Source organism: Anolis sagrei, chromosome 6 (genome assembly GCF_037176765.1).
Source record: "Anolis sagrei isolate rAnoSag1 chromosome 6, rAnoSag1.mat, whole genome shotgun sequence".
NCBI classification, from domain to species: domain Eukaryota; kingdom Metazoa; phylum Chordata; class Lepidosauria; order Squamata; family Dactyloidae; genus Anolis; species Anolis sagrei.
In genome coordinates this window covers 75,728,566-76,016,923 of record NC_090026.1, presented here as the reverse complement: position 1 = coordinate 76,016,923, position 288,358 = coordinate 75,728,566, and the positions used below count along the sequence as shown (strand labels likewise).

At 39.5% G+C, this 288,358-nt stretch overlaps 2 protein-coding genes across 4 annotated transcripts; both read right to left on the bottom strand.

Moving 5' to 3' along the window:
- Positions 1-31,177: 31,177 nt before the first annotated feature.
- On the bottom strand, positions 31,178-48,328 carry EIF1B (eukaryotic translation initiation factor 1B). Its single transcript, XM_060781758.2, has 4 exons — positions 48,085-48,328; positions 38,744-38,907; positions 35,491-35,592; positions 31,178-33,659 (listed from the first exon to the last, which is right to left on the bottom strand). The coding sequence occupies exons 1-4, from the start codon at positions 48,113-48,115 to the stop codon at positions 33,615-33,617; spliced, it is 342 nt and encodes a 113-aa protein (XP_060637741.1). The 5' UTR covers positions 48,116-48,328; the 3' UTR covers positions 31,178-33,614.
- A 24,001-nt stretch (positions 48,329-72,329) lies between these two features.
- On the bottom strand, positions 72,330-258,707 carry MYRIP (myosin VIIA and Rab interacting protein). 3 transcript variants are annotated; one of them, XM_060781754.2, is made up of 18 exons: positions 258,188-258,707; positions 232,320-232,473; positions 164,752-164,973; positions 128,025-128,161; positions 127,213-127,296; positions 124,356-124,456; positions 122,710-122,790; positions 120,349-120,501; positions 105,424-105,601; positions 102,674-103,317; positions 95,623-95,862; positions 92,143-92,205; positions 81,386-81,580; positions 79,107-79,268; positions 78,376-78,480; positions 77,868-77,928; positions 76,113-76,234; positions 72,330-75,596 (listed from the first exon to the last, which is right to left on the bottom strand). In XM_060781754.2, exons 2-18 carry the CDS (start codon positions 232,427-232,429, stop codon positions 75,564-75,566), a joined length of 2,691 nt encoding a protein of 896 aa, XP_060637737.2. In that variant the 5' UTR covers positions 232,430-232,473; positions 258,188-258,707; the 3' UTR covers positions 72,330-75,563. The 3 variants fall into 3 exon arrangements, with proteins under 3 accessions (XP_060637737.2, XP_060637738.2, XP_060637739.2); XM_060781755.2 differs by lacking the exon at positions 258,188-258,707 and adding an exon at positions 257,654-257,826; XM_060781756.2 differs by lacking the exon at positions 92,143-92,205 and having other exon boundaries at positions 258,188-258,706.
- Positions 258,708-288,358: the final 29,651 nt, after the last annotated feature.

Genomic DNA, 288,358 nt, shown 5'->3' with positions numbered 1-288,358 from the left:
CTATTCTTGATCTGCATGTTCTCCCGCAGTGAGGGCATTGGTTTCCAGGTGGAAGGTGGTCCCGGTCGGGGTTGGTTTGACGTGCCTTCCTCTTGGCACGTTTCCCTCTTTCACCCTCCATTCACGTCTCTTCAAATTCTACATCACTGCTAGTCACAGCTGACCTCATTAGAGTGCTCAAGGGCCAGGGCTTCCCAGTTCTCAGTGTCTATGCCAGAGTTGTTAAGGTTGGCTTTGAGCCTATCTTTTCCTGTCCTCCAACATTCCATTTCCCATTCTTGAGTTTGGAGCAGAACAACTGCTTTGATAGATGGTGGTCGGGCATTCGGACAATGTGGCCAGTCCAGGGGAGTTGATGGCGGAGGATCATTGCTTCAAGAACACTGTGAGTCTTCAAGTATAGTTGAAGTTCAATTCCCAATATCCCTCATCATTAGTTATGGCTGATAGGAGACCTTGGAAAGATGGCAAAGTAAACAACAGTCCCCTCATAAAACTCCCAAGGGGGATGTTGGCAGCTATGTATCACCAGCTTGTATCACCTTCGAACTGCTGGAGATTCATCCCTGATATGGGGAGATCAGAGAAGATAATTCAGATTAGTTCCTATTTCAGCTCTTTGATGCTGTTTAGGCATTTGTTTTGACATCTGCTATAGCACAGAGACAGTCAGAGCTAAGAAAAAAAAATCTACAATAGGTGTTACCACAAGACAAGCAATGCCAACCTGCTTTTTTTTAACAGAGAAGAATTGAAGAATAATTTGTGAAATTTATTTCTGCGTGTTGAATTAATAATCTTTCCTTTCAGATGGAGGACCTTCTGCATGCCTAAGGACCTCATCACACTAGAGCAGGTATGGGCAAACTTCCGCCCTCCAGGTGTTTTGGGCAAACTCCCACAATTCCTAACAGCTGGTAGGCTGTCAGGAATTGTGGGAGTTGAAGTTCAAAACAACTGGAGGACACAAGTTTTCCCATGCCTGCACTAGAGCATGGATCTACATGAAATCCAGTTTTTGCCTTCTGCACAATTCTGGGGCTTGTAGTTTAGGGAGGGGCCTTTAAACTGCTCAGCCAGAGAGGGCCTGAGCCTCATTAAACTACAAACCCCATAATTCTGTAGGAGGTAGCAACCGGATTTAAAGTGGATAGATGCTCTAGCATAATTTTTATTTATCGTGTCAGGAGTGAATCAAAAGAGTTGTATTGCATTAAAAACAAACAAACAAACAAAACACAAAGCACTTGTATTCTATTAAATGTCCTTTGACCAGTAGCTGGCCACTTGGAGTGCCTTTGGTGTTGCTGCAAGAAGGTCCTCCATTGTGCATGTGGCAGGGCTCAGGTTGCATTGCAGTAGGTGGTCTGTGGTTTGCTCTTCTCCACACTTGCATGTTGTGGGTTCCACTTTGTAGCCCCATTTCTTAAGGTTGACTCTGCATCTCTTGGTGCCAGAGCGCAGTCTGTTCAGCGCCTTCCAAGTCGCCCAGTTTTCTTTGTGTCCAGGAGGGAGTCTCGCATTTAGTATCAGCCATTGATTGAGTTGCTGGGTTTGAGTCTGCCACTTTTTGACTTTCGCTTGCTGAGATGTTCCAGCGAATGTCTCTGTAGATCTTAGAAAACTATTTCTTGATTTAAGGCATTGGTGTGCTGGCTGATATTTATTTTTTTATTTTATTTATTTGCGGCATTTATATGCCGCCCTTCTCACCCCAAAGGGGACTCAGAGCGGCTTACAATATATATTTTCATACAATATATGATATTATTAGCATAGCACAATATCAGTATATATTACTATATTGCACTATACCATTATATTGTAATATTATTAGTAATATTACATGTAATGTAAATATATAATTATAATTATAATACTGAATTATTATTACTAGTATTATTATTATTGATACCCAAACAGGGGTTGGGCCAGAGATATCCCTGCCTGAACGGATTGTGCTCTGGCACCACGAGATGCAGAGCCAATCTTAAGAAATGGGGCTACAATGGGGCTACAATGTGGAGTCCACAATATGCGAGTGTGGAGAAGAGACCACAAACCACCTACTACCATGCAGTCTGAACCCTGCCACAATGGATAATGGAGGACCTTCTCACAGCAACACCAGAGACACTCCAGGTGGCCAGTTTCTGGTCAAAGGAAATTTAATACAGTGCCAACTTTTTTATTTTGTTTGTGGTTTATTTATTTATTCATTTATTTGCAGTATTTATATTCTACCCTTCTCACCCCGCAGGGGGCTTAGGGTGGATTACAATGCACATATACATGAGAAACATTCAATGCCATAGACACACAACATATATAGACAAACACAGAGACAATTTAATATTCCAGCTTTGTGAGGGTATGTTTGAATTCTGACCACCAGGGGAGCTGTTGCTTCACTGTCCACTTATGACACTGAGTCCTTGATGGAGTACTTCCTCATTCTTTCATCCGCTGCTGGAGATTTTTTAAGGCTTTGTAAATTAGTTAAATTAGCCTCCCTGCATAAGCGGTACCTAAATTTCCTACTTGACAGGTGCAACTGTCTTTCAGGCTGCAAAGGTCGACAGCACGCTACACAAATGGTCGGGAGCTTACTCCAACCTGGGCTGGCTTTGAACTCTTGACCTTTTGGTCAGTGGTGATTCAATGCATACACAGCTGCACCATAGCCCGTCTCTGTATTATCGATTTGCTTCTGAAGCAATAAATAATGCTTATGGTGAGTGTAGCTTAACTCATGGAAGCTGGATCCTGGATTGAGCACCTCATCACATCCCAAGAACTCAGCCCTTGAATCCACCTTTATTTCTGTCTTTGTATTTTTGCGCATGTACCTTTCTCTTCATTTCAAAAGATCCTTTCCTTCTTTTAATGTTTAAGGTAACTGCAATAACTTTAACAGAAAGTATAAAGTTATAGTGAACAGAAGAAAGTGGATTTAGAAGGCACTGCATACCGGTAATTACTTCAAGTTTTTCATATCTGAAACTTTAGACTCCAGTGGGCTACGTTTCCCACAACTAAAGAGATTGACGAAGCAGTAAAAGGGCAAATCCCTTGCAGCCTTGGAAAAGATGAGCCCCACAAGAAAGAATATATTTCAGTTAATGAGGACTGGAATCCCACAGAGAGAAAAGCATGCCAGACAGATGCTTAAAAGAAGTCCTTTCGGTTATAAGCATTTCCTCTACAAATGGAAAGATCAGAATGCCATCTCTGAAAAGATCTCACTTCGGCTGCAACAAATTCAGAAATGTGCTCTGAATGAATCTCAGTGCAACTGGGACCCAGGTATTAATACGTCCTTGCAGGGGCTTGAAAATTATTTTGTAATGCCACATTACAACAATTATGAACAGAGCAGTGTCTGAATTCAAAAGTGTATTCACAGTACTGAGAAAATTAGGGTACCCTTCCTCTCTTGCATGTTGTGATCCCAGCACATCTACTCAGCAGTAGGTTCTAACCAAAAAGATGATATGCCTATATATATTCTCCACCTCAGTATATATATGTAGGACTGGGATTCTACTCTTCACAAAGTTTTCTTTTTCTTCTTTAAACCTTTTGTACAAATATCTGAATGTGCAGCAATTCTTTCTTTCTTCTCAAATTGTACTCTTACATGGCAAATACTGATTGAACGGTTTTCCATTATGTCTGCAATTGTATCCAAGGCTAACAATCCTATTTAAAATAAATTAGATTTTTGTGTAGAAATGTAAGGACTGAAGTGTCATTTGCTCATGCTCTGGTTGCCAACAGAATAGATCTCCTTCTTTCCAGGCAGCTGATGCCTAGTAAAATGGGGGAGTGCAGGTAGAGTTATGATCGTGGCAATATTGTCACTAAGTAGTGATTGTGATGATCAAACAATTATGGATAAGTAACAATTCTGTATTTATAGTTGCTTTATTATAATACACTTTATTTATATTCTGCTTTATCTTTCTGGAGGGACTTAGGGCCGATTACAGTACTTACTTAGGCGATCCCTCATTGGCTGAGTAGGATAGTCTTCCAAGATCAGTAGTCTTGTGGGTCCGTAGATGACTGTGGAGCCCTATCTTGACCTGCATTTTCTCCTGCAGTGAGGGCATTAGTTTCCAAGTGGATGGCGGTCCCAGTCGGGGTTGGCTTGATGCACCTTCCTTTTGGCACGTTTCTCTCTTTCACCCTCCATTCGTGCCTCTTCAAATTCTGCAGCACTGCTGGTCACAGCTGACCTCCAGTTGGAGCGCTTAAGGGCCAGGGCTTCCCAGTTCTCAGTGTTTATGCCACAGTTTTTAAGGTTGGCTTTGAGCCCATCTTTAAATCTCTTTTCCTGTCCACCAACATTCTGTTTTCCGTTCTTGAGTAAGGAGTAGAGCAACTGCTTTTGGATACGTTGGTTGGGCATCCAGACAATGTGGCCGGTCCAGCAGAGTTGATGGCAGAGGACCATCACTTCAGTGCTGGTGGTATTTGCTTCTTCCAGCACGCTGACATTTGTCCGCTTGTCTTCCCAAGAGATTTACAGGATTTTTCGGAGGCAGTGCTGATGGAATCGTTCCAGGAGTTGCGTGTGAAGTCTGTAGACAGTCCACGTTTCGCAGGCATATAGCAGCGTTGGGGGGACAATAGCTTTATAAACAAGCACCTTGGTATCCCTACAAATGCCCCAGTCCTCAAACACTCTCTGCTTCATTCGGAAAAATGCTGCACTCGCAGAGCTCAGGCTGTGTTGTATTTCGGTGTTGTATTACAGTATACACATAAGGCAAACATTTAATGCCTTTTACACAATGGAAAAAAATGACATACAATACACAGACAAAAGCAAATGCCTTCTTCTTTTCATCTACAGTGTCTGGAGGCAATGCTCAACTGTGACCATGAGGAGGTGCTCTTTTTTCCATATTTCCATGCCAAGGAGGTTTTTCCCAGGATGCATGGGCACAGTTTTACCCTTCCAACTCATATGACCATTGAAAGGAAGGAAGGGTGGAAGAGAATAGAGGGAGGGAGGGGAGGGATGGAAGGATGAAAGAGAGAAGGTGTTATGGTGTATTGTTTTGTTGTTTGCTGTTATTGCTTTGATGTTTTTGATTTGCTTTGAATTGTATTTGTTGTATTATTGTTTTGTTGAGGCTTTGGCCTTTGTAAGCCGCATCGAGTCTTTCGGGAGATGCTAGCGGGGTACAAATAAAGTTAATAATAATAAATAATAATAAGGAAGGAGAAAGGGAAAGAAGGAGGGAGGGAGGAAAGAGGGAAGGGCAGGAAAGAGAGAAGGAAATAAGGATAAGATGGTGTGAGAGAGGAGGGCCTGAGAAAAGAGCCCAAGGGGCCGCATTCGGGCCCCGGACCTGGGCTTGCCCATAACTGGTCTAGTGTATACACAAAAATGTATATATATATTTAGTGGACTTTTAAAAAATGCAAACCCATGTGGAAGTGGGAAGTGGGAAAATGAATGGTAAAATCAGAAACTGACTAGAAGAGATTTTGATACATTTTGTCCAAATCTAAAATGACCAACTTTTCTGTTGTTTATCTAATTCTTTTAAACGTATATTAGACGTTCCACTGCAGTAGCACTTGGTTTCCATCTCTAGTGCCCAGCAACTTCTATTTAATCATGCAGGGAAAAAGAAAGAATTTGCAATGATGAAACAAAAACCCACTTGTTGAACTGCAATTTCAACTAACAGTGACAAGGTACAAGGTATAATAATATACCTTCTTAATCCAAAGGCAACTGATTACCACATTATGACATTTTCATTATGTGAGCTGTCAAGACTAATCTGAAAGGGGACTAGAAAATTATTATGAGACAGAACCTACTTAACCCCCTTGTAATCAAGCAATTCATATTTCAAAGCAGAATTGAAATTATTGTGATTATACATTCGATAATAACATATCTTGGCATAGGGGTTTCTCATACTATACAAACAATGCCAGTTGAAGGAATAATTCCTTTAAAGATCAAACAGCAACCTTTTCATCAGTCGTTTTCTCTGGCTATGTTTCTCTGGTGGTGAAAAGGAATATTTATTTGTCCTTTATTATGCATTGCCATAAGAAGTGGTGGTTTCCGCCATTGTAGATTACTTAAAATGGAGGAAGGGCAGATTCATAAAGCTACCCATGGTGTTATTGCGGTATGCCTCCAAGTTATTTTGACTTAGGGTGACTCTACTGCCCCTTCTGTTGTTGTTGTTGTTCATTCATTCAGTGATTTCCGACTTTTCATGACCTCATGGACCAGCCCACACCAGAGCTCCCTGTCGGCTGTCACCACCCCCAGCTCCTTCAAGGTCAATCCAGTCACTTCAAGGATGCCATCCATCCATCTTTCCCTTGGTTGGCCCCTCTTCCTTTGTCCTTCCATTTCCCCCAGCATAATTGTCTTCTCTAGGCTTTGCTGTCTCCTCATGATGTGGCCAAAGTACTTCAACTTTGTCTCTAGTATCCTTCCCTCCAATGAGCAGTCGGGCTTTATTTCCTGAAGTTTGAACTGGTTGGATCTTCTCACGGTCCAAAGCACTCTCAGAACTTTCCTCCAACACCACAGTTCAAAAGCATCTATCTTCCTTCACTCAGTCTTCACTATGGTCCAGCTCTCACATCCATAGGTGACTGCGGCCCCTTCTACACTGTCCTATATCCCAGGATCTGATCCCAGATTTAACTGGAATATATGAGTCTCCACTGCCTGGGATAAACATGTAATCTGGGATCAGATCCTGGGATACAGGGCAGTGTAAAAGGGGCCTAAGGCAAACCTAATAATGGTGTGTTCTTGGCTTACCATTGCCTTTCTCTGGGGCTGGGAGAGAATACGACTTGCCCATGGTCACCAGTCTCACAATAGATATGCAGCTGTCTCTTAGTCTGAGCCATTGAACAATTTAACAAGAAAGGTCTGTTTATTAGCTTAGATGTGTATGATGAAGCCTTTCATTTTTAGAAACCCCACTGGAAGCAAATATGTGCTCCCACTTGAGAACTATTTCTTTAAGTAATTCAATCAGCCCAGGAAGATTAGGGTTTGAATGAACAAACTGCACTCCAAAACCCTATCCCAGATTCAATTTTCTTGGATTAATTTTCAAAAATATGACAACAAATGTATACGCCTGGACTCTCATCATCTCTGGAATGCACTCTGTATAGTTCTGACCATGACATTTCAAAAGCCATATGACTAAACTGGAAATAAGAGTGAATTTTAAAAAGATGAAGGTCTTGGAACACACCGGAAAACACAGAGACACTCAAGTATGACCCATACAATTAATTTAAGAAATTATTTTTCACCAAATGAGGTCCTAAGTGTCCATTTTCGTAAATCCTGGACTCTGCGCTGATGATTGATGCTCAGATGTCGACGGGCCTTTGCAGTGCACAGTTAAAATTGGAGCGCCAGCTGAGACCATACCTTGAGATCCCTGACTTGGCCACAGTGGTCCATGCCTTAGTTACATCCAGGTTGGATTACTGCAATGCACTCTAGGTGGGACTGCTGTAGAGATGTGTTTATTATAAAGTGTTTATTATACTGTGTTTAAACTGTATTTATGTTTTACATTGGTTGCCATGGCCTAGCTGTGAGAGATAGGTTGCCATGGTGACAAGGCAGAAGAGGAGGTGGGCGGAGCTTAAGGAGAAAAAGGTTTGAAAGTGACAGTTAATTTTCAGTCAGGAGGATGAGACCCTGAGAGGAGGAGCAGAGTCAGATAGGACTCTGGAAAAGTAGTTTAGTCAGGAGGATGAGACCCTGAGAAGAGGAGCAGAGTCAGATAGGACTCTGGAAAAGTAGTTCAGTCAGGAGGAAGAGACCCTGAGAAGAGGGCAGAGTCAGTTAGGGCTCTGTGGTGTGAAGCAGTATAGATTCAGTTAGTTTTAGTGTTTGTGAATATTTCTTCAGCAAGGGAGCTGAAGGGAAACCTCGTTAGATTGCTTGAGTTAAAAAGAATCTAACAGAGGGGGTTTTAGGATCGCCAGTAGTGTAAGACTGGAGATCAGTGGTTTGATCCGGTATAGGACAAACAGTGAGAATATTCACAACAAGGAACACTGAAATAATAAAGCACTTCACTGTAGAAGGAGTTTATAAGATTGTAACATCTAAAGCCTGAATGTATCTCAACCAAGCCATATTGTAACCATCAAGCATATGCCAAGCTCAACATCTCAATATTGCAACAATTACGCTTTGTTTGACAATAAACTTGTTCTCTTGTTATTTTAAACCTGCCTCCTCCATTGATTTTATGTTCGGTGCATTCCACTCTACCAAAGTTACCTCACAACGCAAATAGGGATAAACAGAGACTTTAAGACCAGCCTCTCTAAACATATTGGTGGCAGTTTAATTTAATAGCAGTCTAGGAACTTCCTTACATTTTTGGTGGTCCCATTTGGTGGGATTAACGCACGACTTTACATTTTATTGGTGGCATTGATACGTCTTTACAACTGCCTTTGAAAACAGCCCAGAAACTGTAACTGGTGCAAAGGTCTGCAGCCAGGTTGCTAACTGGAGCTAATTATAGGGAGTGTACAACACCCCTATTAAAACAGCTCAACGGGCTGCTGATAAGTTTCCAGTCCCAATTTCCAGTCCCAATTCAAAGTGCAGGTTATCATCTATAAAGCTATATACCAGTGGTTCTCAACCATTCTAATGCTGTGACCCCTTAATACAGTTTCTCATGGCGTGGTGACATAACTGTAATTTTTGCTACTGTTATGAATTGTAAGTTAAATATCTGATATACGGGATGTATTTTCATTCACTGGACCAAATTTGTCAGAAATAACGAGACAATCACATTTGAATATTGGTGGGGTTGGGGGATTGATTTTGTCATTTGGGAGTTGTAGTTGCTGGGATTTATAGTTCACCTACAATCAAAGAGCATGCTGAACTCCACTCCACCAAACTTGGCACACAGAACTCCCATGACCAACAGAAAATATTGGAAGGGTTTGGTGGGCATTGGCCTTGAGTTTTGGAGTTGTAGTTCACCTAAATGCACACAGTACTGTGAACCCAAACAATGATGGATCTGGACCAAACTTGGCACAAATACTCAATATGCCCAAATGTGAACACTGGTGGAGTTTGTGGAAAATAGACCTTGACATTTGGGAGTTGTAGTTGCTGGGATTTATAGTTCACCTACAATCAAAGAGCAGTCTGAACCCCACCAACAATAGAATTGGGCCAAACTTCCCACACATAATCCCAATGACCAACAGAAATATCATCAACTGTGTTTTCTGATGATATTTATGACTCCTCTGACACCCCCTTGTGTGCCCCCCAGGGGTCTCAACCCCCAGGTTGAGAAACACTGCTCTGAACGTCTAGAGTCCTGCCTATCTTTGTGACTGCATCCCCCAATATATATCTGCACGGGCATTAAGATTTGCCAGGGGGACCCGCCTCACAGTCCTGCCACCATCACAAGCATAGTTGGTGGGGACGTGAGAGGGCCTTCTTGGTGGTGGCCCCCAGCTTTGGAATGCCTTTCCCAGGAAGATTAGGCAAGCCCTCACTTTCCTCCTTCCAGAGGGAATTGAAGATTTTGATAGTTTGGAAATGTCCAGCCGCAAGTTAATGACACAGCACTGCACTTTCGTCCCATGGTCTTGTTCATTAACTACAACTTGTACTATTCCATTCCCTTGTTTACAGTTGGCCATATTTTACGACAGTTCTCACCATAGGTTATTGGGCACTGTTCTAAGTTTAAATTATTGTTTTGTATGCTATTGGTTTTATTTTTGTATTGTACTGTGTGTTTATTTTATGTGTTGTTTTAAGCACTTTGTGCCATATGTAAGCCGCCCCAAGTCCCTTCGGGGAGATGGAGGCAGGGTACAAAAATAAAGTTGTTGTTGTTGTTGTTGCTGTTATTGTTGTTGTTGTTGTTAAATCATGACTAGACAGACTTCTGGCTTGTTTGGATCTCTCTTCTTTTCTCTTCTAAACTTCGACCCTGCAAATCCCTGGTCTAGTCTAGGAATCAACGATGTACACAAGGAAGTAAAGAAGGCTGAGCCCAATAACTTATTTTAATAACCTGGAGCCCAGGTAACCACAGAATTATAGTTTTATTATTAGGCTTGGGTGGTTTCATTCGTTAATTTCGTAATTCGTTATTAATTCGTATTTAAATTAGCTTACGATCCAATATTGAGCCATGCAGGAATAGTGTGAGGATTAGATTCGAAACAATTTTTTCAATTTATTTCGTAATTATTTCGTTATTATTTCGTAATTATTTTGAAATTATTTCGTAATTATTTCGTAATTATTTTCGCATGTCTGGTGCAAGTTTTATAGTTGTTGTTTTTTTTTATCACACCAACAGTCAACAACAGAGGGAGAGGGAAGCTTCAGAAGTTCCCCCTGTCCCATTTGGAGGTTTTTTTAGCATATTGCGCAATCGCGTCCGCCATTAACGAATCGATTCGTAATTTTATGAAATTTCGTATATTTCAAAAATTTTAAAAGGAAAATTTCGGAATTATTAAAAAAAAACGAAATGCAAGGGCCCCCTAAAAACAAAACAAGTTTAGAACCAATTTTTTCCATGGTTACCCAAGCCTAGTTATTATTCCACTTTAACTTCCATAGTTTCATTCTATAGGAATCTGGGGTTTATAGTTTGATTTTCAGGTCTTGGATGATTGAATCTGTGGGTATGGAGGGCCAACTCTACTTCCCAATATCTTGTACTCTTTTTTATTATGAAAATTCTCTTTTTCAACAAAGATTTCCTTAAAACTCTTCATTACCTCCTGTTTTATTTTAATAAAGACTTGAAAAGGAGAAACTCTTTTCCTATAGTAGCCTCACAATTGCGTCTTGTATTTCTTTATTTATGGATCTATGTGGCCTTTAGGTCCAAATAATATGGTACGGAAATAAAATTAAGGACAGCTTATATCCTGAGGATTTAAAGCCTCCAAATAGTATACTTCTTGTGCCATTCTTCAAGAGAGAACATTATGTTCCTATGACAAAACTGAGGGAAAGGAGAAAAGGCTTCATTGAGAACGAAAAACACTGTGGCCAAGGCTACAACATAAAATGCAAGAAAATTGAAAAATCCAAATATATCATTGCAAAAATGAGATGTAACATAATGAAAAATGGGGTTTCAAAGCAAGAAAGACATTTAGAAGCAGTAGAAAGCATGGAAAAAATACAGACACGATTTAGATGACAGAAACTTTGGAACTCTGTTCAATACTTAATTTGCCTCTGTCTTTACCCATAGGAATATAGTGTTCAAACTGGAGAAAACAGAATAAATGAGGCAATGAGAGGTTTTCTACCGCCCAAGATAGGTAAAGGGATGTTATGGGAACTTAATGACTATTTTAAACGATTTCAAGTTTCTCCAAGGTTCAAGACTACTCAAGGGACTTGCAGATATAATCTCAGGACCTCTTTCTATAAACTTTGATAAGATGGCTATGAAATCCCTCCAGACTAGATATGGGTGAACATTGTTTCCATCCCCCCTCCCCAAAAAAAAAGGACACAAAGAAAACTTGAGAAACTACCAACCATTTTGTTTGATGTCAATACTGGGAAACATTCTGTAATTAAATAGTTGATCTGTGAGTACTTTGAAAAACGCCATCATTACTAAGAGCCAGTTTCTCATAAACTACTGTATATACTCATGTATAAGTTGACCTCATGCTGCAATATCTGGCCTTAACTTATACATGAGGTCAACTTATACATGAGTATATACAATAGTTTGTGAAAAACTGGCTCTTAGTTCTTGTTTTTGCCATTCTACTCAGAGAAGGGAATTTTTTTAAAAAATAAGATAGGTCAGTTCTCACACTGACCCATAGTTGACTCAGAATTTTGGGGTTCAGTTTTTGGACTAAAAAATTTAGACTTGTATAATAATTATTCTGGTTTAATTGTATTGTCTTTTTATTCATTTGTTTATTTGATTAACCAGAGATACATTTAGAATTGCAAATGTCAGATCGGGAAGAAGAGCTACCTAAAAAAGACAAAATCAGGGTTGAAGATGAATAGATTAAGGAACCAGGTAATCTATATAAATAAAAATGTAATGTTCATTTGTGGGATTAACAGAACTCAAAAACCACTGGACGAATTGACACCAAATTTGGACACAATAAACCTATCAGACCAAAGAATGACTATCACTCATAAAAACACTGAAAACAGTGGAAGAGACTTAAAAACCCAAGAAACTTACATGATGATACAGTGCATGCGTGGAAACAACTCCTCTGAGCCCCCCCCCTCCTGTGCAAGGGAAAGCTTTGATATCAAAGAAAGAGATAGAGAAGTAAGAAAGGAGTACATTTCAGAAAAAAATATATACATTAAGTGTGATGTGTGATGACAGTTCCTCCCACCCACCCCAATGAATGAGAACACAATGGTTAAGACATTGTTACCTGTGGCCTCATCTCTTGTAAACAGATTTCTTGGATTTGATTTTCTTTTTTTTTAAAAGACCCCACTTTCAAATAGAGTCAAAAGCACATATTTATGCATGTCTCTTTCTAAGCATTTCAAGGAGACTATAAAGTGTTTGTGCAGGGAAATACTAGCATAGTATGCCAGTGTGGACAAAACACAGCTTGAATATCTGTGGTACAAAGAATAATGTGGCCCCATTTTTCTTTTCTTTTCTTTTTTGAAAGGGACTTTTTTTTTTTTGCAAAGGTGGGTTGACATTTATTTTGTCAACAGCACCCATACTGGAATCTGCCATTTGGTTTCCTTGGCCCAAGTTCAGCAGCAGCAACATAGTGTTCAGCTGTTTCCTTGGCTGCCTCTGCTTTTCTATGGAGCATTGAACCTTCCTGCATATGCAGCAGATGGACCAAAATCTCTTTTGGGAATGTGTGTGATATTTACTGCCAGATTAGCTAGCATACAAGAACAGCTCAATCTATATGAGATAAGCTATGGACACCAGCAGATGTTAGTCCATGCCCTGAAATTAGAAGTGGAAAACTACTGGAGCATCATTAGTAATTGTGGGGAAAGGCTAAGTATACATCTGGTGCAAAATGGCACTGTGTTCATTTATTGGAGAGCTGAAAATTGGTGATCTTCTCTTTTATGATGGATCTACCAGTAGCAGTGTTTTAATATTAGAGTTCAGTGATGACACACCATATTTGCTCAAGTCTAAAATGCCATCGAATCTAATGTGCATCTCAATTTTCAAAACCCTGAAATCACAAACACACACACACACACACACACACACAAGTATATGGTTTCAGGGTTTTGAAAATTGAGGTGCACATTAGATTCGATGGCATTTTAGACTTGAATAAATACGGTCATCACTGAACTCAGATACAAACACACACACACACACACACTAGCCATCCCCTGCCACGCGTTACTGTGGCCCAGTCTGGTGATCTGGAAAATAAAGTAATGGTTTCCAATATATGTAATTTCTTTATGCTTATGGATAAACAGTATTTCTTGTTGTTTCTGTGTCAGTGTTGATGTGGAGATTGTCTGGTTTGCCTACTCTGAAACATGCAACATATTATTGTCCTTCTTAGGGTGCCTTTCAAATCTATGATATTATATCTGTGTGTGTATGAATCATATATATCTATCTATATCTATGGCTGAATGGCTTTTTGTTCGGAGGGCTTTGATTACGTTTTCTTGCCCTGGTGAAGGGAGTTGGACTGGATGGCCTTAAGTATTTTCTGTTGATCATGGGGGTTCTGTGTGGGAAGTTTGCCCCAATTCTGTAGTTTGTGGGATTCAGAATGCTCTTTGATTGTAGGTGAACTATAAATCCCAACAACTACAACTCCCAAATGTCAAGTCTAGTTTCCCCAAACTCCACCAGTGTTCACATTTGGGCATATGGAATATTTGTGTCAAGTTTGGTCCAGATCCATCGTTGTTTGAGTCCAAAGTGTTCTCTGGATGTAGGTGAACTACAACTCCCAAACTCAAGGTCAATGCCCACCAAACCTTCTAGTGTTTTCTGTTGGTCATGGGAGTCCTGTATGCCACATTTAGTTCAATGCCATAATTGGTGGAGTTCAGAATTCTCTTTGATTGTAGATGAAATATAAATCCCAGCAACTACAACTCCCAAATGACAAAATCATTTTTTTTGAGTGAAGGACATACATTGGGTTGTTAGGTGTTTTGTGTCCAAATTTGGTGTCAATTCGTCCAGTGGTTTTTGAGTTCTCTTAACCCCACAAACAAACAAACATTACATTTTTATTTATATAGATTGTGTGTGTGTGTGTTGGAGAATGTAATACACAATAGCAAAAAGGTGCACATTATAGTGGCTGCATACTCATAATTCCTTCTTTAAAAACAAACATGTTAGAGCACCTAATCTTTCAGTAACAGAAAAGGAAACCTTTGGGTGCATCTCTGGTGTAGGAAGAATCCATGTTAACTGCTCTTGCTCCATGCTATGGGGTCATGGGGGCTGCCAAAGAATGTTGGTGCCTCACCAAACTACAAATCCCAGGATGGCATAGCACTGAGCCATGGCAATTCAATTAAAGATGAGGCCCTTGAAAGAGGGGCTCTAGGTACAGCTCCTGAGGCAGCTTCCCCTTTTGCTTTGGTTCCAGATCCACATCCAGATTCACATCCAGACAGTCCCAAAACACAGGAGGTGTCTCGGTTTTTACTGGAGTCATCCAAACGACTCCTCTTGTAAAAGTGAATTAATTCAGAATAAACTGTGTAGTTTGTAACTGTAATTTTAATTGTATTTTATTATATTTTAATTAATATTTTTATATTCATATTTACATGCCTTTCTCTTATTTTTTTTAAATTATAATATCTTGTTTGCTTTTAGATGTCTTGAGTCCCTATATTGTGAGAAAAACAGGATAAAAATAAAGTAAGTAAATAAATAAATAAATCCTCGGTATTCAAACTGTTGAGAGGAGAAAAACTATTCCAAAACTCAACATTGGGCAAGACTGGCAAAGTCAAGGAAAGTGGTTGCTTTGCCAGCTCCAACAAGCCTCATCTTAACAAAACCAATGTGAGCCCCAAGTTTTTGCTTCTAAAGTCTTAAAACTCTTTCATTAACAGCTAACCACCTGGGAGAGTGGTATCATTCATTCTGAAAAAATGAGCACCTATACTACTCAGACAAATCATTACCTGAGATGCTAGCATAATGATTTAGGATTTAGCATGATTAATTGCTAGTGATAGTTAAGCATCTTTATGAAGCCTTTGAGTGTTAGCAATAGTCTAGAACATCTTGTATCTGAGACCTTTGAAGTAAGATATGTTTACAGAAACATTTCCAATAAATCATTTGTTATCAGAGCCTATCCCTGCCAATGAATTTTAAGCACTTAAAATGTATCAGTATATTTAGTGGTTTATTTATCTGTCTTCTCTTTCCTGGATTTTACCATTTGCATTATATAAACTTTAAAAACTTAACCTAATCTATGGATGTTTCCAGGCCCTAGATCAATGTTAGTAGTTTAAATTTTGTAAAAAATACTTCTAATGAAAATATAATTAAATTCATTGGGTCATACTCCAAAACATCAGAAATAAAATTCAAGAAACAACATGGCTGGGGTTCAGACTGTTGTAATAGAGCCTGTGAGTAATGTTACAAACAGTAGTATAGGTGCCAGAGGGGGGGAAAGGGTTCCTCGGGAGCAGGAATCTGATGATGAGCAGCAGAAAAAGAGGATCCGGGACGTATTTACAGCACCTACAGATGAGGAATCGTTTGAGGGATTCTTTGGGGATGATGGGTCCAGTAGTATGGGTGCCAGAAGGGGAAAAAGGGTTACTTGGGAGCAGGATTCTGATGATGAGCAGCAGAGAAAGAGGATCCGGGACATATTTACAGCACCTACAGATGAGGAGTCATTTGAGGGATTCTCTGGGGATGATGGGTCAATGAGTGAAGGAGAAGGAGACACCATGGATTGGACTAAGATAAAAGAAGTGCCAGCTATTTGTGAGGAGCCACCAACTAGTGATACCTTTATGGGTTCTCTGGGGGTGAAGACTGGCAATCAGGGGATCCAACCGAGTCTTGGGGGGACCTAAGTCTTGACAGGAGATAGAGGACATGGTGGGGAAGACAAGGGAATTCACGTGAAGAGCTGGGAGCAGCTGCGGGGATAATGATGGGGCGGTGGTCAGTTCATCTTCTGATGATGATTTGTAAACGAAAGTGGGTTCAGGGGTGATAGGTCCTTGCAGAAGGCAAGGTGTTGATGAGCGTTCGTGTGTTGGGTGCTGTGTATTGGAAATGATTCTTGCTGCCTGTTTCGTGTTCGGCGTTGGATCTGCAGTTTGGATCTCCTGATTGTTTGCATGTTATTGACCCGGATTGGCTTCTCATGAATGTGGACTTCTCCCTTCGTGGACCTGGACCGGTTTGGCTAAAGACGCTGCTTCTGCGGACACTGGAGCAGCGCTGTTTCGGATTTCTCCCTCTTCAACCCTGGACTTCGGCTGACAACGCTTCTCTTCCCACGGCCCCTCCTTTTTGTTAACCATTTGTGTACTGTGCCATTTGGTTTTGCCTGATTCGTTTCTTTTGCATCCAATTAATCTGGATTATATTTCTGTTAACCTTTTGGACCAGGTCTAGTTTGTTTCTTGAGTTTTGACCAGTGGCACTGCATCTAAGTACCTCTCCATCCTTTTTCTTTTGTTTTAATAAACTCTGTTTTGAAGCCACTTTTGAGTCTGGCCCTTTAAGGTGTCTGTGATTCCAACACAGACTATATGAAAGTTCATATCTCACTGTACAAACCTACTATGCATTAAGATCCTTGGGGAGGCCTTTCTCTCAATCTTACCACCTTCACAGGTCTGTCTGTTGAGGACATGGGAAGTTTTCTTGGTGGCTGTTCCATGGAATTCCCTTCCATGGAAGGCTATGCTGTTGCCTACCTACTTTTCTTTCATTGGCAGGCAAAGCCAATTTTATTTAAATGGTTATTTAATAATTAATTTGCTAAATAGGGGTGTTTTTAATGCAGGGGTACTGTATTTTTCCTTTTAGTGTTATGTTTTAAGTATTGCCTTAGCTCCCAAAGCAAGAGAAAGGTGGGAAATTAACTATTTAAGACCACTTATACTGTTGCCTTCAATGCCTTATAATATGAGGGAGAAATTGGCATATTTTGAAGATACAGACCACTGATGTTAACCTGGCTGCTAGACTTTCTTTTGTTCTTTTTGGATTAGATTCCTTTGCATAATCCTAGTTCATTGGTTTTTTTCCTCCACTTCTTGCAATATAGAACAGTAATACTGGTATGAATCAAGAGGTTATTCAATCTTCTCCAATTCTGTATGGTTGCATACATAATGCCTTACATACATCTGCTTACCAGAAATCATCTCACAATTCACATCTTAGGGTCCATCCAGACAGGCCTCAAATGAAGGACCTGTCTCAGTTATTACCAGAGGCGAGCAAACAACGCCTCTGGTAAAAGCAAATTAATATGGAATAAACCAGGGTTTCCCCGATTTATTCCATATTAATTAAATACCTCCTTAGATCTGGGTCTTCCTGAAAGGCCCAGGTCTAATGAGGTATTGGGCCTATGGGGACTAACTTCTGGGGTTATGTTCCGTGACACCAGTGGTGTGTCCCCAAAGCCATCTTGCACCTTTAGGGGGAAATTCTGGGGTTGTGGCAGGATGTGTGGACTATCCCATATTCGGAGTGGGTTTTAGTCATGTGCCCCAAAGAAATGGGAAATTTCCATTTGATGTTTTGTCTTACATCTGTTATAACAGGCTGTGTTTTTCATTTAATTTTAGTTTGTTCAGTTATAATTCATATTTATATGCTGGGTTGAATAAATTTTGTTAGTATGGATGAATTGTTGTTGTATTCAGGCATTGAATGTTTGCCTTTTATGTTTGGAATCCGCCCTAAGTCTCTTTGGGGAGATAGTGCAGAATATAAATAAAGTTGTTGTTGTTGTTGTTATTATTATTATTATTATTATTTTTATTATTATTTGAAACACAACAAGATGAGTCCACAGCACACACTCTGCTGGTTGTTGAATTGGATCACACATCGGACACTTCCCAAGTGTCTAGGACTGTGTGATGTATCAGCGAATAATGCGTGCAGGTCCCAGTAAGGTGGCCTTTTGCAGCTGGCGGATGGTAATTTTGTCAGCGCCAATTGTGTTTAAGTGCAGGCCAAGGTCTTTAGGCACTGCACCCAGTGTGCCGATCACCACTGGGACCACCTTGACTGGCTTGTGCCAGAGTCATTGCAGCTTGATCTTTAAATCCTCATATCGTGTCAGCTTTTCCTGTTGTTTCTCTTCAGTCCTGCTGTCACCTGGGATGGTAACATCAACAATCCATAATAATAATAATAATAATAATAATAATAATAATAATTATTATTATTATGTGGGGAAGGGCCCTTAGTCCATCCCAGTTTAGAACAGAGAATGTGTCCTGTGATCCTATATCTGTAATGCAAGTATGTTGAGATTACTTTTAAACCAATGTGATAAAATGACAGTCAAAGCAAAACAGCCAACGTGGAATGTGAAGACACACTCAAATCCCATTTCTCCCATCACATTGGAGAAAGGGGGCTTATAATGGAGTCAGATAGATTTCTGTTGTCATAACAGGAAAAAAACACAAAGAACAAAGAATGACAGATTTTCAGCATGTCTATTGCTAATTTAAAATACAGCTACGCAGAGCTGATGTGTGTGGTCTGTAAACGTATCATACTCAAAGATGCTTAAGGTTCAATTAACCCAATATCTAAGACACACAAAGATCTCTTCTGATTATGGGCAAGGACTGTAACCACATTGATAAATACAATTAGCAGGCTGCAGAACCCAAGAGACTGAGCATATTCCATCCTAGTATTATGGGACGAATGTAGTCTGCCTTGACTGGATTGGGACTAATGTTCACCTCTTGTTTACAGTAAGATTGATTTCCATCATCAACAAATTGTGTCTTCTTCTTGCATGTTTCATATCTTTGGTTCAGAAGGATTGTATAAGACCAGCGTCCAGCATCACAGCTGGTTCTTGGCTCAAGCTGGGAGATGGGAAGAAGCAATCTTTACTGAAAGATTAACATTTCCCCATTTTAATATGTTTTTGTGACTTTTCTGTTGGTTGGCTACTGAATAGAGAACTTGTGCTGCCATCTTCTGGTTGTCAAAAGCCCTGACAAAAATTTGAGAGTCGAAAGAGAATTGACAATACCATTTATGAGAGGGGATATCAATCCATTCTTCATTAAATACAATACACGTGAAGATAGTTTTAATATAATAGGCCCCCGTAAATGCCCCAACCAATCTGTTGTCTTATCAGTGGTAATGACCTCAAAATGCACATCAATGAAATCCTTATTATGCATGTTCATAGAATCAAAGAATCATAGAATCATAGAATCATAGAGTTGGAAGAGACCTCATGGGCCATCCAGTCCAACCCCCTGCCAAGAAGCAGGAATATTGCATTCAAAACACCCCTGACAGATGGCTATCCAGCCCCTGTTTAAAAGCTTCCAAAGAAGGAGCCTCCACCACACTCCGGGGCAGAGAGTTCCACTGCTGAACGGCTCTCACAGTCAGGAAGTTCTTCCTCATGTTCAGATGGAATCTCCTTTCTTGTAGTTTGAAGCCATTGTTTCGCGTCCTAGTCTCCAAGGAAGCAGAAAACAAGCTTGCTCCCTCCTCCCTGTGGCTTCCTCTCACATATTTATATATGGCTATCATATCGCCTCTCAGCCTTCTCTTCTTCAGGCTAAACATGCCCAGCTCTTTAAGCCGCTCCTCATAGGGCTTGTTCTCCAGACCCTTGATCATTTTAGTCGCCCTCCTTTGGACACATTCCAGCTTGTCAATATCTCTCTTGAATTGTGGTGCCCAGAATTGGACACAATATTCCAGGTGTGGTCTAACCAGAGCAGAATAGAGCATTACTTCCCTAGATCTAGACACTATGCTCCTATTAATGCAGGCCAAAATCCCATTGGCTTTTTTTGCCGCCACATCACATCGTTGGCTCACGTTTAACTTGTTGTCCACGAGGACTCCAAGATCTTTTTCACACGTACTGCTCTCGAGCCAGGCATCCCCCATTCTGTATCTTTGCATTTCGTTTTTCCTGCCAAAGTGGAGTATCTTGCATTTGTCACTGTTGAACTTCATTTTGTTAGTTTTGGCCCATCTCTCTAATCTGTCAAGATCGTTTTGAATCCTGCTCCTGTCCTCTGGAGTGTTGGCTATCCCTCCCAATTTGGTGTCGTCTGCAAATTTGATTATCCTGCCTTCTAGCCCTTCATCTAAGTCATTAATAAAGATAATGAACACTGAACAAGCAGGTTCTTGATCATAGAATTGGAAGGGACCACATAGACCATCTAGTCCAACCCCCTGCCATGCAGGAAAACCACAATCAAAGCACCCCTAACAGATGGCCATCCACCCTCTGTTTAAAAGCCTCCAAAGAAGGAGCCTCCACCTTTAGGATAATACTTATAGAGAGATCACTTTGGGTGCTTATTGCAAATGTATTCATGTCAGAAAAAAAACCTTTGTCATGCCATTTTGAAACCAAACATCAAAAGCATTACAAGACATTCCCTTTAAGTACTTTAGGGGATTTTACTTTTTAAAAAATGCAGATGAGATTATTTTGCTAACAGTAAGCAAGGATGGTCAACTAAATAATAATAATAATAATAATAATAATAATAATAATAATAATCCTATACACAGAGGCGGCCCTAGGTAATTTTCAATGGTAAGCAAACAGTATTTTGGCACCCCCCCCCCAAATCTTTGATATATATTTTCTGTTTGTCGTGGGAGTTCTGTGTGCCATATTTGGTTCAATTCCATCATTGGTGGAGTTCAGAATGCTCTTTGATTGTAGGTGAACTATACATCCCAGTAACTACACTTGCCACACTTGCTCCCTTGCCTGGCCCGCTTTGGGTCCGGAGGCGTGCCTGAAGACCCCGGCGTGTGCACCAAAAGTCACCTCATCTCTTGACTTTCTCCTCAGCCATTGGGACTGAGAGAGAGAGAGGTGGAGATGCCCACCTTTCCTGAAGGTACTCGCAAAAACAAAGGAGGGAGCGAAGGTGGGAGATACCTCCAGCCGGAGGGGCTCTCTCTCTCTCTCTCTTGGTCCCAATGGCTGAAGTCAGGAGAAGAGGCGACTTTTGGTGCGCACGCTGGGGTCTTCAGACACGCCTCCGGACCCGAAGCGGGCCAGGCGCAGCGGCTCCACCCCTTGGCCCACGCGCGGATTGGGGAGAGGAGAGGTGGGTGGAGCGCCGGGGGATCGGAAAAGGGAGCCGGTCTTGGGGAAGGGATCGAACGCAGAGAACTATTGAGCACCGGCTCTGCTTGCGCACCCGGTGGCCAGGTGGAGCAGGAACAAGAGGGGCTAGGTGAGGCTCAAGGGCCCGGCCTCTTTGGGAAGAGGATCGCCCAGCAGCGAGGCAAGAAAGCCGAGGCTCCCCCTGGACTGCTAGGGCTGTTGTGAGCTGAGGGGCACTCCTCAAGTGGCAGTCGAGGGGCATTTACAGAGGTGCCTTTGCACCCCTGGCAAAAAAGTGTTCTGCAACCGCTTACTTCGCATAATGGATGAGCCGCCCCTGCCTATACAACAGCCAGCAGAGTGTCTGCTGTGGACTCATCTTGTTGCATTTCTAATATTAATAATAATAATAATCATCATCATCATCTTTATTTATACCCCACCACCATTTGCCCAAGGGGACTCGGGGTGGCTAACATGAGTCCATGCCCAAAAATTACAAAAAAGCAAAGCAAAATACATACAAAATGATAACATCAAATAAAATGCAGACAATAACAAAAATACGAAAGGGTAAACACAGGATATCACAATAAAACAAAGTAAAATACATACACAGATAATAACATCAAATGAAATGCAAACAATAACAAAATAATACGATAGGGTAAACACATGATATGAGGTAAAACAATAAAATCTGAACACAGTGGGCTGGTCTAAATGCAAGGGATATAATTATAAAACCCTGGGTGAGATAGATAAATAGAGTAATGAGTGGTGGGAAATTCAGATGGAATAAACAATGGTCATTCCACAGATATATAAACCCATTTTCCTACTTCCAACAGACCTCACTACCTCTGAGGATACTTGCCATAGATGCAGGCGAAACGTCAGGAGAAAATGCCTCTAGAACATGGCCATATAGCCCGGAAAAACCTACAACAACTCAGTGATTCCGGCCATGAAAGCCTTTGAAAATACAATGGGGTTTAAGTTCACTAAGGGTTGAGATAAGATGTATCAGGAGGACATTTTATACTGGGATGGTCATGGTAAAGCAGAGGAATATTTGCATTCTAATGTTGGTGCTGTGCAAAAACTGTATATTGAGGCCTATTTCTACACTTTACATATGAAAAGTTTCTATTGTTGTGTTTTAGTATACACCACAAAATTTTGCTCTGAAGGAGGCAAACATTTGGGTTGGGCAATATTTTGATACTGTTTTTGATACCCTTTTGATACTGTTGAAACTATATCTAACAAGATCCTTAACCATTTGCAATACTGTCTGAGAGCTGAACCACAAACATGAAATTTCAAAGACACTTTATCTCCGTAGCACTATATTTTCTATAACAAAACATATCATTTCCCTAAGGATCAGCATAGCCAAGGCAAATACAAATACAGAATAAAGGAGCTCTAAGGAGCTCTAAGATGTCCAGCGAGCTGGCCAGCATATATACTTCCATTCAGCAAAACATATGGGAGCAGCTGAAATATTCTGGCAAGCTTCAAGTATCTGTCATAAATGTGGTTTCAAATGTAGCCGTGCTAAGGTATAAATCAATAATAATAATAATAATAATAATAATAATAATAATACTTTATTTATACCCCACTACCATCTCCCAAGGGACTCGGTGCGGCTTACATGAGGCCGAGGCCACAATACATCAATACAAGCAATAACAACCACAATACAAGGCAAAATACAAATACTAATACAAAGCAATTAAAATAAATCTCATACACAAATAGCATAAACATTGAACAATAGCACAAAATACATTTAAAAACTATGGCTGGGCCAAATATAATTAAAGTTAAAACATAATGTTGGGCATGAACAAGATAGAGGAGGTGGGGCACTGGTGGAAACGTACAAGCAGACCTAAATCAGTATAAAGTGCTTTTAGAGGACAGAATGCTAAGGGTTCTTTATTCTGGGAGGGCACACTGGAACAACCACATTTTCAAGCTCCTCCTAAAGACTGCCAAAGTTGGGGCATGCCTGATGTCCTTAGGAAGTGAGTTCCAGAGTCGAGGGGCCACCACTGAGAAGGCCCTCTCTCTCGCCTCCACCAATCACGCTTGCGATGCAGGTGGGAGCGCAAGTAGGGCCTCTCCAGATGATCGAAGAGATTGTGTGGGTTCGTACACAGAAATGCGGTCACACAGGTAGGCAGGTCCCAAACTGTTCAGACCTTTGTAGGTAAGAACCTGCACCTTGAATTGGGTCCGGAAAATAAATGGCAGCCAGTGGAGCTCCTTAAACAGGAGGGTTGACCGCTCCCTGTAAGGAGCCCCAGTTAACAACCTGGCCGCCACCCGTTGGACCAACTGAAATTTCCAAGCCGTTTTCAAGGGCAGCCCCATGTAGAGTGTATTACAGTAGTCCAATCTGGAGGTGACTAGGGCATGGACCACCCTGGCCAGATCAGCCTGCATGAGGTATGGTTGCAGTTGGCGCACGAGTCTTAATTGTGCAAAGGCCCTCCCGGCCACCGGCAACGCCTGAACCTCAAGCATAAGTGATGAGTCCAGGAGGACACTCAAACTGCGGACCTGTGACTTCAGGGGGAGTGCAACCCCGTCCAACACAGGTTGCCACCCTATACCCCGATCTGGTTTACGATCGACCAGGAGGACCTCTGTCTTGTCGGGATTGATCTTCAGCTTGTTCCTCCTCATCCAGACAGCCACAGCGGCCAGACACTCATCCAGCACCCAAGGGGCTTCCTTGGAATTAGATGGAAAAGAGTAGTAGAGTTGCATGTCATCTGCGTAGAGATGGCACCCAACTCCAAAACTCTGGATGACCTCTCCCAGCGGTTTCATGTAGATGTTAAAAAGCATGGGAGACAGAATGGAACCTTGCGGGACCCCACAGGTCAAAGGCCAGGGGTCCAAGCAGGTGTCTCCCAGCTTCACCATCTGGGATCGATCCTCCAGGAAGGACCGGAGCCACGACAAGGCTATGCCTCCAAGGCCCACCCCAGAGAGTCGTCCCAGAAAGATACCATGATTGATGGTATCGAAAGCCGCTGAGATGTCCAAGAGAACCAACAGGGTCACACTCCCCCTGTCCAGCTCCCTGCGGAGGTCATCCATCAAGGCGACCAAAACCGTCTCAGTGCCATGGCCAGATCTGAAGCCAGACTGACTGATCCAGATCTAGAATGAATTTGATATGTTGCCATTCCACATTCCAACAAAATGACCCATCAATGTTTTTAATCTATGCTGGGATTGAAAAATTCTTTGGAGAAATGCAAAGCATTATAAAAGCACAGAGGCATTATTAAAATCTTTTTTCCTATTCAATATCCAAAAACCAATCAATTAAAAGGATGCTAAAAATGTCCAAATAAATTGTTTGCTGAATGGAATAGTCTCTGGTGAATGTATTCAGAAATGAACTAGATAGTTGAGTTTTAGAGAATCCTTTAGGGAGGGGGGAATACATAGTGTGTACAAAATTATTCTACATTGAAAAGGGAGATTATGGCCAGTGCTAGTTTCTGCTGTCAATGCAAAAAACAAAATGCTCAGACATCAGCCAGCAGAAAAAGGAATGAAGCCAAAATCAGGTTTTTCTAGTGGTAAAGTGATGTGGAAGTACTGAGCATACAGTTAAACTGTTCGGAAAATCCAATAGGACAAAGAAGTTATTTTCTAAATTAATGATGAGACAGAGAGCTATGCTTGCTCAGTGAATGAAAAAATAAGGATGAGAAACATATTATTTGAAACACAGTGGCTCATCTCAGTTGAGCTGTAGAATAAACGTAGAAAAACATTACTTTTCCAAGTTTTGTCCTTCAAATCTCAGAAGCCCTACCCAGCATGTACAAATGCAAGACTGTGTGAACTGATTGGCAAAACATTTCAAGGAGTAAAATTTCCCAACCCCTATCATAGATGAACATTTGGGGGGGGGTGTGTGTGTGAAAAAAATGTAGAGTCTATAGGCGTTGATCTGACATTCTCCCCCCTTGAAACCTATCCCATCCTGGTATCCTCCAAATCTGTTGTCCTAATGGTTGGGAGACAGCGGGAGTTAGAATAATAGAATCATAGAGTTGGAAGAGAACTTGTGTGCCATCCAGTCCAACTCCCTGCCAAGAAGCAGGAAAATCGAATTCACCCCTGACAGATGGCCATCCAGATGGCCATCCAGCCTCTGTTTAAAAGCCTCCAAAGAAGGAGCCTCCACCACACTCCAGGGCAGGAAGTTATCATAGTTAGGAAGCTCTTCCTAATGTTCAGGTGGAATCCCCTTTCCTATATTTGAGCCATTGTTCCGAATCCTAGTCTCCAGGGCAGCAGAAAACAAGCTTGCTCCCTCCTCCCTATGACTTCCTCTCACATACTTATACATGCCCATCATGTCTCATCTCAGTCTTCTTTTCTACAGGCTAAACATGTCCAGTCCTTAAGCCACTCCTCATAGGGCTTGTTCTCCAGACCCTTGATCAGTTTAGTCCCCCTCCTCTGGATAAATTCCAGCTTGTCAACATCTTCCTTCCATTGTGGTGTCCATAATTGGACACAATATTCCAGATGTGGTCTTACCAAGGCAGAATAGCGGGGTAACATGACTCCCCTGGATCTAGACACTAGACTCCTATTTATACAGACCAAAATCCCATTGGCTTTTTAGCTGTCTCATGACATTGTTGGCTCATGTTTAACTTTTTGTCCACGAGGACTCCAAAATCTTTTTCACACATACTGCTATCGAGCCAGGCATCCCCCATTCTCTATCTTTTCATTTCATTTTTTTCTGCCTGTGGAGTATCTTGCATTTGTCTCTGTTGAAATTCATTTTGTTAGTTTTGGCCCATCTCTCTAATCTGTGAAGATCATGTTGAATTCTCCTCCTGTCTTCTGGATTATTAGCTATCCCTCCCAATTTGGTGTCATCTGCAAGTTGTTGATCATCCTCATGACCTTGTCGAAGCCCTTTCTGAAATCCAGATACACTACATCCATGGTATTCCCTCCATCTACCCAGCTTGTAACTCTATTGAAAAAAGAGATCAAATTAGTCTGACATGACATGTTTTTGATAAATCCATGTTGACTATTAGCGACGACTGCATTAGTTTCTAAGTGTTTGCAGACCACTTCCTTAACAATCTTTTCCAGAAACTTGCCTTGTATCGACGTGAGGCTGACCGGATGGCAATTGTTTGGGTCGTCCTTTTTTCCCTTCTTGAAGATTGGGACCACATTTGCCCTCCTCCAATCTGCTGGGACTTGTCCCGTTCTCCAAGAACTCTCAAAGAAGATTGCTAGGGGTTCCGAAATGACTTCTGCTAGTTCCTTCAATACTCTTGGATGTAGTTGATCCGGCCTGGGGGACTTGAATTCATTTAGAGTGGGCAGGTATTTCCGGATGACTTGTTATATATGTTGTAGTTCAACATATACAAAAAGCATTAATATTTTTAAGAAAGGCAGAACTAGACACTGATCAAAATATAGTTTCTATTATCTTTGAGCTACTACAATATACTTTTATTAAAATAAACAGAGATGATTGTACCTGCTCTGTGTAAAAATGTGTAATAATGAAAATATTTTAAATAAATTACCTAGGGGGGGAAATGAGCCCAATAGATTTGGAAGACATCGGGCTGACTGTGGTCATTTCTTGATAAAGTGGATAAGACCACCGGAAATTTGTTTGAATTCACATATTGTTTTCAATCAGAGCTTTGCTTGACATTTCCCAAATAGCTCCGCAACGACCTCTAGTGGCATGTAAAGAGCACTTAGTTCTACACATAAAAAAATAGGATGAGACAACTCTGCAAATTTTAGGAGACCCATAACCTGACATGCCGCAGCACTTTCTCTCATATGTTTGGTAATCTCCTGTGAACAGTAGAGATTCCAACAACCTTGAAAAACTTAGGGATGGAAAGAATATTTGTTGGGCAACATTGCGAAATATATTCAAGAAAACAACAGTGGGAAGAATTTTGGCATTTCCACACATTCTGAAGTGTTTATAGAAATTATTCTGAGCAGAAACATCCACAATTTTTTGAAAATTGTGAAGACATGTGCAGAAAAAAAAAGATTGTTTCAAGACCAAATGAGTTTTATGTAAAATATTGTTTGGAGACTTTTGCATAAAAGAAATAACAAAAACCATCTTACATAACAAAAAAAAATCACACACACACAAGTCTTGCACAAAAGAACAGCAGATTTGCCCCTACAGACATACATAGGCATGTGCGCAGTGCCACAAAGGAGATCCATTTTTATATAAACTAGTAGCTTCATTTGCTGGAAATATTATTATTATTATTATTACTATTCCCTGCTTTTTTCTATATCAAAGGAAACTCAATATGGCTAAAATTAAAAACTATAACAGTGTGTTGTCGAAGGCTTTCATGGCCGGAATCACTGGGTTGTTGTAGGTTTTTTCGGGCTATATGGCCATGGTCTAGAGGCATTCTCTCCTGACATTTCGCCTGCATCTATGGCAAGCATCCTCAGAGGTAGTGAGGTCTGTTGGAACTTTTTCCTAGTTCCAACAGACCTCACTACCTCTGAGGATGCTTGCCATAGATGCAGGCGAAATGTCAGGAGAGAATGCCTCTAGACCATGGCCATATAACACGAAAAAACCTACAAAAACCCTATAACAGTGTGAATTAAAACTTCACACATATAAACATTAAAATAGAATTAAACATAGAAATATTAGAAATACATAGTTAAAACCAATAAAACCATTAATCAAGGCTTACTTACTTTACTTAGGTGATACCTCATCCAAGTATGATGACCTTCCAAGTGCAGTGTCTTGGCAATGCATACGTAGGTGACTGTGGAGCCCTATTCTTGACCTGCATGTTCTTCCACAGTGAGGACATCAGTTTCCAGGTGAAAGACGGTCCTAGTCAGGGTTGGCTTGGCACATTTCTCCCTGTCACCCTCCATTCATGCCTCTTCAAATTCCACAGTACTGCTGGTCACAGCTGACCTCGTTAGAGCTCTCAAGGGACAAGGTTTCCTAGTTCTCGGTGTCTATGCCACAGTTTTTAAGTTTAACTTTAAGCCCATCTTTAAATCTCTTTTCCTGTCCACCAACATTCCATTTTCCATTCTTGAGTTGAGAGTATAGTAACTGCTTTGGGAGACTGCCTTAAAGTGAACCTGGGCCAAAGATTACATAGAACATATAAGCACCCTGTGGTTTGGTCTTAAAAATCTTATTCTTTTTTCGCCTGCTGACAGAAGGACACCAGGAAAGGGGCCATTCTGGCTTCCCTGGGCAGGGAGTTCCAGAGTTGAGGGGCAGCCACTGAGAAGGCCCTCTCTCACATTCCTACTGACTTGCTTCCAATGGTGGAGAGTCTGAGTGAAGGGTCTCTTCTGAAGATCTCGGGGCCCGGGAAGATTCCTCATTCTGGGAGATGCAATCTGTCAAATAAATCCTATAGGCAGTGGACACCATAGTTGGGATTACAGCTACCTACTTCCAATTTTGGAATGCATGCTATATGAAGCTGTGATGAAAGATAAGATAGCATATTTCTCTGACAAGAGATAGTGTGGAGCACAGCAGGAATGGAGGGGGCTTACACTGGGGTGACATACAGCCAGTGGACCTGATGTTGCCCACTGCAGTTGTAAAGCAATGGATGCATTATTTTTGTATTTCCTGTATACTCATTTGCATTGCTTTGAATCCGTTTTCCCCTCTTGGTACCCTACAGTACATTAGGCCATGCTGCCTGGGCCTGTATTTGAAGTCAAATACCTCTGGAATATGCTTTTAAGGTCCAAGCAAATGGAGTCCCATTATATCTGTCCCTCAAAGGGCAGCAACCCTTTAATTATTTGAGAATATAGACTACCTACCACCTATGTGAGCAAGGTGTCTTACATCTACTGCCCAACCAGCTTATTAATCTGCCGCTAAATAAAATGATACACAATTAACAAAATGGCTTGAGAAACATTGTGCTGCAAAGGAACAAATACAATCTTTCCTTTTCCTTGAAACAATTCACTTTGGTGTTTATTGTTCTGACATCGAAGATAAGTTCAATCTGTAGAAAAGTATAGGCACATGCACAAATGTGTCTTTATTTCTGTTCAACACCACATTGTTTTTTGCTCTGTTGGAAATATGTGAACTCAGTCCTGGTTTGCAAGAATGCATAAAACCCCATAAAACGTTACCTTTGCTGTACATAATTCCTGATATTCCTAGGCAGCCATCTGATATGAGGATTGTAAAAGGTAAAGGTTGTCCCCTGACATTAAGTCCAGTCGTGTCCGACTCTGGGGTGTGGTGCTCATCTCCCATTTCTAAGCCGAAGAGCCAGTGTTGTCCATAGACATCTCCAAGGTCATGTGGCTGGCATGACTTCATGGAACGCGATTACCTTCCCGCCAGAGCGGTACCTATTGATCTACTCACATTTGCATGTTTTCGAACTGCTAGGTTGGCAGAAGCTGGGGCTGACAGCGGAAGCTTATGGCGCTCCCTGGATTCAAACCTGCGACCTTTCAGTCAACAAGCTCAGCAGCTCTGTGGTTTAACCCACTGCGCCACCGGGGGCTCCAATGAGGATTGTAGCTTTCTCCAAAAAGTCAGTCTTGTCAGGGATGTCAAAGATTTCTGATTTGGGATAACAATTTTTGTCCAAGTTGTCAGAAATGAGGAGTAGCACCAGTTATTCACCTCAAATTCTGGGACCAAGTGGGCTAGTAAAGGCTATAACTGGAAGAAATAAGACATGACACCCTCTTGCATGAGCCTCAATATCCTACCACAAGCCCCACGTTGCTTCTGGGTCAACAAGAAACTTTAGATGTACAAATACTTCCGTGGAACAGGAACATCTTTTATAAAGTCATCACGGCTTTCCATGATACTACGCAATTATCATCCGGTCTCAATCTTTATGTTACTATCAATAAACACAACTGATCTCAAAGCTGCCCTTTTTAAAGAAGGTCCTGGTTTTCTGAGCTAAGGGTAAATTAGGTGGAATATTTTCAAATGTGGTTAAGGATCAATATTGGGGACAGAAACAGACAAGGTAAATGACAAAGCTAGGAATGAAGACAGGGAAGGACATCTCCATCAGTTCTTCTGAGATTTTCAGCAGTATCCAATACCAGCATCAGTGAACACATACCACACTTGCCTTGGTTTTAAAACAGACCATTACTTAGCTTTGACTCAGCACAGAATAAGGGTGTTTCAAAACTTGATTTGAAAAAGCTATTTCTCTGCAACTATGAACCACCTATGAATGAAACTTGAAAGGGTGGGGGCATATGGTTATGACTAGATGCCTCTCCCAGAACACAAACAGCCCCTAGTTTCAGGTAATCACAAGATGGCAACCCGATAACTTAAGGCCTAATGAGATATTCTCCATTTGTAGAGTTATTTTTTAAGTTTGTTTCTGGCTCAAAATGGTAAGTAAAACTCGATAATTCATTAAACTGCTTGTAACTTTGTGTTTCAGTGTAATGCGTTGCCATCATGAAATATACTGCTTTGAAATTGAGTTCATCATTTTGAAACACCCTGTAGTTTCCTCGTTTACCAAATCAACTCACTAAGTGTTTGTTAGGGCAGCCAATGTGTTAATACATCTTTGGGAGTGACAGAGAACATCGCTTCCAAGGCTAAAATTAATCCTAAATATTTCAAAGTGTAGAAAATGGCTTAGGAGTGCTCACTATTCTTAGAAACGTTTTTCTAAAATCCTGCATAAACAAAACAAACATTTCTGAATACGGCTTTTGCATATAGTTTATTCAGTCAGTCAGTTTGGAGATCAAGCAGCCATTAGTGAAACAAACCAATCTTACTTTTTCCATGCACATAGCTCATTTGGATCAACTGGTAAACATGTTCAGGTAAAAACCACATAATAGGTTTTTATGAGGTTCCAAATAAAACGAATACATTGAATACAGCTCAGAAATGGGGGTGTGATTCTCTAGAATGCTGGGCTACAATTCCCTTCATTTCTTATCACTGACTATGCTGAACGATGAGATTGACACTGATATTTTTATAGCCAATTTCCTCACTTCTGATCTAGCTGGGGTAGTTAACAATAACTAGTTTCATTACCAGACATTTAGTCTTGAGTTTTGTTTCATCTCCTATGAGACTTCTTCCTCATACAAAGAACTGCATGAGGAAGCAACAGGATTAGCAAACCTTTATTTTCTTGATTTTCACTAACAAGGCACCTGTATCAGTGTCCACATATTATAGCGATGGTTCAGGCATGTATGCATGCATGCAGGGTAGGGTAGGTAGGAAAAGCTCAACCAGGATTCAAGCACGTGTCTTTGGAAACTGGTGAGCCTGAGCACCAAAGTCATTTTTCTGAGTAAACTTGCCATTCCTCAATAGTCTTTGCAGCTCTTCTTCATCTTCCCTTCTCTTTTGCCCCAGATGAGGCAGTTGGATCTACCAGAGTGAAGAGAATGATGACGGTGCTTTCAGACCAACGTCTAGTTAAGGATTAAGCTATGAGTTGGCATGATCAAAGCAAAGTAGCTCTCACAAATCAGGCATATAAATTCTTACAATATCGATATAAACATAATCCATTAAAGTACCATAAGACTGTATGGTGCACAGCTGAAAGTACATTCACTATTCCTGCTTTCCAGTGTGGGTTATACGAAAGAGAGATCCTAGAATAAGACTCAATATTAATCCAAACATATGAAAATTTGGACAATTCAAGGACTTCATCTTACTACCTCAAATAGTATCCCCTGAAAATAACGTGGTCTGGCTAGACACTGGAAGTATTAACAGGCACACTCCTTAAACTGGTTTCTTGGGATAATCATGTCTCATAACCTACTTTGATTTAACAGACACTGGATCACATCCAAACACTGTCAGTACAGATGTTGCATTATATACAATTGATCTGTGGTATCTACCCAATAGACTTTCGTATCTACTCAAATCAGGCTGAATACAAAGGTCTTCTATTTCTCTGGTCAGGTGAAGACACCTGCCAATATTAAAATGCATTTAGAAAAGATTTCCAATAGTTGTTGTCTTTAGAAACACAGAGAACATAGTAAGCAACTGTGATGAAATGTCAATCCAGCTATTTATGACTACAAAAAAAAGTAAGATTTGTGTAGTAACAATCCAGGTTTACCTTATCATCATGTATTTTCTTTAAAAAAATGTTTTGAATATATAATCCAGTAAGGTCAGAGAAGGATTAGACAAAATGATTATTAGATCGATTCCACAGCGGTTTATTGAATGGGAATTTAAATTTCATCTTGCAGCTGTGTATTTTAAGTCTTCCAATGCTCCCTGTGAACTCTCAAAAGCCTACTAAAACATCAGGCACTTCCTCACTGATATGTTTGGCCCTTCATGAAGTCAGGAAGAAATACCTAAATTAAGCAGCAACCGCTCTCCCTGCAGTTGCTACTTAATTCAATCACATTTTGTTATAAAAGACAAAAATTAAAACTGATATGAATAAGCTTATGAATAACATAAGCCCTAGAGAAGCTTCTATAATACAGCATATTTTAAAACTCGCATGAGAAAGGATTTCAAATCAAAGTCCAGCAACAGCAATAATTTTCAATACTTAAGTTGCACTTTACCTCATTATGCCTAAGTTCACCATTCAGTCCTGATAATAAGCAAGCAACTGTTGGTTTTTATTACACTCAACCACATACTTTTATGCAATCTGGTGAAAATGTCTAATCAATATTTTTGTGCTTATCTTATGTTGAATATTTTCTTGTGAAGCTTTACCTATTTGCCAATAGCTGAGAAACTACTAATATGATTACAATTTCTTGAAGGCTCTTGGTTAATGGATCCCGAACACTCAAGAGGTTAAGATAAGAGACATTTTATTTAAGCAGCAACACACATGGTTTTAATACAACATTTAAATTAGGTGAAAAGTAATACACTGAACTATCAGCAGGAGAACATTTCCATTGGAAATGTGTTAAAATTCTCAAGGATCTTGTGTTACCATCTTACTGCAGTTTTCTTATGTGTTTCTAGCCTACATTCCATATGTTTTCTGTCGTCATGCAAAAGCAAATCAGGTTTTGAACAGGAAGTCCATTTACTGCAAAGAACCATATTTCACAGAATAGCCAGCCTGGGTATGAACACAACCTGCAAAGTTCTTCATATGAACACTGACATTTTAGAAGCCATGAACTTTCAGCTGCTCCTCCTTAACAATGCCAACCTGCAGAAGAGAAGTAAATGGCAGTGAGCTTTCTGTGATTACAATTACCATCTCCACCAAGACACAACTGAAGCCATGCACTGGATGTGGAGGATTAAGTCCATGATCTACAGCAGGGCTTCTTAAATGTTTTAAGCTTGAGACTACTTTTTGCCCAAGAAGCTTTTATATCACCTCGGGTATATAAAATAGGTACACAAATCAAACTATTTTTGAATATTGGATGGCTAAACTTGTGGATATGGAGGTACCCACAGTAATAACGATTATGGCACACCTATCTTCCAAGTACATAAAAATCAAACCCTTAAGTAAAATACAGTGGCTCTCAGAATCTGCTGTGGTTTGGTTACAGGACCTGAAGTGGATACCAAAACCCATGGTTGCTCAAAACCCATGGTTGCTCAAATCCCATCATATTCAAGGGAGCGGCCCTTATGATTTATATAAAATGGCAAAGTTTTTAGATGGATAGATAGATTGATAGATATATGACAGATATTCAAGTTGAATTTGTGGATACAGAGGGTCCATCCCCTTGCAAGCCACATTCTGCAGGAAGATTAAGGTGCAATTCTTAAAATAACAAAAAAAATTTAAACAAAGCAGCGGTGTGGTTGGGGAGAAGGAAGGGCGGTAAATGCCTGGAGGGGCTGGCAGGGTTCCTTCTCCTCCTTCACCCTCCTTTGTTTCTTCTAATCCCACCTCCTCCTCCATTGCCGAAGTGGTTTCTTTTCCCACCATCCATCTACATGGTCGGTGCCTTGGCTGGGACCATTGCCCTTCCTGTCTCTTAGCAGCTTGATCTCGGCCTTTTCTTTTCCCCCTTTGATCACAGCTTCAGTTGCCCCACCTCTTACTCTGCTGTGGCAGCTGGAGGAAGAGGCCTTTTACAACCCTAACATTTGCGGTTGGGACCCACTGTTTAAGAAGTTCTGATCTACAACATCCGGTCCAGCGTATCTGTCCGAACGTACCTCCCTCTACGTCCCACCCCGAAGTCTGAGATCATCTGGGGAGGCCCTGCTCTCGACCCCACCACTGTCACAAGTGAGGCTGGTGGGGACGAGGAGCAGGGCTTTCTCAGTGGTGGCCCATCACCTGTGGAACTCACTCCCGGGAAAAATCAGGGCATCATCATCCCTCCTCGCCTTTAGGAGGAGGGTGAAGACTTGGTTATGGGACCAGGCCTTTGGGCACTCTGGCAATTAAATCAGATAATCAGGCGAGTAAGACCAACAGGATTGATGAAGTGGAACGTAAAACTAGATCTATGAGTTAGCGAATGCTGACCATGTCAGAGGAGAAATTGGGTTTGTATTTGGTTTTATTGATTTTATGGTTATAATGCATAAATTGTTGTTAACTGTGAATTGATGTAATTTTGTGTATGATTGTTTTATGATGCAGGCATCAAATTGTGCCTTTGCTTTTGTAAGCCGCCCTGAGTCCCCTTCGGGGTGAGAAGGGCGGGGTAAAAGAACCCCAAATAAATAAATAAATAATTTTTTATATACACAAGTAAATTAGTCAAGTATGGCCTTATTTGCTGATAATATATCATATTAGAATCCAACTTTTCAAATGTAATGTATTAATTATCTTGTTAATGTCAACAAACAAGGCTGCTGAAGTCCAGTTTGTAACATTACCCCATGACGCAGCAAGAAATTATTATCAAGTTAGGCAAATCATCAACACAGTCATAACTAGGGCAGTGACTCAGTCATCAGTCACTATGGCCAGAGCCAAAAGAATATCCACAATATCCAAAGCAGATGACTTGCATTAGCAGATTTCACTGCTAAGTATCTGGCAGAGGGGAACTCACCTCAAGGAGGAACTGGCAAATGTTTTTTCTCTGGTCACCTTGCAACTGGATCACTTCCCCGTATTCCGGATGCTCAATCACAGTACCATTACAGGCAAATTTCTGAAGAGAGAGAGAGAGAGAAAAATCACACATGGAACAAATGGAATCAAGATCTAATTGATCAAAATTGAGATTGAGAAGCCACCATTTTAGCTGTTTTTTTCATAAGACAAGCACCAAAGCTCGGCAGTGATTTACAGGTGTGTTTTGTTCTTAGCCATCAATCTTTGCAGAATTTTGATTTCTGGGATCATGGCTCTTACAACTACATAGTTCTGAGCTAAGCAAGGACTACAAAATGTAGGAATCCAAGAAACTTCTAGCCCAGTTTCTCATTTTCCCTGTAATTGCCATTCCACACATTTCTCCTATACATGACCACCACAAACTGAATGTGTATCTCATTTTTTTCTTTCCTATGCCTCAGGTAGGGGCCCCCGGTGGCGCAGTGGGTTAAAGCACTGAGCTGCTGAGCTTGTTGACCAAAAGGTCGCAGGTTCGATTCCAGGGAGCGGCGTGAGCTTCTGCTGTCAGCCCTAGCTTCTGCCAACCTAGCAGTTCGAAAACATGCAAATGTGAGTAGATCAATAGGTACTGCTCCGGCGGGAAGGTAACGGCGCTCCATGCGGTCATGCTGGCCACATGACCTTGGAGGTGTCTATGGACAACGCTGGCTCTTCGGCTTAGAAATGGAGATGAGCACCAACACCCAGAGTCAGACATGACTGGACTTAATGTCAGGGGACAACAAAAATGCCTCAGGTATACCTCATTTAAATTATCTTATTCCTGCTAGAAAGGACACTAAACGGAAAATGAAAAACTCAACCCAATGTTTTCAATTCACTTTTCCTGGCATATTGGGTATTTTATAAGATCAATAAAGTATTGAGGCATTTTTTTCTAGAAACAAGTGACTGAATTCTGGTTGCCTTTTCTGGAAAGAAAATATACTTCTTTGTGTGGCCTAGATTTACTTAAAGAATCTAAATCAGTGGTTCTCAACCTGTAGGTCCCCCAGGTGTTTTGGCCTACAACTCCCAGAAATCCCAGCCAGTTTAATAGCTGTTAGGACTTCTGGAAGTAGAAGGCCAAAACATCTGGGGACCCACAGGTTGAGAACCACTGATCTAAATGAAGTCCAAAATTCTATCAATTTTAGAATGCAGCTTAAACACCAATGACTGAAATCAATGTCACTGTCTTTCTAGTCCAAGAGAACCTAAGTGTGTGTGTGTGTGTGTGTGTGTGTGTGTGCAAGGAGCGGTCCATGTTACACGTACAATCCCTAAGCGCTATTTGTCTGACTCCTATGGGTCTTTGAGGGGTAAAGGTCACAAAATGATCTCTAAGAACTTTGGAACTCCCTGACTAGGGAAACTAGAATGGCTCCCTCCCTGCTGTCCTTCCGTCGACAAGCTAAAACTTTCTTTTCAGGAAGGCTTTTAAATATGCAAGTTTTTTTTTAAGACCAAGCCAGGAGGTTCTGTATTTTCTGTAGTTTAATAGATTTGGATAATGGCTATATTGCTTTTAACTATGTATTTTTAATATTGCTATGTTTAATTCTATTTTATTGTTTATGGGTGTTAGGTTTTAATTCATACATTGTTATGGTTTTTTAATTAATCGCTTTGAGTCTCATTTGGCATATAACAATATCAGCAATAACAACAGGAATTTCCATATGCTTAGGCCCTCAGCCACCCAGGTATGAAAATGAAATTATTTATTATTTTAAAAAATTCCTCAAAACTTTTGTCCTAAATTATCCCCCAGGGACTCAGAAGGGCCTGAAAGCATGCCCCCATGTCACCAGGTGTGTTTGGGAGCAAAATATTATTGTTGTTATTTTTGCAAGACCAGGTGTGGCTTTCCAAGGTCCCCTGAAGGGCTAATGCAGCCCACTAGTCTTCCACAGTAGGCCAATCTAGTCTAGCTATTTAGTCTTATTCTCTGATTTTCATGGAGAGTGCTATGCTATCAAAGGGCACATAATACTTCGAGAATCAAAATGGCATAGAAACATACTTCTGTATATAAAGCCACTGACACAGAAGTTTCTTTTTATAAGGTACTTTATGCTGGCCCAGTCTCCTTTCCTCTCCATCTGTCATGTCACAAGTCTTTTAGCAGCATTGGCATTAGGAAGGTGGGAAAAGGGCTGCCGAAACAGGCTTTTGTTGTCATGTTTCTGCAGTGCATCTGAAGTAAGCAATGCAATGAAGCTCGAACTGGAAAACAATGGTTTCTACTGTACCTCCTGCTACTATAGCTATGTGTGGAACAGGCAAGGTAATAATAATAATAATAATAATAATAATAATAATAATAATATTTTGTGTATATCCCACTATCATCTCACCTAAGGGACTCGGAGCAACGAAACAGCAGTTAACCTCAGGTTCCATCACTTAGCATTTGTTAACATCAAACCAGGGACAACAGGGAGGAGAAGATAAGCTTCATTTACCAGCAACCATCCACGTGTTAAAATAACATTGATCTTAATATTTGGAAAGCATAAAAAGTGGGGGTTGATGAAGTAAGTCATTCTTGGATGAATTTAGGAACAACCTTCAGGACATCTCTCAACATTTCAAAATGTTTTGATTTACTTAAACAGGTCTTACCTGACTTTCTTGTTTCCACATGTACCTTTAGTTAGTGCTGAATAAAAAGTTTGATGAAACGTATTAAATTGCTCTAGTATTGAACCGGAACAGGAACCTATCTCTAGTTTTTCCATGTTGCTTCTGCCACTGGTACCAAATTTTCTGTTAAAGAAGTAATGCCCAGGAACACATCTACTCTACTGATTGGGATATACTTATATTGCTCAAGGGAATGAACAGCAGAATGCTTTTGTGGGTTGCCCATAGACCATGATTGCTCACTGTGGCAACAAGATGCTGGACTAAGCAGACTTTTCGGCTGATCTCTCAGACCTCTTCTACAATACCATACAATCTGGATTATCAAACCAGCTAATCCACATGATCTGTTTGAACTGGATCATATGAGTCTACATTGCCATATAATCCAATTCAAAGCAGATAATCTGGAATTTCTATGTCAGGGTAGAAGGGGGCTCACATCTCTGCTGATCTCTCACAGTACTCTTTCCTGACCCTTTGGTACTAAAAGTTCAGCTTTCTGACACAAATCTTTCAAACTCAAACATTTTAAGATCTGAGACACAATCATCTACCTTTTTGAAGGCTTTCACAAGTTTCTTTTTGTCATAGTCATCTGCAATCCCCTGAACAGTAGTTAGTGTCTTTCTGCCGTTTCGTTGCTGGATCCTTATATGGATGTAGTCCTCAGTCCCTGCCGGGAGTAAGTCGTCACCCTTAGTTGCATCAGCAAAGGGGTCTGTAGGGGGGAAATCCACAGGAGTTAGTTTAATGGAGCTTATCAAATTCCTAAATACAGTCACGATTCTCCTAATCAGCAGATACTAGCATAATTTTAGCAGTCAGTATTGGTATGTGCCTTTAAGTTGTTCCTGACTTATGACAACTCTAAGTTGAATTTATCATGGGGTTTTCTTTGCAGGATTTGTTCAAAGGAGGGATGGCTTTTGCCTTCCTCAGAAAATATAACTAGTCCAAGGCTACTTAATGGACTCCCATGGCTAAGCAGGGATTTTAACCCCGGTCTTCAGAGTTGCAGTTTAAAATTGAAGCCACTACACCACACTGGCTCTCATTAGGAGTATAACCTGCCTTTCTCAGGCAATAGTACTACTTTTCTATTCATATTCACACAAATATAATTGTGAGAATATAATCATATGTGGCAATGTGTATATTTGTTAGTTTTGGTAAATTCTTCCAACAGGTCTGGACCTGGATCCTTTTAAAAAAACGAACATTTTAATGAAAGCTAGCCCAAATGCCACCTCATTTTGAAGACTCACTCAAAGACTTAAAAATACCCTGATATTCACAATACATGACAAGTGCACAAACATATTAGAAACCTATGTAGCATGCCACAAGACATTTTTATGAGAATAATATTTAACAACATTATCTTTGTCCATTTGTCCCCTCAATCTCACCAACTTTTCTGTACATCAAGAGTGAAAGTTTCACTGCTTGTCTACAAGTGTAAAGATCTCTGATACTCAATCTGAGGATGATCCATTTCCAGCATTTTCTGAAGTTTAGGCCATCCAATTAACCCAAGTCAGGAAAGTTCCATCCACTTTTTAAAAAACGAATTCCACTGTTAGTCATTTGTGCAAGTCCTGTGCACTGTAGTGGCAAGTTTCTGGGGCCAGTGCCCACTGTTGGTTCACATCAGCCACTAGATTGATTTATTGAGCTTTCCCGCTGACCAATCGACTTTGCTACAATCATAGATCAGTCATTTAAGAAACCTCCCACCCATTCTTAGTACCTAGGGGACTTAGAGGATAAAGTTATGGCAGATTACAAGGGAATGGGAAACATAACATAAACACTAGGTATATATTGCAGATTCTACAGTGCCAAATAAGAATGTATAGTATCTGCTGATGCCATTTCTAAATGCAATCATTCTAAATGACCATGGCATGCAAACTAGTGTTTTAACTACTACTTGAGTGGAACACAAATTGCACTGAGTGGTTCCCAGATTTCAATTAATCAAAAACTGGCTCTCACAATGATGATAAGCCTGTTCCTAGGATTTACCATTTGTTACTGCAAGGAAAGAGGTTAGAATCTTCTTTCTGGCATGCGAAGTCTCTGTATTCACATGGATTTTAAAAATTATTCTGTAGAACAAAGGTGGGAATTGTGCAATTTTCCAGATTTGCTGAACTGCAACTCCCAGCACCTCTAGGCAACACAATCAATAATAGGAAGCACTGGGAGCTGCACCCAATACACATGAAGTGCCACACAATTACTACATCTGATGGAGACATTGTTGGTCATGTGATCCCACACATGCTGTCTGAGTTGGTAGAGCCCAGTGACAGGCTTATCTTCACCAAAAGAGTAGAACTATATTCTGGAAAACAAAACAAAATGAATAAAAGAGGAAGTAAATTATGCAAAGGACTGCAATCTGTATCACAGTTGAAGAAAAATATTTTCCCAGAAACTATTATTGTGAGTTTTCCTTGTTAAAATCTAGAGGGTGGCTTGAGTATGAATATGCAAAGATCAATTAGTTTTGCCAAAAACCTATCACCAGTGGAGATGAACACTGAATTTTTTAGATCCAACACAGCTTCCTCCATTTTTTGTGTCTTCCTTGGATGTTGCCATACAAAGTGAATGTCAAAAAAACCATTGGTATACCACTCCTGGAACATATATAAAAAGACTGAATTGAATCAGTCTTCAAATACTCACAAATACTTGATTGTCCCTGACTAAAGCATACAAATGCAGAATACAAATAAATAAGAAAGCAAGCAAACAATACCACTTTATGAATCCAAATATGCCACCCACTCCAACTGACAATTAGGAAAAGCATAGAACACAGATTTATTTTTATTTTTTTTACAATTCCTGGAGAAAAAGTAGACGTTTATGAAAAATCAAAGACAGGTATTCCTATAGAACTAACAAGATAAAATCCTTGGATACTGGAGAAAAGTGTATCTAGGTTGGTGGGAGAAAAAGGAAACTCTCTGAGGTATTAAAGTACGAAACCAGAGTAAGGCAATGACTTCTCTCCCTCATGGCCAATAGTGTTCCTTGAGCTTTGGCCATTCTCTATCTTTTTAAAATGTGTAGAGGTCTCCTTTTAACATTTATATGTCCTTCTTCAAAACAGAAAAGGGAAAAACATTTCTAAACACTTCCTGTTTCAACAAAGTGTATAGAGCAGGGGTCCTCCAACTTTTTAAACAGAGGGCCAGGTCACAAACTGTTGGAGGGCCAGATTATAATTTGAAAAAACATGAATTCCTATGCACACCACACATATCTTATTTGTAGTGCAAAAAACACTTCAAAACAATACAATAATTAAAATGAAGAACAAATTAAACCAATATAAATTTATTAGTATTTCAATGGGAAGTGTGGGCCTGCTTTTGGCTGATGATATAGGATTGTTGTTGCTGTTGTTGTTATTTGCTTTCAAATCATTTCAGACTTAGGTTGATCCTAAGTGAGGGCCGGGTAAATGACCTTGAAGGGCCGTATCCGGCCCCCGGACCTTAGTTTGAGGACCCCTGTTATAGAGAATTTTTTAAAGCAACACTGCTATCCCTAACACAACAGAAATGTTGCAAAATGGCATTATTCCAAAGCTTTGGAGGACACAGCACTTTCTGTTTGAAAAAGGTCTATAGAGGATTTTTAAAGTAACACTGTTATCCCTAACGCAACAGAAATGTTGCAAAATAACAAGATTATCCCAAGGTTTTTGAAGGACACAGCACTTCCTGTTTAAAAAAGATCTATAGAGGGTTTTTTTTAAAAGTATCCCTAGTGCAACAGAAATGTTGCAAAAGCAAGAACATCCCAAGGCAAGAACACAGCAGGATGAAAACAAGAGAATGGACCTTCAGGATACTGCAGTTGGTCAATATAGTTCTGAACCCATGATAGTTAGCCAACCTGGATTAGACTAGATTGGAGCACATATGTTTGAATGCACTGCCACAGAAGAACAATTCTCCAAATGGAAGATGCAGAAAAAATGAGCTCTAGTCCACCTCTTACCCTAACATATACATTTTCAAAACATACCAGTTTGGGGTACTGAGAAACATCCCACCATTACAGTCATCATATGGAGTCTAAATAGACATCACCTCAGGGAGAATTAGGATTATACTCAAGAGAATATCAAAAAGTAACTAGGCCATGGGCCTCTTAAAAACATCTGTAGAAGGTTGCTGTCCCATAATAAGTAGGGTTGGCTACGGCATTAAACTCTTCCCAAAGAATACAATTTAATTACCAGTTTTGTGGAGGGGAGAAAATTCTCAGTAATCTCTGCAGTAAGAAGTCAAGAAATATTTGCTGGGCAGGTGATCTGGATTGTGTTGCCAGCTTGCAAGATACCAAAGTTTTTTTTGAAAATGCTGTCAGGATGACTAAGTCATAAATTAGCAGAACTGACATGGAAAATTCTAAAATGGACTACAAACCAAATTATGTTAACAGAGTGATTGTTGTTATTGCTAAAAGAATTCACACATATCCCACCCAAAAGAGACAGATCAGGAATAGAGACTCTGGAAGATGAATAGTGGGTGGGAAGGTGTTAGTGAGAAGGCACCTTTTGTATCATTTTTATCCCAGGACTTGTTAGACAGAATGCTACATATATAGAGGAACAACAATGAGCTGGATCATGCATTTGCAACTAGTCGTAACTACATATTCTGCATCAAGGCTAAGCAAAGCATTCTAGATCAAAGCAAGGGCACTTAGGGATGATATCATTCATGTTAGCTGGTGTAACATGACCAGACAACCCACAGGCTTGCCTCAGTGCTGCACTTATCAATAAAATGACAGCCTCTAACTCTAATTAAATTCTTACACACATTTTTAGATAAATGCACACACACACACAACAGCAACATAAACAATGGATCTTGGGCTTCCCTAAGAGGAAATTATGAGAGCAGAAAAAGAGAAAAGACCACAGGATGAATTTCCAGCTGATCTAAGCAGCAAAATAGGCAATGCCAATTAAATCCTTGCCAATAGGTAGAAAACCAATGGGCAGGTGGGCCAATAATTGCCACAATCAAATCACTTAATAAAGGACTACAGACATAGTATATAGATATAGTAGATAGACTTTGAGGGGAGAAAAGTTAGGGTTAATGTTCTAAATCATGAAGTATGTTAGTTCTTACAAAGACTACAAGGCTCAAATGTAGAATAAATGCAGTTTAGTGTAATAAAGAATAATTCATGGGAGTAACAATAAAGGGCTAATTTATGAGAGAGTTCTAACCTATTTATAACCAGAAAATACTATGATTTTTCTTTGATTTTTATGTTTGCCATGGGATGTCTTGGGTCAGTGGTTCCTCTTCTCCAGGCTCTTCTCTTCATCCTGCTGTCTGTATTCCTGCATCTCCACATAATGACAAGGGATATACACAACAGTAAGCTTGAGTAATGCCTCTATATGTCATTAACAGGATGCCAGTCATACATACACACATACATATATATATATATATATATGAGATGACACAGAACTATACACAGGCAGTCGGCAAGTTTCTGTAGGTTTGTTCTGAAGTTAAATGTGTATGTCAGTTGGAACAGGTACATTTTTAAGTGTGATTTCAGATATCTATCTATCTATCTATCTATCTATCTTTGGACAACATAGGGAGGGGTTAACATCCCTGTGGTGCTTGTTTTGCTGTTCAGAAGATTTCACCTCACTTTTTGTCCCTGTGATAATTGGCTTTTGAAAACATGGCTTGTTGTGGAAATAAGAATTGGTGCTAAAGCTTTAGCGAAGTCAGCTTTCCCCCATGATAATTTCTTCAGGAGTGAATTTCTCTTCCGAGGGGTAGATTTCTCTCACTTTCTGTTGTCTCACCCACGTACTTGTACAATTTATGTACAATTACTGCAACAAAATAGTACATTTGTAAGTTGGACTCTGTAACCTGAGGACTGCCAGCACACTACTTTCAGAAAGAGTCAACCCACTGAATCAGTGGGCAGTTCTTTTTAAAAGTATATATAACAGAACAAATTCCCAACTTGTATGCTGTTAGGGTGTATGCTATATTTGTGTTCATACAAATATATCTCCCAGGTTGATGAGCCACACCACTGCTTCTTAAACTGGGTCCCAACCCCAAATGAGGTTCCCTTAGGTCAATGTTGTACTCCCCAAAAACTGGCAGCAGTAAAAGCTTTCTGAATGCAAGTTATTTACACAAACCTGTTAGCCATAATGGGCAATGTTTACAGTGTACTCTGCTGAAAATGCTTCAGCTGTACACCAAAAGGAAAGCCGGCCTGTTTAGCAAGCCTAGCAAATGCTGATCTGATATCAGTAAATGTTTTGTTTTTATACCTATTTTATATACAGTGGTAACTTGAATAAAAAAAATTAATTTGTTCCATGACTGAGCTCTTAACTTAAATTGCTCTTATCTCAAAAGCAAATTTTCCCATTGAAATGCTGTGAATCCATTTTGGCCCCTCAAACTCCCCCCTTTCTTACAATGACATCAAATAATGTATAAAGGCACATTCACATGGAACAATAAAAAAATCAACTTTAAAATGTACAAAGTTGTGGCAAGGAAACACAAAGTCAAGAGGCAGAAGCACACTGTATTCTTTCCAGCCTCCCTCCTTCTCTTTCTCTCTGTCTGGGCCCTTCCAGAAACACCCTATATTCCAAGATTTGATCCCAGATTTTCCATTCATTCATTTAATTAATTCATTAATTAATTCATTAATTAATCATTTATTTATGACATTTATATGCTGCCCTTCTCATCCCGAAGGGGACTCAGGGCAGTGTAAAAGGTATATATAGGTAAAGGTTGTCCCCTGATATTAAGTCCAGTCATGCCTGACTCTGAGGCTTGGTGCTTATCTCCATCTCTAAGCCGAAGAGCCAGCGTTGTCCGTAGACACCACCAAGGTCATGTGGCTGGCATGACTGCATGGAGTGCCTTTACCTTCCTGCCAGAGTGGTATCTATTGATCTACTCACATTTGCATGTTTTCGAACTGCTAGGTTAGCAGAAGCTGGGGCTGACAGCGGAAGCTCACACCGCTCCCCGGATTTGAACCTTTCGGTCAACAAGCTCAGCAGCTCAGTGGTTTAACCCACTGGATACAATATATTATATTATTGGCATAGTACAATATCAGTATTAAATATTACTATATCGTACTATACTATTATATTGTAATATTATTAGTAATATTACATGTAATATAAATATATAATTATAATATCACATTATTAGTATTAGTATTATATTGCATTGGTTAAAGCAATGGTATTCCCTATAGTCACCTACGGATGTGAGAGCTGGATGATAGGGAAGGCTGAGCGAAGGAAGATAGATGCTTTTGAACTGTGGTGTTGGAGGAAAGTGCTGAGAGTACCTTGGACAGCAAGAAGATCCAACCAGTCCATACTTCAAGAAATAAAGCCTGACTGCTCATTAGAGGGAAGAAAGGAAAGTTTAGAGAAGAGAATTATGCTGGGGAAAATGGAAGGAAAAAGGAAGAGGGGGTGACCAAGGGCAAGATGAATGGATGGTATCATTGAAGTGACTGGATTGACCTTGAAGGAGCTGGGGGTCATGACGACCAACAGGGAGCTCTGGCGTGGACTGGTCCATGAAGTCACAAAGAGTCGGAAACGACTGAACAATAAATTATATTGCATTACATTACATTATAAATATATGTATATACAGTATATTACATTATATTATATTATACTATATAATTAGAATAGCACAGGAGACAAGGTGGAACTGTCCCCTGGCCCCCAGATTATTTGGCTCTGGGTACTCATATAATCCAGGTTAAAGCAGAAAACTTGGGATCAGATGCTGGGATATAGGGCCTGTCTGGAAGGGCCCTCCCTTTCTCTCTTCATGAAGCCAAACATGCCACACAAAATCAACTAACTCAAAATTCCTCAAAGCAGACAAGGACAAAATGGACAGACTATACCACTCGAATTGCCAAGGCCCAATACTATGAGATGCTGGGGTTTAAACTTTGGTACTCTTTGGTGGGGAAGGCTAAAGACCTTGTATAAAATGACAACTCCATGATGGTGCGGCATTGAGCTGTGGCAGTTCAGTGTGCGACCAATTCTGCTATGAAGCCCATTCTGAAAGTGGAGTGTCAGGATGGACTTACTAAAGTACTAGTGATTACATCAGGTATGGCCAAACTTGGGCCCTCCAGGTTTTTGGCCACAGTAGTCAACGCTCTGGTTACATCCTTTATAGACTACTGCAACGCTCTCTATGTGGGGTTGCCTTTGAAGACGGTCTAGAAGCTTCAACTAGTCCAGTGGTTCTCAACCTGGGGTCCCCAGATGTTTTTGGCCTTCAACTCCCAGAAATCCTAACAGCTGGTTAACTGGCTGGGATTTCTGGGAGTTGTAGGCCAAAAACATCTGGGGACTCCAGGTTGAGAACCACTGAACTAGTCCAACGAATGGCAGCCAGGTTGTTAACAGGAGCATACAACCCCCTCAGGGAGCATACAACCCCCTTGTTGTGCCAGCTCCACTGGCTGCCAGTTTGCTACCGGGCCCAATTCAAAGTGCTGGCTTTGGCCTATAAAGCCCTAAATGGTTCTGGTCCAACTTACCTGTCCGAACGTATCTCCCCTTACGAACCACTGAGGACTTTAAGATCACCTGGGGAGGCCCTGCTCTCGGTCCTGCCTTCGTCACAAGCACGTTTGGCAGGGACAAGAGACAGGGCCTTCTTAGTGGTGGCCCCTCGGCTATGGAACGCCCTCCCTAAGGAGATCAGACCTGGGATTTCTGGGAGTTGTAGGCCAAAAACATCTGGGGACCCCAGGTTGAGAACCACTGCCCTAAACGGTTCTGGCCCAACTTACCTGTCTGAACGTATCTCCCCTTACGAACCACTGAGGACTTTATGATCGTCTGGGGAGGCCCTGCTCTCGGTCCCGGCTTCGTCACAAGCATGTTTGGTGGGGATGAGAGACAGGGCCTTCTCAGTGGTGGCCCCTCGGCTATGGAACACCTTCCCTAAGGAGATCAGATCTGGGATTTCTGGGAGTTGTAGGCCAAAAACATCTGGGGACCCCAGGTTGAGAACCACTGCCCTAAACGGTTCTGGCCCAACTTACCTGTCTGAACGTATCTCCCCTTACAAACCACTGAGGACTTTAAGATTGTCTGGGGAGGCCCTGCTCTCGATCCCGCCTTTGTCACAAGCATGTTTGGCGGGGACAAGAGAGAGGGCCTTCTCAGTGGTGGCCCCTCGGCTATGGAACGCCCTCCCTAAGGAGATCAGATCTGCTCCCTCCCTCTTGACATTTCGGAGACAAGTTAAAATACAGAGTAGCTAATATAGGAAATCGAATGACCTGACAATGGAATTGGACAATGCTTGAGAATGAGACGCTGATGATGTTGTTTTTATTGCTTTTGTGATGTCTTATACTGTTTAATGTTTTTAATCTATGTTTTATGTATACTGATTTGTTGGAAACCGCCTTGAGTCGCCAATTGGCTGAGAAAGGCGGTATACAAATACAGTAAATAAATAATTTTGGACTTCAACTCCCACCATTCCTAACAGCCTACCGGCTGTTAGGAATGGTGGGAGTTGGAGTCCAAAACATCTGGAGGGCCCAAGTTTGCTCATGCATGAGTTACATAGATATAAAGGAAATGGGAAGCTCGTTGACAAGGAAAGCAGCACCTTTGACAACGGACAGCGCCTCATCCAAGACGGTTTGGAGCCGAGGAACAGGGTTGAAAGGAAGGCCCAGGCCTCGCAGCCCCCACCAGTAGCTCAGAAACGAGAGGCACACCAACCAGGGCCGGGCCAAACCTGAGAGGGCAAAAGAAGCGGCTTCTTACCGAAGGATTGGAGGTTCTGGATAGTGGACATGCGATTGTGTGGCTGGGCGCTGCTCGGGGGGAAAAGGCCGCGGCTGGGTTCGCCCGGGGCTGCCTCAGGTTCAGCAGTAAGTCGGCCGGAAGGAAGAGGGAAAAGCAACGAGCCGGCGGAGGCGGAGAGCCAATCCGGAGAGAGGGCAGCGGCTAACAACGGCAGCGGCGACGGTCGCTCACAAAATGGCCGCCCGCTCCGGCTGAGTTGGTGCTCCGCCTGAGGAGGAAGGGCACGTGACTGCAGCAGGCGCCCCCGCGCGCTTCTGGGAAATTGAGTCCGCGCGGGCAAGGAAACGCGTGAAGCGAACGCGTACAAGGACTACACTTCCCGGCAGCCTTTTCTGTCTCCGTCTGCTCAGCCTGAGCCTGAAAAGGACCCTGCAAAACAAACACTGCGGGCAGATGTCAGCAAATGTTGACAGCCCATGCTGTGCCCCCCCCTTCCCTCAAATGTAGACGCTATTTGACAGCTAACAGTCGCCCTGAAAGCTAAGCAAATACATACATATCTTTCTTATATGAAAGATATGTATGTATTTGCTTAGCTTTCAGGGCGACTACTACAAGTTTGATCCAGATTCATTATTGTTTGAGTCCACAGTGCTCTCTGGATGTAGGTGAACTACAACTCCCAAACTCAAGGTCAATGCCCATCAATGCCCATGTTAGTCATGGGAGTCCTGTGTGCCAAGTTTGGTTCAGTTCCATCGTTGATAGAGTTCAGAATGCTCTTTGATTGTAGGTGAGCTAAAAATCCCAGCAACTACAACTCCCAAATGACAAAATCATAATTTTTTGAGTGATGGTCACTCCTTGTGTTGTGATACATTATTTATATATATATATGCTCTGTGCATAATGAGTACCTTAAAAACAAAAGAACCAATGAATGAAATCACACCAAATTTGGCAACAAAACGTCTCACAACACAAGGAGTGACCATCACTCAAAAAATGTTGATTTTGTCATTTGGGAGTTGTAGTTGCTGGGAGTTATAGTTCACCTACAATCAAAGACCATTCTAAACTCCACCAATTATGGAATTCAACCCAACATGGTACACAGGACTTCCATGCTCAATAGAAAACACTAGAAGGGTTGGGGGGGCATTGACCTTGAGTTTGGGAGTTGTAGTTCACCTCCATCCAGAGAGCATTGTGGACTCCAACAATGATGGATCTGGACCAAACTTGGCACGAATATTTCATATGCCCAAATGTGAATACTGGCAGAGTTTGGGGGAAATAGACCTTGACATTTGGGAGTTGTAATTACTGGGATTTATAGTTCACTTACAATCAAAGACCATTCTAAACTCCAGCAATTATGGAATTGAACCCAACATGGCACACAGGACTCCCATGCCCAATGGAAAACACTAGAAGGGTTTGGGGGCGTTGACCTTGAGTTTGGGAGTTGTAGTTCACCTCCATCGAGAGAGCATTGTGGACTCCAACAATGATGGATCTGGACCAAACTTGGCACAAATATTCCATATGCTCAAATGTGAATACTGGCGGAGTTTGGGGGAAATAAACCTTGACATTTGGGAGTTGAAGTTGCTGGGATTTATAGTTCACCTACAATCAAAGAGCATTCTGAACCCCACGAACAACAGAATCGAGGCAAACTTCCCACACAGAACCCCCATGACCAACAGAAAATACTTAAGGCCATCCAATCCAACTCCCTTCGTCAGAGCAAGAAAACGTAATCAAAGCCCTCCTGACAAAGAGCCATCCAACCATAGATAGATATAGATAGATATGATTCACACACACAGATATAGTATCATAGATTTAAAAAGGGACCCTTAAAGAAGGACAATGATAACTTGCATGTTCCAAGGTGGGTAAACCAGACACTCTCCACATCAACACTGACAAAGAAACAACAAGAAATACTGAAATTTTTATGGTTTCCTCCTTTCTGTTGAAATTGTCCACATGCTTGTGGATTTCAATGATTCTCTGTGTAGTCTGACATGATGGTTGTTGGAGTGGCCCAGCATTTCTGTATTCTCAAATAATATGCTGTGTCCAGGTTGGTTCATCTGGTGCTCTGCTATGGCTGACTTCTCTGGTTGAAGTAGTCTGCAGTGCCTTCATGTTCCTTGATTCGTGTTTGAGCAATGCTGCGTTTGGTGGTCCCTATGTAGACTTGTCCACATGACCTGTTCTGTAAGCTGCCTTGAGTCGTCTTATGACTGAGAAAGGTGGGCTACAAGTATCATAAATAAATGAATAATAAAGTTCTCTTTGTGCTATCACAAACCTCCTCAAGGTACTCATTCACAATGTAGCATACTGTGCTAAGAAAACAATTTAGGAAAACTGGCATCTTAGGAAGAACTTCCTGATTGTACGAGCTGTTCAACAGTGGAACTCTCTGCCTTGGAGTGTGGTGGAAGCTCCTTCCTTGGAAACTTTTAAACAGATGCTGGGTGGTCATCCATCAGGAGTACTTTGATTGTGCTTTTCCTGCATGGTAGGGGGTTGGACTAGATGGGCCATATGGTCTCTTCTAACTCTATAATTCTATGATTCACAGGTAAGAGTGGAAAGAAGGGAGAGTAATCTATATATATGTAAATGCTCTGTGCATAATTAGTACCTTAAAAACAAAAGAATCAATTAACGAAATCCCACCAAATTTGGCAAAAAACATCTCACAGTACAAGGAGTGACCATCACTCAAAAAATTATGATTTTGTCATTTGGGAGTTGTAGTTGCTGGGATTTATAGTTCACCTACAGTCAAAGAGCATTCTGAACTCTATCAACGATGGAACTGAACCAAACTTGGCACACAGTTTTCCCATGACCAACAGAAAATACTGGAAGGGTTTGGTGGGCAGTGTCTGTTGGTTTTGGAGTTGTAGTTCACCTACATCCAGAGATCACTGTGGATTCAAACTATGATGGATCTGGATCAAACTTGGCACAAGCACCCAATATGAATACAGGTGGAGTTTGGGGGAAATAGACCTTGACATTTGGGAGTTGTAGTCACTGGGATTCACAGTTCACCTACAATCAAAGAACGTTCTGAAACCCACAAATGACAGAATCAGGGCAAACTTCCCACTCTGAACTCCCATGACCAACAGAAAATACTGAAGGCCATCCAATCCAACTCCCTTCATCAGGGCAAGAAAACGTAATCAAAGTCCATCCAGCCATAGATATAGATATAGATAGATAAATAGTTATGATTCACAGACAGAGAGATATAATATCATAGATTTGAAAGGGACCCCTAAAGAAGGACAATGATATGTTGCATGTTCCAGGGTGGGCAAACCAGACACTCTCCACATCAACACTGACAAAGAAACAGCAAGAAATACTGTTTACCCACAACCATAAAGAAATTACATATATTAAAAACCAACACTTTCTCATTACTTTATTTTCCAAATCAACAGACTGGGCCACAGCAACGAGTGGCAGGGGACAGCTAATATTTTATAAATGTACTGTCCTCTATCATCCACAGCTATGGGTTCTTGTTGGGTTCATAACTATACAAGAAATCCTATTGATCATAGAAAGTTTAGTTTCTAAATGGACCTGTGCAAGAATCCAAAGCTTCTTCACCTAGAAATTGTTCAGTGTATGGTTATCTGACTGAGATTCCCCATTTTTGAAGAAGTCTACTCTGCAATATTTACTTTCCCCCAAGATGCAGAAGAGAGTAGTCATGACTCTGGGAATCATACCTGATTATCTATTTAACCAACTGGTAGACTTTGAACATGTCACACACTCTCCGCTCCAGAAAACCCTGTGATAAGTTGACTGCACACAACAATAACAACAGCAACAAAAATATGTGGAAACCAAATTAAAGAACTAATGAAGCAGCGTAACACTTTATTAAAACCAAAGGACTTTCCCACGGCAATGCTCAGAGCTCCTTTTTCCAATCTTATCTGAGGTAGCCTGTTCTGCCAAATTTTAAAAATGTGCCATTGTGCAAAAATAGCAACCATAGAAGTTTGGACAGTGAAGTTGTGGGAGCTATTAGAAATGAACAATTTAACAATTTTGTTGAAGAAGAAACCACTAGACACGTCTTAGAAGAATGGAAACCTCTCTGTATCTGAGGGAGAGAAATAATATTTTATTTACAAAGTGAAATTGAATCCAGACAAGACAGAGGTACTCCTGGTCAGTCGTAAGGCCGAACAGGGTATAGGGTTACAGCCTGTGTTGGATGGGGTCGCACTCCCCCTGAAGACACAGGTTCGCAGTTTGGGTGTGATCCTGGACTCATCGTTGAGCCTGGAACCCCAGGTTTCAGCGGTGACCAGGGGAGCATTCGCACAGTTAAAACTCGTGCGCCAACTGCGCCTGTACCTTGGGAAGTCTGACTTGGCCACGGTAGTCCACGCTCTGGTTACATCCCGTTTAGACTACTGCAACGCTCTCTACGTGGGGTTGCCTTTGAAGACGGCCCGGAAGCTCCAATTAGTCCAACACTCGGCAGCCATGATACTAACTGGAGCGGAGCGCAGGGAGCATACAACTCCTCTACTGCACCAGCTCCACTGGCTGCCGATCTGCTACTGGGCTCAATTCAAAGTGCTGGCGTTGGCCTTTAAAGCCCTAAACGGTTCTGGCCCAATTTACCTATTTGAACGTATCTCGGCCTATCAGCCCACCAGGACCCTAAGATCTTCTGGGGGGGGGGGCTGCTCTCTATCCCGCCTGCTTCACAGGTGCGGCTGGCGGGGACGAGAGACAGGGCCTTTTCTGTGGTGGCCCCGCGGCTATGGAACGCCCTCCCCATGGAGGTAAGATCAGCCCCCTCATTGATGGTATTCCGGAAAAAACTAAAAACCTGGATGTTCGAGCAGGCGTTTGGTTAACTCAGTGCAATAAGTGTAATGATTGAAGGACTGGCAATTTGGACGACGAAACTGGATCGCGATTTTAGTCAAGAGATGAATTGGATTGTTTATTGATATATGTATTGTGGATTGTGTTTTTAAACTGTATACTGTTGTTTGTTATAAGTTGTTGTAAACCGCGTTGAGTCGCCGGCTAGGCTGAGAAACGGCGGTATACAAGTATAGCAAATAAATAAATAAATAAATAAATAAATGTATAGGTTTGGAGATATAAATGGTAAAATATTCATTTCTTAAAATAAAAGCAAGCAAAAGTAAATAGCTTGTTGGATATAAAGTGGAAGAAACGACAGTATTTACTTATCTTTCATGACTTAATTATCTCCCCAAATTTAGGATACACATTAGATTCGTGTAAGAGGGTAAATACTTTTTTTGGGTTTCAGAGTTTTGAAAATTGAGATGCGCATTAGATTCGATGGCGCATTAGACTTAAGTAAATGCGAGTATATGTTAAATTGCAGCAAAATTGTCGAAAGGGAAGATTTATTTATTATTTATTTATTTACGACATTTCTACCCCGCCTTTCTCAACCCCGGAGGGGACTGAAGGCAGCTTTTCAACATAGACGCTATTCAATGCCATTAAAAACAATGTAAAATTAAAATAAACATTTAATATAGAATTATAAAATACATCCAAACATTTCAAAACATTTACATTAGTTAAGAGTAGAGATGTATGTTTTCTTTTTCGTGTCAGGAGCAACTTAAGAAACTGCAAGTCGCTTCTAGTGTGAGAGAATTGGCCATCTGCAAAGACACTGCCCAGAGGATGCCTGGATGTTTTGATGTTTTACCATCTTCATGGGAGGCTTCTTTCATGTCCACGCATGGGGAGCTAGAGCTAACAGAGGGAACTTATCTGCGCTCTCCCTGGATTCGAACCTCCAACCTGTCGGTCTTCAGTCCTGCTGGTAAAAGGGTTTAGCCCATTGCACTACCGGTGGCTCTGAGATATATGTTGATGAGAGAAATTGTGCACTTAATTGTGTAAATGTTGTTCAGGTATGTTTACATATTGGTCCAGCGATCGGCAGCTAGACTGCTAACTGGAGCGAATTACAAGTAGCAGTCTTCTCCCCTATTTAAGAAGCTCCATTGGCTGCCGTTCATTTTCCGGTCCCAATTCAAAGTGCAGGTTATCACCTACAGAGAGCCCTGGATGGTTTGAGACCCACCTACCTTTGTGATCACATTTCCTGCTACAAACCTGCGTGATCCCTTCGATCTTCAGGGGAGGCCCTCCTCTTGCTCCCGCCTCCATCACAAGTGCAGCTTGTGGGGAAAAGGGAGAGGGCCTTCTCCGTGGCGGCCCCTCAGCTTTGGAACTTGCTCCCCAGGGAGATTAGGCAAGCTCCCACCTTGGTGTGCTTTTGAGGAATGAACAATTAATCCCATGCCATGTCCAATCCCAGCACCAATTTGTCATTCTGATGTACTTCATCTCATCCCTCAGTGGAAATTAACCTCATTGTTTATCCCAGCTGAGCCTCCTACAAGACACAGCATTTTATCAACCTATCTCACTCACGTGTTTTACAATTTTTATCCTTCGCATTTCGCCCAGCTCATCCTTGTTTAATCCTTTTAGCATTTTATACTTTGTTTGTATTATGTTATTGTCATTATTTTATTGCATTACTATGTTATTGTTAAGCATTTGTACTTGATGTTATTGTCTCTGTTTTATACGTATTTTATTTTGCTTTATTGTAATTATTTCAGCTTGGCCTCATGTTAGAGTCCCTTTGGTATAAATAAAGATTATTTATTATTATTATTATTATTATTATTATTATTATTATTTATGGGCACTGTTGTTTTCCTTTTTTGTCTTTTCTGTTAAAATTAAATTACAAAATATCTAATTGTGGAACAGAAGATATGGATCAGTTTCTGCTTTGAGAATAAACAAGTTAACTTCCCTTAACTTTCTAAAAATGTTTGTTTGGCTGCCCATGATGTAATGCAAGGGGTATAACGATTTCATACACTAGATGGTGCTCATTTATCAAAGAAGAGACAACACAATCTTAAATGTTTCCTCCAGGTCTGGAACAGAAGGACAGCAGGATAATTCCATTGCTGCCAATTCACAGTTACTTATCCCTGAGTGGGAAACAGACAGGAAGTCAGCTGCAGTGTCCTGCAACAGGGAATTCACTGCTTCTTTCACAAAGGCCAGAAGGTAATCCAAACAGCTGCTTCAGTTTTACCATAAAAAAAAAATTTTATGGTTGGGCGTCACCACCACATGAGGAACTGTATTAAGGGATCGTGGCATTAAAAAGGTTGAGAACCACTCTTTTAGAGGAAGGAATAGGCATATACCACACAGTTGTATAGTAGTGTACAGGTAGTCCCCAAGTTACAAACATCCGACTTACAAGCAACTCATAGTTAAGATTGGGGGTGAGAGTACAGGAAGAGAGAGAAATCCACTCCTGGGAAGGAAATCCACTCCTGAAAGAATTATCATGGGAAAAGGTGTTTCGACTCAAGCTTTATAATCAATCCTTGTTTCCATAAAAAGGCAAATTTTTCAAATTCCAATTATCGTAGGAACAGAAAGTGAGGCAAAATCTTCTGAACAGGGGCACAGACAGCAAAACAAGCACCACTGGGGTGTTAAGTCTTCCTTATGTTTTAGAGGAAGGAATTGTGTGTGAATCATATCTATCATCTATCTATCTATCTATCTATCTATCTATCTATCTATCTATCTATCATCTATCTATCTATCTATCTATCTCTATCTATCTATCTATCTATCTATGGCTGGATGGCTCTTTGTCAGGAGGACTTTGATTACGTTTTCTTGCCCTGATGAAGGGAGTTGGATTGGATGGCCATAAGTATTTTCTGTTGGTCATGGGAGTTCTGTGTGGGAAGTTTGCCCTGATTTGTGGGGTTCAGAATGCTCTTTGATTGTAGGTGAACTGTGAATCCCAGTGACTACAACTCCCAAATGTCAAGGTTTATTTTCCCCAAACTCTATCTGTGTTCATATTTGGGCATATTGAGTGCTTGTGCCAAGTTTGGTCCAGATCCATCATTGTTTGAGTCCACAGTGCTCTCTGGATGTAGGTGAACTACAGCTTCCAAACTCAAGGCCAATGCCCACCAAACCCTTCCCGTAGTTACTGCTGGTCATAAGAGTTCTGTGTGCCAAGTTTGGTTCAATTCCATTGTTGATGGATTTCAGAATGCTCTTGGATTGTAGGTGAACTATAAATCCATGCAACTACAACTCCCAAATGACAAAAACATAATTTTTGAGTGATGGTCACTCCTTGTGTTGTGAGACTTTTGTTGCCAAATTTGATGTGATTTAGTTCATTGGTTCTTTTGTCTTTAAGCTACTCATTATGCACAGAGCATTTATATATATATAGAGTGTCACTGTAGGAAGTTCTAAATACCAAACAAGCAATTTCAACAAGTGTTTTTACAATAAATTTTCCAGTTGGTGTGATAGGAAAAGTACAGCAAACAACAATAAAGAGTTTTATATCAGTACAGAAAAATGGAGTGCTAATGTAGTGATTTCAGCTAGGACCGCAAATAAGGAGGTCCGTGCCAGGTGAGCTTCCACTAAACCGGATCAGCCAGGACAGAGAACAAGCACTCTAGGTTGAAGGCAAAGCTACAGAGGTTTGTTAATATTTGGACAAATAGGATGCACAACACCCTTCAAAAGGTACAAGCTCAAATTCATGGGAGAACATGAATTTTATGCAGTTCTGACAGATATACAGACTTCCTGCTCTCTCCCCTGATTGGTTGAAAAATAGGGATTGGCCATAGGTTCCCCTGACGTCACAGTCTGGAGGAATAGAGCAGCTGGTGGTTGGACAGTTTAAAGGTCCAATCTATTGCAGAGACACCTGCTGGGCGGGCGCAAAACTGGGAGAAGTGGTGACATGAGTACGGATATGATCCCTTGATTAACTTAGGTGTCCAGTTCTGTGTGAGACAAAAGTGCAAGACAAAGGTGATAGTTTCAAGTAATCAGGGGCTTTGCTGCCCATTCGGGTAATTAACGAATTTGTGTTTGTTGAGCCTTCTCTTCTATGGGAGTGGCAAGCTCCCAGCCTCAGATGAATGGACAAATATATTGAGATTGCCTTGGTTACAAAGTGGATCATCTGTCTTACACACACACACAAAGGTCCTGATATTATTTGACTTGAGAAATAGCTGGAGGCATTCTGATTGTGATCTTTGTTCCTAAGGGGTTATGCAAACTGAGGGCACAGGGAGATCGCTGCCTTAAAGATGTATTTGATGCATTTAAGAATTTACACAGTAAACAAGTGATACAAGTTACACACAAAATATCAATTTGATAAATTTAGTAAAGGGTTAGGTTTAATAGAGTTTTAGGGTACAGCTGCTGCTCGGTCTGGAGCCTCTAGTGCAGTGGTTCTCAACCAGTGGGTCCCCAGATATTTTGGCCTTAAACTCTCAGCTGGTAAACAGATGGTAAACTGGCTAGGATATCAGGGAGTTGTAGGCCAAAACACCTGGGGCCCCACAGGTTATGAACTGCTGCTCTAGTGGCTTCAACACCGTGCAACATTGAAACCATGGAAAATGTTTTAAAGATAAAGAAAAAAATCATATTTCTTGCTTTAGCTTTCTTCATTGTACATAAACTTTGGGAGGTGGGGATGCTGTAGCTCAACAACACTAAGTGTGTTGGAATCACAGACGCCTTAAAGGTCCAGGCTCAGCGTTAGTTCCAAAACAGAGTTTATTAAAGCAAAGGAAAAAGGCTCAGAGGCACTTAACTCAATGCCTCTGGTCTAAACTTAAAGGCAAAACCAGTCCTGGTTCAAAAGGGGAAACAAAAGTATAATCTGGATTATCTGGACAAAAGAACCGAATCAAACACAGTACTCCAAAGACACACAAAAAAGCACAGCATGCAAATGGTTAACAAAGTGAAGAAGCCGCAGGGAGGAAAGAGTAGTCAAGCGAAGTCCAGCGTCGTAGCAAGAGGAATCTAAAGTGATGAAGTTCCAAAGTCCACAGAAGCAGCGTCATAGTCAAGCAGCTTCCAAGGTCAAGGAAGGGGGAAATCCACACTCACGAGAATCCAATCCAAGTCGAAAGCACACATGAACAGGAGCAGCAACCTGCAGATCCTGAACCCAATGCCGAACACGAAACAGGCAGCGACAAGTCCAAACAGTACCCAATGCACGAACGTATACCAACACCTTGCCTTCTGCAAAGATTCCCCATTTCTGAACCCACTTTTATTACAAATCATCATCATCAGAAGATGAACTGACCACCACCCCATGATTATCCCTTGCAGGTGCTCCCAACTCTTCATGTGATGTCCCATGCCCATCCCTCCATCTTCTCCATTTCCTGTCAAGACTTAGATCCCCCCAAGACTCAGCTGTATTCCCCGATTGCCAATCTTTACTTCCAGAGAATCCCATAAATGTATCACTAGATGTTGGCTCCGCGCAAATAGCTTGCACTTCCTTTACCTTAGTCCAATCCACAGTGTCATCCCCGTTTTCCCCACTCTGTGACCCATCATCCCCAGAGAAACCCTCAAATGATTCCTCATCCGTAGGTGCCATAAGGATATCCCAGATCCTTTTCCTTTGTCGCTCCTCGTGCGATTCCTGCTCCCCAGTAACCCTCTTTCTTCCTCTGTTCCCATCCATTGTGTCTCCCACCTCTCCTTCACTCATTGACCCTTTATCCCCAGAGAACCCCTCAAATGAGTCCTCATCTATAGGTGCCATAAGTATATCCCGAATCCTTTTCCTCTGTTGTTCCTCATCTGACTCCTGCTCACTTTCCCCCCTTCTGGCACCCATACTACTGCTTGCAACATTACTTACAGGCTGTACTACAACAAAGTGCTTCCAGACTTTAAGTATTCTCAATATAAATTTCAGTTCATTCAGAAAAAGAAAAATATATATGCAATACTGATAGAAAGTCTTAGGCAACTCTTTTTTAAAAAGTAATGTCAAGTTGTTTGGGTTTAAAACAAATTACTTAAAAACAACAATATATTTTTAAGCATTAAAATAATGTTTCATATAATATAATTCACCACCCAGCTCTGCTGCCTTGCTCGGCTCTGGGCTTACTCACAAGGAGATCTGTAGTCACAGCCTCATTCCAGCAAGGTGACTCAGCAGCCTCCAAGGAGAGAACATATAAGAAGAGTCCACCAGGCCTGGGAAAACTTTGCGGGCCCTGCTAAAAGAGATACCCAGAAAGGGGAAATTTTGCCACCCAGCTCTGTATAATAAAGCTGAGGCAGCAATACAAGTTGTGTGGGGCAGGAGGAGATATGACAATGGCAGGGTCACATGTCCTGATATAGCGGAAGGAAAGAAAGATGTAATATCTATCTTAATATCTATCTCACTCTACTACCCTGCTAAATCACAAAACCTCACCTTGTTCTTAAATAATGCTAAACAAGTCAAAAATAAAATGCATATAATGTATGATCTCCAAGATAAGGGGGCTGACTTGGCATGCTACACTAAAACTTGGCTAAGGGGCGATAGTGGTCCAACCTGGGCACGGGCCCTCCCAGCCAGGTGCTGTCAGTGAGCAGATGAGAGAAAGTGGGCCAGTGGTTTATAAAGTGGGCCAGTGGTTTATAAAGACCACCTTAACGTGATGAAACTACCTACTAGGGAGCTGAATCACATGGAGTGTATGTACCTGTATCTGAAAAGCAGGGATAGACTGGGGATTCTGGCAGTGTATCGTCCACCCCGCTGCCTAACAGACTCCCTGGCCGAGCTCACAGAATTGGTTGGAGTCACCCAGACTTTTGTTTCTGGTTGACTTCAACATACCACTGGAAGCCAGTTTGTCAGGTGCAGCTTGGGAGTATCCATGACAAACCTGGGTATATCCCAATTGGTTTCTGGACTTATGCATTTGGCAGGTCATACACTTGATGTGTTTTTCAGCTCGGAACATATGGATCTGTGGGTGGAGGTAACCAATACATGGACAGATCTCTTTCTGGTCAGGGCTAGTATCAGGGCTACAACCTACCCCTGCAGGAGTAGAGGACCTATTAAAATGGTCCACCCTTGAAGGCATCAAGAGGTGATAAAGAAATGCATTGAATAAATACATAAATTGATACATTTAGAACTGTGGGGAAATTAACAAATGCTGGGAAACCAATAGACCCTAATGGCCAGATAAACCCCAAGAAGTTGAGATTAGACTAAACTTTTCCATTTCTGATGTAGTACCAAAAAAAAAGTTGATGATGTCATCAGACAAGTCATTTAGTCCACTCAACCTGACATTGATGGGACTGTCATGTTAGCATTCCAGTCACAGAAGAAAATCGATATGTGCCATGGCTACTAAGCTTAAGTAATGTTTTGTTCATCTCAGTTCAACATAGTACGTCAGTGAAAAGAGTGGGTTTTCCTTTTTTCCCGTTTCCCCCTTAGGAGGTATCCATTAACTAAAGTGCACACAACAATGAAATGTGAGCATGAATAAGCATGAACTCTGTGTCATCTTGCCTTTCTTGGTAAACGAGGAATCTTTCCAAGGCCTGCTTCTTACTGAGATGGTCAAACACAGTATCATGGGTTAGCTCAAGTTCACACTCCAGAAGAACCACGATCCCTGTCAGGTCTTCAAGATTTTTCATTTCTGTTTTCTTATACATCTTCATCTTACATTGGGAAAACTGGTTCCTTCCACCTCTGTGAATATATAATTCTTATGGCAATTCTCCCAAAGATTCTTTCGAGATCAGGGCTTCTTAAACTTTTCCACTCAAAACTCTTTTTCACCTATGAAAGTTTTACATGACCCTGTATATATAGGTATATGTATGTAAATCAAATTTTTGTGCTATCTTGGGTTAAAGCAGTGTTTCTCAACTTGGGGGTCATGAAGGGGCATCAGAGGGGTCACCAAAGACCATCAGAAAACACAGTATTTTCTGTTGGTCATTGGAGTTCTGTGTGAGAAGTTTGGCCCAGTTCTATCCTGGTGGGGTTCAGAATGCTTTTGGATTGTAGGTGAACTATAAACCCAAGCAACTACAACTCCCAAATGTCAAACTCCACCAGTGTTCACATCTGGGTATATTGAGTATTCCTGCCAAGTTTGGTCCAGATCCATCACTATTTGAGTCCACAGTGCTCTCTGGATGTAGGTGAACTACAACTTCCAAACTCAAGGTCAATGTCCACCAAACCCTTCCAGTATTTTTTGTTGGTCATGGGAGTCCTGTGTGCCAAGTTTGGTTCAATTCCATTGTTGATGGGAGTTCAGAATGCTCTTTGATTGCAGGTGAACTATAAATCTCAGCAACTACAACTCCCAAATGACAAAATCAATCCCTGCCCAATCCCAACAGTATTCAAATTTGGGTGTATCCGGTATTTGTGTCAAATTTGGTCCAGTGAATGAAAATCCATCCTGCATATCAGATATTTACATGACAATTCATAGCAGTAGCAAAATGACAGTTATGAAGTAGCAATGAACATAATTTTATGGTTGGGGGTCACCACAACATGAGGAACTATATTAAGGGGTCTCGCCATGAAGAAGTTTGAGAAACACTGGGTTAAAGAGTGAATCACCTTAGAAAACAAAACAAACAAACAAACAAAAACAAAAACAAAAACCTAATGTTAGAAGGATATAATCCGAAATTTGAGTGTCATGCGTATTAAGTATACAGAAAAGAAAAAATGAACACTCATTATTTATTTATTTATTTGCTTTATTTTTATACCGCATTTTTCAGCCTAATTCGGCGACTCAATGCGGTTTACAATACAATTTATATAACAATAACAATTAGTTAAAACACAACATACACGACAGACAATACAAAGCAACACAACATAGTCATCAATGCCTCAGTAAAAATCAGATTCCGTTCTCATAATCCTTCTACCGTTCCTTGTTCATTTATACCGTCTTCATGAGTTCAGTTGCATTGTTAGCCGAACGCTTGTTCATAGAGCCACGTCTTGACCTTCCTCCGGAACGCCAGCAATGAAGGGGCCTGCCTGATGTCTACGGGTAGGGCATTCCATAGCCGAGGGGCCACCACCGAGAAGGCCCTGTCCCTCGTCCCCGCCAGCCACGCCTGTGACGCAGGCGGGACCGAGAGCAGGGCCTCCCCGGACGATCGTAACGTCCTCGTCGGTTCATAGGTGGAGATGCGTTCGGAGAGGTAAGTGTTAAAAAAACATAAAAAAGAATATTGTTGGAATATGGATTAAATAAAGTTCCAGATATATTTTGAAATTGGACATCACTTCAGGAAACATTCTACAAATTACAAATATACATCCTGGCCGACATTTTTCCAGCTTATGTTAGAGTTGATCTTATACATCTTAGAAAGCATCTCTGATGTCAGATTCCCTTAATACATCATCTTCCATGTTATTACTCAAGGTACGTAAATTTCAAACTCTGTCCACACCTCCTATTGCTCCAACTGAATTTGTGTACCTCAGTTTTAAGCCCATTTGATCACCCAGTCTTTCATTTGTTCTTCTTCCATTTCATATTTTAACAGCAATTTATGTATGATGTATTGTCAAAGGCTTTCATGGCTGTAATCACTGGGTTGTTGTAGGTTTTTTGGGTTATATGGCCATGTTCTAGAAGCATTATCTCCAGACATTTCGCCTCCATCTATGGCAACCTCACAACCTCTGAGGATGCTTGCCATAGATGCAGGCGAAACGTTAGGAAAAAATGCTTCTAGAACATGGCCATATAGCCCGAAAAACCCACAACAACCCAATTTATGTGTGCATTTTAGCAATTAAATGGTAATCTCCTGATTACAGTAAATTTTCACATTCTTTCAAATCTTTGTTTCATTTAAAATTGTTCAGTTATTTATCTGGAGATTGCAGTGAATAACATTTACCATTATCTCTGCTAGTCTTTAACTTGTATTGATAATTATTTAATATTAACAAATCCTAATACGTGAATCAATTTCCTTTTAAAGGAATTTCTCTTCTGAGAAATGCTTCAGGCAGAGATGCCATAAAGGCAACTTTATACCTATTCCAAACTCATAATAGTGATGTTTTTATTAAAAGATTGCCCAAATCTGAGTCTGCTATTATCTCATCATACCAAAAAAAAATCATATGCCTGCTCAGGCATGTAGCTGGGGGGGGGGGGGCTTGAGGGGCTTCAGGGTGGTCCGCAAGAAGGCCTTACTGGTACATTATTTAAACTGTTTATTCATATCATGATCTGATCACCATGCTCAATATATCCCATATGCATGGGGGTATTGGGACAATGATACAAAAGGTTTTGCTAGTTTTGATCAAACTCAGCCCCCCCCCCCCCCAAATCAAACTCAGCACCCCACCCCCCAAATCAAAATCATGGTTACAGGCCGGTGCCTGCTATATTTGTTTTGTTCTTCAGAGTTAACCACACATTCAGCCATGTCAAGCAACAAGCTTTTTAATATATTTTTTGATTGGGCAGACTCATACCCACACTTTTTTATCACGTTGTAGTCCTGGACAGTGGTAGCATAGTGGGCTAAACCGCTAGCTGCAGAAAAGCTGTTGACTGGAAGGTTGGCAGCTTGAAGCCACAAGTCCTGGTGAGCTCCTGTCTGTCAGCCCTAGCTCCTGCTAACCTAGCCATTAGAAAGCGTGCAATGCAAGTAGATCAATAGGTACTGCCTCGATGGGAAGATAAAAGAGCACCCCATGTCGGAAACAGTATTGGAGAGCTCAATGGACAACAGGATCCTCAGTATGGAAAAATGGAACAAGCACGCCTCCCGATGACTGGAATTGAGCATCACCTTCAGAGATGGAAAAACGGGGAAGGCCTTTACTTTTGTCTATGTTGTATTTCATTGTTCACTGTTGTATAAAAAGGCATTGAATGTTTGCGTCATATGTGTATTGTAATCTGCTCATGATTCCCTCTGGGGAGTTAAAATGGAATATAAATAAAATGTATCATCATCATCATCATCATCGTCATCTTGAATCTGGCCCTACTGAAAGAGAATTTCATGTGGGGTCAGAAATCTTATTTGGAGGAATATGGTCCTTCTTTTGCCCCCACCCATCTCTGCTCTTTCCCCTTCTCCTGTTAGGATACTTTGCAAAACAGAAGGAACTGTTGACGCTTTAGTACCCAAAACTACAGTGTATTTTGTCCATTAACATATGCATGGATCTGCAATTAACATAGCGACAGTGTGAACATTGATTCAGTTTGTAAGTGCTTTCCTTTTCAACTTCTGGAGTACAAAGAGTAATGTGCTCAAAGTGAGTAAGAGAGAAAGCATGTTGTATATGCATTATTGACTAAGTCGTCTTCAGAAAGCACTATTGTAACTCTCAGGCTTTGAAGGAGTGTTGATGTTTCATTGCACAACTAATTGAACTACTATTAGGGTAAAGAAAAAATATGTGTCTATGGTTTCCTTAGATCATGTAGCCCACAAATTTAGAAGACCTTTTTTTGTAAGTTAGAAAGGTGCCATAGTCCACAGACAACTAAGATTTTAAAAATGCATTTCGTAAAATGTAGACTGCAAATAAATAATTTTTAAAATGTGTGGCAATCAAGCATCATAACTGACCCCCCATTTATATATGCTTTGTAATAAATGTGATATCTTAGGCAGTGTTGTGGTTGGCATGTGAACTTGGGTCTGAACTGTCAGTTTAGGAAATCTTTCTTATAGGGCAGCATGGACGCCTCGAAGGTGGTCCCTCTGTGTTCCCTGCGGCAGCCAAATCAGGACATATGTTCCATTCACTTCATGGAGGGATTGTTGGTCCTTGAGGCTCACTAGACCAGAGACTGATGTCACTTCGATTGCTGGAGATCAGAGCTGATCAGGGAATGCCTGCAGTAGAAACGTAAGGAAGAGACAGAGGTAGTAGACGAACAATCTGACTGTGTAGAAATAGCTGCTTAATCCCTAATCCTTTGGTTTAGAATGCCCAATAGTTAACATATTTCACCACATAATAGTCGCAGTCCCCTTTTTAGGAGTGTAAAATGGGATGTGAGTGCTATATGGTGGATTTTTATTTTATTTTATTTGCAGTTAAGGGCTTTATTCGGTTGCCAGCTAAGTGAAACCCCATAGCTGCAAAGCTGCCCGCACACCTGCTGGTGAAAGCTATGAGGCCTCCTTTAGCTGACACCTCAGCAAGAGAGAGCTATAGGACCTCCCTTGGCTGACAGCAGGGAGCCCCATAGCTCTCACTCCTTCACCTGCCTGCACACCTGCCCCTCGGCGCAATGGGAGCCCCCCTCAGCTGGGAAGCCTGATAGCTCCAAGAGGCAGGCACAAAGGCAGGAGGTGCAACTATTATGCAAAGAATCCTTAAATACTGAAACCGGGATCCAAAAATGGGGGTATGACTATTGTGCAATAGCAACTATTATGTGATGAAATATGATAGTCCACTGAATACTGAAAATAAACTCTTGTCAGCAAACCATCAAATCTGACAAAGATGAATAATCAGGTCTGCTGTTAACCTTATTCACCTTGTACACCTTTAGAAAAAGGGTCTTTGGACCACAATAAAATGTCACTGTTCCTTTGACAAAGGGACATAGCCCCCTTATTCCCCTCCTTCTAATGTTTAGTGTTGTTACATTGCCAGGGCTCTGTCTTATTTAGAGGCAGAGATGAACCAAACAAAACCCAGTTTGTGTTAAACAAATTACTCAAAACAGCACTTTCTGGCTGTTTCAATAGTCCAAAATGTAAAACATAAAGATAGCACTCAGCCACAGAATAAACAAAAACTGATAGCAAATGCTACACCGTAGTCAAAGGGTCCAGTCCAGTGGTCAAAAGCCGAGAGTTCAAAAAACAAAGTCCAGGAATCAAGAGTCTATACTGTAGTCAAAAGCCAGTCCAGAGGTTCAAGGTTCCAGGGTTCCAAGAGACAGGTGAGGATACCAAAAATCCAACAAACCTGGGGGAAAACCAGCAGCATCCACCACCAAAATATAACAAATACTTTTATCCCAAAGATCAGTCCCAAGGCTAGCTCCTTATATCCAGAAACACCCAGCTGCAACCCAGCTCTTGCATACCTCCACCCTTAATTGCTCTCACTCCCTGCCATCTTTGGTGGTCTTGGGTGAAGCAGAAATTCCCTATGGCTATGACACTAAGCTCTCTTTCCCCTTTTCATCAATGTGAGACATGCTGTTGGCAGCGGAAGCCAAGAAATTCAGATGTAAATTAGATTCCAGGTTAGTACCATCCCTGTCTCTGAGTTTTCAGAACCAGAGACCAGCAGCAGCCCTAGCAGTTAAGCAACATTGGGCTTTGCTGATGTTCCAGGGGGTGAACTCTGGCAACATAAATTTTAAGAAAGCTTATCAAAGTAGAATACATATACTTTTGAAGTGAGTGCTCTCAATCCTTGCCGCAAAGGCCAAAGAAAGTGATCCAGAAAAGATGGGTCTCCAGTACAAACCTCCTTGAATTTGTCTTTTGAGACTCTTCCCCTGCTTGGATCACACACAATGCAGATGTGTTCAGTGGACACAGGACAACCCAAATTTTAGTGGCTCACCTTGGAATTGCTTCCCTGGAAAGGTTTGTCTGCTCTCATTCTAGATGCAAGATGTGGTATCTTCTTCTTTTAGATCCTCTATTATTTTGTATGTTTATACAGGAATTCTATCAACATACACTCTTACTCTTGTACTATATTTTACTGGTGTGTCTCTCTGTGTGTGCACATACTCTGTGTATTTATGTTTATTTCTTACAAGACATCTGGAGAATTTGGCCAGAAAAGTGGCAAATAAATCTCTCAGTTAAACAAAATAAGCCTCGTAAATTAGGCTCTACTTAGCACATTAGCTCGGAGCAGAGTTCAGCTTGAGATATGGCTTCCATTCCAGCTCTGAATAGATCGATAGAGCTAAAGTATAATTCATCTCTTCCTTTCTTGCTGTCTCTTTCTCTGGAGTAATGGTCTTGGTTGTTCAAAGCTAACAAGGAGCCCCCAAAAGATGCTTTGTCAATGCCACTCCAGCTTGCCTCTTGATCTGCCTTTGAAATGGCACCACTAGAAGAAGACATATTCTTTTATTTAAATATTACTCATCAATACAGCTGATGTATTCATATCCCTTTCTTCTTTTCTCTCCCTCCAGGCAGAGAACTATAAAGAGTCTTGCTATGGCTGTTTTGGAGTATTGGTCACCTGTTGAGCAGCCCCTAAGGAAGCAGGTAAGTGTGGCTACCAAGGGAACAGAAAGCTCTTGCTGAATTGCTTTTTCATCTCTTCACCTCTTCTCTTGGTGCCTCCGAATGGAAGAAAGAAATCAGAGGATAAGGAAAAGGAGATGGGAAAGGAAGGAAGGAAGGAAGGAAGGAAGGAAGGAAGGAAGGAAGGAAGGAAGGAAGGAAGGAAGGAGTATAAAAACACTCATGATTGTAGGAGCTCTTTTGTGATCATCTTAAAAGTTTTGCCTCTTTTGCAGGACCTGTATCTCTTTTCTATCAATGTTCATCTCATCAGCAAAGCAAATAATTTTGTCCTACTTATTTGATGAGTGTATGTAGGATTGTAATGTTAGTTTTTCCATTTTAAATTATTTTATCTTAACCTTTCAGCCTTCAGAGGACTCTTGCTTCTACACTCTCTTTATATCCCAGGATCTGATCCCAGATTACCCACTTTGAGCTGGATTATATGAGTCTGCACTGCCATATAATCTGGGATAAGCAGATATAAGGACAGTGTAGAAGAGGTCAAAAACAGACTATAAAGGTACATCTCAGAAAAGCAAACACATAATTTTTCTGAGCATTTTCATTTTGGAAAACCTGAGACAAAATGAATGTGTTGAAATCTCTAGCTGGATCTACACTGTCATATAATCCAGTTTATCAAATTAGATAATACATACTATTTGCTTTGAACTGGATATGAGTCTACACTGCCATATAACCCAGTTCAAAACAGATAATCTGGATTTTATATGGCAATGTAGACCCAGCCTCTGTTGTTTCCTCCAGAGATGCTTAGATAAAGCATCCGAACTAAAATATTTTATAAGGTACAGTCAGTTGCTGTGACCCGCCTCAAGTAATGGGAAGAGGTGAGTAAAAAATAAAATTATTAATGCATTTGAAAGATGGAATTGTGTATGTGTTTATCTTTGCCCTACTCTAACAAGGGCAGCCCTTGCTTGGAAGCAAATCGTGTGCTTGTATAATTCTCATGCAAGTTTCCCTAAACTGGATGAATGCACATTTTGGTACCCATAGAAATGGACAGCCCTTTCCCAGGGCACCCATTGTTACATATGTCTCATCGAGACATAAGGATAGAGTTGATGCCAGAACAGAGCAATTCTGCCAAAAAAATTGTACGACTTATGTTTACTTTTATCCCAGTTGATGATCAATTCATTAGCTAGGTTACTGAGCCACAAATTAAGTCTACATAAACACAATATCACCCAGTAAGAAGTGTTGTTCAGTGAGGATCCAACACTCTAGTCACTGTTCTACTTATGACACTTATTTGTGAATGAATGAGTAGATTCAGTCATAATTATAGGCTGTTCAGTTCTGCTTGAAACTTTGCATGTGTGTTATCTGCCACATGGGGATAAAGTTGATGCATTTCTATTTAATCTCCCTTTTCTTTGTGCCTCATGCTTCCAGAGTTGACTCATCATGTTGGCTTCCGCATTGAAATTTCATCCACATCAGCAATCCTCTTGGCCAAAAGCTTCAAAACTGATTACAGTCTATATCTTGGTGTTGTTACTCTCAGTCAGCTTCACTGCAGGGCAAAGAAAAGTCTTCAATCATCAAATTGACAACAGAAGTGAGTCACAACTTGTCAGATTTTCAAGTTAAGATTTCTGGCTTGCTCTTTTGCTGAAGACTGTTGGTTTGATCTTTCTTCACAATCCAGTAATCAAATTAGATAATCACATTTCATAAAAGCATTCTAAGCTTGCGTCAAATGTCAGAAATGATCATCTAGACTAAATCCGGAGCTGCTTGGAGCCTATATATAGGCAGGGGGTGATTTCAGGAGAGGGAAAGAACCAATTTCTCCCTCTGTTTCTTGACATTTCACAACCTCAAAGAAGCGATGTTTCAGGACAGGGAAATAGGATGATAATATGTCTTTTATCTCTTTCTTCCTTGTGAAAGTCTTGAATAGGAGTCTTGAATAAAAAATCTTCTACTGCACAATTTTGTGTACTATGGAGCTGGACACCCTTTTCAGGGGATCCAAATCCACACTTCTTCACATTGCTCCATATGCAAAGGTAGAATGTATTTTTTTTTCCTTTTTAATTCTCAGGTTAATTTATTTTCAATGCAATATACTGATCAAAATCCGAAGGCTTGAATAAATGAATCAAATAGAGAGAGAGAGGAAGGAGTTGGAAGAGTGTGTGAGAGAAATGGAATGACTGAATCCTGTATTTATTCTTTGGTGACATATAAGTATTCCAGATAATATTTTCTGAAGGAAGAGGATATTTATTTCTTAAATCATGATAAAACTGTTAGTGATAGTGACAGCAAAGCTGTAAATAACCATTTTCATGGCAAGCATTATTTCCTTGTCCCAACAAGCATGCATTTCTCTGAAATATAAGACATGTAGCTGGGAGCATATTAGGCCAATTACCTATTAAAGTAGATAGTTTAATAGACCACCTTAAATGCTAATCAAGGTGGCCATTTGTGACATTCACATTTGCCTCAAACAGACAAGAGTCCTTTCTTCCACCCTGGACATTACACAGATATATAAACCTCACTTGCCTAGTTTCCAACAGACCCCTCAATCTCTGAGGATGCCTGCCATAGATGTGGGCGAAACGTCAGGAGGGAATGCTTCTGGAGCAACCTACCTATTAAAGGTTCACAAGTCAACTGCACTCGTTGCAACGATGTTTGCCACTTTTTAAAAAAACTGGCAACCCTTTGGTGCATTTAGTTATAGCAAGACCAGACCACGATAGGGTTACCATAAGTCAGAAAACCATAGTCACATGGGTTCTCAGTCAGGACAGCATGCTTACTATTGCCATTGACTTGATTCATCTGACATAATGGTTTGTTCTGGGTCATTTGCCAGTTAACTACCCTTGCATATGTTCACTAATCATAAACAGGAGATGCCATATAGTCGTGTTACCTGTCCTTTGCTTTCAGAAATGCATGGCATCACTCTTTTATTGTGTCCACTTGCAGCAAAAAGCATGTGTTTTCTTTAAGATGTGTGTGCCTGCCTGCCTGCCTGCCTGCCTGCCTGCCTGCCTGCCTGCCTGCCTATCTATCTATCTATCTATCTATCTATCTATCTATCTATCTATCTATCTATGTGGTAATTGACCAGGAAAACCCTTTTCACAGTGAATTGATGAAAGGAATCACATTTTTATTTTCTCTGACTGTTTTGAATCCCAGGTCCTGAGATTGATCCATTTTGGTATGTGGGACGTGGAGTTCGACCAATTGGCCGGTTTGGGAAAAGACAGCTGAAGAACAGCCAAAGATCTAGGAACAGCATCTTGGATCTACTATTGACTGCTTTACAGGACCAAGAAGCATTGGAGGCAGAAGAGAATGGCTGGTGATCTTGTTCCTGTCTGCTATGCTTGCTATAAAATATCTTATTCTCTGTATTGAGTGCCATCACATTTCATTCTCATACTCCCCACCCAACCCATTTTGTGGGCAGGCAGACATCAGGTTTGTGGGATCTACTTGTTTTGTTTTTGCTGGAAACCTGAGATCTATCAAAAAGAATCAAGTGCAAAATAATTGTTCAGATAAGCAAGCACTTTCTTGAGAGTGAAATAACAGAGTTGATGGTCAGCCCAGGAATATTCGATGAGCATCAGAGTTAAGCTTATTGGACCTTTTTAACACATAGATTATTTTCATGTCTTTCCCTGCACATATTCCATTATTTTCAATCAGTTTAATTGGGAGTGGGGGAGCCTTTTACTTGTTGCAATCGTTTCATGTTTGGTAGTCACAGACACTTTCCAACCTACAACCTCTCACCTAGAAATCCACCTTCTGCTCACCCTGGCTCCATTTTCCTAAGTTGACAATGACCTCATATGCAAATTACATATATTTAGAGCAAGAATTCTGCTATCCACTCTACTCTGTGAAACTTACTCCAAATTGTTAATTGCTATCATTTTAAAAAATGAGACATTAATTATATGGCATTGGCTACCAATTCAAAGATTGACATGTATTGTAGCCATCTTATTTGCATGTGCAGGACACAGTGACATTTCATGCTCAATCAGAAATATTCAGTAGGAGAGAAACTGTAAAGATAGCTCATCCTAAAAAATATGAATGTTTGAAAAAAAAAGCTGTGTTATCTCAGTGTGTAATTATGATTGTAAACAGCACTAATAAAATCCAGTGCATAAAACTATTAAACAGATGTGAAATGTTAGCTCTTGAGTGTTTTTAGGTCTGTTATCCATACCATACACCAGTGGTTCCCAACCTTTTTTTTTGATCAAGGAACACTGTGACGACTCACCAACATTAGTACCAAAAGGGTCACAAATCAGTTTTTGGTCAACTTTAGATTTGGTTTGATTATTTGGGATGCTGATTCAGAACACTTCATTGGATACATCACATCAGCTCTAGTTTCTGATGCAGAACATATACCATTCAGTAGTCATCATCTGCTTGCCCAGAGAAAACTATATTTAATAATCTAGAGCTGATGTGGTGGTAGTAATCTTTCATGGGTAGTCAGCCTCTCCCCTCCCGACATCCCAGTTGCCTCAGGTTTCGTGAAACCAGTCACTCTCATTGCCACATGGTTTCAAGGCAATGTTGTAGTAATGGTGAGGCCATGGACCATATTTTCATTCTTGTGGACCACTGGTGGTCCAGGGACCACAGATTGAGAACCACTGCCATACACAGAGGGGTGAGCCCTCAGAAAGTTGTGCTCTGATAAAATAAGAACAACAGATATGGCTGGTGGAGCATACTCTACTAGAATATTTTCATGTGCAAGAAATACAACTATGAAAGAACACTACCATTCATTTTAAGGAAGCCTATGCTACAGGATTTCCCAGAAGTCTGTGTCCTGTGTTTGAAAACAGGAAAGTGAGGGCTACCACAACATCCAAATGTCACAGGTGGAATAGGCCTCCTTGGATTAGTAGTAGGTCCTGGAATTTATTACAGAAGTCAATGGAAATAAACAGAGAAGCACACTGTGAAGGTCTTATACTCAATGTATTGGGCATTTTTGCTTTATGCCCCAATTAATGCAACATGTGAAAGGAATGTGTACACAGGCAGTCCCCAAGTTATGGACAAGATAGGTTCTGTAGGATTGTTCTTAAGTTGAATTTGTATGGAAGTCATAACAGGTATATTTTTCACATGTAACATAGCATAGGGAAGGGTTAACACCCCAACAGCTGTCTGTGTCCCTGTTCAGAAGACTTCATCTCACTTTCTGTCCCTGTGATTGGATTTTGAACATTTTGGCTTGTGGTGATAAAACTTCAGTAGAGACACTTATTTCCAACGATAACTCTTTCAAGAGTGAATTTGCCTTCTGGGGAGTAGATTTCCTCTTACTTCTCATTGTCTCACCCCTGTTCTTAACTACGAGTCATTTGTAAATCAAATGTTTATAACTCAGGGACTGCCTGTATAGTGTTAACACATCGGAAACAGCTGGAGTTAAAATGTGATAACTCTCTTAAGCCAAGTATATCAAAGTTCAAGTCTTCCAAGTTTGTTATATTTTCTGTCACCAATCATGGGGCCCCAAAGTAATTTTTCCTACACATCATTTGCTTTACTCTTATATCATTTTCCTTGACAATACCACCTGCTCAGAATGCAGATAACAACAACAAGGCAAGTGTCAAGTTCCACTCAGACTGAATCATATTGACTTCATTGTTTCCACCATTAAAATATTTCTCATTTATAAAAAATAATGTAAATATAAATATTAATACTGATTGAAATCACTAGATGACAAAATCATTTTTGTGTGCTGTAACATATACATTTTTATGGTTTCTTCAAAACTGTAAATTAAATTTTTGCACATTTGGCACAAGTAAAACTTTTGTAAAAAATGAAATGCCACACAGCAGGCAGGAACTTCTTGTCTTTCTGTTTTTTTGCATTGCCTACACAGTACACATTTTTCTCAAAGAAGACTGAATAGTTTAACATTTGAACACTATAGTTGCTTTTCATGCCTCTTATGGAAAACATTCTATTTCAAACTGAGTTGTTTTATATCACACCAACAGAACAAAAGCCAAAGAGTTATCTATTAAAAGTGGTCATGTCTTGATTCAATATTACACACACCGAGTTAGCTAATAGTATCATTGGACAAATATGTAGACCATCTGTCGTTTTTTGACATCTCAGTTACACGCAGATCTGCAGAAACAAGAATCTGGGAATGTATTCTGGACAAGTGCAGAAAGAGTCAGGTGAATAGGAAGTGAGTAATTTACAATTGTATTCAATCCCTAATTCTTAAACAAGCTTTTATTAGATTTCATACTATATGGACTGTTATGCACTGCAGACAAAATTTTGCCATCTGATTAGTCAAGTCTATAAAAGATGAATAAGAACTTCATGCACGGACATGATGGCATTATCTTGTCTGCAGTAAAAAAAAATCAGAATATAATTTTAGATAAAGCCTTAGGAATAAACCAAACGAAGTTAATGGTGTTTAGATTGCTGCAGGTACATACTTCTGATGCTGCTGCTAAAATGCTATGCCTCCTTATTCAGAAGTAAGTTCCATTAAGTTGTGTGGGACATGCTCCCTAGGAAGTGTGCTTTGGACTACCACCCTCCATTTGTAAAGTTAAGGAGTGAGGAAATTGTGAGTTTTTCTAGACTTGTAATCCATGCTTATGGATATAGTGGCGCTCTAATGAGTGAACTGATATCTCCATAGGAAATGGCATTCTAGCTGTATCTACTAAGAAAGAGCATCAGGTGCAAATCTTGTGCAGGGATTGTGAATCAATGACCTCAGTTTGTATCTGGAGGTCCCAGGCAGCAAACACCATGATATGAGAGGAAGATTAGTAAGACTAATTTCATTTATTGTGTTGAGCTGAACTGGAGTTTAATTAGAACTCCCTTTCCTTTGATACTTATACATTCTGAGCCTTGACTATTCTGAAGTTGCTGCAATTAAAGTAAATTTAGACACTTTCCATTGTGCTCAGCACTTCTGGATTTCTTTAGCTCATGATATTCAATTGACAACCCTTCTTCCCTAATGATTTTGGTCCAGTGCCAGTTTTTGCCAGTGAGTTATAGGGAACAGTTGGGAATCTATGCCTTCCGGAATGAAACCTAACATTAGCCTTCCAGTTAAAAAGAGGATCACAATGGGCCCTTGCACACAGCTCTATATCCCAGAATATCAAGACAGAAAATCCCACAACATCTGCTTTGAACTGGGTTACCTGAGTCCACACTCAGATAAGGTGGGATTTTCTGCCTTGATATTCTGGGATATAAGGCTGTGTGTAAGGGCTCAATATTGTCCTTAAACCACCATTATGCACTTCTCAAAACATATAGGGTGATCACTTTTATTTGCCAAGCTTATTTTAAAAAAATCATTATTTATAACTTTGGAAGTAAAGTTGATAAACTAGTTTGAATGTTCACTCCTGAGATAAGTCAGGTTGCAAAAAGACTGAATGGCATGGACTGATTTCAGTTGGGAATACACCTAGATTGGCAATCCTTGAGGATGGATGCGGTTTCCAATGTATTTAGGGTAAAGTGTACTTAACCAGCAAATATATGCACTTAGGACATTCATGTGCTGCCGAGCAGAGGATGCTGTAATGAAATGCAAGAAGAAATCCCAAACGGGAAACTGCTTTCCCCTTCAGCATTCAATCTTCTCCTTGGTTATTATGCCTCTTTACAATCTGTTTCAGGAGTACCAGTTACTCCTGGGAATCTTCTTATTGCTCTGGCAACATCATATAGATTTAACTGTGTGAACAATAAGATCCCGGGATATGTGGATCACAGGATGGATGACTGGACTTTTTCCTTGACTTCCACATAAGACCTTGATCAACATTAATGGATGAATTAAGACTACAAAACATAACATATTTTCAAGACAACATACTTTAGTACAATTGACAATGTGAGGAAAAGTGCATTGTAAAATGTGGAATCTTGCTTATATGAAGTTGAATGTCCTTCCTAGAGTCTCTTGAAAACTTTAAGGCAGAACAGCAGACCACAATGCTGAAGACTTGAACAGCTTGCTCAGTGAGGTATCCAAACAAAGCCCTATTACTGAGGCATTGTGGGTTCTTGAGGGTCCATTTTTCAATTGGATGTATACAATGGCTGTTATATAAAGGCACTCTAGTTTGCAGCCTTAGGCAGTGTGTTATTGGCAGTAAAATTCTGCAATTCTAGTACATTACAGCAGACCCTATAGTTGGTTCCTAAAACAGAGAAGATAACATTAATGCAATATTTAAATAAGCAATATAAATGATGCAAAATTACTAAAAGGTAACTACAGACTGAAAAAGCAACCCACCTATTCATTTTATGACATAGAGTTCACACAATAAATATACTACTATATTCATTTCAAGAAAAACAGTTACCCCAACGGCCTCTTTCCTCACCAAGACCTTCCTTCCTCCAAAGGATAACAAGAATTTTTTCACACAGATCTAAACCTAAATTAATTTCCAAAACTGATTTAGTTTTGAAGTTATGAAATGTAATAAGGATTTGTGTGTGCGTAAAAGGAAGAGATGTGCCCACACCCCAATATATCATCTGAATGGTGCACTTCACTAATCTGATATATGTATTTGTATGTATCTCACAAAATTGAAGTCTCAAGTCTCTTTTAAGTTTGGCACATTTTATTGTTACATGAATTTTAGAGTTTCACATTTGCACAAAGGAATCTAAAGACTGAATACAAGCCCCTATTTAATTCCTACCTTCAAATCCTTGGCAGTACTTTTCCTCTCCATTTTTGTTCTTTGTGTCAAAGATCCTTGCAGTATAAAATTCCTGTTAAATGTTTTAACAGGGGTAACTGGAGAGACATTCACATTTTCACCTGAAAAGAGAATATCCAGCAATCTCTTTACAATCATGGCATGTGTTAAAAAGAAAGGGCAAGATGTATAGCATCTATCTTGTGTCTAGGAGTGGGAAAGATGTCTCATCCTGAAGCATGGTGAGGTGTTCTCACTGTTTCTACAAAGATCTGAGGCCAGATAGAAACACATACATATTCACAACTTCAGTTTGCACTTGGAGTGCATCTACACTGCGGAATTAATGCAGTTTGATACCATTTGAATTGCCATGGTGCAATGCTATGGAATCCCGGGAGTTGCAGCTTAACTAGGTCTTTAGCCTTCTCTACCAAAAAGTGCTGAGGCCTTGCCAAACTACAGCTCCCAGAATCTATAGCATTGAGATACGGCCATTGAAGAGCTGTCAAATCTCAATAATTCTACAATAGAGATGTACCCTAAGTCACATTTTAGACAATGGTTGTGATGTCGTATGTATTGTTGAAGACTTTCATGGCCAGAATCATTGGGTTGTGGTAGGTTTTTTCGGGCTATATGGCCATGTTCTAGAGGCATTTTCTCCTGATGTTTTCTCCTAAACGTCAGGAGAAAATGCCTCTAGAACATAGCCATATAGCCCGAAAAAACCTACAACAACCTGTTGTGATGTTGTTTTTTTCTTGATTCTATACCATTCCATTAGGGATAAATGAATTAATTTCTTCTCCCAATCTAGGCAGGGTTTTGTCGATGTCACTCTTAAGCAAGTACCTCTGAGTTAAATGCCACACTGAGAAACACCAGTGCAAATCATACCACTGTAGTTAAATCAATACCATAAATGATCTGTTATTTAAGCATTTAAAGGAAATGGCAGTCTAATATACTAAGATGGATAACGAATACTAAAGTCAGCTTGAAAGCTTTGAAGGGAAAGAGAAACCTGGAAAACATGAAATAAAGTTTTCGCCCACCAAAATATAACATTTGGGGTACAAATTATATTTTTTAATGATCAAGATTTTTTGTGAAATAAAAATGGCTTCTGTTTATTTTTATTCATCTACAGTGCAAGTCCAATATTTCATATTGGAAATAAATGCCACCAAATTGAATGGTGCTTGGAATAATAGTGTTGGAAGAGATCTCATGGGCCATCCAGTTCAATCCCCTGCCAAGAAGCAGGAAAATCACATTCAGAGCATCCTCAACAGATGGCCATCCAGCCTGTTTAAAAGCCTCCAAAGAAGCCACACTCTGGGGCTGAGAGTTCCACTTACTCCTAGAAAAATATATATGGGATTATAGCCTTAAAATGTTTCTGTTAATTTGCTATTAATCTGCTTTCCAAATCTTTAGGAAGCTGACATTGTTAATAAATTCATTGTTAATAAATAAAATAATATATTCAGTTAATTATCTGTTAGAAGGAATCTTGCAATTATGAAATAAATTGAAAAATTCGTTTCGATTTTTAGTTGCTCCTGCATGGCTCAATATCGGATCGTAAGCTAATTTAAATACGAATCAATAACAAATTACGAAATTAACGAACGAAACCGCCCAGCCCTACTCCAAGTTGCTCTGTTATCAACAACTCAGCTCTGGTCTTGCAGATGTGGGGACTAATGATTAAAATTAAGCAATGTATTTCCTCTCAGTTTCCATCACCTTTCACTGGTGGAGCTGGAAGCTTTCGTCTCTGTTGTCTGGATGTGTCTATTGTGTGCATCTATGGGAGAGAAAAATAGTACATATTAATGAGGAAACTCATTACCAGCATTACCTGATATTACCAGCAACCAGGTAAAAGGAACAACAACCAATCATGGGGCTGTTGTTCATCATTCTTATCACACATACACCTCATCCTCTGATGAGCATTGTGACAGGGATGTGGGCTGTCATTTTAGTAGAAATGTGGCCAGCAGGGCTCTGCACATGGAAGCATGCTTTTGTATAAATGTATTAATATCTATCTATCCATCCATCCATCCCTAAAATCTAATTAACTCAAATCACAAAAGGAAAAGAGGATGGCACTGTGAGAGAGGAGTAAATCCAGCAAGTACTGCTTTTTCCTTTCTCCTTCCAAGGTCATAGCATTAGCATGGCAATTGGAATGGATGCTTTTGGACCTAGGCATGGTGGAGCATCCTTCTTGGCTGCTTCTTCTCACCTGGTTTGTCTGCTGTTGTTCACGTTTTCTTGTCAGATGAATGCATGGAGCCACATTCAAGCCTGCTACTGTAAGTGCGGAAATTCTGCTTTCAATATCTGAAATCTTAAAAAAAAACACAAACTATTTATTTATGAGACAGAAAAAGAAAGAGATGCAGAATTATTATTTTTAAAAAATACAGTGAAATAGCATGCAGGTCTTAATTTACAGTTAAGGAAGTATATATTTTAACTGATGTCACACCCAATCAAATAAAAATGCCATATATTGAAAATACAATTTCCTATGGTTTCCTCTTTACTCTAAGCATTTTTCAAATAGATGAAACATGCATTTCAATTTTGTCTGAATGCACATCACAGTCTTTCCAAACCAAAAAATATCAAATAATCCTGCTGGTAGCAAATAAGACCATATAATTCCATTGTTGAAACCGAGTCAATTCAAGGTGTTGATCATATTCTTTAAAGCCTTCTACTGCTTAGTTCCAGACTATTGAGAGACAATATCTTTCTACAACATGGATGGAAAACTTTGGAAATCTGGGGGGGGGGGGGGGGGGCACATTAGCTCACTTGGAGACCTTGGAGGGCCACCTCTTCCCTGCACCTCCTCCTAAGAAAAAATATCACTTTTTTGGATCCTCTAAGGGGCATTTTCACAATGCTTTGAAGCTTTCCTGGCCCATCAAAAAAGTAAAAAGAAAAAAGCAACCCCATTAATCTCACCTGACGCTCTGCATGGTGAACTTGTGCTGCTGCTGTTGCCACTTGATCCTCTAGATCAGCCAGTTCGGATTCAGCAGTAATGCTGTTAATTTCACGTGCTGCTTCCTCCAACTCATTTAGCTGACCTTCCAAACCATAAACACTGCCAGCTGTCAGATAGACCTAAACATACCAATATCCAGTGAGTTTAGTCTTTCTCTGTGGTATCTCTTCTGAACTGTCTTGTACAAATCAGTGAAAATATTTTGCACTGCCACCAAGATGATTATTTTGACTTGCAGCAACCCTAGGAATTACAGATCTCAACTCATCCTATAATCAACAGCCCTGCTCAGTCCTTACAAACTCAGGGCCATGGATCCCTTGACTGAATCGATCGATCCAAAATGCAGTCCACCTCTTTTGCTACTGCCTTTTACCTTACCATCAGTCATTTATGATATGATTAAAATGATCTAGGTACTGTGCAAAAGATAACCATTTACAGAACAATCCTGCATACAGGCTTATACTCTAAAATGCTGAAACAAAACAAACACAGGGGGAGGATTAGAAGGAGGAGGAGGAAGAGGAAGAGGAGGAGGAGGAGGAGGAGGAGGAGGAGGAGGAGGAGGAGAAGGAGAAGAAGGAGAAGAAGGAGGAGGAGAAAGAGAGGGAAGGGAGGGAGGGGAGGGAGAGAAGGGGAAAAGGAAGGATGGAAATGGTGAATAAATCCAAATAAATGAGAACAATGAAATGTTGCATTATACTGTATTTGTCTTTGAACTAGATATCAAGATGCTCAGTTAAGTGTATGACTTCGTTATAGTTGTTCAGAATTATCATTAAAAATATAGTTGTCATTTGATAACCACTTGTTAATGGTTATCATTTGATACACTGGCCGACACACATTGTGGTGCCGCAAATGTTATAGCTGTTTGTGGGTATATTTGCCTTGTTGGTTCCAAATATCAGCTCTAGATTTTGAGATACAGAACATAGGTCACATACCAACAATGGCTTCAAACTACAGGAAAGGATATTCCACCTGAGCATCAGGAAGAATTTCCTAACTGTGAGAGATGTTCAGTAGTGGAACTCTCTGCCCCTGAATGTGGTGGAGGCTCCTTCTTTGAAGGCTTTTAAACAAAGGCTGGATGGTCATCTGTCGAGGCTGCTTTGAATGTGATTTTCCTGTTTCTTGGCAGGGGGTTGGTCTGGATGGCCCACGAGGCCTCTTACAGCTCTATGATTCTATCAGTCGCCTTCTGCTTGCTCATAAAGAATCATAATAACCATATCTAAGAAACTAGAGCCCATGCAGTCTATCCAATGCAATTTTCTGAACCAGTGCCTCAAATAACCCCAGGAACTGGCCTAAAAACCAAGATACCAAGAATTATTTTTGTTGGGTGGTATAATCAATCAAAATTTTATATGATTTTTGGGGATGAAGTATAATTTTAAATTGATTGCTCAGCATAACAAAAGAAATTCTTGTTGTCTGGGGTTGTCTGGGGTTTTAGGACTGTAGGATGCCAATGCTTACACTGGACCCTACTTTCCTACAGGGAAAGTAGGAGGCACATCTCCTGCGTGGGGCATGTATTTCCCCTTCTTTGCAGCACCCTGTTCCTCCAAATTTGGTTGCAGAACAGCACATCAGGAAATATATTAGACAACATTATCACACTCCCAGACTATGATTTCTTATTTAATTATATTTCCCTTAATTTCTGCAAATGCCCGATTTGATTTTTTCAGTAGGGTGTAAATCTGAATTTCCAAGGAACCTGGTTTGCTAGTATTTTTAGTGTATGCAGTGGCCACTCAAGCCCAAATACTGTCTATTCTTTTATCTTCTTTGAAAGCAGGACTTTACACAGCAGAGATGCACTACTGAGGAAGATCTCTGGGATACACTTTCTCATAATTTCTGTTTCCCACAGGCTGCATTCACCCTTTATGAAAAATAAAAATAAAAATGCTAGGAAGATAGGGGTGGGTGGAGCATTTAACAGAGGAATTGTTCCACTTAAAGCTTTGTGGAGGCAAGGTTCTCTACTTTTTGACTAAAAACTTATAAAGAGATGGTTGTGTTGTTTTGTGGTGTGTGCTGGAGAAGGCATTTAATTTCATTGTGAAATAGTACAATGACAATAAATATTCTATTATATTCTATTTATGGTTTGGCAATGGGAACATAAAATGCCTGTGGCCTATACACTGCTCATGTGTGACCTATACAGTGCTCATTTCCCAGTGTTCTGCAACACCCATACAACTGTCATTCTTACATTTTCTTCCAGTGTTGTGAGTTGCTCATCAAGTCTGATAGGGTCTGTGCCTAATGGGAACTCCCCTTTTCCTTTGTCGTGGGCATCTGCTGGGAAATCACACGTTCCTGTGGATTCTGCTATGAGCTCCTCTGTTGCATTGATGACTTTTAGAACTTCAGTGGATATGTTGCAAAGAGATACAGCAGAGTATTTCTGTTATAAAGAGAAAAAAGTTGTACATTAGGAGAAATCCACACATCCTGAAATGGGATACGCTCATAGATAGATAGACAGTAAGACAGATCCCAGCATTTTTGGCAGCGGTGGGAAGGCATTCTTCTTCAGCCATCCCAGCTGCTTGTGGCTGAACATCCATCACTATTCCTTGCAGAGCACTCAATTATGTCTTTGGGTCTCCTGCTATCTCAGTTGATTTCTACATGACAGTTATATTATGAAGGAGGGTGGGGGTGGTGATTTGTTTGTTTGTCAACAACTATAATAAAAATTGACAACCAGGGCATGTGTCATATAAGAGTGAAAGTTACTTCAAAATAAGTACAGCTTTTGTTATGTACCACCGAAGAGACAGTATTGTCCATAGCTATCAAGAGATGTACCTTTTTTGTTACATTATTTTTCACAGAATCATTAACCTAGAAGGAACTACAAAGTCGATCTAGTCAACCTCCTGCAGCTGTGCACAACTAAAACACCCCTGAGAGATAGCTATATAAAATCTGTTTAAAAACCTCCAAAGAAAGGAAGTCTGGCACCTTCTGAGGCAGCTTATTCAACTCTTAGACATACTCAAGGATCCAGGATTACAAGCAATCTGAATCAAGAGAATGTTATAAAAGAAAAATTAGTACCTCTCAAATGAAACAGGATATTCTAGATAATTATCTCTTTTATATATATATATATATATATATATATATATATATATATGAATAAAAATTAATATTTGTCTGTGGGATTAACATAACACAAAAACCACTGGACGATTTGACACCAAATTTGGACACAAGACACCCAATGTATGTCCTTCACTCAAAAAAATTGATTTTGTCATTTGGGAGTTGTAGTTGCTGGGATTTATAGTTCACCTACAATCAAAGTGCATTCTGAACCCCACCAACAATGGAATTGAACCAAACTTGGCACACAGTTCTCCCCTGACCAACAGAAAATACTGGAAGGGTTTGGTGGGCAATGTCCTTTGGTTTTGGAGTTGTAGTTCACCTACATCCAGAGATCACTGTGGACTCAAACAATGATGGATCTGAACCAAACTCTACACGAATACTCAATATGCTCAGATGTGAACACTGGTGGAGTTTGGGGAAAATAGAATCTTGCCATTTGGGAATTGTAGTTGCTGGGATTTATAGTTCATCTACAATCACAGAGCAATCTGAACCCCACCAACGATAGAATTGGGCCAAACCTCCCACACAGAACCCCCATGTGGGCCACAGCAATGCGTGGCAGAGGACAGCTAGTCTGGTTATATATCTGGTTACTATGCTGATCTGAAGACTACATTAAGATTGTAAAACTCGTGCTATGTACTCTGGCTCACAAACTTATTTTTTAGTATTTGTTTATTCATTTATGAGAGTTAATTTGGCTCCATGGAATATTAATACATCTGCATGTAGCCTTCAGGACAAATAATCAAAATACTCAATAAAAGATTAAAAATGTATTTTGTACATTTAAATTAAAACACTATAAATTTTTAAACACAAAACATTAGCAAGCAGCAATAGATCTGAAGAATGCAAGCCAACACATCTCCACCCCACCCCCCCTATAGAAAGGCCTTATCCACTTCCTGAAAATAAAAAGAAATTTGACAGAAGTCCTTCTCTAGGAGGGAAGTCCAACATGAGAGGTTCCAAAAATCTTTTATACCTGTTCTAATAGAAAAAAATTAGAAAACTAAATGTAAGTATGAAAAATGAATATGGGCACATTTTCAGCAATATTTTCACCAGTATGCTTGAAATTTAGCAAGAATATTGTCCTGAGGGAATATAATGATGCCTGAAAATGTCATGCCATTAGGGCAGGAATGGCATTTGTAGCAGCAGTGGGAATAGTACGGCTCTTCTGAAAATAATCTTATAGAAACTCTAAAATGGAATTCTTTGTACAATCTGTCTGAAACTTTGCAGGTATGGTATCAGGGTAGGAGAGCAGGAAAATGCCACCTGGACAGAAAGTAGAAACACGAGAAGCAAAGCCATCAAGGTGACTTTACCTTTAAAAGTATGAGAAAATAAAAACAGAGGGAATCGAAACAAAGCAAAACAAATGTGGTAAATTGTTATGATTCCTGAAGCAGGCATTATGAGATTTCCTTGGCATAGGTAGGGGAGGAAGATACAAATGGGGGAGGGTGTTTTTGAAGACAGCTTTGCCAGAATATATTGAGCATTTTGAAGTGTAAAATTAGCACTTCAAAAGGTAACCAAAAACAATTTGGAAGCCAATGTCTTCTTCCATTTGTTTCTTTCTGGTAGCAAGTAAGCTGTCACATTTTGAAGTCCCCAAGTTGTATTTACAAGAGAGGTTTATAAAGAATGTTAAAGTAATCTAGTCTGGAGATCACCAGAGCATGTGTCACAAGATCTGTGTCTTTTTTCCTGAAAGCAGCTGGTGATGAAAACACTCCTGCTGCTAAAGCGTTCTCTGGGTCAAGGCAACCACCTGTGATTCCTACATGAAATCTAGCAGCATTCCAAATAGCACTCCGAATCATTGTTGGAGAAAACCCAATAACATCCACAATAGGGAATCCATTAACTCCCAGGTCCAGCAGACTTTCTACCATCAATATCTCCATGTACTCTAGGTTGATCACTAGTTTCCTTATCCATATCAAATCCCCAAACTAATGAATTCTGGTATAAGAGTGATGACAGTTCACTTTAAAGTCCAGAACATACTATCCCACTAGTTTTGTATGAATGTTAGAAAGTATAAGAAGCAATCTGCAATCTCATGAGATCAGTTTTCTGAGGCAGTCAAGCAGTTTTTAGCACAGATTTCTGGAGCCCATCAGATAAGTCCAGAATTATTATACCACGATCAAGCCAAATGTGTACTAAAAAAATTAAAAAAACATTAGCACCACCATCTTTTTCCTAAGCATTTAGAACCCCAACCAAGGCAATGTTAGTACTAAAACTAGGCCTGAAATGGTATGGATCAAGAGATTCTGAATTGTCTGAAGAAGTCCTTGAACTGATGTCACCACTGATGTTCAATCACCTTGCTGAGGAATACTATACAATTGGGTCGCTGTGGGATTTTTGGGCTATATGGCCATGTTATAAAAGCATTATCTCCTGACGTTTCACCTGCATCTATGGCAAGCATCCTCAGAGGTTGTGAGACCTCACAACCTCTGAGGATGCTTGCCATAGATGCAGGCGAAACGTCAGGAGATAATGCTTCTAGAACATGGCCATATAGCCCAAAAATCCTACAACAACCCAGTGATTCCAGCCATGAAAATCTTTGACAATACTATACAATTGTTATAAATTATCCAGGTAAGGGCTGGGAACCAAGTTGACTTCCAGATATGATCATAGTGTAAGTCTCAGAATGCTTAGTTAGCACAGTGATGAGAAAAAGTGGAAATTGCAATCCAATAGTGTCTGGAGGACTGCATTATGTCCCCTCTCAGTTCAGTTCCCCTCTCAGTTCATAGCTATTTTGTCTACATCTATTTCCATATCTATTAAAATAAAATAACAACTGAAAGTAACCACGGCCCATTTATTACTATTTAAATGTCCATCAAATGGCCTTTCACTTGTGCTTTGGAAAGCTGATCCCATGTTTTCCACTGTCATTACTTAAACTGCCATCATTATTTTCTTGAGCACTAATAAAATACACAAATTACTCTGTAAAAAGGAGTGCCATCAGGCAACCATGACGACCATATCCTTTTTCCTCTGGTTAAGTAGGAATGGGTAATGTTCCCATAAAGAACTCTGACTTAGCTGTCTGAGCCTTATGGGAGGTGTAGTTCAAAATACATGGAGACTGCCAGGTTAATTACCTCTGGATTAGACTTTCAAGAAAAGTCAGTGCACTGCTACCAGAGTCTGCAGGAAATTATATCTCCCAACTGTAAAACCAGTTGGAAAAAGCAGAGTAAAGCTTTCATTATTATCTACTGATCTCAACAGGAGCAGGATTACTAATTGGGGTAAGCAAGATTAAAGCCTTCCGAATGCCCAAACAATCTCAGTACAAGACAGTTGTCCTGGAAGTGCCCAAATAGGAGTCTTTCTCCTGCCATTAACTATGTAGAACTCCTGGATTTTATAGTGTTCACGGATAATGGACAAGAGCCATATATGGTCTACATGATAATTAGAAGAATCTTGGGTAGCAATCGAAACTTAAAAATAACTTTACTTGATGTTTTGGATCTCAGTTGCCATTCTGTGGCAAGATGGATCAATGATCTGACTCAGTGTAAGGCAGATCTATAGAAGCATTGTGATTAAAGAGAAGAAAACTCAAGGCATTAGGTTAGAGGCAATGACATTTTAACATATCAAGCAAGCACAGTAGGATGATTAAAGTAGCTGGATGTTGCTAAGATGTAGCACTTGAATCATAAAGAGCTTCTGTACTACACTTATGATTACACTATGTTTTGCATTTACTTCTAAAAATGCCAATTAGTCTAAAAGAGATCAATAATATTAAAGGAGGAAATCAATGCTGTGGTGAAGAGCTTTAAGGGTTTTGGGGAACGCTTCTTTCTGTTCCTATTTTTCATGTTTTATTATTCAGTTAATTAAAAGCCCTCCCAAGGCTAACTAATTTTCTTCAAAGTATTTCCATATTGACAAATGTTTCAGTCTTCAAAGATGTGTGTCTTTAGATGCACTTTCCTTGAGGTTTTTTTTTTTTTTTAAAGTGCTTACTCTTGGGAGCGATCTATTAAATTCTTGCTCTTGCTCCAATCTTTGATAAAGGGATAATAACACTGCTATGAAACATTCAGAGCACATACACACAAAAACCATTTGTTACAAAGGAACATAGTGATAATGGCTTTATTTCAGTGGCTGTACAAATACTCCCAAAAATTTAAGGAAATCAAATTGTAACTCTGGATGTCCTTCAAGAAAGATGAATACCCCTGGCAATCCCAACCTCATAAAAAGCTGGAATGTAACATCATTTTCAAAGGGTATTAGATTTGATTTTTTGAAGAAAAAGAGGGAGAACACAGAATATGAACACGAGCTAGACTTTCACTTGAAAACAATTTGATTTCAGGAAATGGAAAAAATTTTCCTGTGCATTAGAGTGGATTTTCTAACTACAATAGAGTCTCTCTTATCCAACATAAACAGGCCGGCAGAATGTTGGATAAGTGAAAATGTTGGATAATAAAGAGGGATTAAAGAACAGCCTATTAAATGCCAAATTACATTATGATTTTGCAAATTAAGCACCAAAACATCATTTTTAACAACAAATTGATAGAAAAAGCAGTTCAATACATGGTAACCTTATGTAGTAACTACTGTATTTATGAATTTAGCACCAAAACATCGCAATGTATTGAAACAGCTGTGGATCCAGGCAGGAGGCAGACTGGGTTGGATAATACCGAAGGTTGGATGAGCGAAGTTTGGATAAGCGATATTCTACTGTATTGTTTCCTCTTAGGTGAATAAATATAAATCCAGGCTAAGTCCAGGCTAGCACTTTTGTTAGCCCGGACTTATCCAAGTGGTTAACCTTATCTAATAAGGTTGGTTCAGGAAACCTTGACAAACAGTGCAGACAGGATATAAGACAAAAAAATGATGAGAAAGGCAGTGGGCAGGAGATTAATTTCTGCAATTCTGTATGATTTTTAGGAACTTCAGGATGCTCTGCTTTAACTTCTTGATTATCCAGTCTGTTATTCCAATCAGTCAGAGAATGGAAAACAACACATCTTAAGGTTAACGTCAGAACCCTGAATCAAGAGAAAACTCAATTTATTTCTCTCTGAAGTAAGATTGAGATGGATGGATATAAATTATTTTATATTCACACACATGTGCAGAGAAAGGTCAGACTAGTAGGTGGATGTCCAATAGTGTTCAAAAACCCCTTTGACTGCAATTTATTATGTCTGAATCTTCTTACTGCTGAAGGAGAGGCATATTTAACTCCTACAGGTGATTCTAAAGGACAGCTGTCAAGTCTGCTCTGTTTGTCTGTCAAGCAAATAGAGGAATGACAGACGTTTGTGGAATTTGTAAGTACAGCTGAACAGAATCACACCTCTAGCCAGATCACCCCATGTCGATTTATTTATTTTGTGTCAAAAACATTGCACAAATAAGTATAAAACTGATAAAAATATAGGGAACACCAGGGGGACACAGAAACAGCCTTCTTGAAGACTGAGTAAATACAGTCAGTCAGGCCTCCCCTGGGCAAAGTTTCTTGGTTAAATGGCTAATCTTTCCAACCCAAAAACATAAATCTACCAGCATTAATTGTGGAAACTGCTGATTAATTTTGCTCTGGAAACACAAGCTAGCATCCTTTCAAAAATCTTTGCAGGCAGTCCTGCTGTCAGAGTTGATATTCTTCCTTCTGAAATACCACCCCACATTAATAGGTTTCCATGTATGTAACACCCCAGAAAATTGCACTTATTTTAAAGTCTTCACTGCTTTCTTCCTTTGCATCCATGTTTTCCATCTCTTCTAGTTACTTTCCAGGTGAAAGGCTAATGATTTTTGTTTTGATGATGAGCTTACTTCCAGCACTACTTCTCAATGGTGTGTGTTTGTGTGTCCGTGGAGCAATGCCAGTCTGTAAGCCTTTGGCTGTTAGTTCACAGAGCTCAAAAAAATCTGCTTGTATCTTGTTAAGTATGTAAGAATGGCAGTTTGGTTGCTCTGTTCCAAATGAGGCTTTCCTGAGAGAGAAAGTAAGATCCTTCTTCTTTCCCCGCTTTGCCCTGGCTGAGCACCTAGTTCTTCAACAAGCCTGCAGTTAACAGATCTGCTAGAAACACACATATACTTATTGTCAAGTTAGCTGCATCTAATGTATTTCCTTGTTGCCCTACCTAGAGATGCACACTGCAAACTACCAAATTTGCATATGTAAGGTAACAGTACTGAGGATTTAAGTGGCTGGTATGCACAATAACAGTTCATTTGGGCAGATGTATTTGTGTGCACAGGAATCTAAGAGCGATAGAGATGCATCGAAAGTGTTCCCACTTTGATCCACATTTTCACATCCCACACATAAATTCTGCATTTCAGCGAAGTTTTTTTTTTTGGAAGAGCTCAAAAGGGCAAGAAGGATGTGTGTACAGAATTCTTGTTGCCAAGACAACTGGGCTGATGCTCTTGAGCACCAATTAAGAATTACTTTCATTAGAATGTGAGTGAATGGAAAACATGTATTTGCATGTGAATCCTAATTAAAAACAAATGCAAGGTAAATAGTGTAATACATTTGCATTCTGCAGCAATCTTATGCACACATCCAGGATGTTCAGTGCTTATCCATAAATAGTGCAATGGGTTGCCACATGGAGAGATAAATGAAACAGAGGGCTTTAATTGTTCTTAGTAACATGATCCATTTTAACTCCTGCTGGTTTCAGTAGGCAACTTAAAGCTGTGGTTACATTAATGACATTTAAATGAAAGGAACTGTCTTTAAAATTGTCTTTAAAATTTGGACCTAGCTTAGTGTTAGTAGAATCCTAAGACTTTAGATCCAACTGTTATGTATGAAGTACCTTATGTTTCCTCTCAGGAAATGTCAAATCAATATTAGCCACATGGAAACTGCTTCTACTGCTAATGGTTCTGGGCCTCATTAACCTTATTTTAAAAGACTACGCAAATATTGCAGGCACCACTCTTAAGATGCTTCATCAACAATTCAGAACTGCGTGGTTGTCTGTCAATCAATATATGTTGCCTTCATCTAAGGACTGGCAACATGTTACATGTTGATAAAAGAGTATTGAAGCTACACAATCCATTACAGGCTTCACAAAAATAGAGTCTCGCTTATCCAACCTTCGCTTATCCAACATTCTGTCTTATCTGACACCCCCCTTTTCTTTCAGCATTTCCCCTGCAATTAAAGGAGCGCTCCCCCAACTCTCCCTTAATTCCCAATAATAGAAAAAGGCAAGACAAAGAGGAGGGAGGAAAGGGAGAAAAGAGGCATGATGGGAAGCAGAAGCGTCCACCTTCCTTCCCTCTGTGATTTCCATGCTCCTCTTCCGCATCTGGGCACTTCCTGCTGGGACCCTCTAGACCTGAGGTGTGGCCTTGCCTTAACCCTCTGAGTCCCTGTTGTTGTATTCTAGGTGTCTAGAGCTGTTTTGGACCAGTAACAATAGGAGACTCCATATTACCCGATATTTTCATTTATCTGATGTTCTGCTGGCCTGTTTATGTTGGATAAGAGAGACTCTATTGTACTGCTAATACATTACCAGGTTCTTCATACTACACTATTAGCCTCATGATAAAATGATTTGCCAGCTAGTTTCTAATGACATAAATGAGTATCAAACTCATGACTTTAAAACCCTGCAGTTACCAAAACTGCTCCTCAAGGTTTGGAGGAATCAAATAAATCTCTAGAAAAAAACTCTAAGGCTACAAAAACAGTTCAGTGCGAACTGAGCATGCTCAGTGGGCATCAGCTATTGGAGAAAAACGAAAACAGTGGTAGGGCAAAACAGAATAGAATGAAGTGTCCTTAAGACAAATGTGGCTTTCTGTTTGGCTAGCTGTAATCCTGCACATGTTCCACTGCAACAATTTGTTCCAAATCCCTGTTACTGGCTCTAGTGGAGATATATATATATATATAGACAGCAATTTTCCTACTTGTCAGAAAGGCAAAAAAGACCTTGTTCTCACCCAACTTTCCCAATTAATATAGATTCTAAACATTTGAAACTGATACAAAAGAATAAAACCAAGTTAAACTACAACACAAAAATAAAATGGGCACAAATCATCATATGCGAATGAAAACAGAGCAGTACAAGGTGGCTTAACTGTAATTAATTCAAGTGCTGTTGACTTTAGTTGGCTGTATTTTCAACATACTTTTATTAGATGGTACAAAGGTAAGTCTAGAGAAGGAACACAATTCAGTGGTAGAGCACATACTATGATTGCAGAGGACACTTAATTCTATCCCCAAGTACCTGATGAGCCACTGCGTATCACAGTAGATAGATAAATAATTGGGTGTACTATAAATTAGTTCCTCATGGCCAAATCCAAGCATCAGTCTCAAAACACAATAGAACACTGGCTAAAACATTGTAATTTAGCCTTAGAACCTGTTAATTCATCCACTTTCCATTGATTCAATGAGTCTGCTTTGGAGAAGGCAATCATCTGGATTTAGTCTCCTTTGCTTAAGCTTTGGTTTCCAAATTTTGAGAATTGAGGCATGTTTTACCTTTGTATTAAGAAAAAAGGTTTACTTGTACTATGCAGGATATAGGAACTTACAGCCATCAGGTTTTTCAGAAGAAGTGGATCTAGCAGAGTGACTCATGCAACAAATGAAAAGAGTACTATCCAGTGGCATTCCTAGCACCAGGAGTAAATAAATAAGTTTATGCATGGTCATAGTACTAATTGATGTTGATAAATTCTGGAAGGCAGGATAAAATTGATTCTCTAGAAATGTTTTTATTCAATCAATCAATCAATCAATCAATCAGACAAGGACAAACTTTTTGACCAACATAAACTTAACAGTATTTCAGTAAACTCAAGGGGCCATCTTGTCCAACCCCCTTCTGTCATGCAGAAAAAGCACAATCAAAGCATCCGCAACAGATGGACCCCCAGCCTTTGTAATAATAATAATAATAATAATAATAATAATAATAACACAAGGGGCTATTGTGGAGCCCCTCAGTATGCTTCATGGAGCCCCAAGGGCTCCCCAGAGCAGAATTTGAGAACTGCCACTGTAGAGATTGGATTGTTCTTGGAAGGTAAGGAAGATTGTCAAAGTTCATAAGTTTCAGAGAAGACTTTGTTTCTAAATATGAAGTGGCCTTCCGATACTTCAAAGAGCAGTATGGCAGCAGCCCAAGGGAATTCTGGAACATATGTAATATTATCTCATGCTTTATCCATCAAAAACATATCTGGGAATGAAATAGTTTTATTATGGTTAAGATATTAAATCAACTGGCAATATCATGACTACCTCTGATGTTACCTCATGACCTATGGTCTGTTCTAAGAGTACTCTGACATATTTGGAATTTTGAGAGCATGAAAAATCCCAAAATGGATGCTATGTTTGGTATGATACACAATGCCTCACACAGGGCAACAGGTGAAGCAACAAGACCATTATATTCCAATACCCTGAGAATAAGGGAAAATGGTCTTGTGCATGGTCAAAGGAGGCACCCGACTTGATTTCTTAATTGTCCCTATGGCATTCAAAGGGGAATGCCCCCTAAAAATGGTATGAGGTTAAAGTATATCACTTTGTCGCCATCTAAGCTACCCCAAAAAAAAAAAAAAAAAGAAAGAAAAGAAAAGAAAAGAAAAGAAAAGAAAGAAAGCAAAGAAAGCAGAACATGGGGGTGGGAGTGCCACGGCACGACAATGGAGACCTCTCCTCCATCAGAAAATGAGATTCTGCAAAAAGTGCTATTACAGTATAAGGTCACTAACAGCAACAAAATGGACCAGTCTCACCTGCTGAAGTGCTGAAGTTAAAAACTGAAGTTTTAGATGGAGATCAAATGCCTTTTGTTTTTCCTAGGTAGTTGGAGAGCAGTTGAGAAAAGTAGAGAAGAGAGACAGAGATAGTAATTAGATGATAATGGACAGAGTTCACTGAAAAAGAGCTATGGAGTGAAAGAAAGAAAGCAAGAAGACACACACAGAGAGAAATATGTTATAGCTTCTATATGGAATTAAATATTCAAGGCAGGCTGCAAGTTGTGAATAATATAAACCTTTCCTCACCCTCATCCCCATAAGCTCCCATGGTGGCTTGGGAGGTTCTTCTGTTACCCTTGCCTCTTTCTGGCCTTTGAGAGCAAGGGCTGTCTTATTTAGGTTGGCATGAGGTTGTTAACTGGCAGCTGAATTCAGTGGGATGCATGTGCTGTATTTTTATGTTCTTTGATATGCCCTTAACTGCTTTAGATCACTGGTGCTTTTAACTGTTCAACTAATGGCAACAATTTTAATTATTGTTTTCATTGTTTATTTTAATTGGTTTAATCTACTCTGTATATCCATATATAAATTGAGTGAAGGTTTTTAGGCCAAAAATATGGATTTTGATATCACCCATGAATAACTCACGGATCATTCCATGGAAAGGAGAAAGCAACACTGTTGCCTTGAGAGGCCAGTTTTCCCTGGCTGCCATCATCTTTTTTCCAACCAGGCATTCAAAATGACCAGAAGAGGTGTAATGGCAGAAACAGAAGAATTTATTCGATATCTTGACTTTTATGCAAAAAAGGTGTATTTCCTTATCTGAATGTCTTTTTGAATGCTTACGTGAAGAGGTGATGACAACATTGCACCCTGAGGTGATGTTGCTGCTTTCTCTGACTCCATGGAATGTCCCTTGACTTATTTCTGGGTGGTATCAAAATCCCTAATTTTGCCCCCAAAACTATGTCCCCCAACTTAAATATAAAGTTGACTCATATACAAATATATAGAGTATGTGTGATCCAGAAAAATGGAAACTTTTACAGTACCTGAAATATTATTACTATAGTCATAATGTGATTGTGTTATTTATAAATTGACATACATACATACATACATACATACATATAGAGAGAGAGACTGGGCTAGTAGGCTTAATCCACTGTTTGAGAGATCAGAAAGAATTCAGCTGTTTTTCCTCCTTTGACTGTCTATATACCTTACCTACAACCATTCCATCTGGCCATAGTCATAGTGGGAGAGAAGGATCACTAAGGGCAACACAGTTCAGAGACCAGTTGCTAATCAGTTTCTCTTTTCTATGTATACATCCATTCAAGCTGGTCACTATGAGAATTATGCAATTTAAGAAATAGATTTTTCTACCCTCTACTCCTCTCCTTTTCCTTGTATATTTTGTTTTTTGAGAGTATAAATATATGAATAGAAGTAGTCTTGTTTTAAATCCCTTTACAGGTAATCTTACATATATTTTAGATTGGGGGTGACAACATGCAGCCCATAGGCTTGCTGTTATCACTAGAAGTATGCTATCAATATTTTTATTACTGGTGATTAAAAAAACCCAAAGGAACCCCATGTAGTTTTACCCTTCTGGAATAGAAGATGTTTTACAGTAAAGAAACTGCTGCATTTGCTATCACATTTTGGCAGCAACAGTATAAGGGCTGGGAAACTCTGTGATGGCTGTGTATTTTGGCCAGCGACAAGGCAGCCCCTATGAGAGACAGAGGCATCTCATGAAAACCTTTGAAACTGGGGAGTTTCTCACTCCTAATGTAAGATGATGAGGATCATGATGATGATGAGGAGAAAGATATACTAATTGCCATTATGAATTTGGTTACTCCTGCAAAATAAACCACCAGTTTTATGAAAGCTCTCTGTTGCTAACTGCTAACTTCTGTCACCAGGTTTGTTGACTTGCTGCAATACTGCTTCGGTTACATATGCTATGCAGATCTAGTTTTTTTAATTCAACAGTGTTTAGTATTTATAGGCTTGTAAATGTACTGCAAAGTGAAGAAAGCCTTGTCAAAATGTTATAAGACTAAATGTTGTTGAACACAGAACCATGAAGGTTTGATGCACAAAACAGAATGTCAAGCTAAAAATGGTGCAGGTCTTAGAGAAAGTACAGGTAAGTTACATACACGGAACTATGAGTTCCTTAGAAATACCAAGAGAGGTTAATTGTTACTTGGCTTCAACATCCCCAGTTGTGACTACATAATCAGATGAGGTGAATCACAGCTATGTAGCCTTTTCCTTGCCCCGTTTGTCTATGTTCCTGCCATTCACATCTTTTTTGACAGTATTGAAATTACCTGCTCCTGTTGTTTCAAGTTGTTTCTTTTTTATGTGAGAAAGATGATAACCAGTGGCTAGTTTATTTATTTATTTACTTTACTTGTATACCGCAGTTTCTCAGCCCAACAGGCGACTCAACACGGTTTACAACAAGGATAAGAATCAATCAACGATATACAATTTAAAACCATAAAAGCATAATATACAATATTGACACAACAATAGACAACACAATGCATCTCATAACTAGAGTCGTGATCCAATCCGTCGTCCAAATTTCCATTCCTGTAATCATCACATTCATTGCACTGTTTAACCGAATGCCCGTTCCAACATCCAAGTTTTTAATCTTCTTCGGAACACCATTAGCGAGGGGGCTGATTTTACCTCCATAGGAAGGGCGTTCCACAGCCGGGGGGCCACCACAGAAAAGGCCCTGTCTCTCGTCCCCACCAGCCGCACCTGTGAAGCAGGCGGGATAGAGAGCAGGGCCTCCCCAGAAGATCTTAGGGTCCTGGCGGGCTGATAGGCAGAGATACGTTCGGATAGGTAACTTGGGCCAGAACCGTTTAGGGCTTTATAGGCCAACGCCAGCACTTTGAATTGAGCCCGGTAGCAAATGGGCAGCCAGTGAAGCTGGTGCAGCAGAGGAGTTGTATGCTCCCTGCGCTCCGCTCCTGTTAGTATCATGGCTGCCGAGCGTTGGACTAGCTGGAGCTTCCGAGCTGTCTTCAAAGGCAACCCCACGTAGAGAGCGTTGCAGTAGTCTAGACGGGATGTAACCAGAGCGTTTAAGACAGAGGGTGATTTTGATTGAATATTCCAATATACACTTTTGCAAAGTCATTATTTATTCTATTTATTTTAATTACATTTTTTCAGCCAACCCCATCCTTCATGATAGAAAACAGTGCGCATAGATCTCCATCTCTTCATTTTAATCATCCCAAGTTCCCTGTGAGGTAGACTGAAAGAAGGTGACTGCCCTAAGGTCACGTGGAGGATATCATGACTCTGTGGGACTGCAACTTGAATCTCCCAACACTCAAAATGACATATATTGCAGTGGCTCTTGTTTGTATATCATTCTGACATTACAAGTTCAATCACAAAAGTGGCTCATTGTAAATCAAAATGTGGGAAATTTGCTGTTCATCCACCAAGTAGACTTACCTTCTTTAACTCATCCTGAACACATTTACCACTATCTTCTGAAGATACACAGGATTTCTGAGTCTCAGATTCTGTTCTAGGTTCTGACACTTGCTCCTCTGAAGAGGTTTCCCTGCTGTCACTCATCTTTGCAGCCAGTTCATATAATCTTGACTTCAGCTTTTCTTCCAAAGGGTCTGCCATGGTTTGATGCTGTTGATCTTCACTGCTTATGTCAGTTTCTGATAAATCCTCAGATGCCTTATATAATAAGAAAGAAAAGATTAGGATAAAGCAAATGAACAGGATAAAGCAATAAAAAAATCAAATTGCATATACAAAAGCTGCTCTACACTGCAGGAGATCAATAAAAGTATCACTTTGATGATTCCAGCACAGATACATAAGGTGGAAATAGGTTTCCATTGCTAAACAGTATGTGCTTTAGACAAATCCATTCTATCTAGATTATAACAACTCTCAGCTCCACGTTTGATCTTGAACTGCAGCTTTTAAATACTATGTGATATGGCACATATCCAATTTTCAATGACAGGAACATTACTGTTGTTATCTGTGTAGATCTTGTGTACTCCTCTGAGACATGCTGAATGGCTCGTGCATCAGTTTACCTCAAATTCAGAATGGGAAACAGCTTTCTCTTTTAACAATTGCTAATTCATATCCTGCTCCTTCAACACGTTAGTAAAAAAACTACCTCCAAAAAGAGTCAAGATGGCCATGCTAAGAGCTGGGGTCCACCTACACTGCCATATAATACAGTGAACAGCATTATATGGTAGTGTAGACTCATATAATGTAGTTTAATGCAGTTGAACTACATTATGAAACTACATTATATGGCAGTGCAGATGGGGCCCTGGTCTCAAATTCCACTTCTGATGAGAGCTAAAGAAAATTGATTAAACAGCACTGTTCCAGTATCCGGGTGGAGGTCACAAAGGGTGCTGGAGAGAGAAGGATACTCCATTTTATGGGGGTGGAGGGAGGGTTGAAGGAGGAAAAAAAATTCCCTGTTTTTCTGTTATTCCCTCCACCCACCCACCCCATATTCCCGTAGTGGAAACAACCCTTGTTTATGACATGGGAAGTGGGGTGGGGGGATAACTAGCGAAAACTGGGCAAATTGTTTTCTTTCTTTAACACCCCCCCCCCCCCCCCCGTAAAATTGACTATCCTTCTTTCTAGTGCCCCCTTGTGGGCGTTGCCCAGATAATGGAACAGTACCAATGAAACTTGCATAATTAAGATCAATTGTTCCTAATTTGTGAATCTGCACAATGAGTTTTGAAAGTACAAATTTCAGTGCAGTCTCAAAAAGCAAGAGGAAACAAAGACAGACATAATAGCAAAGCTGAGTTTAAAGAAATGCAGCAAAATAGATACTGAGCCTTTACCAAATATAATATCTAAGGTTTATGGTCAGTGTGACACCACAGGCTACATTAGTGGCATGATTTCTGAAGCCCGGGGTATAGGATTTCTCCTTCATTTGAGCTATGGCAAATTCTATGAACAGACTACTTCTGTCAATGGATGGCATATCCAGGACCCACTTGGCATGGGTAGGAAGGTCTACCATTCCATGATCAACAGTCATTTTTCATATAATGTTTTAAACCTTTTCATATCTTATAATTAAGCTGCACGCTTGAATGTACACTTGAATTAAAACTGTCGCTGTTGAAATATTCTATCTATCTCCTAGTAACAGCATTACTATGAACACACAATAGTTTTTAAAAGAACTCAGTAGTGTTTTGAGCATTGTTGATAAAATATAGGCTGCAAGTTGGTTTGCACTTTTAAATTGAATTCTTTCCTGGCCAGCAAATTAAACAAAGGCACCACCTAGTGGAAGCGGGGAGAAAAGCTATTTTTATCTTAGCAATTCTACTAATAAGACATCATTCTAGTATAGTTCTACTATATATATTATTTCTACTATGGAAATCATCTATCGGACAGATGGCAAGCTGTTTAACCTCAGCAGATTGAAAGCCAAAATCAAGGTTACAGCAACATCTGTTATAGAACTCCAATATGCTGATGACGTCATCTGTGCGCATTCCGAAGAAGACCTACAAGCCACTCTAAACACCTTTGCAGAAGCATAAGAGAAGCTCAGCCTGTCACTGAACATCGAGAAAACCAAAGTGCTCTTCCAGTAATCACCAGCCAATCCCTCTCCAATGCCAGAAATACAGCTTTATGGTGTAACATTAGAAAATGTTGACAATTTCCACTACCTTGGCAGCCACCTCTCCCCAAAAGTCAACATTGACACCGAAATACAACACTGCCTGAGCTCTGTGAGTGCAGCATTTTTCCAAATGAAGCACAGGATCCTCCCAACCCTGCTATACGCCTGAGAGACATGGAAAATCTACAGACGTCACATGCAACTCCTAGAAGAATTCCATCAGCGTTGCCTCTGAAAAATCCTGCAAATTTCTTGGGAAGACAGACAAATGTCAGCGTGCTGGAAGAAGCAAAGACCACCATCATTGAAGCAATGGTCCCCCGTCATCAACTCCGCTGGACCAGCCATGTTGTCCGGATGCCCAACCACCATTTCCCAAAGCAGTTGCTCTACTCCGAACTCAAGAACGTAAAACGGAATGTTGGTGGACAGGAAAAGAGATTTAAAGATGGGCTCAAAGCCAACCTTGAAAACTCTGGCATAGACATTGAGAACTGGGAAGCCCTGGCCCTTGAGCGTTCCAGCTGGAGGTCAGCTGTGACCAGCAGTGCTGTAGAATTTGAAAAGGCGCGAATGGAGGGCAAAAGTGGGAAATGTGCCAAGAGGAAGGCACGTCAAACCAACCCTGACCGGGACCACCTTTCACCTTGAAACCAATGCCCTCCCTGCGGGAGACATGCAGATCAAGAATAGGGCTCCACAGCCATCTACGAACCCACCGCCAGTACACCTATCTTGGAAGACTATCTTACTTGGACAACAAGGGATCGCCTAAGGAAGGACTGTAGTTCATCACTTAGGATAAGCTTTATTAGAATACATGTTCTCATTCCCTTCAACCATCCTGTTGGGCACACAGGGCTTTAAAAAATAACAGCATAACAATTTACCACAATGTACACGCTATTAAGAAAAACAGTGATATTTATAATATGAAAGCCTACATTCCATGCTAAGCTTGCTATGTGGCTGACTGTAAGTTAGTTTTATTTCATTACTATGCTGTCTGGCTTGAATATTGTAGCTTAGTTGCAGTGCTAAGATCAAATAATTTGAAATGCACATACATTTAAATAATTTTAAAAGAGCTGTATTAATTGCTTGCCAGTGACAAACTCCAGTTACCCTAGCTGAACGCTTGAGTGGCAAGCCAGCTACTCTGTGTAGTAGTTAGCTTTGTAGTGCTGTCTCCCCTGTTTCTTCTAGCTGGGAAGGATTACTAGGAACCAAACTTCATGATGTTCTTAAATTCATATTTGCATCTAACATGTACGTTCTCAAAAATACAAATAGGGTTAGCTAGGATGCAAAAAGCATTTGGAACACAGTAGGATGAGAAGGATTATTTGAGCCTATGTTTCCTTTCTGTGGACTCAGAGAAAATCCTTTTGAAGTGAGTACTATTTTCAGAGAAGGGATTTTCCTGGGGAAGAAAATACTTACATTTCCTCTCCATGATCTGCTGTGAGTCTAACTGTAACAGTAAAAAAAAATCCTGCACTAATGAAAAAGCACATTGAATGCCTCATCTACTCTGGTACGTAGACCAAGCACATGACAATTGTGAGTTCATTTCAATCATGGCTAAAGGCAGGGTATAAGAAATGGCAAATTGCACACAGGTGCTAGTATTCTATAGGTAAAGGTTTCCCCTGACATTAAGTCTAGTAGCATTCGACTCCAAGTGGTGGTGCTTATCTCAGTTTCTAAGCTGAAGAGTGGGCGTTGTCCATAGACCCCTTCAAAGTCATGTGGCCGGCATGACTGCATGGAGCACTACTACCCACAGAAGTGGTATCTATTGATCTACTCACATTTGCATGTTTTCTAACTGCTAGATTGGCAGAAGCAGAGTCAAACAGTAGAAGCTCACCCCGCTCCCCAGATTCGAACCACCAACCTTTCGGTCAGCAGCTCAGCAGTTTAACCCATTGTGCCACCAAGGGGCCTAGAATTCTAGAGTGTCAAACTAATTATAGAAAAGACTATTAGGTGAGTAGTTTGAGAATCAGGTCACTCACATGTAGAAATTTCTCCCCAAAATTGATGATAACATACAGTAGCCAAGGGTCCTGACCACCTGTTACATTCATATATTGCTGCCAGAGAAAGAGGTGACACCCAGTATTGATCTCTCAACACACAGGATCAACAAGCTCTTCTAAGCCTGTCTGAGGGGCTCTTCTAGCCAAGGCATTATGGGAGGGGTGACTTGAGAAATGCTACAGTTGATTTCTTCATCTACATCTCCCGTCCTTTGCTTCAAGGATACCTCAAGTTAGGCACTGAGGAAAGAGGCGAATCTGGACACAACTGGCTCTTGTCAGGAGGTGCATGGGAGACTGAAGCAAAGCTTGGCCATGGACATCTATCTTAAGGGTTACAGACTGCTTCAGAATCAGAATGTGCAGGAGCAAGATATGCAAATGTGCATGAACCACTCTGGCCAGGAAAGAGGTGGTGGCAAGGGTATCTGGATGGCAAGTTGGAGAAAATAACCATTATAATCAGCTACCAATAGTGCTACTCTATATCTTTCTAAAGGTTTCATCCCGTTGAAAATGCCAAGTGTTTGGAAGAGTGGTTTACCATGCAACTCAGGTATACTCCGTTTTGAAATTAAATGGATTATTTTCCTACCTCCATCACACACTAGCAAACTATCCATTTTATTCAGGAGTTTTCAGTTGATTTGCCATCACAATGTAGAGAGTTGTTCCTGCCCACTGTCCTACCCCCATTTTCTTTGTGAAAAGAAGCACCTCATCTCCTGGACGATAATGTTTGTTCCTGGGCTATAAATGTCATTTCCTAATTGGTACATGGGAAAGTTTATTAAACTACAGAAATTTTGTCTTTGCAGGAGGGGCATCCTGCTATAACACATTTTGCTCTAGTTTCTCAATAATTGAATATCTTGTAGAGTCTCCACCAATTTAATATACAAAGTTTTTGGAGCACAACAATTACTTTCAAGGAAAAAAGGTAAAGGTAAAGGTAGTCCCCTGACATTAAGTCCAGTCATGTCTGACTCTGGGGTGTGGTGCTCATCTCCATTTCTAAGCCGAAGAGCCAGCGTTGTCCAAGGTCATGTGGCCAGCATGACTGCATGGAGCGCCATTACCACTACACAATTAAACAGGAATTACCACTTGCAAACTAGGAACATATTTTCTTTATTATTATTATTATTATTATTATTATTATTATTATTTATGTACTTCAGAGGCAGGATGGCTATCTGTCGGGGGTGCTTTGATTGTGATTTCGCTACATGGCAGAAAGGAGTTGGAGTAGATGGCCCTTAGGGTCAAACGATAGAAGAGGAGGAGGGAAGGAGGTGTCTGGGGGTCTCCCTTGGCCGCCATTCCAGAAATCCTCCTCTCTTTCTCTCCCTTTCCCCATGTTGGAAGAAGGAAGGAAGGAGGCAAAGGAGGAGAGGAGGAGGAGGTAACACATGGCACACACAACACACAGAAGGAAAGAAAAAAGGAAGGAAGGCAGGCCCGCCGAAAGTGCATGAGACAGAAAGGAACACAATATACTGACAATCTTCCCTCCTCCATAAGCAAAAAGTAATGGTGGAGCTTTTTCTCAAAGCGGCATTTTGGCTCCTCCCACAAACTGCATAAAGCTGAGAATGACGAATACCATCACATGACAGAAGTGGCTATTTTGCCCATCTCTATCCAGATAATTTGCAAAAAAAAACAAACAAACAAAAAACAAAACAAATACCCTCACTTGTCAACCAGGTTAGAAATCAACTGAAAAAATAACCCTTTGCAACATTTTTTAAATACAAAAATGTTTCTACCCTACACTTGAAGGCTATGTCATGTGATGAACACAGTAGGTTGCCGTTTCTTAAGTAGTATTTAATGAACGGGATGAAGTGGTAAGTCAAAGGCAGGGGATGGAAATATTTTTAAGAAGAATAAATATAATGACATCCCACCACTGTTTAGTTACAGATGGTAGAGATTTCATTACATTTATTCTTTTAATGGTAACTTTCCCAGCTCTGTCTAAGTGGAATCTATATTCCTTGTTTGATGGGGCTAAATTAAGTGGATATTGAAGGGACAAATAATAACGGAGACATGCAATTAAACAAATCAGATCTGAATATTTGTGCAGTCAATTTAATTTAATTTGTTTCCGTTAATTATTTGTTGGAAAAGGAGGTGGCTTTTGCCAATTTGCACACAAATGTTATTTTTTCTTTACCTAACACATAAGATCTTATATTCTTCAAAAATGCCACATTCCCATTTTCCCTTACTCAGCTAAGTTTTAGTATCTGTTATCTATCTATTTAGCTAAATATGAATAGCTGTTCCACTTCCATGCCACCTTGGATACCAAGAGCAAGAAGACCATTCTGTTTCTAGAGTTGTTTCCATACAACCCACTTTGAGGGTGTGAGTAAAGGGCAAAATCACTAAGACTTGCTGCCACCACTTAGCACCACCAGGAAATCAGACTGCATTACTTGTTTTGTAGAATTACTAAAAATATAAAATGCAAATTTGTATTGTAGAATATGCAGTGGCAAAAACGTATGAGACTGGTTTAGCACCCTCCTTTCCAACATGTTATCCTCAGGGCACATTTTGGTATGGATTATGTGACTTTTACAACTCCAAATTGGATAAAATTGGTTTAGCACTTTCAGGAAAACTATCTGTGGAACTGCCACTTCAATAATATAAAATGTGTATGATGTGGATTAATAGGATGGGACACCATTGACCTTACTTACAACTCTGTTGTCCCTCTACATCAGACCAGAAAATTGATATTATTTTCCAGATATTATATTTTATTCATTGATCCTCTTATTACCTGGCTTGTGCTCAAAGTCTTCTTGTGTGTTTTTGTGCGATTTTTGCCTCTACATACATCTTCAGAGAGAGCCTTGCTTTTCTTCCACCTCTTTGATCTCTTTTCTAAGTCGTGATAGGCTTCCTCGCTCTCACTGCTATCGGAATAATCTAAACTGGTAGTCTGTGGATTGAAGTTTACATCTAGCTCTCCATGTAATTGTGCTTTATCCTCTCGGGATGTATTGTTACAAGTTCTCCTTTGTATCCAAGGAGGAAGGCTAGTTCCCCTAGCGTCCCTTGAAGAATTGATGGATGACGTTTCAGAATCGGAGCACATTGTCTCATTGGCAAATAGTCCAGATGAAGGTGAGGTCACTGGCTGGTGCAGTTCATTTCCATAAGTCCACTCAGTATTGCATGGGGAATCAGCAGGGTTTGACGGCTGCTTGGGCCTCCGGCGTAGTTTGTTCAAAGCCACATTCCAGTCATAGTCATCTTCGCTTTCTGAGCCCATCTCATCATAAGCAGACACAACACTAGATTCATTTTCTAAAACTCTAAATACTTGGCTTTTTGGTTTGGCAAGCATTCGGGGATGAGGCAACGTGACATTTTGCAAGGCCACCCAGTTTCCATCAGTACTTTCTAAAACAGGAGGGAAAGCTAAGGAAAAACAAGAAAGATACACTTTCATTATTAGTGAATTTTATTACTTCAAACAAACTCATAATTATACTTGGAACTGATATATTTCTTATTTAGCAAAAAAAAAAACAATCTGGGGAATTAGCTACCTTTTGTTATATAATATTAGCAGAGGAGGGACATTTATAAGACTGGTATCACGCATCTCATAACTTGCACGTAATGAGAAATGGACTAACTGGTTTGATTTAAGTCCCAAATTGGATTGTTCTTTTAGTTATAATATGTTTCTAGGACAATGGGGCAGCAAGTTTTGTATTAAGTGACATATATTACCATATGTACTGTTTTTTCAAGTTTTACATGATAGTAGTGGTGGTAATGAGTTTGTACCACACTGAATATATGCAATGTTAATGGGTTGGAATCTGTGGAATCTGTTCATGATTTCCCAGTGTCTAGATATGAAGTCATACACATATTCATGATTAGGTTATATGCTTCTTTCAGTGCAGGCACATTTCCTGATGCTGCCACAACTGGTAGGGCCAACTATTGTTGGCATCTGACACTTCATGACATTGGATCAAGGACCATCTTATTGGACACTGGCAAAGAAGAGATCCTTGTGAACTTGCTGCTAATCATGGATCACCTTTAATGGATCAAGTGAAATTCATATTGCTATTGTAAAACGGACTTTCATTTGTGGCAATCCTGTCCTGGGTTTTCTTAACAAAATGCCACTGCCCTCCTCTGAGGCTGGAAATGTATGGCTTTCCCTATGTCATCCAGTGAGTTTCCATGGCTGAACATGTATCTGAACCCTGGTCTTTTGAATTCGTAACCCAACACTCAAACCACTGCATCACCCTGGTTATAAACAGAGTTTAATCATGATTATCTTGTCTTACTGATTCTCTAACCTTGACTAAGTCTCCATTCAATGTAGATTGACAAAAGACTTTTAAAATAGTATTTAACCTTATGCGTCAAAACCTTTAAAAGTATTGTGTACATTCACTACATTTAGCCATTTTATATTACATTTGGGTAAATAAAACTGAGGTTAATGATCACAATTTTCTGAAACTGAAGTCATTTCTCACACACTCTTATCTATTCGTGATAGCACATAATTACGTTAGAAATGTGGAGCATGATATCTGCAACTGACATTTGGAAAATATTTCCCCTGCAGCATAAACATTGCTAAAAAAGGAAGGGGGAACATACAAAATGAGAATAAGAAAATCTGTCAAGTTCCTAGTTTTGATTATGTATTTATTTAAATAATCATAGCCTATTTATGCTTAGAAGCAGCTTCTTAATTTAAATAGATTGAAAATGCCTTGGGGGCAATTCCTTCATTCTGAAGTAGCCATGTAATTTTTTAGGATGGAATCTTTTAAAGTCATTAGTACTTAGATGTTCACATAAACATTATCTGCTTACACTTATTTAGCCATCTCATGCAATATATGCACACATATTTTTTGTAATTTGGAACAGTTGCCTGTCTATAGAGATGGAACACAAACAGTAGATTAGAAAAAAGACTGGGGACATTTTATATTCACAGAAGTAAGTGTACATGTGTGTACCTCTAGTTGAATGTGGACTAGTGTGTGCAAATGGAAGCTTCTGTGTCTTCTTTCTACAGCATCTCAGCAGTGTGCTAGGATGCTTCTCAGAGAACTTCCTGTGTTCTCACTCAGAGGAACAGGAGGAAGCTGGCCAGCACCGCTTTCACCCTCACTATGCTAATAGTCAGGCACTACCAGAATCTCAGCAATTTTTTTCATATCCTTCCATTGGTTTATGAATATTTATATTTTATAATTTGTATGTATGAATCAGGCACTTTAATGGTGTGTAGTAGTTGGTTCTGGAGAAAATATTTGCACACTAAATCCAAATTTTGACAAATATGGAAGTCAGAATCTTTTGCAGATTCTCTGCTCAGTCAAAAATAGTTCAGATATTTCAAAATCAGATAATTTTCCATTACTTTGCGATGGTACTGTGCCTTTACTTCTTTCCCTCCCTTGATTCCCTCTACAGACCTACGTTATTTTTTTTTAGAGAATTAAGCAGTATCTGGGAGGTACTACTATCTTTTACTTGGTTCATTTAATCGATCCACGCTCTTCCAGCTGGGCAATGAAGACAGCCTGTGGTCTTTCTGGGGCCTGACTGGGGCTTTTGGTTGTTTCCAGAGAGACTCAGGCACAGAAGAGGCAAGGTCCACATCTCTGCTTGCAGCTTCTTCAGTAGTCAGTGAGAATGCTGACTGTGACCTCTGTTATAGAAAGAAAGAAAAAAGAGAACAACTTCATTAGCAGAAGACAACAATGGAAATATCCAAGGTTAATTATCTGCAAAAGTAATACTTTGACAAAGAGGTAAAGATCGATCAGTAGGAAGAATTATTAATATAATATCACTATTATATTATCACTAGTCCAGTTTCAAAACGTGAATTTTATTATTTTGATATTGCCAGTTCCATTGAGAAAGGCAGGAAGTTATATGTGGATGACATACAGGAATCCTGGATGTTTTGGACTATACTTCCCTTATCATTGATTATGCTTGTTAGGACCTTTGGAGAGTCAACAATTCCTCCTGCCTTCTATGTATCACTCTACAGCAAGTTGTAACCAAAATCAGATTGTTACATAGACAACTGTGGATTCTGACCCCAAATGAGATCCACTTAACTCAGTGTTGGGGTCACAAAAATTGGCAACACTAAAAAGCTGTTGAAAATTACCTAGATATTTACACAAATCTGTTAGCATTATTTGTTGGTCTGCCCATTGCCTCAAGAGAAAGACACCTGAAACCCTTGCTGACACAAGGTAAAGGGAACTCTATTGCAGAAACAGTGCAGTTTCTGCTGAGTGACACAATGACTATGTAACTTACAAACTTACAAAGAAGCTCTTTTTGCTCTATCTGCAAAAAAGACCAGAAAGACAGACTTAAATAAAATGCCATCAACTTCCAAGGAGACTCTAAGGGTTAACTGGACCCTCTTCCAAAATGTACTTTAATTATTGTTAACTTGCATTGTTTTTGCTCTTTGTAAGAGGATGATTATGGTATCTGTTTAGCATCTTAACGGCGCTCCATGCAGTCATGCCGGCCACATGACCTGGGAGGTGTCTAAGGACAACGCTGGCTCTTCGGCTTAGAAATGGAGATGAGCACCACACCCCAGAGTCAGACATGACTGGACTTAATGTCAGGGGACTACCTTTACCTTTACCTTAGCATCTTTGGTGTCTGCTGCTTGTGTGCATGTGGTGCTTTGTGTCATGGCCTTGGGCCCGTACAATAAACTATTTTGATCATTTTGAAAATAAAATAAAATAAATCTGTTAGCAATGACATGCAGTGCTTACAGTAGACTCTGCAGAAATTGTTTCAGCTGTACTTAAAAAAAAAAAGGAAAATCGGTCTGTTAAGCAAGCTTTGCAAATGATTATTTATTAACAGTAAATGACTGATTTTATACTTATTTGATATACCTGAGGTCATGAAAAACAAATATTGGACAGAAAGAGGTCATGACTGGAAAAAGTTTAAGATGCCTCAACACAGATATGGTGATTAAAGGGGGGGGGGAGAATTAAGAGTTAACAAAACCAGGTTCATCACATGCTTGTGATCCTTTTTGTTTTTCAAGCCTGATAAGGAATTTCTTTAAGGTTGCATGGTTGGTCTGTCTGCCAGGATTTCTAAAAACCAAATTAAGTATGCAGTTGTTTATCCTGATTACCAGCATGCAGCACCCCGTCACGTTCTTCTCTCTTCCCTAAGGCTCATCAAGGATTTTCTAACACTGCATGAGGTTAATTATCAAAGTTCCTCAGTGTTCCCTGATTTGGCTATATTAATTCACCAAGTAATTATGAACATAGTGTAAGAAACAAGTGAGGCTGCAGGCATATTGATGGGGGTTGAAGGAAATCCAGAAAATCCAGCTAGAACTTCAATTCCCAAAATATTCTGCTCTTCAGAAATGTCTAAACACAAAACATAACTTATATAAAAAGTTATGATTATATAAAAATCACAGCACTGCAGTTAGATTTACATTAATTTATATTTACCTAGATAAAAGAAAGACGACGGTAATTAAGAACATGGTGTTTTAGGTCTGTCTGTACTATAAAGCTGCATAGAACAAAACATTGTACTCTCCCCCTCAGTATATACCAACCTGACTTTCTTTTTGTCTTATTTTTCATTGAACTCCCTGGAGGATTTCTATAACATACAAGATCAGTAAATCATGCCAATAAAATGGATAGCTATAACTACTCTTCCGTATAATTTTATTTTATTTGCATCCAATTGTATCTTCTCAATCTTACTTTAAAATGTCAGATTACTGCATTATTTCATCGTAAAGGGAATTTGTTACCTATACAAAAAGTGAGCTGAGTGTATTTGCTGTCATTGCATTATCATTGTATTGTGAGTGGCAAGCTCCACATGCTGACTTTCCTGATGTTTTTTACTGAGTTAATAGAAACAGCTTTAAAGTGTAGTCTCCAAGCAGTGTGTATAGTTCTTTTAAGAACAATATCCTGGGTCTCTTACACAATTACGACACTTTGATCCCACTTTATTATAGATGTGTCTTATGGGACTGGGGATTTGAAGCTTAGTCAGAGGAACAACAGTTCTTCAATAATGACGTCTAAATGTCTCACAAAACTACAAGTCCCAGGATTCTATTGGATGGAGGCATAGCAGAGACAGTGAGACCAAAGTCACCACTCACAATTTTCTATCATGAATTCTCTGGCATATATTTTCTATTAGTCATTTGATGGCCGAAAGCGAGGAGGAGCTGAGAAGCCTTCTAACCAAGGTAAAAGAAGAAAGTGTGAAAGTTGGGTTGCAGTTAAACATAACAAACCCAAGATTCTGACAACCGGATTGATTGATAACTGGCAAATAGAGGGAGAAAACGTGGAGGCAGTGACAGACTTTGTATTTCTAGGTGCAAAGTTTACTTCAGACACAGCCAGGAAATCAGAAGATGCTTACTTTTTGGGAGGACAGCAATGACCAATTTTGATAAAATAGTGAAGTGTAGAGACATCACACTGGCAACAAAGATCTGCATAGTTAAAGCAATGGTATTCCCCGTAGTAACCTATAGATGTGAGAGCTGGACCATAAAGAAGGCTGAGCGAAGGAAGATAGATGCTTTTGAACTGTGGTGTTGGAGGAAAGTTCTGAGAGTGCCTTGGACTGCAAGAAGATCCAACCAGTCCATACTTCAGGAAATAAAGCCCGACTGCTCATTGGAGAGGAGGATATTAGAGGCAAAGATGAAGTACTTTGGCCACATTATGAGAAGACAGGAAAGCTTAGAGAAGACAATGATGCTGGGGAAAATGAATGGAAAAAGGAAGAGCGGCTGACCAAGGGCAAGATGGACGGATGGTATCCTTGAAGTGATTGGTTTGACTCTGAAGGAGCTGGGGGTGGAGATGGCTTATAGGGAGCTCTGGCGTGGACTGGTCCATGTGGTCATGAAGAGTCAGAAGTGACTGAATGAATAAACAACATTTGGCAATTTTGTTTCAAACAATACTGCTAATCACTAAGAACAGCCAGTTGAAAAAATATAGTATTTCTTTGAATCTTTAAAAGTACTATTCTAATTTTGTATTTATACCTCATTTACTCTAGTTGTGCCTTTTTCTTTATAATGTTTTAGTCTCAGTAAAAGGATGGGCTTCTGGATTTTGTTTAAAACACATATTTTGCTTTGTATAATAGTAAAGTTTCTAACAAAACGTCTTCTTGTAATCCTCAGATTCAGTATAGGGGCCCCACTAATTTTCATCATCATCATTTAATATTTGTAAAAGTACACAAGAGGTTCTGAGTGCTATATATAGATAAAAGTGTTGTGTCAACAGGTTTCAATAATAATTACCAGCCAAGAGACGAAAGAATGAAAAATACTGTATCCAATTAAGGACTGATCTGAATGTTCAGAAGAATCCCATTGTGCAAACCTCCTGGGAGACCACTTTGGAAGACAGGTGAGAGTGATTTCCATATGACTGAAGTGAAAGCCATTCAATTTCAAAACCTCTTTTCTTTTTAAAACACATGCTCTCTCAGATTCTAGTGAGAAGAATGGCATAGAATCTTTGACTGATATATTTATTTTTGTTGTACATCAAGCTTCTAAAATGCAAAAGAACACTAACAGACGTCATGCCGTTAGCTTCCTTTAGTAGTAAACTCCAGGAGAACTGGGTTGTGTGATTCTTTCAAAAATGCAGACTGGCAATTTAGCTTCCCTTTTTACCTCTTAAGTAGGAGTATCTCCACTTCTTTATTTATTGTGTCAGAAGGGGTACAGTTATAATGTATCTAAAAAGATACGAAGTTAAAAACTTGGCATTATGCTAGACTTCCTTCCACCAGAAGCTGGCCACTTGGAGCGCCTCTGGTGTCACTGTGAGAAGGTCCTCCATTGTGCATGTGGCAGGGCTCAGACTGCATTGTAGGTGATCTGTGGTTCACTCTTCTCCACACTCACATGTCGTGGACGCCACTTTGTAGCTTCATTTCTTAAGGTTGGCTCTGCATCTTGTGGTGCCAGATTGCAATCTGTTCACTGCCTTCCAAGTCGCCCAGTCTTCTGTGTGCCCGGGGGGAGTTTCTCATCCAGTATCAGCCATGGTTTGAGATTCTGGGTTTTAGCCTGTCACTTTTGGACTCTCGCATGCTGAGGTGATTTCTGCAAGTGTCTCTGTCAATTTTAGGATGCTATTTCTTCATTTAAGGCATTGGCTTTCTGGCTGATATCTGAACAAAGGATGGGCTGGAGAATGCTTTGGTCCTTTCATTATTGGCTGCTACTTCCCAGCAGATGTCAGGTGAAGCAATACTGGCTAAACAGTATAATTTCTCCAGTCGTGTAGGGTATAGACATCTGTGATAATGCGGCATTAAGAGCCACGTCCACTATTTTAATGTGGTGAGATGTAGCAGAGTATATTAATTGAGGTACTCTGCTAAGTACCTCAATTAAGTCTATCATTGTATAAAATACAACCAGAAGAACACCTGTATGGGTTTAAAGGGCATGCAAAGAAAAGACTGCACTACCTGCATCTTTAGTCTACCATATATACTCATGAATATGCTGATTTCATGTATAAATGACAAGTTTGTATTTTGATAATGTATTTTGATATGACCTGTGAATAAATTGAGAATTATTTCATGGAGAGTGGTAATGCTAGTACCACCTCAAGGACACCATCTTTCCTGCCACATCTGTCCTTTTCCCCACCCAGGCATTAAAAAAGTACAGAAACTATATTACATTTGAATCTCACCACTCATTGGATTCTCTACTAAATATATCTTTTCTTATATTTTAAATTCCATCACAACAAATGAGGCAAACACAATGGAGTTATCAATTTCATACTTGTTTTTTTTTATGGCAACTATCTGTAGTTTAACTGTCTATATAGAATGAACCAGCTACTATATATTTTAATCTTAAATATGTCCATAATATGTATGAAGTGCATATTTCATTATGAAACAGAAAGATATTCAGTTGTCTTAGCACTGAAATAATACTGGGCAGATTTAGTTACAGATTCATATAATAGGAGGGAAAATATGAAATATAATGTTAAGAGGAATTTGTAGAAATAGGCAAAAAAATCAATAGAAAAGACTACATTTGGCCAGTGTTTTGTACAGGAGTTACCTGGAGCATTTGGTTTCATGATTACATTTCCTTCAACTATCCAGCTTGTCAGGAGTAATAGAAAAGTGTCTCTTTTATCCTCCAACTATGATTAACCTTGTTTTCTTCCAAATCTCATACTAAACACCCAGAATGATTCTATAGTCAATGACATTAATAGTCGCCAAGTGTTTGATGAGAACCAACAGGAACACATTTATCCTGTCCAGTTCCCTGTGTATATTGTCAACCAAGGTGGTCAAAGCCTATATTTAATAAATTTTATTAATCAATTTTAAAATGAAGTATTGCAAATATTATAACTGCAGCATAGTTTTCAAAATTTAAAGCAAAACATTTTATTGGCCTACCCTGCAAATCTTTTCCTTCTCAACTGATTTATTTCCATTGCTTCCTGCAGTGAAAAGCCTACCTCAGCAGGTGGCAGCAGAAGCAAGCACATAGTTTCCCATTACTTCTAATCTAGGCCAAAGTGTTATGGTGAACCTGCTTGAGTCAAGAAAATAATATTCTCTTGGGCATTACTAAACAGAATTATAAGAAGAAGCAAAAATAGGTAGTTTCCACTGGCAAAGTACATTCTTATTTCAAAAGGGAGGGGGATCAATCACAAAAGTGTCTTATGAAGAATAGCTGCTGCATGTTGACTGGTGATGCTAATGAAGAAGAACTTCCTAAGTTCTTCTTCTTCTCATGCTTTTTCTTGATGGTAAAAGAAGGAGGAGAAGATGAATCTTTCCCCATGTTGTCAACATGAATTCCAAAACAAAATTTCAACAAAGGGTGGGCTGCAATATTTGTCAGCATGCAATTGAAGTAGGCAGTCAGTAGACACATGCGTGAAATTTGTTCCTACTGTTTCTGCCATTTCTTTTGTGTCTTCTGTTTATTCAGAAGCACAAAATGTTAAGTCCCCTCCCCACATGAACATCTGCTTGACAAGAAGGCAAGTGCATCCAAATTTTGTCCTTGCCTTGGAAAGAGAGTGTGAATGTGGCAGGGTGTGCAGGCAGGCAGGCCTGGAGCTCGGTTGCAGATGTTCTCTGGGCATGCCTACACACCCCGGCACACATGCATTCTCAGAGAGTGTGGTGGGACTGTGTGGTGGGGTGTGCAGGCAGGCAGACCCAGATCTCAGCTGCAGACATGCTCCAGGCTTGCCTGCATGCCCCACCACACACGCACTCTTGGAGAATGTGGTAGGGCATGTGTGGCGGGGCATGCAGGCAGGCCTGGAGTGCACCTGCAGCTGAGTGCCTCTTACTCCAGGCACTGGCAGGTACGCTTTCCGGGCCTGCCTGCACGCCCTGCCACATGCGCACTCTCCTTGGAAAAAGAGAATGTGTGGGGTAGGGTGTGCAGACAGGCCCAGAAAGTGTGTGCATAGCTGACAGTGCCAAAAGCTGAGCACCTCTTACTCTAGAGTAGAAACAGCCTGGTAAGAAGAATACACACAGAGAAGCCCCCCCCCCCCATAATGGCCCTATTTTCGAGCCCTGAAACAAAAAAAAAACCCTCGAAATCAACCCCATTTTAAAAGGCTTACAAAAAACTAATCAGGGCCCCCAACGAAAGCCAGGACATGAAACAGGGCAAGGTTTACCTCAAATACATATGTAGTCAGAAGTACTGTACGTAAAAAAGGAGAAAGTCCAGATCCATTGGCAGGAAACTGGCAATCTGGAGTGTTTCCTCTAATTCCTTTGCAAAGGACTGAAATTGTTGTGTGCCTTCTAGGACATATGTCAATTTTCCTCTCAATAGAAGTAACTATGTTCTTCTCCCAAAAGCTTATTTTCTGTTTCTAGGCCACCTATTTCCTTTAAGACTGACCTGATTGTGAAGACATGCTTTCTAGAACTTCAAAGATTTCTAGGAACAAGCCAGCAGAGTCTGAAATTGTGATCAAGAAAAATTCCTTTGAATTTTTCATTCTCGTTTTACATGTTGCTATTTCTGCCAAAAGACTTCCCAACTGGCTGCTGCTAGAAATGGTCAAAAGAGAAACTATTGCCTACTTTAAGTATCATATCCTGGTGCTGTAAAAGTATCTGAGCCTTAATATCTGACCACCCCCATTCCCAAGAAAAAATCTGGGATATCTTCAGCATCACTGCCTCCCACTCTCGAAAAATGGCAACGCCTTTGTCCCTTCCCTACTGAGAAGAACTGTATCATGGCAAAGGCCCAAAGAATTGTAGAATGGAAAACTGAAGGATATTCTCAAGCACTTATTATATAGAATATAAAACTAACATTTCTCATGACAGTGATTCTTAATCTATCTGAATGGACAATATAATCAGGCAACGTACCTCTAGCTCATGAAAATGGTAAAATACTACAAAGGAGTGCTTTAATAAGATGAAACACACAGCTGGGTTTTAAAAATGCACAAGCATGAAACAGGCTTAAAACTGAAAACTCTTGCTTGCTGATGTGTTCCTGAAAGTATCTCTGTAGAGCTTAGAAAACTGTTTCTTGATTTAAGGCATTGGCATGCTTGCTGATATCAGAATAGGGGATGGGCCAGAAATGTCACTGCCTTGGTCCTTGCATTGTTGGCGGATACTTCCCGGCAGATGTGAGGTGGTGCAATACCAGATAAATAGTATAATTTCTCCAGTGGTGTGGGGCATAGACATCCTGTGATAATGTGGCATGTCTCATTAAGAGCCACATCCACTGTTTTAACATGGTGAGATGTGTTCCACACTGGGCATGTGTATTCAGCAGCGGAGTAGCAAAGTGCAAGGGCAGATGTCTTCCCTGTGTCTGGTTGTGAGCCCCAGGTTGTGCTAGTCAGCTTTCATATGATATTATTTCTAGCATCCATTTGTTGCTTGGTTGTCAAGCAGTGCTTCTTGCAAGTCAGAGCACAGTCCAGGGTAACTGCCTGGTATTTTCGTGTGCTACAATGCTCCAGTGGGATTCCTTCCCAGGTAATCCTCAGAGCTCGAGATGCTTGTTTGTTCGTTGCTCTCAGTGAATTCAACTATGTGATAAATAGATTTGAATTCAAACATTATAATTAGATTCTTGTTCTAATAAAATATAACAGTATTTCAAATATTCATGCAGTGTGACACTGCATAAATACTCTATGAACTATTTCCAGGGGTTTGTCTATACAGCATTACAACATGGACTTATCTTGCGTTCACTCCTGGCTGTCCCAATGACATTTCTCCCATTTTGATAAGCATTCTAAGTTGAACAGCGTTGTTACGATTTAGCCCCATGTTATTCAAAGTTGTGGTGTGTTCTGGAGTTTGCTTGAAACTTCAACACAACCCCAAGGCTTCGGAGCAGTGTGGACAGCACGATCATGCCTGATTTGGACTAGTTTGCTATCTACACCACCACTAATTCCTTTTCTTGTGCCCATTAATGCAGGAAAAGGGGAAGATAGATAGTGCTCACTTTGCCACTACCACCAACATCGTCCTTCTTTCTGGTCATGTATGGACCTCTACTAATGGCAGAACAAGATGTCTGTGATAGACAGGGGCTTATATGGAATTCTGCTGCTGTTTGGAAGCAGCAGTGGTAGGACAGATGGTGAAATGATGGTCCAGTCGAATTGATGAGGTCTTAACCCAGCTGGAAAGTATAGATTCTGAGCCACCACCAAAGTGGATTTGGAAGGGTGCCTGTGGCCACCTCCATGGCTGGCCTGGAGAAATTCTCCTAATTGGCCCCAAATTTACTGGCCAATGTATACATGTCCCAGGAATCAACACTTATGTTTGTTTCAACTAAGAAAGTGGGGAAATTAGCATGCCTTAACTGATGAATGTCATATTAGGAGGAATGGCAAATATATACTTTTGTCCTCAGCTACATCAATGAGATTGTGGATATACGCTCTTGCTTTCTACTCCATGGAGCCTTAGCCGAAAAAGATACTTAAGACTAAGTTTTAAGTGTTGCAGAAAACTTATTTTTAGAGAAAGAAAATATTCAAAAATTTTATAAATAAGGAGTTTAATCACTGAATCTTTTAAATCTTGTTTATGATTGTTTATATATAATGTTCTGTCTTTTTATTTTTGCTTATATATTTATTGTGGTTGATTCCTTGTGGAGAGGGGGAGGGATATAAATAAAGATTATTATTATTATTATTCCACATAAAAAGGGATGTGAAGATACATTTGCTTGGCATACGGTTGAACTGGAAGACCCTTATGGTCTCTTCAAACTCTATGATTCCCCAGATAAATCAATTAATATTCCTGGAACATTGGGTTTCTCATTTTTTCTGTGTTACCAACAATGTTCTGAACTAATGTTATTTATAATTGTTATAAATTAAACAGCCCCATTACAAAAAGAAGAATGGGCTATATAGTTTACTTATTAAATATAAATGTATGTTTGTTGCATTTTATCTTACACCATTCGTAATCTCAATGGTTCCACTCCTAGTTACACAGAAATGAAGCAGGCCTGAAACTAATTGCTTTTGTAAAGATGTGCATATAAAACAGACATATTCCTATCTATTTACAGATATTCCCATTTGAATTCATAGTGCACACACTTACAAGATTGCTGAATATTTCTTTCGGTTCCACCGTCAATGGCATTAAAATGTCCATTAATGTAAATGAACCTATTACTCAACAGAACATCTTATGCTAAGTTAGTGTGCTATGTCAGGGTTGTGTGAAGTTACAATTAATGAATATAGCTTGAGCATCCAAAACTAATAAAGTTTTTATAATTAAGTTACTATGTAATTATTTGCTGCCTATAATTATTCATAAAACATCTAATGGGCCAATGGAAAATAAATGTGTGGAATAAATACATTGCTTATGGGCAGGCTTTGACTTGAGCTCTGCAAAGTACCATCATTAAATGCAACTAGGCAAGTGCTTTTGTGCAAGATTCACACAGAGAGCACTGCAGTTAAAACCTGGAAATATTTACAAAACATATGTTTAACCATACTGTAACAAACACCAATAAATCAGATATTTTAATGCATCTGGCTGTTCTGCAATATAATTGAGCTAATACTTACACCTACTATGCTGATGTCAATCATCTTTAAAACTAAGTAGTTTGAAGGAAAAGGTCGTATTCTAAGAGCAAACATAAATGCATGCTTTGGGGATGTTTTCCATGTCTAAAGAACACAGCTGACATTTGCACTGGCAGTGTTAATTTTGAAGAGAATCTACCTCGCAAATGTAAACAGTGCATAACATTTTATATTTTGCTACATAACTCCTCTCAGCTAAAAGCTGTTAAGTGCTTTAGATTGGTGACCTGTTATGTGCTGGAGAGCACTGAAGAAATGTGTTATTCACATTATTTTGTAGGGAGTAAAGGAGGGAACTAACATTCTAAAGTAATACTTAAATCTGGAAAAAAATCTTCATGGTTATCAAGCCAGATATGATAGACAAGCTTAAATAGTAAGATCACTTATGACCAACACAATAGTCATGTAGACACACAAAGAAGGGAATGGGCTAGCTCTGCTCATGCAGTTCTCAGTTCTATTACTCTCATGTGAAGAGCAATGCATCTGAATAGATGAATGAATAGAAGGCTTTTTCCTAACATAGCTACTTTTCTCATGGCCGCCAACAAGAACAATAAAAAGGTCTTCAAATGTATGGAGAGCATCCATGCATTGGGAAAGCTCTCCCATTCATGATCATCCCTTTCTGAGCGAGGAAAGGAAAACTGAAGACAGAGGAGTATATTCTCAAAGGAACATTAGTATATTCCTTTCTTTTTGTTTTGATACAGAATGTGACTATGTAACAACTGTATAAGACTTTTATTTCAGACTATCCTTCCACTCTACAGTTACAGTAGTTTGATGCCATTTTAATTCCCATAGCTTTTTTCCTGGGTACACCTATGCTGTAGAATTAATGCATTCTGACATCACTTTAACTGCCATGGCTCAGTGCTATGGAATCACGAGAGCTGCAGTTTTACAAGGTCTTAAGCCTTCTCTGCTAAAGAATGCTGGTACTTCACTTACTTACTTAGGCAATCCCTCGTTGTCCGAGTAGGATAGTCTTCCAAGATCAGTATGCTGGTTGGTCCATAGGTGACTATTCTTGAACTGCACCTTCTCCCACAGTGAAGGCATTGGTTTCCAAGTGGAAGGGGGACTCGGTCGGAGTTGGCTTGACGCGCCTTCCTCTTGACACATTTCTCTCTTTCTCCCTCCATTCATGCCTCTTCAAATTCTACAGCACTGCTGGTCACAGCTGACCTCCAGCTGGAGCGCTCAAGGGCCAGGGCTTCCCAAGTTCTCAGTGTCTATGCCAGAGTTCTTAAAGTTGGCTTTGAGCCCATCTTTATATCTCTTTTCCTGCCCACCAACATTCTGTTTTCTGTTCTTGAGTTCGGAGTAGAGCAACTGCTTTGGGAGACAGTGGTCAGGCATCCGGACAACATGGCCGGTCCAGCGAAGTTGATGGCGGAGGACCATTGCTTCAATGCTGGTGGTCTTTGCTTCTTCCAGTACGCTGACATTCATCCACTTGTCTTCCCAAGAGATTTGCAGGATTTTCTGGAGGCAGCACTGATGGAATCGTTCGAGGAGTTGCATGTGACGTCTGTAGACAGTCCATGTCTCGCAGGCATATAGCAGGGTTGGGAGGACAATAGCTTTATAAACAAGCACCTTGGTATCCCTACAGATGTCCCAATCCTCAAACACTTTCTGCTTCATTTGGAAAAAAGCTGCACTCGCAGAGCTGAGCCTCACTAAACTACAAATGATTCCATAGCATTGAGCAATGGCACATAAAGTGATATCAAACTGCATTAATTCTACAGTGTATATGTACACTGGTTGTATCTTGGAATTTGTTAAGAGTGCTCTTGGGCTCAGTTCAGGGCACCACAGCACTCTAGCAATGGATATCTAGCATCTAATGAAGCTACACAGGATTTCACATAATGAACTGATGATTGTCCAGGTATAGCAGCTTGCTGCAATAATATTGCAGAGACTCGGTCTCTATATCAATGGTTCCCAAACTTTGGGACTCCAGGTGTTTTGGACTTCAGTTTCCACAATTCCTAACATCTGGTAAGCTGGCTGGAATTTCTGGGAGTTGAAGTCCAAAACATCTGAAGGCCCAACCACTGTTCTATATCACAATTGATGAGAAAGATGCCGTTCCTATGTTAGGTTCAAGAGAGTTGTGCTAATGTACACCAGCAGCTAAGAGTCTAGTCTTTATTGGCAAGTCAAAGTAGACCTTGTACACTAATGAAAATCTGATCTCACAAGTTTTCTTTGTTCATGGTTTAAACTAGCAATGTATTTTAATAGCACTATGCTTGCTTTATACCCCACCCCCCTTCTTCTTGGCACTAGTTTTATGAAGCTCTTCAGTTCCCATCCTTGTCTTCTCTTGATGTGTTGCACTCAGAATAGCACCCATCACAGCAAATCACAGCATACTCCTTTCAAACACCCCTTTGACAGTAAAACCCTACAGGGTTCACATTTTTATATGCTCTTGTGCACAGAGACACAGAAGAGCACATAACTAAAAATAGCTTGCCAAATACTTCAACGAAGCACTCTCCTGGTATGAGAGATTTTTAATCAGGTTGTTAAAGTCTCAGGATATCTGACAGTGTGTTGAATTATTGTTTGACAGAAAGAAAGCTAATAAATAGAAGTGGAAACTGGAATATGGAAGATTGACAACTTACTAAAGTTTTCTATTGGCCTATAAATAATGATAGTTTTAAAATTGTGTTTTGATTATTGTTCTCCTCTCTGCAATATGTCCAAGCAGGACTAATCCCTACTTATGATTTTTCCCTATTTTATGTAAGCATATGTTATTATGGTTTCTCATTAAAATGGGATCATAAAATTCTCCAAGACTTTTTTCATAGTCTGCCAGCCTGTTCTGAAAAATGACTGCAGCAGCCCCAATACACTGTTTATCATGTTAATTGTAATATACAGCATCTCTGAAAATTATCATTACAATTTCAATTCTATATACAATTAATAATTTTATTATTGTTATTAAATAATCTTTATTAGATTTTTTCATTAAAATAATTAAAAGCAAGAAATGGTGTGTGTATGTGTATATATATATGTATGTGCGTGTGTGTGTATATATATATATATACACACACAGAGAGCGAGAAAGAGAGAGAGAGAGAGAGATAAAAGAAAAAGCAAAAAAAAAAGAGGCAAGAAAAGAAAGAAAGAAAGAAAGAAAGAAAGAAAGAAAGAAAGGTTTCTTGACTTCTGGGTATCTTCTTTGAGGTTTATGCCTTTTCCTTCATTTCCTCTTACTCTTAGATATTTTTCAAACACTCTGTACTTGCCCTTCTATTTGTTGACGAAAGGACCACATAAACAACAAAATGTTTTTTTTAAAAAAAACACTCCTCCCCCTTATGCCCACACATGTCACCTTTTCTTCTTGCTTGTCAGATGTTCTGAAATTGTCTATCAGCATCTACAGTCTTTAAACTCAGAAAAACAAGCCAAAGGATGTGGCAATAGTCTTAATTATGATATAAAAGTGGTGCTCTTTGAGTGTTAAATTTATGTGGGGAAAACAAGCAAAGAAGCAATTTCAAAAGTCAACATTTTAAATTGAATGTTGAATTGACACCCAAAATACTAAGAAAGGAGAGTGAAATAACTCAACAAGAACAACATATAAATTCTACAAATTGCAAATTGAACAATATAGACAAAATTGAAAAGGTTATAATAAATAAGAGGATGTAGGAACCAGTTAGGAATCATTTAGAGAATGTGTTGAGATGTGGAGTGGAAAAAATTAAGATTGAGATTGATATTTCAAATGTAATTTCTGTAGTTTGCAGTATAAATTGTATGTACAAGGAGGAGAGAGAATGGAAACAATAAAACAACAATAAAAAATAACATCCATTCTGAGATAAGTATTTTGCAAAAAGCCTAATTGTTGCAAAAGTCAAATTACTGGGTTCTTGTTGTAAAAAAACCTCCTTATCTTCAGATAAGAATACACAAACTGCCACTTCTGCTCAGCTTTCTTCACCATGAAGCACTCCTGCACTATTGGGTTGTTTCCCATTATCCGATTCTTGGGTTATGACAAAAATTTGGATAGAGTTCATTGCCCTTCAACAAAAAACATTTGGGTTCCGGAATACAAGCCAGTTTTATTATCATTCAAACTTCAGCTTTCACATATGTCCCTTGATTCTACATGCCCCTTTCTCCATGCAGATTGAATGGTAAAATTACACACATTATGACTTACCCATAATGTGTATGATCCCCTACGACTCCCCGGGAAAGTCAGCATGCTCTGATCTGAAAGAGTAACGGACGTTGGGCCACTGCTGCTTCTGGACTGTGGCCAGTCAGTTCCAGCCTCCACTTGCTCAGTTTTGTTCTTCTGCTTTCTTATAATCTGCAGCAAATTGAAAAGGGAAAAAAAGATTGTTGTAAGTCATTACCTCTGGAGCCATACCAGTCTGACTTGGAGTCCTCAGGATGGGAAACTGAACCATTAGTATTGCCTATCACTTCTATTCTAGCTTCTAAAAGCTTTGACAGCCCGCTTATATTTCTCTCATTATCTGGATCTGCTATACGCAATGAAGAGCCTCAGGAGAAAAAGATATGCTTCTTTTTGGTCTGCAAAGATATTGCATCTCATCCTCAAAAATTAACTAAATGGGCAACGAGGCTTATATGAAACATAGGAAAAGAGTTAAAATTTTAGCTATTTGGGGTATGCTATGATTGCACAGCCTTATTCAGAAAAATGGTGGAAATATTTTATGAAAGTAATAAAGAAGCTACAATTTCTTTTGTGAATTAAATACAACAAGGTAAATACAGCCAGCATGATCGACTGGGTTTGAGTGCTGGATTATGACTCTAGAGAAGAGGGTTCAAATTGCCATTTGGACATTGAAACCCACTGGTGACTTTGGACAAATCATGCTCTCTCAGCCACAGAAGGCACACACAACCTCCCTCTGAACATATCTTGCCAAAGAAACCCTGTGATGGGTTCATCTTAGGGTTGGAAAAACTGGTCACAAGCTGAAGGCACACAACAACAAAGCAGCAGTTCTGGAAGAATCCAAACAGTTGAGTAATTTTGCCTGGTACTAGACCATCTGCCCAATCACACATGGTAAATTGTCTTCATGCTCTTCAATTATTCTCACATGCTATGATAGAGAGATTTCACCTTTGAATACTTTACTTTACATCTCTGTTAAGAGTATGAGGAAGACAGAGGGCTCCGCCCTTGAAGAAAAGAAAGCACACTTGCTTAATCCAACAGAATTAAGGGAGTATCAGAAGAGATACAAGCCTTGGCTCAAGACATCTTGATGAACATTAGCTGAGTGATTGTAAGAGTATATGTGAAGTGTAGGGCTGCAGGAAGATAAAAAAGAGGGACAGGAGGAAAGCCCTTGAACTTTTCTGTGAAGGCATGACAATAAAAGGACTATTGTGAGTACCTTGTCTGCCTGCTTTTGCCTGAAGACTGTTATCCTGTGTTTACCTTACCCACATGCATGTCCAAGCTTCTGCTATACCTCTTCCAAGAGTAGAGGAAAATACACCAACAATCTCCCTTAGGGAATGTATCAACTAAATAATAATAATAATAATAATAATAATAATAATAATAATAATAGGCCAAGATAATGCCTGCTGAAGCCCAAGTGCATGTCACTTTACAGTGATGAACCTGCAGTGGTTCCCATAAACAGCCAAAATTTATATGATGAGATTTGAAAACAGAGGTGGAAATATCTTTATGAACCTCGTCCCTCATCTAGGGAAAGAGTTACAGCAGCAGCAGTATGCTGGCTGGCAGGCAAAAATCCATGGGAGTTGTTATCTAAAACATATGGAGTGCAGAAGCGTTGCCTTCCTCTGATGACATTTGATTTCTTCTTCTTACCGATACTGCTGTTGTTCACAGCTAACGGTATCGGGATATAAATCAATCTTCCCCCTATTGTTCATGGGTACCCAATTTCTGTAGCCAGATTCAGTTATTTCCCCCTGTCTACTATATCTCCATATCTCATTTTACCTATCTTTGCTCTGTAAGTTGGTGCTGCCCAGCAATGCTAAGAGATTATGGGAATTAGATTCTTATGCAGCAACTTTTATATGAGAAAGAATATTAGGGAATTTATCTTGTTTGTCCTTATTTTGTAACAAAATAAGTTCAAAATAGTCTCCAAAGACAATTTCATTAGAGGAGACAGTGACAGAAAGACTTGGGATTACTACAAAATTATTTATCTTTGGGCTTTTGCAGCTTCAGGTCAGGTATATTACAGAGGAAGCAAAGTCAATTTTTCATGATGTCACAAAGCTGGCACTGTGGAACAACCAAGAGAATAAGCTGAGGACTGAGAATTCCCACCCTTATCAAAGGTGGCCAAAAGCAACTCTTGTCTCTCAGTCTAGGAAGACAGTACCTTTCACTGGCAACCATTGATCAAAATGAAGGGATTGGTTTACAGATCACTGAGAAACCATATGACAAGTTCTACACAAATACCAATTATTGTTAAAATGTTTCTATGCATTATCATTCCAAGCAGTAAATTCATTCAGAAGGGAAGCTCTTGAGTCATACCTTCTGGACGATGGTGGTAGCAAGTTCTTCAATGAGCTCTTCCTTATGGTCTCGCAAGTAACGAGCTTCATTTTGTTTGTCCTGTAGAAAAAAGTTGAACAGATGGGCAATCACACACTTATTTGTGTACAGTTAAAGCACCTTAATATTCACTATATAAAAGAAAATTTCACAAGTGCCAACTGCTGCTGACAAAGCCATACTTTATAGACCATATCTTGCAAAAAAGCAACTCTTTTGGTCTATAACTCAAAGAATATCTTAGCTAACCAAGACAATGGCCACACTCACCAAGGGATTCTGGGAGCTGTGGTAAAATGCAATGTTTCCACACTTTAATCTGAATTCCTTGCAACATGTCTAGAAACTTGGACATGTCCAGGGCCCAAGGCTTAGTATGTCCTGCTGGCTATGCTGATGATGTTGAAGGGTAGATGAGGCAGAGTTTTGCCAGTACAAAACACAGTAATTTCTGAATTTTTTGCAGTCAATAATTTGTACTGTGATAATGAGGATACATTACTGGCCTTTTAAATAATGCAATGAAATAATCAGTGATGGTTAAGGTCAGAATATTCTCCTGCTGCAGTGTTACCACTAATTAGCCAGGCATAGTTAAAAAAAACAGGAGGATAATTTCATTCAAAATCATGAACTGGATAGAATGGTTAAGCCTGTCCAGTAGAGCTCAGGCCATGAAAAGAAGAGAGATAGCATAAACCCCACTTGATAGAATAATTAAACGGAAAGTAGAAAAGGACAACCCTTATAGAGAATTGGAAACAGGAAAAAACTTCAGTGAGAAATTAATTAGGTCTTGAATTGACAACATTCATAAAATTAAACATATGAGGATCAAAGAAACTCAAAAGGAAAAAATATCTAAATGGTATAGAATCCCCCTTCAATTATCTTACATAATGAGAAATATTTCAAACTGTTGGCATAATTGTGGGGGGATAGGTTCATTCTCCCACATGTTGTGGGATTGAAGAAAAATTCAGAACTATTATAGGAAAAAAAGGAAATGTGATGGAATAAATAATAGGGAAAGAATTAAAGTGGGATAAAGCCAGATTCATGTCTTTTACTATAGAGGCACAGGAAAATAACAATAATTGGACAGAAATCCTAAAATATACGACAGCCGCAATACAGGCTATGATAGCCCAAGGATGAAGAGACAATACAAGATAGGATTTAGAAACTTGGTGGACATATCTATCGGAAAATATAATCAATCATTTCATTAATCAAAGGAAAAACAAGTATATAAATAATAATACAAAACAAGACTGGTACAGGAAATGATCTATTATAATTGACAAAATAGACTGAGATGATAGCTATAGCATTTTGAACCAGGCTTTCCACACGCTTAAACTGATGCAATGACGTCATTTAGAATTGCTGTTCCAGGAAGGGGGGGGGGGGAATGGTGGGAGGGTATGCGTAATGGATGATACACATCTAAGGAATATATAAAAGGTCATATAAGGTAAATTTACTTTTGGAATAATGTATGCCGAGATAAGACTTGTATGGTAAAAGTTTTGTTAATTGATGGAATGTATCAACTAAATAATAATAATAATAATAATAATAATAATAGACCAAAGTAATGAATATAATCAAAATATTTTTACCAAACTGTTGTTACTGAACATCTCTGCCTTAGAGATAGCTTCTTCTATCGCTTCTTCTGCAACGCGTAAAGCCACGGCAAGGGTATCCATCATGCTGTGTCCTAAGGAAAGTATGTAAGAAAGTCTGTGCAACATTGTGAAAAGGAGGTCTTTGAGATGAATGGGAGAAAATTTGCTCCATTCATCACTCCCCATCAGCTAATATGCAGCAAACATAATATTCTTTTAGGAGAAATAGGCCCATTTGATTCTACTCCCATTTTATTCCCATAGCAATAATGAAAGGTTAAATGGCGAAACCTCTCTAGTACACTTCACACTTGTGTGGGGAAGATATATTGAGATGATTCTATGTGTAGATTGCCTTTATGTAGATTTATTGTAGTTGTGATCTGCTTTCCAAAGAGACAAGTAGCATATAAATATTTATGAATATTCCAATAATCCATCCATAAATAAATGTATATCTAAAGGAACTTTTCATAAGAATTTTGTGGTTATTCTGGGAGCAATTTTTTTTTTTGTTAATGAACAATTACATACATACTCCGAGAAGCAGGCTGGCGGTGCAAGCTTACAAATCTAGTTAGCTGACCAGCTCAACCAATGAGAAAAACCCATTCAAGGAAATGAGAAATAAACTGTGAGTGAACAGTACACCTTCAAGCTAGTTTGTAAGACAGAAAGAAATAGCAGGACACAGCCAAGCCTCCACCTAACTGTTAAACTCCCTGAACAATTTGCTGAAGAGGATATAGCAGCATTACAAATACAGGCCACACCTATTTTTCTAAAAAAACATTCCATTGCTGCATGCCTGCCATTCCAATGTAAGTAAATTGCCTGGTGGTTAAGGGGAAAATGGATCCAGTTTATTAAAACATCCCTATCGGTTTGCCTGAAGACAGATCTACTTACAAACAGGCCAGCAGAAGGGGCTATTTATAAACCTGGAATATAAGCCAATGTTTTATTATGGAAGTACCAATATATGGTCAGCCCTCTACATTTGTGGGCTTTAGGGGTGCATACACACACGTGTGAAAGTGAAAAACCATGAATACAATGGTGATGGGGCAAGCAATCTACGAACAATCTTTGTCCTCAAGTGGTGACCAGGACATGAGTCATCTTCCACCATGGCATTGCCTCCCAAAGACAGGGACACCCAGTGAGCATTCCCAAGGCAGAAGTTAAGTAACGGGCGGGGATGAGTCATCACCCCCATGCTGTCACCTTCTAAGGACAGAGACACAAGTAACCTTCTTAAGGAGGTGACCTGATGGACATTTCCAAGGCAAGCAGTGGCAGCACCAACTCTGAGAAGCAGCCAGGTGGTGCAAGCTCACAGATAATCAAAACTGTGAATGTTAAACCCCAGGGCTGACTGTATTAATACTTGGGAAATGCTTGTAGTACAGTACTCAGAACATCCCAACTCGTATGGACTCATCATGTCAACTATGATATCCTGGGTGCTGTGGTAAACAAAAAGTAACTTTTCCCAATTCTGTACTAATATAAAAAACACTTCCAATTTCTTACAATAAACACCAATGGTATAGGGGGGGGGGGTCAGTTTTAAAGTACAGGCAGTCCCCGAGTTACAAACATCCAACAAATGGCTCCTAGTTAAGAATGGGAGTGAGACAACAGGATGTGAGAAGAATCTAATACTAGGAAGAGAAATTTATTGCTGAAAGAGTTATAATGGGGAAAAGGTGTTTCCACTGAAGCTTTCTCGCCAGTCCTTGTTTCCACAACAAGTCATTTTTTTTCAATTATCACGGGGAGAGAACGTGAGGTGAAATCTTCTGAACAGGGGCAGAGACAGCAAAACAAACACCACAGAGGTGTTAACTAGGGCTGTCCAACCACGGAAAAATTTGTTTCTAAACTCGATTCGTTTTTAGGGGGTTTTTGCGTTTCGATTTTTAAAAGAATTCCGAAAATTTTCTTTAAAAAAGTTCGATATTTACGAAATTTCGGAAATTACGAAACAATTACGAAACAATAACGAAACAATTACGAATCGATTCGTTAATGGCGGACGCGATCACGCAATACGCTAAAAAAACCTCCAAGTGGGACAGGGGGAACTTCTGAAGCTTCCCTCTCCCTCTGTTGTTGACTGTTGGTGTTATAATTATATATTTTTTTCACTGATAAAACAAACAGCAACCCTAAAACTTGCACCAGACATGCGGAAATAATAACGAAACGATTTCGAAACGATTACGAAACAATTACGAAACAATTACGAAACAATTACGAAACGAATTGAAAAATTCGTTTCGTTTTTTAGTTGCTCCTGAATGGTTCAATATCGCTTCGTTATAAAAAAAATAACGAATTAATAACGAATTACGAAATTAACGAACGAAACCGCCCAGCCCTAGTGTTAACTCTTCCCTATGCTATCCAAAGCCAAAAAAAAGGCTGAAGTTACACTTACAAACTGTGCCTGTTCTGATTTAAATACAAATTCAACTTAAGAACCAGCTTGTTGACTGCCTGTACAAGCCCTCATTCTGATAATTATTATAGCAATATCCCAAACAGCCCTCAGACTATCTAGCACATGTGTGGATCTTTTTCGAGCCCTCTCTCATTTCTCATCTCTATCTGAAACATATCTTTTGTAAAGCTAATGAATCTTGCTGACCAAGACAGCTATTTCTTTCCCTTACAGCTATTGTGAGTGCTGCAGCTAAACTTAAAGAGACAGAAGAGTCCATGGGTGATAGTGGCAGGAAATATTATAGTCCCTTCTAATAGCAAGATCCTAGAGCTTTGATCCTATGAGTTCTGACTCCACTACATCAATGGTAAACATAACAGCATTTATAACAATTACCTTCTGACTGTCTGTAGAAAGTAGAGTCACTGCCACATATGCTTCCCTCATTTTCTATGGTTCCTTCACATATGCTTCCTACTTCTGCATAAAAAAAGATCATTGTTGTTATCGTTGCTCTTGAATATCTTATTGCGTACTAGGGCAAATATGTTCTCTCTAGAATATGTCAGTAAATTTCAAAACAGGTGGCAGTGGAATATCCTTAACATAGAGATATTTGCCTGAAAATTCATTTTAGGATGTTTTTCTTCAGCATGTTTCTCTTTCACATAAGAAAGTTTCTCACTCTGTGGACTATTTGCTGAAATGATAGAGAGGACACAATAAGCAAATATGAAATTGCTTTGAATCTGACATTTGGACTTGAGAGAGGTCCTGGATTTTAAAGGACATCATTTCACAAATTGATAATGTTTGATCTTGTAACAAATGGCACAAGAGAAATGTCTTATAGTCAAACTGGCAAGATGAAAGGAAGAAAGAGGTGCTACAGGAGGAGGAGGAAGAGGGGAAGGGGGTGGAAGAGGTGATATCTAAAGCCAAAGCATGCTTGAACCAATAACTAGCATGTTCTAGCCTTCGTATTTAATAGGTACATTAAGCCACCAAGAAGCAGCTATCCTCTGCTCCTGGCTTAAGTTTCCTTCTTCTTCCTTTTAAAAGAAAAATGATACATCTCTTCAAACATTTTCTTCTCCCTATCTTTTATTCCTTTACTCAGTGGCTTGGCTAAAGAATGGCTTTAGAGCGTTGAAAAAAATACATCAGCGAAAAAGTTAGCAGAGAACTCTCCATTGTTTTATCTTTACCTAGTAAATCAGAATAAGCTCCAGTCTCCAACCGATGTTTTCTATACAAGTTCTTCAGGACTTTGGCACTTCCAAAACGCTTGAAACGACTTTTCACATTATTGTAATACCATTCCAGGGATTGAGCCCTTAAAAGCCTGGAGGGAAAAACAAAGGAAGGAAGGAAGGTTTCAGAGAGGGCAAAAATATTATAGTGTGTCAACATAATTCAGATTTCCTACTTTATTTTAGGAAGAATGAGCTGGTGGGGGGAAATAGTGAAAAATTTACAATCTTTTAATTATAATTGGGCCTTGTGTAGCACCCTGTAATCTGTTTGCTTTTCTGCAATGTTTCCAAATGGATCTCATTTTGCAGCCGTAATAGAGAGCATAATCTGTTTAAGTATGGTTTTGCAAATAATTATGTCCATAGCACAAGTATTTACAACTGTTACTGCTTCTTTCTGTTTTATTCTGCAGTGTTCTGGACATTTTTTTTAAATAAAGCAAACCACAGAAAAGCTATTACATTTAATTCACAAGTTCAACAAATATCTTACTGCTCTCATTTATGACACTCTTCCTTTAAGCACCGCTATTCAATTGATTTTTTTGTAGAAGTATTTACCCTTTTAATATCCCACTTTTACTCTAAAGATCTCAAGAAAACATACTGTATTCTCCTTATCAGTACTACCCTCATGGTGACTCTGTGAAGGTGAAGCTTAGAAATAGCAACTGGACAAAGATCACTCAGTGAGTCTAATGGTTCAAGGCAAACTGAAGGGTAGACTTCTCCAGTCCTTGCCCAGTTGGAGGCACTTTTGTCAAGTATAAATGGTACATGCAATTGTTTTGGTTACTGCAGTCCACTTCAGAATATGTGGCATCAGAAGGTCAATTCTGGTTCAAGGAGAAGTAATGTTTATTTAATAGGAAATGTAAACACACATTCTCTCTGCTTTTCTAGTAGCGTGTCTACTCTGCTGGGAATACAGTAATCTAGGTAGAAAAGCCAAATAGAACCACAGAGTCAAAGGCACAGAGAACTCTCCCTCCCTCCATTATTTTGTTATGTGCCTCCACGTCATTTCACATTTATGGCAACCATAAAAGGATTCTTGAAAGCTTTGTTTAGAGCAAGTTAAGGTTTGTCTTTGCATTCCACTGAAGTTGAGAGAATGTGGCTTGCCCAAGGTTACCCAGTGGATTTCTATGGATAATGTTTTGTTCAAATGTGGCCTCTATAGACATAATCCAATGCTCAAACCACTAAACCAGTCTCTCCCCCTCCTCCCGTAAAATGGAGGTCAAATTTCAATCCCTGTGTAGAAGATGGAGACCACCCTTTTTCTCAATAAGCAAATGTTTTTAGAGAGAGAAAGAGAATAATAAAGAGAAATATGGACAAATCCTGAAAAGAATAGTGAAACTAAAGTCCCTTTGACTTTAGTTTCACTATTCTTTTCAGGATTTGTCCATAGTACCAAGAAGTCCTTTCACTGTAGAGGTGAACTGACAAGATATTTAGACACAGCTTGAAATATTAGGTGTGAAAATAAATTTGGCAATGTTAAACATTTCCAATTAGATAAACTATTTCACAATCATAAACAAATTGAATTCATTTGATGCATTAAGTTATAATTCAATAACTCAAACATTTAAATGTGACTGTGCAATCATACCAAGTGATTTACAAAGAATGTCATAAAAGGAGTCCCTTCTGAATTTACAGGGACACATTTAGAAGCTAGCTCAAAAAGTCTCTTTTGGTTCTTTAAATCTCCTACCCTGCACATAGCCATCATCACAGAATTGTCACATGTTGCAGCAAACCCAACGACCCTCATTGGGGAGTGTGGGGAACTCACCACCCCATTCTCTGTTCCTGGGTCAGATGATCTCATGGGGGGAAGCATTGATCATACAGCTTCCCCCCCCCCCCAATTCCTTCCTATGGCAACACAGGAAGCCCGCCCTACATTGCCCATGGAGCTCCGCGGACGTCATTTGATGGGAGTTGGTGGACTCCGTGGATGACCTAGGGCTTCATTGGCATATGCCACCGATTTAAGCTCTGTATGATAATGTCACTAGACCCCCCCCCCCCAATATGGGCTACAAATATGATTATAGGGCTGTTCCATAGGAATTGTGGGAGTCTTCTGTCTGTGAACATTTAGGTTGGGGAAAATCATTCCAAATTAGCATCTGTTCTTTCCATTTCCATGTATACTTCACTCATTCTTCAAATGCCTTGTTTTTCAAGGTCAGTAAGAAGCTAAAGGTCAGTGAGAGATGCGAATATTTTATTTGTGAGAGGCAGTGATCCATGAAAGTACAGCAATTAGTGGACAGTTACAAAGTTTGGTCAGTGAATCAAGTGTGTGTATATATGCTTTTGTGTGATTCAACACAGTAGATGTTGAACAGATTTGCCACCCAACTGGTAGCAAACATGTCTACCAAGTTTGAACAGATGCCTATAATCATATATCTCTCCTCTTCCAGCCCTCTTGTGATTATTGGAGATTTTATTTTATAACTCATTTTGTTTGAAAAGTTACCAAAAATATAACTGGCTGGCATTTTGCCTATATTTTATTTTCCACAATAAATTCTAAATCTATGTGCCTATTCTCTGTGCATTTCCTAGCAGATTACAATGAATGTAAAAGCTTTTCAGCCTCTTAACCGTCTGATAAATCACAATGTTCTCCTCTGTGGAAAGGATTTGGACAGGAAGAGCAGCTATCCTTGTAGAAGATATTACAATAAAGGGTTCATTTAAAAGAAAAATAAGAACACTATCTACTTATTTCAGAATCCTTTAATGTTGACCTGCATTTTAGCAGTCATGAGTTACTGCCTTCTGCAAATCCTATCATTCCATGTGCTTAGAATAATGAAAAATTGCTATTTCCAGCTCTCTTTCTTCCACTTACCTATATTGTAGTTTATGCTAATTACCACCATAAAATAAATTCTCATTTAAAGAACATTAGTCACACTCAGTTAAAAGGAAAGTAGCCCCCACCTCCCTGTGCTGCAAAAATGTCTGTGTTAATTTTTCATAGCCCTAGATTCCAAGGCCATAGATTGTGTTATGTAAAGTAATTATGCAGTCAAATCCTATTACTAAGTATTTTTTTAAAAAAACAACAATATTGTGATTGAGCATTCAGATTATGCATCATGTGATGAGTCAGTCCATATCTGAGTACCACAAAATTTGACTGTGCATTTGAATGATTAAATGAATGAACTAATGCAAAAGCAGTAGCACTGATTCTGAACAAATGAGAGTACAAGAAGGGAGAGTGTGGGGCCTAAAAACTAAAGGATCTATGGCACCCAAGTAAGAATTAAATACTGAAAGAGAGGAGGATAGAAAGATGTAGAGTTGTTTCAGTACAAGCTTTTTACTCACCAATTGGCATGCTTCTCATTCATCTTTATGGAACATGCAACTGACATCATTATCAATCCAAAGCTTGCCTATACCTTCTATGTTATCTTTCCAATGTATTCTAGACCAAGTTTCTTTATTATATGTATTAAAATGTAGTTGCTGCACAGATATATTTAGCACCAAAAGGAATAGGAAATGCTATTAGATGCCTTTATCTTCAGATGACTATTTCAAAGGAGGAGCTGTGCTAATCTGTTGCAGCAAAAACACAAAAGATTTCAAAGACACCTTTACCTATTACAGCATAAGATTAATGGCAACTAATCATGGAAGTTCAGGTAAATATATAGTACAAGCAGTCCCCGATTTACAAACATCCGACTTACAAATGACTCAGAGTTAAGAATGGTAGTAAGACAATAGGAAGTGAGGGAAATCTGCCACTCAGAAGTGAAATTCACTCCTGAAAGTGTTATCATGGGGAAAAGGTGTCCCCACTGAAGCTTTCTCACCAATCCCTGTTTCCACAACAAGCCAATTTTTCTTTTTCAAAATCCAATTGTCACAGGGACAGAAGTGAGGTGAAATCTTCTGAACAGAGGAACAGACACCCATAGGGGTGTTAACCCTTCTCTATGCTATCTAAAGCTAAAAATTAGGTATTTATGGCTAGGGTTATACTGTTAAAAGTACCTGTTCTGACTTACGTACACATTCAACTTAAGCACAAAACTACAGAACCCATCTTCTTCATAACTGCCCGTCTCCAAATAAAATTGGAAGAAAACTTCACTCTCTAACTTGACGCCTTCTACTTTCCATTTATGGATAGAATGTAAAAAAGAAGCAAGAGTCATTTTAAATGCAGAATTATTCATTGTGATTATTCATGTGTAGCTGCTACTTAAATAGCTCAATCTCTTGCTCTACTCTCTGCTGCCCCTCTGCCTCTTCTCTGATATCTGGCCAACACTCCCTTTTCCACCTTCTCTCCATGAAGCCTCAACCAGATTGTAAAGCACTTTCCCATGATTTCCCAACAGCGCCAGGCTGTTACTTTGGTGAAACTGTAGCTGGGACATACTGGTGAAAAGTGTGAAAGGGAGTTAAAAGTTGATGTAGTAGGTAGGAGAGGATACAAAGTGGAGCAAGAGTGGGATGAGGAGCTGGATCACTGGGGCAGAGACTGAAAATGTACCTTAGGTATTGTAGTGGCTAGAAGGGAAAGGGAGGAATGGACTGGGATTGTTGATAGGAAAGGAATCTGTGGCATACATGTTTGAGGAGTATGTGTCACAAAATTTGCAGTTTTTCCATTTTCATAGAGGTTCTGTGCCCCTAACCTTACAAATCTGGAGGACAAATTGTAGTCCCAATTATATTAATACAGAATAGAGGGGACTTACTTTCATTACTTTGCTAACCGAAACAAGTGATGGTGTTAAACCTTGTCATTAGTAATGCTTATTTCATCCCACTTTCTGTAACTTGCTCTATGTCAGTTTCTCTTCCGATGATAGAGGACATTCCTCTCAGTCTTGACACTTTTTCTTCCTTTATACGTGCTATTTCTGATTAGTTCTCCAGAATCTCACAGAGAACAGCTAGGTCTTGTCAGAAATCAGTTCTGGTGGTTCTGTGACTGTCGGAACAAACTGAAAACCAAGAGAGAAAAATCACCTCTGTGGGAGTAGAGCCACCAGAGCCAAGATGTATAAGCCATAGGCTTGTGCAGTTCAGCTGAACTGCAATCGGTTTCTGCTTCCGAATTTTGGAGGAGCCACAGACCCATTTTTGTGCATCTCCTGAAAAAGGGTGGATGTGCTAAAAGCTGTTTTTAGTCTGCAGCAAAAAAAAAAATGCAACAAGATCCAACCTATTGGTGGCAATGGGGGGTGGGGCGGCTAAAGGGCTCCTTTTCCTGTCATTTTTAGGGCTCTTAGGATGAAAATAACCAAACTTGGAGGACACATCTATCACCGTTAGCCCACCAAGTTTCATAACATTTGGGTCATCCCCTGATTTTTAGGAATTTATTTTCTTACTCGTAGAAATAAAATCTCCTTTAAAAAAATTCCCAAAAGGTATCCCTGCTGGTCCTGCCCTGTAATGTCTCCAGAAGCAGCAGCAGGGCACAATTCCTTCCTGGCAAATGGCTAAGATGCACTTCAACATCACAAAGCCCACTATTACGCTTTCTTTACTAATAAAAATGTACAATTGTACCTTCAGGAGTAACTTTTAAGTTTTAAAAAGGCACCTGTAGGTAGGTGACATTTATAATGACCTCCTTTTGCTACCTTAACATCAGCTTTGGGATTCCAGGGAGAGTTCTTATGAATAGTGCAAATAATAATAACAATAATCTTTTATGTCTTGATAGAGGTTGGAGTTGGAGAGAGACAATGGGTTCTGTTGGCTTGGCAAAGATTCCACAGAAGCCCAAAAGTTTTATTGTTATAGGCAACAGCTAAATTATTATTATTAAATGAAATTAAGAAGGCAGAGAGCACAGAGAGAAGTATAATAAAACAACAGAGAGAACTTGTGATGAGATTGCAAAGGAAAGACATTAATAGGTATTGGTGGTAGGAAGGTTTTTCTGATAATGAGGCTCTGCTATTTGCTAGAATTCTTATAATTATTAATAAAATAATCTTTTAAAGTGCTTTCTTAAAGAGAGGAGGGAGGGAAGAGCAGAAGCTAAAGGCTTTAGTAAAAGCTAAAGGGTAACTCAAAGCTCAGAGCTATCCTAAAAGAAAAGCACACCCACCCATCAGTCCCCAAACACTGCACACCCACCCATACTTTCCAACTCCCAGTCCCTTAAAAAAAATCAAGAAAATAATCCAGGAAAATCACAAAGTTAAATTAAATTCAATGAGCCAAGCCAAAAGCTAAAACTGTGAGCAAGCAGCAAGGCAATTGGAGGGAAGCATCTCTCTCTAGAGCCAGAATGCAACTGAGCGATGGAGGTGCTTGCCCCATTAAATAGACACAGCTTGCATAAGACATGTCATGGCTTTCTTTTATTCTAATAGGCCCAACAGGCAGGGCTCAGAGGGAAACCCCATATGAGCACATGGTAGCCCCTCCATGCACCATGTGTAGAACAAAACAATTTAATTGTTTTGAAATTATTATAAAATACTTTGAATCCCAACATGAGAGAAGATGGGATATAAATTCAATAAATCAACCAAGGAATGAAGCAATAAATCTGGAAGTCTCTATATTCCCCATTCCTGCTGCCACAGATACAATTTTCTGCATGTAAAGTAGATAGATACTGAGCTATGACCCTTTCCAAATTAGAATCATAAGCATGAACCAATATGGTAGAATTCTACATTAGACAAATATGTGAAAGCTTAGCAGATAGATTTTGTTAAAAACAGATGGCCATAACAACAATAATGATAATGATAATGATAATAATGATGAAGATAATGATACTGTATATTCTGGTGTATAAGAATACTTTTTAACCCAAGAAAATCTTCTCCAAAGTCAGGGGTCGTCTTATATGAGGGGTCATCTTATACGTGGGAGTGGTTTTATACATGGGAGTAGTCTTATACACGGAAGTAGTCATATACACAGAAGTAGTCTTATATGCGGGAGTCGTCTTATACGCGGGAGTCGTCTTATAGAGCGGGTGCTGAAACTTCCAATTAGATTGGAGAATTTGTGGTTGCCGCATATGGTGTGGGAAGCTCAAAAATAACAATGGCCGTGTCCCTGCCATATGCAGCAACTGTATGAAAGCATTAAGGGCGATGCTGTACAAGTACGGTAGAAGAAAATCCATTCATCAGGATTCGTGGACTTAATGCGGTTCCAATGGTGAGGTGAAGGGGCGCCTCACTGGGAAGGTGTAAGTGAAGGGCAGAGCAAGCTGCAGGCTTCCGGGGGTCCCGGGGAATGGAAAAAAGAGATAGAGTGGCTCTGGGCCCAGACAAACACACCTCTTTTACATGTCTGGCCCGCCCTTGTATCCTATTACCGTACCTCCTCCTCTGCCTCTCAGACCTCACTCCTGAAGACTGCAGTGAAGCGGTGCAGGTGCGCGAGATCTGAGAGGCAGAGAAGGAGGTACAGTAATAGGAAAATTACCATACTGAAATCAAATCTGATGCTTTTTAAATTTTTATTCAGTGTGCATTGTAAGAGGGGTAGTCTTATATGGCAAATATATCCTAAATTCTATATTTTAACTGGAAAAGTTGGGGGTTGTCTTATATGCCCAGTCATCTTATATGCTGGAATATACGGTAGTTGTTTTTGCTGCTGCTATATGTTACTTGCCTCTTCTCACAGAGCTCGAGCCAGGATACCACATTGTGTGTGTGTGTGTGTGTGTGAATGAAACAAAAGACCATAAAATACATATATTAAAAAGCATAAAACAATGATTTACTACCAACACTATTAAAATGTAAATTTAAAATTGACTGGGTAGGACAGGTCTTTAACTGTGTTTTAATGATTCATTTAGTGGTTGAAGCTCTTCTGACAGGTAATTCCACAGTCTTGGGGTGGCCGATCAAAATGTCCTCTGAGTGATGGTAGCCAGTTGGAAAATTGCCATATTGAAATCAAATCTGATGCTTTTCAAATTTTTATTTGGTGTGCGTTGTAAGAGGGGTAATCTTATATGGTGAATATATCCTAAACTCTATATTTTAACTGGAAAAGTTGGAGGGTCGTCTTATACGCCCAGTCGTCTTATATGCAGGAATATATGGTAGTTGTTTTTGCTGCTGCGATGTGTTACTTGCCTCTTCTCACAGAGCTTGAGCCAGGTCATCACATTGTGTGTGGTGGGCTTTGGTTGGTTGGGTTTTGCTTGGTTGGAGGAAGCATTCCTCAGAGGGCCTGAGGACCTTAGTGTCCTAAGGGGCGGGTTATATGGGAAAAGGTTATCCTGTAGGTAACCAGGACCCAAACCATATAGGGCATGTAAACAACATGTATAATTTTAATCACATGTAGATAAACATTTATCTGGATTGTATATTTCAATAGTTTTGTTTTCAAAGAGAATGCATGGGAACTGGTATTTGTATCAGAAATGATTGATAAAGATATTGATATTATTGGTGGGGGGGAAAAGCAAAGCAACTGAAGTGGTAATCCAGTATCTACATACCTCTGAGTCAAAATAAAGAAGCTTATGTATATGAGATTATATATATGGGGTGCATATCTAAAGGAATGTACTGTGAATCTGGAAATGCATTATGGTATTCTGATTTGATTTTTTCAAGTTGAATAGATTTAATTCAGTACTTTGAAATAATTTCCCTTTCTCGGGATATATCTACATCCACAAAGTGACATTCTGAATATATATCTATAAAAAAGTATGCCCTTCCTTCAGAGTATAGGGATCATCACATTTTATCCTTCCAATAGTCCTATGAGGTAGGTAAAAATGAAAGTTATTGACTCATTAATGTTCCCTGGTGAGCTTCATAGCTAAGAAACACTTTAAGAGTTCAAATTTTCTAGTTCAACATGCTACCCATTTCCACAAAGTAATTTTCACCTGTATTATTCTATTTTTATTTGCTCTTCTTTGACAATTAGACAACACAAATAAATGCTTGCACATTCATCTGTTTTGTTAATATACTTTTTATATCTCTCATTTCACTCTATTCTTCATTTTTATAGTGTAACAACTGCTATAACTATGAGCTGAATAGCATATCTACGATCACATTAAACATGTTGAATGTTGACAAGCACAGCCAAATGTTACATAATTATATCAGATCTGGAACACCATTAAAAGGTAGTCTGCCATAAGCAGTTCACTCTTCTCGAAACATCAAGAATCATAATATGACTAAATTATGTGTAAACTTTGTTCCATTACTTCCCTGTCACAATTCATCCTATCATGTCTATGTTGTAAGGAATGTCAACACTGAGCCATCTGAGTGACAAGAATGATGATAAGAAGCAGCTAAAACACATTCAGATGCAGGTACATTTCAAAGATGCTCTGAGATTTGTCTACCTAAGCAAAAGAGGCAGAGCCCGCCCTACCATTAGACAGAGTGATTCCAGGAGGAAAACATTTGGTTGCTTGAAATGACACTGAACAGTTATTAACATATATTATTTTAATTGAACAATTCAATTAAAAAAGAAAATACTGTTCTTGTTAATGCTTGTAGGATAGATAGACTTGCTATCAAATTACCCCTTTTAGCTTTATTTGCATTTTAAAAGAATGCAAGGGGAGAGAAGCCTACAAGAAAATCAAACCAAACAAATGGTTCAGTTTAAACATCTGACATATTATTCAATATATGCTGAAAGTGCTCCTTAAAGTAGACCTTACTTTAATCCTTCTTTGGGAGGCAATGCTCTTGTACTAATTAGGTCTCCAAAGACCATTATATTTAAAACAGCTGTGATGGGAAGATTAAAGCAACCACTTAGAATACATTTTCATCCCTGTGGGTAAGGACTGTATCTTGTGGGTTTTAATTTCAACATATTTTACTACATAAACACAGAGTGGGCCAGATTCTTGTTGCTGGGGAGCACTAAGCTTGGAGTGCAGGAATGTCATATTAAAATGATTTCTGAAAATATGAAACAAACAAATTGATGCACCTTAGTAGAGCTCTCTTAGTAGAGACGCAGGTTCGCAGCTTGGGTGTGATCCTGGATTCACCACTGAGCCTGGAACCCCAGGTCTCGGTGGTGACTGGGGGAGCATTTACAGAGTTAAAACTTGTGTGCCAGCTGTGCCCGTATCTTGGGAAGTCCACGCTCTGGTTACATCCCATACAGACGACTGCAACACGCTCTATGTGGAGATGCCTTTGAAGATTGTTCAGAAGCCTCAAATGGTCCAATGGGTGGCAGCCAGGTTACTAACAGGAGCGGTGCTCAGGGAGCACACAACTCCTCTGCTGCGCAAACTCCACTGACTGCCAGTCTGCTACCGGGCACAATTCAAAGTGCTGGCTTTAGCCTATAAAGCCCTAAATGGTTCCGGCCCAGCTTACCTGTCTGAACATATCTCTCCTTATGAACCATCTAGGACTCTAAGATCATCCGGAGAGGCCTTGCTCTCGGTCCTGACTTCTTTGCAGATACGTTTGACAGGAATGAGAGACAGGGCCTTCTCAGTGGTGGCCCCTCGACTATGGGACGCCCTTCCTAGGGACATTAGATCGGCCCCCTCCCTCCTAATATTTCATAAAAAAGTTAAAACCTGGCTTTTTTGAGCAAGCATTTACAAATGCAGTGTAACAGGCAAATCTGGATACATGGAACAACTGAATGATGCAACTGGAAAATGATGTTAGTAAGGAGATGCTGAGGACTTATGTTTTTATGGGTTTTATGGTTTTATATTGTATTTTAAATGTTTTTAATTGTATTTTATGTTATTCGGGGCATCGAATTGTGCTGCCTTTCTCGGCCTGAGAAAGGCGGTATATAAATATGGTAAGTAAATAAATAAATAAATAAATAAATAAAAATCTGGATCATTGATCCATCTAATCTACTCCTTCTTCATTTTGTCCCAATGATAACTGGTGGCTCATATCTTGGGAATCTACTCTGGGCATTAGTCGAAACCATAAATGAGCTACTCATCCTTCAAATAGATCAGCACTTTGGACAGTTCCTTAAAAGTACTAAAACCCAGAATTGCACTTTCACTTCACTGATATAGCTGCCACCATGGTATTTGTCTTGGATGGAGATACCAGCAATTCTGACTGGGACCTTCTGCATGCAAAGCTTGAGCTCTACTAAGCTGTAAACACACACCTTTTGTCATATGTTCTTTAGCAGGAACAAGAAACAAATGTTGTTGCACTGCAAAACTAGTACAGCCAATAGTCAGAGTCAACAGAAGTCTAAAGAGGGAGCATGACATGTTCTTCATCCATGCTATATCAATACATTGGAATCTAACTAAACTAAATGAACGAACAAAGGATAGCAAGACTGAACTGCCAGTATGGAACCAAACCAAGCAATAGAATAGTAGCTCATGATTAAGAATGATATTTTAAATTGCATTTTAACTACAATCTGAGAGTAAGGTGACCTAAATGTGAGATTAAAATAAATTTAAATAGTAATACTGACCTTACAGCTGCAAAGAGATAAAGAATGTATTAACAATGTTCAGTGTCAATACCACCCAAAACAAGGCAAGGATTCTGCAGGTTTTATCTTCCTCATGTCTTAAAAGTAGTGTATTTTGATTTCAGTAAGGCCTTTGACAAAGTACCTTATGACCTTCTTGCAATCGAACTAGTAAAATGTGGGCTAGGCAAAGCTACTATTAGGTGGATCTGTAATTAGTTAAGTGACTAAACCCAAAGGGTGCTCACCAATGGTTCTAATTCATCCTAAAAAGAAGAGACTAATGGAGTGCTGCAGGGTTCGGTCCTGGGCCCAGTATTGTTCAACATATTTATTATTATTACTAGTTGTCCCCTGCCATGTGTTACTGTGGCCCAGTCTTTGTATATGTGTTTTGTGTGTGTATATATGTGTATATGTGGGTATATATATTTGTGTATATGTATATGTGGTTATGCACATGTGTTGCAATGAATTTTTTTTAGCTTTTTAAGTCCCTTATGTTGTGTTATTTAAGTGTTTTTATGAGTGATGGTCACTCATTGGCGTGATAGGAGTATTGTGTCCAAATTTGGTGTCAATTCGCCCAGTGCTTTTTGAATTATGTTAATCCCACAAAGGAAAAATTCATTTTTATTTATATAGTAGGCTTGGGTAACCACAGAAAAATTTGGTTCTAAACTCGTTTCGTTTTTAGGGGGGCCCTTGCGTTTTGTTTTTTTAAAGAATTCAGAAATTTTACTTTAAAAAAGTTCGAAATATATGAAATTTCGTAAAATTACGAATCGATTTGTTAATGGCGGACGCAATTGCGCAATATGCTAAAAAACCCTCCAAATGGGACAGGGGGAACTTCTGAAGCTTCCCTCTCCCTCTGTTGTTGACTGTTGGTGTGATAATTTATTTTTTATCACTGATAAAACAAACAACTATAAAACTTGCAACTATAAAACTTATACGGAAATAATTATGAAACAATTACGAAACAATTTCGAAACAATTTTGAACCAATTACGAAACAATACGAAATAAATTGGAAAAATTGTTTTGATTTTTAATTACTCCTCACAGTAGTCCTGCATGGCTCAATATTGGATCGTAAGCTAATTTAAATACGAATTAATAACGAATTACGAAATTAACGAACGAAACCGCCCAAGCCTATTATATAGATGATGATGATGATTATTATTCCCTGCTTTAACTCCCCATGGGGACTCAAAACAGCTTAACATAAAAGCATCAGCATAACCATTTAAAACATACAAATATATGAATATTAAAAATGGGAGATGAAGGACAAAACATCTGGGGACCCACACATTGAGAACCACTGGTTTAGAGGGTGTGCTGATCAAGTTTGCAGAAGACACCAATTTATGAGGGATAGCTAATACTCCAGAGTACAGGATCAGAATTCAAAATGACCTTAACAGTTTAGAGAGCTGGGCCAAAACTAACAATGTGAATTTCAATAAGCATGAATGTAAGATACTACACTTAGGCAGAAAAAAATGAAATGCAAAGATACAGGATGGGTGATGCCTGGCTCAACAACAGTACATGTGAAAAGATGGCATAAGGAAGAGGGAGCAGGCTTGTTTTCTGCTGCCCTGGAAACTAGAACTCGGAGCAATGGGTTCAAATTACAGGAAAGGAGATTCTACATGGACATTAGGAAGGACTTCCTGACAGTAAGAGCTGTTCAGCAGTGGAACTCTCTGCCTCGGAGTGTGCTGGAAGTTCCTTCCTTGGAAGCTTTTAGACAGAGGCTGGATGGCCACCTGTCAGGGGTACTTTGATTGTATTTTTCCTGCATGGCAAGGGGTTGGACTAGATGGCCCATGTGGTCTTTTCAGCTCTATTATTCTATGACCCAAAATCCACCAGTGGCCAAAATGACCACTGGAGGGTTTGGGGGTCCAAAAACACATTTCCACATGCTTTGCTCAAGCAAATAAAATGAATTATGCTAAATAAATATAGATACACATTTTCCTGCATCACAGAAAGTTGGACTAGATGTCTCATGTGGTCTCTTCCAACTCTATTATTATTATTATTATTATTATTATTATTATTATTATGTATCTCTCCTACAAGTTTCCTTAGGCTACTCTGGCACATAATCTTGATACTACATGGGTATATGAGTATGATACATTCTGTGTTCGTGATTATACTTTAATTTACTTTATACCACTCTGGACTAAGAATACAATTTTATATGGATGTGAACATACACACTTTTGAGTATATGCTACTAGGGCAGAAATCTCAACTTCAGATCCTTTTGTATCAAAATCTTTTAAAACAATCATGTTTCTGAAGGGATATACATATAGCACAGTTGTTGCTGCTGAGATTGTTGTTGTACATCTTCAAGTAGTATTTGATTTATGGCAGTACTACTGTATATTGACCCTTATCATGTGGTTTTCTTAGTAAGAGTTTTACAGAGGGAGCACCGACTATTTCAGAAAAACACTAAGAATACAATTTTATATGGATGTGAACATACACACTTTTGAGTATATGCTACTAGGGCAGAAATCTCAACTTCAGATCCTTTTGTATCAAAATCTTTTAAAACAATCATGTTTCTGAAGGGATATACATATATTTCCAAAGATTCTTCTCATTTGGGGAATTTTTGGAAAATGCTCTGCACATGTTTGTAGCAAACAAACAACAAGAATGTTTTAACTTTGGAAGTTGTAAACATATTTTTAAATTCATAGATTGTATTTGGCTACCAAAAAGAAAAATGAAGACTGCTAAAATGAAAGTCATTCCTGGATGCACTTTGGAAGAAGTTTTCAAGTTCTCTATGCAAGGCTCAAATATTTTATTTGCATATGCCTTATTGTTTTATAGGTATTTTTGTATAAAATCTTTGCTGGAACATTGTTAATTGTTCTTTTTTGTGGTCTAGGGATCGAGCCCTATTTTTTCTGTGGCTTTTTTCAGCATCTGGAAATAAATTTTCTCTTCAAGAAGTAATGCTCAGGAACATATCTACTTTGTTAACTGAGATAAAACTGTAGTGCTCTATTTTGGCTTAACACTGCTAAACATTTACTAAATTGCCAATTGTAAAATATACTACAGTTCACATCTCAAAATAGAACCAGCTTCCCAAGGACTTCTAGGTATATTGTAAGGAAATGTCTTTCCTTTCCTTTGATAGAAGAATTTTGCTCTGGAACTTTTGGCCAATTAAGCTTGAGAGCTTGAACTTGAAACACATGAAAAAGTATCCAAAGGATATTTTAGTCAAACTGGAATGTTTTATTTCATTTTATAAAACAATGTTTATGCTATTTTTCATGTCAAAGAGCCCTCCCAAAGTAGTACATAATTATGGAACAATTTTTTAAAAAATGTATGTAAATCAGTTACACTTAGAATTGTAAATACTCACAATATTTCATAATTCTAAGATATAACTGTGTTAGTCTGGAATATCAGTATGCCAAGGGTTTTATAGCACCTTGAGGACTGCGAACCAACTTGGTAGCATAAGCCTTTGTAGACCAACTCGACTTCCTCAGAAGCCTTTTGAAACATTATTACAAAATGCAAGAATGCTTGTTATATTCACACATTTCAAATACGTCCATGAAATGAACGGTTGTAATGTTTTACCTTATCTTAGTTAATATAGACTAAATACCATGGTTGATGCAGGATACAAATAACAAAAATAGCTTTAAAACACAGGACAGACGCAAAGCAATAGATAGATCCTGGATTAATTAGTTCTAATTGCCTCAGAGTGGAGTATTTTTTCCTGCAAGGTACAAAGCTGCCAATGATTTTTGAAAAAAATAGAAGAAAAATCTACAGTTCTTGAAGCATGAAACTAGATCCAAAAGAAACACAAGGTCACCTCCATTTAAACCAACGAGTAAGCAGTACAGGACAAACTATGCAAATAATGTAAGCCTGATTATAAATATGTCCCCAATTTTTGATACACATCTATAGACAGTATAAAGACAATAGCCTGATAAATGGTCTGCTTCTCACATCAAAATGCATTGCTAAGAAAGAGAGAGAGAGTAAAGGATAATCTCAGCTAGGAAGAGAAAGAAAGCTCTCATCAGCGCTTACAATAAGAATGGTTAAAATGCAGTTCAAGCTCTTTTAACTTACCAAGTGCCTCCACTCCCCTGCGTTTGCTTCTACTCAGATTCAACTTTTACCTCTGAATGCTTCCTCCTTCCTCCTTTTTCAAAAATAGAGATGTAAAGTCTGCTTATAGAAAGCGGGCACATTCTATTCCGTCCTCCCACTCTGAGATGCTATGATTGTTTGGAGATGTGCAAAATCGTTCAAGGGAAAATACTGTCTACATTGGGAGGAGGGGGAGCATTTGATATGGAACCAGCTCAATAACTGCTAATCTCAGCCATGGCAAATGGAAGTCCTGATGCTAAGCTATATTCTGCTTTTAAGACAATTCAAGAACCACTAAAGTATTGACTGTGCACGGGTTTCATGACTCAATGATAGGACAGCATACTATTACACTCCAGTATGAATCACCAAGTGCAATCCAGTCTATGCTGAGCTTACCGTAGCTCCAGAAATGTGTCCTAAAACATTTGATTCCATTTCATTCCCTGCAAGCCCAAATTAGTGAAGGCAAACAGATTTCTCCCAGCAAATGCAGAGAGCATCTTAAATTAGGGAGCGGGAGAAGGGTAAAAGCCGATACAGTTTAAGTATTCTGTTATACTTTCATAGAATGCATTTTATGTGCAAATAAGCATCTAAACATGCTATAAAGGAATAGTAATTCTAGTTTTGCTCCCAAGAAGCACACTTAATGCCTTCAATGTTTTATGCATTTTGCAAGCAAAATATGATTTGAAGGGCTATGAAACCACTGGGGAACTGTTTTTGCTTATTATCCCTTCCCACCATGAGCCACTAATTGGAAAAGTGATGCATTTAAATGTATGTCTTTTTTCAGTAGCACTGCATGTGCACAGCATGCCTGACCAGAAACAAGATGCTAGGAAATGCTAATTGTTTAAACTGCCCAGCAGCCTAATATAATTTTTAGAAGGCAGAATCTTCTTTATCATTGAAAAACGAGAAATAAAAATCAACATACAAAACACATTTACAAATAATATTATACAGCATTATGATCCCAGTTACTGAGCCAAAGGGGGCTAGATGTATGGACACATACAGATTAATTGTAGATACTTGTGTACCATGATTTGAATCATTTGAGGCTTTGGTAAAATTAAACTCAATTAAATTAAATTATTTTCCATTTGCAATCATTCCTTCATTCTTTGGAACACATTGCAAAGCTAATGGAGCTGTGTAAGCTGTCAGCTATCTGACATAACAGTAAACTGTTTCATGGACACTTCCATTTGTTTTTCTTTGAAAACACAAGCAAATTGATATTTTGGTGGTATGAGGCACATTTTACATGCAAGTGTGTCAATTTCCTAGACAGGGAGCATTTAAAGTACAGCATGGATGGGAAGGAAAAGGCTGTTGAATTAATTCATGTCCACCTTCACAAAGCTGCTGGTCAAAGACATTTTGGGCTCATCCAGACAAACCCATAAAGCAGGATCTGTCTCAGTTTTACTGGTAAAACTGAAATAATTTGGATCAAAGCAGGTAAGATCTGGATCTTATGGTAAGATCCGGGTCTTACTAGATGGAGACCCTGTGTGGATTGGGCCCGGGGACCACATCACGCAACCCTCAGACCCAATCCACATAGCCATCTTGGGTTTTCAGCCCAAAAAACGAAGGCAGCCACCATCTCCCCCCAAACCCCAAATGTACCTGTAAATTGTAAACTTACCTGCTCACCATTATGTTCCTTGTCGAGCCCTCCTGGGGCTAGGAAATGGTGTGCCGGGGGGGGGGGGAGGAGTGTTAACGGGATGGCATGTAACCACACTCCTTGGGAAAACCTGGGTTTTGTTTTTTTTTTGCTGGGAGTGGGGACAAAAATCCACACCAAAGGGGATTTTTAAAACTTGTTTTGGCACAGATTGGGTGTGTGTGCATGCAGAAACACCCTTTGTTACTTGTGGCAGAGCAAAAATACTTTCACCTGGTCAGCTGACAATGTAAGTTTGGTCAAGCCATCTTAGTAGAGGGGTAGGGAAAGCTACCTTCTGTCCTCAGACCATTTTTGTGGATCCAAGTCCTCACTGAAGGGTTAAAAAAATCTGATACTAAAGAACAATTCCAAAAAGACAACAGCAACAAAAAAAACCTTGGTCTAAAATCATCACGATCACAAAGCACCCCCCAACAAGTCTTCGTAATACTAATACTAATAGGAACCACTCCAGAGACCATCCAGTCCCAACAGATGGAAGCAAAGAGGAGGGAGGGAAGGATCTGGGTCATGAGAAAAAGAGTCTGAGCAGTGAGAGGAGTGGGTGGAAAAGGTCTGGGTGGCAAGGGAGACGGGGAAAACATATGTGCCTTGGGAGGATGTTGCTGCTGTTCCAGCAGCTCTAAACCAGTTCTCAACCTGTGGGTCCCCAAGTGTTTTGGCCTACAACTCCTGGAAATCCCAGCCAGTTTAACAGCTGTTAGGATTTCTGGGAGTTGAAGGCCAAAGCATCTGGGGACCCACAGGTTGAAAACCACTGCTCTATACTTTAATTTCCCTGCATTTCTCAGGAGGAGGAGGAGGAGGAGGAGGAGGAGGAGAGAGGAAGAGGAGGAGGAAAGAGGAAGAGGAAGAGGAGGAGGAAAGAGGCAGAGGCATAAAGCAGCATGGCACTGTGGAGCCCCTCACTATCACTTGTCGAGCCCTGAGGGCTCCATGGAACACAGTTTGGGAACCCCTGGACTAGAGAAAGCTTATTTTCCACTCTACTTGAAGAAAGAACTTGTAAAAGTTTCTAGAAGTTTGTAACTAGAAACTATTTCCTGTGTCTGCTTTTATCCTCTTCTCCCCCAATCCCTTTTCCTTTTACAAAAAATCCTTTAAAATATTAAACCTGAGCATGCCTTATTCTGGAACTTTCTAAGTTACTCTGCAGGCATAGTTTGACTACAGAAGAGGCTTAAAATGCCACATATAACAGAACATTTTCTTCCTACCATATGTTTGGTTCAGAATCTAACATAGAGGAATGCATAGTGCTAATGTAAAGTTTAGGTTACTATATATTGTGTAATCTTATCTTATTTAGTACAATTTCCATGGTGTTATACTGGCAAAGCTTAGTTCAACGTTTTGGAATCACTTCAAAACCTGTACAGGCAACATTATTTTTCATGATGTACTGACAGTGTGTGAAATTAAGTGAACTTAGCTAAACTGTCTAACTTTATGGTACCAAAACTTATTTTTATTAATATTGGTAATAAATTTACAACTTTAAAATGTAGGCACCTACATTTTAAAAAAGTAGCATCCAACAGCAGTTAAAGATTAAAAAATAGACTACATACTTATATACAAATCTTATGCCTCAATTGTTACATTGTTATTTAAATACCAACTTCATTAAGCTATACAACTGGAGATTGAAGTTTGAGAATGACATGAGACAGGCACTTCTACAAAAAAGGGAGAGCTTAAATGTGGGATATGGATATGCACCATGCCTCTTATCTCTGTTTCTGATCACAAGAATTCAATCAGCACAGCCAATTGAACATATTTACATAACCCTCTGAATATCTTCATAAGGCAGATGGGTAGTTTGAAAAGTTCAGACAATATTTGTATATATGCCCATGTCCTTTACACTTGTGATTTATACTCCTGTACAAATGACTTCTGGACTAATGCTTATAATTTCTGCACATTGGCTGACTGGTCACTATGACGACCCTGTCACTTTCAAATAGTTGTGAAAAGTAACAAAAAGTTGGGATTTTCATGTATAGAGCGGTAGGGGAAGCTCTGGGTTGATAGATACAATGAATAGAGTTGTGCATGGATCTGTTTTCCTTGGTTACATCCATTCTTTCATTACTTTTGTTAATCATCAGAAGCACATAACGGGAAGCCCGCTCTCAGTACGAAAATTAGCTTGACGCAAAGCAAGCAGAAGCTGATCCCAGCTCCTTGTCTGCTTTTCGTGAGCGGCCTTTATAACTTGGAAAGAGTGTGTTTCTGGCATGCAGACCAAGAAAACATGCCTGCCTGCCTACAGCCAAGCACCTCTTCTGAAATAGAACTTGCTTCCTTGCCTTGGAAAGAGTGTGTGTGGGGGGCATGCAGGCCTTAAAAGCACATAAACTTGTCTGTAGCCGAGTGCCTCTCCTCTAGAGTAGAGAAACAGGTAAGAAACCTCCTTAAAGTGCACTCCTGCCTGCAGTCGAGCACCTCCTCTAGAAAGTAAGAAACAGAACTTGCCTCCTTGCCTTGGAAAGAGTGCATGTGTGGTGTGCAGGTCCAGAAAGCATGTGTGCCTTTCTGTAACTGAGCGCCTCTCCTCTAGAGTAGAAAAACAGGTAAGAGAAGCCTCCTTAAAGCATGCACCGGCTGCAGCTGAGCGCTTCTCCTCTAGAGTAGAAACAGCTTAATTGCTTGAGAAGCTCCTCCAATAATGAGCCAATAGAAAATGTATCTTTCAGCACCCCAGAGTGAAAACAGATATCTACCCTCCTGATTGCAGGAGGCTCACAAAAATGGATCAGGGCCCCCACCGAAAGCAGGGACACAAAACGGGTCAAGGTTTACCTGGATTGCACAAGCCTAATAATGAGTAGGACCTTTGGCACTCCCATGTTTTAGAAAAAAACAGTCATTCCTATCTTCAGGATGGCCTCTTAGCCCCACGCATGAAGCATGATGTATCTTATTCTGAAATTACTGTTACCCAGATTATCTGTGCATATTAAAATACAAAATATTCTAAAATAGACTAGAAATGTTTCAGCAGCAGTATTTTAAAAATACATATAAGCTGGGGAAATAGTCCTACCATTAAGAATGGGGGAAAATCTTCAATGCTTAAAACAACATTTTCCAACATTCTTTAGTCTAACACTTTCCCCTTTTCTGTTTGTGAAACAAAGGGGGCTTCACAATCCGTATATGAGTGAAACTTCATATGACTTGAGATGGCATCTGTAAGTACTAAATTATCCCTGGGAATATCTATTTATGACTTTCAAGTCAGGGCAAAAATTAATAAATGTGAAATTATAAATTGAGGCTGCCACTTCTTTGATTTCATTGAAAAAAATAGCAAGTACTAGAAAAAAAACATTATTTTTTCAAAGTCTGTGTGCCCTAGACACAATACGAGTAAAACTAAATGAGTGAATCACTGGCATTTGCTTTAAAAACAAAAGTTTTCATTTTTGTCAATTTCACAGCATTTTTTTTTTCAAAAGGGAAAACAAAAACCATTACACATAAAGCTGAAGGTGAGTATTTACTTTGAACAGGATTATTTTCCAGTTCCTCACTGGTTTATACTATATTTTTCCTTTGCTGTGGGGTGAAATTACATGTGGCAGATTATTGAAGAAGGAGGTAGCTAAGAATATCACTAGTAGAGCTAGTTCTCCAATAATAATAATAATAATAATAATAATAATAACCTTCCCTGATGAAAAAGGCATCAAGTTTTAAAGCCTGCCTATTTTTCTGTCTAATCCCAGATACAGTCTTGCCAGTATAGGAATTAATACACATCCTCCGAGGCACTTTAGTCTTTATTATTATGGTGTATATTCTTGGAACAAGTGTTGCCCTTCAAAATAGGCTCAAAATAGAACTGTGTTTGCCACGGGGGAGACCAAAGAGGGAAATCTATGGAAAATGACTCTGTGTGTACTTTTCTGAAGCTTATATGGAGACCAGTTTCCCCTTCCCTCCCAGGAAACTAATGTTAGTATGATAATTTTGGCTACAATTCAACTATGGCGATTGTCCTGTCTTAATATTTCTTAACTGATATATCCAGTATTTGAAGCATGATGGGAGCCAACATGGTATAGTAGTTAACATCTCTGCTCAGCTATTGAAGTCTACTAGTGACACTGGGTAGGTCATATTTATTTATTTATTTACTGCATTTATATCCTGCCCTTCTCACCCCAAAGGGGACTCAGGGCGGCTCACAACAAGGCACAATTCAATGCCATATATACATACGTTATATAAAACACCTATACTTTAAAACTACATAGTTAAAACATATCAATCTTAAAACAATTAATTAAAAACACACAATCCAAAAGCATATTCCAGGAGCCATTCCAGTCATGAATTACATTATTCATTATTACACTAGAAGATCATCATTGCACTGGGAAATCATTGTCCAAGGCTTAGTCCCACAACCATGTGTTCACTTTCTGTCTGAAGGTCAGGAGAGAAGGGGCTGATCTAATTTCCCAGGGGAGGGAGTTCCATAGCCGAGGGGCCACCACTGAGAAGGCTCTAGCTCTCATCCCCACCAATCGCGCCTGCAAAGGGGATGGAATCGAGAACAGAGCCTTCTTGGATCATCTTAACCACCAAGATGGTTCATAGAGGGTCATACTCTCTTAGACTCACAGAAAGGCAATGACAATCCACCTATTGCTAAGAAAAGTCTATTATAGGTTCAATTTGGAGTCATATGTGGGAAATGACTTGAAGGCACACAACACATTTTTGAGCATGTAGAAGAAATTTGGATAAATTATGCCCATTATACTACATACAGCCCACAATCAATAAGCAAAAATCTGTTCCTCAGTTCCAAAACCATGGTATACAAAGCACAAATGGTACATGGTATAGAAGGCAAAAAAGTACATGTAACATTGAACTTTAAAAAGCTAGAATTTAAAAAGAAAACTTTTTTTCTACAAGGGAAGCTATAAAAGGAAATAACAAGAACAAAAAGACTACAATCAAATGCACTTAGGTAAGGTCAGGGGAGACTGGATTCTAAGTATGGGTTATAGGAATGGGATGGGATAGGATGGAAAGGTAGTAAGAAAAAAGAGGGAGAATTTTATTGACCTCCAATCTTCTTCATCGTGTTTCTAAGGATTTTCTTTATTTTTACCGTTTGTCATTTACATCAGGAGTGTACAGTCTTTTGAAGTCTCTTTCTTGTTCTTATATTATAATTTTCTTTTTTTCTCATTTCAAAAATTCTTTAAAGAATGTACAGTCTGTTGCTTTTATGGCTGTGCCTTGTTGGCTAGTCAGTAGTTGTGTCAGGTTATCTATGCCCATTATGTCGGCTATTTTTAGTAGCCAGTCGTCTTTTGTCAGAATTTCTTTACATCTCCAGTTTCTTGCATAATTTATTCTAGCAGCCATGACAAAATAATTGAAGAATTTGTCCTTATTTTTATTTAATTTTTCTTTCTGAAGGTCAGGAGAGAGGCCTAGTAAGAAATACTCCGCTTTCTATTTAATTCTTATTTTCAGAATGTCCTGCATACTCTCTTGTATTTTTTCTCCAATAGTTCTTTACAACTTTACAAGGCCACCACATATGGTAGAAAGTACCCACATTTTCTTCGCATAGCTCACCTTCTTTAACAAATTTAAGTTGATTTTAAACTCCATTAGTTTTAATTCAAGATTACAATGCTAAGAGCCATTCAGAAGGCCAGCAGCCATGCACTTTTTTGTTAAATCATTTTACTGAATAAAATCTACATGAAATAAAAAATAACATACAACAAAAACAAACTAAAAAAGTTACATTAGAAATTTACAACATTCCTACACACAATTAGGACAAAATCCTACAACTAACAAAATAGGAAATGGAAAAAATGATTTCCAACTATCCTTTCTGCAAGTATATTTTAAACCTTCCTGCTTCTATCTTGTTGCAGCCAAGCATTGAAACAGAGCTTATCCTTGCATAATTCTAGCAATGATAATGAAAGACAAAACCAAGACTCTTAACAGAATAAAACACTCTCAGCCAGAGAAACGATCCACAAGATTTCCAGTGCTCAACATACGTTTGGCAGCCCCATCAAACAATCAATCAAGTGTACAGATCCGATCTCCTAACAGAAGAAATATGCAGAGACTACACAGCAGGCACTTAAAACATATTGTGGAAATTAACATTTTGACCAACAGTCAGTGGAAGAATGAATGCAAAATATTCACCATTCGTGTGAATAACAATAGTAGTACTGCATATATACACAATAGATGAGAGCCATCAAAGTACTCCTGTTGATATAGAATTCTTTCTATCAAAACAACCAGAAGGAAGCGATTTCCACTTCTAGTTGCATCTGTTCCCTGTCAAATCTTTTATAGATGGTTCCTCAATCTTGCAAGGTAGATTTTGCGTGAGGGGGGAGAAGATACCCAGGTGCAGAAAGGATTTACAAACAGATTTCAACATGAGATTCAATTTACTCAGTGTTACCATTTTAAAATTATTCATAGTAATATGGTAGTGATTGGGTAAATTCTAAAACCTTGTAACTAGAACTCATACGAACTTGCATATGCTTCCGAGCTCATTTTCATTGCAGTCACACCCATAAAATCAACCAGGTTGGCAGACATAAAGACATATAATACTTTTGGTTGTGGTCTCTTTTTGTGAAATGCCCTCTTAAGTCAAGCTGAGCACATATCCTTTTAGTATAAGCAGGTGGGAGGGAGTAAAACCATCACAAAATATGGTCTGGAAGGTGATCTGAGACAACTTTTTCAGTAATACCATTATTGGTCTATTGTTTTTGACATCCATGGTAAAAATCTGTAGATCTCAAAGAAAAGTATATCATATATATAAAAAACAAAAATACTACCATCCTATCTATATAGTTCAGGTCCAGGCTATGTGGGGGAACATACCTCCTTATATGAGCCTGATTAGGCTCTGAGATCCTTCTCTTAGTCCGATTGTTAGTGAGTCATGATATCCCTCCCCCAGCAAAACATTTATAGTTGTTCACTAAGAGATCACAAATAAATATGTGACTTTCCCAGAGGTTTGGAGTTATACAAGTTCAAGGCTTTGGAAGATTGGGAATAAACCCAGCAGCAGCTGTACCCCCCTGAACTATATTGTTCCTAACACATTACTAAATTGTATCCATTTTATGATTTTTGTGTAACTTGTATCTTTCAAACTTTGTACTGCCTTGCAGCTCCAGGGGTTCTTAAATGAACCTAACTGTCTGGATCATTGCAATCTGCTTTCAGTCCGGGTCATGGAAATGAGTCAGCCATGGTCGCCTTAGTGTATGATCTCCACAGAAAGCTTGACAGGGTGAGTGTGTCCACATAAATTCTCCTGGACCTATCAGTGGCCTTCAATACGAAAAGGCATGGTATCCATTGGGGTTGCCTCATAAGGATGAGTCTTGGAGGTACTGTTCTGCAGTGGCTCCAGTCCTTCATGGAAGACCGTTCCCCAAAAGTTGCTGGGGGACTCCTGCTTGGCCCCACAACCATTGTCCTGTGGTGTCCCGCAGGGCTCAGTATTGTCCCCCATGTTGTTTAACTTCTACATGAAGCTATTGGGTGAAATCAGCCAGAGTTTGGGAGTCCGATGCCATCTGTAAGCAGATGATGCCCAATTCTACTACTTATTTCCACCAGATGCTAAGGAGGCTGTCCAGGTCTTGAACCAGTGCCTGGCCACTGTAGTGGTCTGGATGAGGGTGACCAAATTGAAGTTGAATCCAGACAAAACAGAGGTCCTCCTGGTCAGTTGCAAGGCCGAACAGGGTATAGGGTTACAGCCTGTGCTGGATGAGGTTACACTCCTCTTGAAAGTGCAGGTTCGCAGCTTGAGAGTCCTCCTGGACTCATCGCTGAGCCTAGAACCTCAGGTTTTGGTGGTGGTTGGGGGGCTTTCACATGATTAAAACTTGTGTGCCAGTTGCACCTGTACCTTGGGTAGTCAGACTTGGCTACAGTGGTCCATCTCTTCTTTCATCTAAGATAGACTACTGCAATGTGCTCTACATACGATTGCCTTTGAAGACTGTTTGGAAGCTTCAAATAGTCCAACAAGAGGCAGCCAGGTTAATAACTGGTGCTGCATACAGGAAGCACACAACTCCCATGTTGTGTCAGCTCCACTGGTTGCCAGTTGGCTACCAAGCACAATTCAAAATGCTGGCTTTGGCCCGTAAAGACCTAAATGGCCCCGGCGCAATTTACCTGTCTGAACACATCTCCCTCAATAAACCACCGCGGAGATTAAGATCTTATGGGGAGGCCCTGCTCTCAATCCTGCCACCCTCACAGGCATGATTGGCAGGGACAAGAGAGAGGGCCTTTTCAGTGATTGCCACTTGGCTATGGAACTCCCTCCCTGGGGAGATTAGATCAGCCCCCAACCTCCTGTCCCTCAGAAAGATGGTAAAAACTTGGCTGTGGGACCAAGCCTTTGAGATATAGTGCAATAAGGCAATGGAATGCTGGAATTCCTTGTTGACTTTCCTTTGATAGGTTGAGTATGGATGTGGTTGAGTGTGTCATTTCCTCATCCCAAAGCTCAAAGGATCTTGACAGAATACGTGAAATCTGGTGATACCGTTTATCACTAAGATCTGAACTCATTCTTGGAAGTCCTGGCAACAAGCCTTCAAAGTGACCTCAAAAGCACCTGCCTTTGGGTATCTTTTCAAATCTTTTTTTAAAAAATCTGATTTTGTAACTGCTATCATTATTTAACATTCCTTTTATAGAATGATCAAAAAAAATTACTTCATGCTTAGCTGCTGATTTCACTCATCACACATGATAGTGCATCTGTTTGGGTAAATTTAACTCAACTGTTTTTTGTTTTTTGTTTGTCAGGAGCGACTTTGAGAAATTGCAAGTTGCTTCTGGTGTGAGAGAATTGGCCATCTGCAAGGACATTGCCCAGGGGATGCCCGGATGTTTGATGTTTTTACCATCCTTGTGGGAGGCTTCCCTCATGTCCCCACATGGTGAGCTAGAGCTGACAGAAAGGATTTAAACCGCTATCCCTAGATTCAAACCCCTGACCTGTCAGTTAGCAATCCTGCCAGAACAAGGGTTTAACTCACTGCCCCACCGGGGGCTCCCAACCGTAAGTCTAATACATTGCCCAGTAAAGAGGAGAAGCATATATTCTTGTGGAAGTGGGACGCTAGACATTTGCATGACTGCATTTTATCTTTACAGTGTTTATCTAACAACGGCATGTATTATGCACCATTACTAATGCATGCAAGCACTTTAGACTAAAAATTTGATGATAGAATAGATTTAGGGTTTCCCATGCAACAGTCTGCTCTGTCAGTTATGTTATACTCCTGCCACTAGACCTGTTCTTTTATATTCATGTGGACAAACTGAAGTGCTTAAGAGCATTGCTAGCACTTGGAGGCTTACTATCATGTTGATGTTCAGATCTTATTACACTGCAAACCATACCAATACGCCCACTGATGAAGAAGAATAAAAGCTGTACTTTGGCAACATCTAAAAAATGACATATTCCCCACTTCTGGTGTAAGTTATTTGATATATGATAGTAAGAGTTGAAACTGTGGTAAGAGAGGAAGGATTTCTCTTCTAGATATTTCTATCCCATCTTATATAAAAAAGATTTCAGGGGACTTTAGAAATAAAATTAAACGTAGTAAACCTAATTAATATGTGAAAGATTAACATACTGTAGTTTAAACTGTGTGCATTAGCATCTCAGAAAAATCAATGAGGCCAACGTTTTCCTCAGTAGATACATGAAATCATTATTGATGCCAACTGGGGCTGGATTTACACTGCCATATAATCCAATATCTGATTCCAGATGATTTGCTTTGAACTAGAGTATATAACTCTACACTGCCATCAGGCCCGTAGCCAGGATTTTGATTCGGGGGGTGGGGGTTGAGTTTGTTTTCGGGGTGGGGGGGGGGCTCAGGATCTACCCTAGCAAACCTTTTGTATTGTTATCCCAATACCCCCATGCATATGGGATATATGGCTTCAAACTACAAGAGAGGAGATTCCATCTGAACATTAGGAAGAACTTCCTGACTGTGAGAGCCGTTCAGCAGTGGAACTCTCTGCCCCGGAGTGTGGTGGAGGCTCCTTCATTGGAAGCTTTTAAGCAGAGGCTGGATGGCCATTTGTCAGGGGTGATTTGAATGCAATATTCCTGCTTCTTGGCAGGGGGTTGGACTGAATGGCCCATGAGGTCTCTTCCAACTCTTTGATTCTATGATTCTATATTGAGCATGGTGATCAGATCATGATATGAATAAACATAACAGTTTAAAAATGTACCAGTAAGGCCTTCTCGCGGACCACCCTGAGAATTTGGGGGGGGGGGGGGGCTGAAGCCTCTCAACCCCCTCCCCCAGCTACGGGCCTGACTGCCATGTATTCCAGTTCAAATCAGATAATCTGGGATCAGATACTGGATTATATGGCAGTGTAGAGAGGGCCTAGGCCTACAAGGGGAGGGCATTCTACAACTGAGATAGCTCCTTCCTATGTCCCCAACACAGTTTATTGACCTCACTGGTGAGGCCTTTTGGCCTACATGCATTTTCGGTATTTGTATTGCAGTCTTCTGCAAGTGTCACATCCAAGTTTCTTTCAATTCACCTGTCAACTTATAGTGACTGTATAAAATTTACTTAAGCAAGGGATAATCAGAGGCAGTTGGCCATAGCCTTACTTTGAAATATACCCTACAGCTCTTGGTATTTCTTGGTAGTGCCCCACTGGAGTACTAACCAGACATGGTCCTGCTTAACTTTCAAGATCCAACACAGTATTAAGGCATTTAAGGTTTCTCACCAATTAATTTAAATAACAATCTTTCACTATTGCTCAGAGTTGACTTCAATATAAATGGCACTTTGCCTTCAAAGAAATTTAAAAGGAGCTCTGTCAAAACAGAAACCAAGGAAAGTCACTTTAGCTATTAGTAGCAATGTTTCCATAAACATTCACCCTAAAGCCTATAACACCTTTATTTTTGTTTCTTTTGTTCATTCCACTGTGTAGCAGTTCTACGCTTTATGTTTTCCTGCTGAGACTCTCCTTGGGTACTCACACAGTATGGTTTTGTTTGGGATTACAAGGCTACCAAGCTGTTTTAAATATATATCAAATAAACAATGTAAAACATGTGAAAACCTATTATTCATATTGCCCTGGAAACTCTTAATTTCAACCACACTTTGACTTTAAACAAAGTAAATTTCATTTGTTAGAAACATCTACATGGAAACATGAATGTAAGTACACAATAAAAAAACACATGTCTCACTACTTCACTGGCTTTCTTTCCAAATTGCGTGCTGCCGTATGATGTTTCCAAGCAATGAATTGTTTTCTGAAAAAATGTAAATCAAATAGCTTATCTCTGAGGATGCCTGCCATAGATGTAGGTGAAAAGTCAGGAGATAATACTTCTAGAACATAGCCATACAGCCCAAGAAACCTACAACAACCCAGTAATTCCAGCCATGAAAGCCTTTGACAACACAGAGGGAGAAGAATTGAGTTTAAAAGTAAAGACTTCCCACCTGAGACTTGTCTCTGCAATATATCATATGTATATTTTTCACAACATTACTGGGTAAATTCCTGCACAAGTAATAAAAGCAAAATCTTTAACAGGGGATAGAATCAACAAGGCTAGTTTTCAAAACATTATTGTGTGGCATATTTTTAAAAATTCTACAGAGCAAAATGTTAGCCCATCAAAGTTTGTAGACTGTTACCTACACAATCTTGTACAACTGGCTATGATGCCTAGTACTTCTGGAAGATCAAATATTCTTTTTCTTTGGCATAGAAAAGACATTTTTCCAGTTGCACCTTCTATTATCAAGGCAATATTGAGACTTGCCAATGTTTCACATCTTCTTGCTACAGGTGTTTCCTTGTAAAACTTTGTAGATAGCAAGGGGGTAGGTAACATAACAGCTTCTAGAACTTTAGGATCTCATCAGACACACACACCCCCTCCCATTTCTACACACTTCAAAAACAGTTTAAAGTCCAGTGGTTCACCATGGGACTTCAACTTTAAACTGTTTTCAAAGTGTATAGAAAAGGAGATTTTGGAGCTGAGGAGCAATTGTTTCCAGACCTCCCGATTTGTGCAGAAATGGCTAAAGGTGCTTATTTTAACATACATTGGAAACTGTCAGATTCTTCCATGTCAGATTGTTCTAGTGATGACATAGTGAGGGTATTCCTGTGGGCAGTCTTGAAATGTGTCTCGATGTTCCTTTTCTCCTCTTGCATCAAACTTTTATGGCAATTAAAAAAAATTATTCTTCAGGAATTGCACACTTTTGTTATATTAGCAGTTTGTGTAACTACATTTCCCCCTTTTTTTAGACTTAGATTTTGGACTGCCACAAAGGTTTCCCCCTTTTTAATTGAAGAAGAGGAAATATGGGTGGGGACTACATTCACCTGTGTGATAGCAGAGAGTGTGGAGGATTACTGTAGTACACCGCATGAGGGGGGTGAATATATTATTCGTTTTCCATATAAACAGAACAAACAATATGGTCAACAAGATTATTCCTCCTGCTTCCCCCATGGGATAAGGTTCTTAGAATTGTATATGCCTGTGACAGAGATACAGCTCTATCACAGACACCAACAACTCACCACGTCTATTTTCGAATTGCTCCACCTTCCAGCAGCATTTCCTACACCTGAAAATATACTCCACTTGGAAATTCTAGTTGTGAAAAAAGGCATTACAGAATATACTGATCTTTTCTATCAACAAAGAGGATTGTCCAGTTTTCAGGATGGAAATTGTGTTCAAAAGAGACTCATGATTTTTTAAATTTGAATTATTATTGCATAAGCTACATGACATTCATTTAATTGGATATCTGAAATGTTCTATTTCTTTCTACCAAACAGACAAATCAAACAGAAAATGCCTTATCGACATAATTGAACTATTTGACAAATACCCCAGCAGGAAATTAGCAATACTCTTTCTAGACATAGAAAAAGAATTTGATAGCTTAAACTGGGACTTCATGATGGAAGTTCTGCAAGCACATGATATGGGAGACCAATATATATAAAATAAGAGCTATATACAAAGACCAATATGCACAGTTGATAATCAATGGTGAGAAAACACAAAAAATCAAAATAGGAAGGGGTACCAGGCGAGGCTGTCCACTATCACCACTCCTGTTTATTATGTGCATAGAGGTGCTCATAAAACAAATAAAAAAACTACTTTAACACAAAATTACTGGCATTGTTAAATTAGTTAAATCACATGCAAAATAATATGATAATTTCCTCAAGTGTCAATCAGAGAAAAGGCTATATCATTAATGGCAAATGACTAAGTAAACAAATAACACTTCTTAAACTACTCTCTCACATCTTATGTCTATTCAGCTCATAATTGAGAAATTTACAGTGTCAGGGCTTTATGTCATAAATTATCTTTAATTTCAGTACACCACACAGTATTAAAAATCATAGTTGGAGAGGTAAGATATACCACAGTTTGAGAGAAGTTGCTAAACTGCTATTAATAAAAATGGAAGCAGATCTTCTCTTTGTGGTTATTTGATTAGGGGGACAGGGGATGCGACGGGGGACTGAGGCCCCAACTACACTGCTATATAATACAGGTTTTGAATACAGTTTTACTACACTGAACTGGATTATATGGCAGTGTAGACTCATATTATCCAGTCCAATGAAATTCAGTCTGCATTATATGAATCTACACTGATCATTATAATGCAGTTCGAACTGCATTGTATGGCAGTGTAGATAGGGTCTGAGACTAAAGCTTAACCAAGAACATTCACAATGTATATGAAAATGGTCAAGCTGTAATCAATACTGTAATCAATGTTTAAAAGGGTGCAAGTGTAGCGGTGAACCTAGAAGCTTTAGTTACATCTCATGAAGATACATTAACTTACAAAAATGATCTTCTTTAGTCTTGCTGAAGAGGTGGTGTGAAAAACATGTCTATTTCAGAATTTTTAAATTTTAATTTAATTTTTGCAAAATACCTATTTCCCAGCCTGTGGAAATCCAGACACATTTACCAGTATTTATTTTTCAAAGAGCCACTTAAAGCACTTAAAATGTCCAGCTGCCAAGCTTTTTCTCTCATGGAAATTAATTTGGCTATAATCGAGCGTGAGCAATGTGCCAGAAACTTGTCCACAATAGGATCCACATCATGACAACTCCCATTCCTATGCTCTATGTACTATGTGATACAGGTAGTCCCTGAGTTACAAACATCCGACTTACAAATGACTCATAAGGTTCTTGTGGGTTTTTTCGGGCTATATGGCCATGTTCTAGAGGCATTTTTCCTGACGTTTCGCCTGCATCTATGGCAAGCATCCTCAGAGGTAGTGAGGTCTGTTGGAAATAGGAAAATGGGTTTATATATCTGTGGAATGACTGGGGTGGGGCACAGAGCTCTTCTCTGCTGAAGCTAGATGTGAATGTTTCAGCTGACCACCTTCAGCCTGGGAAATGTTTTGTTGAGAGGTGTTAAGATGTGCCTGGTTGCTTCCTCTCTGCTGTTTTGCTGTTGTAATTTTAGAGTTTTTTAATGGGGGTGAGACAACAGGAAGTGAGAGAAATCTACCCCTCAGAAAGGAAATTCACTTCTGGAAGAGCTATCATGGCGAAAAGGGCTCTCTACTGAAGTTTTACCATCAAACCTTGCTTCCACAACAAGCTACATTTTTTTTCAAAATCAACTTATCACAGGTACAGAAAGTGAGGTGAAATCCTCTGAACAGGGGCACAGACAGCAAAACAAACTCTGCAGGGATGTTAACCTTGCCCTATGCTATCCAAAGCTTTAATATATATATGGCTCAAGTTACTCCTAAAAATGTACTTGTTCCGACTGACAAAACAAATTCGACTTAAGAACAAGCCTACATAATCTATCTTGTTTGTAACTTGGGGACTGCCCGTAATGAAAAATTTAATGAAAACAACTTGAAAGTTAAGAAACTTTTAAGAATGTAGCTTCAATTTATTGCAAAACAGAAGCATACAATATAACCATATAAAAGAACAAACGTATGCTTTAAGAACCCAATGTAATTAACATTTACAGTTAAATAAATTGGAAAAAACCTCTACACAACTCACTTTCTGAAGAAGCAAAAATATAATGGCACAGATAATGAACAAAAATAGGAAACGGGGAGGAGAAAAATAGTTATAATCATTAGAGAATCATAGAGTTGGAAGAGACCTTGTGGGCTATCCAGTCCAACCCCCTGCCAAGAAGCAGGAAAATCGCATTCTAAACACACAATCAAATTATAATTTGGTTACTTTATCAGTCATACTCAGTTAAATGTTAGGCCAAAAAAGTTGTGTAAGTAAAAACTGAAGGATTACAAGTCTTCCACATGGCTTTGTAAAGGACACATTATGTGTGCTAAGAGTAGCTTTCTTCATTTACAAAGTAATCAGTCTGAAGTACAGAGCAAGCAGTTGAAATAATGTGTCCAGATTCCATCAAGAATTTTGACCTAGTCCTACAGATCTTCAAGAGAGTTCAAGAAAAAAAACTAGATTAAAGAACTGAAATGGTGTTAATTAAATTAGCAAGTGGTACTGACAGCACACTTGCAAAATACTCAGTTTAAATTCCTCTTGCCCTTAACATACAAATAAAGGGACATAAAGTCTATGCCATAAACCCTGATTATTAAAAAAATATATTCCTAGTTTATGTAAAGGTGTTTCCCTATAGACCTTTTGTAGTGCAAAACATAGAATCTAATGAAGGATCTATTTGTAAACGTTCTGTGTGTTCCCAGTATGTGTTTTCCTTTTTTAAAAAAAATCACATACACATACATCAAGATGAATAGAGAAGGGATTATTGCAGTAGGATATAATTGTTATTCACTTGCCACCAAGTTCTTTGAACGAACAGTGAGGTTCCAGTCTCTCCAGGATGAACTTAAGGCTTTGGTTTTTTGGAATCAGGCCACCAAAGACTTGCTTCACTTTCTAATATTTGCTGTTTGTTTAGAAACATACAAAATAATATAAGACAGGAGCCATAGGAGTATTATAAGGTGTTTCAAAAAGATGAACCTGATTTGAAATTACTATATCTCGGTAACCATGAACCACTGATAAATGAAATTCTTGCTGCTTGAAAAGGTGAGGCATAGAGTTTCAAATTACTGCTAGGTGCCTCTCCCAGGACACAAACAGCCTCTAGTCTCACTCATTCGCAGGATATTACTGCCAGCTATTGTCAAAATGGAGTTTATTAGGGTAACTAAAAGAGATCAGCATACAACTGATTACTCATTAAACTGTTTGTAACTGTGTAAATATAACTGCTTTGAACTTGGATCCATCATTTTGAAACACTCTGTATACGTCAGTAGATACTGTTCTCCATTAGATTTCCTGAAGAACACATCAACACTATAATATTTTAGCAAAGAGCAATTCAGCCCTTTTCTTGAGTCTTATATTCAGAATTGAAAAATTATTCTTTATTTGACTTTTCTCTCCATGTCACAAATATCTTATTAGATATCCTAGATCCCACTGAAACATATTTCAAAATGCTATCAACCAACCCTCCCTCAATAGCTGGTAGGTCTCTTTACAGAAGGAGAATCAAAGATATAATTGGATGTCATCCTGACTAGAACCTATCCCATAATACAGTTTCCAACATTTGGAAGTTGAAATTCCCTTAACATTATTCTCCATTATACATATTTCTAATGTAAATACTGCTATGCTACATGTAAGCAACTTGTGGTAGACCAAACTATGAAAAGTATCTTCTGTCATATATTTTCCGCATTTCTTTTTTTTAAAAAAAAAACTTTATATAAAAAGCAAATTATACTGCAATGCATTTGCTATGTATACACAATGTCTTTAATTTGCAATAGTCATTACTTCCCGCCCTCATTTGGCAATAGATGTGTATAAAAAAGAACAGAAAGCAAATACACTGAAAGCATATTACAACACTAAGAAGAACCCTGGAACAATCAGCTGTAATGTCAGAAATAAAATTTGCCTGAACACATTGCTACCAAGGCAAGAATAGAAAACTTGTGATTTACAGTAGAGTTGGCATCAGACAGGAGATTAAAAATCTTGATAAAATACCAATGTCATCTTCAATAATATTTTGATATCTCTTGAGAATGTAGCCAGAAGACATTTAATCGTGTCTGTTTTTCATCAATCCTGGTGGAAATTTTGCAAGAGAGGTTGGTAAGTGACAGGAAAACTTAAGCAGCTCCTACCCTGTCAAGCCATCTTCATTCAAAGAGTTAATAACATAAATCAGTGGAATAGATTATCCAGTTTACAGACCATGTTGTCAAGTGTAAGTGGATACATCAATATGGCATGAAGGAAAATGAAGACTGAGTTACTGCCCACTAATGAAAATTAACACATGTCAAATCAATTAGTATCTATATGTCCACTCCTTAGAAGCGTACAATTAGATCAAGCAGAATTCTGTATAAATAAATGTCTTGGTTGAAAATGGTTTTGCAAAAGTCAGGAAAAATTAAAGAGATGGTGGGGAAGGTCCTACTATATGGAGGTCCTTGATGTGGAGGACAGTTGGGGAATCTGTAGGGCAGAACGGCAAATTGTGGGGCAGCGAGGTGAATCTGTCGCCAATATCACCCAATTGCCCGTCACAGGAATACCTTTCTGGCTCATTCCTGCACTGTCCCCAGCATTTTCAACCTAAACATGGGTAGTCTGCTGTGTGCAGATTCCCCAATCACAGTACAGTTTGCTGATGCAACCAGCATGGAGCCCTGTCAGAAGTAGTGTGAGTCATGTGATGGGATCTGCTGGGATCTGTGCTGGCTGCATTGGCAAACAGTTCTACGATGGGGGGGGGGGGGGGGGAGGCACAACCAATTTACTACTCTCATGTAAGCAAAAGGACAGGATTTAAGCCAAGCAAGGAGAGCACGAAGAGAGAAAGGACCTACAAAGCAGTGGCCAGAATGTGGAAGAATTACTTATCAGTCTATATAGCTTAAAGGATTCCCTGATCTGCATGAGATTCTGAGATTTATAATTTTTAATTATCTAGGCATTTAAAAGTTGCTGTTTAAAAAGGAATGCTTTTGACATTGCATGGGGACATGTGGCTCCCTATATGTTGGAAGACAACAACTTCTACCAGCCTCTGACCATTATGTGGATGATGCAGGCAACCTAACAACCTCTGCAGGGTCACCCATTCTCTGCTCATTTTTAATGAGGGGCTGCATTTGACTGTGTTTGTTATAATTCAAAATCTGTACTGAATTATATTTCCACTTAGGTATATGCTGCCCAGACAGCATATATTGGCATTAGCAAAAAGCATACAAATACTGGTTTTATAAGTGAATTCCGAGAGGAAATTAATAAGCCAAAGAAGCTGTTGAACAGGGATTGTTTGTAGTGTGACTCTACATGACATACACCTATTGACTAATCAGCTCATCCCTTTCCAATGACCTAAATGCAACTTTAAATTGCATCCTTCAAATCAATTACTGAATGGTAAGACAACACTTATGTGAATCTCATTGTTTCATTGGGTCTTGGCTAGCTGAGATCAGAAATGGGATTTAGGCCATTGTTCCTTCTGTTTATGATTTTTAGCTATTGCTATTTATTTTCATTAAAAACATTACTGAGGGTTTCTTTTTTTAATGAAAAGTAACACAAAATGTTATTAAATAAAATAAAAAAATGTATCACACTTCAGTAAGTGCTGCTTTAATATGACACCAGGAAAGAACAGAAATGTATTCAAGCTATCTCATATATTGTAGAACACCTGTATCACTTTAAGTCACACATATTTTAAACAACAACCAGCAACAACCGGAGAATACTAACATTTCATTTTCTCTGTCCATTCCCTCTAATTTACCAATTTGTATTTGAACGTAACTGTCAACTCTCCAAAGATCTTATAGCATGGATGTATCCATTCATCAAAACAAAGTCAGTTTAATCAAAAGAAAGCAAACAAACCATTCTAGTACAAGAAGGCAACTTTGTTTTATGAGCGAAGTAAGCAAGGGCACTGGGGAATTAATATGACTGTCCAGAGAACTAATGGATCTGGAGACACTTAGGGAAAACCCTAAGTCTTGTATGTATGTTTTTATGTCCCATAAGTGTTAATAAGGTTTGGGGGTATCAACTTTGCCATTTACTGGTATCGGAATTTACAACACTCACCTAGCTTGCTGGCATACATTGCAGAGCCAGGTTTTCTCCTTCCTCTGGTACGAGCTGCAGTTCTTACAGATGTTGTATTTACAGTCTTGGCACTGTCGCTTTGTGTTGATAAGAAAAGTAAAAGGGGAGCAGCAACGCATGCAGCAGCGCTCATTAAACCTCTGTTGCTTGGAAAGGATGCTGCACTTGTCAACCTCTTCATCAAGCTTCTGCTTCATTTCACTGGAGCCACAGAAGAAAGGAACAAAAGGAAGAGAGAATCAATGTTATCCTAAGGAAAGAGTGCTCAGTTGTTTGCTCCTTGAACCTGCCTTCCATATAACTTTGATAAATTGTACATTTCTTAGAATGCTTAGTGATGAATTACTGGGTGGGAACAGGAATGCTGACCTTGTCCATTTTATCTTAATCTTTCCACATCTATCCATGCCTTTTATCAGAAAATGTGAACACGGGAAGCCTTTCATGTTTTCAGGGCTCTGTCCTAGGATACTTTCAGAATAGGGACATATCTGACTCTTTTTTACTTCCTAGATTTTAAAAAAGGCCTCTTCTGGCTTCAAAATGTCCTAAACTGAACCAAAATTGTAACAAAATTCTAGCACATATGGTATTGCTGGACATTTATAGCTGAAAAGTGCCTTTTTAAACGTTAAAAATAAATGTGTGATGGTTTGGTCCTCCAAAGTCCTGTGGAGCTGAGGCAATTTGTCTCCACTACACTTGGAAATTGTGCAGATAAATTTAACTGTTTCAATCCAGATCAGCCCAATCATGCATTAGCCAGGATAGTAGAATTCAGAACTGTTCTGGTTCTAAAAGGAAAAATACATGTACTGAGGAGAACTGACTCCTCCCAGTTTAGTTCCTCAAATCCACCTAAAGATTATGCCATTTTCCCTTCACTTTGTTTCCCTTCACTAAAGAAACTGGCCTAGGAGAAATGTATATAGAGCAGAGTTTCCATACAGTGTGTGATGACACGTTAGTGTATTGGGTGCAGTGTCTGGGTGTGTTGCATAAAACTAAGGAGAAATGGCAAAAATCATGGAAATGTATGTTATCTTACAAATAATGTATTTTAAAAATATGAATGAAAGATTTTCATGAGATATGTTGTGTCCCCATACACTTTGCTGTTACAGTTTATGTATGTGTCTATATCTTTTACAAGGGGTTGATTTATTCTCTGGTTACCTAGATTTTGTTACCTTGTCACAAAATCATGCATGTCTAAAAAGGGTGTCACCAGCATGAAACATTTGGAAAGCTCTGGTACACTCAATAGGTTGCAGATATGTATGTCGAGGCAACAAGAGAAAGTTTGTTTCTGTTTGTTTGCTTCCCACAGCTAACAGAGTCACTGGCTATGATGGCTGGCAAAAGGATGGGGGGGGCGGGGGATTAGTAATGAAAAACATAACTTTTCCAAGTTCTGTGAAGGGCAACATGGTATCCTCTTTCATTACATGAACAGAAGCTAACCAGCCAGCAGCTTTTTGTTATTTCAACCCTATTGATGGTCCAATGCAGTGGTGTTCATCCTGTGGCCCTCTGTGACTTCAGCTCCCTGAATTCCTAGACATTGGACAAGATGGCTAGGGCTTTGGGAGCTGATGGCCCAAACATCTGAAGCATCCCAAGTTTGATAACTTTGGCCCAATGTCTTCTACTGTACCCAAGGGCAGCAGGGTGTTTTAGGGAAGGGAGGATAGGCTCTGTGACACATGCAACTATCTCTTTCCACTTGCATCTCCTGTCTGAGGCAGTGGCTTCATTCTGCTTAACAGTAGGGCCAGCAACGAGTGGATGGTTGGGTTTATAATGCCAGTTCTGGGCCACTGTGGTCTTAAAAAAGATCTTTATCTGTGTTTTTCTAGGGCAGACCCATAATGAAATACACAAGCCTACTGCTTGAGGCTCCAAGTTCATTATTTTCCAAAGCTTCACTACATTACATACTAGCATCCGTAAAAACCCAATTACTGCTGGCAATTCAAAACTATGTTCATTAACAAAGACTTTTGACATTAGCAGGCCAAAGAAACAGCATCCAATTTGTGTACATTTTTTTTTCAAATGTCACAAAGCCAAGGTAACAAAGCAAAAATTATATGCATTCACAGCTAAGCCAATTATATGACTGGTGGCTGATGCAACTGTCAGCATGCCAAAGTTGCACAGCCTTCTTAAAATGTGTAACAAGAAAAACAGTTGTTCTGAGAGAAAATAAATCCAACTTGAACCAAAAACTAGAAATATGTCTCACATCATTCCCACGTTATTTCAATTTTTAGGCAAAGTAAGTTCACCACAGGAATACTTCATACTCTGCTCTGTATAAACCCTGTGTTTTGATGTTTTATTTCAAAGAGAGTTATGATGTTTCTTAGATACTGCATTTTTAAAATGTGATGATGAAACAGCCATTCAGTCATCACCTTTTAAAAATGCAGTGAAAATGTACTGATCATAAATTCATGCTGATATAATTTCAAAATGGTATCCATCACCTGCTAAACTTGAAAATTTATAAAATGTTAGTATATTTTTTCAATGACATGTTGAATTATATAGAATATTCATATAGCTACCCTGTGTTCCTGAAAATAAGACCTAATAAAAAAAAAATAAGTCCTACTTCAAAAATAAGCCCTAAAAAATCAATTTGGAAAAATAAGACATCCCCTAAAAATAATTGCAATCCATCTTTTGGTGCAAAAATTAAGAGAGGACCCTGTCTTATTTTGGGGAAAACAGAGTAATGACCACTGATGGGTTCAACTGACATGAATATGACATGTGTTTGTACAAAGCCATTACAAAGACAAGTTCACAGTGATTGAATGCACTTGGGGCCAAAACCGTTCTGTTGCATTTGTCATTGATAACTCAGAGGTTGTCCATTTTTCATTTTTACACTGTATTTTTTTTCATGACCTGGAAAAATCAGCATTATGGCTAACACATTAACATTCTGTCATTACTAGAAAATTAGTTTGATAACTTCCTAGGATTTATTCAATTGCTTATGAATTGGAGACCTAATTATTAAGGAAGGAAGGAACTGGCAAAACCACCTCTGAATATTTCTTGCTGAAGAAATTCACAGGACTATGAAATTCATAGAGCTGCCATAAATCAACAGATGACGTAAAGGCATGAACACACATACACACAATTGGAATACATTACATAGATGCTTTAAGGAATTCAAACCATTTTTGAATAAGTAAGTAACTGAGATATATTGACTGCAAATACATCTAGCCATTCTGCTGTTCATTGTTAGCCCTGTTTTATGTTGTCTTCTGATCCATTAAACAAGAGGTTCCTGTTCAATAATAACTGGAAATAGTAAGAAGAACTGAAGCCATCCTTGTCTTGTGTCTCTGTTTAATTGGGCAGATTTTGAATCCAGTTGGCTTGTGGAAACTGAGACATATATGGAATATATTTCATTACTGCTCTTGGAAACTGTTTTCCAAGGCCCATATGTTCGAAAATGCTGAAGAGCTATGATCAGCTGATTCCATCAAATATTTTGAGGGCATATAGGGATAGTGAAGGAAGTGTCTGGGTACGACAGAAATAAAGTTTTATTATTATAACTGTTATATTCAATTACCACTGTGATGAATTATACTAAGTACACGCAGCATATCACATCTGTCATCTGCCTGGAAGGCTCAACATCTGCCTGGTCAGTATGCATATATAATGTGATATATTGATTAAGGCATTTGGCTGAGAGTGATGGGCATATCTTACTTCCTTGATCAATTGAGGAAATTGGGCAATAAGCTGCTGGGTCTAAGTGATCTTTCCTTGGTTCAGATATAATAATCAACATGTTCCTTTCCAGTGATCTGAATTTTTCCTACTGTCAAAATTGATATTATGTGTGAGTTTTGAGTTTCTCCAAGTGATTTATAAAACTTTCCAGAAAAATCATTATTGCAGTTTACTTTTAAAGAAATGTTTTGACAGTTTGCGAAAAGGTGCACAAACCGACTAAATTAGGATTTTCTGAGTGACAGATTATCTGATGACAACTTTAAAACATCTTTTTTTAGTGTTTGCAAAGTAGTATTGCCCATTTAGGTGTGTGGAGCTCATTCTGATGCACAGACCTGGATGATTTCCATTTCAATGTTCTACCCAGCCTTTTAAATTCTTAATGGCTAATCTCAAGGTCATGATTCATGAATATATCAAAGAGGATTCTATCATGTTCAGTGTGTTTCTATTTTCCATACATTTTATTGCCTTTGGTTGTTTTGTGTTTTTCTGAAAGAATATGAAGTACCTGCGGTGGCATAGCCCTTTTCTGCTCATCAATTACCATCATTATGATATTAAGTATTTTTGAATGGGGGGAGGTAAGGGACTTAGGGAGGGTCTCAAGTGATTTTTGGCTTCAGGGGAGTCTCAATTGATTTTTTTTTACCCAAAAGCTACACTGATGGATTGAAGCCATCAAATGCAAGTGTTGGAAAAAAGGTAGTTGACATTACAGGAGCATGGTCAGATTAGATAATTAGTTTCATATCTCCATTTATAATTTAGGGTAGCAGTGTATTCAAAAACAAATAATTCTTGAGAAGGTATTATGATTGCATGCATAGAAAGTATAGCGTTTCTCATTACTTTACTTCGCTCTCCAAATACTTGCTAAAATATATTGGTTTAATGTTTCATGAATAGGGCTGGTGAGTTGGATTACATAGAAAGCCCTATTTCACCCACCCTATGCAAAAAGTAAAAAAACCAAACAAAAATGCTCAACAGAGGAATTCTCATAGAAGTATTCAATCAGACATCTGGAAGGGACCACAAGAGTAATTTAGTCCAATGCCTTGCTTTGCAGAAATACACAACCAAAACATTCCTGAAAGGTGCCAATCTGATCTATTTAAAGAAGGAGGGTCCACTACTCCCTGAGGGCCCTTCTACAGGCCCTAAAATGCAGAAGTTACTGGGTTAAAAGGGTGGGCAGCTAAATGATGCTAGTGCTAAATCTGATTTGCAGTAACAGATGAAAAACATATGTTAAAAAGGTCCGCTTATATCCCTGTGATTTCCTTTTCTCCCTTCTGTGTAGACTGCTCCAGTGGATGTGCATTTTTTTAAAGTCCGAAACAACTGATCAGCTAATTGGGTTGTTAAACAGACACACAGATGGCTTAAGGGAAACACAAGTAGAAAGCAATTAGAACTCCCTGAAAATCTATCTTTTAATCTTTGTAATCTTAAACAGAGGTTGAATTAACAATTGGGAGAAAAGAAAGATCCTGTGGAAGCTTTTTTAAAAAAAATTCCCTCCATTATGTGCTTTACCTCATATGCGCACATGCAAATCTGCTTATATTTATACATGTGTGCATATACTGTTCAGTTCATAACAGGATTTTTTAAAAAAATCCGATGTGTGTCCCCTGTCCACCATCTATCTTGTTCCAGTACAGAGGAAGTCTGTGAGGATGGTGAAGGACCCAAATCTGTGACTAACAGGTCTGTGTGGGGACCGGCAGTCAGGTCCTGGGATTTTTTAACCCCCCCCCCCCCCCAAATTTAAACATGGATTTTGGCACTATCTGGAAGCACCCCGGGTCATTCAATTCCAAGTTGAACAGTTTTCACATCAAAGAAGTTTCTCTTTGCTTACAATTTAATCCCTTTGTTCATTTCTAGGTTGCTCCATCTTCTACATGGCATAAGTTTGAATAGTTAAAGATAGTTATGTTGCCTCTCAGTCTTTTCCAAGCTTAACATACCCAACTACCTCAGTTATTCCACACAAAACCTATTCCAGGCATTTGATTTTGGTTACATTTTTTCAATACTTTCTTGCAAGAAAGTATTGGCCTCTACTACATTGAAAAAAAGAGAAATGAGATAACTTGAGAAGTTTAAAGTTTCAAATCTTACATAACAACAACAAAAAATCTCCAAGCACAGACCTGTGTTCCATGTTTCATCTTCATTTTCAGATACTAATCTATAGCTGTTTGATTGCTTTATATAATGTTTCAAAGTTCTCCAGTTTGTGGCTGTTTCCATATAGCTCATTCATGAATTATGATTAGCCTGAATAGAAAACCCCAGTGGCAGGCATGTAGCCGGGGGGGGGGGGGGGGCTTGAGCCCCCCCCCCCTCCCTGAAATTCTCATGGTGGTCTGCGAAAAGGCCTTACTGGGGTACTGTTATGTTTATTCATATCATGATCTGATCACCATGCTCAATATATCTCATATGCATGGGGGTATTGGGGTAATGATACAAAAGGTTTGCTAGGGTAGACCCTCTTTCACTCAGACTCACCCCCCCCCCCCCCCAAATCAAAATCCTGGCTACGGGCCTGCCCAGTGGCACAACTACATCTTCAAGTGAATGAGAGAAAAGGTTTAAATTTATTGAGATGTTCCTTGACTAGATTGTGGGATATTTGTATCTGTTTGTCTCTATATTCTAGATTTTTACTACTGCTCCATGATTGACATGGTTTTCCTTTTTAGTATCTTGTAAATTATATTATGATATCTGTATAATGTTCTAATGGCTGATGATTAGACTTTAATACTCTATGAGCACTTTGTATGTCATCATTTATAATGCAGATGTCTGTGCAGATATCATTAAACCAATCAAGCAGAAATGCTATTACATCGCCTCCTCCTTCATATTCTTCCTGACTCTTCATTTGTGGTTTTCTGTGTCCTACAGTTTGTATTGTGGGATAAGTGTTATTTTGGGTAGTTTCTTCATGCATTCTTCATATGCTATTGCTTTGTCAGCAATTGCTCCAGTGCTCATCAGTTTAAATATTACATTTGCCTTTTCTGATATAACAGTTGTAGTGCTGATGCCTGGTCTTGTTGCAACTCAGATCTAATTTTTAAAGCACTTGGGCATATCTTCAATAGTCATTTCCTCCACTGATTTTTGCTACCTTTGGCTGTTTTTGGACTGTTTAGAACGGTTTAGTTCAGAATGTCTTCTTACTCATCGTCTGAATGTCACGGCTATGTTTAAAGGAAACACCCCCAGAAAAGACTTGGTTTTTTGGGTGAAGTGGGGACAGAAATGTGTGCCAAAGTGGGTTTTAAAAACCCACTTTGGTGTGCATTCCTGTCATGCATAGAAGTGCCCTGACTGTATATGCCTTCTTGGTAGTTTTTCAGTCAGCACAGTTTTTTTTTAATGTGGATTCTCCTGGGATAAAGGCCTGCCTGGAACTGCCCTTAGTTTAACATTAAAGGGAATGCAATTATAAATAATATGAAACCTTGATTTATCTTTAAACAGATAAACCAGAGTTCCCTTTAAAAGAGTTGTAAATAGCCAAACAACAATAAAAAAAAACACTTTTCAGATATTACTGAGTACATAACCACATGTATTCCTGTTCCACTTTGGGCCAACCTGGAATGTACAAAAATCCCTGTAACAAGGAAACATAATGCTGGAAAGAAAGATCTTCATGAATCTCTTTTGAATTTGTTCTGTTGCTCTGTTCTTTGAAAAGAATTTAAAACAAAAACAAAAACAAAACCATGACATTTTAAAATGAAAGATTTTGAAATAACCATAGTTTCTGGTATTATTAACTTCAAATTAATCACAGATAAACATCCAAAAGTTTCAAAGATTCAACAATTTAGGAGTCCTCAAGCACAGAAGTTTATACAGTTACTGCTATCCAAAACCTCTGTGTATTACAGGTCTCAAATGAAGATGAAGGGTTTATTTTATTTTTATCCTTTCTATATGTGGCTATGTGTTTGCATGAGCCTTCAAGTCCCTTGTTGATATATGGTATCTACATAAATTTCATAAGCTTTTCTTGGCCAACAAATACTCAAAGGTGGTTTTACCAACTCCTTATTCTGAAATCCAGCATTCAGCACCTTGTACTCATTGGTGGTCACTCCCCTTGCATCCCACTTTTTACTATGCAGTTCTTATTATCAGCTGTGATAACCTACTCAACAGTGCATTAATGGAAAAATGTTCTGCACCTGTGGGGAAGTAAACCAATATGAAGCAATTCACAGAGAAGTTACTAAAGAGAAAATTACATGTTAACTGAAATCCTATACCCTCTTATGTGGGAATAAGCTCTACAGCACAAATAGGAGTTGCACTACAAGGCTACAACACTGTGTGCGCAGATCTGGCATTAAGCCCCATTAGGTTTGATGGAACTAAGTTCTAGATAAACACAAGACTGCATTGGTAAACTGCATTACTAAGATTTACAGGAAGTAATAAAACTAATACAACCCATACACAAAACAAATAATGTTTATTGGGTTAATTCAACAGACCTTTTTCAAACAGTCATTGAATGTAACTACATTAAGTTATATTGATATCAGTGATGCTGTTCTAGAAAATATTAATACTGGATGTAGCCTCATTACTCTATTAATAAAAGAAGGTGAAGGGAAAAATTAGATAACAAAGCACTACATTCCCTGTGTGATTTTTTTTGTTTTTAGTTCTATTCCATGTAGTTGACGAAAAGCAAAGTTTCAGAAATCCTGAATGATTGTAGAGTGCAAGTGCTCTCTTTTGTGAATATAAAAGATTAAATGGAATCAGCTTCAAAATATAATCATTCCAATAACAGAAGAATGTTAGTGTACGTAGAATGAAAATTAAGGTAACATACTATGTACATAATCAAATCAATCTGTGCTTTCCTTCATCCCTCTAAAACACAGAATAATCAAAGTTTTGATTTATTCTGATGTTTGATAAAAAATGATGAAATTCTAATAAAAATGAACACGTTAATCATTTTAATTATTAACGGCTGTACAGGGCTGTACAGGGCTAGGCTGTACAGGGTTGGAACTACAGAAATAAAATAGGACAGAAATGTATAGCTACACAAATGGGAGTTTTTAACATTTGAAATCATAAAACATTAATTTATTCTTTCTCTAAAAATTTCCAAATTTATGGTTTAATCAGCAGAACAGAGGAGAAGTTTGTTAATGCTCAAAGAATTACAAATGCACTAAGGAGAGCTGAACTTATGCAAATTGAACAAATGTTTTAAATTATGCATTATGATTGTCACTGCTTAGTGTTAAAAGAGTGTGCAATGAATACCGATTTCAAGAATAACAATTTTTTATGCATTTTTCTTTAGTAAGTTCTGAGGTGGTTTTTATGAATGAATCAAAACGTATAATTTGATTTTGCAAAAATAAAACTCTCCTCAAAATTCAAGACAGTAATACAAATTGATATAATTAAATGCATGTAGGGATTTTTAATATTAAAGTCTAGCTCACATAACAAATAAATACTTTGCAACATTTTACAGATAAAAACTATGACATATGTAGCCATGTAACATCAGAATGTGGTCAAAATAGCAAAGGTTACTAATGAAGCAGAGTATATAAGGTTCCTTTTGCCTGAATAGACTGGGAAGGAGAAGACTCTGCCCCTTCTTGTCCTCTGCCCCCAATGAATTAATTGTCGGTTGCTTTTGCTCTTTAAAATCAATTCGCTACAACTAAAGCAAGCTGAGGACAAAGGGGGAAAGCAGCACATTTTAGAGCAGCTGAAATGTGGTCAACAGAGGACTAAGGACATCACATTACAGGACATTGCATATTCATTCTGTTACATTTTGTCTGTAATCTATCTTTAAACAATGTAAAAATAAAGTGGAAGATTTAACATATTCCATCGTATAAGGCTATTTCAATTCATCTTCAGTTTTCCGCCACTATTTTGTCATCACATGATGTCTGATTTCTGCAAGGAAATCAAGTATTGATGTGTTGTCAAAGGCTTTCATGGCCAGAATCACTGGGTTGCTGTGAGATTTCCGGGCTGTATGGCCATGTTCCAGAAGCATTCTCTTTTGATGTTTCACCCACATCTATGGCAGGGATCCTCAGAGGTTGGGAGGTCTGTTAGAAAGACTACACAACCACTGAGGATGCCAGTCATAGATGTGGGTGAAACATTTATTTATTTATTTATTTATTTATTTATTTATTTATTTGATGCACTTATTAACCGCCATTCTCAGCCCATATGGGCGACTCATGGCGGTGTACAGTACACATAAAAGACAGTTACAAAAAAGCCAGTTTCAACAACATATAAACTAAACAACAATTACAGACTACACTAAAAATCCGCTTCGTCTCATAGTGGAATCATAACCAGTCTCATATTCCTTGTTCCATTCCAGTTCTCTTTACCGTATTGTTTAGCACTTAATTAAATGCCCTCTCGAACAGCCATGTCTTAAGGCTTTTTCGAAAGGACATGAGGGAGGGTGCTTGTCTGATGTGTGCAGGGAGAGTGTTCCACAGCCGGGGGGCCACCACCGAGAAGGCCCTTTCCCTCGTCCCCGCCAGCCGTGCCTGTGAGGCAGGCGGGATCGAGAGAAGGGCCTCCCCAGACGATCTCAAGGTCCTCGTGGGCTCGTAGGCCAAGATGCGGTCCGAAAGGTATTTTGGGCCGGAACCGTTTAGGGCTTTGTAGGCCAAAACCAGCACCTTGAATTGGGTCTGGTAGCAAATTGGCAGCCAGTGGAGCTGGGACAACAAGGGCGTTGTGTGCTCCCTGCCACCCGCTCCAGTTAGTAACATGGCTGCCGCGCGCTGAACCAGCTGAAGCTTCCGGGCCGTCTTCAAGGGCAGCCCCACGTAGAAAGCGTTGCAGTAGTCAAGGCGGGATGTGACAAGAGCGTGTACCACCGTGGCCAAGTCAGACTTCCCGAGATACGGGCGCAGCTGGCGCACGAGCCTGAGCTGTGCAAATGCTCCCCTGGTCACCGCTGAAACCTGGGGGTCCAGGCTCAACGATGAGTCCAGGGTCACACCCAAGCTGCGAACCTGCGCCTTCAAGGGGAGTGCGACCCCGTCCAGCACAGGCTGTAACCCTATACCCCGTTCGGCCTTGCGACTGACCAGGAGTACCTCTGTCTTGTCTGGATTTAATTTCAGTTTGTTCGCCCTCATCCAGACCGTTACAGCGGCCAGGCACCGGTTCAGGACCTCGACAGCCTCCTTAGTAGCAGGTGGGAAGGAGTGACAGAGTTGGACATCATCTGCGTACAGATGACACCTCACCCCGAAACTCCGGATGATCTCACCCAGCGGCTTCATGTAGATATTAAACAGCATGGGGGACAGTATGGAACCCTGTGGCACCCCACAAGTCAAAGGTTGTGGTGCGGAACAGGAGTCCCCCAATAACACCTTCTGAGTGCAGCCCTCCAGAAATGACTGGAGCCACTGCAAAGCAATGCCCCCAAGACCCATTTCCGCAAGGCGCCCCAGAAGGATACCGTGGTCGACGGTATCGAAGGCCGCTGAGAGGTCCAGGAGCACCAACAGGGACACACTCCCCCTGTCTAGCTCCCGGCGCAGATCATCCACTAAGGCGACCAAGACCGTCTCGGTACCATGCCCCGGTCTGAAACCAGACTGTGCCGGATCCAGATAATCCGTGTCTCTCAAGAATACCTGGAGTTGTGAGGCCACCACGCTTTCCATGACTTTGCCCAAAAAGGGGAGATTGGAAACAGGCCGAAAGTTGTCCAATTTAGTGGGGTCCAGTGATGGCTTCTTCAACAGCGGCTTTATAATAGCCTGTTTTAGGCTCGCTGGAATCTTGCCTTCCCGAAGGGAGGCATTCACCACCACTGTTACCCACTCAGCCAATCCCCCTCTGGCCTCCCTCAGAAGCCAGGATGGGCAGGGGTCTAGGATGGACGTGGTGGGCCTCATTCCTCCAAGTATCTTGTCCACATCCTCGGGTTTCACAAACTGAAAAGAATCCATCAAAATAGGACAAGCAGGTGCTCTTGTTACATTCTCAGAGACTGCATCTAACGCGGCGTCCAGCCCAGAACGGATCAAGGCGACTTTGTCTGCAAAGAACCGAGCAAATGCTTCACAGCGCGCGACCGAATTGTCAGGGCTCCCACCTGCAGTGGTGGGAGTTAAAAGACCTCTGACAATCCGAAACAACTCCGACGGACGGTTCTTTGCAGACGCAATAGTGGCCACAAAGAAAGTTTTCTTTGCGGCCTTTATTGCCGCGGCATATGCCCTAAGAAAGGACACAAACCGTGCTCGGTTTGACTCGCTCGGATCCGAACGCCACACGCTCTCTAGTTCCCTCTTCCTTCGCTTCATCACTGCCAGCTCCTCAGTAAACCAAGGGGCTGGTTTAGCTCGGCTACTTGAGAGGGGACGTTCCGGAGCAATCATGTCAATAGCCCTGGCCATCTCCCCATTCCAGAGAGCCACCAAGGCTTTGACATGGTCACCTACCGAGGTGGCGGGAAAGTCCCCAAGAGCCGTCAGGAATCCATTCGGATCCATCAGCCTCCTGGGGCGGACCATCTTAATAGGTCCTCCACCCTTGCAGAGGTTAGGGGGCGCAGTGAGCCTAAATCTGATCAGGAAGTGGTCGGTCCATGGCAACGGAGAGATGGACAACTCCTCCACACCGCCACCCTGTTCCCATCCCTGGCAGAAAACCAAATCCAATGTGTGTCCAGCACAGTGGGTGGGGCCAGATATTTGTTGGGACAGCCCCATGGTTGCCATGGCAGACATGAAGTCCTGAGCCGCACCTGTGAGGGTCGCCTCAGCATGGATGTTGAAGTCTCCCAGCACAAGAAGCCGTTGGGACTCCACCGCCAGGCTCGAGACCACCCCCGCTAGCTCAGGTAGGGAGACTGTAGTGCAGCGAGGTGGACGGTACACTAACAGAATCCCTATTCTGTCCCGGTCACCCACCCTCAGGTAGACGCTTTCAAAATTTGCGGTCTGCGGGATGGGGCACCTGGTCAGATGGATGGAATCTCTATAGACCACTGCGGCCCCGCCTCCCCGCCCTCCGGATCTCGGTTGGTGCTGCACGGAGAAGCCCGGAGGACAAAGCTGGGTCAGATTTACTCCTCCAGCTTCATCCAACCAGGTCTCCGTGATGCACGCCAGATCTGCCCGCTCGTCCAGGATTAGGTCCTGGATCCAGGTCGTTTTTCCGTTGACAGATCTGGCGTTCAACAGCACCACCTTCAGTCCAGAGGGTCCGCTCACCTGGTTACACCAATTTACCTTAGGAGACCGAGTTGGAATTGTTAATGTTTTGGATAAATGGTCCGAATTTGGCCGAATTTGAGGTCTCCTTTTCCTGCATCTCCTCCTTCCCACCACGACCTCTATGGGGGCCCCTCGGCTAGTGGAACACCTCCCCTCCTCCATGCCGCAGTTCATGACCAGAAGAGAATGCTTTTGGAACATGGCCATACAGCCCAGAAAACTCACAGCAACCCAAATCAAATATTTTCCCCTCCCCCTTTTTTTAAAACTTTCATTTTCCTGGAAATTGTGCAATACAAGAGGAAAGTTTTCTCTTGGTAGAAGAAGCTATGTGATGTAGATTGACATCTACACACATCCTGGAAAGAACTACCACTGCTTTGGTTTGATAAGTAAATATCCCTTCTATTTCTGAAGCTATGGGTGCCTCACATATCATTATGCTTTGTGCATATTAACTGTGCTAGAGAAATCTATGGAAGGTCAGGGAATCCAAGACGGAAGTATAAAGAACTCAGAAAACTCCAGAATGACATGTCACAAGCAATTGCAACAAAATCTGGATGGATGAATACTACCATAATCCACCACACTGGAAACACAGTGATATTGACATGCTGTTTATAGTTCCACTCAATTTTTATCCATCTCCAACATTGAATGGGCTGTAGACAGAAACCAAACAGGAATCTACAAAACAACTATTAAATAAAAGGAGCATCATGGGATGGCGGGCATTTGATTGCAACAAACTATCAAAACCTGTGCATTCAAACATTATGGTATGCAGTCCTAGGTTGGACTGTTCCTGCAAAATTTGAGACAGTAAGAGAGTATGCAAATGAAGTCTTGCAAATCTTCAATAGCTACACTAAAGATAGAAAACCTCATCAAAAAAGACAAACAGGAAACTAACACATTGGGTAACAGACAAAACTAGAAAACTAGAAAGCATATCAGAAAGAATATTAAACTAGAAATCTCAAGCTTGACATCTGCAGTATGTTTACTCTAACCCCAATCCAATAGAATTAAATGGGTCTTAAACCATTGCTTAGTCTGTGGATAACTATAAACTTTTAAATGTAAAGCAGCATTGTTCTCTATGTGTGACATGGAAGAGAGACTCAGCTGCAATTTGTGTGGATCAGGTCTTAGAACTTTGAGGTAGACACATGGCGCACAGTGTACGCGTAAAGTCCATTGCTATGCTAAATGAAATAGAAAACAACACTATCACATATTTGAGCTATTTCTAATATAAGGGAAAAACCAATTTAAAATGTCCCAGCAGAAGTACAGGTTTAGAAGGAAAATCGTTCTTAATGGATTTTTCTCTGGGCTTCAAAATTTCATTGTGATTTACTGTCAAAATTGGTGTTTCCTTTTCTTTTCTTTGTTGAGGCCCCTGGCAATGGGATAGCAGACATAGCTAGAAATGAAATTGATAATGCACCACAAAAAGACAAAGAAGTCTTAAAATATTACTGTATATCTTGAGCAATTGTATTTATTTGTAAATGTTGTTATCTACTATGGCCCTACAAGGGACAGTAATGTATAAGCATTTAAGTTGATGTATAGCTCAGTCTGTCTTAAAGCCTATAGCAATTTATGAGTCACTATTGCTACAAGAATTAGGTTGGCATAATTCTCAAAAACTGTCCACAGGCAAAGTAACATGGGAGTCACACACAAAAAATTGCAACTCTCTACAGAACAATAATTTGCCTTGATTCCAAATTAATGTACTATTTCTATGTAATACAACTCATAGACATAGAACAGTTCATGCGACCAGTTAATTTGACCTACATGGTGGCCTGACCTCTAGTATTTTGAAGAATTGACACTAAAGGACTAAATTGTTGTGTGCCTTCTAGTCATTCCTGACTCACAGTGAACCTAAGACAAACCTATCATGGGGATTTGTTCAGAGGTCATTTCCCTTTGCCTTCATCTGAGGCTGCAACTTGTTCAAGATCACTCAGTTGATTTCCATGGTTGAGCAAGGATTCAGTCCCTGGTCTCCAGAGTCATAGTCTAACATTCAAACCACTAAATCATGATGGAGTTCATTCTTAATGCTACAATTTACTTATCAGTTACCTATGGCTGCATGATAGCAACATTTACAATTGTATTACCTTTTGATGTCCATATACGTGTCATCAAATCTGAACATCACTGTTCCTGCTACCTGTGTTGGAAACATTTCTCTCTCTAGAGCAATCAATCTGTGGGTCCCCAGATGTTTAGATATTCAACCCCCACAAATCCTAACAGCTGGTAAACTGGCTGGGATTTCTGGGAGTTGTAGGCCAAAACACCTGGGGACCCATAGGTTGAGAACCACTGCTCTAGAGAAATAGATATCTATTTTAAAAATGTTCCTTGGAAAGCAGTTTTAGAGTTGAATGGAATAAAAGGTTAAGTTGTCCCTTGCAAATTCAAAAGAAAACTGCCCTAGCTTCACTAACTAAAATCTCAATTGACATTAAACTATGTTTGCCCAGCTAAAATGGAAGTTTCAGATGTAACGGAGACTACTTTTTTAACCCTTTTTGTTCTGATGCATTACAACATGTTTGTTTTAATAAAATTGTTGTGATATTTAGCTGTATTGTTCTTTAAAATTAGATCCCTATGATAGTAACTAAGGCAGAGGGAAAAAAGAAACAGTCACCTTTTATAGTTCAAAGGAAAAAAGATGTTACTGCTTTTGCTATACATAAATGTGTATTTTATAGACACCAACTTCAAAAAAATGTATTTTTGGAAATATACCATTTGTACTCATGTATAAATCAACCTCATTATAACTCAAGGCAGGTTTGAGGGCTAAAACTATGGATTTTGAAATGTCTAAGGGATAAGTCCAAAGTAATTTCTCAGAGCGAGAAGAGAACCAATGCTGACTCTGGGACAGCAGCTCCTGGTTGCAATCAACATTTCCCTAGTCAGACATTCAAAAAGGCCAGAAGTAGTACTATGGTAGAAAGGGTAAACAGGGTTAATGCTTTATTTAGGTTCTCCCAGAATGGACTAAGCTCTTGCCTTTGTCACTCTACTCAGGGAATAGTTCCTTTATATAAGAGTTAAGGTACAGTAGTCACATCAGCCCATGGATACATCAGCCCAAATTTTTGGTCAATTTTGACTAAATTTTCTAAACTTGTATATGAGTGTTAAGGGTAATTATCTTGAATTACTGCATATAAATATTTTCATATCTTATGTACTTCTTTTCATATTCCCTTGCCTCTCTTTTTGGTAATCAAAGTTTAAATTCAATGAAAATAAAAATGAGTCCCAACAGATATGTCACACACAAATCTTTCAACAGCTAATGCCATTAAATGACGCATATAACATTTCAAGCTATGCAGGATTTTTTTACTAGAGCACTGATTATGTAATATATAGACAAATTTAAAACTCATAATAACGATTAAGGCATGTTACAAGATCCAAAATAAAGACAGAGGGCAAAATGTAAGAGCAAGAACATGTCAAACATAGCTTTGGGTTTAGTACCATCCTTAGAACCAGAAAGGAAATGAGATGGTGATTAAGGTAGGGTGAGTAATGTGGGGTGTAGAGCGATGGGTTCTCCATGCCCCCTCCCCACCAGGACTCCATAGATTCATGGGCCTTTTTGATGAGGTCCTAAATTCAACTAGGATGGGGAGCACATCTGCATGGAAGGAAGTCTGGTCTAGCTCAGTTTGGGACTCACATGGTCTGCCAGATATGGTATAGCATATAACATATCTGTTAGAGCATGGTATAGCAAATCCTGGCACCCCTTACCAGCATAGCCAATGGCGAAGAATGATGTCTAACAAGATCTGAAAGTTTTTATGATTCTCAGCTATATGTTCAAAAAAGTATTTTATTCATGGTCACTCTCTAGATTCAACTAGACCTGACATGACATGAGTAGCAAGAGAACAAAAAAAAACCCTGGCAGGTTGTAATAAAATTTTATTCTGAACCTTGTTTGTTATATTTTGACGTAAAATTTATTTTACCTTTTAAAATGTAAGCATTTGATGATTTTTCAGTAATTCCACAACTAGACTTCATTGCTTAGACAATTCCTTTGCTAACTATAAAAGCAAATTAAACATTTAGCATTTTAATTTTAACCATATACCCCAATGAGTCTCTCATTTGATTCACATCAGAGCAAAGAGTACAAGTATCTCATCGAGCATACAAAAGAAATGGTCCCTGCTAATTTTACCCAGAATAACTAGTGTAAAATAGTAATACTTTAGAAAAATAATGAGAACAAGCAAGAGAATACTAATTACAAAAAAAACCCCACATTCTTCTAAAAGCACTGAATTAACCCTCACAGTTTAATGAAGTTTTTTTTAATATAGTAAAGCTTTTGGGTCTGCTCAATAATGTATTTATAAGCACTCTGGTTTGCACTCTTTTAATTTAACTGCACTGGCTTCTCTTTTTATATTCAAGCTCACTAAAAATTAACATCACAAGTCTGGATATTTGATTATTTAGTTGAAGAGTGAAGAAGGAATAGCCCTTGACTTACTCTGCAAAAGTATGGAGACATTTTCCTCTGCTGTACATTCCTCTTTTCCCCAAAAACTTGCACACATTGCATGCCTTCAACAGACCTAGTTAATCAGAATATGTGATGAGAGTAAGACCTTTCACAGGCAGGAAAGAAAAGAAGATTTCCTACTGGTTCACCTGAGAAATATTTATTTAGCTGTGCAATTGCTTCCAAGCTTGTCCAGCTTTGACAAACTTTTAGTAAAGGTTTCTAGGAAGAATATTGAGAGCAGTGGCAGAAAAGCATGGAAGCCAGAAAAGCAGCACAAGTGGTGTGGCAAAGTGGCAGTAAATTAGCAGAGTGGTGGAAAATTAGTGGCATGGGTCAAGTTGCAATGAACCAGAGGAGTCTGCCTTAAGAGCAGAATGGAACAGGTCAAGCTGCAGAAAGATAGTAATAAAGGCACTGAGAGGAATGGTTGAATTTAACCAGTCATTTCAAGATTACAAATGAGCTCTTTTAAGGAATGTAAAGAGAAAAAGAGCAAGTGGTGCCAACCATTCTCATGACAAGCTGAAAGTCATAACATCCTCCTTTATTTTCCAGCCACAGTCCCCAATAAGTGAAATTTACTACCACCCTATTCTACTAGGAGACACCAGGAGGGATCAGACAAGGGGACATCAGGGATGTTTCCCTCCACCCTCAATAGATTTTAAGTTTATGGGCCAAGCCTTTAAGGCAGGCAACAAAAGAAGTACCACTAAGGCCAAGCTTTGGGGATGAGACAGAACGGCAATACAAGCAGTCCCCGAGTTACAAACATCTGATTTACAAATGACTCATTAAAAATGGGAGTGAGACAACAGGAAACAAGAGAAATCTACCCCTGGAAGAAAATTCATTCCTGAAAGAGTTATCATGGGGAAAAGGTGTCTTCACTGAAGCTTTCTCGCCAATCTTTGTTTCTACAACAAGCCACGTTTTTCAAAATCCAATTATCACAGGGACAGAAAGTGAGATGAAATCTTCTGAAGAGGGCACACACAAGAAAACAAACACCACAGGGGTGTTAACCCTTCCCTATGTTATCCAAAGCTTACAAATGTACCTGTTCCAACTTACAAACAAATTAATCTTAAGAAGAAACCTACAAAACCAATCTTCTTTGTAACTTGGGGGCTACCTGTATGTAGCAGCTGTTAACACAGCTTGATACAAAAAGAGGGCAGGTTTGGTGATAGACCAAAAATCTGCTCACCAAAAACCTAGCAGTCACTCAGGCTGGTGCAAGAAGGACCATCGTTGTTTCAGGGCATTTCAGGTCACTGCTAGACACTTTGCACCAGCATTTGCAGTCCCTTTTACAGATAGTGGTGATGCCTCTGATCTTCACTTGGTTTGCAATTTAAGGGAGAGAATCTTGGAAGGATATTACGTAGAAGTATTTTGTCTCCTAAAACTGGAATCTGAAGAAGGCCAAAAAGCTGCTTCATTCAAAAAGAGGGAAAGGAAGGAATTTACCCAGAGGTCAATGTTTTCAACTGGCTTACAAGATATACAGTTTTATGGGGGTGGTATAAGCAGCACTTCCTGAGAAGTGATGGCATCCCACAAATCACCTAAGTAACGTGCTGTGTGCCTGGGTACTAGCAGCACATTATGACATATTTTCCACAAAAGAGCCTCACATATTGCTTCAGCCATCTGGAACCTTATGAGCAAGCTATGGTTTATCATAGTAGGCCCACACACTAGGAGTGACCAGATAGGCTAACATTGGCATCCAGACAGGGCAAGAAGTGGGACATGTTGTCTTAGGTTTGCTTAGAGTATAACCAGAGAAAATACTGAAGTCCCAAATACAAATATGACAACTGTGATAGTTGCTTTGGTGCTGATCCTCAGTCACATCACAACAGCCCTGCTACAGCAGTGTCAAAATAACTGAATGGCAATATTTTGTCAGGGTGGTGCCTGGCCCACAACACTTTATTCTACTTTTTAACACATTACCAAATAAAATGTTGGCAGATTCCCCCCCAAAAGGGGTTGAATAGAGTTTTCAAATACAATTTGTGGGTCTCCCTTATGGATCATTTGTGTGTGGGGAAATAAGTCTGTTATGTGTATTAATGAATAATGATAATGTGTTATTAGAAGAAGTGAATTATATTTGTAAATACAGAAGTCATTAATAAATATATGCCTATTTATTTTATTTTATTTATTTTATTTATTTATAGCATTTTTACCCCTCTCTTCTCAACCCCCGGGGGTGGGGGGGACTCAGAGAGGCTAACAAAAGGCAAGAATTCGATGCCACAGTCAATAACACAGTATAAAACCATAAATACATACAGAGTTAAAACAATAGCAATTAATTAACCAAATTATCATAACAGTAATTAAAACAGTCATTAAAACAATACGCTGTCCACAAACCCACTGCCATAATTGCCATAAGTAAGACTGGAAGATAACCTTTTTCCCATTTTCTATCCCACAGTTTTAGATATTAATCCATTTTCATTTTGTTGATCTGTTAACATTTGTAATAAAAAAAATTAAAAGGGGGAAGGCAAGCTAGCAAAGGAAGACAGTTCTAGAGGGTCTCTCCCTACCGAAGTGGAGGCGATAGAACAAGATGGCTTTGTGCATCAGATGAGGAAGTTCTAGAAAGCGGTGGAGAGGATGGAAAGGGGAAATTGTTGTTTGTTATTTAAATACAGTGAAGGTTTAGAATATTCTGGTAGCAATTATAACAGCTTATATAGCAGGAGTATTTAAGGGGAAAGTTGTCATAGTGATCAGTGATTCGAACTAGTCAATCAGGAAATGTGTCCTCTTCTTCTGCTTTCGGTAACTACAAGTTATGTAATAATCCTTGAAACGAGAATAACGGGGGTGGTATTCATATCCCTATTTTCTTATCTGGAATGTTAAAAGGTATACAACAGAAGGTAGACATTAACGAACAGCAGTGTAATACAGGCTAAGATAAACAGGGCATTTAAGGTAAATGAATCCAGCTATTTTCTCACTCCAACCACCCACACACACACATCACAAATTGAAGGAAGATTTTTTTTTATCATACATTAGATTAGGTGGCCAGCATTTCAATATCAGATTTTATGCTATGGTTTTGAACAGTGCAGTGGGATAGTCATTTGTCTTCTGAAGTATTAGGGTCCATCTACATGAACCACAAAATTTGGGGCTAATTGGGCATGGCAATTCTCTAGCCCGGTCCCACGGGCAGTTGCAGTGTCACCTCTGTCCCACTGCAGTCGCAGGAGGGAGCCCCAATCTACCAGTCGGGCCCAACCCAGTTTGGTCCTGCCAGACAGTCACCTTTACCATTTTTGTTGCTTGTCACCATGGCAGGGGCTCCAGAGCTCCAGAGAGCTTCTATTTGTTATGGGAGAGGGGGTACTGTTATGGGGGAGCTGTTATGGGGGAGGGGGAATTGATGTCAGCAACAATTCCCATGTGACTTGGGGAAAGGTCATGCTTTTTGGAGCTATGTTGACAAACAACAACAAAGCTAAGTGCCAACCAAATTTTGGCATGTAACAGACCACAATAAAAATGGGATGGTGGCACTGGATGGTGTGAACAGTTGGGCAGGTTAGAATTATAACCTCTGATTTAAAGCCTAGTACCCATCTCCAAATATTCCTTATTGGTGTCAGGATCCTTTAGTTTAGTTTGTCTGTATGCTCATCTTTTGCAATTTCAATTTAGCCATAAGACAGGAATGGGGGACAAGACCCAGGGGAGACATGCTGGGTGTATGCACTCAGATTCATCATGCTATTTGCCGATGTTTAATATGCCAGTGTTGTGACTCCTCGGCCTCATTGTTGTACAACCCTGGCAACAGGAACACAAGGTAAGAGTGAGTGGGGTGAAACTCCATGAAAGTTAGTAGTGAGCATTCTATGAAAGGCCTGGAAAACCTTTTCACTTGGCATGCATGTTTAGGTAGCACTGTGTGGGATGCAAACGCTATTGAGAATGGTAGCAACTGAGCATATACAAATGCCTTCCCAACATAGGAAAATGCTCTGGTTTTTTTCTCCTCACTGATTCTGGATTGCCATATTACCTAGTTAGCTAGATTTGCACAATCGAGACGCATTTATATCAATTACTCTAATGTACATTTTTAAATAGTTGACCCAAAAGCAGTTGTGGCTGACATCACTGACTGCTTGGCCTCTGTGGCATCACAAAGACCTTTCCTCTGATCTGAGGTTTTGTCCGTGAAATCTGAACTGATCAAACTACCACGTAGTATTTCATGATGGAATCCCACCATGTATGTTTTAATTTATGCTATTAATTTCTGTAATTTATGGTATTTTTAGTATTAAATGTGTGCAATGCCAGGAATGCGGAAAGAAGACAGGTTAGACATTTTAAAATCTGTCATTATTTTCACTTTGCAAAAATGTGGCTGTTCCACGTCCTGTTCTATGCATCTGATATCGCACATAAATGTCCACTCTGGGTAGTGATTTCTTTGGTGGGGTTGACTGCCCATGCATGTTTTCTGGCCTTGCTTGTATGATGAATAATTTAACTTCTCCAGCATTTGTTGGGTGACCTAATTTGTCTGCAGGCTGCCCAAGCAGGAAAAGCTGTGTTTTTATGTTACTAAATTCTTATCATGTGCTAGTTAATCCCTATCCGCTGCATATTTCTGTTGATGTTTCATAACATGCCTGGCATTGACTTTTGAAAGGTTAGCAGGAATCTTGTAAACACTGGCTAATTTACTGGAAATATCAGTCAGAAAGCCATGAATTAGATTATAGTTAGCCCTGTTGCTGTAATGCTGCTTTTGTGCAACTGGTTTGAATGAGGGAGTGGGAACATTCAACATTCTTATTGACTATCAATACATTAACTAAGAATTGATCAACAATCACTGATTGAAATGTGTTCCGCAAGCCTTATTTTTTATTTCTGTATCAGGTTTTCCCTTTTGATCCAATAAGCTGCATACACCAGCTGTGATTTCAGCTAAAAAGCTGTTGACTATAAACTGAAATATCCACTCTTGCATTTGAGTGTAAAAGAAACATCCAAGGCAATTAATAAAAAAACCTCCACTGAGGACCCCCAAAGGGAATAAAACTCTCTCCCCATACCACATGTACTTTACATAACTCATACATTTTAAAAGAAACATTTAGGATTGCTCCTATGGGAGTGATGCTACTGAAAATTAGGTAGTTCTTCACATTATTTTGATTCAACACAGTACTTTCTGGATTGTGCTTTGTAGTACTGCCTCTTTAAATGAAGAGGATATGTAGCTGAACCTCACCATCTTTTGGTTGCTCTCACTCCACCACAAGATGCATTCCAAAACATGAATAACTTATACCAGAAAGACAAGTAGCATAGAATAGAACATGAAACACCAATCATCCCTCCAAATGGCATTCCACACTGCAGAATAAAAGCAGAATAAACCTTAATTATCCATCATGCTTTCCATGGAATAAAATATACAGAAGATACTTGAATTGGACAGGTAACATCAGCCAGGAACTGTAGAAAGCCTTAAACAATTGTTTAGGTTTAAGAAGAAATAAGGGGGCATTGAAATCCTGGAGCCCAGCCTCCCTTGGGCCAAATGACATGGCTCAGGGCCCATCCAGACAGGGCATAAAATGCACGTCTTACCAGATATTTGCTAGGGGCATCCAAATTATGCCCCATGAAAACATGAATGCTTGTGGCACAAAGCAGGAAAACCCTGCTTTGTGTCAAGCTAATTTGATAGTGGGTTTGATCCATGACTTTTTGAAAAGCGCGGGTCAAACCCACTATGGCCACTGTCTGGCCTGCCCCCTCAGACGTCCTGAACAACTGAGGGGGCATTTTCCAGGCCAATTCAGCAAAATGTGTGGGCCTTTGTGGCTGGTGTGTGAGCTACAGTCTGCCCATGTTTTCTGCACTACAAATAAAATATGTGCAGGGTGCATAGGAATTCATTTTTTTCAAACTATAGTCTAGCCTCCCACAGTCTGAGGGACCATGAACTGGTCCTCTGCTTAAAAAGTTTAAGGACCTCTGTTTTAGACCTTAGTATACAAGACATACTGGCATACTGCCATCATCTCATACAGCACAATTCATAACATTTGTGACAGCTTTTGAGTATTTTGACATCTCTGGCAAATCTCTCCTAGACTCTTATAATTCCACAAGGTAAAGAGGTACTCCCTCAAACAAAACAATCAATCTTATCACCAGCTTCCAATTGTTTCTGGCATTGCAACCTCCCCTCCCCCCTTTTTTCAGAGTTTAGGACTAAGAATTTGTAACACTAGAAGTGGAATGACAAAAAAACCGGTGCCTGTTTTAAAGTTCTTCAGAACCTCAAGTAGAGGTCTTTAAACCTTCTGGTTACATATTTGCTTTACATTCTAAGATACTCCACCGGGCACGTACCAGTTATCAGTAAAAAGCCTCCTTCAAGAATCACTGTTATATTGCCTGGATTTTATCCAGACTTGAGGCATGACACCCAGTTGCTATTTGGATCATTATCTCGCTGAGGTTCCATAAAAAAACATGTGGCAGCTCATCACATATATAACTACAGACTTGACCTAGCCACTTCCAGTTCCAGTTACCAAATTCCTTATCAGTGTTACAATTTTGGAGGAAAGTCTGAGGTTGGTTTTTGCAGAGCTGTTTGCAAAAATTGCACAAAAAGCAATGGAATCACTGGACTGAATATTAGGAAGACAACTTTTTCCCTGTCGTGTAAATTCCACAGAAGGAAACAAAACAGGAGCTGCAAACAGGAAGGTGTAGAAAATATTCATATCAAAGAGAATTTAAAGTAAAATTTGGAAACTTGGGTTAATGGGACAAAAGAGGACTATCACACTGGATTGGCACTTGCTTTGAAAAGATGTAAACAAAGGAATACCTTTTCAAAGTTTTCAGAGCACAGTGTGACAGTCCATTGTACGATTAAAAAAATTAAGTTAAACAAATTTCTAGTTATAATAAAAGGTTTAACTAGTACTTCTGGCAGAAATCACACCTTGTTATTCCTGCAATTATTGCTATTGTTCTTAGTTTCTTTTACATTTCCGCACAAAAATCAGAGAACAGTCACTCTCAGGGGATTCCTGAGTATTTGCATGCATTTGTAGCTTTCTATCATCAGTAAAATGACAGATGGCAAAAATATCACAGTGGCACTGAATGAAATGATAAAATGTCATTATATTTGTTATTATTGTTGTTGAATTGTAGCTAGAATGTGTATCCGTTCTTTACGTGGTTCCTCTCTCCATATTAATTCTCATAAGTAAGTTTGCACAGACATAGTGATGGTCCAATTACACATAAAATCATAAAATTATGGATTCTAGAGCTAGAGACCACATGGGTCATCCAGGCCAAACCCTTGCCATGAGGAAAAGCATAATCATAGTAAATTCCATGAGCAAGATGGTATTTGAACCTGAATCTCTTTGTTCCAAGCCCAGCACTTTAAATGTTATTCTCCACTGGTTCTCTAAGAAATCTATCTATTGATCTATCTTAATAGTAATAAAAATTGTATTTCTTACCCGCCTCTCCTAATGGCTTGAGGTGGGTCACAGTACAGTTAAAACACACAAACATGGCAAAAAGTCTATAAACACACATACTAAAAGATACATATTAAAATGTATTTCTAAAAAATACATATTAAATACACAGGACACGAGTAAAAAATCATTCTTAAAACTGGCTTGGGAGACCTGCTGGAAGAGATAGGTCTTTAGAGATCATGTACTGCAGGAAACCTGGACTCAAACCATGTAGGTCATTGAAGGTCAAACCCAACAACTTGTACTTTGCCTGGAAACTAATTGGCATCCAGTGGAGTGACTTTAGGGTAAGTGTAATATACTCACTTCTGGATGTTCCCGTAATCAAGCTGGCTGCCATATTTTGAACCAGCTGGAGTTTCCGAACTTGGTACAAAGATAGCCGAATGTAAAGTGCATTGCAGAAATCCAACTTTGAGGTTACCAGTGCATGCACTACCATCTTTAGGTCTTCCAAATCTAGGAAGGGGAGCATCTGGCATATCAGCCGAAGTTGGTAGTAAGCACTCCTAACCGTTGCACATACCTAGAGTGACATTTGGAGAGAAAGATCCAGAAGTACTCTCAAGCTGTGAATACAATCTTTTAGAGGGAGTGTAACCCCATTCAGAACTGGTTGACAAACCTCCATCTCCAGATTAGAACCCTTGATGGCAAGCACCTTTGTAGGATTTAGTTTCAATTTGTTTTTTCTTTATTCAACCCATTATCTCCTCCAGGCATTTATTCAGAGGAGACATTAAATGTTCAAATTAGTCATCATTTTCTTTTGAATACTTTCTAATTTGGATGACACATAATCTTTGAACATTTATAAGTAAAATATTTTCCCCATCAAATTCTAATGTAGTGGTTTCCTTAGATTATCTAAATTGCCTATGTGGTATTATTTTTGGCACACCCCATGGACATAAACTTGAAACATAGTGAACAATCCACATTTCCTCCTATCTTTTATTCCTATCATTTGTGAGTGGAACCTGCAAGATCATGGATTGTTTCAATTTAAAAAGAAAGCATAACCAGCTATATTTCCAAAATATTTATTCAGCCATCTTCTTTTAATGTTGTTACCAATGGCAGCTCCATGAATCTCATGTTTTAATTTCATAAGAGTCCAAATGTGTTTACTACAGTTTATTAAAGGACTTCAAAGTATTAAAGTGCTGTAAGTAGGATTTAATTGGAAATTCATTGATCCAGAGGGAAAAGTTGTACTGTAAATGTTGAGAGTTTTCAGCACCTCTGAAAACCAGCCAGCTACATTAAAGATCCATATAATAACTAATCAATTCTGTCTTGAACATTTTAAATAATGAAACAATAAATGCCTTATCAAAAGCCCCTAGATTTTTTAAAGTCCCATGTGACATCATTTTCACATTCTACCCATTAAAAGCAGTAAAACAATTGAATACTACACTGTGCTCATATTCCAGATATCAGAATAAAAAGCATTTTTGCATTGCATTAACTGAGATAAATACAGGAAAACACATAGGTTTTCCCCCTTTAAAGCACTGTCTGTCCTCTGTATTCATAGGTTCTGTATCCACATGGCAGAAGTGTATCTGTACTTGCTATTTTTATATTTTAAGTTGTGAACTTTAATCTTCATTTTATCAGTGGATTTTAACTTGCATGTTAACTCTGTATGTCTTGTGGTATATCTTTTAATAGTGTTTTGTCTTTTGTTTTAATGATGATGAATCCCATCTTTAGCCGCAGGGAGAGGCAGGTAATAATAATAATAATAATAATAATAATAATAATAATATCCAAGTGCAACATATGGCATAGGAATCTCAGGAGGGGGCTTTTCTTTTCTTTTCTTTTCTTTTCTTTTCTTTTCTTTTCTGCTGATACGTATGATAGCTTGGAAGTTAGTCTACTTACCTCTGGTACAAAAGTCACATGAAACTTCTTCTCACAAATAAATTCATTATGTATCCTGGGAAGTGTCATTATTCTTTTCAATTTCCAGACTAACTATAACAAGATGGAAGGATCTGTTTGAAAACATGAATATTATAGATGACTTTTTGGCCAAATGATGCAGAGGGCTTCTTCCCACCACTTCCCTCAGGTTAATGTCATGCAATTTGTCCTCCCAGAAATAGTATTTAAATGATACCATAGAGGCAGGAGTATTTATGTATTACAGTCTGGAAAGGATTCAAGTTTTGGTAGTGGATAATTTTAGCTAGGTTTACCTAGCATACAGACTGACTTGTCCATTGCTTATTCATTCTGGCAGAAAGAGAGCATTACATGTGCAATGGAATGGTACTACTATCTGCTATGCTCAGCTACTGGTTGTTGTTGATGGTTTATGTTTAGATGATGTTTTGTATCTGTATTTTACTGTGTTTTTATTTTAATCTCTGTTTGAGTGAGCTTTGTCCCCATGTAAGCTGCCCCGAGTCCCTTTGGGGAGATGGTAGCAGACACAAAAATAAAGTCATTATTATTAAAGTGATTATTATCACAAAAGCTTCTGCTAGTGAGAAGTACACTATATCCTTTGCAGTACCTGTAAGCACAGAAAATTTCAGGATTTTGACAACTGTTTCTATTCACTTTGTGAAAAACCATGTATATTAGTTGCCTCCTCTAAATGCACCTGGTTAGTGCCAGCTGCCTTTTCTGTTTGGCCTAGCACATAAAAAAGAGCAAATCTTTATTGCCTGTCAAATCCAAGTATTCCTTAGTAGAGATGCTTGGAATTGATAGCATTATGGATGTTTAAAATTTTGAAATATTTGCATCTAAATAATAAGATATTATGGATATTTTATTTATTTATAGTGTCAGGAGCAACCAGACATTTGTATTACATTTTTAACAAAACAACACAAATCAACACAAAGTTTGCAAGCTTGTTAGTTGATTAAATATCCTTTGACCAGTATCTGGCCACTTAGAGTGCCTCTGGTGTTGCCACAAGGATATGAATGTCACTCACTATTTCTCAGATTCTTGCGTCTCTTTTCAGCCACTCAACTAATTCATTTCCTTGGTGGAAATCTGTGAAATCCAAGCACAGTGCTTTGTGCAGATCCATGGCTCCCAACATTTCACAGATCCTCATGTCTTTCTCCAACCTCATCTCTTTTGAGGCTTTCTCCTCTTTCTAAGTAGCCCACCAGCCCCTCAGTTCTGCCTAGCAAATGAAGGAGCAGGAGTACCGCAGCCACCATCTCAAAGGTGAGGAGGACAGTTGGCAGCAAAAAGGTTTCAGATCTTGGAATTGCATTTCATTCCAGGACCCTGAACATATACCAAAATGCATGAATGCTCAAGTCCAATTCTATACATTGGCATAGTAAAATGATGTCCCTTATATACCCTTTACACCAAAGCAAGATCAAGGTTAATATTGGGGGGGATAACATTTCCAAGCCATGTTGAATGCATGGATACAGAATGTGGATATGGAGAGCTGACTGTATTTGAGAGTACAATGAGAGGTATGAGACAATGTTTACTATGTCACTTGAGAAAGTGTACAAAACAAGCACCCACCAGAGGGCAGCATTGTATGTATACTTCCCAAACCCATTGTTAGGAACCCACAAAGTATCCTAGTCTGAAGTCTCAAGTAACATAGGACAAACAAGAGTTGAATATTTCCCAGTCTCACTTAAAAAGCAGGAGTTGAAGTTAAGGTATTTATGTGTTTCCTAATAATCGAACATGAAAACATGTGGCAGCCCTGAGCAGTCACCTTTAAAAACTTAATTTAGAATCTTGGTTGCCTGACCTGACCTTCAAATCCTGTACAATATAAACACGAAACTTCTTTATAAATCAATGTCCTATTCAAATCAGAATTACTGATTAATTGATGGATTTCCTCATGGATTTTATGATGCCAATTTCATTTAGATAGGAAATATGTCTCTGCATGGGCAGAAAGATTTTGGTTGCAATCACAGATAGAAACACTCCAAATGGAAAAGGATTCATTTGACACAAAGATGTCTAATAAAGATGAATAGCATTAAACAGTTAAGCTACTATTTAAGATTTAAATAACTACAGTAGCACAGATTGGCTGCACATGCACACACACACACACACACACATACATACACCTTTATTTATACTCTGCCACCATCTCCCAAGGAGGACTCGGGGCGGCTTACAGAAGCACAAACAAGTGCCATAAAATACAGGTAAATCACATCAACATATGAGACACTACAGTATCAGTTCACATAAAAACAGCACATTAAAAAAATAAAACACCCAAATTAAAATCAATAAAACACATACTAATTGGCACTAAAATGAATAGTAAAACATCCCAGCCACAACCCAAATTCGACTATTAAAGTGCCAGTGTCAATATATTTTTTTTAATCTTTAGATTTGCAGATGTATTAATCATTTACAAAAGCCTACCTAAAGTGCTACGCTTTCGGCTCCTTGAGAAAACCTAATATCTCTGGGGAGGGCATTCCAAAGCCAGGGGGGCACCACCAAGATGGCCCTCTCTCTCATCCCCAGGAGGGCATCCCCTTAGAGCCTGTGCCAGTTTAGTTTATGACCTCAAAAATAGGTTGGACCCAAATTATGTAGTGCTGTGTAGGTAATTATTTGCATTTTGAATTGGGACTAGAAACTTGTCAGCAGTCAGTGGGGCTGCTTCAATAGAGGCTTGGTATGCTCCCTATAAGCAGCTCCAGTTAGTAATCTGGCAGCCGACCTTTGCATTAACTGGAGTTTCCAAACCATCTTTAGAGGCAGCCCCACATAGACTGCATTGCAGTAGTCCATTCTTGATGTAACTAAGGCATGGATTACCATGGCCAAGTCAGGCTTCTCAAGGTACAGTGTCAGCTAGCGCATGAGTTTTAACTGTGCAAAGGTACTCCCGGCCACCGCTGACACTTGAGCATCAAGTATCAGTGCTGAGTCAAGGAGGACCCCCAGACTGCAGACCTGTGTCTTCAGGGGGAGTGTAACCTCGTTGAGCACAGGTTGCCACCCTATACCCCAATCGGCCCCATGACTGACCAGGAGGACCTCTATCTTATCTGGATTAAACCACAGCTTGTTGGCCCTCATCCAGCTCAACACAGCTGCCAGGCAACAGTCCAGGATCCAGAGAGCCTCCTTGGAATGAGGTGGAAAAGAGCAGTAGAGTTGCATGTCATCTGCATAGAGATGACACCCAACTCAAAAACTCCAAGTAACCTCACCCAGTGGTTTCATACAAATGTTGACAAGCATGGGAAATAGAATAGAGCCTTGCAGGACCTCAAACCCAAAACAGGAGTTTGTTTAATGTACACTCTAAAAGTAAAGGAAAAGAAGCTTGTGCCACGAGGTTTCCTTATTTAAACAATAAACATATCCCTATATCACTTAGTAAGATATAAAACATCACATAGTGTGAGGTGTTTGTACTGCTGCTAATGAGCCTTTAAAAAAACCCACTGGTACTAAAGTAGGATATTACTTAGCTTTTTTACAACATATCCCATGGTAACACAAAAACACTAATAACTGGTCAATATCTTCCCTCATATTATGATCATAAAATAAAAATTCATCTAAATTAAAACCCTTACAGCATAATTGATTGTGAATCCACTTAATAATGTAAATGTTCCCAGTTGTATTCGTTTTTCATTACTTAACAACTAGGTAGAGCCATAAAACTGTAAGAGTGCAGTTAGTACTAAATATATACTATAATGCTATTCAAAGGCACGCAGAAGGCTTAAGAGTAGGTTGTGGTATTTTTTTTTTTAAAAAAATCTAAATCTGTAAAATGAATTCTATCCACATAAAATAAAGTATCAAAATACCTCATCAAAATTTTGCTAAATCCACTTTCAGCTTCAGCTGAAACTGTACCAATAGAATCTAATGTCGTTAGGAAGATTTTTCAGAGTTTCTGGAAGACACATTTAACAAGTCTCTAAATTCCATAATTGAGTAGCGGCCAGTTTGAATACCTCTTTATATATTCTGCCACATAAAAAGTGAGTTTAGAAATAACATGTACAAAGGAGCAACATCAGCAGCAAAATTTACTATTTTTCAGGCATATGAAATGCATAATGACTTGGTATAAGTAATAACAAATAACAGCATTAGTTTCTTATTTGGAACTAGTAATATTAAATCATTTTTCTTTTTACTTTTTGAGAGCTAAATGCTTTCTTAGGGCATTTTGAGGAATTTTTTTTTAAAAAAAAACAAGCCACTCACCCACTATATAAAAGGAGCAGAAAAATAATAAGTAATACAACAATTAATGAGTTTTGAATGGGTCAACATTACAACAACTAATCACCCTTTCCCTTCTTTGTTACAACACATAAGTTTTAAAACATTTTTTTAAAAAATAACAGTCGGGGCTTTGAACAAAACAGTATGAGTACATTTGATTCAAAATGCTGGCCTATTATTCTTACATGATCACTTTTTTCTAGATTTTTAAAAATCTTTTTTAATTAACTATTTTGTCAGCTTGTGTACAGGTGGTGCCAGAATATTGAATGTTTACAGCATTTATGTACTGAATAGAAGCAGTTTGGCAGATAACAAGGAAAAAGACCAAACACCTTTAACATTTTTTGCGTGATGTAGAAGCTAGAAATGCTTTGAAGACTTGAAGGATGCATTTTGGCTGGCTAATGAAAATATGTACAGTTCTTTAGTATTTCATGAAATGGCAAACACACCCATGGATTTGAAGAAGCTGATTTTTTCCACAACAGGAGGAACTTTAACCAGAAAGTTAATGGACTAGGATTTTATCCCAGTCCATTTTTTCCAAAGAATTTTTATTAGGTTATATATGTACATAGAAAAATAGAAAAAAAGAATTTACAAAAAAAGTGGGAGAACATTTGATTATAGAATAGTAGGAAATTTTAAAAAATCAAAAACAAAACAAAACATAGGTCTCTATGTCCAATTAATGTAAGACTCTTTCATTTGGACTACAATTAGTAGGTTTTACATACACAACACCTAAAGGCTTTTCAAGTTTATCTGTCTGAACATATCTCCTTCTATGATCCACCTCAGAGGTTAAGATCATCGAGGGAGGCCCTGCTATCAGTCCCACCTCCCTCCCAGATGAGGTTGGTGGGGACAAGAGACAGGGCCTTCTCAGTGGTGGTCCCTCATCTATGGAACTCCCTCTCCAGTGAAATTGGATCAACCCCCCTCCCCTTCCTCCTCCTGACCTTCAGGAAAAAACCAAAAACATGGCTATGGGATCAAGCATTTGGTCAGTATTTTCAAACAGTGTAATAAAAGATTACGAAATAACACAATAGCGAGTGGAACAGCCCTGGAATATGATTTGCATTGTGTGATTTTAATTGATGTTCTAATGTTTTATATTTTAACTGTTTTGTATTTTAATGTATTTATTTTATTGTTGTATATATATGCGGCATTTAATTTTTGCCTTTGTAAGGTCATTCTGAGTTCCCTTCGGGGTGAGAAGGGTGGGATACAAGTGTGGTAAATCATGAATAATAAATAATAGTGCAGGAACTTCCTGAGAAAGTCAGAATTTCAGGGACGGTCTGAATGTTAAGATAAGTTTATTTTATGTTGCTAATGGAGTTGCAAAATTATTGTTTACTTTTAATTGTCCTTTGTTCCTAGTCCCCAGAGTGTTTTCTCCCTGCACCGATATCCCACCAGACTATCCTAATTGAGAAAATAATATCTGAAATAAAATGTAGGCCTCTCACTGTAACATCATCGCTTTCCTTTTCTTGCATGATTTTTAACATTTTTGCTTGATGAAGAAGCCACTGAAGCTTTGAAGGCTTCTATGACACATTTTGTGTGCTTCTGTGGGCCAATAATGATAACACTGAGAATAGAGATGACACTATTCTTGGATCATTTTTGAGATATCCAAGAAAGTGACATTACTCCCAGGAGCTCACAGTCCACCCATCTCTCTAATATTTTCTTAATAAATTTATTATTGTGTTGTTGAAAGCATTAATGGCTGGAATCGCTGGGTTGCTGTGAGTTTTCCAGGCTGTATAGCCATGTTCCAGAAGCACTCCAAATTTTGTCATAGAGAAAAAAAATGAGTTGGGAAGCTATAAAAAAGAATGGGTAGAATGTATACATTTTATGTATTTTTGTTTATGTTTTGATCTTACACACATTCATATTAAAAATACAATGCTTTTTGTGCACAAGGAAAGGAAATCCCATTATTTACTTAGTTTCCATCTCATTGCAGAACCACTCTCAGCTCTATCTGAAAATCAAAACACGGGCAGAGGTTAGCAATTGCAAATGCAAAACCACAGGGAAAGAGATGTGGCTGGCCTTTTCAGAATGCACGAGCCTAATGTCAAAGGCTGGCACTTGGGCCCCATCTACACTCCTATACATACAATGCAGTTTGAAACTGTGTAGACCCATATTTTTAAAAACTACACTATACGGCAGTGTAGATGGGGCCTCAGTGTACCCTAGCAGTGGCCACTGCTGAAAAGTTAAAATTAATGGAGTTGAAAGTAATAATCCACTTTGACTGTTTTTCAATTCATTTATGATTTTACAAAACAAATCACAAACATATTTTTATGATATTGGTTATATGGTTAGCAATTATTTAATCTTTTTTTCTTTGCCATTATCCAGACAAAGCCTGTATTTTCAATGAAAAAATATGAATTGCAATGGCCAATCCTACAGCATTCAGTGGAAGTTCTACATCAGTAGTTCCCAACCTGTGGTCCATGAACCATCAGTGGTTTGCAAGAACTAAAATATGGTATGTGGTCTCACCTTTACTACACCGTTGCAACGAGAGCAACTGATCTCACAAAATCCTCTTATAGCGCCAAGGCTTATTAAATATGGTTTTCTGTGGGTGAGCAGATGGTGACTACTAGGTGGCATATGTTCCCTATCAGAAACTAGAGGTGATGTGGTGTATCCAATGCAGTTTTCTGAATCAGCACCCCAAATAACCAAACCAAATCTAAAGTTGCCCAAAAACTAATTCGTAACCCTTTTGGTACTAATGTTTGAGAGTGGTCCCTGTTCAAAACAAAGGTTGGGAACCATTGTTCTAAGTGAAGGTAGGGATTAAAATGGAGTAACATGAGCTGTAAAATCCATGCAACCAAACCAATAAACTCTCTCTCTCCCTCTCTCCCTCTCTCTCTCTCTCTCTCTCTCTCTCTCTCTATATATATATATATATATATATATATATGTCATGTCAGGAGCGACTTGAGAAACTGCAAGTCGTTTCTGGTGTGAGAATGGCCGTGGTGTGAGAGTGGCCGTCTGCAAGGACGTGCCCGGACGATTTGATGTTTTATCATCCTTGTGGGGAGGTTTCTTTCATGTCCCTGCATGAGGAGCTGGAGCTGATAGAGGGAGCTCATCCACCTCTCCCCGGATTCGAACCTGCAACCTGTCAGTCTTCAGTCCTGCCGGTACATGGGTTTAAAGCACTGTGCTATAATGTACTATCATTATAAGCCTCTTTCATGAGCCATCCTGCTCTGTTGAATGAGACTGTTTGACGTGCACAAATCTCATCTCCACTTCCATTTGTTCAAGCAAAATCACATTCCTTTATACTGTCAAATGGTGAAAGTGCTTAGGCAGAACTTTATGAACCATGAGCTCTTATTTTTTTAAGCCAGCAAAGATAAAATATCAAAAGGTCAAGAGGTTTAAGGGTGAAATGCCGCCTAGGGATAAACATGAGCAAAACTGTCAGAAATAGACAGGAAGCTGAAAAACATCTAGGTTTTTTTTTTTAACTGAAAGCATTGCTAGTTATAAATCTCTATTTTAAAAAGTCTTATTTTTCCATGCTAGGCAAAATAAAGTCTTTACAATGTTTGTTGTTGTTTTTAGCATTAAATTAACAAGGGGAAAAATATGTATTTTTATCCACAGTTCACATAGACCTTGCTGCTATTTAAAAGGTATGCAATGAGCAGACCACCAAACCACAGCCACACCTATCTTCCAACAATGTATGTGTTAGTATATCTGAGTCACAATTTTAAAGGCTCAATGGCTATTAGTAAACCAGTTATGTTCTTAAGCCACTGTGCACTATGTATATGTATGCAGGAGGCAAAGGATGATTATCTTTGAAGTATTAATTTGGATTATTTAATTATGACAACTCACTCACTGCAATTCATCAAAGAGAATTCAAAACATCTGGGTTCCTTGGAAATCCACGCCAGCCTGAAGCAATTCAGACTTGCTGTATAACATTTTTACTTAACAGATACTGTATGTCAGGAAGATGCAGCACTTGAGAAATTAGCCTGATGAGAGCATCACATAATGTCTGGGACTGAAATGCGGGAAGGTTTTAAAATATAGGAGTTTTGGACCTGTAGAAGAAAAGCAGATTTATTTGTGTGATCTGCTTTACTATTTACTACATGTTTGTGTTATTTTTGATTAATGCATATAATAACACTTTGAGAGAAAAGATACAGAAGGGGAAAGGAATGTGATGAGATTGACCTGGCACTGTCCCCTCAATGACAATCCAGCCCCCAAACAGCTTCTGGACTAGAACATTTCCAGTAATCCTAGTTTAAGATCTCCTTGCACTCCTGCCAAGGATGCTTTACTTGTTTATATTTACAAAACTTTTGATGAGTGAAAATTATCATAGTTTAACAGATAGCACAATTCATTTTTTTCTTAACTATTAGAATGATTGTGCTTATGGCAAGATATGCCTACATAGGGAGCCTAACAGACATCAGTGGGCTTTCAAGAACAGTGGTTCTCAACTTGTGGGTCCCCAGGTGTTTTGGCCTTCAACTCCCAGAAATCCTAACAGCTGGTAAACTGGCTGGGATTTCTGGGAGTTGAAGGCCAAAACACCTGGGCACCCAAAGGTTGAGAACCACTAGTCTAGAATGATCACTGCTTCTTAAACTATGGGTCCCAACCCCAAATGGGGTCCTAAAATAGGAAGATGGAAGTCGTGAAATATTTGGCAACAGTAAAAGGTTTTTGAAACCAGCCCAGTGGTTGTTTTGGACATTTACATGAATCTGTTAGCCACAACATGTGGTGTTGCTGCAGAAAATGCTTCAGCTATACTTAATATAAAGAAAACCCGGCGTGTTTAGCAAGGCTTGCAAATGCTGATTTATTGTCAGTAAATGTTTTATTTTTATATACCTTTATATACCTATATACCGAGGGTTGCATAAAATATTCTCGGCCAGAAAGGGGTTGCAAGTGGAAAAGTTTTATCTAGATTGCAAAGCAATTACAGTAGGCCCCCTATTTTTGCAGGACTTCGATGAAAGTGAGAAATCCATGAATAAAAACTTCTATTTTGTTTACCTAGGAATTTCCAGGCCCTCCACTATACTTGTATGGTCAACATTGGAAAGTGACATAGAGTTGTACTGAACAATCTATTTCCTATCTATATTGACCATTTAATGCAGTTTCAAAACTGAAGTAAGTGTTTCTGCTGTGCAGATGATTACATGGGAAGTCTTTGAACCAGTTTGAGGGCCAGTGATTACACAGAGCACTGATGTGTATTAAGGGCTTTCTCCCATACACTTTTGTGGGGTTGGCTGTCTGACCACTGAAGTTTGAATCTACCTTCCAACTGCATTAAACAGGCAGTGCTAATGGATCCCTAGAAATTCCTAGATATGTTCTCTCTGGGAATCTCTAGGAATTTCAACACAATTCCATAGTCAACTTTCAGTGGAAATTCATCATAACATTGCAGTAGAGGACCTAGAGATTCCTAGAGATACCATATTAATTAAATTCACTAATAATCATATCCACTAAAGTTAAACTCAAAAACTGTCAGGGAATAACAGTAATAACAAATATTAATAATAAGCTGGATCCTGCTTTTAAGTATCACAATTAAGAGTTAATTCATTTAACATGTACTGCAAAAGTGGCTAGCCTTGAGTCTTTAAAGAATTCACTTTTTCTCAGTCTCCACCATATGTAAATATTTCACTGGATTGTAGCATTGAGAACAAATGCAGCAGTGATATTTTTTCCACAGTTTAAGTCAACAGCAAATCCTACTGGTTTCAGAGGGACTTAAATCTCACAAAACTGAGTGAAAAAATAATCCAGTGGTGACAGAAGACAAATATGTAGAAGCTGAATTTAGTAAAACCAACTAATCAAAGAAGAATGAATGAACTGCCTCATCTGGTGTAGATTTTCCTTCCTCATAATAATTTCTTCAAGCTGGCTTTGACCACCTATTCTTTTAGTAAAAACTATTCTCTAAATTGAAAGAGCTGGTTATTTGGGGACTCTCGTCAGGCACAGCAAAAATATGACAATACAACATATCCTGAGCTACTGGCAGACATTTTAACAGTGTTATATTTTTCTCCATAATTGGTATCTTATTTTGCTTCACTAGTCAGAAATGCTTCCAGGAGAGTATGAATTTGAGGTTCATACTATACCTTCCTTTTCCATATAATGACTATTGTTAAAAAAAAATCTCCATATCTTCTCAGCCCAGGAAAATGGTTGTGTTATTTGACTTGATGGAATTATTCCCACAGTTTGCATGGGTGAGGGCTGAAGTAATTGCTTAACGTAAACATTTGAAAGATGCATTAACGCCCTCAAGTCAGACAAATTATGTGGTAACAATCCCTATTCCAAGATTAGTATCTAAGCAAATACATTACTACTCCAACACTAGTATCTAAACAAAGGTGGACAAATGTCAGCATGCTACAAGAAGCTAAGACCACCACCATTGAAGTGATGCTACTACATCATCAACTCCGCTGAACTGGCCACATTTTCTGAATGCCCAATCACCGTCTCCCAAAGAAGTTACTATACTCCCAACAAAAGAACAGAAAACAGAATGTTGGTGGACAGGAAAAGAGATTTAAAGAGGGGGTTAAAAATAACCTAAAATACTGTGGTAAAGACACTGAGAACTGGCAAGCAGTGCCCTTGAGCACTCTAACTGGAGGTCAACTGTGACCAGCAGTGCTGCGGAAATTGAAGAGGCACGAATAAAGCACAAAAGGGAGAAACATGCCAAGAGGAAGGTGTATCAAGCCAACCCTGACCGGGATCACCTTCCACCTTGAAATCGATGTCCTCACTGTGGAGGAACATGCAGATCAAGAATGGGGCTCCACAGTCACCTAGGAACCCACTACCAAGACCCTATACTTGGAAGGCCATCATACTCGGACAATGAGGGATGGCTTGATGATGAATGAATAATCTAAACATTCTAAAAACAACAGAAAATTTAAATTTAAAATAAAATATAAAAATATGTGATTATTTTAAGTGTTGCATCCAGATTTTAAACCCATTTCCCAAAATTCACCTCCTTGTCACACTCTATCTGCTATCCCTCCATCTCTGCTGTCCTGCCAAAAGAGACAGCCCCTCATTCCAATTCCTGCCAACACAAAGTGTCACCCACATTTAAACCCCTTCCTTCACCCCATCCTTCTCCACCTTTCCACCATTACAACTACAAAAAACCCTGGATGAGGCTTCAAGGTGGGAAGGAAAGGAAGGGAGAAACAAAGGAAGAGATTTAAAATCTGGATGAGGCTTCACAGTGGAAAGGTGGGAAAGGGGGAAACAAAAGAAGGGGCTTTGAATCTGGATAAGATTTTGTAATGGGAAGGTGAGGAAAGGGGAGACAAAGGAAGGTATTTGAAAATCTGGATTGGGCTTCAAGGTAAGAAGGAGGGGGAGGAAATCAGGAGCTGGTGCAGTTGTGAGAACAGCAGAAGGAGTGGGGTGAGGTGCTTGAGCTAGTTAGGCAGTAGCCATAAACTCATAAATCCATGAAAGCCCTGAATGTGAGGTTGCAGACTGTAAAATCTGAACCGTGTCATTACCTCCTCTATCTGGTTTAGGGACTAAAATGACTTATATTACACTGTACCAAACAGATTAGTATATACCAGAAAAGGTTCAGGGAGTGTGGGGTTCTTGTTTTAGATACTGAATGAGAAAAGCATTTTTGTTGTTCATTCGTTCAGTCGTCTCCGACTCTTCGTGACCTCATGGACCAGCCCACGCCAGAGCTCCCTGTCGGCTGTCACCACCCCCAGCTCCTTCAAGGTCAAGCCAGTCACTTCAAGGATGCCATCCATCCATCTTGCCCTTGGTCGGCCCCTCTTCCTTTTACCTTCCACTTTCCCCAGTATCATTGTCTTCTCTAGGCTTTGCTGTCTCCTCATGATGTGGCCAAAGTACTTCAACTTTGTCTCTAGTATCCTTCCCTCCAGTGAGCAGTCGGGCTTTATTTCTTGGAGGATGGACTGGTTGGATCTTCTCGCAGTCCAAGGCACTCTCAGAGCTTTCCTCCAACACCACAGCTTAAAAGCATCTATCTTCCTTCGCTCAGCCTTCCCTAAGGTCCAGCTCTCACATCCGTAGGTTACTACAGGGAATACCATGGCTTTGACTAGGCGGATCTTTGTTGCCAGTCTGATGTCTCTACTCTTTACTATTTTATCGAGATTGGACATTGCTCTCCTCCCAAGAAGTAAGCGTCTCCTGATTTCCTGGCCACAGTCTGCATCTGCAGTAATCTTTGCACCTAGAAATATAAAGTCTGCCATGGCCTCTACATTTTCTCCCTCTATTTCCCAGTTGTCAATCATACTTGTTGCCATAATCTTGGGTTTTTTGATGTTTAGCTGCAACCCGGCTTTTGCGCTTTCTTCTTTCACCTTGATTAGAAGGCTCCTCAGCTCCTCCTCGCTTTCGGCCATCAGAGTGGTGTCATCTGCATATCTGAGGTTGTTACTGTTTCTCCCAGCAATTTTCACCCCATTTTGCATTCATCAAGCCCCGCACATCGCATGAAAAAAGCATATACATCACTCATTTATGACCTGATGTATTATAAAGATTTATTAATTACTTTTCTGCACTTTCAAAGAATGCAAAATGAAATGTATTTTAAATATATCTTTTAAAATATAAAGAACAATTTTAAAAATGAAACAAATGTTAAAAGCCAAATGCCAGGTGAACCAATATGGTCTTGAGATATATCCCATTTTTTGTATTAAACCAGATGCTCAACCAGCCAGACTTACCTCCCTTGAAGGAATTTCCAGAGTCTATACTATGGCAAACCAGAAATGACTAACAATTAAGGAGCTCCTCTGAAAATTCCCAGTTAAAAAAATAGGAAAAATTAAGAGCCTGCTAGTAAGTCACATAAAGTTTAGTACATTAGAATATGCAGTATTGTGTCCACTTAAAAGAAAAAAAACATTTCGTTGCTATGAAAATTATTTAATATATAGTTCTATAATTTACTTGGGAATAGGTAAAACACAATGACACTTCCTTCTGACTTAATGTCAGGGAAGATGCAATTAATTTATGATTATTGAATTTTTGGTCCCACAAAGGGGAAAATACTCTTGGATTTTTTTCTTTCTATTTCAGCATAATTTCAATTGATCTTGAATTCTCTGGCTTAACCAGTTGGCTTACTCTGGATTAAACCACAGCATTCCACTTGAGGACAGAGGTATTGTTTGCTATTCTGCCTCAGGCAGAAAATATATTGATTACACCCATAATTTCTATAGCAGGGTCCAAACACAGCGTTATTGGGAAAGCTTTACATGCTGTTTCAGCATATGGTAAGAGAGGTACCTTCAGTATGTGACTGCATGAATAGGCTCTAACAAATCAAGCTGTACATTAACAGTGTGATGAATGGTTAAACCAGTATAAAGTTCTCTTACAAAATTCATTAAAAATGTAGCCCAATGTCATCTAAAGGTTCCAAAGTGCCTTAAAGAATTCAAACAACTGGATCAATACTTTAATTAAAGGAGATTGAATTAGGTATCAGGGGACCTAACCTATTACTGGCAAGAGAAAACAACCCTTACACACATCCCAATTTTTGTATTAAACAAGACTCATTAATAAGCTCCAGCAAGGTTAATTAAGAGATAATGTCAGTGGAGAGCGATGTCACATAAATGCAGTCTTTAGCTACTAGGCAAAAATGAAGAGACTGTCTATCAAAAAGAAACTATCACCTGGTAGCTAATGTAACGGTAGTCAGACTAACTTGCAGACTACATATACGAGTTGAGTCCTTATCCAAAATGCTTGGGGCCAGAAAGGTTTGGGATTTTATTTTTATTTTTTTAATGCCTGCGTTCCCCTATGTATTATGTACATAATGAGATATCTTGGAAATGGAACAAAGTGTAAAAATGAAACATATGCACATACATATATACACAGTGTGTGCACACGCATACGCATGTGTGTCAAAATATGTTTATTTAAATGAATGTTTGATTCACAAAATCTCTTACATTGTTTGATGGATCTGGGCAAAACTTGGAAAACATAACCATCATGATCCAACTTAAAACAATTGAGGAGTTTGGGGATAGTGAGAGTTGTAGTCCACCCACATCCGGAGAAATCTGTGTATCCCACTCACAATGGATTTGGGACACTTGGTACACATGCCCTTCATGATACTGATGAAGTTAAGAGGGCATGATAGATGATGGGAGTCCAAATCCAACTGCATCTGAAAGGTCATGTGAACCTCACCCATGACTTAAGGTGTGTCTCTTCTCCTGACTGTTCAGAGAGCTCAACCTACTTGCCAACCTGCATCTCCCAATATCCTTACCACCTCACAATAAAGTCTGTGAATGATGGGAGTTACACCCCAACAGAAAGACTGACCCATCTGACCACTCAGGAGCAGACTTTTGACTTTTACCCACCCAGATTTAAGGCTAATGAGAGTTCAACACAGGACAGATGTGAAGTTGATGGGAGGTGGAGGTCATCAGCATTTCAGAACTATGTATGTTCAGCATCACATTCATTCATTGCAGACTGAGTCACAAAGGGATAACAAGGTGTGGAGGCAAGGAGGATGCAGTGGGGTTACAGTCCACACAGTAGGAAAATCATGTAGTGGGCAGGCACCTGTAGAAATTGTAGTTAGTGGGGTTGGTACAGAAAATATTGTTTGCGGCTAAGAGGGTTGGCGATAGTCAACCATGTGTGGCCGACTTTGTGGCATGCATCAGACTTAAGAAACCACCCTTTCTCGGATCCCCTTTCTCGGATCAGCCCTTAACACCCTTTTAATGAAGCTGAGTTAAGGGAGGCACCCTTTTAAAACACTTATTTCAGTGGTAGTCACACTACCTGAATGATCATAAGCCACTCTTAAAAAGAGCTATAAATTACCTCCTCATTTTATGGTGGCTTTAGAATTTGTAAGATATGCTCTCTACCCCAATTTTGAAGCTTGCCTCATTTGAAGGGCACTATTGGTGGCAGTTTCTTGAGTGAGCAGAAAGTAAACTGCTTATTTATTGCTATTTGAGCAAAAAAACAAGCCACGAAGAGGTGTGAGCGGCACTGAGAATTTATATCACTGATCTCTCTCTCTCTCAGATGCCTGTGCATAACATAAAAATGGAAGCCCGGCTTGGCTAAAAGACATGTCATTACTTTCTTCTGTTCTGATTGGCTCATCAGGCAGGTTCATAGAGCTGCTTCTCCGTGCTCCACATGTAGCCAAAAGAAACAGAAAGCTGTCATTTCCAGCAGCCACGTGGTCTGTTGTGGCCAGAAAAAAATGGTGGTGGAGCCTGTGTCATTACAGCTGGCCAAAAGGGCTGAAACAGCTGGAGCCCATTTTGAAAAACGGATCCATGCACAACCCTAAGGCTTACTTGGGAAACAGAAACAGCTCTAACTCATCTGAGCATCGCAGAATGCTGGAAATACAATTATTCTTTGCTTTTGGTAATAATTTATTAAATTTTACAAATTTCTTCATATTCAGGACTGAAGAAATTTCAGTAATTTATTTTTTCCTGGTAGATAACTTCTTTTAACTTGGCTATAGTATGTGTATATGACTTCACGTTGCCTGTCGATCTGTGGTGACTTCATGAATTTCACAGGGTTTTCTTAAGCAAAGACTACTCAAGAGGTAGTGTTGCTTGTTGCTAGTAGTACTGATTAAACAAGACTAGTTTTAACTGAAATTCATATGGATTATGAAGAACTGATCTTCCTTACCATTTGTTCCCCTTCTCTCCAACACTTGTGTGTATTCCTGAACTGTATAAATATCCTGAGTATGCACACTTGCATGTGTTTTATCCTGGTTACTCCTGTTATAAAAACACAAACAAACCAAAACAATGGAAGGAAAGGGATTTTTTTTCTTGTATAATTCCAAGTCTGCAAACAGGAAATCATTTGGGCACAGGCAGAACATGTGCCAAGTTTTAAAAGCAGATTGTAACTCCTTAAGAACAGGACAAGAATGTGCCAACAGATAATACAACAGTTGCAAAAATGAGTCTTTCTACAAGCCAAACCAGTGGTAGGTGTCAAGTGTTGTGAGAATTTCAAAATCTCATTCTGGAATTTTAAAGCCCTTTTGCACATTGCCTTTTAGATGAATCAGGCTAGGAGTCACCTCAATGTTTTGGGAAACCAATCTGATGTTATTTTGTGTTCATGCACACATTCTCATTTCCTAAATGTTCTGAGAATTGCACTGAAGAGCCTGCCAGCTTGTAAACAAGGACATGTTTCATATTATTTCCCTAGAACAAAATAAGATCAAAAGTAAGAACTAAAATTTTGAAGTGGTTCAGGGTTAATGATGATGGGCAAATTCTCTATTTAGCTCCTCATATTGCTAATCGTTTAATAATAGTGTTTACAGAAATTTTGTTCAAAATTGGAGATTCAGGGACAAACTTTATGCATGTAGTATACCACTTGCGAAAAAAGCTAACCAATTTACATGCTAACCAATTTAGCATGTAGAAAATATACACATGCAAGCAGTAGTGTTACCTTTATATTTCTTGCCTCAGGGACCAGAAAAAAAAGATCATACCTAGCAACCCCAATTAAAGTGCTCCTAGAATTCATGCAAGGAACCTATTGGGTCTCACCATTGTCTCTCTCCTATTGAGTGTACATGACTGAAAGTCTCTGGCCCTCTAGCTTTGAAGTAGAGTTCTCAAGGTTTGTAACAATTGGTCATATTCACTGGGACTTTAGAGAGAGCTTCCCCCCCCCCCCCCCAAGCACCGGTTCAGTCTAAACCAGGCATGGACAAACCTTTTTGCTTTGGGGCCGCATTGAGGGCCCAGCCAGGAGGGAGTGGGGCCATTCACATGCTGGGTAGGCACAGGCCCATGAGGGTAGGGCCCAAAAGAGGGCATGGCCAGAAGGGGACAGGGCTTGGGTTATCCTCAGGTTGTCCTCACAGCACAAGGATGGGAGGAAGGTGATACAGGCAGCAGCTAAGAGTGCTCCAGAGGGCTCACAGACACCATGTGCTTTCCTTGAGCTGTCCTTCTGACAAAAGGATGGGGCTGTTTGCACCGTCCTTATGCCGGGAGGAGGGTGAGACATGGAGTAGCTGAGAACGCTCCAGATGGCTCTCAGCTGCAGCAGGCCACCATGTCCTCATGCCAAGAGGACAGGGTAAATGAGGAAGGCCTGAGGTAAGCCTTCTGGGGGCTGCATTAGTTTTCCCATGGGGGGGGGATGTGCATTAGTTTGCCCATGTCTGATCTAAACACTTCACAGTCATTTAGGAAAGCTGGTCCACTAGTACTGTGTTGAAAACCACTAGGTTATTTTCAGTTATAACCTTAGAAAGCATCCACAGATTTCATTTTAAAGGTGTCTAAATTTAGGTTTACTGCCTGTCTCATGATGAAATCTGCCTTTGTGTTTGTAAATGAATTTGTATATTCAGTGACTATCATTTGTAAATTTTGTGAGAGCTATTGTTTATTCTTCAAACAATATTTACCATGTAAAAGGCTATTTATGGCCACATGCAATAGACAAGCCAGCAACTCTTGCTTTTTTAAAAATCCCCAATTTAATTCCTTGTACACCTCAATGGTAAAAATATACTTTACAAACATGTTCACAAGAGTTCTGTGATAAAACAGTCCTATAAAGATTGCATGAAATAACTATGATTTTGGCATCAAAATGGGAACTATAGATTTCAGATTCAGTCTTTTATAACCGTCTTACAAAGGCTGAATTGTTTGATGATCACATTGTAGTGGTGATTGTATCTGTATGTTCAAGCTGAGGCTACTTTTCACCTCACAATCAAATTTTGCATGATGAAATAGGAGTCAGAAAGCCAAGTACATTTTACCCAAGGCAAAGGAGAAATCCCTTTATGTATGAGCAAAATCTGTTCAATCTCAGATCCCTTTTATAGCTGCAACACTGAGAAAGTATAGTCTTTACACTGGAATTGTACAACCTGAATTATCAGATGGATTTCTTTTTGCTTAAAAGCATCTCATTCAAAAATCATGTCATAGCAAAAATATAGACCTCATGAGATTTTCCTCCTGCATGTTTTTACAGCATGTGTTCTCATAGAAACAATTCTTCTGAAAACTGAGATGGAATAGTCCCTGCATGAAACTTGTACTACTAAAAGATTAACCAGCACTAAACTGTACACACTGATGGAAATGCCATGACATCAGAATCACAGCCATGTCACTGAAAATCCCATTCTGACCTCTGAAAATTACCATAGCATACTTTTTTCAAATAGAAAAAAACATATCCTCTTTGACATTTGAGAACTCTTGACTATTTCCCCAGGATTTGCCATGAGAAAGTACAGCTAAAGGATGGCATAAGGGCAGAACCAAATTTCATTCCAGCACACTATATGGGCAGATCTATAATTTACCAAAAATATGAATGATCATGCCTATATTACAAAATGACAGCTACATCAATATGCACACTTCGGGACCAATAATATGGGCAGTGAGAACCCACAGACAATTGCATTTGCAGCCTATATCAAGGCAATTGAAGTTTTCCTATCTTTACATTACATCTTTTATGTGGATAATTTCCAGTTTACAAACAAATTAGAATGCATTCCATTGCAAGAAAATATTTGCTATCTCTATCTATTCCTTTAACCATCTCTTCTGTTTGAACAGGATAGAATATCATTCACTACTGTAAAACTGGTTATTTATTTGCTTCTGTCCTCTGGAAGAGGGCAATGTGAATGTTTTACTGCTTCATGTGAAATAATTTTAAACAGCTAATATTAAGGATTCAATGCTGCAGTCATGCCAAATCACTTGGAACAGACAACTAAAATATTTATGCCAACAGGCACAGATCTTCCAGACCAATGGAGCTGTACTCTTGTCATAAACCTGAAGACAGACAATGGGAATCCCAATGCAATATATAAGCAATAGCAAGTTTCACTATGTCAGCCAAGGTAGATACAGATCCAAGGTAAAAGACCCTCCCAATAATATTTCCGACTCAGTTGACTGCTCGACTCAACAAACTAGATGAGGTGGAATGTAAAACAAAAACAAGTCCGCTCCCCTTTTCTATCCAATTGTCACTGCATCTGCTTCTTTCTTCAGACATACCCATGAGTAGCCCTCTTTATTGTTGTTGGATTTACACCATCTCCCATTCTCTATCATCAGTCAAACAATCTCCACCCTTATGCCGGCAGGACTGCTGACTGACAGGTCAGCAGTTCAAATCTGAGGAGAGCAGGTTGAGCTTCCTCTGTCAGGTCCAGCTCCCCATTCGGGGACATGAGAGAAGCCTCCCACAAGGATGGTAAAACATCAATCATCAAGGAGTCCCCTGGGCAATGTCCTTTCAGACGGCCAATTCTCTCACACCAGAAGCTACTTGCAGTTTCTCAAATTGTTCCTTACAAGAAAAAAAAACCCCAATGGGTATTCAGTTTTCTATGATTTTCTTTATAATAGCTGTTTCCCATAGATAACTATGACTTCTAAACCCTTCTCCACCCATCTTGCTTTTACAGTTTTGTTTAGCCTCTGCAAACAGACAGAATACAAAACATGTGACTTCATTACTCTCTCACCAGTGAAATCACGAGACACACAACATCAAGCAAATGATAACTACGTGGGGCTGCCCTTGAAGACGGCCCGGAAGCTCCAGCTAGTCCAGCGCGCGGCAGCCATGTTGTTAACTGGAGCGGGACGCAGGGAGCGCACAACGCCCTTGCTGTCCCAGCTCCACTGGCTGCCGATTGGCTACCGGGCCCAATTCAAGGTGCTGGTGCTAACCTACAAAGCCCTAAACGGTTCCGGCCCAAAATACCTTGAGTACCGCATCTCGGCCTACGAGCCCACGAGGACCTTGAGATCATCCGGGGAGGCCCTTCTCTCTGTCCCGCCTGCCTCACAGGCACGCTTGGCGGGGACTAGAGAGCGGGCCTTCTCGGTGGTGGCCCCCCGGCTGTGGAACTCCCTCCCTGCTGAAATTAGACAGGCGCCTTCCCTCATGGCCTTCCGTAAGGGCCTGAAGACCTGGCTCTTCGAAAAGGCCTTCAATTAAGTGCTATGTTTTGGAATGACCACCGGAATGGACTATGACCACGAGATTGACTATGACCCAAACAAGACGAAGCGGATTTTTAGTTTAATTAGTTGTGTGTTAGTTGATGTGCGTCATGATCTTGATTTACTGTAACTGTTGTCTTTATGTTCTTTGTTCTGTACACCGCCACGAGTCGCCTTCGGGCTGAGAGTGGCGGTTAACAAATGCAAATAATAAATAAATAATAAATAAATAAATAAACTATGACTTCTACACCCTCAATCACCCCTTCTCCGCCCATCTTGTTTTTTCAGTTTTGTTTAGCCGCTGCAAACAGAATAGAAAACATGTGACTTCATTTGAAGTAGTGAAAGGACAGAGATTTTGAGACAAAAATCCCAGGCTGCTCTTCTAGGCAGAGAATGTGAAAGAGGATTTGACAGCTTCATTCTGATTTTTCTGCTGCGGTTGGCAATGCATTCCTCTTGAGGTTCAGGAATCTTAATTCATCAATTGCAGGGATTCACACGATCAAAAAGAAATACATGTGCAACTTACTGCTAGCTGTGTGGCAAAGTAATAATTCTTTTCAATCATGAACCAAAGAACTGAGTGTAGTAAATGGGGAGAAATTGGCTCAGTATAAGCTAAAGCATGGACATGGGAGCTGTTTTGCAACAAGTTTCTATATGCTTTAGGTTAATTTTCAACATGTCTACATTAATTGTTTCATAAATACTTAGTTTCCCTCTTTCTTTCAAAAAGCTCAGATGTTTTCTTTACAATACTGTGAACTGAGAATGGCTGAGAAATGAGCAAAGAAAAGTTTTAGGCTTTTCTCGTTGCAACTCAATGCAACTCATCGTTGTTATGCTCCCTCGAGTAAGAGGCTGATCATGGTACCTTTAGCTTCACATACACAAAGAAAAGTCTGCAACATCTATAATGAAAACATAAAATAAAAGCAAAGGCAAAGCACAGGCCTCACACTAAAACGGATCATCTACACCAGTAGTGTCAAACCTTTGACTCTATGGTTGTTTTCTACTTCAGCTTCCAGAATTTCTGGCCATTGGACAAGCTGTCTAGGCAGGCATGTAGCCAGGTGGGGGGCTTGGGGGGCTTCAGCCCCCCCCCCAATTCTCATGGTGGTTCGCGAAAAGGCCTTACTGGTGCATTATTTAAATTGTTATGTTTATTCATATCATGATCTGATCACCATGCTCAATATATCCCATATGCATGGGGGTATTGGGGTAATGATACAAAAGGTTTGCTAGGCTAGACCCTCTTTCACTCAGACTCAGCCCCCCCCCCCGAAACCCTCCCTGAAAAAAATTCAGCCCCCCCCCCCGAAATGAAATCCTGGCTACGGGCCTGTGTCTAGGGCTTCTGGGAGTTAGAGTCTGAAAAATCTAGAGAGCTAAAAGTTTGGCATCTCTGATCTACAGATTGTGTCCTACACATCATGGTTAGAAGCACTACCAAAGGACTTTCTACTTATATTAGCATACTGATTCATGTTCCTTCTAATCTTGGCATTACTTCAAAATAGGGTGGAATCACTGAATCAATTAGAACTGTGTAAGTTCCATCATTCAAAGCAAGCAACACTGAATCTAGACCTCTGTTTAGAGCAGTGTAAGAAAAATATAGCTCCTAGGAAGTGTGTGTGTGTGGGGGGGGGGGGGATTTTAGCATGCTTTTGTTGCATCCCAGGATATTATGGGTAATGTCTTGGATGCAAACAATGAATCTAGGGAGGGAAGAAGGAACACAATGGAATGGGGTGGAAAGGCAAATTAATTTTTCAGAATTACATATGATAGGTAAACTAAACATATCTCAGGAACTGAGATTGGAGCTTAATAAAAGTAATATGTGACATTGAGAGCGAGTTAAGCCCCCCCCCCTCCACTTTCCACTCTTAATTTCAGAGTTCCATTGTGTCGCATATTACTTCTTTAAAATCCAATCTCAGTTCCTGATATATGTTTAGTTTACTTTTGTAGCTAATTAAACTAATATATCATAGCTGGCTTCTATTTTTGTTGAATATAGGATTCCTCGCATTGAATATAGGATTCCTTTCCTATGTGAGGAAAGAAATGTGTTACATAATATTTCCACACTGTCATGTTGTGTTAATGAAATACATAGAAAGGTAAACAAATCGTGGATTCAATTTCCAAGAGGTATAAATCTATGAGAACTATATACATCTTGGAAATTTTTGTTTCAATTTTTAAAATGGAATATTACTTCATTTGTTTCATAATCAGATTGATATAAGCTTATTATTTTTACTATTTCCAAGTTTGGATACTATGTTTTGAAAACAATTTGAACAAATCTCAAGGAATCTGAAGTAAGAATTATAACAATGCATCAGGAATAGCTTGCCTTTAAAAATTGACATTTTTAAAATGAGGAAAATTTATAACTACGCTAGAAGTACCAGATATCTAAAACAGGGCTCACGCAAACGTTGTGTTCATTTCACTCCAAGAGGTTCTCTGAGAACACGCATTTTTGCAGATCCAGACATCTTATATAAAGTACTTTTCAGTGGATGGAGGAGGGAAGCCTGCTTTGACAAGATTAGAAATTCTTGACTCATTTATTTTCTCCCCTAATAAAATAATTCTGTTAACAATAGAAGGGTTGTTAATTATCTCAGTTTCAAAGAAAAATCCTGGATAGAAATCCACCATAAAATGTGGCAGAAATACCTAGAAATTCCTTATTCATATATAATAGGGTTAGAAACACAAGAAAGCAACAATGCTAGAAGTACAAAATACACAAAATTGTCGAAAAGCAACTACTGTTCAAATAAAACAACAATGACTCTTTCACAGTAGAATCAACTGCAAAAAATATAGGGCTCACACAGAAATTGTATGTGTTAATTATTAGTACGTTTTTCATTTCATCCCAACCATTTATCCTAGGACATTCGGTTTTTATTACAGCTTGGAGGTCCAGACATTTTATATAAAGCACTTTTCATGGGGTGGTAGTAGGAAGCCTTATTTGGAAGGATCCATTCTCCTGAAAATGAACTAGTGATTTCTACTAGCAAAGCTTTTAGGGATTAAATATCAATATGTCGTTGAAGGCTTTCATGGCCAGAAACACTGGACTGCTGTGAACTGTTGGGGCTGTATGGCCCTATTCCAGAAGCATTCTCTCCTGATGTTTCACCCACATCTATTGCCATAGATGTGGGTGAAACATCAGGAGGGAATGCTTCTGGAAGATGGCTACGCAGCCTGGAAAACTCACAGTAACCCAGTAAACATCAATAGTTTTTTTTAAATGGTGATTTCTGATGCACTAAGAGTTTATTAATAGTCTTAAGGAGAAAAGCCTAAAGATATACTCTTGTTCTCATTCTCCATGTTCCCCTGTTGGCAGGCCCGTAGCCAGGATTTTGTTTCGGGGGGGGGGGGGCTGAGTTTGGTTCAGGGGGGCTGAGTCTGAGTGAAAGAGGGTCTACCCTAGCAAACCTTTTGTATCGTTACCCCAATACCCCCATGCATATGGGATATATTGAGCATGGTGATCAGATCATGATATGAGTAAACATAACAGTTTAAATAATGTACCAGTAAGGCCTTCTCGCGGACCACCATCAGAATTTCGGGGGGGGGGGGCTGAAGCCCCCCAACCCCCCCCCCCCCCGGCTACATGCCTGCCTGTGGGGGAAGGTTGGTTTACCTGACAACACAGACAGATACAGTTTTGACTCAAAACAGCCTCTTCCACAATACAAAAACAACTATTTGTATATCTCCCATTCTCTGAACAGTTTACACTCTGGGAACTTTTCTCTTTACATACTAAGTATTATCTTTACAGTCACTTCAAGAAAACTATGGACAGAGAACATATGCAATCTTGTCTGTACCACAAATTAATTTCCTATTAGCTCTCACAGCTTATTTCCTTGCCTTTTTTTAACAAATGGCTTTGATAAATGCATTTAATATCCATTTTCATAGAAACTTCTTGGAGATTTTTTTAAAATGTGCAAAGACATTAAAGTTTGGTCAGTGGTGTGTTGTATTCTCCACAGAACACAGTTCTGAAAACTGAACTAACACAGGTGAATCCCATTCATTACTCCTCGGTTTACCTTAATAATTGCACCTTATTGGAATACCTGCTGAGCCCTCTAACAATGTCAGACTGGCCTTTTAAGGAGACTTTTATTAGATTATCCAACCTGCGTAAATATTAGGGCTGGGCTATTCGTTTCGTTAATTCGTTAATTCGTTAAAAATTCGTTATTTTTTGAATTACGAAACGATAACAAAACTTTTTTTTTAACCTGGAAGTGTTTTTAAATATTGAAATGGCAGGCGCCAAAAATTTTTGTATTTCCGCCCATTTCGGAAATACGTAAGATGGCCGCCTGCCGATGCTTGCTGGGAGCTCTGCCGGCTGAGCAAGCGAGGGAGAGGGCGAGCGAGAGGGGCGAGCGAGCGGCGACGGTGAGAGCCATTCAGCTGTGAAACTCTCTGCCCCAGAGGGAGTGCGGTGGAGACTCTGAAACAGAGGCTGGATGGCCATCTGTCAGGGAAGGGCTTGGTGGGCCATTGACCTTCAGTTTTGGAGTTGTAGTTCACCTACATCCAGAGACCACTACAGACTCAAACAATGATGGATCTGGACCACACTTGGCCAGCGAGAGGGGTGAGCGAGCGGAGAGCGAGAGGGGCGAGCGAGCGGCGAGCCGAGCGAGAGGGGCGAGAGAGCGGCGAGCGAGAGGGGCGAGAGAGCGGAGAGCGAGAGGGGCGAGAGAGCGGAGAGCGAGAGGGGCGAGTGAGCGGAGAGCAAGAGGGGCGAGAGAGCGGAGAGCGAGAGGGGCGGGCGAGCGGAGAGCGAGAGGGGCGAGTGAGCGGAGAGCGAGAGGGGCGGGCGAGCGGAGAGCGAGAGGGACTCAAACAATGATGGATCTGGACCACACTTGGCAAAAGCACTCAATATACACCCAAATATGAACACAGATGGAGTTTGCGGGAAATAGACCTTGACATTTGGGAGTTTTAGTTACGGGGATTTATGGTTCACCTGCAATCAAAGAGCGTTCTGAACCCCACAAGCGGCGAGTGAGAGGGGCGAGCGAGCGGCGAGCGAGCGAGAGGGCCCGCCAGAGTGAGTGCCTGCCTTGCCTCCTTAATAATAATTTAAATTTAATAATAATAATTTTAATTTCTCCTCCCTATTCTACTAAATTAATAATTAAATTTAAAAAATATTTTAAAAATATTGAAAAAAAAAGGGCGCCATCTTTACAAAATGTTTTGTAAATATTTACGAAATTTCGTAAATACCGAACTTTTTTGGGGGAAAATTTTGTAATTATTTTAAATAACGAAACAAAAAAACACCCCAATTACAAAACGATTACAAAACCAAATTTTTGCGTTGTTACCCAGGCCTAGTAAATATTATAATAACCCTACGAAAAGAATATCCTCAAACAGTACACAAATTTCCCGAAGACTTTTTACAATATTAGTAGTTAACTTACTGTTGAATTTCAGAGCATTGCAACCTCAATAATGTATGACAAATCTTTGGTTTGTTTCCTTATATTATTTGCATTGTAAGAGGCAGATACTGATTCAGAAAAGTACCACTTTAAAAAGAGCATCATCAAGCAAATTTTACATCTGCAATCAATACACCTAACTCTATTCTAGACGGGAAAAGGCCAGAACACGAATCAGATGTAGAGAGGTTTGTGCTGTACTTTCCTGCTGGCATTTGAATTTTAAAATATGGTATAAACAGCAATGGTGAACTGAACTCAGACTAACAGCACATCTGAGCATTCACAGCTATCTGATACTTTTTACTTTTTTTAACAATGTCCTGCTTTTGTTGATGCTTCATCATGCCAGACATATGTTTGGATGGCTGAGAAAGAGTACCTGGGCCAAAAAGCAAAGCAGCTGAATGAATGGGTGCCAATATAGAATAGGCAGGAATTTAGAGCTCCCTAATCTCACGCTATATTGTTGAAACTGCTTTGTTAAAGCATGCTATTAAATATCCAGCACAAACATAAAAACAGAAGGAGGTCTGACTATTCTACAGCTGCAATATGCTATTTACCTGGAGATTTTAAGGTTAATAAAAGCTCTCCAAAATGCATTAACAAGAATTTTCATAATTTTCCCTCATCAAGATACCCTCCATCCCCTGAATAGCTCTTTATTGCTATAGAAACTAAGAATGAGATAGCTCTCATCTGTCACAAGGATCAAAATTTAATATGAGGCTGTTCTCCCAAGTCTTTCAGACTTGATAAGAATCTCATACAGTCCTACATTCCCTTACTAATATTAAAGTCTTGCTAGTTTACCCTTTCTTGACCCAGAAAAATATCTTTCACACAATAAAAATCACAAACCAACTTGCACAAAGAAATATGGAATTCATATATTCTGTTTTATAAAGAAATGTCAGTTCCAAATATGGCTATAAATGAGGGCAGTGAAGGGTCCTGAAATTGCCTATATACTCATTTAACACCTGAACAGAAGAATGAGAAAGCACACAGGTGAGCTGGCCATAGCCTTCCATGTTATAGTGATATGCATTTCATTGAAATTATAGGCTTCCCACCAAATCTGCATGGATATATACATGCAAATCTACTTTGTGATTTTTGGCAGTGTGTATGCATCCAACCTCGGAAAGACAGGTAAACTATTGTTCCTCCCATTCTGATCAAGGATTGTGGTATTCACAAATAATTAAAGGAATCTGTAATGTTACAAAGCATATAACAAACCCAGGCACCATCTCCATTGATCATTTAATGTAATTCAAAGCTAGTTAGCTAGTCAGACAATAAACTTCCACAAATGCACAAAAAAGTAAGCTCTTTATGTGCGTTGGTGCTTTGTGGCTTGTGTAATTGCCTTCCAGGCCTCAAACTGATACTAGGATTTCCCATGTAATCATCTGCACAGCAAAGTCACTTCTTTCGATACCAGTTTGAAACTGCATTAAATGGTCAGTGGAGAAAGGGCCGAAGTAACACTAGACATTTAAAAACCAGTGAGGCTTGCCATTCCAGCAACCTGTCTTACCCCTTTACCCTGAAGTCATGGGGATCTAGGACCCTTCCAGATAGGTCCTTTATCTCCGTATCTGATCATAGGTTTTCTGTTTTTCCCAGATTGATTGGCAGTGCAGACTCATATAATCCAGTTTAAAGCAGAAAACCTGGGATCAGATCCTAGGACAAAGGGCCTGTGTGGCAGGGCACTTAGAGCATTTATACACATACAGCAAAACACAGTAAATAACAATAGATTTTCATGGAAATTGTGAAGTAAGTAATGTGTTTTTGTATCTCATTAAAGCTTAAACTAAGTGTTTTTATCAGTGTAGACAAGCCCTAGGAGAGCACTTTTGTGAGCTGAATTCAGTTCTGGAACTGAGCACAAGTTTCTAGGCTACCTAGTATGTACTCATGGGCACCCTTCTTTGAATCTGAAGTACTTGCATATGGTTCTAGTCAATATACCATATAGTTCCAGCAACACAGTGATACCTTGATTTAAGAATTCCATGACCAGGTTCTTAAGTCAAAACACTCTTATCTCAAAGTAATTTTGCCCATCAAATGCATTGAAGTGCTATTAATCCATTCCAGGTCCCTGAAAACCACCCCAATTTTTGTTGTGGTTTTAAATAAGAAAATGTACTTCATAAATAACAAAATGTTCAGAAAAGGCAACGCTTGGTTCCATCCAGCCACTATGGCAAGGAAGCACATTTGAGGCAACAAAATGTGTTGACCAATATACAGCAAGGCAAAACAGCAACATTTTCTTCATACTATAATTCCACCCTCCCCTCTTCCCTCGCTTGCTCTCTCTCCCTCTCTCTCTTCTTGAAGGGAAACATACTGTACTCAGTACTGCTGTTTAGGCTGGGGCTCTGCTACACCAGGGTGGACTGCAAACTCTGGAGTGGAATCTCTGGATTGGACTCCTCCCACAATGTTCAAGGGAAGCAATCACATGGAGCTGGAGTTTCTACCTTGTAGAAGAGCCAGAGGTGCTCTGGCTAGGAATGCCGTCCAAATTTTGTTTCTCTCTGTCTTGCTGTTAGAACTGGTTTAGGGGGCAAAAAGGTTTATTTTGCACTCTTCGTAAGTCAAAACAGTGTTCAGATGTCAAAATATCACTCTAGGCTGAGTGAGAATGTGTAAGTTAAAACATACTTATGTTGGGACATTCTTATGTAAAGGTTCTATAGTATATTAAACAGATCTGACAACCCTACCGTCCACTCACATCTGGAATAATATCTTTGAAACAATGGTTTATGAGGGCCTTTGAAAGCTTCAAGTCAGGAAATTGCTCTTACATAGTCACATTTGTATTACCAAAGAAGAAAAATGAATAATGTTGCTGCTGTAAGAACAGGAAGACCAGGCTCAGCACATAGAAGATATCCATAATTAAATATTGATTTTATATTACAACTATTCATTATCTCCCAAGTATGTGACATCTTGTGATTCTTAATTTGCCTAGTGGATAGGAAAATGACCTACAAACTAATACATGGTCAACTCAAGAGACTTAAGAACAAACTTTGCAACAGTCGTGCAAACACTGAAGAATTTCTACAGAATTATGTACATATACAGAGATATCTTTTAAAGTCAATATTTAAATATAAATCTATTCTTTCTTCTTTTTTACCATCCATGTTTGTACTCAATGTGGGTTTACATTTTGCAGATTTGATTGTTCATGGATTTGATTAATATGCACTCCCTGTAGAGTTCTAGGTTCTCCAAGACAACTCTATGATCAGCTTCTGATTGAGGTTGGCCATAGAACCATACTGGAGAACACAGAGATTCCTAGAGAGGTGTTATGTAGGCAAACAAATTATTGAGTTTTTTATTTGTGGCTTTCCCACTTTTGCTTTCTTTACCTGAACCACCATGAAAGCGTATGCATAATGGCTGATAATTCAGTTCAGTGATGCTGTGAGATTTGGCTCCAAACAAGTCTTCAAAATTCTACAAAAGTATTATTATTATATGTATTTATATACTGCTTTTTGTCTCATACAGAGACTCAAAGTAGTGAACAGTGGTAAAAACAATACAGTGTATAATTTAAAACCCAAAGACCATAAACATTAAAATAGAATCAAACTGAGTACTGTACTCTTTAAAGCCACTAAAACCAATTTAAAATATAGATAACACCACACAACACCCCTTGACTCAGTCTTAAACATTTTCTTCTTTCAAAGTATGTTGTTTCAATCTAAATAATGTTTACCATAATGGAAACTATGCTTTAACCATAAATAGTAAAAGGCTCTTGTTCTGAACCATAGTTTTTCTGACATCAGTGGGTATGTCCTTATTTTGAAAAACCATGCAGATCCAGAATAGGTCTCCACAGTCACTTATGGATCCACCGCCACACTCTACCCTTATTGAATGCAACTACCCCCACCCCTAATAAAAGAGACACAGTTCTATTCCCAAGGAAGATATAGTTTCCCAAGGACAGAGAACCAAATAAATGGCAATGGCCATAATCCCTATAGCCTCCCTCAAGCCTCCCAGGACCAGCAGCAACCCTGACTCCATAGCACCCAACTCCCCACTCACACATGTCTGAGAATCCAGTGCTCATTGTTGTTGCAGCCAGATCCCGGTGTCTACATAATCCTATAAATCAACTTTTCAGACTTTCTTTGTCTTCTGCGTTCCATTGTTACACACCAAAGATGGACACCATCCCTTGGAGATCTCTCCACCTCTGGAACCACCTCACTTGGCTCATTGGAAGCCCCATGGCCTCCCTGCCCAGTTGACAGGAGATCCCCAGCCACCTCATTGTCACCTCCACCAATCAGGGGGCGCACTGGGTAAGGCCTGCCTCTCAACCAATCAAGGGCCTGGGAAATGATGGATGGTTTCTCTGCAATAAAGGGGAAGGGATGGAGTTTCAAAACTTAGCAATGTTGATGCATGAAAACTCTTGTGCATAAAATGATGATGATGATTATTATTATAAATGTAAATGATTATTATGATTATGTAGGGCGCTTGTATCCTTTGAACACCCATTGCTGTACAAGTATTCCTTCTGAGGAGGTTGAATAAACACCTTTGTCTTTTGCATTCAACCTGGTGAGATTCCTGATTCCTAACACGAAACATCTATAGTTAGCAATGCTTGCCAGGCATCCCTTGATATTCACAGGGTTTTGAAAAGGCTCAGATTTATGGCATGACCCTTGGAAGACAATCCTACTCAGCCACAAATGATTGAATATTGTATGATATCAATGGGACTTTCTTTTTGAATAACCACGCTTAAGAATCAAACTGCAAATTGAATGTTGAAGTTATCTACAAAACTAAAGAGAGAGAAAAAATCTCCACTGCATTCGAAGAATGAAAACCCTAGGACCAGATGGCTACTTTAAAAGTCAAAGAAGTTTTTATGTGCAAATCCTTAAGCAGTACTTAATTGTTGGCAAACAATTAGTCACCAAATTATGCTGAAAATTGGAATTATGTTCAACTATAATCACCAGCCACCATTTCGAACCCTTCAATGTCAAGTTGTTAAGTCGCCCAAAATCCTAACTTATTGTTCTAGATTACAAAGTAAACTATCAAAGTAGAGCTCAATTTTCCTTAACGTCTTTTGAGAGCTACTGAGCCCACCTTTGCCTATTAAGAACATTACGAATGGATGCAGTAATGAGTCATTTGGTAGACACAGAACCACAGGTATACTCCCACCCCTTTTCTGGCAGGAATACTTAAAAGGAAACTCTTCCAGCTCCTCACTGTAAGTTGCATATAAACTAGTATGATATGGGAGGCATGTGGGTGTAATTCATGTCATCTGTGAATCTTAAGTTCTAAACTCAATAGTGCATTGATTAACAGCAACTGAAATGTTTTAATAAAGTACAGCCCAAATTATTGACAGTTCACAAAATTACTCTAAAGTTGACCAACCTAATGTTGCTATAAAAGGTGAGTGTTATCAATATTTCCTGTCATAGAACAGAATTCAAACATAAAAGTAACTCCACTTTCATACTGCTGTCAAAAAAAGTCCTAGAGGAATAACAGTTACAATGACAGGTTTGGTCCTTTCAACATAGTTCTACACCACTAACCAAATACATCAACTGCATATACTTACTGTATCATTTCACTGACACTCTAATATCCAGTTGGATGGCTTTGCAATAAATATCCCTATGTTAATTGAAATACACATGGCAGTAACATGGTGGCTAGTTAAGTTTTAAATTAAGGAGCTGCTGTTTTATACTCTGATATGTGAATAGACACCCCTGCCCCTGAAGCACACACATACACACAAATGTCATTACAGTTTTCACTTACCGTAAGTATAAACTAAGCAACCTAAATGTTTTTCAGAAAGTGGCTATAAAGTGTAACTGGTTACAGAAGATTGCAACTTCACATACAAATTGTAACTGGTTACAAAAGACTGCAATTTCATTTATAGCCTTATATATTTTTATTATTGATAATGCAGTTACAATGGTTTCAACTAATGTTATTTTCTGCTTTATCAGAATATTACCAAAATTTTAAAAATCCATAAATATATTACTTATATTCATCTACTACAATGAAAAATATGGTACATTTCACAAGATGAACTTTTTAAGAATTTATTGGTCTCAGAAAGCATGCAAAAGAACCTTGCATGCTCTGTCTTTCTTCTCACTGTATTTGCCTTAGGAATCTGAAAACTCCGAGAAAGACAGTATATGATGCTACAGAAATCAGTATGAAAAGAATTTTATATTCATTCTGAAGTACTACTATCAAATGCAAAGGAGACACGGATTCATATTGCTAGTGCAGTGTAGCAATTATTCCTAAATGGTCACAATCTTAAATCTACTCTTTGTATTCATAAAGAGGACTTAAGTCAGTGTTTCTCAACCTGGAGGTCAGGACTCTGGAGGGGGTCACGAGGGGTTTCAGAGAGGTCACCAAAGACCATTAAAAACATACATTTCTGATAGCATTAGGAACCCCTTTGGCAGAGAAGGCTGAAGATTTCTTTGCTTGTCCTTCTCTTCCTTTTTGGGAACAGACAGCAAATCCTCCCACCAAAAGCCCTCCTTCGCTGTGATTGGCTGGTGTCTCAGCCAGCCTCTCAGTCAAGCGGAGGGCTGTTTCTGAGACTTCAAGCGGGGAGGGGAGAGCAGGCGTGCTTGGCACATGGCAGCACTGTACACATGTGCAGGCAATGGAAGGTGCGTGAGGTGAAAGGGAGGGTCATGCCAGTGAGTCGATTTAAGGCATGGGGGTTCTGTGTGGGAAGTTTGGCCCAATTCTATCATTGGTGACATTCAGAATGTTCTTTGATTGTAGGTGAACTATAAATCCCAGCCACTACAACTCCCAAATGTCAAGGTCTATTTTCCCCAAACTCCACCAGTGTTCACATTTGGGCATATTGAGTATTCATGCCAAGTTTGGTCCAGATCCATCATTGTCTGAGTCCACACTGCTCTCTGGATGTAGGTGAACTACAACTCCAAAATCCAAGGTCAATACCCAACAAACCCTTCCAGTATTTTCTGTTGGTCATGGCAGTTCTGTGTGCCAAGTTTGGTTCAATTCCATCAGTGGTGGAATTCAGAATGTTCTTTGATTGTAAGTGAACTATAAATCCCAGTAACCATAACTCCCAAATGACAAAATCAACCCCCCACCCTCCCAAAACCCCATCAGTATTCAAATTTGGGCATATCATCAATTTGTGCCAAATTTGGTCCAGTGAATGAAATACATCCTGCATATCAGATATTTACATTACAAAATTACCATTATGAAATAGAAACAAAATATTTTTTTGGTCGGGGGTCATCTCAACATGAGGAACTGTATTAAGGGGTTGCACTATTAGGAAGGTTGCAAAACACTTAAGTGGACCAGATCAAAAGCATGGCAGGTTCATACAATACTGGATGGATACACTAACAGGACAGTAATAATAATATGACAAGTAAGCTTTTTGTTTGCTTCCTTACAGGACTGTTGTTTACACATGACAGCAGTACAGCAATGGACCAAACCACTAGAAACTGTTTCTAGACTCGTGTAACTGTGGAACTGGAAAGGGCTCTAGTCCAACTACCTTCCAATGGCTAAAGCAGCCCTGACATATGAACAGCCCATTTCCCTTTCATAACAGCTGGTAATAATGAGTACACCACCTACCTGCTACATAGCAACACATGAATCATGCCTAAAAATCTACCATCTTTTACATTCCTAAGTTACCACAGGATACAAAGGCTATGTTTAGTACATCTTCTCCAAAGGCTTTCTAGTGTCTTCTCAAGATAAGCAAATATATTGTTGTTATCAAGATATACTCAAATACATCTTGCTGTGCTCATCCCATATCCTTTGGAAGGAAGGCTTATTATTTACAAATATAAAGAGTAAACAGGTATAGGGATGCAGGTTAACACTCTAACAGACAGCCAAATTCACTGTTTCACAGCAGATTTCCATACATTGGAAGCTGTTTGAAAGACAGGTCCTCAGTTCTGAGAACATGTCTTTCTCACTGACTGATACTTGAGTTTCTTTTTTCTTTTAACAGATTTGAATAATATCATCTTTTGCTATGGGCAGCCAGTGAAGGGGAAAATAATTTCAGGACTTTGCAAGTATTTTCAAAGCTTTTTTTATCATCTCAGAAGCGACTTGAGAAACTGCAAGTTGCTTCTGGTGTGAGAGAATTGGCCGTCTGCAGAGATGTTGTCTAGGGGATGCCCGGATGTGTTGCTATCCTAAGGAAGGCTTCTCTCATGTCCCCGCATGGGAAGCTGGAGCTGACAAACAGAACTCACTCCATCTCGCAGATTCCAACCGCTGACCTTCAGGTTAGCAGTTCAGCCAACACAAGGATTTAACCACTGTGCAACCACAGCTCCAAAGTACAAGTAATAATGTTACAATAACAAGCATATCGAAGGCATAATTTCATTCCTTTTGAAAGGAAACAATTGGTAATATAACTTCTTCTTTTTCTGTTTACTTGTGACTTTTTCTGATAACCTGTGGAACTAAAATATTCTCTTGGAATATATAGAATTTTAAATAACTTTTTGGATGTTTCCCATCCATTCATGGAGAAATAACAAATAAATCAGCTTATACTATATAGTAGTGTTTAGTTTTTTGTTTTGTTTTAAAAATAAATGTTAGCCAGTTACCATTTCTGGGTGGTGATTCAGTTCAACTACGTTATATAACACACTCAATCTAAAATGTAACTTTCCAAGCCATTAGTAAATCATATACTTTTTATTTAGCCAGAAGTATCGTAAGAACATATGTTCCTAATAATGTTTTTCACTGACTATTAAAGATGATTTCCATCCTTTAGGACACTCTCTATAGCACAGCAATAGAAAGTCACCAGCAGTTTTTCATTCAGTTGTGGGTTCCTTAGAAGCCTCAGGTACAGTCTCTGCTGGGGCCTCGTAAGCAATGCTGTCATATGAATGCCCCAGGTCAGATCCTCCTTAACAGTGACACCCAGGAATATAAAACTGTCCACTTGCTCCACTTGGACTCCACTTATGATCAAGGGCTGAATTTCCAGATTATTTTTTATGTAGTTCACTATAAGCTCCTTGGTCTCATTGAAGTTAAGAACCAGAATATTGTCCCTGCACCACGAGAACAGTCAATCCACCTCATCCCAATAGGCAGACTTATCCCCTTCAGAGATAATCCCCACCATGGTTGTATCATCTGCAAAATTGGTAATAATATTATTATGGTCGCTGGAGGTACAATCATATGTGTGTAAAGTGTAATGCAGAAGACTCAGTACACAGCCCCATAGCATCCCAGTGTTGAGAGTGAGAGCTGACGAGGTATGATTACCTAATCTAACCCCCTGGGAACGTCCAGACAAGAAGTCCATAATCCAGGAACAGACTGAATACAACAATTCAATAGCCATGAATTTAGACACCAGTTTATGTGGGAGAATTGTGTTAAACATAGAACTAAAGTCTGCAAAAAGCATCTTCACATAGTTCCCCAAGATACTTCAGTAAAACTGCTTTGTTGTGGCGCTAATTTTCTTATGGTTACTAAAAGAAGCTTCTCAAAATGATGTCAAAGAAGACTATGTTACTGTTAACATTTCACTACATCTGGCTATTAGGGATGCAAATAATACTCACAATTATTCTTACGTTGATTAAGGAAAGTGGCAGTTAGGAAACCGTTTTCAGAAAATAATAGACTCCTGGCAACTCAAGTATCTATGCTTATGTATATTAAGCTACTAGAGGTGTGTGAAACGGGACAAAATCTGTTCTATCTTCAAGTGCCCCCCACCCAACTCTATTTTCTGAAAGATTCTTACTGAAACAGAAGCCTCCCCCCCCCCCCCCCCACATCTAATCTCCCAGAATCTTCCTAAAAAAATAATGGGGCAGGGGTAAGACATGAAATCAAAACAAAAACAGAATGAAAAGAGAACTGATTTGTACACCCCTATAAGCTACCACTAGATACCTCAAAATAAAAACAAATACTAACCCCTATCACTTGCCAACGGGTGGAAAGCATGGGGGAACACATGAGACTTGAGAAAAGGCTACCTCAAGTCTCATGAAGAAAGCAAGATCTCAAAGTTCCCATGAGAACTCAAAGAGCTTGGATGACAGGAACTTACACATTTAGTATGTATTTTAGGCCATATTGCCATACAATCTGACCCAAACACTTAGGTCCTCCAAAGTGCACCTATTCCAGCCAGCCAGAACTCAACTGGCAACCATCATTCAGAAGACCTTTTCATTGATCACCTCAAGACTGTACAATGGTCTGCTGGGAGACGTTTGATAGCTAAACAAGCTACCAAAATTTAAGACCCAACTAGCATGCCTACCTGGTCAATTTTAAACTGTGAATATTAAAGTCATGTTCCATGTCTACAGTATTTTTAATCCTTATTCTATGTATAGAAATATGTTTCAATATATGCTTTTTACTGCTAGTTTGTATGATATGTTTTAGGTATGTTGTGCCTCACTTTGAGCCATGAGGAGAGGCAGGTAAGAAATAAAATTTACTATCATCATAATCATAATCATATGTTTGAGGGCCGGTCTTCTACTTCTCAAGCTCTTCTTGCTCTATGGCTCTTTCTCCATAGGGTCCCTTAATAACACTTTGGGGCTTCTGAATATGAGGGAGACTTCTGTAGAAGAACAAGTTGTTGAATTAAGTCACAAGCTCACTAGAATACAAGCTGAGCTAAAAGAATGTTGGTGTTTCACTAATGCAAAATGTAACATTAAGAGCTGATTACTGTTTCTCATCTCTGCATCTTTAGCCTCAGGAAGATCTTATTTCAGAAAGGCATAATCACAGAAATATATCAAAAATGTATTCCACATATTTTATTCTGACTGTTAATATATTTCTGAAGCTGTCTTGATCTTTATCACCGTTAGTCTGCCAATGGGCAATTTTTATTATGTCCATGACCACTCTGCTACATTACGCAATGAAAGTGTTAGGAGGTCATTTAAGGCAACAGGAAAGATTTGCTACTGCATCAGACAGTGTTTCAATTACAGGTTCCAGATGTGTAAATGCCCACATTTTTTAAATTCATTTAAAATGAATTTCATATTATTATTTATTACCTTTTTATTCTGCTCTTCCCCCAAGAAGCCCAGAATGGCCTAGATATTGCCCCTTTGAGGTATACTAACCTGAGATACAGTGATTGGTTCAAGACCACACAACAAATTGTAGGACTGAATGGAGTTTTGAACATCTATCTCCTTAGTCTCAGTTCAAAACTCAACATCCTATATTAACCTGTTTTACCTATAGAGGGTATGACTTCCTGTTGTGGATATGGTCCCAGAAGAAAGGTGTGCAGCATAGAAAACTTCATCATTTGCAGTTTCATATAGCAGGCCCCTTTTAGTTGTTAGTCACCCTCAAGGGCCTCATAAGCTGTACCAGCCAAGAGCAGCTCGCATGTAAATATTCCTACGGCTGCTTTGCTATGCCAGCCTCCTTCTGATAATAGACTTCTTGATCATTAGCTAGAAAGCCTGGGGCTGCCCCCCACCTTTCTCATTGGACAGCAGAGACATTATTTTAAATGGGATGAGAAATCCCTCTTTCAACCTGTAAACACCAGAGTAACTTCCAGGATATGGGCAGTGATTGGATATATAGTATTATATCTGAACTTCAGAACAGATTCCTTTGTCTTATTCCTACAGTAGTTCCTGGTCTGGAATCATAGGATTTGTAGTTTCATAAGGTCTTAACCTTCTCTTCAAAGACTACTGTCACCTCACCAAACTATAAGTCCAGGGATTCCATAGCACTGACCCACGGCACTTAATGTGGCATCAAACTGCACTAAATCTTCACTGCAGATGCAGTCTTAGACACCAGATATACACACAACGGTCTCTCCTTTCATTGTCTGAGGAGCATATTAGAACTTCTTATTTTTGAATATACTGATTACCAGTGTATATCAATAAACAGTCATCACATTGAAATTTTTAAAAATGGATCATTAGTGGATCAGACTCCATATACTTTCTGGACATCCTTCAATTCTCCTTCCACTCAAAATGGAAAAAAAAATCCACAGCACCACACAGCCCACAAATTCCCTGTGTGACTCAAGTAAAGCTTAATATGCTTTGATGGAGGCAGAAAGTCAAATTATGAATTTTATGCAATTCCTTCTGATCCTCCTACTTTCAAATTATTTATAGATAATTTATCAAATTCAAAAAAAAAAGATGCAAACACTTACATTTCACATGTAAGAAACAAATATCTTGCTTAATTAAAAAAAAACCGACCATGGCAAATCTATAGTCTTTGTAAGGGCAGAAAACTTGATAAACATTCACTGTTATTACTGAACAAATGCATAACATTTTCCCAAATGAAAAACTGCCTGGATTTTAAAAAAAATGAAATAAACAGATTCATAAACAGTTCTGTATTTGTCAGAACAACTTGCTGATGCCATTCTTAGATCACAGCTGATCCACCCAAATTCACATTGCAGCATCACCGGAATTTGAAATTTTATTTATTTATTTATTTATTTATTTCTAGTATTTCTATCCCGTTGTTCTGAACCACAGAAGGAGGACTCAGGACAGCGTACACTCGGCAACAATTCGATGCCACACAAACAAGCAAACAACAATATAATAACAGTTTAAAACAATAGATAAATCGTTAAGTTAAAATAAGTTAAAAGCATTTTGTGAAATCAATCTATTATTCCATCAGTTCCTTTTAACAACAATTCTGGACATCCTGTTCTACTATAGTATTTTGTAACAGAGTCAGAGTTTTTTAAAAAGAGAAAAATACACATACTACAAAATATATTGTATTTGCAAGGAATAAGCATTTATACAGTTCTTTGAAAGATAACAATAATGAAATCTGAAGGGGATCCAATTATGTCATAATGTTTCAAAACAGCCATATTTCTGACCTACATTGGTACATACAAATAAGTATGAATGTAAAAAACTCTACCCAATGAGCTAAGGCTGCTATGGCATATTGAAATAATATGGCATTTGTTCACATACACCTTTTACAAAGATTGCATGATAATACTTTTAAGTCAGAATGTTACAATCTGGGCTGCAAACATGAGAGTCCTCTACTAATTCAGTGCCTATTGACATGATACGATAGACAAAGAAAGGAATGTAAATGCCACTTAGGAAAGCTTAGTGAAATCCAGCAACTTATCTCTTTTAATCTGTGAACCCATGTTTTCTAAACTAGTATTACCACAAAAGAAATTCATAGGCCCTGCAGAAAAAATGAAGAATATGTTTGTATCTACAAAAAGAAGTCAATAAATCAGTGGCAGGACTCATCCTTCACATACAAAAGATCCCAGAATTAATCCCTGGCATCTCCAGGGAAAGCTGGAAAAACATCCTGCCTGAAACCTTGCAGAGCTCTTGTCAGTCAGTGTCAACAGTACTGGGTTAAATAAAACAATGTTCTGACTCAATATAAGATACCTTCCTATGTCCCCAATTCATTTCATTTAACAAAAGAAGCACTGAAAAAAGGAGTGGGAGAAGTCTAGTGCTTGTTAGTATCTTCTGTAGCTTGTGTTATTATTTCATGTGCTACATGTAAAAAACAAAAATAAACAATATCAATATTTTATTGTTTTAATTGCATCTATAGTCAAAATTTTGATTTCTGAAAACATTAAAAAATGGGAATATAGGCAGTCCCCAAGTTATGAACAAGATAAGTTCTGTTGGTTTGTTTCTAAGTTGAATTTGTGTGTAAATTGGAACAGGTACATTTTAAAGTGCATTTTAAGTCAGTACCATAAGGGAGGGTTTACATCCTGTGGTGTTTGTTTTGCTGTTTGTGCCCTTATTCAGAAGATTTCCCCTCACTTTCTGACCCTGCGATGGATTTTGAAAAGTTTGACATGGTGGAAACAAGAATTGGTGATAAAGCTTCAGTGGAGAAACTTTCTCACCATGATAATTTTTTTAGAAGTAAATTGTTCTTAACTATGAGTTGTTTGTAAGTTGTAAGTTGTATGTTTGTAACTCAGGGACTGCCTGTATTGTAACTATCAAAGCTCATAATGCAACTTGTGCTTAGATCATCCAATGTGTTTTCAGACTATGGAGTATGATGGAATATGGAGTATGATGATACAGAATGCATATTGCAGAGTTTGCTACCTACATTTTTATATATACCACAGTTCTTACCTCAGTCTATCTTCTTCCTTTTTGCGGAGGGTGAAATCCCGTTGGACTACCTGAAGGACATGTTCAGCTTCATCTTCTGTCAAGCCAGATAAGTCCAGCTTCCTCCCCATGATTAAGCAGTTCTATCCTCGGTGCAATCAATTAGCTGAAGAACCTAAAACCACAGGAGGGAACAAGGTCATAAAAGTAAAACTAAAAATACTGCAGGATCTCAGCAGGCTTCTGAGCATAAAACACTTTTAAACTAAAGTGATTCTCTGTACAGTTAGAGAGCCAAAACAACAAACTTGTATCATCGACAGGGCAGTGTCCTGAATTTAGGATCAATGTTCATTTTAGACTTAGAATCAGACAACATGCAATGCTTTAGTCTTAAAATCACCTAAGATTTTTCTAATTTTGGATTCCACAGATCTAATACATGGTATTAGAAGGACAACAAATGAAACCCAGCTCTGTCCCTAATTACTCAACTCTGTCAGTATAACTGGGACAGCTCAACAGTAAGTAGTATGAGTAGTGTTGTTTCCTTTTATTCTGAAAATCATCCATTAATAAGCTGCCTGATAAAAAGAGAGCAAAGCAATGGCATACAGATTTCCATCATGGTTGTAATAAAGATATAGAAAAGGAGCTGAAATGAGGTACAGTCTTCCAAGGTAACATCACAGAATCATAGTTGGTAGAGACCACATGAGCCGTCCAGTCCAATCCCCTGCCATGCAGGAAAAGTACAATCAAAGTATCCCCCCCCCCCCCCGACAGATGGCCATCCAGCCTCTGTTTAAAAATCTCCAAAGGAGTTTCCACCACAATCCGAGGCAGAATGTTCCATATTGAACAGCTCCTGCAGTCAGGAAGTTCTTATTGGTGTTCAGATGAAATCTCTTGGAATTTGAACCCAATGTTCCAAATCCTAGCAGAAAATAAGCTTGCCCCCTCTTCCTTATTACATCCTTTCAAATATTTAAACATGGCTAACATGTCTCCTCTCAATCTTTCCTTCTGCAGGCTAAACAGACCCGACTCTTTAAGATGTTCCTCATATTCACAAAAATACTGATCTACAGCTGTTCCACCTTGTCAATATCTCTCTTTAATTGTGGTGTCCAGAATTGGACCCAGGATTCCAGGTGACGTCTGACCAAAGCAGAATATAGGGGCACCATGACTGCTGCTGCTTCACATTGTTGGCCCATGTTCAATTTGCTGTTTACTAAGACTCCAAGATCTTTTTCACATTGACTGTTGTTGAGCCAGGTATCACTCGGGTTGAAACCTGCCTTCTAGCTCACGCTGAAGCAAAGAGCACAGCAGGGGGCAGAGCAGCCTTTAATAGCCTGCAGCTCCGCCCCTGTCAACCACCTCCACCAAGTCTGGCCTCCTTAATGAGAGCATTCAACACCCCACCCCCCCACCCGGTTGCTTCACTACATCGGCTATTGCTGCAAGTAATGACAGTGTGGATAAATTGTCAATATTTGCTTGAGATAGTGCTTGCAGTTATGGAGGAACTCTTAATTTTTTGCGTCTCATAGACTTAGCATGGGGATTTGGTTAACCAGTTAAAATTAATGAGTAAACCAGTTTTTTTAACCTGAAAATTTGGGGGGGGGGGGTTGAACCCCTAACCCCACCCCCACCCCCGGCTACATGCCTGGGTATCACCCATTATGTATCTGTGCATTTCATTTTTTTCTGCCTAAGTATAGTATCCTACATTTCTCCTTGTTGAAATTCATTTTGTTATTTTCAGCCCAGTTCTCTCATCTGCTACGGTCATTTTGAATTTTGAGCCTGTCTTCTGGAATATTAACTATTCCAATGTGGTGTCATCTGCAAACTTGATAAGAACACTCTCTAAACCTTCATCCAAGGTTGGCAAAAATAATTACGCCATATATTCATCAGATTGTCAACAATAATTATACCATATTTTCTGATTCACAATATCCAATTTTCTTTTCCACATGTTAATGGGTATTGTGTAGCTGATGGAAAGAAACACCATGGGTTCAGTTAGGTCTTCTATGTTCTAAGGTAACTTCTAAAGAAGATCCACTGTATTTTTCATACAAAGATATGACATACAAAAGACTGTTTTAATGGGGCTATCTTATCAATCACTTAAATCTTGTATTTGTTTTATACATTTTTATGTGGTTTTAATTGCTTTAAATCATACTGTGTTTTTTTTTAAAAAAATATTGTTTTGGGGAACCACTTTGGGTCTCACTCTGGGAGATAGGCAGCACACAAATGCAATAAATATATATAACACAACTTCTTATCTAAAGAAAACAGGAATACTCAATCCAGCTAGGTCAACAGCCTTGCCAGCTATTATTATTCTGTGTCATTTGACTTCATAGTTAGATCAAGTTCATGGATCAATATGTCTGGACCTATGTCGAATGGCAATGAGACAGTAAAGTGAGTGCAACCTGAATGTTGAAGTGATTATGACCATAGATCTCTTTCAATTTTGACCAGTGACTGCCTGCATAAAGTGAGAACACAGAGGCAGGGGTACAAAAGAGCCAAAGGTTGAAGAAATTCTGATGCCTCTTTTAATCAGTGGCAAAAATGTCAAGTGAATTGCAAGCAAATAGTCCAAGAATAGCTGGAGGAGAAGAATCAAGTAGAAGAACATTTTATATAGATGCATTTGGATGGGAGAAAGCCAATGAAAGACAGAGATAGAAGGATTATGTTTTGTATTCTGCAAAGTCTGAGAACCTGAGACTGCCTGGCAAAGAGGGAAGTATTAATGGCAATGGAAAAAGTCTTAATAGCAAAAAGAAGAGGAACAGAGGAGATGCATGGAGGGGGTAGAAAGAGCATGATAGTGACCATATTCTGTGTAGATGAAGAGGCAGCTGTTCTTGCTAACTGGTCTGGAGGATTGTGGGGCCACATCTACTTATTATTCACTTTTCATATGTCTGTAGAAAGGGAGAGCCCCTGAAAAGACACTTCTCTTTCCTTTCTGTCTGTGCTGTCCTCACCATACCCTTCTGTGCTTTCTCCATCATTCTCGCCTTGCTTTTGCTAACACACCTTCATGCCTCCCTTTTCTTTCTTCAGCTTCTTTTTCATAATGGCTACAGTTGCATTCTCTTCTGAATCTTAGCTAGCAATGGAAATGAGCCAATTCTGTCAGTGATGTCATCTCTGGCTGCCACACGCACTGGAAGTGAGGAACGCATTGTGGCTGGCACCCTAAGAACCTTGGAACCCACTCACACCTTCTTCATTTTATTTCCCCCACTCTGCCAACTAGATGCTACTCACTACATTGGAGTCTGGCTGCTTTATAGCAATAACTCAGTGCCACCAGCCAGTGCTGTCCCAGGAAATACTCTCTAGAAATTCCACGTGAACCTCATAGATCTAAGCAATGTTCTAAGGGGCATACCTTGAGGCCAACATTTATCCATCCTTATCACTAAGCATTCAAGGTAGAAGTGGAATAGATGGAAAACATTCACACTTCAGAAAAATTATTGTCAAAATGCTATCAAATATAAGCTTCCCAAATTCACACTGTAAAGGAGGGGACACATATTTGAAATAGCAATAAGCACTCAAACAACTGGCAGGAAAGCAATACCTAGCAAATGAAATGGTGGGGGTGATGTACATATAAAGATGGAACTGCTATGTGGAGTTCTGGGTTCCGGTTTGATCAGTGTGTGGGTGACACACAATTTTATTATATAGCTCATCCAGGTTATTTTACAAACCTGTCCATTTTTTGAGATCTTCTCTGAAGGCCCTTCTCATCCTCAGCAATATATTTAATGGGACCTCAGGAGACGGCCTTCTCAGCAGCTGTTCCTCAACTTTTAAATTCCCTTCTCAGAAAAGTTATACAGGGTGAGGCAGTATAACTTCCTTTTAAAAAATGCACGCCATTCAGTCGGTTGAAGATGTAGTGGAGCGCTAGTGGTCTCGTTCGAGAGGCGGGAGTATAAAGTTTTATCCTGACACAGTTCAGTCGCCATCATGCGTTGGAACAGTGAGGAGTGTGCTTTTGCCATTGAGGCCTACTTTTCAAGCAGATTTGGAGAGGCCGGCCCGCTCTCCAGATTTGGCCCCTTGTGATTTTTTTGGAAATCCCGTGTTTATGTGAACCATCCAAGGACCCTACAAGCTTTGAAGACCAACAACCAGGAATAAATTGCCAACATAACACCTGCTATGCTGGCAAGAGTCATGACAAACGCCAGAAATCGGTGTATGGAGAATGAAGAATGTGGGACATCACCTAGCTAATTTGATCTTCAAAACGATGTAAAACAAAACTTTAGGTATGTGCCTACATTATAAAAAATAAAATAAAAAATTCTGATTCATATAATGGATTTTATTAAGTTTTGAAAAAAGGAAGTTATGCTACCTCACCCTGTACTAGTACCTCCCTTACAATCTTTCCACAAGCAGCCAATTGCTTTAGTCCAGCAGGACTCAGAAAGCTGATTTTTTAGGGGAGGCATGCCTTGCTGGATGTCTGTTGATATTTTAAATAATTTCCATTTTAATTGGTTTTAATTTTATGATTGCTTAATTGCTTTTATAACTTTGCATGCTGCAACATTTACACTATGGTTATTGAAACTATTATAAGCCACTTTATTTATTTATTTGTTTATTTGTTTATTTATTTATTTAGTACCTTTGTACCCTGTTCTTCTCACCCCTGGGGGAGATGGGACTTTAGATCCCAAAGGGAGAAAAAAGGAGGAAAATAATAACGGCAGAAACTCCCAACACAAGTATAGACCAACAACATTACAGTTGGATGCAGACAGCCAAATGCTTTCACAGATCAAAATCCTATTGCATATCAAGTTCATTTAATCCAGATATTTTTGAACAGAAATGCCTAACTGCACTATAACTACCTAGCTAGCACTAGCTGCAATCCAGAAACCTCTCAAGGGCCATAAAATTCTTGCTCCTAATTTAATGTTTCTAAATTGGAACTAAAAATGGGATTTAGACCTTCCACTCTTTGACTCTACCACCACCCTTTGAGAGCTGCTGCAGGTAAGGCTTGATTTTCTCTTGCCATGTAGTGACAGCAATTTAGTCTCTCCAAATAATCACTTTATGGACTGCTGCTGTACTTGAATGACTTACATCAGACTCCACCTACAACATCATGATCTGCCAGAGAAAGAAGTAAATTGCAGCTTTCCCAGAGAACAACGGAGGTCTGTACTTCTGCAGACTTTGATCCAAAGATGCCAAAACAGTTTCAAGGCATTAATTTTGCCTTGAATCTACAGAATGCAGTGGCAAGTTTACTAGAAGCAGATTAAGAAGCAGGTGATTTCTTGGGGTCTTCTGAGTAGAACAGAACAACCTTGCTATAATCAACACTTGCTCAGTGTTGCTCAAATGCTCTTTTTCAATCAGGCTGTTTCTGTATTTAGCCAGAAGGAGCCTGTTAAGCTTTCTGAGTATGCATCCAGACTGATTAAAAAGACCAGAAACCCCAATGTGGTGAGGCTGAGGCTGAGGCTGAGTCACAACCTGCCAAGCCAAATACAAAATAAACATAGAATCAATAAATTTCAGAACAATTCCAGAAAAATTAACCAAACAGGGAGGTTGTTTTTCTTGCTAAAGTTTCATTACTCCTTTTCAGGGCCCAGAGACAGTCCAAAAGACTGGATTCAAGGTCACAAAATTATATTCTATTTCTGTTCTCCCAACCCAAAATAAGACCTTTAGGCCACTTTGTTCTGTCCCCTCTCCAAAGGAGATATGCCTCTTGGCATCCCTCACGCACATGAACAGTTGAAAAGATACTTTGTGAATGCATTTTCATCATCATGCAAGTACAATCTAGCCAAACAATTTACAGAAAATACAATAGTTGTTCTCTTTAGAAATGCAGGTTTAGAAAAGTATCGTTACATAAGGAAACAAGGAAAAAACATCACATTAAAAAAAGATTCAACATCTAACTTTCCAGTGACATTATGGAAAACTTGTCTGTTGATATGGTCACATTAACCAACATAAGGCAGTGTTTCCACTAAGAACTGTTTAGTGAGAAAGCAACAAATAATATCTTGTTTTGATCTTACTTAATGCAAAAAGTTGTGTTTTTTTTTACTTTCTTCTTTTATTCAATTTCTTCAGCTGAAAATTTTACATTGCCAAATACATTCCCCAACACCAGACTAACTTTCACATAATAATAATAATAATAATAATAATAATAATAACAACAACAACAACAACAACAACCGAATTGACAAAAAACAACAGGAAAAACTCAGCCGTTATCAAGACCTCAAAATGAACTGCAAAGGCTCTGGCATAAACTAGTACAGGTGGTCCCAGTGGTCATCGGCACACTGTGTGCCGTGCCAAAAGATCTCAGCCGGCATTTGGAAACCATAAAAATTGACAAAATCACGATCTGTCAACTACAAAGGGCCACCTTACTTGGATCTGCGCACATCATTCGAAAATACATCACGTTGGGAAGTGTTCGGCTTGTGATTTTGTGATACAAAATCCAGCATATATATCTCGTTTGCTGTGACATACTGTGTTTTTGTGTCGGTATAATAATAATAATGATTTGTTTCTAGACCACACCTCTCTCCCAGAAGGGACTCAGGTGGTTTACAGCACAAAACAGGCCAACATTCAATGCCTTACAAAGTAACAAACAACATCAGGAATAATACAACATAATGCACAACAATAACAGTAAACTTATAATGAAATACTTTCACATTAAAATGGGGAATAAACCAGTTAGACAATAAACTAGCATGTGTAGAAATTATACATATATCATTAAAAACAGTTAGAGATGAATTGCATACAAAATGACTAACACAGATATTTATTAAAATATATCATAGACTTCATATAGTGCAAATCCATTCACCAGTGTTCTGGTGGAGTAGTATCTTAGTCATAACCATTACTTCTCTTAAAAGAATAGCATATTATTTATTTATTTATTTATTTGGGTACTTCTACCCCGCCCTTCTCAACCCCCTAAGGGGGACTCAGGGCAGCTTCCAACCGGCATACGTTTGATGCCTACAATTCAACACAATGAAATACATAATAACAATAATTATAAACAGTTAAAACATTACATTAATACAATAAAAAGCCAACCTGGTGGCCATCGTTTTGCCAAGTCCGTAATTAATAAATTCATTCTGCTTATCATAGTCCGTTTCCAAAGCTTTAGTCGTCATTGTCCTTGTCAGTCTGCCACATTACCCAAAGGTCTGGTCCCATATCCATGTTTTTAATTTTCTTCTGAAAGAGGGGAGGGATGACGATGGTCTCATTTCCCCAGGGACTGAATTCCACAGGTGGGGGGCCACCGCCGAGAAGGCCCTGTCCCTCGTTCCCGTCAATCTCATCTGTGACAAGGGTGGGGCCGAGAGCAGGGCCCCTCCAGAAGATCTTAAATTCTTAGGCGGGACATAGAAGGAGATACGTTCGGACAGGTACGCTGGGCCAGTGCCGTATAGGGTTTTATAGGACAAGACCAGCACTTGAGCCTTTGCATGGAATTGTATTTTTAAGCTATTATCTATGGCACCCTAGACATCTTGGGAGTTTTATTTGGGGACCTCTGTGATAATATCAGTAAATTATGCCAACTATTATTTGCTCTGTGCTGTTGATTTCCTTCCCTTTTCCAGCCACAGGAGAAAACAGAGGATGTTTCTAGGCTTGGTGCGTTATTGGTTCACATGGCAAGACAGTAACACCAGCAGCATCCCAAGTTGATTAAGTTCCTTCTATACACTTTGTTTAATCTGTTTCATTTTCTGAGCTACTACTTTAGGATTTGGAGTAATTCCAAATCTATACCAGTTTCTTTCCCATGCTACAAAGGATGGGGAACCTGAAACAACTAAGAAAGATGAATGAGACTCTGTGTCATCCAAAATCTTGCTACCTTATTACGCCATATTGCCTAATATTGCATTGATGCATTCTATGTCATTAGAAAATTCCTTTCCAGCATCAGAGCTGAAGTTTGTTTAGAAACCATCTCAGAAGAATAAAACCCAGAATTTGTGTGTGTGTGTGTGTGTCAGGAGCAACTTGAGAAACTGCAAGTCACTTTTGGCATGAGAGAATTGGTCGGCTGCAATGATATTGCCCAAGGGACACCTGGATGGTCTACCACACCATCCTCATGTCCCCACATGGGAAGCTGGAACTGACAGATGGGAGCTCACTCCGCTCCCAGATTTGAACTGCTGACCTTTCAGTCAGCAGTTCAGCTGGCACAAGCGTTTAATCCATTGCCCCACCAGGAGCTTCCCAAAAGCCAGATGGTAATACATGAGTAGTTTGTCTTATTATATCAAATTGCTAATCACTTTCTAATACAGAAAGTGATTAGGACTGTATTTATTTCCTTCATCATCTAGATATTATATGTGAAGAGAAAGGGTGGAGTTACAGCTTTTCACTTTCTCAAATCTATGTATTCACCATTTTAACAATACAAACCAACCACTGGGTCTCTTTATATCCTTAATTACATTATTTCATTTAAACTACAACTCTCCTAAGCATCTAAAACAAAACAAAAATGCTTTTATTTCCTTTGTATTTTCTCATTCCCTTCTCAGAGTCTGATTTTTTTTATCACCAATACATCAAAAACCATGCAACAAAAGAAAATGATAAACATTAAAACAAAACAAAACTCAGAGAGAGACAGTTGTGAATGCAAAAAATAAACCACAAATTCTATCCTTGATCTTTTGATAATGCAGATATTTTGAATACCACAAAAATATGTAGGAGAAAGGAGGGAAAAGAGACATGAAAAACATCAGACAAGCAGCGGAACAATCCTATCAGGGAAAAGATTTGTGAGCAAAGAAAAAAAAACCAAGAGCAAACACGAAAAGCTTCATTTCTCCGTACAATTTACATACAAGCTTGAGGGTGCCGATCACATTTAAGAATGAAATAAATTAAATTAGACTGTCAATCTAACAAGGTAAAGCACCAATCATTAGAATCTACTTTCTTCCACAGAAAGGGACATAGAAGAAATGGTGGAAGAAGATAAGCTCCTTCCTAGACATGGTTTGGTCTTCAGCAATGTATATTACACAAAGACCAATGGAGAAAATACAAGATAAAATGAGATTTGCTAACTATTCAGAAAACTAGACTTGATAACTGTCCAGAAGAACAGTAAAAAGTCAAGACTTTGCCAGATATAACACGAACAAATAAGGCAAAAAGAGGTGGCAAGACACTAGGGTGCTTCTAAATGCATTTTTATTGGGAATTGGCTAGGTCATTTAGGATAACGCTATGGCACCTTCTGGAAGTAGAATGCTACGGAATAATAATAAAGCTTTGTTTATTTTCTGCCCCCTCTCCCCAAAGGGGCTTAGAATCCTGGAAAACCTATGCAATTCCTATAAAGGATATATTTTGTCAAATGAGAATATGTGTGAAACCATGCATATTTATCCTGTACAAACAGAAATTGTACTGTACTTTCACACATATCCATGTTTACACTAAACTAGACTTTTGTTAGTTTTTTTTTTTAAATGACTGCCAAAGCATTATTGACCTTCAGGTACTCGAATTTGTCAAATCATTTATATGCTCATTATGTGTAGTTGCCACCACTGTTTGGATATCTGTGACAAATTTCCTTGCTCTATCCAAGAAGATAATTAAATGACACCTGTACCATTATGAGCGGCCTGCTTCCTTAATCCAGTGAAAGATGCCAGGCACATAATGCTTACCTGGTTTTGGCTTCTTATGGAAGATGTTAATCATTGGGGGGGGGGGGGGGTGGATTTTATTTTATTTTATTTTATTTTGCAATATTAAATATGCAGGTTAAGAATAGTCAGAAATGCACAGTTTCGAAATTACAACAGTGAATTCTACTGCTCATCACCCAACCTAAATCCTGTTGTTAGTTCCAACTAAAATATACCTGTTGAATCACTGCAGTTTGGATAAATGTTGGCTTATCATTAAGCATGTGATTCAGTGGGTCTACTCTAGTTGTGATTTGGTAATGAAATATGGCACCCAGATCTCCAGAGGGTAGCAGCATGCATCTCAAAATGATTCCACAGCAATTTAAATTAGGGACCTGAAAATCAGCTGAGTACCCAATCTACATTGTTCCCAGTCTGTCTTACCCCCGATTTAAAACCACAGTTTCTATAGTCTCCTACCTTTCCTGGGAGTTTTTATTATTATTCAAAGTACAATCCAAATGAAGAAACACTATTCTAACAATCAAACAGTGGCTTGAATGGAAACTCTTCAACTGAATATCACAGGCAAATCACAGGAGACAGAAAGAAAGAAAGAAAGAAAGAAAGAAAGAAAGAAAGAAAGAAAGAAAGAAGGGAAATGTTTGGATTCCAAAAGATTTTGCCTTGGTCAGGATGAGATGGTGGACGGGAGAGAAAAAGTGTATCCATTAGACTCCATATTGTCTACTCCTGATATATAATCCTAGAATTCTAGTGCTGGAAGAGACCCCCAAGGGCCGTCCAGTCCAGCCCCTACCATGCAGGAAGGCACAATCAAAGCACTTCCAATAGGCAGCCTCTGCAGAAAAGGCTCCAGAGAAGGAGACTCCACCACACTCCAAAGCAGCCTATGCAACTCTCCAACAGCTCTTACTCTCAGGAAGTTCTTCCTAATCTTTTCAATTGAACCTCTTTTCCATCCATTTGAACCCATTGCTGCCTTGTGCCCTGGTCTCTAGAGCAACAGAATCAGTTTTTTCCCCTCCTCCTCAATGAGACACACTTTCAAATTCTGAAACATAGTTCTGATGTTTCCTCCTTACCTCCTTTTCTTCCAGCTAAACATCCCCCAGGAAGAAAGGAGGAAAGAAAAAGAAAGGGAGGAAGAGAAAGATAGAAGGAAGGATGGAAGGGAAGGGAAGGGAAGGGAAGGGAAGGGAGGGGAGGGGAGGGGAGGGGAGGGGAGGGGAGGGGAGGGGAGGGGAGGGGAGGGGAGGGGAGGGGAGGGGAGGGAGGGAGGGAGGGAGGGAGGGAAAGATGGGAGGGAGAAAAGAGAAAAGTAAGGAAAGACAAAAGGGAAGGGCGGAAAAAGAGAGAGGGGGGAGATGGGAGGAAAGAGGGAAAGAAGGGTGAAAGGGTGAAAAGGTAGGAAGGTGGGAGGGAGGGAAGGAAGGATAAGATGGTGAGAGAGCGAAAGGCCTGAGAAATCCAGCCCCTGTGTCTGGGTTTGCCCATACCTGATCCAACATCTATTTGGAATTGTAATAATTGAGTTAAAACACCCATAAAGTTCACACAAGTATGCTCAAAAGCAGTTGGAACTCAAGCTAATTATAAAACAGAATATTGTACTGTTGGATTTCCCCCAGTAATTTATCATCCTTTATACCTTCCCAGTACTGTATACCATCTATTTTCTATTTTATTCTGGTGATCCAATTCCAAAAGCAAAAATAAACATACATACTAATACTACTGTGACATTTATGTATGTATCTCTTCTCCACAGGAAATAAGCTGATACACATGGTGCTAATAACAGTTTCAAAAGTATAACCACACTCCAAGTCTAGTGAATGTTAGGTATAAAACTTAAGGAAAAAACCCCAAGGAAATCATATCTTTTTCTGTCACACTTCTATAAATTCTGATTCTTCATTCAATATCTGACCAACGCCTTGATAGTACAGAATGACTTCTTGCACTCTTGAGTCTTGGCACAGGAAATGAATAAATGTATGGGGTGTCCAAAATTATATTTACAATTTCAGTTTATATATATATATATATATATATATATACACACATAGAAACTGAAATTGTAAATACAGTGTGTGTATATATATATATATAAAAGGTAAAGGTAGTCCCCTGACATTAAGTCCAGTCATGTCTGACTCTGGGGTGTGGTGCTCATCTCCATTTCTAAGCCTGAAGAGCCAGCGTTGTCCGTAGACACCTCCAAGGTCATGTGGCCGGCATGACTGCATGGAGCGCCTATATATATATATATATATATATACACACACACACACACACACACACACACAGAAAGAGAGAGAGAGAGAATGAGAATGAGAATGAATATACTATATTGGTAAAACTAATGTGGTTAAACAGTAATTATTTGCAAATATTACTTATAAAATAGCAAGAAAGGGTAAGACTGAAAATGTGCTATATTTGTAAAGCCATATTGATTAGTACAGTTCTGTTAATATCAGCAGATTGCCAAAAGTCATATTTAAAAGAGTATGCTATGATTTCAAAAAGTGCAAAATGTTTTCTCCATAAGGGTGACTGTTTCATACATACTAGTGAAGGACTTTCTGCATAATCACTCACATTTTTAGATCAAGTACGCATTAAAAAAAACCCCAATGTCAGAATGCCTGTAGAATTATATTGGTATAACAAGCTGATAAACTAGCTCCATTATAAATGGCCCGGATGTCACTTTCAGACTATAATACATTTCTAAAGAATGAATATTTCAGTCCTCTACATAGTTAAGGGAACACCCTCAAACAAAATGGAAACACTGCCTGTTAAAAATGAAAGCATGCCATGATATAATAATGAAAAGCTCTTATGAATCACCAAAAAGAACAGGTGCCATGAACAGTCAGAGGCTGGAACTAAAGTTTAAACTCCTAAACCTATATTTATTTTTCCTTGTCTATGGAAGCTTTTCAAATAATTTTAGAGAAGTGAATATCATTTGAATAAAATCAACTGAAAAACCAAATACTTCCATACAACAAAAGAGAAAAAGTACTGAATAACAAAGTCACAACATTGGCTTATATTACTAAATCTTTTCTACTCTAACTGGAAGCCAGAACTGATTACTTATTTCAGAAACAGAGATAAAAATGCAACTGCAGTAAGAAGTCAAATTAGACTAAAAGAAAAAATGGAATATCTGTAGAATATATTATTAAGAATATCCCTCTCTTAAGGAAAATTCTATTTCCTAAAATTTCAAAATACTGAGAACTATCTAATTCAGCGGTTCTCAAAGTGTGCTCCACTGAGCTCTTTGGGCTTTGCAGTTCCCTCCTCCTCCAAGCTTTCCCTCCCCTATCCTGCACCTTCCCTCCCCTGCCTTCATCACTTCCAAAACCGTATTTTCTTCCCACCATTCTAGGGAAGCTTTGATTGTGCTTTTTCTGCCTGGCAGAAGGGAGTTGAACTGGATGGATGCCGGGATTGGTCCTATTATTATTATTATTATTATTATTATTACAAAGGCTGGGTGGCCATCTGTTTGGGACTGCTTTGATTGTGCTTTTCCTGTGTGGCAGAAGGGGGTTGGACTGGATGGCCCTGAGATTGTTCCTATTATTATTATTATTATTATTATTATTATTATTATTATTACAAAGGCTATATGGCCATCTGCTTGGGACTGCTTTGATTGTGCTTTTCCTGCGTGGCTGAAGGAGGTTGGACTGGATGGCACCTGGAGTCTTCCACTGAAATACTGTTAAGTTTATGTTGGTTAAAATGGTTCTTCATTTAAAATATTGTATTTTTCTTTCTTTCCTTTCTTTGCACCACAAATGAGATATGTGCAGTGTGCATAGGCATTTGTTTCTTTTTTAATATATTAGTTCACACAAACACTCTCCATCCATCTGCCACTGGCCCAACCCATATTCCAAATTTTAAAACACAATGCATCAAAAAGTTTGTCCATGCCTGATATAAAGATTTCTTCAAGCACCACCAAAAAAAATTGTTTCAAGAAGGGCTCCGCAGCTGAAAACGTTTGAGAATTCCTCAAAGAAATCCCTTTTGTGCCCAGCTGTTCAGCTTCTTTTTGAATGAGACAGAACTCTCCCTCACAAAGAGCCCTTTCAGTGAAGTCTGACTCTCCCTGAAAGATACATTAACAGCTGTTACTAAGAAATTTTATTTATTCACATACCATCTGGATAAATGAATAAGTTAAAAGGGTCATGACATACTACGCAGACTTATTTGTTTGTCCAAGCAAATAATTTCTTTAAATCTTATCTTCCATCTTTAACTTCAACCGCCCACCTAACACCAGGAAAACCTTATTTCACTTGAGAATTGTTTGAGTGTCAATTACTGACATGAATTATTGCTACTATAGCATAAGTTATGTTGGTGGCAAAAATGCAGGTGATGATACACAGGAGAGAAATATTCCAAGAAATATTCCATCCCTTTGGCTGAAGGAGTCCAATACTCCTCACAGCCAACACCAAAATTGGGCCACCATAAGAATTCTATCCAGACATTTCCCTCTGGTTGGTCATCAAATCAAATCCCAATCACTGGACATTCAAGGCATTTGGTTTGGGGTGTGTTCCATCCCAGGTAAGGCAAATTGATGATAGATTCCCAAATGTTACCTGGTGCAGAAGCAAATCAAGCTTTACAAGCATAACCTACCCACCCCAATTCCCTGAGACAGCAATGAGAACTGTGCAACCTGGCTGTTTTTTCAGCCTGTTAGTTCTCAGCCTTCATAATTTTTTCCCAGCAGTAAACTGCAAAGCAAATGCAAAAGGTATCCAACAAGGTCAGTGATACACATTAACTCTTTCACACCACTAAACAACTGTGAATGTTTGGCTGTGATGCTAATAAGGAGTCCAAGGAGTTAACGTGTATTACTAACCTTGTTAGATACTTTTGGCCCAGTTTACTAAACATGCTATCTTTTTTTTTTCCTTTTTTCCCTTTCATAAAGAAAACAATTCCCTTAAAACATCCTGATTTACTCATACCTCATCAGGATCTGGAAACTGTTTTCCTTACATCTATTGTAACAAATCAGGGCTTTCAACATTATCGCCAAATTCACATCAATACCCATTTGTGTGTTACTGGACCATGAGGAAGAGAAAAGCACACACAAAGGGTAGATGAAGTGCTTCTGTTTCTTTATTCTCCATACTCCAAATTTTAGCAAACAGATTTAGCAAGCTATCCAGCATAAAATGGAAACCGCTGCTCTGAGAATGACAGCCTAATACATTTAAAAAGCATTTCCAACATTCTGTCCATCACTGTTATAAAGACCTTTGCTGCAGAATCTCAGAGACTACCACACATAAAATGAAGCTTTATTCTATCTTAGTTTCAATTCTTCACATATTCAACTGGAAATCAGCACTATTTAGCATAGTAGAAATTCTGGGGAAAGCATTACGCTATATGGATATATGGGAGAAAACTTTCTAAGCAACGACACCCTGGTTGTGGGATAAATAAAGGTAAACGTTTCCCCTTGACCTTAAGTCTAGTTGTGTTCAACTTTGGGGGATTGTGCTCATCTCCATTTCTAAGTCAAAGAACTGGCGTTGTCCACAGATGCCTCCAAGGTCATGTGGCTAAGATGACTGTATGGAGCACCGGAGCTTTACCTGCTGATCTACTCACATTTGCATTTTTTCGAACTGCTTGGTTGGCAGAAGCTGGGACTAACAGCAGTAGCTCACCCCGCTCCCCAGATTTGAATCGCCAACCTTTCGGTCAGCAAGTTCAGCAGCTCAGTACTTTAACCCACTGCACCACCAGGGGCTCCACAGTTGTGGGATGCTCTCCCTTTAAAGGAATTGTTGCATTGTTAATGGCTTCCTTTTAGAACAAATAAAAACTTGGCTATTTTTCTGAGGCTTAGCATTTGAAGCCTCAAGATCTCTTCATTTGTTGGATTGTGAATTCTGTTTTTATTGTCAGGAATTGTTAAACTATGACATCAATTCCATCTTTGCATCCTTATAGGTCTTCTTCTTTCACAAAGCAGAAAACCAGGGTGATGCAAAATATCCAAGATCATGCAACTGCTCTGCTCCCAAGATTCCCACCTTGCTGTCAGAGGAAATTAGAACCTACTCAGATGTGGGGTGAGGGTAGTAGGAAAGAAACAACATTTATGGCAAAAACTTTATTTGGATGTACATGGGGATAGAAGCCATTTTAAAGGGAAAGACAAATATGTAGTATTTCCAGCTAGTCCCTGTTACAGAAACAAAGCACCCTGGCAAACATTTCTACAGACAGCAAGGTATTAGGTGCAATGCCCCAATTGCACCAATCTCACATTATTTAATCCATCACTGGTTGCAAAACGATCCATCATGAGTCTGCCAGAGTACAGGCGCTGAAGCAGGGGCATTAGAAATTGCAATCATACGCACATACATACATGAGCATACTAGTCACTGCTGTTAATAATACGCCTTTCCAAACATACATAAAACATATTTTGAAAATGGCATGTAGATAGCAAAGAGAGGTATATATAGGAGAAAAAAGAATAAGGAAAGAAAATCACAACCAAGCGCATTCAAAGAGACTTAACATTGATATAGAGTTTGTGCAAGAGTAACCCTATGTAAGTGCTCAGTCAGTGCTTACACCACAACTTTTCACTTCCTGGTGATGATGGAGAGAGCACGGAACCCATAGAGATATGAATACAGTATCTTTATAATAATACATTAAGTATATATATTTTTAAATCTTATGTTGCTGTTGCATTTTGGTTTTTTCATGTCAGGAGTAACTTGAGAAACTGCAAGTTGCTTCTGGTGTGAGAGATTTGGTCTTCTGCATAGACATTGCCCAGGGGATGCCTGGATGTTTTACAATCCTGTTGGAGGCTTCTCTCATGTCCCCGCATAAGTAGTTGGAGCTGACAGGCAGGAGCTCACCCCCACTCCCTGGATTCAAACAATTGACCTTTCGGTCAGTAGTCCTGCTGGCACCAGGGTTTAGCCCATTACACAATGCCCCAATGGCAAGGGGCTCCTTGCTTTATCATGATGACAGCACATCATGATAAAAACAGTATTTGTCAAGTCCTAACCATGACAAAGATTCAAAAGGATTGTAGACAACATTTATATTGTGTACAGGTTTCATACGAAGATGGAACCCAACTTTCGCAGTGCAGTCTTCCCTTTTTTGTCCACTTACAATTTTTTGTGTTGTTGTTGTTGTTGTTAGGAGATGGACTTCTCCCAGAGCAATAAATAAATAATAAACTCCATCTTTTGTTGTTATTTGCTAGACCAGGAAGTGGCCACTATTCTTTCAGAACTATGATCTTGAATTTTTTCCCCTCACGGTCTGATGTAGTTTTGAAATTTCCTCATGAACCACCCACTCTTGCCAACTTTTTTTAGCTACTTAAATCTTTTGATTGACTGAAAAACACAAAGAAGCATTGCCAAATCAGACCTATCTGATCCAAAATTCCATTCACATAGCAGCCAAAATGTTGCTATAGAAAGTATATCTTAAGGACTATGACTGCAACTGCACTCTCAGTCTTGCATTCCCCAACTGATACCTAGAAGCATATTACATTTTTATAAAGGAAACACAATCTAGCTTCCCTAGTAGTCACTAATGGCAATAACAGCCCTTAAATGATCTAATTCCTTTTTAAAGCTGCCCAAAGTAGCAGATATCACTGCATTTTGAGGCTACTGATGTGCTGTATGAAAAAAATATGGTAATTGCTTATACATAAATCTACCATTCGTGTTCAGTAGATAACCCTACATTTTAGTTTTATGAAAAGTGTATAATTTTATGAATCTCTATTACATTTCTCCTTAATTACTTCTCTTTCCTAAGCTAAACTGCCTCTAACATCACAACCTATATTCATTAGTGAGTTGCCCTTTCCTGCTCCCTTCCAGCTCTACTAAAAACAAAATCCCTTTTAGTTATGCTAACCAGAACTGGCTCAACATTTTGATCAACCTCTCTACTACACTTGTGGTCATATCATGGATTTGAATGCAGACAGTCTACTATTGGACATTTTATTTTTGATCACTTTCCACCTGTATCCCCCTTTTTCCAATAGCTATACACTAGCTCAACATTTTCATCAAGCTATCTACTACAGCATCGAAATCAGTTTCTTGGTCAATTATGGCCAGCAAACTGAAAGTTGTAGGCAGTATCACTTCACAGTGGTTTACACAAGTTTCCATTTGCCATTTTAATGCCCATTCCTGTAGTTTGGATATATTTCTTTTGTCCTCTTCACAGTCAATTTTGGTTGTCAGCATTGTAAATAATTAAGGGACATAAGGATACTCTCCATTTCTAGCTTCAGGTCTTGCATCATAATTCTCTAAACCACAAGCTTGTTAGGTATAGATGTTTTGTATTTTCTTCTGAATTTTTCCCCCAATCCAGCACATGCAAATACACCTTAAGTAGTTTTCTGGAGAGGAAGGGATGTTTGTATTACTGAACAGGATTCCACTCCCATTCCATCATTCTCATGGCAGAGAACACAGTCTTCCCCTTTGCTTGATATATTGCTTTTATGCTTGAACTTCTATAACATTTCATTCATGATTCATCATTGTTATGAGAAACAGATTGTTAAATGCTTTTTTGTATATTATTATTTTTATTGTAAAATATAATTTTAATGCAATGCATTGCATGTTTTCACTGTTGCACAATCGACTTGCAAGAATCCAATCTTGAGCCCGCACATCACTCCTAAAAATTATTCTAGGGTCCCTGTCAGTGATGTAGCTCACACAAGATCCAGATTTTATATATAGCAAATGGAATGTGGGGCAGAGGAGACATTTATAGTTGTCACCCTTGGCAGCAAGTATTTTCCTTTCATTGCTTATATGCATAGGGCCATAATATTAGTACCCTCGTTTTTATTAAGTAGAGGTTACTGTAGAGAGTTTATGTCTGGACTCCAAAAGAAATTTCATGACAGGCTAAGGGTGAGGAATCTTTGGTTCTTCAGATGTTTTGAATTGAAATTCCTAGAATTTCTCACCATTGGCCATGCTGACTGCTAGGATTGTTGGACTATGAAATCAAATATATTTGGAGGGCCAAAGTTTCTCATCTCTGTGTTAGGGCTCTAGACAGAGAAACCTAGGCAGAAAACTCTAGAATTTTTCTGAAGATGGACTATTGGTGCAAAATGGAGCCTTACAGTACTAAATACCCTTTCCTCATTGTACTTCATCACAAAGATCATCCTCTTATGAGAGCAAATGTGTGATATTGGTGGCTGTGGATTGCACATGGGCTTCAACATTTTTGTCTTGATAGCAAATAAAATACACACCAAGAACCAATAGACTTCAGAGAAGAGAGTTATGAAACGTCATGTAATCGATTGTGTGTTTGTTTTATTTAACAGAATATGATTCATGGTGTTAATTTATATGTATTGCTTTAGTGTATGATTTTAAGCCATGGGTGGACAATTGTGGTGTTTCCGTGGGCTAATTTTATGCTAAGACCTTCTGGTCATCACACAGACTAACACCAAATAGAAGCAGAAGAGATGAGGTTGAAAAGGGGGAAAATCTTTGAAAAATTGATATTTTGTCAGGTTAAACAGTCCAGGTAGCCTTGCAACCTATTTAAGACATGAATTACTATAATTTTAAGGAAAAGTGAGTTCAATTAATGAAGATGTTCCTTCTTTGATGACCTCTCATCTCACCCGACAATGCAAGTGGTGCTGTAATCGATGCAAGAAAGATCATTTTTACATTTTCACTTTACTACTAAATCCAACCGAAGGGAAGTTGTATCATCTATGGATCTATTGTAAAAATGGCTGTACCATCAGTGAGGAGTGTGAGCATGATGGGGTCTTCTTACAAACATCTTGCCTACAACTTGTTTTATCCATAGTTATGACATATCATCACTGGCAGTCTTTTCTCTGCTGTAACTGAGACAGTCCACTGGCATATCTTATATTGCACCAGTATAGTTAGATTTCCACATTTTGTGCAGCCTCTAGGCCAATGAACTACAGGCAGTCCCCAAGTTATGTTCTCCAGGTCTGTTCTTAAGCTGAATTTGTGTGTAAGTCATAACAGGTACATTTTTAAGTGTAGCTGTGTGTGTGTGTGTTTTGAATAACATAGGAGAAGGTTTTGCTGTCAGTGCCCCTGTTCAGAAGATGCCACCTCACTTAATTAACCATGTTTAAGTCACTACTAGGAGCCAGCTTGGTGCAGTGGTTTGAGCACTGGATTACGACCCTGGAGACCAGGGACTGAATCCCTTCTCAGTCAGAGAAACTCATCTGGTGACCTTGGGCAAGTCATGCTCTCTCAGCCTCAGAAAATGGAAAGGGCAAAACCCCCCTCTGAATGAATCTTGTTAAGAAAACCCCGTGACAGGTCTGTCTTAGGGTCGCCATAAGTCAGAAAAGACTTCAGGGCACACAACAACAATGAAGTCACTATTATTTCAATGAGAATTTGCTAGGTTCACAACTCTCCCACTGAAACTGCAGCCTTTTAAGCCTATTGCTACTGGATCACAGCCTTTATGCTTATATGTGTTTAAACCAAAGGATCTGAGGTCCCTTTCACACAGTTGAATAAAATCACACATTTTCTGCTTTGAACTGGGATATATGTCAGTGTGGACTCAGATAACCCAATTCAAAGCAGATTTTGTGGGATTTTCTGCCTTGATATTCTGGATAATATGACTGTGGAAGGGCCCTGAGTGACTCCACTGCAAAATCAACTGCCGGTTTAGAAAGGGAACCATAAATGAGTTTTTGAATTAATATACAGCATATTCATCAATACAATTCTCTTCGGCACTGCTTTATTCCCTAGGATATACTGAAGAGCCCAGCTGCATTTTAAAGCATTTTGCTTCATTTTGTATTCAAGTTTGCCTATTATAATTTTTAAAATACACCTCAGCACAATGACACTATTCTCTTTAATTAATTTGCCTAAGACAAGTTAACTTCTACCAGATGGTATTTTCTTCCATAATTAAAATGTGCTGTCCTTAAGCTAATGTTACAGAAACACATACTCCTCCAGTGTTTTTGAAGAATGCTGCTGTATACACTAGCAATGCAGTGCCACAGTATCAGGGACATCATATTGTGCTTACGCTACATTTACCAGCACCCGCCGGATGAAGCAAAATAGTGTCTGCTTTGGAAGAAGAAATGATACACGGAATTGTTTGTGCTCAGATAACGTTGCTTTAATAAATCTGACAAATTATTCTAGCAGCTGGCCGTTAATTCAAGCCTGATTAACACATTAGTGTGAATAAATCAGGAAGAGACAGCAACTCCAAGCCCCTAACACTTATTAGGGTTTCTTTTTACACATGGAAAAACAGAACTTAGCTGACTGCTTTTTACATAATTATAAAGGGTGAAGCTTAAGTGTGGTAGAATTGTAAATTTTGCCACGTGTCATAAAACTACCTTTTTAATGCATGAAACAAAAAATCATCACATCATTGAACACACAAGCATTTCTTCCATTCTAAGACACACTTTCCCCCATATATAAACATCTCTAAAAATGGGGTGCATCTCAGAATGGCAGGTGTGTCTTATATTTTTGGTTGGTGGTGGTACTGAAATTAAGGTGCGTCTTACAATCAATGTCATCTTACAATTGACAAAATACAATATTATTTCTTTTTGCACAGATTGCAGACCTTCTCTCTCTGCCCCACATCCTAGGGCCCTTCTACACTATATAATCATATAATCCAAAATATCAAGGCAGATAATCCACATTATCTGAGGCCCCTTCCACACAGCTGTATAAAATCCCCATTGAACTGGATTATATGGCAGTGTGGACTCAGATAACCCAGTCAAAAGCAGATATTGTGGATTATCTGCCTTGATATTCTGGGTTATATAGCTGTGCGGAAAGGCCCTGAGTCTACACTGCCTGATAATCCAGTTCAAAGCAGATAATTTTATTTCCTTCCACACAGCTGTATACAATGCACATTGAACTGGATAACAACAACAACAACAACAACAACAACAACAACAACTTTATTTCCTGCTCCTTCTACCTAAAGGGAATCTGGGCAGCGTACAAGGCAACAACAGCCCAACACAAAACATATAAAACACAACAGAAATTAGCCAAAATCAATAAACAGCACCAAACAACAACATACAGGGATGTTGTGGTCTTCACTTTCCTCCGAAATGTGAACAGGGAGGGGGCCAATCTAATTAGACACCTCAGGCCCCTTTCACACAGCTGAATAAAATCCCACATAATCTGCTTTGAACTGGGATATATGGCAGTATGGACTCTGATATTCCAGTTCAAAGCAAATATTATGGGTTATTCTGCCTTGACATTCTGGGTTATATGGCTGTGTAGAAGGACCCTCAGATAACCCAATTCAAAGCAGATAGTGTGGGATTTTCTGCCTTGAGATTCTGGGATATAGGGCTGTGTGGAAGGGCCCTTAGTGTGGACTCGGATAACCCAGTCCAGTGCAGATATTGTGGATTATCTGCCTTGATGTTCTGGATTTTTATATCACTGTGCAGAAGGAGCCCTATATGAGTGTGGAGACAGGCAAAAATGTGTGTGTGGGGGGGGGAGAGATGCTAACAACATAAATATATGGGTTGCTGTGAGTTTTCACGGCTGTATGGCCATGTTCCAGAAGCATCCCCTCCTGATGTTTCACCCACATCTATGGCAGGAATCCTCAGAGGCTGAGGAGCCTGTTGGAAATGAAACCTCACTGGCTGAGTTTCCAACAAACCTCACAACCTCTGAGGATGCCTGCCATGGATGTGGGTGAAACGCTGGGAGATAATGCTTTTGGAACATGGCCACACAGCCCGGAAAACACACAACAACCCAGTGATTCTGGTCATGAAACCCTTCGACAACCCATGGGTTATCTGAGTCCACACTCAGGTAATGTGGGATTTTCTGGCTTGATATTCTGGGATACAGGGCTGTGTGGAAGGGCTCCAATGATTCTGGCTATGAAAGCATTTGGCAACACATTGAACATAAATATAATTTGAAATAATGGCTCACTTCCTTGACCTATGGGGTAATTGAACTAGTAGGGCTCCTCTTGCTAGAGAATAACCTCAAAGCAACTGCAAACATTCATACGATCCAGCTGCAGAACTTTAAAGCAATTCCAACCCCATATAAAAACTTTCATCCCACCCATCTGCCCTTTCAGGTGATCGCGTCCCTTCATCTCAACCCAACTGAAGGAGCCCCTGGTGGCGCAGTGAGTTAAACCCTTGTGCTGGCAGGACTGAAGGTTGACAGGTTGCAGGTTTGAATCTGCCTTGGTTAGACCACACCTGGAATATTGTGTCCAATTCTGGGCACCACAATTCAGGAGAGGTATTGACAAGCTGGAATGTGTCCAGAGGAGAACGACTAAAATGATCAAGGGTCTGGAGAACAAGCTCTATGAGGAGCGGCTTAAGGAGTTGGCCATGTTTAGCCTGAAGAAGAGAAGGCTGAGAGGAGATATGATAGCCATGTATAAATATGTGAGAGGAAGCAAGCTTGTTTTCTGCTTCCCTGGAGACTAGGACGCGGAACAATGGCTTCAAACTACAAGAAAGGAGATTCCATCTGAACATGAGGAAGAACTTCCTGACTGGGAGAGCCATTCAGCAGTGGAACTCTCTGCCCCGGAGTGTGGTGGAGGCTCCTTCTTTGGAGTTTTTAAACAGAGGCTAGATGGCCACCTGTCAGGGGTGCTTTGAATGCAACTTTTCCTGCTTCTTGGCAGGGGGTTGGACTGGATGGCCCATGAGGTCTCTTCCAACTCTATGATTCTATGAGAGCGCGGATGAGCTCCCTCTATCAGCTCCAGCTTCTCATGCGGGGACATGAGAGAAGCCTCCCACAAGGATGATAAAACATCTGGGCGTCCTCTGGGCAACGTCCTTGCAGGCAGCCAATTCTATCACACCAGAAGTGACTTGCAGTTTCTCAAGTCACTCCTGACACAACAACAACAAAAATCTAACTGTGTAACAACTGTGTAGATTCATTTGGTTTTTTATATTTTTATTTATTTATTTGAAACATTTATATTCCGCCCTTCTCACCCCGAAGGGGACTCAGGGCGGAGCACAGCATGTACACGGCAAACATTCAATGCCGGGACACAAATTCACATACATAAACATTAAAAAACATTTATCAAAATATTAAAATACACCATTTAAAACCGTCCTATTAATTTATTTAATACAATTGTATACCACTCTTCTCAACCCGCAGGGCGACTCAGAGCGGTTAACAAAGCAAATACAATACATAAACATGATAAAAACAGTTAAAAACAAGTTAAAAGAATAACATTATAACAATCAATAAACATCATCTCATCACATAACAACCAGGTCTTCACTTTCCTCCGAAATGTGAACAGGGAGGGGGCCAATCTAATTTCTGTGGGAAGGGTGTTCCACAGCCGAGGGGCCACCATTGAGAAGGCCCTGTCTCTCGTCCTAGCCATCCACATCAAATCCAATTGGCCCTGTCATCTTCCCCACTGCTGCTTCATTGCCCTGTCCTGAAAGCTTGGTCCCACAGCCAAGTTTTTACCATCTTTCTAAAGGATAGGAGGGAGGGGGCCGACCTGATCTCACCAGGAAAGCAGTTCCATAGCCGGGAAGCAATCACCAAGAAGGCCCTGTCTCTTTTTTAAAATAAAAAGGTCATTGTTGTTCATTTGTTCAGTCGTCTCCGACTCTTCATGACCTCATGGACCAGCCCATGCCAGAGCTCCCTGTCAGCCGTCACCACCCCCAGCTCCTTCAAGGTCAGTCCAGTCACTTCAAGGATGCCATCCATCCATCTTGCCCTTGGTCGGCCCCTCTTCCTTTTGCCTTCCACTTTCCCCAGCATAAGTGTCCTCTCTAAGCTTTGCTGTCTCCTCATGATGTGGCCAAAGTATTTCAACTTTGTCTCTAGTATCTTTCCCTCCAGTGAGCAGTCGGGCTTTATTTCCTGGAGAATGGACTGGTTGGATCTTCTCGGGGTCCAAGGCACTCTCAGAACTTTCCTCCAACACCACAGCTCAAAAGCATCGATCTTCCTTCGCTCAGCCTTCCCTAAGGTCCAGCTCTCACATCCGTAGGTTACTACAGGGAATACCATGGCTTTGACTATGCGGATCTTTGTTGCCAGTGTGATGTCTCTACTCTTTACTATTTTATCGAGACTGGACATTGCTCTCCTCCCAAGAAGTAAGTGTCTTCTGATTTCCTGGCCACAGTCTGCATCTGCCTTCCCTAAGGTCCAGCTCTCACATCCGTAGGTTACTACAGGGAACTATGCGGATCTTCGTTGCCAGTGTGATGTCTCTACTCTTTACTATTTTATCGAGATTGGACATTGCTCTCCTCCCAAGAAAAGATCATACTCCAAAAAAAAAAATCAACAACCTAACTGAAGTGTCATTCATTCAGCATTCAGCACTGAGCACAGGATTTACCTGCAAAGGCAGCTGGGTGGAAGGGAAGAGCCAAGCCAAACTCCACAGGCAAAAGGAGTAGCCTTGCACTGATGGATTGTGTCAATCCCTTCGCTTTCCTTTCCTTCCTTGCATCTGAGATCTGCTAGTGAGGACCTGGAGCAGGAGAGGTGGCTCCCTAGCTCAGCAGTGGAACCAAATTGCATCAAAACCACCCTCCAGGCACATTTCCCCTTCCCCCGCTGCAGCAGGCACTGCGATAAAAAGGAAGGGGGGAAAAGGAGACTGGCAGGAAGCAGGAGGGGAGGCAAAAGAGGTGAACAATTCTCAGACTCAGGAGGAGGCCGGCCAGAGGCGCCAAATGGGAGTTGTCCCTCCTTGGCCCCCTTCAGTGGGGAGCAGCAGGGTCAACAAGTCCTTCAAAGCTCTCCCTTGCCCCCCCCCCCAACCAGGAAGCCACCTCGCGCCTAGAGGTCAGGGGGTTCCTGTCAGGCACCTCAGGAAAGGAGGGGGGAGGGAGGGGGAGGCGCAGGAGGGGGAGAAGCCACCTCTCACCTTTGCAGCTGAGGAGGTGGACAGCGTCCCAACGCTTGGCTTCCCTCCTTGGGCTCTGGCCGGGCAGAGGAAGTGGGCAGCCTCCCCAGACTGAAGGAAGAGGGGTCTCCTTCGGTAGGAAGCACCTCAAGAGGGAGGGAGGGGTCGGCAAATGCCTCCTTCTCTCGAAGAGGCTGCTCCTGCTGCTTCTCCCTTTTTCCGCACTCGCTGCCCAGTGCCCTCTTCTCGCTGCTGCCGACACCTGGCCGGGACCCCAACCGGCCAATCAGAACGAAGCAGCGGGTCCTAGAGGAGGAGGAGGAGGAGGGCAAGCGCGGGATGAAGGAGAAGAAGGGAAAGGGGGATGGCACGCGGCGGAATGCACGCGCGCGCGCGGAGGCACGCACGCACGCGCCCTTGGCCCGGAGCTCTCCAGGAAAGCGCGAGGTTCGTAGCCCTCTCCGTCCACCACCTCCTCCTCCTTGCCTTCTTCTCTAATAATAAAAGCTGGAGGGGGAGAAGTCAAGGCGCACGCGCCGAAGATTCCTCACTCTCTCTCGCGCGCGCTGGGAAAGCTAGGCCGTAGGGCACGCGCTGCTTCCTTCACTCGCCCGCGCGCCCCCTCCCTCCTTCCCTCCGTCCCTGACGTTGCTTGAGGAAAAAGCGTAGTTCAGGGGCAGCGGGAAATGTGTTGGCTGTTGTACTTCTGGGTCTGAAAGGCATGGAAAGGAACCTCCTGGGGCACACAATGTCCTCAAGCAAGGGGAAGGAAGGGTGGGTCTTCATTTAATCTAGAAGAGGTTTAGCTAAAGGCTGACTAGAAGTCGCATTGAAATGCTCAGGAATGTGAGGAATTACATCCCTCAAGAGTGTTGAGGACAACACAAGGGTCTTGTGTTAGAGCTCAGGCTGGGATTGTGTTTAAGGACCAGGGTGCTTTAGATGTGGGGAGTGATGACAATAAGTTTCAAGAAGGTAATGGTCTGGTCAATGATATTGAAGAAGAGAAGAAGAAGAACTTTATTGGGTTGTAGGTTTTTTCGGGCAATATGGCCATGGTCTAGAGGCATTCTCTCCTGACATTTCGCCTGCATCTATGGCAAGCATCCTCAGAGGTAGTGAGGTCTGTTGGAACTAGGAAAATTAGGTTTATTTATTTATTTATTTATTTGGTGCATTTGTTAACCGCCATTCTCAGCCCTTTAGGGCGACTCATGGCGGTGTACAACATACATAAAAAAGGCAATTTACAAAAGGCAATTACAGAGCAATATATTAACAGTACAACAATTATAAAGTTACACTAAATAATCCGCTTCGTCTCATAGTAGAATCATAACCAATCTCATATTCCTTGTTCCATTCCAGTCATCTTTACCACACTGTTATAGCACTTAATTAAATGCCTTCTCGAACAGCCATGTCTTAAGGCTTTTTCGGAAGGACATGAGGGAGGGCGCCTGTCTGATGTCTGCAGGGAGAGTGTTCCACAGCCGGGGGGCCACCACCGAGAAGGCCCTCTCTCTCGTCCCCGCCAGACGTGCCTGTGAGGCAGGCGGGATCGAGAGAAGGGCCTCCCCAGACGATCTCAAGGTCCTCGTGGGCTCATAGGCCAAGATGCGGTTCGAAAGGTATTTTGGGCCGGAGCCGTTTAGGGCTTTGTAGGCCAAAACCAGCACCTTAAATTGGGCTCGGTAGCAGATCGGCAGCCAGTGGAGCTGGGACAACAAGGGCGTTGTGTGCTCCCTGCATCCCGCTCCAGTTAGTAACATGGCTGCCGCACGCTGAACCAGCTGAAGCTTCCGGGCCGTCTTCAAGGGCAGCCCCACGTAGAGAGCGTTTATATATCTGTGGAATGACCAGGGTGGGACTAAGAACTCTTGTCTGTTGGAGCTAGGTGTGAATGTTTCAACTGACCACCTTGATTAGTATTTGATGGTGTGCAGGTACAGCTGTACCAATTTTGTTTGCTTTGCATTGAATGTTTGTTGTAGTTCTAAGTTTCAGGGACTCTGCAGATAGGTGGCTTCTTTTGGCTGCAATCACAGGGCAAGCCACCTGTCAATTATAGTTAGGTTCCCTGGTCCCGCCCCCTTTTTGGGTTTTAGAGGGAATAGGAGCCATTTTGGGTTCAGTCCACACAGAGAAGCCTTTCATGCAGGACATAATGCCAAGAGCTCCTGTAGAAAGCTTCGTCTTCTACAGCTTGGCCGGGGAGAAACGGCCCCACGGCTTGGCCAGGGTTATACAGCCCTACAGTTCCTTTGTTGAAGGACTTCAGTCAGCCATCACCAAAGCCTGAATTCCTTCTTTTTTCCCTGGAAGTCTACAAAGCTCTGCTTGGTAAGGGTCACTCGCGGAAGCCAGAAGCAGTTGGTACCGGGTGCAGGGGCTCCACGCCAACAGAGGCAAAGGCAGACTGCCCAGATTAGAAGTTAAGGATTTCTCTATTAGCTAAAATACAGTTTATAAAGATAGTGCCTGTTCCCTGTGGACAAGATTGAGAGAGAGAGCCAATAGACTGTTAAGAAAGCTTTAAAGTACCTGTTTGTTTTCATTAATAAAGAACATTGTTGAACCTTTAAGCAATCTAAAGACTCTGTTTTAAGGAAATCCAAAGGCCTTTAATATGAGGCAGCCCCTGCGTCCTGTTGGGCACACAGAATTTATGTCCTGTCTACAGTCTGATTCACAGGCCCAGTGTGCGACAGCACAGATGGCCTGGCAGGTTTTTGGCATGGCTTGTTAGTGCCTGGGGGAATCTTTTATTGAGCTAATCACCTCTAAACAAAAGATTCCCCCAGGCACTAACAAGCCACACCAAAAAAAAAAAAAAACCTGCCAGGCCATCAAAGTGGTCAGTTGAAACATTCAACTGTTGAGCTAATAACCTTTCAACAAAACAAAGGAATGTGGAAGTGGGTAGAAAAATTAAAAGGGTTGAAGAGAAAAAGGGTGTGTGTGGGGGGGGGGGGGGGGGGAGTTGGCTTCCAATCTTTGCCAGAACTGTTTCCAGAGTCCATTACTTCTCTTATTTATTGGTTTTTCTTCTTTGACTCTCCATCCTCTAGAGAACAATTTTTTGTTCAAAGGTCTCATGTGGCGGTCCAATTAATTTTTTTCTAACCATTCTGGGTTTTTTTTTTCCAATGGAACCCTGTGATATTAATTGTGTCAATTTGTACATTTTCATTACTTCCATTATCTTTAACATGCATTGATCATCTGTTGGTATTTCTTTCAATCTCTATTTCTGAACATAGATTACTCTGGTTGCTGTTGTGAGATATGTGAATAATTTCTCTTTGTCCTTATTTATTTCAAAATCGGTCCCAATAAAAAGTATTCAGGTTTGAACTGAAATCTTATATTCATTATTTTCTGGATTTTTTGATAGATTTCTCTCCAATTTTTTTTTTTACAAATGTACAGGTTCACCACATACGAAGAAAGGTTCCTGTTTGTTCTTCACAGTTCCAGCATTTACCATTTAAGTTTAGGTACAATTTTAATAGTTTTTGTAGTGTCATATACCATTGGTATATCGTATTATACAAATTTTCTTTAAGATCGTGGGGGTATGTAAATTTCAGTTTTTTGTTCCAGATTTTTTCCCATTCCTGTAATCTTTGTAAGCTTTTAAACAGAAGCTGGATGACCATCTGTTAGGGGTGCTTTGAATGCAATTTTCCTGCTTCTTGGTAGGGAGTTGGACTGCATGGCCCACAAGTTCTCTTCCAACTCTTTGATTCTATGATTCTAAGAGCATCTAATATCAAAACAGTTTCAAAATAGTGTTGAACATAAGCAGACTAAGCATTCGCTAAAGTACCAGCAAAACCCAGCATGCAAAAGCAATTTCCAAGTTACAGCCATGAGCTAGAGTTCCAGGAGCTTAACAAAAAGCATATGAATTCCAAAAATCACAGCAGGCAAAAGCAAGAAATTGTCATCCAGGGTTATTGTACTTAAACTAGAATTATATCCAAAAGCTTGAAAACATGAACATGACCAAAGGCTTGATACTTGAACTTGGCTATAATCCCAAAGGCTGAAAACTTGAAACAAGATTTGTAATCCAAATAGGAGGCATGGAACTTAAACAGAAAAACAAGAGACAGGCTCAATAACAGAACTCCTAACTTAGAGCTCCCAAGACAGGCAACTTGATACATGAAAATCCAACATTGATCTCCCCACCAAACATTGACTCCAATTCCTTAAGAATACTTAATTCCTTATTCATCCTTTCTCACACCTCAGTTGCCTTTGTTTATATTTCAGCCTCTGGGAACAACAAATTTGTCTTTGTTTCACACTATCCTGTCTGAGGTGTAACCACTGGGTTATCTGTAACCTCCTGTTTCCTCCACATTCCTTTCAGAGTCACTCCCTGGCCATTTCTTATGAGAATCACAGCCTGTTTCCCCGACAATAGATCTACCCAAAACATTCCCATAATCTTGAAAAACACTTTCATTTTCCCCCATAGAAACCCCAGGCTTAAACAGGCTCCTATCCTCATCCTCAGAGGCTTCACAGGCCTCAACACAGGGCAAGAGTGCTGTACAGCATGGGCAGAAGGCACAGTTTTAGTCAAAACAAGAGAAATATCCCAAGGCCTGAACTCTTCCATCTCTCACCTTAGAAAGAAGAGTTTTGTATTTCCCTAATTGCTCTTATCCAATCTCATTACAATTTAATTCGTCTTTCCATAACTCGAACAAAGTATGTTTCGTATTGTATTTTTTAAAATTATTTTTATAAATAAATCCCCCAACTCTTTTCCCTTTCTCTAATTTCCATTTTAAAACATGTTCTAAGTCTGCTTCTGGGCTTTCTTTGCTTTTCCATTGTATAATCTTCTGTCTCATTCTGTGTCATAATAGTCAGTTTCTTTGTCTGCACTTATTCTTTAACTCATTCCATTTTTTTAAACATTTAAAGATATTAGAAACAAAAAATGATATCAAATCCCAAACCAACTGATGCATATTACAAATAAAACATTACAATTTTGTTGTCATAAATGTGGGGGAATTTGAGAGTTTATCCATATGTGGTGGGACTGCAAAAAATTACAAAATATCTATAAAAAGATTAAGGCTGAGATGGAATAATTACTAGGGAGAAGAATCGTACTAAACAAAAATCCAATACTTCACCCAACAAATTGTAGGCAATGGGAGGAATAAAGACCAGATCGAAATTACAAAATATTTTATTGCAGCTACCCAAGCAACAGTTGCCATAGGATGGAAAGATTAAAGGAAATGGGAATTTAAAAATGTATATACTGCTTCTCATTTCCAAAATGTTTTACCATTTTTGTGTTTGATGTCACACCAAATATGTGAACCAAATGAAGAGGAGGAAGAGGAAGAAGTTGTCCAAAGCTACAAAATTCATCCTTTGTAGACTGGAACACACAGGCCACCTCAGATTTAAAAAATCCTGTCTATGTGCATTGGATGAACCTGCTTTTTTTTTTTTTACACTAACATTTACCTTCACTCCCCAAATTTATGGCAGATTGTGGTCAAACATCTCTTCAGTAGAGCTGGTAGAACTCGTAGCTCTCAAATACTGAATATCAACTTATCTTGTTTGGAATAACTTAGCCATAATGGGGTAGTCCTAAACATGAAGGAGCCAAGGAGTTGGAACTTAATTTTTAAGTTTCTACTTCCAGAAAAGGTTAATTTTATTTGTACTAAAATTGGCAAGTTTTACCTATACGGCACCTAAATCTGTTTCCAGATATTAACAGTACAGATACTTTTTGAAACATTCAGTGTTTTCTTCCTAAGAAAGACACCAATAACCTCACACAGAACAGAGATAGTCTGGATCTCAAGGGAAGCTACTTTTCTGCTGCTAATGGAATTGACATTTTATTACCTGACATGCATTTACTGCTCTTTGCCCTGAGTCCCCACATGGCCAAGAAGGGAAGTGCCTGCTTTGAGGTCCCTCCATATCATCTTAACTGAGAACATCTGAGAAAATCTAAATCTGCATCACCATGACTTTTGTTTTCCTTCTTCCACCTCCTCTTCATTTGGTTCACATATTTGCCTGATGGAGAAACCAGTGTAGAAATATGCAGGTTACTAACCAAAGTGCCGTACCATGAGATGCCATGTTGTGGCAGCTTCACTGGCTACCGATCAGCTTCCAGGTTAAATACAAAGTGCTGGTTAATACCTATAAAGCCTTAAATGGTTCAGGCTCAGACTATTTGCAGAACTTCATACTCGTATACAAACCGGCTTGGGTGTTGCAATCTGTGGAGGAAGCCCTGCTCTTGGTCTCACCCTTGTCTCAAAAGAGGTATAAAACTGCTTGCTCTCTCCTCACCTTCAAAAAGCTGCTAAAAACCTATTTATGCACCCTGGCATATGGAGAAGAGGAAAACTAACACACCTTGACCTACATCCTCGCCTAGATATGCTAAACCTTGTCTAGATGCTAAACCTTGTCTAGATATTGGAATTGATTTCAGCCTGTTGGTTGCGGCAAATCACATCAATTCTCTTTGGGTTTTAGTCACTAGCTTCAAGTTGTTTTACCTAGTGATAAATTTATATAATGTGTTAGTTTATATGGGTTTTAAAGTTTTATCATTGCTAATTGGCTTGTTATTAAGTTTTAAAGTCAGGTTGTTTATATATTGTTTAATATGATCTTCATTGTTGTAATATGTTTGTATTATAACATATACAAAAATATTACAACAATGAAGAAGCTCCTTGCTGGCACTGAATGTTTGCCAATTATATGTTGGAAACTGCCTGAGTCCCTCCAGGGAGATAGGGTGGTCTACAAATAAAATTTTATTACTTATTATTATTATTTGCCTTGAAAGCTTGCACGATTTAATCTGTGTTTTTTTTAAGTGAAGTATTGCTATTTTGTGGATTTTGTAGTATTTATTTAATATTTCCATGTGTTGTTTTCATTTTGGATGGCAGAAAAACAATGGCTCTGATCCTGGACACATACACACTGATAGCCTCCTTAGACTGGAAAGTAGAGGGTTTTGTTTGTTTGTTTAGAGTTACAAATTTCATTTGAAATATAATCATGAAAAATATTGATATTATATACCACAGAAGGCGACTCACAGATTTCACTTCACTCCCAGGGAGCAGCTTCATCTGGATGCTTTAATTTATCATTAAAAGGGTGGCAAATGTCATCAGGAGTTTTGAAATATGCAGATAAATGTTTTTAGGCATATTAAATAAATTAAGCTTTTAGAATGAGAACTTTCAATTATTCTTCAACTGTTTGAAAGCTCTATTGTATCATTGAGTACTGAGTCATAGCTGGACAAAGAGCATGTAAAAAGCTGATGCCAAACAGAAAGTGAAAAGATCATATTTTGTGGAGTGAAGCCAACAGTAATTTAGGACTCTTCTGCCCTGTTGCTTGCATCTGCATAACAGCCAGAGATAAGGTAGTGTTATAAAGTTTAGCCAGAGCCTATTTTCCTTTATTGTGCTTACTTTTTATTATGAACAGGGAGAGAGAACAGAAGCAGGACAAAGCAACAGAATGATTTATGAGAAACTCAAGTGTTTTGCCATCCGGAAAAGGTTGTGACAGAATTGGAAGGAGAACATGCTTCTAGGGACAAAAAGTTTTGTCTCCTATATCATATCTGACCAAAGGATCTAAAACTGAAAAAAAAAATAGCCAGATTTTTCTTAGTTGTTGCAACTTTTGTCTAGTGGTTAAAGTGTTTCATCCAATTATATTCTTCTCTTTCTAAAATATTTTCAAAATAAGGAACCATTAACAGCTGAAATACAAGAGATACACATACAAGAAATACAATTTTGTAAGGCCGCTCTGAACCCCCTTCGGGATTGAGAAGGGTGGGGTAGAAACACTGTAAATAAATAAATAAATAAATAAATAAATAAATAAGAGAGAGAGCAAAATCTGAACTGATGTATGTCTGCACTTCTAATTCTTCTCAGTGGGGCTTACTCTTAGGTTTGCCTGTCATATATGACACACATCTAAGAAATCAACATGATGGAATTTATTATTATTATTATTATTATTATTATTATTATTATTATTAACTTTATTTGTACCCCGCTAACATCTCCTGAAGGACTTGGTGCAGATTACATAGGCCAAGGCCCTCAATAAAACAACAGCATAACAAATACACAATAAAACTCAAGCAAACCAATAAACATTAAGCAATAAACAATAAAACATTAAACAATAACATCATGACACAGTTAAAACTGGGGCCGGGCCAAATGTAATGAATAAAAATTAAAAATGCTGGACATGACAGGTAAACGTAAGGATTTTAGGGTGGTGCAATGTGCAGGCAATCTTAAATCTCTAATAAAGTGTGTTTGGGACATGATGCTGGGAGTTTTCAAGGGCAGCCCCACATAGAGCGCATTACAGTAGTCCAATCTAGATGTGACCAAGGCATGGACCACCCCAGCCAGATCAGCCTTTATGAGGTACAGTTGCAGTTGGCGCACGAGTCTAAACCAGTCTTGGTACTTATACCTGAGACCTTATTCAAAGCTACTGTAGCAATCCCATAATTTGTGGCACCTTCCCTCTAGTATTGTAATGTCATAAAGAAAAACCTGAAGTACAGTATAATTAACATTCCAGTCATCATCAAGATATGCCATATTATAAAATTGATATTATGTCTACCTAACAAGCTGGCTGGAGATGGAAATGTCTCAGTTCTTGGTCAGAAAACAAGTTGAGTATTTCTTATTTGGAATTCTGAAATCCAAAATACTCAGATTGTTTATGTGGATGGCTAAGATATGACAACTTTGTTTTCTGATGAGCCAGTATACATAAACTTTGATTCATGCACAAAATCATTTAAGATATTGCATATAAAGTTATCTCCTGTCTATGTGTATAAGTTGTATATGAAACACAAATGAATGTCGTGCTTAGTCTTTGGTCCCGTCTCCAAGATATCTCATTATGTACATACATACATTTCAAAATCTAAAAACCTTCTGGTCCCAGGCATTCTGGATAAGGGATATTCAAGCTGTACTAGCCTTAAGTAAAGCAGGCCCATCAAAACAATGGGATTTACATAAATGTTAGTTTATAATTTGATAATTGATTCAGTAGATATAATCTAGTTTGGATCGGAAATTAGATTTAGGCCATCATGCTTTATTCATCTAGAATGTTTGCTTGTTTTTATATAGATCTCATTGCTAAACACATTTTTCTGTTCTGCCCAAAATCTTAATAATCTCTGGCCACATGCACGTCACAATCAAGAATTCTTAAAAATTAATTCATTATGAATGATCCATAATGATCCAGTCAATGTTTATTAAAGGGTTACATTATGCTCATTTGTTCCTGCTTGTCTCCTCTTGCAAATGCCTATACAAATCATGAACCACAAGTTGGCTTTTCAGTGTATATGAATCAGAAACTTTAGTGTATCTTTTCTCTGAAAAGCCAAAGTCACAAGGCATGATCTGTTGCTGCTTTATAACTCTGGCTTATTAGAATTTGTAGTTTGCCTATTAATGCTAAAGAAACCAGGAGTAAAAGAGATGTGGATTGTTTAACAGCTTCCTGCTGCATCATGGACAAGTGTGCTGCACATAACTTGTAAACCATGTAAAAAACAAACAACCCCTATTTAAGGAGGATCTGTGTGTGCCTACTGAAACTATGGCAAAATGTCAAAGCTAGTACAGTATTTGTCTTTCAGTGGGTTGAAGAAAATCTATTGTGTATTGCCAACTGTATGAGGTTTCAAAAACCACAATTTAGAAGGTAAATAACTAGTTGGAAAATTGTGTGGGTCAGGCCAAGTACATGGATGGACAAAAGAAGGAGAAGTGCTGTCAAATGTCAACAGATGACTGATCAATGGATGGGATTTGAAGGAGCAAACAGTAAAATTGCTGTTGAAGGTGGAAGAAACAAGTGGCACGGTGTGTAATAGAGGGAAACAATGGAAAATGCTCCTGCTGAATGTGTTCCCCTCCACTAGGCCACCTCTTTCTATGGAAGATAGACAAAAGAAACTTGAAAAATAGTTGCTGCTTCCACAAGTGATATCTACATACTTTTGGGATGCATTAACGAATTTGTAAGTACCATTTGAGCTTGCAAACTAGCACTTCCTTCTTAATGCAGGAAACAATTTTAGCCCCAAATACTTACCTTCATTAGGTTCTGAATGTAACTGAAATCTGAAAGAAACATAACATTTAGCTATTTGTTAAAAAAAATCTTGCTGTTTCCATTAGATAAGTTAAATATTTTGAAGGTTCTTTTTAAAAGACTTAACAGCTTCTGGATTTTCTTGACATGTGAACAGATTACATGACAGGAAACATATGTTTTATTTGCTGCCGCAAACAATTAAATCATAAACCTTTCATAGAGAACGATGTGAACACAGTAACTATTCTCTGGAGTTTAATTGTTTTAATAGCAAAATATGAGATAATGATTTGTGATCAAAATAAAGCTTCTTACACCCAAAGCTATTTTCACACATACCCCAATATTTGTTCAGTGTGCAGCAGGAGGTAGGTACGTTAGGTAGGTAGTTGTGTAGTACTTCAGTTCCCCTTTTTTTCAAAAAGAAAAAAGACAATAAAGAGGAAAACTGACATATCAGAAAAACATATGGGATGCACTATGAAGCTGCTCACAAATGGAAGAGCTAATTATAATTTCAGATCAGAGCTGAAGAGGAACATTCACAGAGCCTGTATAAACACCTGTTCAGGCAAGTGTATAGGAAGCTAGTCCTCTCCCTCCCCCATTAAGAAGAGCCCATGAATGGTTCATAAACATGTGGGTCTCTAGATATTGATGCGCAGTACTAATCAAACATAGGCCCCTTCCACACAGCTGAATAAAATCCCACATTACCTTCTTTGAACTGGAATATATGGCAGTGTGGACTCAGATAACCCACTTCAAAGCAGATATTGTGGGATTTTCTGTCTTGATATTCTGGGTTATATGACTGTTTGGAAGGACCCTTAGCTGGCATAATCACTGTTGAGAGATGATGGAATCTGTAATTCAGCAACACATGGAAGGCCTCACATTTCTCAAAGTATTTTATCCATGCCCAAGCAACCAATCTTAATGACAGATACTTAAGATTGTCATATATAACCAAGATTGTATAGATTTGATCGAAACAGTTTAGAATTTTAAAGGTTAAAATAGCATTTGGGACCAGGACCTTACTGGAAGTCAGTGCAGCTGGAGCAGAATCAGAACCTGGTTTTTGATTTCCGGATCCCTACTATTATTCAGGCAAACAAATCCGAACTAAGTGCAACTTCTACACTATCTTCAAAGGCAGTTCTACACCACATATTGCAGTGATCCAGTTGGTAGGTAACCTAGTACATAGGTAATCTAAAGACCATCTACACTGTAGAATTAATGCACTTTAACCTCCATGGCGCAATGCTATGGGATCCTGGGAGTTGTAATTTTACTACATCTTTAGCTTTCCTTGTCAAAAAGTACTGGTGCCTCACCAAACTAATTCTCCTGGTTCCCTAGCATTGACACAAGTGGTGTCAAAAGGCACTACCGTGTAGATGCATCTTTAGATTTTGTCCTTCCACTAAAGATGGGGTAGCAACCAGTGTAAATGCTAGTATATTATATATACAAGTATATATAATATACTAGTATATATACAAGGCATTTATGTACACAGGCACTACCTGTAAATCAGCTAGTATAAATGCTAGTATATTATATATACAAGTATATATAATATACTAGTATATATACAGACACCAGGCCTGTAGCTGGGGGGGGGGGGTTAGGGGTTCAACCCTCCCCCCAATTTTTTCAGGTTAAAAAAAACCCGGTTTACTCATGAATTTTAAGTGGTTAACCAAATCCCCATGCTAAGTCTATGAGATGCAAAAAATTAAGAGTCCCTCCAGAACTGCAAGTACTATCTCAAGCAAATATTGACAATTTATTCGCACTGTCATTACTTGCAGCAATAGCTGATGTAGTGAAGCAACCAAGTTGGGGGGGGGGGGGTGTTGAATGCTCTCATTAAGAAGGCCAGACTTGGTGGAGGTGGTTGACAGGGGAGGAGCTGCAGCCTATTGAAGGCTGCTCTGCCCCGTGCTGTGCTCTTTGCTTCAGCGTGAGCTAGGAGGCAAGTTTCAACCCCCCCCCCAATTTTACCCCCCCCCCCCCAAATTCTGGCTACAGCCCTGACAGACACTATGTGTAAATCAGCAGTGATAAGTTAAGTAGCATTCGTAAGTTGCACATTTAAGCATCCCATCCAGAACTGGTTTTACACTTCTTCAGTGTTTTGATTACTGTCTAACCCAGTGATTCTCAACCTGTGAGTCCCCAAGTGTTTTGGCTTACAACTTACAGAAATTCTAGCCGGTTTACCAGCTGTTAGGATTTCTCGGAGTTGAAGACCAAAACATCTGGGGACCCACAGGTTGAGAATCACTGGTAACCCATAGAAATTCAATGTCTCTCTATTTAAAATTCAGATTATTCTCCCTGATCCACTTATTCAGGAGACCCGCCTAGCCTGCTTAGGGTTTTTCAATGGGGAGAGCAGGTAAAATTACTGATGACCACAAAGCCTTAACTCAATAGCTTCATATAAGCATTAAAGAACATGAGGATACAACAGAACTCTCAAGAACCCCATACACTTTAGCACAATAACTGTGCAGTTGTCTTTCAACATTTGAGGTTTTGAGTTCTACAGATCTGATTATAGAAGAGATTATTTCAAACGAATGAAGAAATATCTGAAAGAAACTTGAAGAAGGGACACTCCTCCTGAAACAAGGACTATAAACACTCGGGAACTCATGCTGTATTCCCAAGACGTATTCCTAAAACTTTTATCACATTTTGAATGGGACAATACTGGATATGTTGAAGTTTGTCCACACTACTTATGGAAGATCTGATGGATTGTTTTGAAAACATTCTAACATGAATATTATGTTCGATACACTATTGTAAACAGTCCCTATGTGTGTGTTTCCCACGCTTGTGTACTATACTAGTTAGTTTGTTTTTCTCATTATTAATTGGTACTTTTGCTGAAGTTTATAGCAACAGGACATCTCTATATTTTCATTGTTAAATGATAGATAGATAGGAAGGAAGAAGGAAGAAGATTGATACCAACCATTTAGTCTTTGGTTTTAGCCATCCAAAAGAGGACCAATGTAGTGTTTTGTTTTCCTTCAAAAACTCTATAATAGTGGGATGAACACTATCTCTAAAACCTTATGCATGAAAAAATAGTTTGTGACTGGATGGAACAGGATAGTACCTGTCTGAATTCAAAGGATCTAGGAAGTGTAAATGTTTCACGGTAATTTCTTTAATGACAGCAAGGATTACTTCCCTCAGCAAAGAATTCACTGCCTTCAAAATCCAGATCTTCAATCCCATTTCACATGCTTTTGATGTGCGTGATGGACACAAATCCAGAGAACAGGTGGTGGGTCCCTTAGAACAAGATGAAAAAATATATCCATTATAGTTTGACAGGTTGGTGTGCTAGCTACATCTGTCTTTAGTTATGGTATCCAATTCTGTGTGAATAGAAGTGATTTTTAACCATAAAATGTATTCCAAATTGGTCCCCTGCTGCTGATCCTTCTGCTTTCATGTAATTTTAGCCCATTGTTCCTTGTATGTATTAGATGTCTTTGTTTTGACATCCTTCCAAATAACTGTGAACTCTCTCAACCCTGCCTTCTAGTCATCTTTTCAGAAGCTGTTCTTGTTAAATAGGATTTTTTCATCTTCTCAGAATTCTTTTGTAACTTGTCAGCTTAGCCCTCTACCATCTTGAGATGACAACAATCATAATATTTGTCAGTTACAATGACCACTAGGGTAAAACTAGGGTAATATTGTTCAGTTGTAACCTCTGCAGGCTAGATGGTGATTTCAAAGTAAAGTTGTTTTTCAAGTTTAACTTCAGTTTTCTTATTCAGAAGCCACAGGTATATGTGCTATTTATAAAAGAAATCTGCAAAAAATGTGGTACCAAATGGTATTACTATGATTAAACAGCAAAGGTCAAAACTAATTTGCTGCATCACTTAACACATGGTGACAGAACAGACATACCTATAAATATTTAAAGGGCTTAAAATATTTAATGTGCTGTCCTAAAAATAAGTCACTATTTATGGTTGTATATTGTATTCTGGAGAAGTAAAGTCAATTTTTCACTTATTTCCCCTTTTCTATACAGTTCTGATCACTATATAGTAAATAATATGGTTGGTGGGTGGACATAATTCTTCAGTAGTAAAGGACTTGTAAAGGGCTGTGGTGGTGCAGTGGGTTAAACCGCTAAGTTGCAGAACTAGCTGATCAGAAGGTTGGCAGTTCAGATCCACGTACGGGGTGAGCTCCCATTGTTATCCCCAGCTTCTGCCAACCTAGCAGTTCAAAAACATGCAAATGTGAGTAGATCAATAGGTACTGCTTCAGCAGGAAAGTAACGACACACCATGCAGTAATGCTGGCCACATAACATAGGAGGCACCTATGGATAACGCCAGCTCTTCAGCTTAGAAATGGAGATGAGCACCACCTCCCAAAGTTGGATATGACTAGACTTGATGTCCAGGGAAAACCTTTACCTTTACTAAAGGGCTCATAAAAATTATACATTCTTAATCAAACCAAGAGTGAATATAACATTCCACTCACAACACTGGTAAGCCTAATGCCCAAATAAAGTCCTTAAGAAGGCACAAAGTCAAACGTTGTCCCAACCCTATTGCCTGCAACTTCCAGGAACAGCTATAATTTCCTCTTGAATTCTACCTCTGAACATGGAAATTCCTTTGAGTTATTCCCATAGCATTCCCTTGATAGATCTATCCTCTATGAATTAATATAGCCCTTTTAAAACCGTCACTCAATGGCTTTCGCCACATCCTGTGGTAGCTAATTCTGTAAATTAATCATGTGATGTGTGGGATTGGTTTATTGATTGACTATAATTAAAAAGTTGCCTGAAAACCCATAGTCTCTCAATGGCCACAAAATTTAAAAGTGGGATACAAATTTTAAATAGAGAGGTCCAAATTATTTAAAAAATATTTTAAAAGCCTGTCACTAAAAATATCATTTAAAAATCAACATATGTATGTCTCCAGGGTGGTTGTTCTACAATTGAGGTACCACTATTGAGAAGGTCCTCTACTTTGAAGCTACATGCTTCACTTTACCACTAGATGCAGGATCTCTGAAGAAGATCTTAAGATTCAGGTAAGACTGGAGAAAGTAACTTTTCAGGTATTACTTTCTGCTGTGTAAAATAATGCTTTCTCCTTCTTGGGCCTGAATATATTGCCAGTTACCTTCACTGGTTGATCCTGAACAGTGGTGCTGTAGGAATGGTTGCTATTCACTTGCCGGCACCCTTATATAATGTTAATGTTCCTGTTCATTCTTCTCTCCTTTATCCTTCTCCACACCTAAATTCATTATTTTCCCCTGATAGCAAATATGTTCTAACCACTTTACTGTATAGGTTTTTAATATACTGTTGAGCAGGGGCGGCTCAACCCATTACGCAAAGTAAGCATTTGCAGTATAGTTGATTTTGCCCAGGGGCGCTCTTGAGGCGCTCTTGGGGGAAAATAGACCTTGACATATGCGAGTTGTAGTTACTGGGATGTATAGTCACCTACAATCAAAGAGCATTCTGAACTCCACCAATGATGGAATTGAACCAAATATGGCACACAGAACTCCCACAACAAACAGAAAATATATATCAGTGATTGGTTTGGGGGGGGGGGGCAAAATACTGTTTGCTTACCATTGAAAATTACCCAGGGCCACCTCTGTGTTGATGTGAAAATATCCCAGTTTTAATCTTTCTGAATTTCTCTGAAGCCCACCTGCAAGATTTCCTGACCTTGTCTTCAGCCACAAGACTTTGCTTTTCCTTTCTGCCCTAAAATTTGCACAATATAAATCCATATTTCCTGTTTTGTGATATAGACATGACTTTTACAAATGATGGTAATAATCAAGCAGTTAAAGGAAACTACAGGATTGATGCAATGTCTAAATGTGTTAATGTTTTATGGTTTGTTTGACAGTTTGTATAGTTTTTAATTGATCTTTATTTATAGTTATATGTTATTGTTTTGAGATATGTAATGTTTTGTTTTTATATGGATGTGAAGCATTGAATTCTTGCCATGTATTATGTTGAGTCCCCCTTGGAGTGAGAAAAGCGGTATAGAAATACAATAAATAAATAAATCTATATAAATAAAAATGTAATGTTCGTTTGTGGTATTCACAGAACTCAAAAACCACTGGGGGAATTGACAACAAATTTGGACACGATACACCTAACAACCCAATGTATGTCCTTCACTCAAAAAAATATGATTTTGTCATTTGGGAGTTGTAGTTGCTGGGATTTGTAGTTCACCTACAATCAAAAAGCATTCTGAACCCCACCAACAATGGAATTGAACCAAATTTGGCATACAGTTCTCCCATGACCAAGAGAAAATACTGGAAGGGTTTGGTTGGCAGTGTCTTCTGGTTTTGGAGTTGTAGCTCGTCTACATCCAGAGATCACTGTGGACTCAAACAATAATGGATCTGGACCAAACTCTACATAAATACTCAATATGCCCAAATGTGAACACTGGTGGAGTTTGGGGAAAATAGAATCTTGACATTTGGGAGTTGTAGTTGCTGGGATTTATAGCTCACCTACAATCACAGAGCATTCTGAACCCCACCAACGATAGAATTGGGCCAAACCTCCCACACAGAACCCCCATGTGGGCCACAGCAACGTGTGGCAGGGGACAGCTAGCAAATAAATAAATAAGTAAATGTGGAGGGTGATTATAGTAATAATGGATTGACAATATTATACATTACACATGCTGAGATTACCCCCTTTCTGGACTTTTGGAAGCATCCCCTTCTTTGTTCTAAAAAGAAAATAATTGCATATTTTCCCAGTTAATATTAGACTTCAGAAGATGATCTCTCAAATTGTAAGTACTTTATCAGCTTAACTTGCTTCTGTTGGGAGAAGAATGTCCCTATAAAATGGTTATTCCTGTGACTGAGCCAAAGGAAACTTTCCTCTTGCTTGTCTTCTAGAAATGCTCAGATAACCAACAATACTGCAAAGAGAAAGAGGGAAGGAGATGCCTTTAGGTTTGCTGGCAATTTTCTTTAAAATGTCTGTGCACCAACTCCCAGAGGTTTTAATTAGAATCAGGACTCCATTGTACAAGGCACTATGCAAACATTTCAAAAGACATTTTGGTTATTCCTGAGAGATGCCACAAACCCACTCAATTCATTCTTGATATTTCTAAACTCAGTTCAACTCCTCTGTTCAAACAATTGACAGACAAACAAGCAAACAAATAAATAAATAAGCCAAATTGCTTACCCTGCAATTGCATGGTATTGATAAAATTACTTTTCATGATGGATGCAGAAATAAATGTCAGTTTAAGAAACAGAGATTCTCCAGGGATTGTTCTCATTTTGCAGAACTGTCTTGTCTGTTAATATTTGCATTGGGTTCTTTATCTATTATTAATTTTCCACACGGGTGGTTTGAGTCCTCGTCAGACAATATTTTCTAGCAGAAGCAAAGCCTCAGGCAAGCAGTAGCTTCTTTTGTGGTTTATGGCAGCAAGGCAGTGAAGCAGAGTAGTGAGAACTCATGAAAACCTAAGTTGTTTTCTTTCCTAGTCAAAAGACCTCCATGGCATAGCTCTCAAAACACACATGTGCCTCTGTTCCATCAAACAGTAGATGCAAACCTGAGATGTCTTGTTAGAGAACTCAAAGCAACAGCAGTCGAATCTACTGAACAACCACTGTGCTATAGTAGTTAAAATGACAGATTAGGAATTCAGCTGATGACTGTAGTCCAGAATGAATCATGAAACACATTGAGTGACTTTCTCTCAGCTTAATCTATTTTACAGGGTTGTTGTGAAGTGAACATGAGTAAAAAAAAGGACAGGATATAAAAGTAAATGCAGTTCATCAGTTTGTCTTCCTTCTCCACAAACAGAGCAACTCAGGGGTGTCAAACTCATTTTCACCAAGAGCCACATCAGCCTTATGTTTGCTTTCAAAGGGCCATTTGTAACTGTAAATCTGTTTAAATGTGTCTATGCTCTCCTGGTATTGAAAGCTTCTTGGGTATATAAAATGATGTGGCGGGCTGGATTTGCCCCACAGGCCTTGCATTTGACATGTGTAACTTAGAGGGACCTACTCAGGGAGCATGTAGCTCCATTGTTGTGCCAGTTTGCTACCGAGCACAATCCAATGTGCTGGCTTTAGCTTATAAAGCCCTAAATGGTTCCAGCCCAGCTTACCTGTCCAAACGTATCTCTCCTTATGAACCATCCAGGAATTTAAGATCATCTGGGGAAGCCCTGCTCTTGATCCCACCTTCCTTGCAGGCACATTTGGCAAGAGAAAGGGCCTTCTCAGTGATGACCCCTCTGCTGTGGAACTCCCTTCCTAGGGATATTAGAGTGTATGCTATATTAAATGAGTTGCATTGGCTGCTATGTTTCATTCTGAATTTAGTGTGCTGGTCATGATACTTAAAACCCTAAATGGTTTGGAACCTTGATACTTAAAATAGCTCCTCTCCAGATATGCACCTGCCTGAGTTGTTGGAATCTCCTTCTCTGAGGGTTTTTAAGCAGAGGCTGGCCATCTGTCAGGAGGGCTTTGATGGTGCCTTCCTGGAAGAATGAGTTTGGACTAGTTCTCCTTTGTGTTCCATCAGTCAAAACAATGTGCTGTGCAAGGCCATGGGGGAGGGCTTTCTCACTGCTGTGGCACCCCAGTTATGGACCGCATCCCCCCCCCCCACCCACCCTGGATGCCTTGTGGGTGCTACTATTGTTACTGTTTAGGCATCAAGTAAAAACATGGTTGCTTATGAATTTTTGAGGGGCCTAACAGATTTTACAAACACCCACTCATGCTTATGGCTTCAAATCATTTAAAACTATTTTAATCAAATAAGCCATTTAAACCAGCCTTTTAATTTAATAGTTTAATATGTTTTTGTTTTTAAAAACCATTTTAATTATTTATATTATTTTAAATTTGTGGGATTGGTTTGATTGTATGCTTCCTTGAGATCTTCAAGTAAAAGGGAAGGAAGGCGTTGTGAAATGCTAATGTTTAATGGATCACGTTAAAATTACTGCCGATTTTATAGGATAATAATGATATGCATTAAAAAGCTTACACATACAGCTGAAATAATAATAGACCAAGATATTTAGTATAGAACACACAATCTGTAATGAACGGATTTTATTGGAATAAACCAAGAAAAAAACCAACAGAGCTATGTTACAAGCTTGCAGGAATGCCATTTGAAAAAAAGTGGCCAAAAGAACTCCTTGGAGCAGAAATAGGAGTGCGGTTGAAACTTGTTTGACTCAAGCTCTCATCATCATCACATCTGAAGAACCACAGATTCATAATTTCTTCCTTTACAGTTCACGGATCTACAGAAATGACTTGAAGAAAACTTGCAGATTTTGTAAACCATGGAAAAATGAACTAACAATATGACCATTGGAATATAGTAAAGGTAAAGATTTACCCTTGACATTAAGTATAGTCATGTTCGACTCTGGGGGGTGGTGCTCATCTCCATTTCTAAGCCAAAGAGCTGGCATTGTCCGTAGACACCTCCAAGGTCATGTGGTCGGCATGACTGCATGGAGTGCTGTTACCTTTCCGCTGGACCTATTGATCTACTCATATTTGCATGTTTTCGAACTGCTAGTTTGGCAGAAGCTAGGGCTAACAGTGGCAGTTCACCATGCTCCCCAGATTCAAACCACTAACCTTTTGGTCAGCAAGTTCATCAGCTCAGTGGTTTAACCTGCTGTGCCACCGGGAGCATTGGAATATACTTTTATGTAAAAAAAAATCTTTTGAGTTCGAGCTTATATGACAGGCTATCATTCCTTTTAAATTCTAATTTGCATATTTGTAACTAAAAAAAAGAAAATCCCAAGTCTTTTTGAGAATAAACCTCAAGACAGAAATGCCATCTTAACTATATTCTTACACATGACCTCAGATACAATGAATAAGCAGGAAACGCTGCAAAGCTTTGGAAGGATAGTAAAAGAAAATATGTTTTCTGAGAAAACTGATTTAATGTTGCCTGAAATATTACAATTTATTGGTCTCAGGGATTTCTTTCTCCCTCTACTGGTCTATTAATGAAATGAGAAAGCATCCCCTTCCCTCACCATACTCCCTGGAAAAAATATATCTTGTTAAAATTGTTTTTTTCTATTCGTAACAAAACAAGTTTGCCCAGTACTGCCAAGGACACATTCTTTGCAGGATTTTTGGATCACATGCCCAGTAATTCACAGGAAAATCGCAGACAAGTTGACATGATTGTTACTGTAATCATATTCACATTAATCTTTCTCAATACGTTGGCATTTTACAAGGTTTTAGCTCAATTAGTCACATGATGGCAAGAGACCTCATCATAAATCCAAGCTTAATTGTTTAATCTCTTCTAGTGATATATGCATGCATTGTATAAGGAGGTGCTGAAGCAACATAGATCTGTTAGTTTTATATCCATGAAGTAGCAGTTTCATCTTCATTACACTCAAGCATTGTCATTTCATTTATTTTTATTTATGAAAATACTATTATGCCATGTTGTCAATCTAATAAGATCCCAAAACAGTTTACATAAAAGGGCACAAACAAAACATCATTGAGTAACCAACTTGAAATGTTCAAAGTCAACATTATTATTATTATTATTATTATTATTATTATTATTATTTGTTTACTTTTATCCCACTTTTCTCCCATGATGGGACTCAAAGAAGTGAAAAATAGAAAAGAAACCAAACAAACTACATAATACAGATAACCATCATCCCCCCCAACTTGATATATAAAACAATCAATCCACACATTGCATAAATCAGAGATTACATACATATAAATAGCATAAAAAATAACTACATATATGATTATCACTAAAATCTCTGTGCCTCAGGCCACTGAGGTTGTCCTAAACATTAAACTAAGAGTCTCAGAGCTCCAAATCTTTGGCTATATGAGCCTTGTCTGACCGGGATAAGCTGCTATCGAGGGTTGTTGGGGAAGGCCTGCTTCCATAAAAAGATATTCACCTGGGAGCAAAAGGCCAGTACTTCTTACTTACTTAGGTGATCCCTCGTTGACCGAGTAAGACTGTCCTCCAAGTTTGGTGTAGAGGCAGGTGACTGTGGACAGGGCCGTAGCCAGAAAAAAAATTCGGGGAGGGTTGACAATTTCGGCGGGGGGGAGGGGTTGAAAATTTCAGGGAGGGTTGAAAATTTCGGGGGGGGGGGGGTTGAAACCTGCCTCCTAGCTCATGCTGAAGCAAAGAGCACAGCAGGGGGCAGAGCAACCTTCAATAGCCTACAGCTCTGCCCCTGTCAACCACCTCCACCAAGTCTGGCCTCCTTAATGAGAGCATTCAACATACACACCCCCAACTTGGTTGTTTCACTACATCGGCTATTGCTGCAAGTAATGACAGTGTGAATAAATTGTCAATATTTGCTTGAGATAGTGCTTACAGTTCTGGAGGGACTTTAATTTTTTGCATCTCATAGACTTAGCATGGGGATTTGGTTAACCAGTTAAAATTCATGAGTATACCAGGTTTTTTTAAAAAATCTGAAACATTTCGGGGGGGGGGGGTTGAACCCCTAAAACCACCCCCTTGCTACAGGCCTGACTGTGGAGCCCTATGCTTGACCTGCATGTTCTCCTGCAATGAGGGCATCGGTTTCCAGGTGGAAGGTGGTCCCGGTCGGGATTGGCTTGACGCACCTTCCTCTTGGCATGTTTCTCTCTTTTGTCCTCCATTCGTGCCTCTTCAAATTCTACAGCACTGCTGGTCACATCCAGCTGAAATGCTCAAGGGCCAGGACTTCCCAGTTCTGTGTGTCTATGCCACAGTTTTCAAGGTTGCCTTTGAGCCCATCTTTAAATCTCTTTTCCTGTCCCAACATTCTGTTTTCCATTCTTGAGTTCGGAGTAGAACAACTGCTTTGGAAGATGGTGGTCGGGCATTCAGACAATGTGGCCAGTCCAGCGGAGTTAATGGCAGAGGACCATCGCTTCAATGCTGGTGTCTTTGCTTCTTCCAGCACACTGACATTTGTACGCCTGTCTTCCCAGGAGATCTGCAGGATTTTTCGGAGGCAATGCTGATGGAATCATTTCAGGAGTTGCATGTGACCACCAAAAAAGCTCTTTTTCTCGTTCCCACCAACCGCACTTGTGACAGTGGTAGGACCGAGAGAAGGGCCTCTCCTGATGTTCTCAGGGCTTGTGTGGGTTGATAGAAGGAGATGTGGTCCCTCCAGTAGTCTGGACCTGAACTGTTTCTGTTTTATATGTCTATTCTTTTTTTAATAAAAGTTACTGAAAAGTCAAGCATGTCAGAGATCCTTGTGCCCTTTCTAAAAAGTCAAATTGCATGTCTATTTTTGGCTAGGCATAAGGAAGTCTGGAGAGGGCAAAGGCGACAGAACAACTGTGAGGCCACATACAATCTCAGACTGTATTTTGTCCTCCTTTGCTAAAAAGAGTGGAGTTAGTATAGTATCTTTTAATAAGGAATTTCATGCTCAGGATGCTACTGTAAAAAAAAAGCCATGTCTTGCATCCCCATCACTTGAAACTCCTGGTTGCTCCTGGAGCCAATCTTAAGAAATCTTAAGAGCCAATCTTAAGAAATGGGGCTACAAAGTGGAATCCACGGCATGCGAGTGTGGAGAAGAGCAAACCACTGACTACCTGCTGCAATGCAACCTGAGCCCTGCTACATGAACAATGGAGGACCTTCTTGCGGCAACGGCAGAGGCACTCCAAGTGGCCAGCTACTGGTCAAAGGACATTTAATCAACTACCAAGCTTGCAAATTTTGTGTTTTGTCAGTTTGTTTGTTTTGTTCTGTTAGAAATGTGATACAATTGTTTGGTTGCCCCTGACGCGATAAATAAAAATCACTTGTAGGCTATTTTTCAGAGGAAGGGATTAACAAGATCATCTCTGAATATTCCTTGCCTAAGAAAACCCAGTGAAATTAATAGGGTTGTTATAACTCAACAGGCAACTTGAAGACACAAACACATTCAATGTTGGAAGCTACAGAATACCTGGAATATGCTAAATTTCATATGCTGCATTTAGCCATATGCTAAATTTCAGAGAAAGTAATGATGAGCATTTATTACCTAAGAAAACCCTGTGGGATCACTTGAGGGCACATACACACATGTTCACCAGCATATGAATATATCAAAATCTGGTCTTCAGAAGAGTTTTACCAGCATCATAGATAATTAAAGCTAGCGATCAGGTATTTTTTGTAACATTATTTTTCTCTTGGTATCTTATGAGCATGCAACCAAAATGTTTCTGAAGCAGAAGCAAAATATATTGACTGGTTTCTTCCTTTCAATATTCTATACTACATATTGCTGCTATTCGTGAGACCCAGGTGGATGACTCCATCTGCAGCCCAGCTCAGTACTGTGTGGTGAGACTGATGTTTTGTTTTCTTGCAGTAGGAACCCTCTGGTTCCAGCTGTGTACACTATCACTTCAAGTACCTTTGATAAATACAGAAGCCAAAAACGCCATCAAGGATGACTTGCATCAAAGGCTAGGATTTATCTTTGAGTAGTGCTTTTATTGTCTCTTCCAGCTCTCTTCCCAGCATGTGACAAACTCATACACACACCTGTCATTTAAAACTGCTACTACAGTATTCCTTCATCTGAGCCAAGAAATCTACAAGTCTGAAATGAGGTCAGGGATGAAAATATGTGGGCAGAGGACAACACAGAATTTTTAAAAAACACTATTTATATTGAAAAGCTGGTTTCTTTCAAAGGAAAGCAATGGAATAAAAGAATATCTTGTGGAAATGGTGTTTTTTTGTGTAATATTTCAGACTGCAAATTCTTTTACTACATGGATTATGTTTCTTTTACAAGAGCTCCCTATGCTTTCAGCACAATGCTGTTTGCAGTTTACACTAGTCACTGAGGTACTTAGATCAGTGATTTCCAACCTTCCTACTGCTGCAACTCCTTAATACAGTTCCTCATGTTGTGGTGACTCCAACCCATAACGTTTATTTTTGTTGCTACTTCACAACTGTAATTTTACTACTGTTATGAATCATAATGTAGATATCTGAATGCCAGATGTATTTTCATTCACTGGACCAAATTTGGCACAAATATTCAATATGCCCAAATTTAATACTGGTGGAGTGGGGGTGGAGGAGTGGGATTGATTTTGTCATTTGGGAGTTGTGTTTGCTAGATTTATAGTTAACCTACAATTAGAAAGCATTCTGAACTCCAGCAGTGATGGAATTGAACCAGACTTGGCACAGTTTGTTGGGCTTTGACCTTAAGTCTTGGAATTGTAGTTCACCTACATCCAGAGAGCACTGTGGACTCAAACAATGATGGGTCTGGACCAAACTTGTCATGAATACTCAATTTCCCCAAATGTGATCACTGGTGGAGTTTGGAGAAAATAGACCTTGATATTTGGCAGTTGTAGTTGCTGCGATTTATAGTTCACCTACAATCATAGAGCATTCTACACCCCACCAATGATAGAATCGTGCCAAACTTCCCACACAGAGCCCCCAGGACCAATGGAAAATACTGTGTTTTCTAATATTCTTTGGTGACCCCTCTGACTTCTCCCCCCCCCCCCCCCAAGGATCCCGACCTCCAGTTTGAAAAACACTGGCTTAGCCCCTCAGGTGCTGGATGAGTGCCTGGCCGCTGTGTCTATCTGGATGAGGATGAACAAGCTGAAGATTAATCCCAACAAGACAGAGGTCCTCCTGGTCGATCGTAAACCGGATCGGGGTATAGGGTGGCAATGTGTGTTGGACGGGGTTACACTCCCCCTGAAGGCACAGGTCCGCAGTTTGGGAGTACTTTTGGATTCATCACTTACGCTTGAGGCTCAGGCGTCGGCGGTGTCCGGGAGGGCTTTTGCACAATTGAGACTTGTGCGCCAACTGTGACCATACCTCGCAAAGGCTGATGTGACCGGGCTGGTCCATGCCTTGGTCACCTCTAGACTGGACTACTGTAATGCGTTCTACGTGGGGCTGCCCTTGAAAACGGCTCGGAAATTTCAACTGGTCCAACGAGTGGCGGCCAGGATATTAACTGGTGCTCCTTACAGAGAGGGGTCAACCCTCCTGTTCAAGGAGCTCCACTGGCTGCCGTTTATTTTCCGAGCCCAATTCAAGGTGCAGGTGCTTACCTACAAAGCCCTAAACAGTTTGGGACCATCCTACCTGCGTGACCGCATCTCCGTTTATGAACCCACTCGTTCTCTTTGCTCATCTGGAGAGGCCTTGCTCGCGATTCCACCTGCGATACAGGCACGTCTGGTGGGGACGCGAGACAGGGCCTTTTTTGTGGTGGCCCCCCGACTCTGGAACACCCTCCCCAAAGACATTAGACACGCCCCTACGTTGGCAGTCTTTAGGAAGAACTTGAAGACCTGGCTGTTCCGATGTGCCTTTCCAGAATAGGAAACTCCAGCAGTCCCAGAAGCACTTTATTAAACTTTAAGATGCTTGCACTTACCCTAAAATCCGACATGGCACTTTTAATCTGTACCCATTATATTTGGCCCGGCCCCAGTTTTACTGTGTTTTACTGTGTTTTGGTGTATTGTTTTACTGTTGTTGTTTTGATATTGCTTTAATTGTTTTTGATTTGCTTTAAATTGTGTATTTGTTATGCTATGTTTTTGAGGCCTTGGCCTTTGTAAGCCGCATCGAGTCCTTCGGGACATGCTAGTGGGGTACAAATAAAGTTAACAATAAAATAATAATATATTTATATGGTTTCAGCCACTGTCATTTTACAGAAGTCATTTCCTATATCAGCTGCATATATTTTAATCATTCTCAAAACACATAACTCAGAGCCATTTTATGGTTAAATTAGAGTGCCCCGAAGTCAGAAGATATTGACTAGACTTACTTTTCTGGTCTCGAAAGACTGGAATTCCCTGAATCTTGACTCAGGCAACATAGCTAGTAGTAATAATAAAATAGATCCTTTCTAAAACTAGGAGACCACTAGTCGGGTTAGATCCGCTTCTGCCTCCATGTATGGCATAAAAGGAAGGGGAAAAAATGAAAGGAGGGATTATCTTCATATTGGCTCATGATTCAATATATCTACTCTGGTTATGATTAATCAACAGAAGTAATGTCAATTGGACTGCTTTAAGTAAGAGTGTTCTGTCACACACTGGGCCTGTAAAGAATTGTCTTTAGAACAGGACGTGCAACCTTTGCCCAGTGGGAAGCCAGGGGGCCCAAGGAGAAGTTCTCAGAGGTTTTCCACCACAAATTATTTTTAGATGGCTTGTGAAGTATAACAAAGTCTTTTATTGATGAACAAACAGAAATAAAGCTAAACAAGTGCTTCCAAGCTTTATGCAACTGGTGACTTCCTAATCTTGCCCACAAAGGACAGGCAACTGTCTTCAATAACTTCTTCTTTACTTTAAATGGAAAATCCCCCTTTTAACTTCTCCCAGGCTGACTGTAATCTAACCCTTATTGATGTGGGCTCCACTACCGGGTCGAACTGCGTCTCGAACGCCAAGTGGACCTACCAGTAAAGGCTTAGATGTTTTCCAGCTGGAGTTCTTTGGTCTTTAGGGCTGTTTCCCTGGAAATCTTTGGAGACTCTTAAGACTGTTCTCCCCCAGAAGGTCTTAAGGGTTAAAGCTTTTGTACAGGGGAAGCTTGCACACGCCCTGTACATTAGCTTTCCTTGCTGAGACTAACTAAAAATGGCTCCCTTCCCTTCCCAATTACCCTGAGCAAGGGGCGGAACCAAAACTTAATTATGATGGACAGGTGACTTGCCTTATGAATGCAACTGAAGGAAGCCACCTATCCGCAGAGTCCCTGAAACCCAGGGCTGCAAGCAAACATTTAATACAAAGCAAATAAGTTTGGAGCTCCTGGTACAGCCATACCAGAACAAAGAGTATATCTGGACCTAACTCTGTATTGCTTTCTATATCTGCTCTGCACACACTTGTGAACATACAAGGGGGTGTATGTTGCACCTTAGAGACTAACTAAGGGCTCTTTCATACTGGCCCAAAATGCAGGATAAACCATTATTAAAAATACCAGTTCAGCACTGCATTTTGGCCACACGTGTTGAAAACCTTGCCTTACTGCCAAGGGAGTGGCCATACAGCTCAGCCATGCTGACACTGGATTAACATGGCTGGGCATGGCCAGTGCCACCCTACCCTTCCTGCCCCCATCTCCCCCACAAAAAAAACCAATTGAAAGCCTCCTGAATGTTCCTGTAGATTTTATGTTTTCTTGTTTGCCAACAGTGATGATGTGATGGAGACTGGAGAGGGAGGCCCCCTCCACTCTTCAAAGCACCCTCACATCATCATTGTAGGCATTTATTTGAATTGGTTGAAAATGTTAGAATTAGAGCTAGGCTATCTAAGGCTTCAAAATGTTTTGCATCAACGCAGATCCCAGGAAAATACATTTAACCCATAATAATACCCCACATCTCTGGTGGAGAATGGGGAGCAGCTAAGGGATACTTCTGTGAGCATCCCAACTGGCTATGGCAAATGAGCCATTCTCAGTACTGCATCATCGGCCTGAGAACAATTAAAGCCCTATTCTGCTGTGGTAGCTGGCCTATGAATATCCTGTTAATGTCTGTGTATGACAGGATGCCCAACTCCACTTCAAACAAAATGGCCAGTCCTTATGAATTAGCCTCCTTGTAAGGAATTTGCCTGACTTTCCTTTCAAGCTGTGCATGTTTCTCAAATGGGTTTTATATGTGTACACTCTCCGTGCTTAGTTATCAATAAAACACAACTTCATTCAGATAAATATGTTAGGGTAACATAATTTTGGTACCATAATTCTCATTTTTCGCACTTTTGCATCCATCATCACAGCATATTAACTTTAATTTCCCAGACTAATATTTCTAATAATATTTTGGCAAAGTTCCCAGTAATCAGAACATGCTGTTGCTTCACTACTAGGAAACATAAATCTATGATCCATGTGTATCGCCTGTCAAACAATCTGCTCCATTTTAGTGACCTAACCCCGAATGAGGGTTGATGGAGGAGACATGCAATTTGTCCCTCTGAAGAATTGATAGTCTTGTTCCAGTGAACTAGAAATCATTGAAGAGGAAGAGGAAGAGATGCGTACCACAAGGTCTGTCCTCCTTCTCTGTTGCAGTGCTGTAGTACTTAATTGTTAGAAATGAATCTCTTGAGTTATTTTGAAACATTGTGCCTTCTGGGCAAACACATGATCCATAAAGCAGAAAATATCTGGAGAAACATGAAAAAAGTCAGCATGAGACTGGTAATATTATAGTCAACAACAGTTACATACTCAAGAGACAGTCAAGTAACATTAATTGGCTTAAAGGGGATATAATTTTCATCATTTAACAAGTGACTCTCACAGGGATGGACTGATTTCTCAGTTTCCTTGAATTCTTCTTTTGAACTTGTTGAATCTCATATTCTCCTCATTCCATTTATGAAGACAATTGTAATGTTTACAAATATCAGCTTGCCGGTTAGCCAGCAATTCTTGTAACAAAGAACAAAACATAATTCTTCTTAAGTCAAATTCTGTAGGTACAGTTCTTTCCAGTATGGAAATGGTCATGTTGTATTTATTGGAAATTCCATAATCTATTGGAAATTCCAGTGCACCATAATCTTACTGCAAAGGTAAAAATGATGTCACCTCCATTTGGCAAATGTGAATCTCCACGAATATAGAGACCCCCTGAAAACCACTAGTCAAAAGAAAAGTATGACCTTGTTAGAAGCCAACCCTTAATACAAGTGATATTCATAGATTTTTAATGTAATAGCACACAGGTAACTCACCTGTTAAACTGAAGAACCATGTCTGTAAACGGTCATGGATAAAGACAGGCTGAACAGACTGTGCTCTGGCACCACGAGATGCAGAGCCAACCTTAAGAAATGGGGCTACAAAGTGGAATCCACAACATGCGAGTGTGGAGAAGAGCAAACCACAGACCACGTGCTGCAATGCAATCAGAGCATGACTTGGCCACGGTAGTCCACGCTCTGGTTACATCCCGCATAGATTACTGCAACGCGCTCTACGTGGGGTTGCCTTTGAAGACGGCCCGGAAGCTTCAAATGGTCCAGCGTGCAGCAGCCAGGTTGCTAACAGGAGCGGTGCTCAGGGAGCACACAACTCCTCTGCTGCGCCAGCTCCACTGGCTGCCAGTTTGCTACCGGGCCCAATTCAAAGTGCTGGCTTTAGCCTATAAAGCCCTAAACGGTTCTGGCCCAGCCTACCTATCCGAATGCATCTCTTCCTACGAACCCTCCAGGAAGTTAAGATCATCTGAGGAGGCCCTGCTCTCGATCCCGTCTGCTTCGCAAGCACGCTTGGCGGGGACGAGAGACAGGGCCTTCTCTGTGGTGGCCCCTCGGCTGTGGAACTCCCTGCCTAGGGATATTAGATCAGCCCCCTCCCTCCTGACCTTTCGTAAGAGAGTGAAAACCTGGCTCTTCGAGCAGGCATTCGGAACCCCGGAATAGTCAAGCTTGAGATGGAGAATGACCCAGGAACGGCCAAGACGATGAAACGGATGAGGATTGGATTGAGAGGATATAGCTCTTTTTAAATTGTTATTGCATCTTTTTTGTCTAAATGCACTTAATTGTTTTTGCTTTTGTATTGTATTGATGGCATCGAATTGTACCGATATGTAGACCACCCTGAGTCGCCTGCGGGCTGATATGGGCGGGATATAAGTGATGTAAATAAATAATAAATAATAATAAACCTGAGCCCTGCCACATGCACAATGGAGGACCTCCTTGCAGCAACACCAGAGGCACTCCAAGTGGCCAGCTACTGGTCAAAGGACATTTAATCAACTACCAAGCTTGCAAACTTTGTGTTTTGCTTGTCTGTTTGTCTGTCTG

What these genes read in the sequence shown, in the direction of transcription:
- MYRIP (XM_060781754.2), bottom strand. Translation starts at nt 232,429, where the DNA reads ATGGGGAGGAAGCTGGACTTATCTGGCTTGACAGAAGATGAAGCTGAA. An exon ending in GGGGATCATACACATTATGG is followed by an intron (nt 105,602 to 120,348) that starts GTAAGTCATAAT and finishes TTTCTATAACAG; the next exon opens with AGGTCACAGTCAGCATTCTC. An exon ending in TAACTTCAGCACTTCAGCAG is followed by an intron (nt 81,581 to 92,142) that starts GTGAGACTGGTC and finishes TCTTTATAACAG; the next exon opens with AAATACTCTGCTGTATCTCT.
- EIF1B (XM_060781758.2), bottom strand. Translation starts at nt 48,115, where the DNA reads ATGTCCACTATCCAGAACCTCCAATCCTTCG. An exon ending in CCAGAACCTCCAATCCTTCG is followed by an intron (nt 38,908 to 48,084) that starts GTAAGAAGCCGC and finishes TCCCCCCTACAG; the next exon opens with ACCCCTTTGCTGATGCAACT. An exon ending in TTTGCCAGTTCCTCCTTGAG is followed by an intron (nt 33,660 to 35,490) that starts GTGAGTTCCCCT and finishes TCTCTTCTGCAG; the next exon opens with GTTGGCATTGTTAAGGAGGA.